We start from the raw sequence: 288358 nt of genomic DNA on the forward strand, positions 1-288358 counted from the left end.
TGTGTTCAGGACGCGGTGATGTGGTATACCTCGCAGTGTTCAGGACGGGGTGATGTGGTAAACCTCACTGTGTTCAGGACGGGGTGATGTGGTATTCTTCAATGTTTTCAGGAGGGGGTGATGTGGTATACCTCGCTGTATTCAGGACGGGGTGATGTGGTTTACCTCGCTGTGTTCAGGGCGGGGTGATGTGGTATCCGTTCACGCTTGTACAGAGGAAGGCAATGCTGAAACATCGAAGAATAATCTCGCCTAAAATCTCTTAAATATTTACGTTAAACTGGGTTTGCTCAAACAAATCGATTGATAAGACTTGTAAACATTTATGGCTGTCATATATGTGGGGGATGTATAATGACCAGAAACATTCAGTGTATAATAATATTATTATTTTTTTGTATGTCTCGCGTGTAAAAAAAACATGTAAATCAATAAAGCAATATTTTGATATCCATTTGCGTTCTTCAGGTAGTGTACGTTGCGCAGTTTGGATTCTAACATGATGTTGAATTCAAAAAGAAGGATTTGAAGAAAAATCGTCGTACATTTAAATATTTCTTGCAAATAAAAATATATTATTCAGTATGTTGTACCCGATAGTGCAACACTCTTCTTTCCCTATTTTTGGTTTTTCGTAACTTTAATGTGTTTTTCTGACGCCAGTAGCTAGGCTATTGTTAATACCTACTCCCCGTTGTGACCAAGTATTGCCCCTGTATGGTCGGAGATGCAGCTGGGTACACAAGCCGCCTGCAGTTGCCCAGCAGTCTCCAGCGGCGGAGCTGGTGCCGCCGCCTCGCGCCAGGTCGTGGCCCGCCTCGTGCCGCCAGCAACACCTCGGCATTGCTACTGGCTGATAGCAGTCAACCAAGAATATGTGGAGAGTTCATTTGGTGAGCGAATATTTCCTGCAGAAGTTCGACTTGGAACTATCCACTTTGGTGAGAGAATATTTTCTGGTCTATGGGACTTTGATTATTTTAGTACGGCCAGAGGACTTAGTAATTTTCGCCTGCAGTTTGGACTTAGTTTTTGAAGAGTTCATCGGAGGACTTATTGTTTTCAAGATTTGATTGGCCTACAGGGTCTGGCTGGCGCGGCCAACTCGTGCTTGTTGGTCACCCCTGGCGTCTCTGTCCCGCGACCGCCGCCGTCTCGCCTCAGCAGGCCGCTCACCGCTGGACGCGCCGGCGCGCTGCTTCACGTCTTCGTCGTCACGTGACTGCTGATCGGATAAAGAAATACTCGCGAATTTTTGCACTGATGTGTTCGTCTTGCTGAGCTCTCTTCATATCCTGACACTCGATTGGCAAGTAATAAATAATAAACAATCCGCGTTTTAAGTTTTTTTTTGCCGATTTTCTGTGTTTACAACATTTTTTATTTTATTTTAGTTCTTCTTGTCAGTTACAGAAATGTATTGGTAGTCAGGGGAGGTAAATTATTTTTTAATACAATTTATTACTTACAGAATTAAAAAATTTACGATATCTTATTTGTGGTTAAAAATGTCAAATTATTTATAACACTGCAGTAAAATAATATTTAAATAATTTTGAAGATCTACGATTAGAATTAGGAGAAAATATGAAAATTATTCATGCGTTAAAAGGGGGGGGGGGGGGGCAAGCTGCTATCCCCCACTTCTGGACCCGCCAGTGCTTCTTTTACATATTATTAATTAAATATTGATTTACGGACAAAAAATATTATGTATGTTTAAAATCAGTCGCTACGACTTGAATATTTTTTTTCGTGGCTTATTTAGTTGATATTTACATTTTATATATTTAATAATGTTGCACTGTTTTATGTATCTTAATTTTAATTAGTACGTTATGTCCAGACACGTGGAACAGAATCGAGGCACTTAAAGTTTCTGTATTTAGGTCACCTGCTTAATATTCATTTGGCTGGGCAAATATTTGAACCATATCCAACCAAGATACAGAAAACAGTTCTGAAAAGGGGGGAAAAACTGCTGATTCTTTACATAAGGCAGAAAGCGAGCCCATCTTCGTGTATGGGTTAAACTTGGTCGAGCTGGGAGGGTCAGTTATGTTTGGTCTTCAAACGGTGTAGATCCCTTGTCTCGGCGGACTGCTCGCAATGCTCATCTAGCGAGTGTTCTGAAGCGCACACAGCGTTAGTGCAAAGTAGCCAGCGTATAACGTCACACTTCCTTCTGCGTAAGTTGCTTCGCTGCTAGCCGCATCCACGCAAGCAAAAGCACAGCGGGAAACCGCGCAGGACAGCGTATTGTGTGCTGTGTTTACAATTTTACTCGTGTCATTTCCTCAAAGTGGCCGCAACTCGAACAACTGGTACTTAATGGGGTAGGTTTCTAAATTATTTTACTTCTATTAATTCGTGTTTTTGCACATGATTTTAAATAAATTCATAATGTAACCACTTTTAATTGTTTTACCAAACAAGTTCTTAACTAATGGTTTTAAAACGCAAATAATAATCAGTCCTAGCTTCTACTTAAACATAAAACCATGTGGAAAACAGTTTTTATTAACCATTTAAATGTTGCCTTCGTCTGAAAACTCTTTATTTTTAGTATTATCTTTGACAAATAAATAAATAAAAGATTTCTCAAAACCCTTGAAAACTGAAGATTTTATGGTTTTGAGAAACCCTAATTTTCAGTTTTTTAAAAAAAATTATTATTTTAATTTGCAATAAAATTAAACATTAACAGCAAAAAAATTTAGGATAGCCTCCCCTTAAAGTCAGTTTAAGAAAACACCAGGTTGTAAAAAGATAAGCTTTTGCATCTTAGACAAAATAAAAGAAAGAACACCCAACACACAAGGCCAAAGTTATTTTTTGTTCTAATCAAAATATATTTTTCTGACACTTCCGTATCATGTAATGATGTCTCTGTACTGGAAGGTTCTTGTCTCCCTTAGAATTATGTTACAGTTTTTATGAATGATGACTAGAGACCGGAAAAATTCGCGGATTCATTTCACGATATGCTATAGTCCAAACAACTGTACCTTTATATTGCTTCTGTGATTGGTTTACAGTTTATCTGAAGGACTTTGAGCCAATGGAAAACCGTCAACCAAAAAAGTATCGAATCGCAAGCGTTCCAGGTTACAGGTGTCACGAATCAATAGCCAATGAGCAGGTGGCATTTGCCTGAGTATGTAGTGGGTTGTGGAGTCTATCCTAGAGGTCATCGAAAGCGCAAATTTTTCCGGTCTCTAATGATGACTAGAGACTTGCGAAATTCGCATTGTAATCTGGAGAGAAGCTGAAATGCATACAATTGTGCACAATTGAACTGCCTTCTCTTTGCACTATATAAGTATGGGCATGCATATTTCGCAAAAAGTATTTCAAAGCTAACTGAGAGTTACAACACTATAGCATCGTCTGTGTTTCGTGAGTGGTTGAGTTTCTTTCAGGTACATCGCGATTATTACAACACCAATCACAGTAATTAAGTGCGGTAGCAAACGCGTCCTGAGTGGCTTGGTATATGGCATCGACTTCTGGTGCGGTTATACCTTGTTGCAGTCTAATAGACATTAAGATTTTTTTTGTTGCGAAAAATGCCTGCTCCTATATATAAGTACGGATCGGAAAAAAATATCTGACATTCATTTCGTGATTGGCTAAAATTCAAATACATACAACTTTGTGCTGCTTCTGATATTGGCTCACAGTTTGTATGAAGGACTTCAGGCCAATGAGAAACGCCCAACCCAAGAAGTGTCAAATCACAGGCTACCCGGTTCAGACGTCACACAATTAGGCAACCAATGAAAACCTGGTGTTTTCCCAAATACTTAGAAGACTGTGGAGTCTACTGTGGAGATAATTTAATCAGCAGTATTTTTTTACAGTCCCTACGTATAGGTAAGTAGTTTCGACACACCCCAAAGAAAATTACCTCCCCCCCCCCTCCAAAAAAAAACCTCAAACGAGGAAATTACATGCAATACGGCCGGAACATAAAATGTGGGAGCAGCCAATGGACAACGGACACCGACTTATGTGTGTATAAGTGTGTGTAGTTATTTCATCCTGGCACTAGAGACTGACGTGAATTTGGCTGGTCATTAATTGTTAGCTTTTCAAAGACCGAGTGAGGCAGCGCAACTATGACACGATGGACTCCCGCTCAGGTGGACGCAGGTTCGAGTCCCTGCCCATTACCTTATGATTCTGATTTTCCGTTGTTTCCCGTAATCATTACAGTCAAATTCCGGGATAGTTCCTTATAATACCCGTGTAGAAACATTTCGTGAAATTACGCATAAAAACCATTTGTAATTTTACATTTCACTGGTTTTTTTTTTTTAACTGGCACAGCTAGTGTAATTTTACACACATGTAAAAAAAATAGTGTTACAGTCGGCATAAAACTACACTGATGTGCACCTGTCTCTTACAATAACTAACGTATTAAATTATATATTTTAATGCATAGATATACATACTCATATAACAAATCTGTGTTCTGTTTTGGTCACTACACTGTACTTATATACACATACGTCACTATAAAAGTGCCAAAAATATGTCAGAGTAAATTAAAAACTATAAAAAACGCAAAAAAAATGTATTTCGTTAATTATACTAACAAAACTCTATTTAATTTACATTAGGTTACCAAAGTACTTATTAAGTTCTGATTTATTAGTATGCACGATGAATGAGAGGTTAAGGCGCTAGAATAAAACACCAATGTCAAGTGTTTTATACTCCCCTTAACAAAACTGACTGCTAGAAGTGTTTACTTTAACATCAAAGAGATAGAATTAAAAATCGCTTTGATATACACATTGTTCATTCAGATGTAAACAAAAAATAAATAAGAAATAAAAATTTGGAAAGAGTAAATATTAACAATTATTTTTGTTATTGTAATTTATACAACGATGCTGTAAAATTAACCAAAAATTGTGGTAAATAAAAAACATGCATTCATATGAATATGTGAGTTTATATAAAACAAAAAAAATACAACTACAACTTTGCATTATGTGGTACTATAGGCAACAAATTTGTATATTTTTGCCTCGATAAAGTTAGTGGGATTCATATTTTTTCTTAATTTAATTTAATCCTTTTTATATATTACAGTACTGAGTTACTTTAAAAGATATTGATAATTTAAACCTAATGGTTTAATTAATTTACTTTGCACTATTTACTGTAAATCTTTTTCCGCATTAGATAAGTTTACTTAATTTGATTCAGTTTATAATTTGGAGCCATGAAAAAACTCTAGGATCATTAATACCGTTAGAAAACGAGCTCCGTGGTGTGTATGTGTTTGGATAATTGGTGCACCTGGGTTATGTGGCCAGTGGCGGTCACAAGTTGCGTGGTGAGCGCGGCAGTGGAGACGGTGCGGAAGTGAGCGAGTGTGGACTTGATGGTAGACCATGGAGGCGAGCACGGCAGTGGTGACGGTGCTGAAGTGAGCGAGTGTGGACTTGATGGTAGACCATGGAGGCGAGCACGGCAGTGGTGACGGCGCTGAAGTGAACGAGTGTGGACTTGGCGGTTGACCATGGAGGTGAGCACGGCAGTGGTGACGGCGCTGAAGTGAGTGAGTGTGGACTTTATGGTTGACCATGTGTGTCCTTTTCATTAAATGCGTGTCCTGTGTATACATTAAGTGTTCGGTGTGTACATTGCTTGTTCATTACGTGTTCGGTGTGTACATTAGGTGTTCATTTCGTATTTGGTGTGTACATTGAGTGTTTGGTATGTTCATTGCGTGTTTGGTGTGTACATTGAGGGTTTAGTATGTCCAGTGCGTGTTTTTTTTCTGTACATTGCGTGGTCAGTGCGTGTACATTGTGTGGTCATTGCGTTGTCATTGCGTGTTCGGTGAGTGTAATTTTGTGTACATTGCGTGTCCAGTGTGTGTCCAATGTATGTACTGTGTGTATTGTGCGTCCAATGCGTGTACTGAGTGTACTGTGTGTCCAGTGTGTTTACTGTGCGTGTACTGTATGTCCAACGTGTGTCCTGTGGGTACTGTGTGTCGAGTGTGTGTAATTGTGTATGCATTGTGTGTCCTGTGTGTAATTGTGTATGCACTTCGTAACCTGTGTGTGTAACTGTGTGTCCATTTCGTGTCCAGTGCATGCATTGCGTGCCAATTTCTTTTGTTGAAATTGCTTCCAAGTTTGCTTCTGTTTTTTAGTGTGCTTCCTATTTTTAATTGTAGTTTTGACTCGTATGTTATAGTAATTGGTTCTGGTTTTGACTAGCACATTATTTTACCGGCTGCTTATATATAGACGAGTTCCCAGATAGCGGGACTTTCAGTTTGTTATTGGCTGCGGCGGTGTAAGGATCAACTAATTTGTCTCATCTGGTGCATAAGTCGCGTAATTACTTGTTATTGTGAACTCAATGGCATCTTTACCGTCTTTGACGTCGAACTCGATGGAAGTTGTACCATCGTCTACGGGATCCCTGGCGTCAGCGTCGACGATGGTGACGCAGATCCCGTTGGCATCGTCGACGACGAAAACACTAGAGAGACCTTTACATAGTACCGACATCATAATATAGCTTCATGACTACAGTGCTGTCTGAAGAGGAAACTTCGATGAATGACTTTACGCCATTGATGGAGACTTCAATGTAACTATCAAGCATCGATGTCGTCACTGTGACAAGATATTCTCGAACACCAGTAATGCTCGACGACACGCGAAGAGAGAATGTGCTAATAATCCTCCTCGTAAAATGTTTGACTGTGAGAAATATCATAAGCAGTTTGCCAGTAAAGATATATGAAAAAGCACATGAAGACATGCAAAGGTCGTGCTTCACGGCAGAAAATAAAGGTTTCTCTGCAACAGCGATTGATTGATTCACTAAAGAGTACACCGAGAATCAGTATAACTGCAGGATCATCATCATCTGGTTCGGGTCTAAAAGGTTCATATTCATCAACTAGAAATCCTTACAGCTTCTGTGATATGTCGTTTTCATTTTCTCATGATGCACTAAGACGTGATAAAATGTGTAAAGAATCCTTCTTGTACAAGTTTCACTGCGTTTGGTGCCATGTTTGGTTTACACGTATTGACAGTTTTCGATATCATGCGAAAAACTGCAAAGTTGAAGTCAGTGTGCCTACTGATGACCTTCCTGCAGACATTTCAACTCCTCGCTTTAGATTGGAGACTCGTATGCGTACAAAAACCAAAACATATGATCATCTACCGAATGTGAAGAGGCCTGGACATGAATCTTAGCTTAAGTAAGTGGTCGGTGCATTACAGGTAAATTATAACGGATTCCACTTGGCGAAATCTGCATTTCGTGGAATGTTGAAAGACTACTATTATCTAAATACCTTTAGTGAGTCGAAAAACATTTGTATTTTTCTTGACGATATTACGCCGAACATTATCAATCAGCTTACTGATGAAGTAGCTACATACGGACGTTTAAAATATAACTTGTGTTTGGACTGTGTATACGGCAAACCACTTCTTTTTGAGGACAAAATGAAGAAGTGTGCATTCAAGACAGTGAATACTTCATTTACATTTCCAACTATGTGAAGCTGTCTGTTTAATACAGTATCGAGAAACTCTGTCAGGAATCAAAAGACTATGTAGGAAAAGAATATGGCTGGTCTCTGTCTTCGGTAAACCGATTGGAGCTAAGAATAAGTCTGTTTAAGCCAATGCAGAACAAATTTTTTATAATTTTGCTAACTTTCGCAAGTGTTTCTATAGTGGGTAGAAATTATGTAATAACATTTATGTTTGTAAAAGAACTTGTGGGGTTTTATTTCTCAAAACCTGTCACATTTGTGGTATTTTTTAAAATTTTATTTTGCATTGACCAAGTATCGAACTAAGGAGAGGAATCCATCGATTCAATCAGTATATTAATTGCTTATTTTTTTTAATGAAGTTTGGCATTCTTCCAGAATTTATAGCAAATTAATTACGAATTTCCAATATGGCGGCCAAATTTCTAGTTGGCGAGCACCACAGTAATAATAAATAATTACTGCTTTATAGCGGGTAAAAAATAAACTATCATTGTTTCAGTGCACTCTAGCAGACAGAAACAAGATGGCGGCCACCAGCAGACGAAATAAATATGGCGGACGTGACATCATACTACCTGGCGATATATAAACCATGGCATTAGTGATGGAAGGTTAGTCTGCCAGTGGTTTCTGTGAAGGAAGAAACGGTTGCCATTTTTATTTATTTGTCCTCACCGGGTTCTAACTGAGGATTCCGTGACATAAGTGCGTTTTTTTAATAATATTGTATTACATTTTGATTATTTCAAAAATCTTTTCGTATTATAATCCGAATAAGTCACTGATTTTCAATATGGCGACTGTGACTATATAATATAAGATGGCAAAGTGTTTTTATTTAAATTTTATTATTTTTTTATAAAATTTAAAACTTTTCCGATTTTCTAGCATAAAAAGTACGGATTTTTTTTAATATGGCGACCATAACAAAAATTGCAACATTAGGGAGTAGGACTTTCGTTTTTTAGATGTATAAATGTTTTAGAAAACAATATGGCCGATCCCAGTTGGAGGGTTAAGGTCTAAGGTCAAGGGTGAAATTGTGAGGTTAAGGGTCAAGGTCCAGAGTCAAAGGTCAAATGTAAAATTTAAGGTCAATTTTAAGGTCAAGGTAAAAGGTCAATTTCAAGGTCGAAGGAAAATGTGCTGATATCAGCGGCTTATGGTTGTTTGCTTTTAGGACTCTTAAGCCATTTTTAGGAATTTGTGTTTTTTCTAAGGCATAAGTCTTTAAGATTTTTGAATTTCTAATTTTTAAATTTTTGAGGAATGAAACGAGGAATTTTCCCTCAAAAGGGGATTTTTTTTCCTTTGAAATAGGGACATTTTTGGAAATTTGAGACATTTTGAGTTTAAGATAGCCGTCGTGACGTCACGATCCACAGCCGGAACCCCAATCCTCCTAATCCTCCTGTGGAAGCCGTGGCGAGGAGTCCCTTTTCTATAACTGCTGTCGTTGGAGGAAAATGGAAAGATATGTGCGGATAAACTTTTAAAGAACTTATTCAATAATTTACGAAATGGTACAACAGGCAGGAGATATGTGAGTTCGTGGACTTTCGCACCATTTTACAATTTTACGTCGAGCGTTTGATTAAATTTTCTTTAAAAATATTTTGGTCGGTTCTTTGCTGCAAAAGCACTTATTGTCGGTTTACCGAACATTATAAGGAACTGTGTGAATTATAGGTATAGCTTAATTTTAATTTTAAGGCGATAATGCTAATAATAAAATGTTATAGATACCTATATTTTTATGGTGTTAATTATTTGATATATATTTATAACAGTTTATATACTCATTTATAATGGACATTTATATAGTTAGGATATGTGCCTAGCTTTCTACAGATTTTACATTTGGTACATGATTTTGATTTTTAGAAATAAATTTATTGGAAAATTTTCTTTTAGCTAGATTTCAAAGAAACACTACTATTTTATCCGTTACCATTGTGCGACTTTCGGAAAAATTTTATATTGTTTTTCGTTTCATGGTCCATAGACTCCCAAACCATCTTCAACTCAAAAGTATATATATATATATATATATATATATATATATATATATGAATTGAAGATGGTTTGGGAGACTATGAAACATGAAACGAAAAAATATATAAAAATTTTCCAGAAATCGCACAATGGTAACAGATAAAATAGTAGTGTTTCTTTGAACTCTAGCTAAAAGAAAATTTTCCATATATATATAATATTATTTTTTGTATCCATATCACACTATTCTGGATACGATAACTGTCGCAATTTTTCACAAATCACATTCAAACTGACACATAAAATCTTGTAGTGAAAAACCTCAGTCGAGTTCGTTAAAGGACAATATCCGACCGTAGGGGTAGAGATGGGGAAGGTTTTTCGAAAAACTGAAAACTTCTGTAACTCCCATAATATGGAAAATATCAGAACTGTTTGAAAATATTGTAACTCGTAGGAGTAGATAATACCAAAATCTTTTGTCTGAATACGTGTTTTATGCGACCAACCATAAATGACTGCAAAGGGTTGAAAAAACAAGGGTTAGAGGACAAAAAAAGATCATCATAACTCCCTTTGTAGGCACAACCTAGAATTCTTAAAAATTTTGTATTAATAGTATAAATTTCATCTAAAACTTTTTTATGAAACAATTAATTGATATTACGAACCATTGCTGCAAGGATTAAATAAAATAAGGGGTAGAATTTAACTCCCTTAGTAGGTAAACTTATGAATCCGTTCAAAATGTTTGTAAATCTTATAATTTTGTTTAAAACTTTTGCCTGAAACAAATTTTGATAAGACGAACCATGGTTGCAGGGGGCTGACAAAAAAAATAGAGATAGAGTTTAAAAAAAATTGGTTGTCTGTAAAGTCGGTTTACGGACGATAGTTTAACGTGACGTCATAACAAAACATTGATGAAATGATTGATCCAGAAGAAAATGGAATATATTCGGCCTGAGACTGAGCCGTAATAGGTTTTTGCAACCAAACCATTTAGGCATTAAAAATATTGTATTGTTTGAGGACGAAATTTTTTTGAAATTTTTCTATCTTTTGTATGATAAAATCTACCTCTGCATACTTTTATGAATAAAATTGAATTATTTTTATTGAATTATCACTATTTTGTGTGGATACAAAGAAGGAGTGAAATGAAATCTACAATTTAATTGATAAATTTACTTTTATTTGCATTCATTAATTCAAATATATTTATTACTTTTGTAGTGTCGCGCGCGCAGTATTTATTTTTACAAGTACAAAAATGAAAATTATTGCAGCGGCAGGAGTTCGATCCATCAACCTTTGGAATGGTAGTCAGTGATTCTAACCGCACGGCACGAGGCCATATTAGAAACTATTGTTTCAGATGTTATATGTATAATTATAAAAATTTTGTTTTGTGTTGTGGAAGTTTTAAAAACGTATGTAGTCCGCCATGTTTATTTCTTATAGTGGTAGGCGGGGGATTAATAACCGTAGAGATTGTGCTAAAAATCGGTGGACGATCGTTAAATTACATAATACTAATAATTCAAACGACGAAAATATGATTGAAAAATCAAATCGATGGTTGTTCCAATCGAGTGGAAGAGAGATGCCACGCATGCGTACAATGAGCATAACAGGACATATCCGTAGTGGGACATCCGTAGTGGGACAATGTGCGTTACGGGACACTTTTTCGTGCGTGCAGCCGGCGTTCATCGATTTATTAGACGTTGTCACGTCAATAATAATTTACTTACGATGTACACTATTATATCTGTTCTGTTTTATTGTAAAACCTTAAATTTTCTATCTACAACTTTCGTCTAAAATAATTTTTTAATACAACCAACCATTATTGCAAGGAGTATAATGAACAAGGGTTGGAGGACAAAAATAAATCATACCTGCCTTCGTAGACTCAACAATTAATTCGTTCAGATATTTAGTAAATCATTCAATTTGTATCTAAAAAATTTTGACTGAAACATTTTTTGATAATACAAACCACTATTGCAAGGAGTTGAAAAACCCTGGGTTTGGAAAAAAAAATAGACTTCCCTACCCAGTACACTGTCGAATACATTTTTATGTTTTCAACTGTCTAAATATTGACTTGAACTATCGTTAAAATAAATTTTGGTTTACCCTATCATTAGAGAAATGGGTGGAAATAACAAAAAATAATTAAAAGTAAAAAATAATTTATTACTTTTTTTTTAAAAAATAATCACATATCCGTTATAATTTGATGTATGAATTCTTAACTTCATCTAAAACTTTAGATGAAACAATTTTTAATGACACAAATTATTACCGTTTAAATATAGGTTGAAACTAAAAAAAATTAACTTTCTTAGTTTAAAGTTCGTTTGAATAAATTTTAAACCATCTTAATATCATCTTAAAGCTTGGTGCAAAGAAAAGTTTGAACCACGCTATTAGTGCAAAAATGAAAAATAGTGTTTGAAGGTCAAAAAATAAAATAATTACAGTAGTATATAATAGAGCATCCGGGCACAGCGTTCAGGGATTGGTGAGTGGTGCCAACCGAGCTCTGTCACGTCCATCTCTGACATCACGGCGGCCATATTGGAACACCTTAACTTTGTCCTTAACCTTTTGACATTCACCTTGACCTTTGACCTTGGCGACCATCTTGGATATGCCATCTTGAATCCGCCATCTTGGATGAAGTCATCGCCACCTTCTTATTTTCTCAAACAACCACCATTTTGAATTATGAGGTCACCGTTGAAATTTCCGTTACTGCTGCCATCTTGAAAATCTATATTTATTATTTTATTTTAAAGAAAAAATTCTAAAATTTTAAAAAAATTCAATTAATGATATTTTAATAAAATAAAACATTTAAAAAACATTTACTTACGACATGGAGCTCGGAGACCTCGGTTCGAACCCGGTGAGGGCAAAAAATAAAAATGATGGAAGCCGCCGGCAGACTGACCTCCCACCACTAATACCAAGGTATATATAACGACAGCTAGTATGACATCATGTCCGCCATCTTGAAAATCAGTAATTATTATCAGATTTTAATTTAAAAATTAAAAAATTTATATAAAAATAATTAATATAAATTTATTAAAATATTACTTAAGAAACACCATTGCACATATCGTTACGGTCGCCATCTTGGATTATATAATGTTGCATGTTTTGTTATGGCAGCCATCTTGGTTGAGTATAATGTCATCGGGTCATTTTTCGATACGCCCATCATATTGGGTTCTATAATTGTTGCATTTTTAGTTATGGCCGCCATCTTGAAAAGACGTCATTTTAATACTATAAATTCCAAAAAATTCCAAAAAATATTTTAAAAATTGCTTACTTCCAATGTTTAGTTATTTAAACGATTTCGGTCCTCAGTTTTATTCCCGACGAGATAAACCAGTAGTTTATTAATATATTTTTTAAATTCTCAATAAAAAGTAATAACAAGTCTTATGCCACACCCAACATTTTGAATAATGTCACCACTGTATCAGTTATAGTTACAGACGCCATCTTGAAAAATTTTATTTATTATCCGATTTAAAAAAAAAAAGTTCAAAATTCATGAAAAAATATATTATTAATATAATGATTGATTAGATCGATTCCCGTCCTTGGTTCCAATCTGGTAAGAGCAAAAAATTAAAAACGACCGATCTTTCCTTCACAGAAGCCAATTGCAGACTGAACTCCCACCACCATTACCAAGGTATATATAGTCAGCTGGTATGACGTCATGTCCGCCATATTTTATTCGTCCGATGAAGACAACCATATTGTTTTAGTCTGAAAGAGTGCGCTGATGCCATGTAGGGGTTTTTTTGTTCACCATACATTTGACCTCGATTGTTGACAATTGAACATTAAATTTGACCTTTACCTTGATCTTGACATTGAACCTTGACCTTGATCTTTAACTTTGATCTTGACATTGAAATTTGACCTTGACATTCAACTTTTACCTTGAACTTTAAAATTGATGTATGATCTTGAGCTTTGACCTTGACACTGACGACCATCTTAGATTCTCCTTATTTTGTTTAGTACTCGCTACCAGGAGCAATAGTTAACATATATCACCTGCTAGAGGACATTGCCACCATTTGTTTTAATCTGCTGGAGGATACCATATTGTGTGTACTTGTCTGGTAAAGTGCATTACCATCTTATTATTTTAAGATTTCCCCGCTAGAGTGCAGTAATAATTTATTATTACTGAGGCGCCCACCACCTTCAAATTTGGGCACCACCTTGGAATTTTGTAATTACTTAGCTATAAATTCGGGAAAAGGTAGAAAATTCATCAACAAAATTACTTATTAATATACTGATTGATTCGATCAATTCTTGTCCTCGGTTCGACCCCTGGGCGATGCAAAAAAATTAATTTTATGTAATATAATATTAAATTCGTTCTAAGGTATTCAATGCTGCATTGTAAAATATCCAGTGCTATATACATTGAGTTTAAAAATTTGTAATATTTTCGCTGCATGGAAAATGAGAAAATATTTAATATATTTTGTAATATTGGAGAACATAAATATGTTGTATACATTAAGTTATTAAAATGTTTTAGAAGTTTACAGAATTTCCTAAATACATCCAGAATACATAGGTACTTCGAAATCTCCTTACGCCTTTAGGCTGCATTAAAAGGAATTTTTGTTGTCATTTTTGCCTTTACTACTCAATAATTTTTAATTTGTTAATTTGTCTCTACTCTTTTTGGCATTGCTTTAGTGTCGATAGGGTCTAAGTTCAACATAGTTTATTTGTTAAATTTTTCAAATTTTTATAATTTTCTTGATCGTGAACGTAGCACTGGCCACGGGAAATGCATTGCTGGTATGCGGGGCTGTTTTTAGAGCACGCATACCTGCATTTATTTACCAAACCATATAATTTGTATGTTAAAATTTTAATTGAGATTGTATCTAATTGTATTCGTATTCGTATTTTAATTGTATTTTGCATCCGTATTGTATTGTACTGTTTCGTATTGTATGGCATTATACCGTATTGTATTATACTGTAGTTTACTGTATTTTATCTGTTTTTGTATTGAAATTGTAAGTAATTGTATGTTTACACTTTCGATACGGAGAGCCAGTTCAACCCATGCCAAACAGAACTGACCCAAAATTTTATATTTTCTTAATTTATTTTTGTCGTTTTTAAGTTATCTTGTTATAATTTGTCAGCTTGTGATTCTGCTCATTCCGGCTCGAGATACAATGGAGTTCTCTGTGCTAGGCGAGAACATCTGCCACGTGATACAGCCCGCCGGACCGGCGCGTCAACCCGGGAGAGACACCGCTAAGGGATGTCCACCGAGGTCATCTGACAGCTAGAGAGAATTAGGCAGCACGTCTGCAACAGTAAAACAAAAAACCACTGGAGGGTAAGTGTCTCCTAGAGGGGCGGTGCGCCGACTTGCACCATCATCCCCCCAATTCGGGCACCTCGCACTCCCTGTCCAAGGGCAACCTTCTGGGAGGGGGAAAGGCACCAGTGAGAAATGGGGTCGACCCGGAACTGGGGCTTCCATAAACGTCACGGCCACGACTGCCAAAACGATAAAAAGAACTTTTAAAGAATGTGCGGCTATAATAGCGGGCACTTTGTCCGTCTGGTGCATGCAGGCCGGCAAGGGGGCAGCGGGGTTTATGTCCGAGGGATGGGGCGCGTGCATTCAGGGGGAGTGTGGTATGACAGAGGCCCGTTCCTCAGGAAATAGCCTAGTAATATCCTATCTGATTATACTATTCAATATGCAACAGCATGCTTAACAGATAAGAGAGAAAAATAAAATACATAACAAGAATGTTTGTTTCTCCCCTTCTCCCAAGTATGTCATTGCAGATAATTCTGTACATCAATCACGTAAGTAAGTGTCACCTTTTTGTGACACATATAACACAATACATTGTTTGATAAAAAAGTGCTTAAAATACTTGTTAAAATTACAAACATTTTCCTATCCATTCGATACAGCATTTATGTTCAATATAGAATACATTTGTTGCTGTACAGCCACAACAACTTTCAAGAAAACTTTAATTCCTGGATGATTAAAGACAGGAAACATTGTGAGGCACAAGGAGTAAGTTTTGGTTCTCAAATATTTAAATCTCGCACAGATGAATTCAAAAAATTAACATATATATGTATAATACCTATTCAAATTGACATCATATCTACAATTTATTTTGTTGGACAGGCATAATTGAAATATATATATGTTGAATAAAAAGCGCAAACGCAAATTTTAACTCAATGACTATTCGCCTTTGGTATCCATCGGAAATGCAAATTTATCTTAAGTTGTAAGGAAATTTATACACAAATAAGAAACATGATTTATAAATTTTTCTAGCTTCACGATTTGGGATAAGCCATCCTCTACACATGGTGAGTAATACAGCAAAAACGTATCTTCTTTAAAATAAAATTTCTTATTCTTCCTACTTAAAGCAAATCGAGTTTTCTCGCTAAGTAATAAAATTTCTAGGAAACATAAGTTAAATTTGAGTATGAAAGAAAACCTAAATAAATTGCTATGTAAACGCAAAAAAAAAAAAAAAAATTACCTAAAATATTCTCCTTTGGTAAGCGCTTGTATAGTTGGCATGAGTGTGTTAAGATTTCGACATACGTCATTAATTCTGAATTCATTTAATTGGCACAATTTTAAGAAAAAAATGAATTTATACGCGTTAATCATACAATTAAAAAAAACATAAATTTATCAAGAAGATAAAATATCCTCTTAAGTATTTTAAAAATTTACTATCGGTTTATAATAAACAATGGTACATAAAATAAATTATTATAAAATTTTCATGACTTCGTTTTTTTTTTACGTTTCATGCTTTCTTACATGTATTGTAACAGTGTAAAAAAGCACATATTTCTATAATGGATATGATTAAATTATTTAATATACAATTACAACACATGTAAATAATTTATTTGGTAAGATGAAAGACACATATGAACATTTTAATCAGTTCTATGAGTATCCTTTAATTGCGTATATTTTTGGTTTTCAATGCGCCTGATTTGATGCATCACGCACACATCATTCTTCGTACTATGTCTACTTACAGGATTTGTGCCTGTAAGACACAAACTATATCATACGATTTGTAATTTTATATATATATATATAAAACTCGTGATAAGCTGAAATATTACTATAGAATGTCTTTGCGAATTTAAGTAGCGAATTTAAGTAGCGAATTTAAGTAGCCGTGATAGTTGTTTTTCTGAAGGATACAATAATAATCTAACTCTTACGACAATATATTGTACGTACTTTAAACAAGTAGTCATACATACAAGGACTGAAGATGATTGAAACTATGCATTAAGTTTGGGCTCCGAATCAAGGATATATTGAGTGGATACCACGAATTTTCTAGCTTCATTAGGAATTCATTGATATAAATTCAGTTATCCAACAAACATTTTTTTTCTATATACACATTTATAATATATATATGTATTAACAGACACATATCAAAACTTGTACATCAATACTTGTTAAAAACGTTTCAAAAATATTTTTAGATTTAATTTTTCTTTACCGTGTTCAAGGCGTCGGTGGGAGAAACTTTATTATTAACTAAACATATATTTTATATGAGAGAATACTATCTGTCTTGGCATTACAGAAATGAACACCGTAGTCTGAAACGCTATTGGCACAGATAGATTTGGCAAGTAATTAAGTTGGAGTGAAAACTCTGCCCTTGCCGATCATAAATACGAATATGAGCTTAGTCAGCGAGTGTGGGTCGATATTAGAATCAACCGTGTCGCCCATACGAGGTCACGCATATCAAATTGTTATTAGAAACCAAAACACCGAGCTATCAGAAAAATTATAGAGTTTTTATTTTTGTCACACAATTAAAAAATAAGAACTATACATTTCTGTATGCCAGAAAAATTCCATAAATTGCATTATTTTATTTGATAAGTAATGTGTGTTGACGGTATAGACTTTAAAAATATATATATAGCCAACGGTTGCACCAAATGTTTAAGAACAGGAACGTATTCGTACAATTTTCGTATTGATCCCAAATTATTGACGCATTCTGTAATTTCAAAACATTGCCATTTTAGTGTATTTGTTGCACGAGCGCTGCGTCTCAGCACGAAAAGTTTCCTAGAACCCAGTCACCTTCTTAATTCCAAATTTAAAAAAAAAATTAAACTTGTAAGCTATTTTTTAATTGTCTTTAACGTTAAAATGCATAAACGAGCGGTGATATAGGGATTTATTATTCATAAATCATTCTTCATTACTAGTATATTTTGTTCTCGGAACATGACGTGCAGATTTACTCTCAGCTAGTGTACTTAAGGTGAAATTTGGTATTATTATAATTAAAAACGATCTCTGAATAAATATTTTGTAACCTTCCTAAACAAGAAAAGGCAGTTTAAAACCTATAAAAATTAATGAATAAATTACCATACAAAATTATTTTTTTTATGTATTTAACGTTTTCCTTAATAAATTAAGGCGAGAGACACCATGGAACGTTACCCAAAAATGTTAATAAGTGTTTAGTCATCAGTTTAGCTGCGAAACAACATCATAGAACTTGTTGGTCACAACACATGCATAATGTTAAAACTATTTTTCAGTTTGACTTCAATTTTTTTTCCTGATTTACAAAATTCATATTCTTTGATTTACTCAGTGTGTTTATTTCAAGTTTCTGCCCTACGTAACAAATCAAGCTCATCAAGTGTTTGATGTGCGATTGTTAGGTAAGTACGAACGTGGTTTCCGGTTTTTCGAAAAACATATGTTGGTAAAATTTTTTAATCTATACCAGCATCGAAGTGTTTCGAGAACGCCGAGTCGTAATCGATACCGTGAGCCGTCCGCGAAATCTCTTCCCCCTCACTGCACGGATGCTTTTCACCAGAGCTGTACAGGCGACAAGGATCAAAATAGCGTTCAGGAGTTTCTTGGGAAAAAGTGGGGGGAGGAGTGGACATTGACCACCGAGGTTCAGAAGCACAAATTACCCATCAAAACCTCACCCCCGTCTTCCAGGCCATTGTCGTCTTACGATAAAAAGGAGGGGAATAAGAAGGGAGAAGACTTAGGATAAAGGAGAAGGGAGGCAACGTAAAAAAAAGGCCAAATAGCCGTTATAAGGAAATGCGACCGGTGAGAGGCGACGGAACACCCCCCCCCCCCCCTCCAATGATAACTGGCCTCATGTCGGGCCGGGATTAAACTTGGAGATGAGGCCGTTAGCTCCACAGACCATTTTTTATATTATTCTCCTCCCTTTCCTGGTCACAGTTTGTTTGGTCCAGCGCCAGGACTCCCTTGCTTCCTGTCCGCGCTCGAACAAATGGCCCGGCAACGCGCCTGTGCCGTCCTCGATGGAGCGCGGACATTCTTCGACAACTACGGCGCGAGCTTTCCTTCTTTCTTCCCCTCCCCCTTCCCTTCTTCCTCATTCCAAAACACCAGTACTGTTTCCGAGCGTTGTCAATACACTCCCCCTCCCCCCTTCTGAAGCGAATACAGAGCGAGGAGAAGGAAGAAGAGTAAAAGGTCGCAACTCACCCCGCTATCGAGGATCTGACACCGCGCGGGCGTGTGTCCTCGGTCGCGGTAGGGACCGCCCCACGGGCTGCTCCAAGATAGCGTCTCGGCCCGATAGCAGTCGGCTGCCCGGGCCTCGATATGTCTGGGAATGTCGACTATGGATATCGATATCTCGCATGAAATTCCCGAGAAGTCACGCACCGGGCAGGCGATTCCTTACGAGAAAAATATCACGATAAAAAGTTTACAAACATTGTGTAACAATTTTTATTAAATATCTAAAACTACTTGTAGTAAAGTTACAAATAGGTGTAAAACGTTACTTACAACTGAAATCTTACTCTCATGTGAAAAATTGTCGACACTATCATCAAACTACGATTCATTAGTAAACGGCTATGTGATTCTATAAATGTACACACAAAATAAGTTGACCCTACTCGCGTTTTATACTTGGGGAATGATTTTGACATCCATTTTCTTACAGGTATAAGAGCTCTGTGATAGGAAACATCATTTGCTGATTCATTGCTCATCTGCAAATATATACGGTATGTTAATATAAAAATGGTTCTAAAGGTAAAAATTTGAGTTATTTTTAGTTATAACATTGGGTAAAATATTAATGTGTATACGTCTTATTTATTGCAAGGTATATTTACCTTCCGGGCGCTGTTTGTGTTTTTCTTAATCCTGTATATCTTAGACAGTAGTAAATTAGTTTTACTGATTCTAAATATTTTTCAATATCAGTATCTATCTTGATATAGATAAAAAAATCCGTGAGCGAGTCATCGGGTACTCGCCAGTGGTGTGAAAACATCTGACCTCGATTACAAGCCAATTCATGTGTGCTCATGTTGTACATGTTGCAAATAAGCTTTTAATAAGAAATTCGGACACGAAATTTAAAATAGAACTCTTTAAAATAATGCTGAACGAGATGAATATACTGATCAATAAAATATTCTCTTTTCAAGTACATACCAAACTTTCTAGACGCGACTCACTGCGCCCGCTGCTAGGATTCGCTGCCTGAATCGTAAACGTTGCTTGTCACAGTCACGCGCAGACAGCAAAATGAAACAAATAAAAATATTTTACAATTACAAACGGCTCCGATAAGCGAGAAAAAGACTTGAAATAATCTTAAACCTCGGCTTTGGGCCTGATTTTCGACAAGAGATTTTATAAAAATACATATATAATAACATATATAAACAAACACATATAAATGTATTTTTATAGTGACGAGATTCTTGAACCACCTCCCTCGAGGTTATCAAGCATGCGCTTTACCGCAATGCTACTAAGCCTCTTGGGAACTTAAAAGGAGAACTATATTCATTGCAATGACATATTTCTTACGTATCTTAAAACGTGAAATTACTTTTTACAATGACTATTTTAGTATACCAAATAAATTACAAGGCTGTTTCAATATCATAATGTTACATTTGGCACACCAATACATTTTGTATGTCCCTTAATGTTTACGAAATTGACTATATACGAGTATTTTTACTACATGGGAGTCCGCCATCTTTGTGTCACATTTCCATTCATCGACTTCCGTTCCATTTCCACAAAGTTAATACTACTAAATGACGTTACCAAAGCTAAGATGTTTACAGATATAAAGAATTTTATGCACTTTTATACCGCATTACTAAGTGGAGAAAATCTTATAATTTAACTGATTGTAGGTACTTTAGTCCAAAATCCTAAAAGTGAAAATATGACGAAGACGGTTGTTTTATCGAGACCCATTTCAATGCATTCAACTCAGTTCCTTGGGATAATTATTATACATTAATTCTTCTAATGGACGAAAAATCATCTGAAATTTTATTCTGAGCTGGAACACATCTTCAAAAGGCATGGTAAATATGAATAATGTTTCGGTAAACAAGTGTTATAAATCATAGTGATCAAATAACGACGGAAGATAATTAAGTTATTAAATCGTCCTTGCTACTTATGTTCAGGGTGGGTACGGTTAATCCCGAAACGAACACTTTATAGCAGTATAAATGTCACATAACTAACAATTAGCTAAATAAGAAACCGTATATTCGCAAACAATTTCGTTCGTTGCCTGCCAAACCGTAAATTATCCTTGTTTTAGTTTGTACAAGACAAAAATCAACTATACACACGTAATAGAGTTTGAACCTGGAACTCAGTGTCTCGAATGTGAGGGGTTTGCCCGTTACGTTTTTTTTCTGCCCGCAAGCAGGAAAACAGGCTTGGATTCATTGAAAGTTGAGGAGTGAGGCAATCATTCCAGTGTGAGTGTCAGGAAACCTAGGAACTCGTGGAACAGAGCTGTGGGGTACAAGGCCTCGAGCTGGAAGCCACTCAGCTTGCGCTGGGCGGCAAGCAGTTGTAATCAACCATCAAGCACTCGGAGGCGAGCGAGTACGCGACGCGGAGAAGAGATGACGTCAGAGGCGAACGGCAACAGGCGTCGGGGGGTGCGACCAACGAGGATTGCCTCGAGTGGGTCGAGGGTTGGAGTCCACTGCGAGCGAGTGCGACTAGCAACCCAGTGGGTCGGCGAGTGCGACGTCTCGAGGCCAGAGTGTTGCCTGAGAAGGAAGTTCGGCCACTGAAGGAATGGTTGACCCAGCCCCGCTGGACATCAGGAGTTTCAGGGAAATGGTAATGCAGCATCTTGGCGGGATCGCTCTGAACGAGTCATGAGATGCCTAGAGAGTACCATATGGTGTGGCCTACCCGATCACGCCAGCGAGGTGGCGAGTATGAGGTGGAGCGAGTCTGTGACGGTCACGCGGAAAAAAACATTTTCTGTACTTTTACAAAAGATTCCTTTGGAAAAAAGGTTACAAAAATAAATTTGTAATACTACTAGAAAGATGTTGTACACATGGCCGTGGTTATTTTTACATAAATGAAATACTTTTTTTCGGGATAAAACTGAGCATTTGTTACAAAAATAGGCGCATTTTTTTATATTTATAATTTTATATTTTATATTGATGTTTCATCCAAGAGCTTTTTTTAATCATGGAACATATAATAGAACATTCAATAATTTGGCTTTTATTTGTTTTATTATGCTTATTAATGTGTGCATTAATACTGGAAAGCTATTTAGGGAAAGCTTTACAAATACATAACTTTAACTTTTGGAGGTAGGCTACTGACACAACACAAAGCATAAATTCCCGGGTAATAATCCGAACCCAGCAATATTACTGCGAACACTATTTTGTAATAATACAGTTGCTTTTATTTAAATGAAAGAATTTACAAATATATGTAATTATAAACGAATATTTATGTTCCATTTACAAAAAAAAAAAATACAGCTTCTAGGCCGCGATCGGCCACTTGCAAAACGGCCAGTGATGTCACTTTCAAGCCGCAATCCTCGACGGTGGGTAATTGCTGTAATTATTTTGCTACTGAAAGTTTGTGGCGCAGAGTTCATAAAAAGCCAAGATTATTACTGAACTTTAATGTCTTGATTCGAGTAATAAAATAATGTTATAATTTTGGAATTCATAGCAAAATCACTTGCTCAGAGAACTTGTAGTAAATATTAACCGTTAAGATCTTAATTTTAAATTTTCGTCTAGCTATCCTTTTAGGAGTAGGTATATATTTTTGTCTTTGAACTTTGGGTGAACAATGCAATGGCAATTAGGATTTTGTTTAGGTTTCATGTTCAAAACATGCTTGAGGCTGTGTTTTAAGTGTTAATTCTCAGTGTTTATTTTTCCCTAGCTGTCGTCAACTAAGCCTGTTCAAGAAGTTGTCAGCAGCTTGGCTTCTCATTCTAGGAGCTTGTTTGAGGTGCGTTTTTAAATAAAACTTTATTAAATATTGATTAAATAATGTTTTCATATTTTAAATTTTTTCCTTGAATTTTTTGCTAATCAAACGGATTACCAAAAAGGGTGGCCATGAAGTAATAATATAAAAATGGCAATTTTTTATTATAAATTTTATTAAATAATTTTATATTGATTTTTAATATTTGCACCGAATTTTTAGCTTAATATTTACGGGTTTGAAATATGGCGGCCGTAACGAAAATTGCAAATGTTATGTAACAGTTCAAAATGGAGTCATGGTATCTTTATTGTCAAGGTAATGAATGACCTCAGAGTCGTATGGCAGCTTGCCCAGTCCCTTGGGAGACTTTTTTTTCTAAGACAAAAGTCTTTTGATGTTTTTCGAATTCCATTTTTTAATTATTTTACGAACTTTTTCCCTCTTCGTAAATGTACCTATCTGTTTTCTAATTAAAAAAAATTTTGGCACTGTTTTCCAAAAAAAACTAAATTTTTGTGGATTTTGTCAAATTATGGCAAATTTTGAGAATTATTTGAAAATTTTTGGCGAATTTTAAAGGTCAATGTCATCAAAGATGGTGGACATGGCCACAATCACGACACCCTGAAATCTGGGCTTGAAAATACTTTACTATAATATTACTGTGTGTTAGATTAATTTCTTGTTCGCTGTTTACAGTGCAGGCAACAGAAGCCGCGATTTTATTCTCGGGAGTTTCAGTTGCTAACTACTGGAGATAAGAACTGAAATGATAACATATCATAATTTTCTTTCAGCGAAATAAGTTATAATTATAATAATGATAAAGAATATTTCTCACATTTATCAAAACTCTTTTGAAAAATAATATTTCTCATACTATATTATATATATTTGAATCTTAATTTTGGCTATTTAAAAAATTTTATTACAAAAATGTATGGTTTATGCTGACACACAACGTTTTTGAGTAATATGCTGTGATAAAACCACAGTCTTCTTTTAAAATTTTAATGAGCTATTTTAATAAAGAAAAATAAATAGTTTTCATCTAAAGTAAACCTTTACCTAAAATGTTTTCGCTGAGATCTTAGTGGACTTCAATGACAACCAGAAAACGAGGCCTTGAAATGAACGCTTGAATAATAGAAGAAAAAGAGAAATGATCAATAATTTTCGTATTAGTATTCTTTTGTTACTGAAAGAAACAGTAGGATCCCAAAGATTGAAATTAATTGTTTGTCACAAAGTGCAATATTGTGGCAAGAGCATTTACAAGGTATAAAGCTCTATGGTACAGAAGGCGAAATGTCTGCGAGAAAATGCCGATTGAAGCTGCATGCGGTCGTGTGGCTTGACACGCTGAGTACAGCAAGTACCTCCGCGCTTGTATCCCTCCGCGCTCTGCCGTGTCATTAAATGATTACGGCGAATAGCCGCCCGCACTAGATAAACAAAAGGCGGCTGGACGCATGCGACGGGTGTTTTTTTCTCTCTCTGTCCTATCCCGTCTCTCTATCTTCACGTTATTTTATTATCGCGCCGGGGAATCTAGTTGCACCCCTCGCTGGACCATCGTCATGCGTGAGGGAGCAGTCTAGTTATCCGTGTTAGCTTGCAGCCAGACAGTGCTATAGCCACTGTGCGGCCTCTATAGCCAGCGACGCTTGCACGTGAATACCATCAGGTGAAGGAGAGCTCCTAGTCTGATAAGGGTTTCTAGATTCTTATCATACAACGTTCACCGTATATGACCTTAAGCGAAATAACTTTGTTAAATTTCAAACGAATAATTTTAATACATATTTATAAATAATGTAAACAGTTACAATAAATTAAATTATTTACAATAACATTCGCATGTGTTATCTACTTAATAAAACTCTGACTTACTAATAGACAACGCACAGCTTTAAACGGTGGGTGTAGAAGCATGTAAGGGTGCATAGCGTTGGCTTATATAATGTAGGTGAGCATTAAAAAAGAGTTTTATAAAATTCATTCCTTAAGGAGGTTAATTAGTTGATTAAGGTTTAGTAAATCCCATCGGGCACACGGCTAGTTTAATAATAAATTAATGATAATATTTAATTATTTCACAATACTATCGATATTTTAATGCTTATATTTTTATGAGTTTATTTATTGGTAGGCATTTCCAGAAAATAATGCGCATTTTATTGTCACACTCTTTTTACTAAGTTAATATAATAATCTTACGTGGAAATAAACTAATTTACAGATACAAACGAAAGATCCGCGTTTATCTACATTGGAATTATGAATACAAATTAACTTCTGGAATCATTTTTAGTACAAAACCAAATTATTCGTGGTGAAATTTGTACTTAGATGTTCAACAAAAATTTCTTAAGTAGACAAATATATCAGAATTTAGACATAAATAACGATTATTTGGCTATGTTTTTGTAAGTGTTTGTAAGATCATTCATTACAAATTCCATTAATTAGTAATGTTAGTTCAGGAAGTGTAAATCCATCGTACACGTTTACTAAGATTCAAGTGAACACTCATCTAAATCAGGGTGTGTTAAAACTGCCTTTTTCTTAATATAATATTAAAACGTGAAGGCACTGAAGAACTTTTTTTTTAATATTAACGTTTTTCAACCAGCTTCGATCTCAAAACCAATGGATTCTGCACTATCGAAGTTGGCGTTTGGAATTCGTCAAATTTTGAACATTCCAATTTAAAAAAAAAATTAATCTTCGCCATGGTTGTTATATGTTAGGATGCCGAATACATTAATAAACTATCATTTTATCTGTATACTAATGGTTTAATGACGATATAAAAACTTTTACATAAAAAAGTGTATAAATGTTTTTAATGCATAAAATAACGTAATAGATATTTAATAATAAACTAAATTTTATTAAATTTTTGGAAGTTTAAAATGTGTCAGTATAAAACTATGGAGAGGAAAAAAACCAAACATTGAATTAGATCTTTTATTTCACTTTTTTCTTCTGATCTTCAAGCTTTTCTCTGTGGTTACCAGTGTAAGACGCAAACAACAAAACAAATTCAAAATGAAAAATGCTCTTCGCCGTGTGCCAAGCCAGTTGAAACACTATTTCGGAGGTGCTGTAGGCCACTGTTGCACGGCTCGCTGTGCGCTGACCGCGCGGCCTTGGGACCCCGCCTCATAAGAAGTCTCGGCCAGGCGAGGACAGTTTTACTGCCCCTCCTCCTCCCAACCTTCTTTTTCTTCTCCCTTCCCTCTTCGTCCCTCCCCCCGCGCACAGGAGCCGATATAATAAATGCGATCTGTAACACTTGCATTTAACTGCACCGACTTTTTATACGCGTTGTCCTCCCTCGAAACCGCCCCTCCGGCGTGTGTGATTGCAGCAAAATATGAGCGAGGAAGTTAAAGAAGAAGATAAAGGAAGTGGGCGGAGAGGAGGAGGCCTGGGTGGACAGTGCTGTTTTATGGACGCGTCAGGGGCTTCAGGGGAGGGACCGTAAAAGAGAAGCAGATGGCCGTGCCCGGTGCTGCGCCTGGTGCATATCCTTGTAGACGGACATTGTGTCCGACCGGAAGCGTTTTATGTCGGCGGTCCGGAAGGAAGCGGTGTTCCGGAATAGGTTGGAAGGGGCATAGGGGTGTGTAGGGGTGCCGAGAGAAAACCCTCCTCCTCCCCCTGGTGGGTGGATCGCGCGAACTAAAACGCAAGGTTACTGGCTTTAAGTCGCCGCGATCCACTATTCGCCACTCCCCCCCCCCCCCCTCCTCTTCACCAAAAACCATCCGGCCCTCTTTAACTCACCCAAACTCCAGAACAAGCATTTCTGGCAGTATTACGGCTATTCTTAATTTATTTTGTTATTCGCGGCCAAACTCAGCCCTGGGCTATTTTACAGTTGGTACGTGACAAAATATAGGCCTAAAATACGCCCTGTACTTTTCGCTTAATACCAACTTTGTGTTAAATCTTTGAAGCATTGATTGTTTTTCGTGGTTGGCTGGGTTTATTTCGGGTTCATGTCTACTGTCAGCACACCAATCACAGCCATCCAGTGCGGAAGCAAATGCGTTCTGAATGGTCCGGGGAAACAAGGCGATGGCTTCTCTTGCAGGCGGCTGCCAATTACAAGAGAACAATTATTACTAGCAGGGGCACACCTCGTTGCAGTTAAATTGCAGTTAATTGTTCTTCCTTTTTGTCAAATTTTCTTCCAAATGTGTGTCCTTTTCGTTCAATGTGCTTCTTCCTTTTTTTTTAAAGTGCTTCCTTTTTTAATGTGCTTCCTTTTTTATGCCTCCTTTTTTATTGTGCTTTCTTTTTGCCGAATGTGCTCTTATTTGACTGAGCTTTATTTTATGTATGAGTATCGACATGTTTGCACCAGGACATGATTAGCTGGTTTGGAGATGCTTGGTCTATATACGTGACAGTGAACATGATATTTTTAAAATGTATGTATTGCGTCGACGAAAAAATATATCTTGGTTTGGTGTCACTTGGCCTATGTGAATGACTTTGTTCATGACCTGTTTAAAATTTTCGCCAAGTATCGACGAGAAAATACTGCTAGACTACTGACTGGATGTTTCTACCACCTATTGGATGCGCCTGGCTACTAACTGGATGTGGTTGGCCACCTAATGAACATGAGTTTATGGCTACTACATAGACATGTCTGGCCATCAACTTGGCGTGATTGCCTAACCAACAGACTGGACGTGCGTGCTTGGCCAACCGACTGACATGTATAGCTTACATCAAGACGTTGCTAGTAACCGATTATGTGACTGACCACTGAATACAAATGCCTGAAAACCAACTGGATGTTGCTTGCCACCTACTGGACATGAGTTCCTGGCCACTGAATAAACGTGCCTACGCACCTACTGTGTGTACCTTGTCACCAACTTGAGGTTTTAGCCTGACCGACAGACTGATGTGTCTGTACAACCTATTCTGATGTGCCTGGCCACAGGCTTGAGGTGTCTAACCAACAATTATATATGCCTGGCCACCGACTGGATGTGTCTGGCCACCAACTGATCGAGTTAGCCTGACCACAAACTGGAAGTGCCTAACAACCAACTGGATTGTCTAGCCAACAAACTGAATGTGCCTGTCTGCTAAATACATGCCTGACTACTGAATAAACTTGCCTGGCCACCGAATGGACGCACCTTGCCATCTCCTGGACGAGTCTAACCATCGAATATTGAGACCACCTTTATCTCCACTAACCACAGCGTTAAGCGGAAAGGGAGGTAGTAGGGCAGTCTGATGGAAAGAAAGAATCCTAGGTCGAAGTAAAGTGAATTTATTTCCTGTACTGGTCCACAAAATTAATACTGTACTCATCAACAATTACATTGACCGCTTCCACAGCAAATTTACACTGATCACTAAATATTAGTTGGGACATTTATAATAGTAATCAAATATTAACTTTAATACTTCCATTACCTTTACCAAAAATAATAACGCACAAAAATATTACGTGAAAGTATGGAGGGGTTGGAGATGGTAGTCGCAGGCCACACCACATGCCTCAGACTGAGTCAATGCCAACTCTCAGTTATTAATAACCAGACTCCAAATAAAGTACAGGTTATGCCAGCATAACTTTGCACTCCCCCCAACAATACAAATATAATAAGGTGCATACATAAACAGTACAAGCTGTATAAAATACTTGCAATAATAAATACTTCACAATATTAGTAAAACATCAAATAAAAATCACTATTACCACAAATAAGATCATGTACCAGCACGTATCTTAACAGAACTAATTTTAACATTACTTCCTTCTCATAAGCAAATCTTTAGCGTGTATACATAATAGAATATTAATTAACTTTAAAAAAAAATTGCTTCAGGTACATGTTATAACGAACGGTTAAATGTTAATAATACAAGGTAAGGCACTTTAAAATACACGCATACCTGCCTCATGATATAACTTCTTTTTCTCTACCAAAAAAAAAAATAGGAACACATCCAAATGCCTACCATATGCACCATCGAAAAACCCATCAACAATATTTCACTATGATTATTTACTTTTCCTCAACAAAAAAATTAACTTTCTCTCTAGTAGCACTCTCAAATTAAAATATATATCTGTATCTTGCACCATATAGTCAAAGCTCACTAACAGCCAAACTTGAAAATGATAATAAATTGTACTAAAAATATAAATGGCTGACTGTGACACTTTTCATTTAACTTGTGGGTAGGCTTAGTAAGTTCACTCACATATTGTACTCCAAAATCGGGGAGGTGCTAAAAACTAAGTGCCAAAAACTTACTTTGCTGCCCAACATCGCTCATCATGAGCAAAGGAAAACAGCTCAAATCCTCGTCGACAGTAAACGAAAACGCTTACATAAGGCAGGTCTCCAAAACATGCTTCAAAAATGGGCAACCTGGCCGAAAACGCAGCAGTACCAGACCAAGTGGAACTTCCTGGTTAAATGCGGTAACCGTCCACCACGATGAATTACATTAAACTCGTCACGTTTGCTGTAATCGTAAATGAAGTACAACCAGGCACCAACCCGTTTCACTGCAATAGCTAGCAGCACGAACTCGTCGCAAACACTATTCTGAAAATGTCATGCTTAATATTGCCATAGTATTCTCAGCAATATCTATTAGCATGCACTCGTCGCAAACACCACTCGTAAATCGTATTGCTTAATACTGCCATAGTATACAGTGGCTCAACTGCACTGGTTGAAGTTACATCCTCGACAGACCGCCCCAAAAACCGCAACATTTTCCATTACAACTCGCCATACCGACACAAACCTCACAAAAAAAATACTTCCCTAGCCCTACCAACAGCTGGCTACGGCAAACAAAAATTTCTCCATCGTGGCGCTATCAGCGCACCGCATACAGAGACCTCCTACGACAAATCGGAGAACTACGAGGCAAGGCTAGTTCAAAACCACCTCACCAGAATGCGTAAGCATTCACATAACCAGCGCGGTCACAAAGAAAATAAATATGTGACGAGCGAAGCTAACGTCACAGCCTCCCCGCCTAAAACCCACTCCCCCTCGGACAACGCAAGGGATAAAAGCTCAAACAAAAGGGAGACCAAAGCTAAGCATACTCACCAATCACATAAACGAATACACGCTACAAAAACCCCTAACTCATTACACCCACACAAAATAAGAAACTCCAAGGACACCAGAACGCATGCAACTAGGGTCAAACCACCAACTGGGCTGTTCTAAGGTGGAAAGAACTTTTTTACTGCTGATATGTGAGCCTTCTTTATGACAAACCCTTTATCAGGATCTCCCAAATTAACTGTGACAGGGGTCAGGAAAGATAAAACGCGATAAGGACCATCAAAGGCAGGGCACAGCTTGCTCGAAAAGAAATCCACCTTCTTACTAAGATTTACTTTTCGACACACCACCAAGTCACCAGGAATAATATCCGACACCGACCTCCCTTGATTGTACTTCTTTCCCATGATGGCATGCGCTTTGTCCAACGCTTGTTGAGTCTTTCTCCAAACTTCTTCCAGCTTTACACCAGATTCTTCAAAACAACCAGGAGAAATACCCCATAGACTTAGCAGGGGATGGGGGAGCTCCCTACCAAACATAATCATACTGGGCGTCCTTCCAGTTACCCCATGAGCCACGGAGTTCAGCGCGACATTCAGAGATGACAGCTCAGTGTCCCAACCCCTTTGCTTCTCATGGTGAAAGATGGTAAGAGCTGCCTTGATCGACTTGTTCACACGCTCCACCAAATTTGGGCATGGGTAGTACGGGCTGGTATGGACTTGTTTTGTTCCCCACCGAAAACACAAATTCTTAAGATTTACTGAAGTGAAATATGTCGCGTTATCGGAAATTAGCAACTCAGGGCTACCAAATATTCTCCACACTTCATTTTCAAGCTTCCCACAAATGGAGCTGGCTTTCATATCTCTGAGAGGTATTAGAATCACAAATCTAGAAAAACCATCCACAAGAATTAACAAACAGTTGTGTCCCTTACTAGATCGTGGCAGAGGACCAAACACATCAATGTATACCCTTTCCCAAACTCTTTTGGGTGTCTGTACGGAATACATTCCCACCTTGGAATTATGAGGTTGTTTTACAAATTGACAATCAGAACACCTCCTTACATACTCCTGGACCTCCTTTCCTAACCCTTCCCAGAAAAATTCCTGGCGGATCTTCATCTCAGTTTTCCTAGCTCCCATGTGGGCACCAACAGCCGAATCATGAAAATATCTAAGAATCATCCTACGTACACGTTGAGGTACCCAAAATCGTTTGTTCCCCTTCTTATCGACGTGATAGATGATCCCCTTAGAAATGACGAAGTTCTTGCACATCCCAGACTGGATCTTCTCACGGATCTCGTCACCTTCCTCATCTTCACTCTGCCATTTACCAATGTCAACAAAGGACTCAGGAATGTGTTGGATAATAGCCAATGGTTCATCACCCACCTCTGTTTCTTCTCTTTCCTCTTTTCCTTCTAAATGAAATTCAGTTGGGTCGAACATACGTAAAAGTGTGTCCGCGATATAGTTTTCCTTCCCTTTCACATGTATAATCTTGAAACGGAACCTTGTAAGACACATGATCCATCGCCTAATTTACCAAGTTGGCGAGGATGAGAGAATAACCAAGTCAACACCTGGTTATCTGTCATTAAGTCGAACTCTGCGTGCTCCAGATAACTAGCAAAACGTTCTACACCAAAAATACACCCCAGGGCCTCCTTCTCGTACGTACTGTACAACTGCTCCTGATGATTTAGAGCGCGACTCGCATATGCAATCGGCCTCATCTGCCCTTCCTGACCCTGCAACAACACAGCTCCCACTGCTAGACTACTGGCATCTACCTGTAATACAAATCGTTCATTGAAGTTGGGCAACTGGAGAACCGGTGGGTGTGAAATAGCATATTTCAAGTCCTGAAAGGCCCGTTCCTGCTCACTACCCCATTTGAAAGTAACATTCTTTCTTTTCAACATATTCAACGGGGCGCATCTTTCTGCATAGTTAGGAATAAATTTGGCAAAATAACCCAACATGCCTACGAACCTCATAACCCCTTTTAAGTTTTTGGGTTGGGGAAAATTAACTATGGGCCCAATTTTTTCCGGATCCATGATTAAATTCCCATTGGAAACCAGGAATCCAAGAAATTTGACCTGTTCACTAGCCCACACAATTTTTTTAGGATTAACAGTAAATCCTGCGCTGCGCAATTTCTCCAAAACTTTGCGCACGTGTACCAAATGCTCCTCAAAAGAATTTGAAAATATCAAAATATCATCAAGAAAAGAAACTACGAACTTGAACTGGTACTCCTCTAACAATACATGCAAAATCCTTGACAGGCATTGTCCCCCAAAATTGACCCCAAAGGGTACGCGTTCCCACTGAAAATGGCCCCATGGCGTTACAAATCCTGTGTACTTCTTGCTACTCTCCTCTAGAACACACTGATGGAAGGCCGAATTAAGATCAAATACAGTAAAGTATTTTCCACCACTCAGATATTGGAATAACACCTCTATATTTGGCATAGGAAAAGGGTCCACTTTTATCTTACGGTTCAGCAGGCGATAATCGAGAACTAAGCGGTACTTCCCAGGTTCCTTCTTTTTTACGAGGAAGGCAGGCGACGCATAAGGAGAAAGCGTACGCTGAATAATCCCTTGCTTTTCTAACTCCTTCACTATTTCCCTAAATGCTTGAAGCTTCGGGGGTGAACACTGATATGGGACGCATCTCACTGGTTCTTCATCACTCACTTTAATCTGATACGGCATCATCTCACATCTTCCTAACTTATCATTCAAAACGTCCCCAAATTCCTTCATCACTGCTTTCAACTTCTCCTGTTGCTCACCCGATAAATGATTCATCTCCCCCTGTATGCCAGTACAAACCTCCATTTCCCTTTTTGACTTCCGCTCCAAAGGCACCACATACTCTTTTTGAAAACCAAACGTTAACTCTCGGTCACCACAATTCACAACCGCTCGGGTCTCCTCTAAAAAATCTAACCCTTACACCATATCGCAGATTAAATCAGGCAGGACCCAAAACTGTCTGGTCCACGCAAACTTACAAATTTTTAAATGTAACCTCATAGAAACCTTAACCTGAATACTGATGCCATTAGCCACCTGCAACCTAAAACCCTCCTTTACCTTCAACCGGTTCTTGAGTTCAGGATCCTCAGACACCAACTGATTTGCAAACTTCTGACTGATGAAGCTAGAATTGGCACCTGTGTCCACCAAAGCTTGTCTGATTTTCCCCGCTACCAGGGTATCAACCCAAAAACTGCTATTATTTTTTCCGGGACCCCTGTATTTGATAGTTGCTATTTGCCCTCCTTGATTGACATTGGTTTCGTCTGATCCCTTATTCATGCTCTCAGTCCCCCCAGAACCCACCTTCTTACACTGACTGGAAATATGACCAACATTTCCACACTTGAAACACCGACTACCCTCGGAGAACTGGCCCCAACAATTTGAGGCAAAATGCCCCTGCTTGTGACACTTGAAACAAGTTACTGTCTTTTTCTTTTCTTTTAAAAGGTTGCTCGCACCCAGATGTTTATCACCTCTAACTTCTTTATGAGTATTTTTATGCTGCGCCCCCCCTTCAATATTCACCTGATCTGCTAACTGTGCATGATAAACCCGGCAGGTATACACAAGGTTATCTACCTCTATGGCCCATGTGTTCAACTCCTCCAGGCACTTGGGACACTGCAGGAAAGAACATTGCTGCCTAATCTCAGGTGCCATGTTGTCCAGCACCAACTTAATAAACTGACCATCGGAATATTTTTTTCCCAATGCGGAAGCACATTCCTGTAAATTTTGAATAAACTCAACCATGCGCTCCCCACGGCGCTGAAAACGTTTTAGGCAAGCTGCTTCAAAATCCTCCTTTTCTCTTGCAGGGCACAACAACACCCATAACTTCTCTTTGATAATTTCCCAATTATCACCCCGGGCTAAACCATCCAGTAACGCTTCAAGAACTACCCCAGTGCATTTGGGCAACAACCCCTGAATTAATTCTACTTCAGAGTGCAACAGATAACTACGTATTATCTTATCGACTGCAACGATGAACTTAAGCAATGCCCTAGGCTCATACGAATTCAACTGCGGAACACTCTGTAATGATGACATAATCAGGGGAATCTTGTATTCAGCAACAGCTACCTGTCTAGCCTGACTTGCTTCAATATCCCCAACCATCCTCTTATTTCCCTTTATGAAACCTACAAATTTTTTTCTCAAAACATCTAGTGTGTCACTGTCGTCAAATTCAATGGCCGCGGCTGTTAGGTTAACTTTCAGCTGTTCCTTAGACAATTCGTTAACCCACGCTGTAGGCATTTTAGATGGTTATCCTATCACACCAAGTACAATCTAACATTCACCAAACTTAACCTAGGAAGCAGAGTGGCGCAGCCTGAGACCACCTTTATCTCCACTAACCACAGCGTTAAGCGGAAAGGGAGGTAGTAGGGCAGTCTGATGGAAAGAAAGAATCCTAGGTCGAAGTAAAGTGAATTTATTTCCTGTACTGGTCCACAAAATTAATACTGTACTCATAAACAATTACATTGACCGCTTCCACAGCAAATTTACACTGATCACTAAATATTAGTTGGGACATTTATAATAGTAATCAAATATTAACTTTAATACTTCCATTACTTTTACCAAAAATAATAACGCACAAAAATATTACGTGAAAGTATGGAGGGGTTGGAGATGGTAGTCGCAGGCCACACCACATGCCTCAGACTGAGTCAATGCCAACTCTCAGTTATTAATAACCAGACTCCAAATAAAGTACAGGTTATGCCAGCATAACTTTGCACTCCCCCCAACAATACAAATATAATAAGGTGCATACATAAACAGTACAGGCTGTATAAAATACTTGCAATAATAAATACTTCACAATATTAGTAAAACATCAAATAAAAATCACTATTACCACAAATAAGATCATGTACCAGCACGTATCTTAACAGAACTAATTTTAACATTACTTCCTTCACATAAGCAAATCTTTAGCGTGTATACATAATAGAATATTAATTAACTTTAAAAAAAAATTGCTTCAGGTACATGTTATAACGAACGGTTAAATGTTAATAATACAAGGTAAGGCACTTTAAAATACACGCATACCTGCCTCATGATATAACTTCTTTTTCTCTACCAAAAAAAAAAAAATAGGAACACATCCAAATGCCTACCATATGCACCATCGAAAAACCCATCAACAATATTTCACTATGATTATTTACTTTTCCTCAACAAAAAAATTAACTTTCTCTCTAGTAGCACTCTCAAATTAAAATATATATCTGTATCTTGCACCATATAGTCAAAGCTCACTAACAGCCAAACTTGAAAATGATAATAAATTGTACTAAAAATATAAATGGCTGACTGTGACACTTTTCATTTAACTTGTGGGTAGGCTTAGTAAGTTCACTCACATATTGTACTCCAAAATCGGGGAGGTGCTAAAAACTAAGTGCCAAAAACTTACTTTGCTGCCCAACATCGCTCATCATGAGCAAAGGAAAACAGCTCAAATCCTCGTCGACAGTAAACGAAAACGCTTACATAAGGCAGGTCTCCAAAACATGCTTCAAAAATGGGCAACCTGGCCGAAAACGCAGCAGTACCAGACCAAGTGGAACTTCCTGGTTAAATGCGGTAACCGTCCACCACGATGAATTACATTAAACTCGTCACGTTTGCTGTAATCGTAAATGAAGTACAACCAGGCACCAACCCGTTTCACTGCAATAGCTAGCAGCACGAACTCGTCGCAAACACTATTCTGAAAATGTCATGCTTAATATTGCCATAGTATTCTCAGCAATATCTATTAGCATGCACTCGTCGCAAACACCACTCGTAAATCGTATTGCTTAATACTGCCATAGTATACAGTGGCTCAACTGCACTGGTTGAAGTTACATCCTCGACAGACCGCCCCAAAAACCGCAACATTTTCCATTACAACTCGCCATACCGACACAAACCTCACAAAAAAAATACTTCCCTAGCCCTACCAACAGCTGGCTACGGCAAACAAAAATTTCTCCATCGTGGCGCTATCAGCGCACCGCATACAGAGACCTCCTACGACAAATCGGAGAACTACGAGGCAAGGCTAGTTCAAAACCACCTCACCAGAATGCGTAAGCATTCACATAACCAGCGCGGTCACAAAGAAAATAAATATGTGACGAGCGAAGCTAACGTCACAATATGTATCTAGCTACCAACTGGTTGCATCTTTCCTCCTACTAGACGTGCGTTACTGGTCACTGAATAGACATGCCTGGCCACCGATTAGACGTACCTTTCCACCAACTTAATGTATTTAGCCAACAACAGTACATACCTGCCCACCAACATATCGTATTAGCTTGATCACAGACTGGAACTACCTAACCACCAACTGGACGCGCCTGGCCGCCTACTGGACATGCCTGATTAGTAAATACGTGCCCGACCACTGAATAGACATTCCTTGCCACCGACTTGGCACATCTTTCCACCGACTGGACGTGTCTGACCCCCGTGTCTTGCCACCTATTGGAATTGCGTTCCTGGCCATTGAATAGACGTGTCTGGCTACTGAATAGGTATGCCTAGCTACCAACTGTATGCACCTTGCCACTGACTGGATGTGCCTGACCACAGATGAATCTGCCTAACCACTGACTGGATGTGACTGGTCACTGATTACGTGCCTGGCTACTGATAGACATGCCTGGTTAATCGACTCTTATGTATAACTGGCCTGAAAACACACGTGAGGGCGTGCAAAGGACTCGCTTCGCCTTCTAAGAGGACTGTAGAAATGAAGACACGCTTGTAATGTCCTTGTTTATACTTTTGGAATATGCAATAAACTTTTTATTTTAATCTTTATTTATTTTACTTGTCACTTTTTGATAATTTTATTTTAATTAGTGTTGTTTACTTGAAAATAAATTTTTGTATCAAGCAAGGATTAAACTAAGGACGTATATCGACGAAATAAATAATTATTTTAAAAACGATTTTTTAATGATTTTTTTTAAATTCCTCCTCGAATTTCTAATTTTTAGAATTATTTCGAATTTCTAGCTAATTAATTACATATTTTCACAATAATGGATTCAAACATGGCGGATTTTGAATCATCTAAAATGAGCGTCAAAGATTTTATCATAGTCAATGAGCGGATGACACGCCCGAACATGGACGATTCGTAACGAGTAAGCCACAACTGAGCAAGTCACCAAGCCATAGTCCCATAAGAAATACATTAAGCCAGCTTTCACCAGTTCCTTATACTGTTACCTAAGGTTTAATTGCTGTTTCAATGACGAGCTTTATGAGCGGTTTACCTTCAACAGCGCAGATCTCGATGCCAACGACGTCGAAGACGATGGAGATCCCGATGACATGCTGGCCACCAACTGCAGAGGTCCTGGTGGTGGCTGCACCTATTATTCCAGCTGTGGTTTCGCTAGCAGAGGAGGCTTCGCCAGCAACCTCAGAGACTTCCATGAACGAAAGACGAATATTGAGATGTTTAAAGCGTCAGTGCAAATACTGTAATGCATCATTCACCACAACTCCAAGTGCTCATCGGCATGAAATAAGTGGATGCTGGAACAATGCACAAAGAATACTATTTTAGTGCATCAAATGTAATAAACTAGTTTCAAGACTAGAAAAATCTAAATCGACATTATGATGTCTGCACCGGGTCAGTTAAGTGCATGCAAGAACCTGTTTATGTAAATTAAACTGACTTTTGTTTTGACTTGCCTCTCATAACAGTCGCTGCAAATAATAAGTGAGGCCCAGGCCATGGGATTCTTACTCCACCTCTGCAGGGTGATTTGACTAGTTTGACTCATATCACATATTTATCCGGTTTCTAAAAATTCTAGAGAGCTCGATGGCATCATTACCATCATTAACGTCGACATGGTTGGAAGGCCTTCCATCAACATTGCAGACCATGATGGCAACATTGCTGACAGCTCCAAAGATCCAGATGTCAACAACGGTGACAATGGCACAGAAATTGTTGGCAATGGTGCCAACCGTTGTACCTAATCTTCCAGCACTGCAGAAGATTTCAACGCATGCTGTATCGACAGCAGAGCAGAACTTGAAGACTGTTGTGGCTGACATATAATCGGTGTTGCAATGGTTTTCAACAGTGCAGTGACAACGATAAAGGTAGCAGTAACTGACATTGTATCATCACCCGACTGTGTACTGAATTTCAAATACTTGAACATTCGTGATTATGTAATACGCAATTGTAATAATAATGTTGAATTCCTTAAATATCAGTGTAATAGGTGCTGTATTAAGTTTATATATTACAAAAATTAGAAAAAGTACATTTAGTTTTGCATTCGTCAGAATTACAGAATATTCTGTGGCAAAGCATTAGCAAATATTCATAATGCAAAACTTTATGAAATATAACTTTTTAATTAAATGAAATGGAAAATTCTTCTCTGTGTGATAAATTTGGTGTACCAATAAGTCAACCTGATAAATTGAAACGATATGTCAAGGTATGCAAAGGACTCACTTCAAACTCTAAGAAGACTGTAGGAATCTAGAAAGACTAGTGAATTATTTGTTTTTGTTCTTGTAGTAGAGTAGAAGTTAGATAATAATTTTTTATTTGTAATTTTGTTGTTTTATTTCTTTTACCTGTCATTTTAATGGTATTTTCAATTTAAATGCCTTTTTTTTTAATTGATCAAAGACCGAACTGAACCAAGCACTGTAATCTATCGAGTCAATTTTTATTTTAATGAGTTAATTTTGAATGATTTTTTGGGATTTTCCCCGAATTTCTAGCTACATAATTACAGAATTTAAAGATAGCTGTCCAGACAACCGACAAGATGGCGGATGTCAAGATAATAAATAATTACGGCTCTCTAGTGGGTAAATATTAAATTAACATAGCAGCAGGGCCCTCTATCTGACGAAAACAAGATGGCGGATCCAATATGTCTCCCATGACGTCATACCAACTGATGCAATATATTACTTGGCATTTGTGTTGAGAAGTCAGTCTGCTGGTGGCTTCTGTGGAGGAAGGAGCTATCGCCAATTTTAATTGAATGACCGCGCTGGTACCAACCAATTAACTTTTTATAAATTTAATTACCAAAATTTTATTAGAAATATTTTAGGAAATTTTAAAATTTTCCCCAATGTTCTAGTATTATAATTACAGTTTTATCAAGGTGGCGGTCATAAAGAAAAGTGCAACATTTGTGGAGTAAGGCATTCGATTCCAAGAAAAAACAAAATGGTGGCAAAACTTAACAGTGGAACGTTTTAGAATCCAAAATGGCGGAATCCAAGATGGCGAATCCAAAATAGTCGCCGTGGTCAATGTCAAAAGTTAAGGTAATCCAAGATGGCCACTCCTTGTCAGATGGCGGTGGGCAATTAACTTCATCCAAAATCCACACTCCGACTCGAGTTTCAGGAGCCCCCAATATAATTATATCTACTACTTAGGAGACATGTTGAAACACGATTGAATATAAGTTTACCAATAGGCCCCTTATTAAAATACAATAATAAGAAAACCACCTCCTTAATATATTGGTTTGATTTTATTCTTAGAACATTTGTGGTATTATTGCTGGGTGCATAGTGACTACAAAAAATGTATTTAATAGTAATAAAATATATCTTTTGTTTGATTCATAGTTCCCAGTTACCCATAACAACTATATCAACGGCGTGTGTTGTATCCTTGTGATCACGTCTATAACCTAAACTGTATATAATAAATTATATATTATTATGAATCAAAAAGAAAATCTCGTGAGTAAATCCCTGCGATGTTTGTGTAGCGCCGGGGCTCTCGCCGCTGATCGATACGCTCGTGGCCTTGAGAGAGGTTTTTTGCCTTGTAAGAAGCCGCAAGGTGGAGGAATGAAAGATAAAATCTCAGGAATGGTGTGGACATATTGTTATCCCCCTATAATTATCTTCTCTCTCACACACACATACATACACACACACAAAAATGCAGTTACGATGCGCGAGATGAAAACTTATATTACGAACGCTCTCAACGGGCGAACCTAGTTAGGGGTGTATCTCTGTTAGAGAAGTGATATAAGTGCAACGTTCGGGGGTGCTTTTAGCGCGGTATCACCTCTAATCGCAAGGCTCTGAGAGGGCAAGTGTGAGATTTTAGTGGCAACTAGAGATGGGTATTAAAATCACAACCTGTGATTTAGTCGCAGATATCATAAAATCTCAGTCACAGTCTGTAATTCATCTCACGAAGTATCTGTGAACAGAGCAGCAATATCATCGGTCGCAGTCTTGTGTTTGATGTAACTAGCGCTCCAGCCGATGCGATGTGGCAAATACAGGAGTTATGAAATCTGCGGTTGATTCCATACCACCAATGGCAGAGAGCTTTCAGTAAAAATGTGACCGCTTTCAAACCAACAATAGTAATGCAGGCAGCTTTAGATCCCTTGAAACCGTGATTGTTTCCAAACAACCAATAACAGCGATCAGAGATGTGTCGTAAAATCACCACCTGTTGTATCAAACAATTCCATGACTAGCACTTCAGTCGACATTGAAACTGCGATTGCTCCTACACCACCAATGGCAAGGCCGCTTTCATTTAACTGTGAATGCTCCCAAACCATGATAACAACAGAGCTTTGGTTCCCGTGAAACTGTGATTGTTCCAAAAAAAATAGCTTCACACCTCCTTTTCTTTTAGCGCGAGGGATATATTTTTTTGCATCGTGAATACATCAAAGTGTTTTATAGAATAACTACACTCCTATAAGGCAGATAGAGTGCAGCAGCACCCTTTTCCACCGCAAGGCACTCATGTGGTAGCATATAGTCTAAAGGTGCTATAACAAACTTTAAAACTTGCAGGTTATGAAGTATGTACACTTATTTGGAAATTATCAACAGCTGTGATGACATTTGTGCATGAGAATAGATAATTATGCATCTGTACACTTAATGGTCGGTAAATTGTTTGGATTACTCATTTGACATAACATTAATTACATTAAAAAAATAACATTATGACTATGAGGTTGATTTTTTTAAAGTTGAGTTCAATTTTAAATTAAGAGATTAAGATTTTTCTAATATAATTCATGATAACTCAAATAGGATTTTGAATTACATGCAAATAATATTTTAATTCTTCCTTGTTTCATTAATGTTTATATTTCTTTACTTCTGAGGCTATGTCATAAATACCATAATTTTTATGAAAGCAGTTTAAAGAATTCAAAAAAAGTGCCTCATTTATTCGGTCAACCATTTTATACACAAAATATGTTAATATTTTTACATATCGTAGAACCTAGTATTGTATGACATTAGAAAGAATGTCAAACGGTGGTCACGTTTATGGTTAAAAGTGCATTTTGCCCAAAAGTGGACGTAGTGTCAATACCTCTGCGGTACAGTTTTTCACAAGAAACTAGACAAACGAGGTAAATAAAAATGAAAAGGCCAGTCGCAGGGCACTGGGCCAAGCCTGGATCCACAGGGGCGCGAACTCGCTGCACTTCTCACTGCGTTAAGGGGGTCGCCTGGCCGGACGCACGAGCTCTAGAGTGGAGACGCTAAGGGCGATACTGGCTCGCAAATCACATGCCTAACAGTCTATATGTGCTATGAACCGAACTATCGTTAAATCTTTGCGTCGGTAATGCACCTGTATGTGACTTTCAGTGGTCACCCTATAATTGTATGCTATAATATTAAAAATAAAGATTCCCTACACTTCGCTATATCAATTATAATAATGTGTATGGAAATTTTCATACATAAAAAAAAAACTTTGAAATTACCTATTTGAGCCCTTTTCACTGCACAAAAAGTACACATTGTAGGCGAAACCGTAGAAATAAACTTGCATTGACAAGTGTAATAACTATTAAATTATATTTGTAATCGGACACCTTTAATCAATGTTGAGCGCTTTTTGAATTGTGCGGTAACACCTGGAGCTCTGCTCGCTGTGCGGTGACCTACCCAGGCGTCCGGCGCAAGCAAAACGGGAGCATTTCGGATTGTGTATTCGACTGCCCCCTTTTCCTTCCCCCATCATTTCTCTGTCTCTCCCTGTCTCTCTCTTTCTCTCTCTCCTGCCATAGAGTTAGTTTCCCCGTCTCGCTCGCGCGGGGCGCAGCTTGCCTAGAATTTCAAACGAAACCAATTTGCCGTCTCCGGCCGTCAACAGAGGCTGTCTGGTCGATTCCTCGTCCAGGGAAGGGCGGTCGTGGGACTGGAGGAAGGGAGAAACAAAAAATCCCAAAAGGGAGTGGAAAGGAGCGGTGAAGGACTTCCCCACAGACGCAGTGTTAACGTATACACCCGCACGTTCTTGGGTAGAGGTTGTAACAGCTTTGGTTGACCTGTTGCCTTCAAGTCTCGGCCTCAAATTTCCATTTTAGATTTTAATTTGTTGCTAGTTATAGAATTATGATCATGTTTAGAGGACAACTCTCCCCCCTCAAACAGTCAACTCGGGTTGCCAGCGTGACTGTTGCAGAACAGGTGAGATGATTCTTCAGTGGTTCGACATTGCATTCCGGACTGCGAAAGCGAAGGGATTATAAAGATACCCAGGATGAAACTTCCCGACACAGGACAGTTGGCTAACCATGTTCAAAGTAATTAAACTCATCCGTATGTCCATTAATAACCCTGGATAATTTGTAACCAGTTCTCTTAGTACATTCCCGATGGTCAAGTGCTAAGTTCCCTGACCTCCCACCAAGGCGACCAGGGTCCGGTGGTTTATTTTTATCTGAGTACTCCCATTATCCATCACAGATTCATTCCGTCAATGCTCCATTCTCCCATATCATTGAATTCCATATTCCCTAACGAACTCTGCGTCAGAGAGCCGTAGCGCTAAGCCGAAATGGAAGCGATGGCTTTGTTCAACTGTTGCGATGTCTTCGCGTCCATGGGGGAGAAACTCTGATTATCGAGAATGAGACCTGAATCTCCTACAAATTTATATAGAAATAGCCGTGTGCCCGATGGGATTTTCCAAACTTTCATCCCCTATTCAACTCACCTTATTAGATGAATTTTCAAAAACCCTTACTTAGTGCTCACCAACGTTACGTAAGACACTCCTATGAATAATATCATGCTTATAGACACACCAGTTTAAGCATTGCTTTGTCTGTCAGTCAGCATTAAGAATTTTACTAAGTAGATTTTTTTATTAAAAACCTGTATTCAGTTTTCTTCACAGTAATTGTTTTCTTATGAGCAATTAGTCACCGAGTAGTAAAATTATCATTGTAAAGCTAACTCTCTGGATTGGAACCTCCCACCCAAGATATTTTGCTAATAGTTATGGGCCCGCCCAACAGATAGCATCACATGTATCGATAAACATGGCTTCAGTTTCCACTGTAAGAGTCACGCTTCCATATCTCCCTCTTTGTTCTATGGTCGCGCCTACCCACAGTTCCAACGCAGCCAGCTCTCTGTTTCGGCTCATCGCGCGGCGACGCGTCATTCTTCCTCGGAGGCGAAAAGGGCGGAGGGGCCTTCGTGGTTCGGAATCCGTTTAGCGAGGAGAGATAACTCACCAGGGCTTCCCGCACTTGTCGGTCTTCAGCGTCGGCGGCTGTTTGGACGACCTCCGCCCTTTGTTTTCTCTGCCTGGGTCACTCCCCGTTGTTCGGGTAGTGGGTCATCAAATTATTGCCGGGATTATAAAGTGTCATTTAAAGAGCAGTGTTAAATGGATATACAATTGAGGCATCTTTAAAAGTTAAGAAACGTTTAAAGTTTTAGACTTACCTCAGTACACTTCGATGTGGGAGCCGTTTTTAACTCTGGCGATGTCCGGATTGACGGTATTCATTCTTTTGCCACGTCTTCTGAATCGTGTCCACTATTTATGGGTTAAATTTATGCAGTGACTCTCTCTTTAAGGCGCTGGATATTCGTTACCTTCTCAGCGTACACATCGTTTTTAACGCACCCCCACAGAAAAAGAGTGAATATTTCGTGTGACCCTGTATGACGCTTAAAACGACGCATACATGGATAGAGGGAAAACCTTTGAACTTTTCTGAACATTAAAGACGTCATACGTGTAAATCCATTAAATACTTATTGTGTAATAACTGTTTATAATACCAGAAATTATTCTAGAAGACTATATACGTATGATAGAGACTGATTTTTGTATTCTGCCTGCGAGCTAATAATTTCTTTACGATTTGCTGATAAAACTGTTGATTTGAGATGATGAAAACAATGCTACATGGATTTTATTAATAACGGCACACCCATAGAAACCAGTTTTCTTTTGTTTTTAAGAGTGTAATAGTTATATGACACAGGGCATATAAAACTAACCTTATTGAAACTCTGGCTTAAAAAGTGACACGCGATTTCATTATTTAAACGACGCACCAACTACTGTCCAACAGAACACTTTTATTTACAGTTCCATTTGACAAATAAACCACTCTTTGATGGAAACAAAGCTTCGGCACACGGGATTCTGTATTCATACTTAGTCTATTGTTCAACCCCCGTAGATTAAGTATGGATGTAGACAACAAGCGCGACATTGAAAGGCTTGATTGCCCATGGGTTTGAGAATTGTCAGTAGGTAGCATGCTGTGGCATAGTAGTAAAAGTCACGTGCCACATAACCACTGCTACATTTCAACACCCAAAACCCTGCGGAAAAAGTGCTTCGCCACGTCTGATTGCGTCTGCGAACATGCTACGAACCGTCATGTCAGTAGGACAAAAAGCGGCTTTACTCAGTAGCCATGTTGTAATGCATGCATGACTATCCTCTGTTTCCTCAATTCAATTTTTCAGATACTCCATTCCCCTCTGCCAATGTTACAAATGCTCTGTTACCATTGAGAACAACAAATTTAATTAATAAATTATAGTAAAAAGCTATACAAAGAAAACATATGTACAGTGTCTCTAAAGTCATCTAGGAGTATTAAAAATGTACTGTGAGAGAACTAATTGAGTTACTTACATGAAAATTGGAGTAAAATTCTGGACGTTGCAGTCTTTATTCTTTATTTGTCCCAGTCAACTGTTTGTGAAATTGCGTCTATTCAAGAGTTCGCCTTGTATGTCGTGGCTATTTGAATCAAAATCAGTCACCCAGACTCAATGAAATCACCTCAAAAAGTTCAATAAACGACCTCCTACTGACTATGCGTTAAGATACTGGCAGCGACGTTTCCCAGAAACCGGTAGCGTCCGTTTTCGCAAAAGAAGTGGCTTAATAGGTGTTAGTGATAAATGTTTCAAAAGAATTCGTGAAACATTTACACAATCCTACAAAATCCACATGAAGACGTTCACAAAAACGGGCCGTTCCACGTGCTTCGGTACACAGAGTTTTTTTGTAAGAAAATGGGGTTCTGAAGGTTCAGTTAGGGAAACAATTGAAGCCTGGTAACCAAATTTTTTGTCGACGATTTGCAACAAAAATGCTGGACCACATCGACTTTGATTAAGAGTTTCTGAAAAGAATAATTTTTTTCAGAAGATACAATGTCTCATTTATTGGGAAACGTTCACAGATATAGTGTCCGCTAGAGTGCAGTATTAATTAATTATTACTGTAGAACTCGCCATCTTTAAATATGAGTGCCATCTTGGAAATTCGTAATAATGTAGCTAGAAATTCGGTAAAATTTCCAAAAAATAATTATAAAATCACTCGTTAATATAATGATTGAATCGATCGATTCTTGTCCTTGGTTAGATCCTTGGTCAATGCATAATAAAGGACAGTTAAATTATATTAATTTAATTAAAATTATCTTATAGGTTATAGCTTCGAGAAATAAAGCAACATATATTCACATAAAAAAATTGGTTGTCTGTAAAGTCGGTTTACGGACGATAGTTTAACGTGACAACGTCATAACAAAACATAGATGAAATGATTGATCCAGAAGAAAAGGAAATATCATATTCGACCTGAGACTGAGCCGTAATAGGCTTCTGCAACCAAACCATTTAGGCATTAAAAATATTATATTCTTTGAGGAATTTTTTTTTTTTAATTTGAATCATTTTTATTGAATTATCACTATTTTGTATGGATACAAAGGAGTGAAATGAAATGTACAATTTAATTAATAAATTTACTTTTAGTTGCATTCATTCATTAATTCAAATATATTTATTACTATTGAAATGTTGCGTGCGCCGTATTTATTTTTAGAAGTACAAAAAAGATTATACACCTGCCAGGATTCGAAACGACATCCTTTGAATCGAAAGTTTGCGACGCTGACCGCAAGACCACGATGCCATATATGAAAATAAGTAGTTTCAAATTACATATACATATATATATATATATTTATTTATAAACTTTTTTTCAGGGTAGGGGATTAATATTATTTCGTTTTTATAACACGATTTGATAACAAATACGCATCCCAAATACACCAAACTTATTCATAATGTGTTACAATATTTTTTAAAACATTGTGCAAAAGATCCCGGGTGTAATTTGAATTATTATGTGTAACTGTAAAACTCCATTGTTGGTTCAAAACGTATTTGAATATTCAACATTACTTTTAAATAACCGTACCAATTGTGCTGAAAATCGGTGGACGATCGTTAAATTACATAATATTAATAATTCAAACGACGAAAATATGATTGAAAAGTCAAATCGATGGTTGTTCCAATCGAGTGGAAGAGAGATGCCGCGCATGCGTACAATGAGCATGAAGAGAGATGCCACGCATGCGTACAATGAGCAAACACGTCACATCCGTAGTGGGACATCCGTAGTGGGACACTTTTTCGTGCGTGCAGCCGGCGTTCATCGATTTATTAGACGTTGTCACGCCAAAAAAATTATTATATAAATTCTACAAATACAAACAAGTAAATTACAAGCATTTCTCGATTCCTACAGTCTTCTTAGAAGGTGAAGCGAGTCCTTTGCATGCCTTGACATGTGTTTTCGAGTTAGTTATACATAACAGTAGCCAGACACGTAATAGGTGGACAGACACATCCAGTCGGAGACAAAAAGTGTCCACTCGTTGGACAGGCATGAATATTCAGTGGAAAGGCAAGTATTTAGTGTACAGCCATATTCAAGGTGTTAGACAGATAAGTCGATTTGGTTAGGCAGTAGAATGTAGGTAATAGCCGGTCTAGGGACAAAGCGCCAAGTGGTGGTGCCTATGGTGCTGACCACCATCTTGGATTGTGACGTCACGGCGGACAACTTGGATGACCTTCAACTTTGACCTTGACCTTGACCTTTGACCTTCAAAATTAATCAAAATTGGCCACAATTTGTCTAAATTTACTCAAAATTCGTCAAATTTCCAATTTTTGGAAAAATCTCAAAAATTAAAAAAAAAAAAAATTAGGATTTGGAAAAACCTCAAAAGTCTTTTTGCCTTAGAAAGAACTCCAAAACTTGGAAGCAGCTTACAGGTCCTAAGAGCTAGCTGCTCTAAGCCGCCGAGGTCATAAACTTGAAATTTAGGATGACATTACAGCCATTATTAATTATGATGTCACCGTTGCGATTTCCGTTACGGCCGCCATCTTGAAATTCTACATTTATTATCCGGATTTAATGAAAAAATTTTCTAAACTTCACAAAAAATTAAATAATCAAAATTTTATAAAAAAATATTTAAAAATATTAAATATACACTTACAACATGGAGTCCGTACTCCTCGGTTCAAACACGGCCAGGTCAAATACATAAAAAATGACGTCAGATCCTTCCTCCACGAAAGCCACCGGCAGACTTACTTCCAAGGTATATATTACATGTATTATGCCAAGGTATATATTACGTCAACTAGTATGACGTCATGTCTGCCATATTGAAAATCAGTAATTATTAACCGCCTTATTAAAAAAATTAAATTTATAAAAGTCAATTAATTAAAATTAAATAAAATATTACTTAATAATAACCATTACACATATCGTTACGGTCGCCATCTTGGATTCTATAAATGATGGATGTTTCGTTTCACCCGCCATCTTGGTTGAGTACGATGACATCGTTACATTTTTATTTACGGCCGCCATATTGGATTCTATTAATGTTGCATGTTTCGTTAGGCCGCAGTCTTGAAAATATGTAATTATAACGCTAGAATATCCAAAAATATTTCAAAAGATATTTTAAAAATTGCCTACTTAAAATGTTAAGTTACCCAACGATTTCGGTCCTCGGTTTAATTCCTGACGAGAGTAAACCAATAATTTATTAATATATTTAAAAAATTCACACTAAACAGTATAAAAACGTCTTACATCATACCCGACATTTTGAATTATGTTACCACTGAATCAATTTCGTTACGGACACCATCTTGAAAATCTTTATTTACTATCCGATTTAAATGATAAAATGTTCAAAATTAATAAAAAATAACTTACTAATATAATGATTGATCACATCTATTCTCGTCCTTGGTTCGAACCCGGAAAGAGCAATAAAAACAAAAAAAAAACGACAGATCCTTCCTCCACGGAAGCCACCTACAGACTGATGAGTCGTTATTTACTCTTGGCTCAGTTTACCAGACCTCACCAAGGTAAATCACGACGGAAGACTCCAGGACCTTAGGCTCAATGGCACGGCACTTTGTTGTATTGAATAAATAATGAGTAGAGAGGAAATATGCCGACTGGGAAAACTACCGAACAAAAGTTGATAACCTGTTAAGAATTTATATAGATAAGAAATTAATTAAAAAGGTTAGGTAAATGCAACATAAAATACACAGATATCGGGTCAGCCATAACAAAACATATTTATTTAAAACAGGATAGAGTATTAATTGAGTATTCGTACAGTCAAAACAAAAATGGGGCCCCAAAAAAAATATTATTACTTAGTTACATTTTCAAAATAATTAACGTAAATTTAAGATAAAGAAAGAATTAAAATATTGCTCAGGAATTAAATGTAGATTACGATGCCAAAGGGGTAGTTTGATGAAATAGTCGATGAAATTGCAAGATACGCGTGGCCGAAACAGGTTAACTACCCATGCTGCATGCTTAGGATTTAGTCGTCGAAAACTTTCCTGGGATATTTGTTGGCGGCTCCCATCGCCGTAGAACCACGGTACAAGCCCTGGGGTGCCCAGATGTTATGGGCGAAGCTTATGGATCACGCCTCAGGCATGGGGCAGCGAGAGGTCTCCAACACCCGGACCGCTAAACAAGGTTTTTTAACAACAAAAAAATTAAACTATCCCATAAATAATTATAAAACAATGATTCCCGGGGAAAAGGCGGTAAAACTCACCTAATGCGGTAGTAAATACACAACTTTCGACATGGATGTCGATGGATACGTGACGAGCACAAACATTTTGAAGTCTACATTATGGCTGACAAAAACAGAAAGGAAAGGACTACATTTTTTTTTTCAATATGAAGATGACCATAGATATGACAATACATAGAGATGAGAAACTTAAAATGTTACACTTTCCTGCACTTAAGTGCAATAACTCAATAATAAATCTTAACCACAATATTAATATAAACAAAAGGAAAAATTAATTTATGATGTTTAAAGTCTTTTGAAGTCCATATGTTTTTCTTTTAAATCCACAAAGCTTAACAAAGACATAAATATATTTTAACAAAAAATTTTTTTTATACAAAAACAATTATTTCTTACAAATTGATACTTAAGATAATAATAATTTCATTATACTTCAAATAAACAAAAAGTTAAAAAAAAAACAATTAGGTATTGCAAAAAGATATAATAAAAAAGTAGCCTCCCAGTTTGCATTTAATTAAACAACATATATAAGCAATAATGGGCGCATGCCCACACAACAAGTGCACAACGGCACACACTCCCCCCCCTCAAAGCACACCACAGCTGGCAGATGGCAATAGTGCACTAACTAAAACTATAATACCCATGACAAAGGTAACACCCAAAAATAAAGCAAAATTAACATTACACAAGATACAATTACTCCACGGTGGAGGATGATGCTAAGGGAATCAAGATAGTACCTGCAGGTATAGGAGAGGAAGAGACAGGAGGGTTGGTCGTTTGAGACCGAAACTTGAACCAAAGAGTAAGACTGAGAATAAAAATGGCAAAGCCAACCAGAGCAGATAAGGATACAGCAACAATGTTAAGGTAGGAACTGGATTCAACTTGCTGGTGAGGTCGTAGAAGATTAATCACATCATGAAAGGAGGCACCACTGGGTTGCGATATTAAAAGATTACTGATATCTTTAACAATGGAGTTATTTAAGGTTAAATTAGGGAATGGCGCAAAAGTCAACTTACTTACATTAAAATCTACTTTAGGAATATGTATAGTAGGCAATGTTAAATTGAAAGTCAAGGATGAACTAACAGAACCAAAAGTTCTAAAAAAAAGGGCTTACAATATCACAATGTGAGGCGTTACTGATAAAACCACTACCGATTATTGGTATGGTAAACGGTGAAAGAGATTTGGTGGTCGTTCGACATAAAAAGGTAACATCAATGGATGTGTTGCTTGCAAAAATCCACAAAGAATTTGTCTTCAGGAAGAAAGGTAGTTGCAGGGAAACAATAGATTTATCACAAAATTCAAAGAAAGGTTTGCCAAGAAAAAGGTTAAATTCACAACTATTGACATGGGAATCAAAAAAAGGAAAAACAGAGGGACATAAAGTTATGCCATGTTTTTTACAACCAGACAGAACATTAGTGTCAACAGTAGCAAAAAGTTTTCTGTCAGGACTAACTAACAGGATATCGTGAACCTTAAGAAACAGGTAATGGTTAAGTTTGTGAAAGAAAAATGGAAAAGCAAAAACACGGTATGACTCAAAACTACTGTCCTTATTGGCAAGAGGTATGTTAATAACAACATTCAATGAACCATTAAAAATTACTGCTTGGACCGAACTAAGACCATAAAACATATATAGATTATCAAAAGAAACTGGAGCAAACATGTGTAAGGGTAAAGAGATTAAATGTTGAACCTTTTCTAGAATGTTGATAAAAACTTTTGGTTGCAACAAAACAGAGCTTAATTTGCCATGTACACTACTTTCAATGGCTTGCCTCAAATCAGAAAGTTCAACACGTGCAGTGGATAGGGCTTCACTAATTATAAATAAAAGGGTATTCAAATCAACTCGCCAATTCACCAACATGATTTTATCCCAATCTCATGAATTGTATTATTAAAAAGCTTAAAAAATGCATTGTGGCTATCAAGATAATGTTCAGCTAGATTTCTCACAAGTCTCGTGTTATTAATCACTCTTTCTTCTAAATGTTGAACAACAAACATATGGTTCACAACACCGGCCGAAATTTCATCCTGACTAAGTGATACTTCCTTGAGACGTTCTTCCAAACTAATTAAGTCATCATTGTCAAGAGTTCCAAAGACAGTTTTCAAAATTTTTCCACCGAAATTAAGCAAACCGCGTTTAGTGCGCAAATGTTTTCGAGGCAACAAAGAAGTCATTGCACTGGTCTCTGATATATATGCATTAAAATTATCTTCAAGTTGGTGGATCACAAAAGCAAAGTTTTCATTCCATGAATCGTTTTCCATAAGGTGCACATTGTTTACTTTAATTATGTCATTTAACGCCACCTCCAATTGATTACTTTGATTTTCCAATTGTATCAAGTCAAAATTCAACACGACGGAATAGAAATTGTCTGAGAACAACAGTGGATCTTCCTTTTCAAAAATAATACCAGAGTTGAGAGGGTTTACCGTAACATCGCTGAGAACCAAATAGAAGAGACACGAAAGAAGACTCCCCGCCCCGAACATGGCGAAGGTGCCCAACATCCCGGAGCAGACGGAAAAAATACACTAAAACACATAACCAAAAAAAATATGTGGTCACAAACATATCGACCCGAGATCCCACATAACAACTGGAAAATATTAACCCAAGAAACAAACAAACAACAAAAATTTACCCTTACATGTAAATACAATAACATACTACATTATGCACCCAAACTTGTTCCCATGAAATGAGATTAAAAAAAGAATATATAAAAAAAATGTTGCAACAACTTAAAAAACTAGTACCATGGTTTTTTTTTATTTATTTATTTTTATGACTCGAGTTCAAAAGTTACAAGGGACTCAAAGACTAGGACACGTGGGTGATCAGTCCACGATCAACTGAGTCAAAGACTCAAATAACAAAACAACGCCAACAGTAGGACACAAAGTTAGGCGGCCGTTCCTAAACAATGCACACTTAAACTGAAGGCTGGGAATAATACCTTTTTAAATGGGAAATGTGAGCTCTCGTCACATAAACTCCCGTTTCAGGATTTACTAGACTAGCTGTAACAGGGGTAAGAAAGCGCTGGATCTGGTATGGACCTGACCAACGAAAAGACAATTTAGCCATTCTCTTATCAACTGCTTTGCTGGTAGGGTGTGCTTTGCACAAAACCAGATCACCTGGCCGAAAGGGATTTGCAATGCGATTCTTGTTATGCTTAATAAGACTTTTATCATGAGACCGCTTCAGATTCTTGAGGGCAGCTGCCCAAACTTCTTTAACACCTTGTGGATCCTGTGGTAACAAATCATTTAGACACCAAAGATTTGACAAAGGGTTATTTGGAGCAAAAGTAAACATTAAGTTAAATGGTAAAGATTAATGAGATTCATGGCGGGCATAATTGAAAGCCATTTGTAGCCAAACTAAATTCTTGTCCCAACTAGACTGGTCTTTCGCATGGAAAGCAATTAATGCTGAACGGAGATTACGATTGAACCTTTCCGCATGCGAAGGCGGAGGATAGTATGGAGACAAGGTAATGCGGCGTATGCCGTGGGTGAAACACATATTCTTAAATAATTTTGATGTAAACTGAGATCCGTTGTCAGAAACAATAGTAGATGGAATACCAAAATTTTGAAAAATCTGAGTTTGAAGAGCTTTGATAGTGGAAGGTGCATCAGCTTTTCGAAGTGGAATAAGCCAAACAAATTTGGAAAAGGCGTCAACACAAACTAACAACATATTATGCCCTTGCTTACTCCTTGGCAAAGGGCCAACAAAATCTATGAATAATTTCTGCATTGGCCGTTCAGCGACCTCTGATGCCAATAAACCCAAATGGGTATTTCGAGCAGGTTTGCTAAAAGCACACAAGTAATATTTCTTAACTCGTTCTGAAATTTCACTGTGCATACCTTTCCTCACAAAATGTTTTCTTATAGCCTCTATAGTTTTATAAATGCCAAGGTGTCCGCCAATAGGTGAGGAATGAAAATATTCAAATACAACTGGTTTCAGAATTTTAGGTAGCACAATACGTTTCTGGTTATTTCGAATTCTTGAATACAAGATACCTTTAGATAAAAAATATGGGCCCTGGGAAATGCCGGATCTTAAACTTGTTACAATTTTCTGCAGCTCTTCATCCTCTTCCTGATGAGCCTGAATATTTTTGAAAGCTAAGGGAAAATCGGTTAAGAGTACTTTACAAGCAGCTTCATCTAGAGGTTTATCAACCTGAGTATCATTAAACATGCGTGAAAGGGTATCCGCAACTACATTCTGTGTTCCACAGATATGTTGAACTTTAAACTTTAATGAAGAAATTCTCATAACCCAACGACCAATTTTGCCTAGTTGACGTGGGTGAGCCAAAAGCCACGATAATGCTTGGTTATCGGTTTCCAACAAAAATTCTGCATGCTCTAAATAAGGTCTGAATTTATCGATACCAAAAACAACAGCCAAACATTCTAATTCATAAATTGATGATTTCTTCTCCTGAAAAGTGAGTGTTCTGGATGCAAATGCAATAGGGTGTCTAACACCATCGAACTCTTGTGCCAAAACTGCACCTATTGCTGAACTAGAAGCATCAGTTTGTAAAATAAAGGGTTTTGAAAAATCCGCCATGCGGAGAACAGGTGGACTCATAATATCCTGTTTCAAAGTTTCAAATGCCTTTTGTTGTTTCTCTCCCCATTCAAATTTCACATTCTTTTTTCGTAAGTGATTTAAAGGGACTGCTTTTTCCGCTAAATTAGGGATAAATTTTCCAAAGAACTGAATCATACCGATGAATCTGGCTATACCCTTGACATCACGGGGTGGTGGAAAATCTCTAATTGCTTTGGTACGTTCAGGGTCGATGGAAATGCCTTGAGAAGAAATTTTGTGACCTAGAAATGAAATTTCCTGAACTGCAAATTTAACCTTTTGGGGATTCACTGTTAAACCTGCCTTTTCCAAACGAGACAGTACTTCATTCAGGTGTTGGTAATGTTCCTCGAAACTTTCGGAATATACCACCAGATCATCCAAATAGTTGTAAACAAACTTAAATTTGATGTCATGAAAAATCTGATCCAATAATCGTGTGAGAACCTGTGCGCCTGTCGCAAGACCGAAAGGAACACGAGTAAATTGGTATAAATTCCATGGTACGCAAAAACTAGTAATTGGTTTTGACTCCTGTTTCAAAGGAATTTGATGGTATGCTGAATTTAGATCAATGGTGGTAAAATATTTTGCTTTAGAAAACCAATGAAATGCCGAATGCAAATCAGGCAAAGGGACAGACTCAATTTCAATTTTTTGGTTAAGCTTACGAAAATCTACAACCATACGTTGTTTGCCATTAGGTTTAGGGACCAAAAATGCGGGACTCGCATACTGTGAAGTAGATTGTTCAATGACCCCTTTATCCAATAATTGTTGTACTTCCTGTCTCAAAAGATTCATTTGGGGAGGTGCAAGACGGTAAGGTTGACTTTTGACATAACTTTTATCATTAAGTTTGATTTCGTATTCTAACAGTTTGGTAAGCCCTAATTCTGAGGTTAGAACCTTAGGAAATCGTTCACACAAATTTTTGATAGCGATACGCTGTTGATGAGGTAAATGATCCAATGAGTCATGTTCTTTATTACTGTAGCTCTCTGTACTAATTTCTGCAAGGTTATCATGTTGCTGCTTGGTGCCCACAAAACTAATTTTAAGGTTAGGTTGAAACTTAAAAAAAACACTCTTTTCTTGCATATCTAGAACAAGTCCATATTTGGACATAAAATCCGCTCCTAGAATAAAATCTAAAATCACCTCTTTAGAAACCAAACATGGAAACATCCAAGTAAAATGTGCAATTTTCAACTTGATAGTCGCACGACAAAATATGGGTAACACATCATTAGATGCAGTGTAACACTTGAAATCACCTTTCTCCACAAACTTGACTAGGTTAGCTGCTTTTAACTTAGAAAACAAATCATATGAAATAATGGAACGTGTGGATCCTGAATCTACAAGAGCTTCTTCCTCAAAATTATTGAAACTTACTGGTATACGAGGAACAGGTGCAGGACTTAAACCCACAAAATTAGGAAGACCAAGACTACCAATATGATCTGGGTTTCGCTTATAAGGAATTTGGATTCCAAAGTTTCTTTGAAAATGCCGGGCAGATTTGATTTGACGAAATAAGTGAGCATTGTATTGAGAATTATTGGCTTGTTTAGTTTTGCAGTGGAAGCCGCTCACTTTACTTCCCTGCTTTAAGCATTTTTTTGTTTTAGTTCCCTACACTCTTTTATTACATGCGCAGGCTTCTTACAAAAATGGCAGATAGGCCCATGATAAGTTTGATTCTGATTTCTTGGTGTATTATTCTGAAATCGTGAGTTTGAGGTCCTAAATACTGTATTATGGCTGGGATGCATTTCAGTACGCGGGCTAGAATAATACTTGAATTGTTTATTTCCAGGATACTGAGAAAACGACCCGTTTATTTGATGATCCGCAAAGCGGACATTTTGGGAGTGAATGCACATCCTATCCAATTCAGAAAATGTACAAGGCTTAGTTAGAAAAACTAATCTGGACCGTTCATCAGGTGTGAGCCCATCTAGAATGGTGTTAATCACCTCCTGTTCACTAACTTGCAAACGAAAAATAGCAGCCGCCTCTTTTACCTCATTAACATAGGCTGCAAGATGTTCACCTGGCTTTTGTAATCTGTTGTAATTATTCAACTGTAGTTGGGTCAGTAGCCTAGATGGGATGAAGAAACTAAGTATGTCTTCATGATACTGATCGAACGAAAACATTTGATTATTGGCCAACTGTGTCCTTTCAGCCAACGGACCAAGCGTAAAAGGGTATATAACCTCAAAAATCTGAGCTTCATGTATACTATTACTTTGTTTCAGTTTGACGATAAGCTTGAGAAAATTCAAAAAGGTAGGAATATGCAGACCATCAGTGGTCGGAAAATCCTTTAACATTTTTTCTAGCGGGTGAGTCAATTTACCAAAAACATTGGGCAATGAAGTGTTATGTGTTGTCACTGGGTGTGGTACACATGATGCGTTACTAAACGTGACACGAGAATTTGAACTCGTGGGCGGTGTCACCGTGGTGTAGGTTAGGTTAGGTAGATCAACCACAGGAGGATCGGAATTCACATGAGAAGGACCTGGAATAGGTGCAGTAGTCGGATGCTGCTTAGAGGCAGAGGGCAATGCTAGCCCAGCAAGACGGTCACAGACTTATGTCATGGATGACACAGGATTCAGGTCTCTTAAAAGGGAAAAATCTAATTCTGATTTACTGACAAGTTCAAGTAGTTTCTTAACTTCTGCAAAAACATTTTTTAATGAGGCAACCTGGACCTCAGACAAAACAAGAGAATGTAACTCTAACAGGGATTGAACGCGTCGTTCCAAATGTCTCAACCTATTTCTCACTCTAGGCAAAGTAAGCGCAAAAATCTCATCATCAACAAGATTTGTCACTAACTCTTGTAACACAAGGATTTTACTTGAGACCAAATTAAATTCCTCATTAGGGTCAATGTCCTTTAAATTATCACTAACAACAGGCACATTATTCTGAAGGGCAGTGCGCAGAGCTTTACGCAAAACGGCAGTTGTGGTGTTTTCACATGGTAGACCACGTGAAAGACACTCAAAAGTAAGTTCATCTTTTAACAAGAACTCAGGCACAATAGTAGACGTCATGATAAACAAATAACTTACAAAACTTATACCAAGACCAAATTAACAAAACAAACTATTGCCATCCCCAAGCCATGCAAAACTCTGAGGCAGGGACACATGCAAGGAAAATAAAATATCCTACACATGCACAAGAAACACAACAAAGCAACATGCCAGAACCACCAGCTCTGCTACCATCTTTTTGAGCCGTTATTTACTCTTGGCTCAGTTTACCAAACCTCACCAAGGTAAATCACGACGGAAGACTCCAGGACCTTAGGCTCAATGGCACGGCACTTTGTTGTATTGAATAAATAATGAGTAGAGAGGAAATATGCCGACTGGGAAAACTACCGAACAAAAGTTGATAACCTGTTAAGAATTTATATAGATAAGAAATTAATTAAAAAGGTTAGGTAAATGCAACATAAAATACACAGATATCGGGTCAGCCATAACAAAACATATTTATTTAAAACACGATAGAGTATTAATTGAGTATTCGTACAGTCAAAACAAAAATGGGGCCCCCCAAAAAAATATTATTACTTAGTTACATATTCACAATAATTATTACTTAGTTACATTTTCAAAAAAAATATTATTACTTAGTTACATTTTCAAAATAATTAACGTAAATTTAAGATACAGAAAGAATTAAAATATTGCTCAGGAATTAAATGTAGATTACGATGCCAAAGGGGTAGTTTGATGAAATAGTCGATGAAATTGCAAGATACGCGTGGCCGAAACAGGTTAACTACCCATGCTGCATGCTTAGGATTTAGTCGTCGAAAACTTTCCTGGGATATTTGTTGGCGGCTCCCATCGCCGTAGAACCACGGGACAAGCCCTGGGGTGCCCAGATGTTATGGGCGAAGCTTATGGATCACGCCTCAGGCATGGGGCAGCGAGAGGTCGCCAACACCCGGACCGCTAAACAAGGTTTTTTAACAACAAAAAAATTAAACTATCCCATAAATAATTATAAAACAATGATTCCCGGGGAAAAGGCGGTAAAACTCACCTAATGCGGTAGTAAATACACAACTTTCGACATGGATGTCGATGGATACGTGACGAGCACAAACATTTTGAAGTCTACATTATGGCTGACAAAAACAGAAAGGAAAGGACTACCTTTTTTTTTCCAATATGAAGATGACAATAGATATGACAATACATAGAGATGAGAAACTTAAAATGTTACACTTTCCTGCACTTAAGTGCAATAACTCAATAATAAATCTTAACCACAATATTAATATAAACAAAAGGAAAAATTAATTTATGATGTTTAAAGTCTTTTGAAGTCCATATGTTTTTCTTTTAAATCCACAAAGCTTAACAAAGACATAAATATATTTTAACAAAAAAAATTTTTTATACAAAATAATTATTTCTTACAAATTGATACTTAAGATAATAATAATTTCATTATACTTCAAATAAACAAAAAGTTAAAAAAAAAACAATTAGGTATTGCAAAAAGATATAATAAAAAAGTAGCCTCCTAGTTTGCATTTAATTAAACAACATATATAAGCAATAATGGGCGCATGCCCACACAACAAGTGCACAACGGCGCACTGACCTCCCAACACCAATACCAAGGTATATATCGTTAGCTGGTAAGACGATATGTTCCTCATCTTGTCTACGTCTGCTGGAGGCCACCATCCTGTTTTCGTGTGCTAGAGTGCGCTGACGCTATGATAGTTTAATTCTTACCCACTAGAGTACAGTTATCATTTATTATCACCGAGGCGCCGGCCATAATAAAATTAGGGTGCCATCTTTGAATTGAGTAATTATTTAGCTACAAAAAAATTTACAATCAATTTGCAAATTGATTCGATCAGTTAGTGTTCTTGCTTCGATCTCTGGGTGGTGCAGAAAATATTTTGTTTTTGTAAAAATATAAGTTCAATAAATCATCGTAAAAATATTAAAAGAGGATAAAAATCCTCTACTATCAGCTTCCAGTAAGTCATTATGACCGCCATCTTGTAAATTTGTTTTTATTGAACTATAAATTCGGGAAAAATCCCAATAGTCGTCGGTTTGATTCTCTGTCTGCGATAAGTATAACTAAATATTAAAAAAAATTATATTCTGTTTTCCGTTACCTTTCGCAGATTTTATTAATCATTTAATCTACGAAAAACAACTCTGTACAACTAAATAAATATGGTGTCACTATGCCTAACATGAAAGTCTAATGTTTTTCGATACTTAGAATAACCTCTAAAAGTTCATGTACAATGCTATACATATAGGTCGTCTTCGGACCGCGAGAAAGGGCCATGAACAATGTCAGACATATAGACCAGTCTTTTCCGAAATACATGACCTTCTTAGACGTTTACTAATTATATTCAATAAAACCAACGTAACATGTTTTACGCTTACAAGACGACCAAGAATCCCTGAAATATTGTTGTAACAAAACAAAGAGGTTTTAGACTAGTATACATTCAGAGATACTAAAGAATTGAATACACTCATTTAACTAAACGTCACACATTCAACAAAAGAAAGCACGAAACATACAGTACACACAGTACACACAGGAAACGGAATGAACACAGTACACACAGTGCACACAGGAAACGGAATGAACACACAGTACACACAGGAAACGGAATAAACACAGTACATACAGGAAACGGAATGAACACAGTACATACAGGAAACGTAATGAAAACACAGTACACACAGTACACACAGGAAACGGAACTAACACACAGTACCACACAGGCAGTACACACAGGAAACGGAATGGACACACAGGACACACAGGGAACGGAATGAAAACACAGGATACACAGTACACACAGGAAACTGAATGAACACACAGCACACACAGTACACACAGGAAACGGAACGAACACTCAGTACACACAGTACACACCGGAAACGGAACGAACTCACAGTACACACCGGAAACGGAATGCCCACACAGTTTACACACAATAGACGAGGAATTAACACACACTGTAGCGGGAACACGGGCATAGTTAGAAATCATAATACAGTAAATAAAACATTAAATTTTTGTAATTTATTTATTTTTCTTAACATTATACAAATGCAGGAAAAACATAATCCGGTTCTATCAGCTTGGGAACTTCTCATTTGTTGAGCAAGGAAATAGTTCTAGTACAAGCCAAAATTTTTGTAATTTGATATCCATTTTTGGTTTTTTATTTTTTAATAATATTTTATTTTTATTATTTTTAATTTTTTCGTTTGTTTTCGATACTTTTCGCAGCGTGATCCTGATTAATTCTTGCTAGATATCTGGTTTTTTTTTTCTGCGAGTGCTCCTGATTATTTGTGAGAAATCGATCTGTGCATGAAGGATTTTTTACTTAATAAATTATGTCATTTTATCCTTAGTTGTAATTAAATTGTGAATTTCTGCTTCTAAACTAGCACTGATATTATTTTTATCAGGTGGATTTCAAAATAATATAATATATTATATTATAACATTACTTAGTCCAATGATAAGTAATAAAGCGAATGAGAAACACTATCACGAAGGACGAACTTCCTTGTCCTTTGGTGTCTAGCAAAGCCTTCCTTCTTTTGCAATCGTTAGTGAGCATCCCGCACCCCACATAAAAGAACTAAATAAATTTTTACTCAACACAACTCGTGAGGACATATCATGACAATAATCGGGACTATTTGCAAAAAGTTCTTTTGTATGAGATAAATTAACTCTCGCTGCTGAATGGAGGTATTGTAGCCTGTTAGATCCATGAATCATCGAAGACTCGTAGCCTTGTTTTGTGTCTTTCAATAATTTTTTTGTTTGGAATTAAAAATACAACAGCTATTAATCTGTCAAATAATATGCTCTAAAACATCTGAGAAGCACTAACATGCAAGGCTAACTTCCTTCTCCTTGATGTCTAGCGAAGCCTTCCTTCTTTTTTTGCGATCGTTAGTGAGCATCCCGCATCCCACATAAAATAGATATTTACCTGCAAGTAAAATGAGTCGTTATCTGTTGTTGACAAGCATAACTAAGACTTACAACAAGTTGCTTTGCATGAGATAACTTAACTCTCACTGATGAAATATTTAAAAAATTCTATTTACCTAATGGTTCCAATTTGAAAACTGTCAGTTTGCATCTTACATTAGTCACAGAAGCTATAATGGATCATGGTTTGTTATCTGCAGCTGAATCGGAAGGAAGCCGCTGTAGATACTGTAGCAAGGATTTTGTCATGAGAAGGAATGCTAGACGTCATGAGAAGAATTATTGTGTTAAAAAACCACTACGCAAAATGTTAAGCTGTAATCGGTGTAGCAGGTTTTTAACACGAATTGATAGCTTAAAAAGACATAGTAGAAAATGTAAAGCCAAGCCCACTTACGGAATAGAGGACATCGATAAAGACACTACACAAAGGAAGAGAGTGCAGGTCGATGTAAATAATTTTCCTTGTCCAAAGCGTGATGGTATTAGCTCACCCAATCGTCACGAAGAACATAAATTGAAGGATGCTGATGGCTCCGGGAAGACTGAAACTAATGGAAGTATCAACAACGTAAAAAGTGAGAATACATTCAAGCCCATATACAGTAGATCCTCCATACTTTGGAATAATGATGGACACTTAAAAAGGAAGATTTTAGACGATAAAGAAGATCCAACATCAACGATTTCGAGTTCTTACAGTAATTCGGGTGAAGATGCTGACTTCTATGGTTATGACGATTGTGACTCTGAAGCTGGTGGCGTTATCGAAGACTGTACTGAAGCTCCTAAAGCAGGCAAGATAAATACTGTGATGGTGTCCTGAGACCAAAACGACGGATACGACGTTATAAAATAATTTATCTTGATCAAGATTGTGATGATCACTAGCTTGATGATAAAAGTGATCTTGAGGTTGGTGTTAAAACGAAAGACATCAGAGATGAAGATAAACGTAGCAGAAGAGATTGATTACACATCATGGGAAGATCCAAAAATATTGGTTGACCGGCTAAGACTTCTACATGTCTCTCTTTGTGCAGGAAACTGTTCGTGCATCAAAGAAATATCCTTCATACTAAAAGAACTGAAAGAGACTGGCTACACACAATAATGACTTGTTTTCCCTGCATAAGTATAATGATAAGAAATAAATACATAATTTAAATTAAAATAATGTAATGTTTTAAATATTGTATTCTAATTTCAACCTATGCCTATGTTCCCTCTACTGTGTGTGTTTTAATTCATTGTCTACTGCGTGTGTATTGTGTTGTCATTCCGTTTCCGGTGTGTACTGTGTGTACGGTGTGTTCGTTCCATTTCCTGTGCGTACTATGTGTACCTTGTGTTCATTCCGTTTCCGGTGTGTACTGTGTGTTCGTTCCGTTTCCTGAGTGAACTGTGTGTGCTGTGTGTTCATTCAGTTTCCTGTGTGAACTGTGTATCCTGTGTTTTCATTCCGTTTCCTGTGTGTCCTGTGTGTTCATTCCATTTCCTGTGTGTACTGCCTGTGTGTGTACCGTGTGTTCATTCCGTTTCCTGTATGTACTGTGTTCATTCCGTTTCCTGTGTGTACTGTGTGTTCATTCCGTTTCCTGTGTGCACTGTGTGTACTGTGTTCATTTCGTTTCCTGTGTGTACTGTGTGTACTGTATGTTTCGTGCTTTCTTTTGTGAATGTGTGACGTTTAGTTAAATGCATGTATTCAATTCTTTAGTATCTCTGAATGTTTACTAGTCTAAAACCTCTTTGTTTTGTTACAACAATTTTTCAGGGATTCTTGGTCGTCTTGTAAGCGTAAAACATGTTACGTTGGATTAATTGAATATAATTAGTAAACGTCTGACATTGTTCATGGCCCGGTCTCGCGGTCCGAAGACGACCTATATGTATAGCATTGTACATGAACGTTTTAGAGGTTATTCTAAGTATCGAAAAACATTAGACTTTCATGTTAGGCATAGCGACACCAAATTTATTTAGTTGGTCAGATATCTTGTACAGAGTTGTTTTTCGTAGATTAAATGATTAATAAACTCCGCGAAAGGTAAGGGAAAACAGAATATATTTTCTTTTAATATTTAGTTATACTTATCGCAGACAGAGAATCAAACCGAGGACAGGAATCCATCGAAACAACATGTAAATTAATGAGTGATTTTTTCGGTGACTTGGAATTTTTCCCGAATTCATAGGTAAATAAAAACAAAATTTCCATGATGGCTGTCATAATGGCTTACTGGAGGCTGGTAGTAGATGATTTAAGCCCCTTTTAAGATTTTGAATATGATTTAATGAAATTATTAATATTTACATAAAATTAAAATTATTCTGCATCGCCCAAAGATCAACGCAAGAACAGTAACTGATCGAATCAATTTGCAAATTGATTGTAAATTTTTTTGTAGCTAAAGAATTACTCAATTCCAAGATGGCACCCAAATTTCATTATGGCGGGCGCCTCGGTCATAATAAAACATAACTGCACTCTAGTGGGTAAGAATTAAACTAACATAGCGTCAGCGCACTCTAGCAGACGAAAACAAGATGGTGGCCTCCAGCAGACGAAGACAATATGAGGAACATATCGTCATACCAGCTGACGATATATACCTTGGTATTGGTGTTGGGAGGTCAGTCTGTAGGTGGCTTCCGTGGAGGAAGGATGTCTTTTTTTTTTTTTTTTTTTTGCTCTTACCGGGTTCGAATCAAGGACGGGAATAGATGTGATCTGTGATCAATCATTATATTAGTAAGTTATTTATTATTAATTTTGAACATTTTTTTCATTTAAATCGGATAGTAAATGAAGATTTTCAAGATGGTGTCCGTAACGAAATTGATACAGTAGTAACATAATTAGAAATGTCGGGTATGATGTAAGACGTTTTTATACTTTTTAGTGTGAATTTTTTAAATATATTAATAAATTATTGGTTTACTCTCGTCGGGAATCAAACCGAGGACCGAATTCTTTTAAGTAACTTAACATTTTAAGTAGGCAATTTTTAAAACATCATTTAGAATTTTTTTCGGATTTTCAAGCATTATAATTACGGATTTTCAAGATTGCTGCCTAACGAAACATCCCTCATTTATAGAATCCAAGATGGCGACCGTAATGATATGTGCAATGGTTGTTACTAAGTAATATTTTATTAAATTTTAATTAATTGATATTTATATATTTAATTTTTTTTAATAAAATCGGTTAATAATTACTGATTTTTAAGAAGGCGGACATGATGTCACACTAGTTGATGTAATATATACCTTGGCATAAGTGGTGGGAAGTAAGTCTGTCGGTAGCTTCCGTGTAGGAAGGACCTGACGTTATTTTTTTTATATTTGACCTTGCCGTGTTTGAACCGAGGACTCCTTACACCTTGGTGTAAGTGTACATTTAATATTCTTAAATAATTTTGTTATTAAATTTTGATTATTTAAATTATTTATGAATGCTAGAAATTTTTTTCATTAAAACCGGATATTAAATATAGAATTTCAAGATGGCGGCCGTAATGGAAATCGCAACGGTGACATCATAATTAAAAATGGTTGTCATGTCATCCTAATTTTCAAGTTTATGACCTCGGCGGCTTAGAGCAGCTAGCTCTTAGGACTTTTAAGCCACTTTTAGGTTTTTTGATTTCTTTCTAAGGCAAATGGACTTTTGAGGTTTTTCCAAATCATATATATTTTTTTTTAATTTTTGAGATTTTTTTTGGTGGAATTTTTTCAAAAAATTGGAAATTTTGGCGAATTTTGAATAAATTTTGACAAATTTTGGCAAATTTTTACTAATTTTGAAGGTGACAGTTCAAGGTCAAAGGTCAAGGTTATCCAGGATGGCCGCCGTGACGTCACAATACAAGGTGGCGGTCAGCACCACAGGCACCACCTCCTGGCGCCTTGTGCCCGGACCGGTTATTACATACTACTTTAGGCACTTCCAGATTAAGGTAAGGCTAACACGATCAGTTAGTTGCTAAGCACATCCAGTAAATGTTGGCTAGACACCTCCAGTCTTTGGCCAGACATGTATATTCAGTGGCCAGAAAAGCACATACAGTAGATGACAAGACATATCCAGTTGGAAGTTAAACCTTTCTATTCAGTAGTCATGCACGTAATCGACGTCTCGGTGCTTTCAGTTTGTTGCTGACATGACCTGTTATCAGCTAGGCGTGTCCAGTCAGCAACAAGGCACACCAGTTGGTGGCCAGGCATGTATTCGGCGGTCAGGCACGTCCAGTAGGTGTCAATATGCACCCAGTCGGTAGCCAGGCGCATCCAGTAGGTGGTCAAACACAATAAAATTTGCGTCGAAACCGGTGTACATTTTAATGAGTTCATGTAGAAAACCATGGACATAGACCAAGCTTCTCCGAAACAAGAAGTTATATACAACGATATGCGACCAACATTTCAAACAGGTCATGTTAAATGTCACCGCAATATATAACTCGTTTCCGAACCATGAGGCCAATCATGTCCTGAGTACAGACATCGATTATCATTCGTCGTATGGACGAGAATTCGACATTGTGTGATACGATCTCGTCACAGAAATACGATCGCGTCAATATGCGATAGGCTGGAAAGTACCATCTGCACCATATGCTCCAATGCTCCAATTTCTCCAATTGGCCAACAGCGCCAAGTGCTTCAAAGCTCCAAATTCTCCAATTGTTACATCAGCTCAAATTGACCAACAGCTCCGAGTGCTCCAACTGCTCCAATTGCTCCAACAGCTCCAATAATTCCAATGCTCTTAGTGCTCCAACAGTTTCAAAGCTTCAATTGCTCCAAAGATCCAATCGCTCCAACAGCCCCAAGAGCTCCAATAGCTCCAAAGCTCCGATTTGACAAAAGCTCCAAGAACTCTAATGCTCCAATTGTTCCCATTACTCCAATTGTTCAACAGCTCCAAGAGCTCCAATGCTCCAAAGCTTCAATCGTTCCAACTGCTCCAATTTCTCCAACAGCTCCAATTGCTTCAGTGCTACAATTGATCCATCAGCTCCAATGCTCCAACTGCTCCAAAGCTCCAACAACTCCAAGTGATCCAAATACCCAAATGCTCCAATTCTCCAACAACTCCAAGTGATCCAAATACCCAAATGCTCCAATTCTCCAACAGCTCAAACTGCTCCATGTGCTTCAATTGACCAACTGCTCCAAAGCTCAAAATGCTACAATGCTCCAATTGCTCCAAGAGCTCCAAAGCTCCAAAGCTCGAATTACTCCAACAGCTCTACATGCTAAAAATGCTCCAAAAGCTCCCATTGCTCTACTTGGTCCAAGTGCTCCAATTCAATTAGCTGTCGATATATATACCTTGGCATTATTGGTGGGAGGTCAGCCTACCGGCGGCTTTCGTGGAGGAAGGATCTATCACCATTTCTTATTTTAATTCTTAATTTTTTTATAAATTTAAATGTTTTCCTGATTTTCTAGCATAAAATTACGGATTTTCAATATGGCTACCGTAACGGAAATTGGAACGATCTAGAATACAAGATGGTGTCCGTAATGAAACGAGCAAAGATTATGTCATACAGTCCCAGATGGTGAGCGTAACGAAAGGTGCAATGTTTCTATAATGCAAGATGGCAAACTTAATTATATATGCAACGGTATTTTTCAAATAATTATTATTCAAATTTTATTAATTATTTTTTATGAATTTTAATATTCTTCCTGAATTTCAAGCATAAAAATTATAGATAGTCAAGATGGCGGGCGTCACAGTAATTGCAACGGTGACGTCATAATCCAATATGGCGGCCATAGCATATTAATTCTCAAGGTGCGACTTAGAGCGGCTAGTCGCTAAGGAATTTAAGCCGTTTTCAGGAATTTCGAAGCCATTGGCATTTTTGAGGACTAAAACGGGAAATTTTCCTTTAAATCTGGAATATTTTTCCACGAAAACGGGAAATTTTTAAGAATTTTGAGTCATTTTTGAGGCTAAAATGGCCACCGTGATGTCAGAAAGGTCGGTCATTAAACCCATCCTCAATCCTCTCCCAGAACTTAGCGCTCGAAGCCCCATTTATACACTACTACTGTCTACTGGATTTTTTATTCACAATTTTACTTTTACCAATGGATTACCCCAATACAAGTATAAAATATTAAATATAAAAAAAATCCCTCAACATTTTTCGTATACAAAACGCAATTTGCCTGGCGCAAGTATATTAAATTTTTTTTGCATAAATACATTCGGATATACATAAAACATTCCTAGAAACTAAATAATTATTTGTTAACATCTGAGAGAGAAAATATTATTAACAAATTTCTTAAACAACTTACTTAAAAAAGGTTCATAAAAAATCTAAACTGTCACATTTTTATTTGGGGCTGCTCAAAATGTATTTTCTCCAAAGGCAAGTTTACCCACTATTTTTATAAACAGTATATTCCTAGAAAGGACCTCGGTTTACTTCTTTGTCTGTAATCAAGATCGTTGCAAAAGCTGTCGAAAACCGGGAGCTTGCTGAGGCATCGAAGTTTCTCTTTCATGATTGGGTAAGAGTATTCGTAGCCACGAAAGCCAATCAAACTTAAGCCAGAAACGACCGATATTTTGGTTATTGTTGCTTGCTGTTTACACAATTTACTGAGAGATGCATTTCTAGAGGAAAGTAACGAGCCTCATTACGAACTAAACAAACAAGAATCACTGCCAACTGAAACTCTTGTACCATTAGCAAGGAGTGGTGGTTATGCACATGCTGATGGATTTTCTGTGAGGGATTTATTCACAGAACAACCGTACAGGTGCAGGGAAAACAAACTGGCAAAGTTATCACATCACTAGAACTCAGTAGGACTTGGAACGTAGCTTTGCTGTTATAATATTAAGTTTGTGCGTATAATGCTAGAAATATAATTTGAGAAACATATGTATATTTATTTATCAGTTTACTATGTTCACTATGTGTATACTGTATTGTTGCTATAATGAAGATATGTGTCACTACTTACAATAACTTTAAAATTTATTTAATGGTTAAAATTACCCATTTAATTTATTTCTACACTAAACAGTTTATTTTGGAGGCAAACACTTTGAAATTTAAAAAAAACTAAATTAACTAAGGGAAAATCACATATAAAATATTTTCCATGCAAACATTAGGATGTGCAACAATAGGAAAGGAAAAAAATTAATAGTGATTAAATTTTGTGTAAAATCAGAATGCTTATATTTATTTATTTAAAAAAGTTTTTTTGTTAAATTTAACTACAATAATAAATAATTATTTAAAAGTTGAAGTGAATGTTGTGATGATTCGGAAAAAAAGTGCTTCACCGTTTACCAGTTTATTATATTGGTTTTGTGTATTTTTGGCTATTAAATGTATAAATAATAACAATAAACATAGGACCTAAAATTAAAGTAATGATAAACGTGAGTAAAATGAGAATTTATTGTACATTTCTTACCTGATTTCTCCACAAATTCCGCTGTCTCTCTCCAAGCATTGTCCTTCACAGTTTGGTCCTTGTATATAGATAAAGAAACATCGTAAACACAAGGAAATTTTGAAATCATTTCCACCAATTTCTCATCTTCCTAGGCTGTGAACAGCACCTTCCCTTCGGTCATGATGAAGTACTTGCGGCTGCGTCTATACTGCTCTCCGAGCGGTGTGGCCGCATAATAGGAAACACTTCCATAACATTCCCTTGTAGGAGTGCTCTGCGTCTAACGCGCTGCGTCTGACGCATGCGTCAGCCGCAGCATAGGAATCGCACCTTTTGCGCGGGCCATTGCAGGTGCCGCGACAGTTCGAAAATACACTTTTAGCACGGTCCAAGCTAGGAACCGCGACTGTTTGAAAATACACTTGTAGCGCGCCATCCACTCGTGTGCAGGTCCCACTTACGTTAAACTTGCCAAAAGTAAAGTTCAGCCTTTCCCTTTTAAAACATCTTTAACACATAACTTAAAAAAAAAACGCTAAATATACACTTAAAATGCATCACAGAATAAAATTACAACATTAAAAAAATAATAAAATCTGAAAAAATTAATGATATAAATTCAAATTTACAAGGAAAAAAATTACAATCATAATGAGGCCAGGGAACTGGACACAGTTTCTACTTACTGTACTATTACAGTTTTATGTACAGACTTTTCGACTAACAATTTGCACGACATAAACGAAGCGTTCTTAGTATTTCCAGGTAACTGGACCTTCGTATAAACTTCACAGGACTCATATTCCAATTTTTTTGTTCCGCTATGAACAGTTTAAACATGCGAGTAGAAGGGAGGTGAGTGATTTGCTGTAGAATTAATTTTTTTTTTAATGTTTCGTTAATAATCCAAAGTTATTCTTGTGAGTTCAGTTGAAAGTAAGAAAAAAAACTCTTAAATATTACCAAGACGTACGTACATTTACGATCCCTGGGTAATTTATAACCTGCCTTTTTCGTACATTTAACGCGCAAATTTTAACTGTTTGTGAGATGTGTCTTAAGAAACCTATGTTATTCATCTGTGTTATCGATGTTGTGGTGCCAGAATATCTATTTAGTTTAATCGCTGGGTACTTATGTGCGCCGCTGTATTGTCGGTGTGTTGTCAATTGTTGTTGTTTGTATGATTTTACTGTTCTTGTCGAAACTGTCACGTTGTTGTCAGCCCGCTGGGCTTGTCTGTGCTGTTATATTGTTCTAATTTCTTCCACAGAACTATCTGTGCTGTCTTTACATTCAACATTTGACACTGATTGATTTTGGCTTGTTTTTATTTGTGTTCATTTATTCATCTTTGTTTGTTCGTTCTTCAGGTATAAGCTAGTAATGGTGTGTGTATATATATATAAATATATATATGTATATGTATATTTTTATGTATATATATATAAATAAATCGTTGCAAGAATCATTCAAACAACGTAAACAAAATAATCAAACCAAATTCAAACAATGACTTCAACACATTGTTGAGATACATTCAATTCCGATCTATTTTATTAGACTTGGTGTGTTTCGAGTCACGCGTTACAAAAAAAAAGATCGCTCTGAAAGTAAAAACTTCTCTAGAACGACTGATTTAAGTCACCATACTGACTCAGGCGTTCGAGAGTTCCTCTGGATTCAATGGGAGTTTCCCAATTACATCGGACTCCAGACTGGCACAAGGATGGGCGAACTTAGCTCTCCCGCCAATTAGCGGAGCAGTTTCATTTAAATATTGTGGTGGCTGGAGGCGGACACTTCGGCATTGTTTGAAGCAGGGAAACTCCAAATAAAACACTCCTTGTTCCAGCGACCATCTGAGCACAATAGTGATACCAAGGCTTGCCTTTAAAAACAATACGAGGCTTGCACATTGCGCGTCAGTGCGATGGAAGAAATGTGAAGATGTAAGTAAAACAACGTTCACTAAATTCTTCTCCGCTTCCTTGTTCAACATTAAATTAATTTAATGAATTGTCTTTTTTTCGAATCTTTATAGACAAGCGCTTTATAGAAAAAAAACAGATAGGTAAGACCGACAGTACAGAGAAAAATACAAATATCTATAATAATAACTAACAATCGAGATAGTAAAAATAATAATTAACAATAATGATGATAAGTTTTAACCTATGAAGTATATCTGGGTATCGTCTGCTAAACTTAACGATGGAGAATAAAAAATTAATACTGTTTATGTTTAAATTTTATTTATTTTTAATGTAAATTTTCAATCTTATGCCATATTTCAGAGCAGGAAAACTTAATAAATGTGTGGGTGCCCGAAATTTCGACTCACTGCTCAACTTACAAATTTTAGGAATTTTTAAAACCCCTTTTTTAAACGACAAAGTGGGACTTTATTCTTTTCAAATCTTTAAGTAAATAAATTAACCCCGAAATGTAATATAGCAAAATCCTCCTGTATTCTTTTGCAGGAAAATACACGCTGAAAATAGTCATCACTAAATATCATGTACACGAGCTACCGTGTTAATGAAAGGGGAAGGGGGAGTTACGAACAAAAAAATACATCCGGGTTGCAATAGTTTTAGGCCATACCAGTTATATGTCCTTTAATTTAAAAAATTTACTTCTTTAAAACTTTATAGGATGTAATATTATGAAATGCATAAAGTAAAATTTTACTGTCTGATACAATTAGTTTATCCTGTGAAGTCATTGGTTTAGTAATTAATTAATTTTTGGAAATGACTGCAACTGTAAAAGTAACCTAAGACTCGGTCTCGTTCGCCAATTAATTTTTTTTTTGTTTTACAGCCATTACTCTTACTTAGGGCAATTTCTTATCCCTTTCCGGCAATTCTTGTTCTGTAACGAATATTTTCAACATATATTCACTAATTGTAATAAAATGGGTGTAAATGTACGTAATTACTTTCACTTGAGCCACTTTTTACACCCATTATGTTACACTTAGTGAATATCTGTGGAAAATATTTAAGAGAGACGATATATCCTAGGGGTAGCTCGTGTTAAATTACAGAAATAGCTCTTAAATAAGAGAAATAACGAGGAAATAATAATAAATACCTGATGTGTGAGCCTGAGCCATAATAGACTCCTTATTACGGTCTTTAAACCCCTTAAATCGTGATCTTTGCCTTAACGAAGGAAATTTTTCGATAGCAAGTAAACGATAAAAAATTGTAGCGGCATGAAAACTGTTGAAACCACTGTGGCGTATTTCGATGCCTGGCCTTCCGCCTTAAGTCACAAAGGGGAATATGTGCTTCGTGACGGCTTGTGGATAGGTCTTACAGCCATTCTCGTCGTAGCAAGGTCGCGGCGCTCGGAAAAGTCGCGGTGGTCGGAGTGAGATCACAAGGTGACCCGGGTTCGAATACTCCAATTACTTTTCTTTTTTTGTACGGGAGAAATGTGACATACGTTGCCGCAAGCCGGTGAAGATTTTTTTTCCGTCAATGCTCTATTAGCACCTCGTCATTTTCCATCGTTTTTGATGATCTCCACGCCAACGAGAAACACCTCAGTCCGTTTCAATACGAAGAACTTTCGGCACCCACAACCATTGGGTATGAGCTGTTGGTACTGGAACAGTTATCTGAGTTTATGGGTGAAACTACAATGTTTTGTTCCCTAGCGCACATGGAGCTGTTATAAACTATGGTTATGGTACGCCGGGTAACTGCTACCTTGCGGACATATTACATAACTGCCTTGTACAGAGTGTCCATAAAATAATGTCCCAGTTTCAATTGTATATTACAAGAGTTTAATTAAAACTATTTACAACAAACCATACAACAAATACAAAGTAAACTAACCTAGTTTTTCTTATAAATGTTTAATATGTGCACCTTTAGTTATACGGCACAAATCCAACCTAATGACCAATTCTTCCCTCAATTTGGTTAACACGTCCGGAGTAATGGAAGCAATAGCCCCTTCAATTCTGTGTCTCGACTCAGGCAAATCATTAGGTAGTAAACACGATATTTTATAAAGTCCCAAAGGAAAAAATCGCATAGCGTTATGTCAGGTGAAAATGAAAAGAGCTCGGTCTTCTGGACCATTAACGACCAATCCAACGGTCAGGGACTTTGACGTTTGACCACTCTCGTATAAAGATTTTCCTCCATCCTACTTCCAAATAAAGTTTTTCAGGTTCACCCTCTACTAATCGCTATTTTTCATAGGTGCCGCTGCAAGTGAGAGAAAAAAACAAAGCAGTACTCGCGCATGCGCTTAAGTAAAACTGTTTGAGTTACTCATTAAATGTGACCTTGAATCAAAAACTATACAACCTTTACAGTTGATACTATTACATGTTATAACTAGGACATTATCTTATGGCCATACTGTGCTTTACCTGCTCGTATTCCCTCAGCGTGGACTAACCAACTGCTCCAGACTGCACGGAGATCCATGAACTGCAGGGGGCTCAGAACCTGTAGGTTCCCCGAGTCAGGCCGGGGACTTACAGTACCGAGCATGGACTAAACTTTTATTACATCGTCAGATTCTTTTACCTGCTGCGTACGAGGCAGAACTGTTAAAGTCAGCTGAAGTAAACAAAGTCCTGTGAGCTTGTGTGCAAACAACACGCATATGGATACATGTTTGTTGTTGAAATTTAAATGCAGTTAGAACACAAAACATTGACACAAGATTTGTTAACCTCGACCACCCGACAAGTGCTTCCACCCTGAGACACAATGTTTACCGTATAAACACAAAAGTTTTCTGCACTTTTTTAAAAGATCCCTTGAGAAACCAGATGTCCAAAGAATAGTTCGTTCTGCTACAAGAATTATATTGTAACTTTGGACAACACATAGCTATGGTTATTTTTGCATATACGAAATAAGTTTTTCTATATAAATCTGGTTATCAATTACAAACATTTACACTCAAAATTTTATATTTAAAATGATGTTTCATTCAAGCATAAATTTTTCAATCCATGGAAAAGATAATCGAGTAGTCAACAATTAGACTTTATTTTGTTTTGTAGGTAGTAGTATACGAATGTATGTCCGGGGACAGGCGCAGGCGTGAGGTGCCTTTGCCGGGTCAATGAGCGATTCCTCTGACGTCACGGCCATATTGCATGACCTTGACCTTTACTTTGACTTTGACCTTTGACCTTAAAATTTTCCAAAAGTTTCCCAAAATTCGCCAACTTTGGCCCAAATGTCCAGTTTTTAAGAAAACAATCCCGCAAAAAAAATCCAAAAACATTGGATAATTAATTCGAAAATTAAGATTTCGAAAACCTCAAAATACATTTTGCCTTAGAAAGAACACAAATTCCTAAAAACGGCTTAGGCATCCATGTCTCCAGCCTGCGATAAGCCGATTCTAGGAATTTTACTTTATGCATTTCATAATACTATATTCTACAACACTTCCTGCGACACTTCGAAAATTCACATATTTTGGGTATAAAATATTTGAGTAAATAAATGAGACACTATTTAAAACTCTTTAAACTGCTCTCTTAAAAGAAATGAAAAAGTATTTTTTAGACATAGTGTCTTATTCCTCCGAGTAAGAGATAGATATATTTAATAAAGTTCCACAACTACATCGAATAATTGGAGTGTTAACTCGCTGTGAATATATGTATAACTTAAAGTGCTACTCCCAATAATTTCAAGGAAATATTTATGCTATAGCGACGAAGTTTGCGGTGATTGTAGAACTTCAATTAAAAATAATCTAGCCACTCAGTATTCAATCTCAAATACTCGCTTTATAATTTACAATAACATTTTTGTTTAGCTCCATCTTCATATACGTATATCAGCCTTTAACCCAAAAAACGATGTCAAAAAACGATCTCTCTTTGCAAAAAATATTCAAAAGTCTATTTTATTTTGTCGTTCCCTATGTTTTGGTGGATGCTGAGTCCAAATCTGGAGTTAAACAAAAAAAATTCCTAGTGCGTTTTAAAATATTCGCAAAAAACCCGCGAAATTGTTGCAATTTTTTTTTCCGTATAATTTCAACAGTATATGTAGTATCAAAAACCAACTGTCACCGTTTTGAAAAAAAAGACTACGTTTTCCTCAATTTTAGCTCAACCACAGCTCTGAACGTTCTATAATTCCCAAGATTAAGAACCTCGAAAATTGGTCATTTTTTTACAGAACGTGAAATGTTAAGTTTTAGGTCAAATTTTGAGTCAAATATTGGGAAACATACTGATCCTACGAGGAAAATCATTAGGAGTTGTAGCAAATCAAAATTACCTTAATTCAAGCACTGATTGACGCATGTAGACTCAGTGGTTGACTCATAATTATTGGCAAAAAACAAAATAATGAGAATATTGGATTACGGTTGATATGATCTAAACTATTTCCATGGCTTGACAACTTATCTAAAAATGTACATTTTCATTTTGCAGAGTTTCATAGCTTTATTATAGTAATATTTATATTTTTGAAGTGAAAACTTCTATAGGAAGGTTTGGATAGGGAGTAAGTTCATGTGAGTCGTCATCGTATTGGTCACGTGACGTGTTAACGAAAACACTATAACTGTTCAAATTGTGTTTTTTTTTAAATTTATTTTAAATCTTAAGTATGTGATTACTGTGCAGTAAAAAGAGAGTATAAAATATATATAAAATATCTCATGTAGATATATAGTTTGAATAGCGTAGAAAACGGAGTCTTTGTAGCAATATAACCTAAAAATTAAGAACATAATTATTAATTTTTTTTATACCTACAATTACTATACAATGCGTATTTTATTTTAATTTAGGAGATATTTTACTAACGTGATAAAACAAATTGGTTGTGTGATTATATATTTTCGTAAAAATTGCGAAAAAGTCTCTCATTTTTTCAAAAAATATTTTCCTATGTTACACAATAATATTTTACAAAGTTAGTATTTCTTATTTCAAATTATATTTGTATTTTCTTAATTCATTATTAATATTAATAATTGTTACTTCTATTATTATTATTATTATTATTATTATTATTATTATTAATTCTATCATTTCAAGTATAGGTAAAATTGTTGTGTATATTATATTGTTATTCTCTCTAAATATCGATTTTTAATATTTTTTAGATCCTCGATTCTGTGTGGAAAACGTTAAAGATGTCAGTAGTATAGGATAGCTGGACCGGAAACAGGGTTCAGGGTGTGGAGCCGGAGCCGGTGTCCGCCATCTTGGATTGTGACGTCACGGCGGCCATCTTGGATGTGTGTGACCTTGACCTTTAACCTTGACTTTGATCCCGGCGGCCATCTTGGACGAGCGTAACGGGACATAACATAACGGGACAAGTAAATCACGGTGGCCATCTTGGATCTGCCATTTTGGATTATGTCATTGTGTTCTCGAACATTCCGGCGATGTGTTTTCCGCCATATTGGATACTATTAATGTTGCAATTTTCGTTATGGTCGCCATCTTGAAATTTGGATGCCATCTTTAAAATCTTTAATTATTAAACGATTTTAATGAAAAAAATTCCAAAATTCATCAAATAATTTACTTATTCGAATTATGATTGATTATATTGATCACCGTCCTCGGTTCGGACCCGGTGAGTGCAAAAAAAAAACTAAAAATAACGACAGGTTCCTTACTCAATGGTGGATGCAGGCAGACTGACTCCTACCACTTTTTTTTCAAAGCATATATATCGGCAGCTGGTATAACGTCATGTCCACCATCTTGTCTTCGTCCGCTGGAGATCACCATCTTGTTTTCGTCCGCAAGAGTGTGCTGATACCATGTTAGTATAATTATCTGGTCACCACACCTTTGACCTTGACCTTGAACTTTGACCTTGACCTTGAAATTTGACCTTGACCTTAGAATTTAACCTTGATCTTGAACTTTGACCTTGACCTTGAAATTTGACATTGACCTTGAAATTTGACTTTGTCCTTGAAATTTGACTTTGTCGTTGTCGACCATCATGGATCTGACATTTTATGTTCATTACATGCTACCAGGAGCCACCACCTGCCGGAGTACGCCATCTTTTGTGTGTGTGTGTGTACTTGTATTATAGAGTACATTTTCATCTGGATAATTTTATTCTAACCCGCTACAGTGCAGTAATCATTTATTACAGAGGTGCCATCTTGAAATTCGGCCGCCATTTTGAAATCATGTATTAATGTAGCTAGAAAAGCGGGAAACAATCAAACATTCATTAAATAAATCACTCATTAACTTACATATTGATTCGATCGATTCCTGTCCTCGGTTCGATACCCGATCGATGCAATAATGTTTAATTTTATGTAAAAAATAATAATTTCAATAAACCATATTCAACATTCGTAAAGAGACTCTAAATCCTCTACTACCATCATCCTATCAGACATCAAGACCACCATATTGGAAATTCGTAATTATAATGCTAGAGATTCGGGAAAAAGTTCAAAATTCATTAAATAAATTTGTAATTTATATACTGATTGATTAGATCGACTAAGGTCAATGGTTCGATCCCTGGCCGATACAAAACAACTTTAATTTTAAAAAAGTACCAGAAAAGGGTAAGGTTCAGGAAATAAAACACCATAAAGTCTTTTACAAACATAATATTTATTACACAATTTCTATCCTACTACAGAATCACTTGCGAAAGCCAGCAATCTTATAAACATTTAACCCTGCATAGACGTGCAACGACTACTTCTTAGCTCCAACAGCTCCAAATGCTCCAAATGGCTCCAACAGCTCAAAATGGCTCCAAATGCTCCAAACGGCCTCCAAATGGCTCCAAAGCTCCAAATGGCTCCAAATGCTCCAAATGGCTCCAACAGCTCCAAATGGCTCCAAATGCTCCAAACGGCCTCCAAACGCTTGACAGCTCCAAATGTCTCCAGCAGCTCCAAATGCTCCAACAGCCTCCAAATGGTTAAGACAGCTCCAAATGCTACAAATGGTTCCAATAGCTCCAAATGCTCCAAAAGGCTCCAAATGCTCCAAATGGCTCCAACAGCTCCAAATGCTACAAAAGGCTCCAATTGCTACAACAGCCTCCAAATGCTCCATAACTGCCTTGTACAGAGTGTCCATAAAATAATGTCCCAGTTTCAATTGTATATTACAAGAGTTTAATTAAAACTATTTACAACAAACCATACAACAAATACAAAGTAAACTAACCTAGTTTTTCTTATAAATGTTTAATATGTGCACCTTTAGTTATACGGCACAAATCCAACCTAATGACCAATTCTTCCCTCAATTTGGTTAACACGTCCGGAGTAATGGAAGCAATAGCCCCTTCAATTCTGTGTCTCGACTCAGGCAAATCATTAGGTAGTAAACACGATATTTTATAAAGTCCCAAAGGAAAAAATCGCATAGCGTTATGTCAGGTGAAAATGAAAAGAGCTCGGTCTTCTGGACCATTAACGACCAATCCAACGGTCAGGGACTTTGACGTTTGACCACTCTCGTATAAAGATTTTCCTCCATCCTACTTCCAAATAAAGTTTTTCAGGTTCACCCTCTACTAATCGCTATTTTTCATAGGTGCCGCTGCAAGTGAGAGAAAAAAACAAAGCAGTACTCGCGCATGCGCTTAAGTAAAACTGTTTGAGTTACTCATTAAATGTGACCTTGAATCAAAAACTATACAACCTTTACAGTTGATACTATTACATGTTATAACTAGGACATTATCTTATGGCCATACTGTGCTTTACCTGCTCGTATTCCCTCAGCGTGGACTAACCAACTGCTCCAGACTGCACGGAGATCCATGAACTGCAGGGGGCTCAGAACCTGTAGGTTCCCCGAGTCAGGCCGGGGACTTACAGTACCGAGCATGGACTAAACTTTTATTACATCGTCAGATTCTTGTACCTGCTGCGTACGAGGCAGAACTGTTAAAGTCAGCTGAAGTAAACAAAGTCCTGTGAGCTTGTGTGCAAACAACACGCATATGGATACATGTTTGTTGTTGAAATTTAAATGCAGTTAGAACACAAAACATTGACACAAGATTTGTTAACCTCGACCACCCGACAAGTGCTTCCACCCTGAGACACAATGTTTACCGTATAAACACAAAAGTTTTCTGCACTTTTTTAAAAGATCCCTTGAGAAACCAGATGTCCAAAGAATAGTTCGTTCTGCTACAAGAATGATATTGTAACTTTGGACAACACATAGCTATGGTTATTTTTGCATATACGAAATAAGTTTTTCTATATAAATCTGGTTATCAATTACAAACATTTACACTCAAAATTTTATATTTAAAATGATGTTTCATTCAAGCATAAATTTTTCAATCCATGGAAAAGATAATCGAGTAGTCAACAATTAGACTTTATTTTGTTTTGTAGGTAGTAGTATACGAATGTATGTCCGGGGACAGGCGCAGGCGTGAGGTGCCTTTGCCGGGTCAATGAGCGATTCCTCTGACGTCACGGCCATATTGCATGACCTTGACCTTGACTTTGACTTTGACCTTTGACCTTAAAATTTTCCAAAAGTTTCCCAAAATTCGCCAACTTTGGCCCAAATGTCCAGTTTTTAAGAAAACAATCCCGCAAAAAAAATCCAAAAACATTGGATAATTAATTCGAAAATTAAGATTTCGAAAACCTCAAAATACATTTTGCCTTAGAAAGAACACAAATTCCTAAAAACGGCTTAGGCATCCATGTCTCCAGCCTGCGATAAGCCGATTCTAGGAATTTTACTTTATGCATTTCATAATACTATATTCTACAACACTTCCTGCGACACTTCGAAAATTCACATATTTTGGGTATAAAATATTTGAGTAAATAAATGAGACACTATTTAAAACTCTTTAAACTGCTCTCTTAAAAAAAATGAAAAAGTATTTTTTAGACATAGTGTCTTATTCCTCCGAGTAAGAGATAGATATATTTAATAAAGTTCCACAACTACATCGAATAATTGGAGTGTTAACTCGCTGTGAATATATGTATAACTTAAAGTGCTACTCCCAATAATTTCAAGGAAATATTTATGCTATAGCGACGAAGTTTGCGGTGATTGTAGAACTTCAATTAAAAATAATCTAGCCACTCAGTATTCAATCTCAAATACTCGCTTTATAATTTACAATAACATTTTTGTTTAGCTCCATCTTCATATACGTATATCAGCCTTTAACCCAAAAAACGATGTCAAAAAACGATCTCTCTTTGCAAAAAATATTCAAAAGTCTATTTTATTTTGTCGTTCCCTATGTTTTGGTGGATGCTGAGTCCAAATCTGGAGTTAAACAAAAAAAATTCCTAGTGCGTTTTAAAATATTCGCAAAAAACCCGCGAAATTGTTGCAATTTTTTTTTCCGTATAATTTCAACAGTATATGTAGTATCAAAAACCAACTGTCACCGTTTTGAAAAAAAAGACTACGTTTTCCTCAATTTTAGCTCAACCACAGCTCTGAACGTTCTATAATTCCCAAGATTAAGAACCTCGAAAATTGGTCATTTTTTTACAGAACGTGAAATGTTAAGTTTTAGGTCAAATTTTGAGTCAAATATTGGGAAACATACTGATCCTACGAGGAAAATCATTAGGAGTTGTAGCAAATCAAAATTACCTTAATTCAAGCACTGATTGACGCATGTAGACTCAGTGGTTGACTCATAATTATTGGCAAAAAACAAAATAATGAGAATATTGGATTACGGTTGATATGATCTAAACTATTTCCATGGCTTGACAACTTATCTAAAAATGTACATTTTCATTTTGCAGAGTTTCATAGCTTTATTATAGTAATATTTATATTTTTGAAGTGAAAACTTCTATAGGAAGGTTTGGATAGGGAGTAAGTTCATGTGAGTCGTCATCGTATTGGTCACGTGACGTGTTAACGAAAACACTATAACTGTTCAAATTGTGTTTTTTTTTTAAATTTATTTTAAATCTTAAGTATGTGATTACTGTGCAGTAAAAAGAGAGTATAAAATATATATAAAATATCTCATGTAGATATATAGTTTGAATAGCATAGAAAACGGAGTCTTTGTAGCAATATAACCTAAAAATTAAGAACATAATTATTAATTTTTTTTATACCTACAATTACTATACAATGCGTATTTTATTTTAATTTAGGAGATATTTTACTAACGTGATAAAACAAATTGGTTGTGTGATTATATATTTTCGTAAAAATTGCGAAAAAGTCTCTCATTTTTTCAAAAAATATTTTCCTATGTTACACAATAATATTTTACAAAGTTAGTATTTCTTATTTCAAATTATATTTGTATTTTTTTAATTCATTATTAATATTAATAATTGTTACTTCTATTATTATTATTATTATTATTATTATTATTAATTCTATCATTTCAAGTATAGGTAAAATTGTTGTGTATATTATATTGTTATTCTCTCTAAATATCGATTTTTAATATTTTTTAGATCCTCGATTCTGTGTGGAAAACGTTAAAGATGTCAGTAGTATAGGATAGCCGGACCGGAAACAGGGTTCAGGGTGTGGAGCCGGAGCCGGTATCCGCCATCTTGGATTGTGACGTCACGGCGGCCATCTTGGATGTGTGTGACCTTGACCTTTAACCTTGACTTTGATCCCGGCGGCCATCTTGGACGAGCGTAACGGGACATAACATAACGGGACAAGTAAATCACGGTCGCCATCTTGGATCTGCCATTTTGGATGATGTCATTGTCTTCTCGAACATTCCGGCGATGTGTTTTCCGCCATATTGGATACTATTAATGTTGCAATTTTTGTTATGGTCGCCATCTTGAAATTTGGACGCCATCTTTAAAATCTTTAATTATTAAACGATTTTAATGAAAAAAATTCCAAAATTCATCAAAAAATTTACTTATTCAAATTATGATTGATAATATTGATCACCGTCCTCGGTTCGGACCCGGTGAGTGCAAAAAAAAAACTAAAAATAACGACAGGTTCCTTACTCAATGGTGGATGCAGGCAGACTGACTCCTACCACTTTTTTTTCAAAGCATATATATCGGCAGCTGGTATAACGTCATGTCCACCATCTTGTCTTCGTCCGCTGGAGATCACCACCTTGTTTTCATCCGCAAGAGTGTGCTGATACCATGTTAGTATAATTATCTGGTCACCACACCTTTGACCTTGACCTTGAAATTAGACCTTGACCTTGAAATTTGACCTTGACCTTAGAATTTAACCTTGATCTTGAACTTTGACCTTGACCTTGAAATTTGACATTGACCTTGAAATTTGACTTTGTCCTTGAAATTTGACTTTGTCGTTGTCGACCATCATGGATCTGACATTTTATGTTCATTACATGCTACCAGGAGCCACCACCTGCCGGAGTACGCCATCTTTTGTGTGTGTGTGTACTTGTATTATAGAGTACATTTCCATCTGGATAATTTTATTCTAACCCGCTACAGTGCAGTAATCATTTATTACAGAGGTGCCATCTTGAAATTCGGCCGCCATCTTGAAATCATGTATTAATGTAGCTAGAAAAGCGGGAAACAATCAAACATTCATTAAATAAATCACTCATTAACTTACATATTGATTCGATCGATTCCTGTCCTCGGTTCGATACCCGATCGATGCAATAATGTTTAATTTTATGTAAAAAATAATAATTTCTGTAAACCATGTTCAACATTCGTAAAGAGACTCTAAATCCTCTACTACCATCATCCTATCAGACATCAAGACCACCATATTGGAAATTCGTAATTATAATGCTAGAGATTCGGGAAAAAGTTCAAAATTCATTAAATAAATTTGTAATTTATATACTGATTGATAAGATCGACTAAGGTCATTGGTTCGATCCCTGGCCGATACAAAACAACTTTAATTTTAAAAAAGTACCAGAAAAGGGTAAGGTTCAGGAAATAAAACACCATAAAGTCTTTTACAAACATAATATTTATTACACAATTTCTATCCTACTACAGAATCACTTGCGAAAGCCAGCAATCTTATAAACATTTAGCCCTGCATAGACGTGCAACGACTACTTCTTAGCTCCAACAGCTCCAAATGCTCCAAATGGCTCCAACAGCTCAAAATGGCTCCAAATGCTCCAAACGGCCTCCAAATGGCTCCAACAGCTCCAAATGGCTCCAACAGCTCCAAATGGCTCCAACAGCTCCAAAAGGCTCCAAATGCTTCGAAAGGCTCCAAATGCTCCAAATGGCTCCAACAGCTCCAAATGGCTCCAAATGCTCCAAACGGCCTCCAAATGCTTGACAGCTCCAAATGTCTCCAGCAGCTCCAAATGCTCCAACAGCCTCCAAATGCTTAAGATAGCTCCAAATGCTACAAATGGTTCCAACAGCTCCAAATGCTCCAAAAGGATCCAAATGCTACAACAGCCTCCAAATGCTCCAAAGGCTCCAAATGCTCCAAATGGCTCCAACAGCTCCAAAAGGCTCCAAATGCGTGAAATGGCTCCAATTGCTAGAACAGCTCCATCTTCAATTGGTTCCAACTGATTCGAATTACTTTTCTTATCGAACTTGGCATGATTACTAACATGTCTTTATTAGTATACATTTTGACTGGCAGTGTTAACGTATTTTGCACCTTTAAGTTTTAAGTTTTATTTAGAAATCAGATTTCGATAAATGGAAGATACCATTTGGAAAGAAAATATATTAATTTATCTTCAAGTTTATACACATACATTTAATATAAGCCATTATTGTATGTAGCCAGCTTCCTTCAGTTCTTTGAGTATGAAGGATATTTCTTTAATGTTCGAATAGTTTCCTGCACAAAGCGATCCATGTAGTAGTCGTAGCCTGTCAACCAATATGTTAGGATCTTCCCATAAGATATAATCAATCTCTTCTGCTGCGTTCATCATCCTTGCATGTTTATAATAAATATTATTATTATCTCTGGTGTCTATCGTTTTAACACCAACCTCAAGGTCACATTCGTCATCGTGCCAGTGATTATCACAAGCTTGATAAGGATAATTTATTTTATTACGACGTTTCCATCGTTTTGGTCTCAAACCACCATCACAGTCTTCGCTCTTGCATGCTTTTGGTGCTTCAGCACAGTACTCAATCATGTCAGCCTTAGATGTGCCAGCACAGTCTTTGTTCATGCCAGCTTCTGATGTCACCACAGTCCTCAATCATGTCAGCATCACAAACGTGATCAGGATAAATTATTTTATTACGTCGTTTCCATCGTTTTGGTCTCAGACCGCCATCACAGTCTTCGATCTTGCCTGCTTTAGGTGCTTCAGTACAGTACTAAATCATGTCAGCCTCAGATGTGTCACCACAATCTTCAATCATGCCAGCTTCAGATGATTCATCAAAGTCTTCGACATTGTAAGCTTCAGGTGGTTCTTCATCTTTCACATTTTCATGGAGACGACTAGATATTGGAGTAAATATATCTTCATTTCTAATGTGGTTACAACTTCCTTCGTTTGTTTTAAATTTTAAATTATTATCTTGCTCTAGATCAGTAATTTTAGCATTAGCTTTTTCGCCTTCGTTCCTCCTCCGCGATGTTGTAGCCCAGTCTTCGTTATCTTTATTCATCTTAATTGTACAGGTCTTGTAATGTCTATCCAAGTAATATCTTCTACCAAAGGATTTCTGACACTGACTGCAATGAAATGGTTTTTGACAAGGACCCAAATTACACTCGCTTCCCTCATGTCGTTTAGCATTCTTTCTCAAGGTAAACATTGACGTGCAAAGTTAGATTTCTAGTACAAGCCAGAATTTAATTTTGTATTTTTTTGTTTTTATTTTAAATTTTTTATTAAATTTTTTTTGTAATTTTATGATATCAAAGAAAACTTGTGGTGGTTTTCTCCGTGTGCTCCCGATTATTCTTGTCAATATTATGGTGGTTTTCTCCGCGTGCTCCTTATTATTCTTGACAATATTTTTTTATGGTTTTCTCTTAGTGCTTCTGATTATTCCTTACTAGACATCTTATGGTATTCTCCGAGTGCTTCTGGTTACAGATGAGAAGTTGATCTGTGCATGAAGGATTTTATCAGGTGGAAACAAAAAAAATCATTACTCGGTCAAATAATATATCATGAGACTTCTGTGAAGCTTTAACGAAGAAGACGAAATTCCTTCTCCTTGGTGTCTAGCGAAGCCATCCTTCTTTTGCGATCGTTAGTGAGCATCCCGCATCCCGCATAAAAGAACTAAATATTATTTACCTGCAAGTAACATGTGGCGACATCTGTTGTTGAAAAGCATAACTACTTGCAACAAGTACCTTAAAATGAGATAAATTAATTCTCGCTGATGAAATAATTAAAAAATTCTATTTAAGTAATATATATAATTTAAAACTCTTAGTTTGTGTCTGGCATTAGTCTCAGTAACTAATATGAATCCCGATTCGGGATTAGTTGCTGTATCAAAACGACATCACTGTAGATACTGTAGCAAGGTGTTTACCTTGAGAAAGAATGCTAAACGACATGAGAGAAGCGAGGGTAATTTGGGTCCTTGTCAAAAACCATTTCATTGCAGTCAGTGTCAGAAATCCTTTGGTAGAAGATATTACTTGGATAGACATTACAAGACCTGTACAATTAAGATGAATAAAGATAACGAAGACTGGGCTACAACATCGCGGAAGAGGAACGAAGGCGAAAAAGCTAATGCTAAAATTACTGATCTGGATCAAGATAATAATTTAAAATTTAAAACAAACGAAGGAAGTTGTAACCACATTAGAAATGAAAAGATATTTACTCCAATATCTAGTCGTCTCCATGAAAATGAGAAAGATGGACAACCATTTGAAGCTTACAAGGTCGAAGACTTTGATGAATCATCTGAAGCGGGCATGATTGAAGATTGTGGTGACACATCTGAGGCTGACATGATTGAGTACTGTACTGAAGCACCTAAAGCAGGCAAGATCGAAGACTGTGATGGCGGTCAAAGATCAAAACGATGGAAACGACGTAATAAAATAATTTATCCTGATCAAGTTTGTGATGCTGACATGATTGAGGACTGTGGTGACACATCAGAAGCTGGCATGAACAAAGACTGTGCTGGCACATCTAAGGCTGACATGATTGAGTACTGTGCTGAAGCACCAAAAGCATGCAAGAGCGAAGACAGTGATGGTAGTTTGAGACCAAAACGATGGAAACGTCGTAATAAAATAAATTATCCTTATCAAGCTTGTGATAATCACTGGCGCGATGACGAATGTGACCTTGTGGTTGGTGTTAAAACGATAGACACCAGAGATAATAATATTTATTATAAACATGCAAGGATGATGAACGCAGCAGAAGAGATTGATTATACCTCATTGGAAGATCCTAACATATTGGTTGACAGGCTACGACGACTACATGGATCGCTTTGTGCAGGAAACTATTCGAACATTAAAGAAATATCCTTCATACTCAAAGAACTGAAGGAAGCTGGCTACATACAATAATGGCTTATATTAAATGTATGTGTATAAACTTGAAGATAAATTAATATATTTTCTTTCCAAATAGTATCTACCATTTATCGAAATCTGATTTTTAAATAAAACTTATAACTTAAAGGTGCAAAATAGGTTAACACTGCCAGTCAAAATGTGTACTAATAAAGACATGTCAGTAATCATGCCAAGTTCGATAAAAAAAGTAATTCGAATCAGTTGGAACCAATTGAAGATGGAGCTGTTGGAGCAATTGGAGCCTTTTGAAGCATTTGGAGACTTTTGGAGCATTTGGAGGCTGTTGTAGCAATTGGAGCCTTTTGTAGCATTTGGAGCTGTTGGAGCCATTTGGAGCATTTGGAGCCTTTTGGAGCATTTGGAGCTATTGGAACCATTTGTAGCATTTGGAGCTGTCTTAACCATTTGGAGGCTGTTGGAGCATTTGGAGCTGCTGGAGACATTTGGAGCTGTCAAGCGTTTGGAGGCCGTTTGGAGCATTTGGAGCCATTTGGAGCTGTTGGAGCCATTTGGAGCTTTGGAGCCATTTGGAGGCCGTTTGGAGCATTTGGAGCCATTTTGAGCTGTTGGAGCTATTTGGAGCATTTGGAGCTGTTGGAGCTAAGAAGTAGTCGTTGCACGTCTATGCAGGGCTAAATGTTTATAAGATTGCTGGCTTTCGCAAGTGATTCTGTAGTAGGATAGAAATTGTGTAATAAATATTATGTTTGTAAAAGACTTTATGGTGTTTTATTTCCTGAACCTTACCCTTTTCTGGTACTTTTTTAAAATTAAAGTTGTTTTGTATCGGCCAGGGATCGAACCATTGACCTTAGTCGATCTAATCAATCAGTATATAAATTACAAATTTATTTAATGAATTTTGAACTTTTTCCCGAATCTCTAGCATTATAATTACGAATTTCCAATATGGTGGTCTTGATGTCTGATAGGATGATGGTAGTAGAGGATTTAGAGTCTCTTTACGAATGTTGAATATGGTTTATTGAAATTATTATTTTTTACATAAAATTAAACATTATTGCATCGATCGGGTATCGAACCGAGGACAGGAATCGATCGAATCAATATGTAAGTTAATGAGTGATTTATTTAATGAATGTTTGATTGTTTCCCGCTTTTCTAGCTACATTAATACATGATTTCAAGATGGCGGCCGAATTTCAAGATGGCACCTCTGTAATAAATGATTACTGCACTGTAGCGGGTTAGAATAAAATTATCCAGATGGAAATGTACTCTATAATACAAGTACACACACACAAAAGATGGCGTACTCCGGCAGGTGGTGGCTCCTGGTAGCATGTAATGAACATAAAATGTCAGATCCATGATGGTCGACAACGACAAAGTCAAATTTCAAGGACAAAGTCAAATTTCAAGGTCAATGTCAAATTTCAAGGTCAAGGTCAATGTTCAAGGTCAAGGTCAAATTCTAAGGTCAAGGTCAAATTTCAAGGTCAAGGTCAAAGGTGTGGTGACCAGATAATTATACTAACATGGTATCAGCACACTCTTGCGGACGAAAACAAGATGGTGATCTCCAGCGGACGAAGACAAGATGGCGGAAATGACGTTATACCAGCTGCCGATATATATGCTCTGAAAAAAAAAGTGGTAGGAGTCAGTCTGCCTGCATCCACCATTGAGGAATGAGCCTGTCGCCATTTTTAGTTTTTTTTGCACTCACCGGGTTCGAACCGAGGACGGTGATCAATATAATCAATCATAATTCGAATAAGTAAATTTTTTGATGAATTTTGGAATTTTTTTCATTAAAATCGTTTAATAATTAAAGATTTTCAAGATGGCATCCAAATTTCAAGATGGCGACCATAACGAAAATTGCAACATTAACAGAATCCAATATGGCGGAAATCACATCGCCGGAATGTTCGAGAACACAATGACATCATCCAAAATGGCGGATCCAATATGGCCACCGTGATCTACTTGTCCCGTTGCGTTATGTCCCGTTACGATGTGTCCCGTTACGCTCGTCCAAGATGGCCGTCGGGGTCAAAGTCAAGGTTAAATGTCAAGGTCACACACATCGAAGATGGCTGCCGTGATGTCACAATCCAAGATGGCGGACACCGGCTCCGGCTCCACACCCTGAACCCTGTTTCCGGACCGGCTATCCTATACTACTGATGTCTTCAGACGATAAAAAAAGAAAATTGAAAATAACAACTGTTTGTTTATAGTTTTAATTTTTCACTTCTGCCGGCAGTCCTCGTGACTGCTTTGAAAGTGTTTTTTCAGATATTATAATAAGGAGCTAAGGTATTGGGGTATTAATTTTTACAGATATTATTATAGGCCTATAAGGAGTATTCCAAACTAAGGAAAAATTTGTGCGTCGAACCCCTAAAGGATCATTTAACTCATTCTTTGTTTTGACGCCAGTTGGTCGTCCTCGCGGAAGGGGAGGAAAGAATGGAGAGTTTAATTAAGCTCCAGTGTAGCAACCAGATGGACACATGTCACAAATTACTGAAGCAATCTAAACGTATTGTGGTGTGAATTTTTGATCTTCTGAACAGGACGTAAATGCCAGTGAGGCAAGAATTAAACTAAAAACTAAAATTGTTTGAAAAATGTTGGATTGGTTGGAACAACACCTATCTTTTCCAGAAACGGAACAGCTCAGATCTATCAGTACACATATTTCAACTCTGTACCATATACTCAGTAACCGGGGAAACAGTACATGTGATCGATGGAGGCTTTCTGTTGCACAATGTGATGTAACCAACTGATACAACTTTCTCTAACATCTGTGACACGTATATCGCTTACATATGTTGCCACTACAACTCTGTATATGTCATTGTATTTACGGATACTGTGTATCATCCACCAACACCAAACATGTGTAGCGCTCAAGGAGGTTAACAAACAAGCATGCGTCTGAAGTGGTCTTCACTGATGACATGTCACCAAAGGTCTCTCCAGAACACTTCCTGGCGAACGAATGCAACAAAAGTTGCAAGATTCATTGTTTAGGGTAAAAATAAGCTAGGTCCAAATTGTGTTCTATCAAAAGGAAGAGGATGGTGACAGTCTGATTGTCACCACTACCATCTCATTTTCATCTGATCACAACACAGTGGCATCTGTAGGGGAGGATGTTGATCTCCTTGTACTGTTGATAGGCCTGCCAGCTTCAACCAACGTCTATTTTCTCCAACTAAAGAGAGAGCGAGCCTTTTCTACGTGGTTTCATCCAAACACAGCACTGAATGAAAGGCTTTCTCAACACATCCTTTGCTTACACGCTGTAAGCGGATGTGATACAACATCCGCCTTATTGAGCCAACTTTGGACAATAACTCCGACCTTAGCCTTCCGTTGCTATCCTTCAAAAACATTACAAACACATTGATGTCGAGATCATCTTCACAGTTAGCGAGATATTTATAGCTGTGAGAATAAAGATGTAGATGACAAACATAAGCCATCTATTCAAGGTAAAAATTATTAACTGAGTTTCAATTGCACCTGCAATTAACCCTTAAAATTCAAGTTTCAAACACTTATCGGAATTTTTTCTTACCGAGCTGCAGAAGTAGAGCCACAGTCAGGGCCTCCTGGAACTCATGTCCCTTCTGTGCCCAAGCGCGGCCGAATATTTTGATGTGTGACATTTTAGCTCTCGGTATACGGCAAATGGTAGGAGTAATTTAGTAAATCGAATAAAATTGCATGTAACGGAAATGTGTAACCACGGTGCTTCCATTTGTAGTTTGAACCAAATTTCACAAAGCCAAAGGGAAACTTTGTAGTATTAACTTTTTAATTAACTTTAACCAAATGAACCGTATTGTAATAAAATTTCTGGTCGAAAATCAGGTACAAAGTAGGTGTTTAGTATTTTTCAAGTCTTTTTTTACTTTTATAGGAATCTTTTAAATAAATAATATTAAATTTCGCTCTGCAAATCGAATGATTCCATTGTTGATGTAGCTGTTGCGGCAGCGAGTTTTAGCGGTGGGTGTTGAATCTAAGTGTGATTCGCGTTCAGAACTATAGTTTTCGTATATTTATTACTCTCAACCAGTTAAAAAGAATTCAACATTAAATTTAGTTTCCGAAATTTTACACGAAATATTATTGGTGTATTTTCTCGTTTTGCAGGTTATAGTTGTTACATATCTCTGGTTAGCAATAAAGACTAGTTAAAATTTGTTTTCTACTTAATAATGTAAATATAAATAATCACTAATATTTTAACTTTAAATATAATCTTACATATCAAACACAAGTTTAGTGTAGTAAGTAAAAAAACGCGAAGTTTTTAAGTTATGGAAAGGTTTTAGATCACTCATCCAAAAAAATTTTTCTCATTTTTGGGTTTCTGGAAAACTCTCACTAGGTCTTTCTGTGCTTAAAATAAAGTTAAATATATTTGCTATAACTTCCTTCCTAATGTTTTTCCTCGTAGGATCAGTATGTTTCCCAATATTTGACTCAAAATTTGTCCTAAAACTTCAAATTTCGATTTTTGGAAAAAATGACCAATTTTTGGGGTTCTTAATCTTGGGAACTATAGAACGTTCAGAACTCTGGTTGAGCTAAAAAAACGGAAAATATAGTTTTATTTAAAAACTGTGAGAGTGAGTTTTTTACTACCACATATACTGTTAAAAAAATAAGCAAAATAAGTGCGAAACTTTCGCTGATTATGCGAATATCTCAAAACCCACCACGAAATTTTGTTGGCTAACTCCAGATTCGGATTCTGCTACGTGCAACTACCATTTTTCTGTATTACTTTGGGAGCACATGTATACCGTAAGTCATACATATATATTTTGAAACTTATTTTGTCGTGATGAACCCACAACTGATGGTTATTGGTCGAATTCTGACTCATCCTGCAAAACTTCATTCATCTAAACATAATCTAGACGCTCAGTGCTTCATCTTAAAATAATTTCTATATGATTTACACTAAAAATTTTGTTCCACTTTAGGAAGCACTTTAGTCCATGTCGTATGTTTTCAACTTATTTTGCCATGATGAACCTGCAGCCGATATTTGTCGATGAAACAAGACTCACTGTATGTGTGTAAACACATTATATATATTCAATGGTGTAACGGAGTGTTTGTTTTTGTGTGGTGGTGTGGGTGGAAAATAACGCTTGCTGAGTATACTTACAGCCAGTACGGCTGAGATACATGTATGTGTACCTCACCTCTTAGGAGTAGCTTTAAAAAACGAAAGACCTGAAACTACTACTACCAAAAATTACTTTTATCACTTCATGTAGGTTTAACAAAAGTGTTAAAAATGGTGTCCTGTAGCCTAAATGCTGCTTCGACATTAACGTGCAATGGGTTGTGTTTGCTTGGATTCTTTGTTGTGGTTAACAGTTCTATAAAAACAAGCATGGTCGTATTCATAAATTAATTACAATATTTTATATGAAACAACATTCACAAAGCAAGGGAAATGAATCAAAACGTAATAGCGACTTCTATACTCTAATTTTATGCCAGGACTCGTTTACCAGTTCCCGTCGATGGCTTTAAACAAAAGCTTATGCTTAAGAAAGAAATCAAACAAATGATATAACTGATTAACAACAAATTTACTAGACTCTGTTTGCACACTGTTAGAGACGTATTGAAAAGATTAACATTTATGTTAGTATATAGCATTCGCCATAGTTTCTGACCAACACTTCACACAATTCTAATATCATATAGTTCCTCAAAACAGAGGTAACCCTGATTATGTAAAGTTTTATTGCCTCAGATTAGAAACAGTCACCAGCTAATTCAAATATTACTTTAAAAAGCCAAGGCGAAAGAGCGAGTTCTAAAACCGCCACCGAGTTACGTGGCACGTTTCCTGATGAGCTACTCGCCTTGTCTATAGAAGTCTCTCCAGGGGCGTCAGGTTCTGGCGGCCCTGATTAGCTACTCGTTGCCTTGTCAAGAGGAGTCTCTCCAGTGCACCAGGTTGTGGCGGCCCTGATGAGCTACTCGTCACCTAGTCAAGAGGAGTCTCTCCAGTGCACCAGGTTGTGGCGGCCCTGATGAGCTACTCGTCACCAAGTCAAGAGGAGTCTCTCCAGTGCACCAGGTTGTGGCGGCCCTGATGAGCTACTCGTCACCAAGTCAAGAGGAGTCTCTCCAGTGCACCAGGTTGTGGCGGCCCTGATGAGCTACTCGTCACCTAGTCAAGAGGAGTCTCTCCAGTGCACCAGGTTGTGGCGGCCCTGATGAGCTACTCGTCACCAAGTCAAGAGGAGTCTCTCCAGTGCACCAGGTTGTGGCGGCCCTGATGAGCTACTCGTCACCAAGTCAAGAGGAGTCTCTCCAGTGCACCAGGTTGTGGCGGCCCTGATGAGCTACTCGTCACCTAGTCAAGAGGAGTCTCTCCAGTGCACCAGGTTGTGGCGGCCCTGATGAGCTACTCGTCACCAAGTCAAGAGGAGTCTCTCCAGTGCACCAGGTTGTGGCGGCCCTGATGAGCTACTCGTCACCAAGTCAAGAGGAGTCTCTCCAGTGCACCAGGTTGTGGCGGCCCTGATGAGCTACTCGTCACCTAGTCAAGAGGAGTCTCTCCAGTGCACCAGGTTGTGGCGGCCCTGATGAGCTACTCGTCACCAAGTCAAGAGGAGTCTCTCCAGTGCACCAGGTTGTGGCGGCCCTGATGAGCTACTCGTCACCAAGTCAAGAGGAGTCTCTCCAGTGCACCAGGTTGTGGCGGCCCTGATGAGCTACTCGTCACCAAGTCAAGAGGAGTCTCTCCAGTGCACCAGGTTGTGGCGGCCCTGATGAGCTACTCGTCACCAAGTCAAGAGGAGTCTCTCCAGTGCACCAGGTTGTGGCGGCCCTGATGAGCTACTCGTCACCTAGTCAAGAGGAGTCTCTCCAGAGCCGGGTTGTGGTGGCACTGGGACGAACTCTGAGCCTGGCTCACTCGTCCGTCGCTCGTCCGCCTCTACGAAACAGGGCTCAGGATGCGGTGCCGCCTGGTTGGTTGTCGGTACGATTCCTCAGTGGCAGCAGCGGAGGGTGGTACTCTCCCTGCGAGTGCACCGTCATAGTCTCTGGGCTCCATAGCCCAGGAAATGAAAGGAAAAAATGCATAAATGTCGGGAAAAATTAGAGACAAGCTGAACTTTTGGCAGGTGTTAGGACCCAAAAAGAGGTGTATTTTCCCAAACGTCCCCACCCCTCCCCTTTGTGCTTCCCCCCCCCTACCCGCCCTTAAACATCCGATTTGCAAGCATTTGGATTACCCTTCATAACTCCGTTGTTATTTATAGCAGTCAAACTTTCTATATATCGTTTTATTCCTTATATTATTATGTACAATAAAGTTATGTATAGTTTTGTTCTAAGATTAGCAGTTAACTAGATATTAGCTGAGGAATGTCAATTTTTACAATTTTATGTTAAGTTTGTTAAGAATATTTAAGTTTAAAATTTTAATTTGGGACATTTTCACGAAACACTTAAGATGAAAAGTGTAGAATGATTCTTTAGCTTTACAACGGTATTAATTTTTCATATTTTGGATGAAGATAACATGAAGTAGAGGGCCGTAAGTAAACCAAGAACTCACCTCTCGCAACCCGGACTTAAAAGCAATCTGCCGCACCCTATTCAATCTCGCTCAGCTGGCCTTAAACGTTACTTGTAATTCTTCCTAATTATTCTAAATAAATTATATATACAATTTTAGTTCAGAATACAGAAACAAAGTTGGTTTAATTTTTATATTATTTTTGCCAGTTTTGGTTCGGGGGGGCTTCAACCCTAACCCACATAGGATCGTTCAATTATCCACCACCTATGGACCCGCCGTGTTCCGGACTGGCAACAACCGGCAGCTGTGAACTAAAATACATGACTGCTTATCCACAGTATGTGATAAAGAGCAATCAGTATAATCCACAGCATCACGGACCACCCACCTACCCACTGTTGCACTGCTGTTGTGACATTTACTGAATTATTCACTTCTTTATGTGCATTTTTCACTTCCAAACTTTGCTGTTATTTACACATCATGCTATTTAATTTGTATAGAAAAATTCTACTTACAACAAAAGTACTTCAATGTATTTTACAAACAGATCTATTCATAACGTTTTCGACTCAACGCCTACATACATAATTATACATCATCAATTGCATCTTCATCTTCATCTATGGCTGTTGCATTGTTACACGAAAGACCATTCCAGTGTTCACACATAGCTGAGCAATGTAAACCTGTCTTTCGACATCCACAATAGTTCCCACATGCAGATTTACATGAACATGACACTATGTGCAACAGATCGTTTGGTGCAAAAGGTTTAGATGTGGTAATTGGCTTACGTACGTTTCTCTCGCCTCCAGCTTCTCTTACACACTTATCCAAATTAATAAATGGAAGAGCCATGACATATGTTGAGTCACTTTTTCCCCTTCTGCTGTTAATGAAATTCATGAAACCATTCCATCCTGGTTGGGCATTCATTCCAGAAAGCCAAATAGAGTTTAGAGGAATCATGGTTGCTACTGTGAAGTCTGAATTTTTCAGCTCAACTTTTATTTCGTTGTAGTCTTTCACAGTAATGCTACTAAGTCCGTTGTGGGCTTTTTTCTTTGGGTAAGATCGTATCCTAATGCATTCTGGATTAAATGTTCCAGAAGATTTCCTTGCAACCTTTACTTGAGTTTCAAAACTAGAATCTGGGGTAATAGTTTGGACCCCGCCCATTGCATGAAACGTGTTGACGCCATCCAGTGTTCGAACATTGACATGAGCATTATCAAAATCATGCTGTATGAAAGCATCTTCATTGACATTTAGTGATCCTGAATTTATGAGAGTATTAATGTACACGGAAGCTTCGTAATTGGAAGCACAAATACCCATAGAATATAGCATGTTGATAAGATGCTTAGATCCATATAAACGATGTAGTTTCAGAGCTAAGCCAATGTGAAGTGGTAACAAAAATGATCTGGTTCTTACAGCTGATATAATAGCATGGTTTATGACTACACATTTTCTGTCTACCATTTCAAACTCTGAACCGTTTTTCTTTTTCGTAACTCTTTGTGTGAAAGCTGCTAATGTATTTGGTATTAAATGTTCTCCTCCACATGTAATGTCATTGGTACCTGGATATGTTTCATGATCATATGCCTTCTTTTGAATATCTTCTTTAATGATGTCAGCTGCAGCCAATACTATCCTAAGTTTTTCCGTTTCTAGGTTCCTATCTATTTCTTTGTACCAGGTATCAATAATTTTATGGACAGTATCAGACAAACACACAATGTTCTTTCTACCTGAAACATTAGATACCATAATGCGGCGTTCTTTAAAGTGTTCTAGAAGAAGATTTTTCAGGTGTTTGTCGGAATATGTATATTTTCCCCCTGAAATGCATGCCATTATATCTTGCAACTCTTGAATTGAATATTGGCATTCATCGCTTTGTTCAATGTAACTGCACAACATTAAAACTTATTCTTTATCCGTCATCGGTCTGCCTACAAATCCTTCACTTGGGTTTGTCTTTGAAAAAGTGTCATGCCAGTTTTTATGGTATCGTGCTTCTGGGGCTACAAGGTCACTTACATTTAAAATGCGTGCTTTCACTTGATCTCCCCATTCATCGCTCCGATCTTCACATCTCTGCAACAAACTATCTTTAATTTCAAATGTTGCTACCATACGAACATTTTTCCTACGATACAAAGCAATCTTAGAATCGACAATTGCCTCTTCCCCACAAAAAAATTCAATCTTTTTTGTAGTCAAAATTATTTCCTACACTTCGCAAAACAGGCGATAATGTTGAAGGAATACATACAGCAGGACTTAGTGATGATGTAGTTGCAGCTTTAATACGTGATGGTCTGGTATAGTTTTGCCTACACGATTTGTGTACTCGAACACTTGATTTTTCTTTCAAGTTCTTGTGGAGCCCATCCTTTCGTAGAATGCTTGCTTCTGTTATTGTCTTCAACCCTTTTGTAACAACAACAGTATCTCCTTCCGTATCTTTACCGCATAGAATACAAAGTATACTTAAATGTTCGATTTCAATTTTAGTTAGTGTGAATTCTTGTTATAACATGGTAGGTAGATTCAATCCTGAAACATACGCATCACTTAGAAAGTTGTTGATTTGCAATTGTCGAATAGTAAAAAGTTACCATAGACTGACAAATGCGCATTTTAATAGTATACTTATTTACTTAAAATGAAAGTTTGGTATTCTGAAGAACCATAAAAAACATTACGATAAATAGTTACGATGTTGAATTGAATCAGTTTATTATTACATTTTTAAAAAGATTTTACTACAAATCTCACACAAATATGTAAAAATATTTAAGTTATATGATCTATTAATTTCCTGAACTTCAAAAAACAGTGTATTGACACACACATCAATAGGCCTAACGGTGTTTGATATTTGTGTTGCAATAGAAATCACATTTACGTGACACAAATTTAAAAAGTAAGAAAACTGCAATAAAGCCGACATATAGTCTTCTGTGTAAAAATATTTTATAAGATGTCCTGGTGGATCTTAAGACGTGAAGCATCTACAATCGATGCTAATATGCGAATGAAGCAGGGCCGGAGTGCTAGGGTGGAGGATAGCACAAGGCTCCGAAGAAGGGGAAAAAAATCGACAGCCGAACATGCAGTGGTACAAATGAAAAAAAAAGGTGTGGTCCTATCCGGGAACCAAACCCAAATCGTCTTGATAGGAGAACAGCACTATAACCACTGAATAGCAACAGCCCACGGGAAGAAGTGGTTTTTTATTACAATAATACTTAGCTTTTGTTATTGAAAACATTCTTACCTTCTTAGATTTGCGAGAAGCTGTTGCAAAATTTCTTCAGTTATCAAAAATTAACACCGTACTTTCTAGTACTTCACGTTATTATGTGACGTAGAGTAAGCGGAAGTTTTAGAAAATCACGCACATACACGCTAGAACGTTACCGCACACTTCAAATCCACTCCAAGAACTAGTCTCTGGAAGACGGATTACTCAAGGCAGTAAACATGTCTTAAGAAATTTATGGTCGTTGGTGGTTAGGGACATTTCTATGACTCAACACGCCAGCTCCCTCGCTCTTGATAGTAAGCCTGTTGTTTAGCCTCCTGAGGTCACCCACTGCAGCACGCACCAAGGGTAGAACAAAATGCAGCGCCTTCCTCGCATAATCTAGTGTTATACACATGTTATCGTCATCCAAACTATGAAAAATTAATACCGTTGGAAAGCTAAAGAATCATTCTACACTTTTTATCTTAAGTGTTTCGTGAAAATGTCCCAAATTAAAATTTTAAACTTAAATATTCTTAACAAACAACATAAAATTGTAAAAATTGACATTCCTCAGCTAATATCTTGTTAACTGCTAATCTTAGAACAAAACTATACAAAACTTTATTGTAGATAATAACATAAGGAATAAAACGATATAAATAAAATTTGACTGCAATAAATAACAACGGAGATATGAAGGGTAATCCAAATGCTTGCAAATCGGATGTTTAAGGGAGGGTAGGGGGGGAAGCACAAAGGGGAGGGGTGGGGACTTTTGGGAAAATATACCTCTAGTTAGGTCCTAACACTTGCGAAAATATCAGCTTGTCTCTAATTTTTCCCGACATAAAACCTTCTTTTCCTGGGCTACCAACCAGCAACTCCCAGACGTCGTGGGAATCCTCCTTGGTGTCGTATCCGTGGAGTGGCCTGGGGCTCCTCCACTCGCCCTGACATCCATCGTCCTCGCGTTTCTTGCTACCTCACTGGCTTCGCAACTGTCAAGTATTCCGGCGAATTGCAGCTCGATGCTGGCAGACTCGAACCCACTTATCTCGCCGTGGCGAAGACCATCGCTTCGTTGGGAACTTTGGGTGTCATCGTTTTCGGACGTCGATTCGCTCATTGAGTTGCTACTCATTGGTGGAGGACACCGAATCGTGACCCACGGGTCCATACTCCTGCCGTATGACATGTCTCCGCGCGTCAACAATAATGGCGATCAATTCCTTCTGTGGTGGCGTCGGGCTGGTCCTGCCTGCCTTCAGCGGTGTCGGCAGTCCACGAGCGTCTCCTGGTGACCCCCGGTGGGGTGAGTGTCTGGCCGGCTGGGAGCAACGGTCGCAAACACCGATAAACTTATTATACAGCTCACGAAACTATAGCATTCACTGATCCCGGGTCAATTTCATGGTTTACATGAGCTAGCGGGACTTCAAATCGACCTGCAGTCTTGAAATCGCTTCTGACGCGGGCGGAGACGTAACGGGGCGTACATTATAAATTTAATAACTAATGTGGATATTTTGTTTTTTTATCTCTTGTAGTATTTTATTCAAAAATAAATTTAAGAAATAAATTTAGTTTTAAAACATCTACTTAAGCAGTACTAATAATAAATGCACGTCATAAGTCGCATAGTTCTAATTTATAGAGAAATATTTAGGTACAGAATTAACCACGAATTAAAAGCTATCCTGTACAGTATGCCATCTAATTCTAGCACTTTTGAATTCTTCTTTAATGTTTTATTTCCATAAAAAAGATTAATTGTTCTAATAAGTTGTAGGTTGTGCAATAGAGGCCACGTTTAAATTTCATTTTGCACATTTTGTTGCCAGGAAAGACTGTCAAACAGAAGTCGATTCCCAAATGTTCAGTTTAGACGAAAGCGCTACATTAATACATAAGAATTTTTTAATCGTTACAAACGGGAGAGCCGTTGTTTCCTCTTGTTAATATGCTCTCGTTAATATGCCCTGCGCCAGTTGTTTTCTGTCCGAGGGAGCTGGTGGTAGCCCAGGGGGCCGACTAGCAACGCGTCAAGCAACAGTTCAAAAATATTTTCAACCAGAAAATTTATAAAAGAAGTAAATTCACCTAAATTTCTTAATTTTAAATTTAAAAAAATCGATTTAATTATAAAATTTTTAATTCATCTGTTGTCAAATCTTACAACTCACGAATGGTCGTGTACGAAAGATTAACCTGATATTGTAATATCTGTCTACACTGTCTACACTGTTCTTCAGTACAACTCTTTTGCAACTCTAGATCACTCATTTCTAATCAACGTCTTCCCGAAAAAAATTGATACATGGACTTATACGTTATCTCTCTAAACTAAACTTAGTTCACGTGATACTCTTATATATAAAGGAACTTTATTCATAGAATATTATTTCACTTTTTGCTTCAAGAACACATATTTTATTATGCCAATTGTAATTTTATTCAATATTTAACCCTAAACTATTGTCACGGGGCGTACGCCCGTTATGTCTTTTCTCGACTCGCCGAGTGAGTCGCTGACTCTGAGTGAATGACTGTGCCGCGGGAGCGAGTATCGTTGAAAACAACAGACCCGAACTCTGTGAGACGTAGAACCAGCTGGGGTGTCAGAATAACCTCGGTCGTTCCAACCAAACCGCCGGAGAAGGACGGAAGGCCGCAAAGCGGGCTGCCTGACACTAAGAACATCAGGAGTCACGACCCGAGGCGCAGCTACGTACGACGGCGTCAGAATTCGGCCGAAGCGACGCAGAGGGAGGCGTCGGGACGCCGGTCAGTGCGGCGAGGAAACTAATCTGACGACGCCGGTGACGGGTGTTGAGAGACTCGCCCTGAGGGAACGTGTATGAGTCCTCCACCTTTAAGTCGTTACTCGCTAAGCCATCAGCGAGTAGCACCCAGAGTTGTCACCAGAGCTGCCGCCGACGTAATCACTCAGGCGCGGGTTCGAATCCAACATCCCGAACGAGTAGCTGCGAGCGCGAGGAGAGACGTCTAGAGGGATGTCCACGTCGTTACCATCTGCCAGCACTCGCGCAGCCACGAGTCTGCTAGAGGGACAAAACGAGCCACGAGTCTGCTGGAGGAAATCCCGAACCACGAGTCTGCTAGAGGACATTCCGAGCCACGAGTCTGCTGGAGGACATACCGAGCCACGAGTCTGCTGGAGGACATCCCAAGCCACGAGTCTGCTGGAGGGACACCCCGAGCCACGAGTCTGCTGGAGGACATCCCGAGCCACGAGTCTGCTAGTGGGACTTCCCGAGCCACAAGTCTGCTGGAGGGACATTCCGAGCCACGAGTCTGCTGGAGGAAATCCCGAACCACGAGTCTGCTAGAGGACATTCCGAGCCACGAGTCTGCTGGTGGAAATCCCGAGCCACGAGTCTGCTGGAGGACATTCCGAGCCACGAGTCTGCTGGAGGACATCCCGAGCCACGAGTCTGCTGGAGGACATTCCGAGCCACGAGTCTGCTGGAAGAACACCCCGAGACACGAGTCTGCTGGAGGACATCCTGAGCCACGAGTCTTCTGGAGGACATCCCGAGCCACAGGTCTGCTGGAGGAACACCCCGAGCCACGAGTCTGCTGGAGGGACACCCCGAGCCACGAGTCTGCTGGAGGACATCCCGAGCCACGAGTCTGCTAGAGGACATCCCGAGCCACGAGTCTGCTGGAGGGACACCCCAAGCCACGAGTCTGCAGGAGGACATACCGAGCCACGAGTCTGCTGGAGGACATCCCAAGCCACGAGTCTGCTGGAGGGACACCCCGAGCCACGAGTCTGCTGGAGGACATCTCGAGCCACGAGTCTGCTAGTGGGACTTCCCGAGCCACACGTCTGCTGGAGGGACATTCCGAGCCACGAGTCTGCTGGAGGAAATCCCGAACCACGAGTCTGCTAGAGGACATTCCGAGCCACGAGTCTGCTGGTGGAAATCCCGAGCCACGAGTCTGCTGGAGGACATTCCGAACCACGAGTCTGCTGGAGGACATCCCGAGCAACGAGTCTGCTGGAGGACATCCCGAGCCACGAGTCTGCTGGAGGGACACCCCGAGCCACGAGTCTGCTGGAGGACATCCCGAGCCACGAGTCTGCTGGAGGACATCCCGAGCCACGAGTCTGCTGGAGGGACATCCCGAGCCACGAGTCTGCTGGAGGGACACCCCGAGCCACGAGACTGCTGGAGGACATCCCAAGCGAAAAGTCTGCTGGAGGGACACCCCGAGCCACGAGTTTGCTGGAAGACATCCCAAGCAAAAAGTCTGCTAGTGGGACTTCCCGAGTCACGAGTTCGCTGGAGGGACACCCCGAGACACGAGACTGCTGGAGGACATCCCGAGCCACGAGTCTGCTGGAGGGACATCCCGAGCCACGAGTCTTCTGGAGGACATCCCGAGCCACAGGTCTGCTGGAGGGACACCCCGAGCCACGAGTCTGCTGGAGGGACACCCCGAGCCACGAGTCCGCTGGAGGACATCCCGAGCCACGAGTCTGCTGGAGGGACACCCCGAGCCACGAGTCTGCTGGAGGACATCCCAAGCGAAAAGTCTGCTGGAGGGACACCCCGAGCCACGAGTCTGCTGGAGGACATCCCAAGCAAAAAGTCTGCTAGTGGGACTTCCCGAGTCACGAGTTCGCTGGAGGGACATTCCGAACCACGAGTCTGCTGGAGGAAATCCCGAACCACGAGTCTGCTAGAGGACATTCCGAACCACGAGCCTGCTGGAGGACAACCCGACCAACGAGTCTGCTGGAGGACATCCCGAGCCACGAGTCTGCTGGAGGACATCCCGAGCCACGAGTCTGCTGGAGAACATCCCGAACCACGAGTCTGCTGGAGGGACATCCCGAGCCACGAGTCTGCTAGAGGACATTCCGAGCCACGAGTCTGCTGGAGGACATCCCTAGCCACGAGTCTGCTGGAGGACATCCCGAGCCACGAGTCTGCTGGAGGACATCCCGAGACACGAGTCTGCTAGTGGGACTTACCGAGCCATTAGTCTGCTGGAGGGACATTCCGAAACACAAGTCTGCTGGAGGAAATCCGGAACCACGAGTCAGCTAGAGAACATTCCGAGCCACGAGCCTGCTGGAGGACATCCCGAGCCACGAGTCTGCTGTAGGACAACCCTAGCCACGAGTCTGCTGGAGGGATATACCGAGCCACAAGTCCGCTGGAGGACATCCCGAGCCACGAGTCTGCTGGAGGGACATCCCGAGCCACGAGTCTGCTGGAGGACATCCCGAGCCTCGAGTCTGCTGGTAGGACTTCCCGAGCCACGAGTCTGCTGGAGGGACATTCCGAAACACGAGTCTGCTGGAGGAAATCCCGAACCACGAGTCTGCTAGAGGACATTCCGAGCCACGAGTATGCTGGAGGACATCCCGAGCCACGAGTCTGCTGGAGGACATCCCGAGCCACGAGTCTGCTGGAGGACATCCCGAGCCACGAGTCTGCTGGAGGGACATCCCGCGCCACGAGTTTGCTGGAGGACATCCCGAGCCACGAGTCTGCTGGAGGACATCCCGAGCCACGAGTCTGCGGGAGGACATCCCGAGCAACGAGTCTGCTGGAGGAAATCCCGAACTACGAGTCTGCTAGAGAACATCCCCAGCCACGAGTCTGCTGGAGGACATTCCGAGCCACGAGTCTGCTGGAGGACATCCCGAGCCACGAGTCTGCGGGAGGACATCCCGAGCAACGAGTCTGCTGGAGGAAATCCCGAACAACGAGTCTGCTAGAGAACATCCCCAGCCACGAGTCTGCTGGAGGACATCCCGAGCCACGAGTCTGCTGGAGGGACATTTCGAACCACGAGTCTACTGGATGACATTCCGAGCCACGAGTCTGCTGGAGGACATCCCGAACCACGAGTCTGCTGGAGGACACCTCGAGCCACGAGTCTGCTGGAGGGACACCCCGAGCCACGAGTCTGCTGGAGGACATCCCGAGCAACGAGTCTGCTGGAGGACATCCCGAGCCACGAGTCTGCTGGAGGGACACTTCAAGCCACGAGTCTGCTGTAGGACATCCCGAGCCACGAGTCTGCTAGTAGGACTTCACGAGCCACGAGTCTGTTGGAGGGACTTTCCGAGCCACGAATCTGCTGGAGGAAATCCCGAACCACGAGTCTGCTAGAGGACATTCCGAGCCACGAGTCTGCTAGAGGACATCCCGAGCTACGAGTCTACTGGAGGACCTTCCGAGCCACGAGTCTGCTGGAGGGTCATCCCGAGCCACGAGTCTGCTTGAGGGACATCCCGAGCCACGAGTCTGCTGGAGGGACATCCCGAGCCACGAGTCTGCTGGAGGACATCCCTAGCCACGAGTCTGCTGGAGGACATTCCGAGCAACGAGTCTGCTGGAGGGACATTCCGATCCACGAGTCTGCTGGAGGACATCCCTAGCCACGAGTCTGCTGGAGGACATCCCGAGCCACGAGTCTGCTGGAGGTCATCCCGAGCCACGAGTCTGCTGGAGGGACATAACGCACCACGAGTCTGCTGGAGGACATCCCGATCCTCGAGTCTGCTGGAGGACATCCCGAGCCACGAGTCTGCGGGAGGACATCCCGAGCAACGAGTCTGCTGGAGGAAATCCCGAACTACGAGTCTGCTAGAGAACATCCCCAGCCACGAGTCTGCTGGAGGACATTCCGAGCCACGAGTCTGCTGGAGGACATCCCGAGCCACGAGTCTGCGGGAGGACATCCCGAGCAACGAGTCTGCTGGAGGAAATCCCGAACTACGAGTCTGCTAGAGAACATCCCCAGCCACGAGTCTGCTGGAGGACATCCCGAGCCACGAGTCGGCTGGAGGGACATCCCGAACCACGAGTCTGCTGGAGGACACCTCGAGCCACGAGTCTGCTGGAGGACATCCCGAACCACGAGTCTGCTAGTGGGACTTCCCGAGCCACGAGTCTGCTGGAGGGACATTCCGAACCACGAGTCTACTGGATGACATTCCGAGCCACGAGTCTGCTGGAGGACATCCAGAGCCACGAGTCTGCTGGAGGACACCTCGAGCCACGAGTCTGCTGGAGGGACACCCCGAGCCACGAGTCTGCTGGATGACATCCCGAGCAACGAGTCTGCTGGAGGACATCCCGAGCCACGAGTCTGCTGGAGGGACACTTCATGCCACGAGTCTGCTGTAGGACATCCCGAGCCACGAGTCTGCTAGTAGGACTTCCCGTGCCACGAGTCTGCTGGAGGGACTTTCCGAGCCACGAATCTGCTGGAGGAAATCCCGAACCACGAGTCTGCGGGAGGACATCCCGAGCAACGAGTCTGCTGGAGGAAATCCCGAACTACGAGTCTGCTAGAGAACATCCCCAGCCACGAGTCTGCTGGAGGACATTCCGAGCCACGAGTCTGCTGGAGGACATCCCGAGCCACGAGTCTGCGGGAGGACATCCCGAGCAACGAGTCTGCTGGAGGAAATCCCGAACTACGAGTCTGCTAGAGAACATCCCCAGCCACGAGTCTGCTGGAGGACATCCCGAGCCACGAGTCTGCTAGTGGGACTTCCCGAGCCACGAGTCTGCTGGAGGACATCCCTAGCCACGAGTCTGCTGGAGGGACATCCCGAGCCACGAGTCTGCTTGAGGGACATCCCGAGCCACGAGTCTGCTGGAGGGACATCCCGAGCCACGAGTCTGCTGGAGGACATCCCTAGCCACGAGTCTGCTGGAGGACATTCCGAGCAACGAGTCTGCTGGAGGGACATTCCGATCCACGAGTCTGCTGGAGGACATCCCTAGCCACGAGTCTGCTGGAGGACATCCCGAGCCACGAGTCTGCTGGAGGTCATCCCGAGCCACGAGTCTGCTGGAGGGACATCCCGCACCACGAGTCTGCTGGAGGACATCCCGATCCTCGAGTCTGCTGGAGGACATCCCGAGCCACGAGTCTGCGGGAGGACATCCCGAGCAACGAGTCTGCTGGAGGAAATCCCGAACTACGAGTCTGCTAGAGAACATCCCCAACCACGAGTCTGCTGGAGGACATTCCGAGCCACGAGTCTGCTGGAGGACATCCCGAGCCACGAGTCTGCGGGAGGACATCCCGAGCAACGAGTCTGCTGGAGGAAATCCCGAACTACGAGTCTGCTAGAGAACATCCCCAGCCACGAGTCTGCTGGAGGACATCCCGAGCCACGAGTCTACTGGAGGGAGATCCCGAGCCACGAGTCTGCTGGAGGACATCCCGAACCACGAGTCTGCTAGTGGGACTTCCCGAGCCACGAGTCTGCTGGAGGGACATTCCGAACCACGAGTCTACTGGATGACATTCCGAGCCACGAGTCTGCTGGAGGACATCCAGAGCCACGAGTCTGCTGGAGGACACCTCGAGCCACGAGTCTGCTGGAGGGACACCCCGAGCCACGAGTCTGCTGGATGACATCCCGAGCAACGAGTCTGCTGGAGGACATCCCGAGCCACGAGTCTGCTGGAGGGACACTTCATGCCACGAGTCTGCTGTAGGACATCCCGAGCCACGAGTCTGCTAGTAGGACTTCCCGTGCCACGAGTCTGCTGGAGGGACTTTCCGAGCCACGAATCTGCTGGAGGAAATCCCGAACCACGAGTCTGCGGGAGGACATCCCGAGCAACGAGTCTGCTGGAGGAAATCCCGAACTACGAGTCTGCTAGAGAACATCCCCAGCCACGAGTCTGCTGGAGGACATTCCGAGCCACGAGTCTGCTGGAGGACATCCCGAGCCACGAGTCTGCGGGAGGACATCCCGAGCAACGAGTCTGCTGGAGGAAATCCCGAACTACGAGTCTGCTAGAGAACATCCCCAGCCACGAGTCTGCTGGAGGACATCCCGAGCCACGAGTCTGCTAGTGGGACTTCCCGAGCCACGAGTCTGCTGGAGGGACATTCCGAACCACGAGTCTACTGGATGACATTCCGAGCCACGAGTCTGCTGGAGGACATCCCGAACCACGAGTCTGCTGGAGGACACCTCGAGCCACGAGTCTGCTGGAGGGACACCCCGAGCCACGAGTCTGCTGGAGGACATCCCGAGCAACGAGTCTGCTGGAGGACATCCCGAGCCACGAGTCTGCTGGAGGGACACTTCAAGCCACGAGTCTGCTGTAGGACATCCCGATCCACGAGTCTGCTAGTAGGACTTCACGAGCCACGAGTCTGTTGGAGGGACTTTCCGAGCCACGAATCTGCTGGAGGAAATCCCGAACCACGAGTCTGCTAGAGGACATTCCGAGCCACGAGTCTGCTAGAGGACATCCCGAGCTACGAGTCTGCTGGAGGACCTTCCGAGCCACGAGTCTGCTGGAGGGACATCCCGAGCCACGAGTCTGCTTGAGGGACATCCCGAGCCACGAGTCTGCTGGAGGGACATCCCGAGCCACGAGTCTGCTGGAGGACATCCCTAGCCACGAGTCTGCTGGAGGACATTCCGAGCCACGAGTCTGCTGGAGGGACATTCCGATCCACGAGTCTGCTGGAGGACATCCCTAGCCACGATTCTGCTGGAGGACATCCCGAGCCACGAGTCTGCTGGAGGTCATCCCGAGCCACGAGTCTGCTGGAGGGACATCCCGCGCCACGAGTCTGCTGGAGGACATCCCGAGCCACGAGTCTGCTGGAGGACATCCCGAGCCACGAGTCTGCGGGAGGACATCCCGAGCAACGAGTCTGCTGGAGGAAATCCCGAACTACGAGTCTGCTAGAGAACATCCCCAGCCACGTGTCTGCTGGAGGACATTCCGAGCCACGAGTCTGCTGGAGGACATCCCGAGCCACGAGTCTGCGGGAGGACATCCCGAGCAACGAGTCTGCTGGAGGAAATCCCGAACTACGAGTCTGCTAGAGAACATCCCCAGCCACGAGTCTGCTGGAGGACATCCCGAGCCACGAGTCTGCTGGAGGGACATCCCGAGCCACGAGTCTGCTGGAGGACATCCCGAGCCACGAGTCTGCTAGTGGGACTTCCCGAGCCACGAGTCTGCTGGAGGGACATTCCGAACCACGAGTCTACTGGATGACATTCCGAGCCACGTGTCTGCTGGAGGACATCCCGAGCCACGAGTCTGCTGGAGGACACCTCGAGCCACGAGTCTGCTGGAGGGACACCCCGAGCCACGAGTCTGCTGGATGACATCCCGAGCAACGAGTCTGCTGGAGGACATCCCGAGCCACGAGTCTGCTGGAGGGACACTTCATGCCACGAGTCTGCTGTAGGACATCCCGAGCCACGAGTCTGCTAGTAGGACTTCCCGTGCCACGAGTCTGCTGTAGGGACTTTCCGAGCCACGAATCTGCTGGAGGAAATCCCGAACCACGAGTCTGCTAGAGGACATTCCGAGCCACGAGTCTGCTAGAGGACATCCCGAGCTACGAGTCTGCTGGAGGACCTTCCGAGCCACGAGTCTGCTGGAGGGACATGTCGAGCCACGAGTCTGCTTGAGGGACATCCCGAGCCACGAGTCTGCTGGAGGGACATCCCGAGCTACGAGTCTGCTGGAGGACATCCCTAGCCACGAGTCTGCTGGAGGACATTCCGAGCCACGAGTCTGCTGGAGGGACATTCCGATCCACGAGTCTGCTGGAGGACATCCCTAGCCACGAGTCTGCTGGAGGACATCCCGAGCCACGACCGAGCTCGCCGGCTCCGAGCGCAGAGCCGGAGGGTGGACGAGCTGGAAGCGGTGCCAGTCGCTGGGTCACGCGGCGACACAGCCTGGATCCAGCCGCCTTAAGACTCGGGTCTCCCTTTTATTAGTTTGCATTAGTTTTGAGACGCCAGACAGTAACGTATCTTTCATATAAACTTGAAATGGGTAAAGACGATAAAAATAAGCTTTTAAGTAGTTTTAAGAATGTCCGTCGTAGTGTGTAATTGTAAAGCGATTCAATTCGTGCAGAGACATTCGCGTGTTTAACTTTAATTGAATAATTTTGCTAAACCTGGTAAAGGTCTAATAAGTGTCAACGTTAAAAAAGACGAAACTTTATGAGTAGTATATATTGGCCGGAGCTGTGCCAGGCGTCAGGCTGTGGTGTGTGGTGTCGGTGTCCGCAATCTTGGATTTGTGACGTCACGACGGCAAAAATTCCTCAAAATTCCTTAAAAATGACTCAAAATGACTCAATATATCCCGTTTTAAGAAAAAAATTCCCGTTTTCGAGGGAAATATTCCTGTTTCGAGGGAAAATTTCCCGTTACGAGGGAAAATTTCCCGTTTTATTCCGTAAAAATCCCCGAGGCTAGAAATGTCCTAGAATAGGCTAAAGCATCCTAAACTCAAGCCTCAGTTAAGCCTCTATCAGGATGTGACCTTGACCTTTGACCTTGATCTTGACCCCGACGGCCATTTTGGATCCGCCATCTTGGATGACGTAATTTTGTTTTCTCGAACATTCCGGCATTGTGTTATCCGCTATTTTGAATTAATTCGTCACCGTTGCAATTTTCGTTACGGTCGCCATCTTTAACTTTTTTATTTATTATCCGATTTTAATGAAATTTTTTTTAAAAATTATAAAAAAAATTAAATAATAAAATTTTAATAAATTATTAATAAAAATTATATTTTGACGACACGGAGTTCGGAGTCCTCGGTTCGAACCCGGTGAGGGCAAAAAAAATAAAAATGACGACCGATCCTTCCCCCGCGGTGGCTGCTGGCATACTGACTCCCACCACTTTTTTTCTTTCAAAGCATATATATCGCCACCTAGTATGACGTCATGTCCGCCATCTTTTTTCGTCCACTGGAGACCACCATTTTGTTTTCACCCGCTAGAGTGCGCTGACACCATGTTAGTTTATTTCTTACCCGCTAGAGTGCAGTAATCATCTATTACTGTGACACCCGCCATCTTGTCATTTCGACGCCATCTAAAATATGTAATTTTAATGCTAGAAATTCGGAAAAAGTTCCAAAATTCATTAAATAAATCACTCATTAATATACATATTGATTCGACCAGTTTCAGTACTTGGTTCGATACCCGATCGATGCAATAATGTTTAATTTTATGTAAAAAAAATTATTTCAATATACCATGTTCAACCTTCTTAAAGAGACTTTAAAACCTCTACTACCATCATCCTATAAGCCATCAACACCACCATCTTGGAAAATTCGTAATTATATTGCTAGAGATTCGGGAAAAAGTTCAGAAATCGTTAAATAAATTTCCGATCAATATACTGATTAATTAAATCGACTAAGGTCCTTGGTACGATCTAGGATGATGCAAAAAAAAATAAATATATCATCAATTTAACATAATAGTAACAGGTTTGAGAAAATAAAAACACAGCAAGTTCTTTTAAAAAAAATTTATTACATAAATTCGACACTACTACAAGTACAAAACAAATCCACAGACAAATTACTAAAGTCTTCCGGATTTCTCGATTCAAACAGTCTTCTTATTTTACGGACTAAGCCTTTAACATGACTTTAAATGTCTATCCGATCCGTTCAACACCGCAGCCAGAGACGGACTGAAGTTCATATCACTTATATAGTCTCATTAGCCGGTACAACATATGCGTCAAATCAATAACCATGTTCATTATACGTCGCGGAGCATTTTTTATAATGACGATGTAAGCTATCGAGACGTGAAATTAGTTTATTGCACTTATTGCAGTGAAATTGTATTCTTTGAACATTATTAGAACAACCGCTTTTTTCATGTCTGCGAGCATTTGAGGTGATAGTAAATGATGCGCCACAGTATTTGCACTGATGCGAAGTACGCTCTTCATTAATTGAAGTATTCAATGTTGATGAAACTTCAGCTGATGGTGGAACAGCACATATCGAAGTCTCCTCCAGTGTTGACATCGTCGTTGCCAACGGGATCTGCTCCACCATCGTCGACGCTGACGTCATGGTTCCCGCAGTCGATGGTACAACCTCCATCGAGTTCGTCGCTAAAGTCGGTAAAGATGCCATCGAGTTCGCAAGAACAGGTAATTGACACGACTTATGCACCAGATGTTACAAACTAGGTGATCCTTACACCGTCGACGTCAGTAACAAACTGAGCGTCCTGTTGTCTAGGACTCGCTTATATACATGTACCGGATGGAATAATAATACGCTAGTCGAATCAAGAACAATTTACTAAAATACTAGAGTCAAAACAACATTAAAAATAGAAGCACCATCAACAAAAAGGAAGCACATTTGGAAGCACCATCAACAAAAAGGAAGCACATTTGGAAGCACCATCAACAGAAAGGAAGCACATTTGGAAGCACCGACAACGAAAAGGCAGCACATTTGGAAGCACCGACAACGAAAAGGCAGCACCGCCAACGAAAAAGCAACACATTTGGAAGCACCGACAACTAAAAGGCAGCACCGCCAACGAAAAGGCAGCACATTTGGAAGCACCGACAACTATAAGGCAGCACCGCCAACGAAAAAGCAACACATTTGGAAGCACCGACAACTAAAAGGCAGCACCGCCAACGAAAAGGCAGCACATTTGGAAGCACCGCCAACGAAAAGACAGCACATTTGGAAGCACCGCCAACGAAACCGCAGCACCATCGACGAAAAGGAAGCACATTTAGAAGCACAAGTTACGAGAAGTTGTGAGATATACAGAAGAGGTATATGAATTAGAAATCAGAATACAAGAAATAAAAACATTAAATTTTTATAATTCAAATTATTTTATTTCTGTACATTATACAAATGCAAGTAAAACAAGCCATTAATGTATGTAGCCAGCTTTCCTCAGTTCTTTGAGTATGAAGGATATTTCTTTGATGCACGAATAGTTTCCTGCACAAAGCGAGCCATGTAGAAGTCTTAGCCGGTCAACCAATATGTTTGGATCTTTCCATGATGTGTAATCATTCTCTTCTACCACCATTTTACTTGCTTGTTTATTATAAATATTATGATATCTGGTGTATTCCGTTTTAACACCAACCTCAGGGTAACTTTCATTATCGAGATAGTAATCATCACAAGCTTGATCAGATTAATTTAATATATCTCGACGTTTCCATCGTTTAGGTCTCAGGACATCGACACAGTCTTCGATCTTGCCTGCTTTAGCTGCTTCATCACAGTCTATGTCTTTGTCAACAGTCTCAGAGTCGCTGTAGCAATCACCGTAGAAGGCATCATCTTCACCCAGATTACCGTAAGAATTCGATGCCGATGATGACGAAGTGTCTTCATCGTCTTCATGCTTCCTTTTTAGGAGTCCATCATTTTTACAGAGTAGGAAAGATCTACTTGAATTCGGCTGAAATGTATTCTCACTTTTCAAGTTAAGGATTCTTCCATTGTCTTCATTCTTCCATAAATCAACATCATCCTTCAATTTAAGTTTTTTGTTGAGATCGGAAGAGCCGCGAACATAATCTCTCCCAAGACAAGGAAAATTATTGTCTTAATGCAAATCGCTCTTCCTTAGCCTAGTAGACCCATCGTTGTCCTCTAGCTTGTACGCAGGCTTGGCGTTACAAGTTCTGTCATGTCTTTTTAAGCTCTCTCTCCGCGTAAACGACTTGCTACATCTAACACAACTTATCATATTACGTATTGAATTTTTAACACAATCATTCTTCTCGTGTTGTCTCCCATTCTTTCTCAAGATAAATTCTTTGCTGCAAAACGTACACCTGTGTCCTTTCAATACAGCAACAGTCACCGAATCAGGATTCATATTAGTTACTGAGACTATTGTCAGATGCTAACTGAGTGAATTAAATTAGATACATTACTTAAATAGAATTTTCTAAATATTTCAACAGCAAGAATTAAGTTACCTCATACAAAAGAAATTGTTTCATGTGGTTTTGATTATTAGCATGAGATGTCGCCACGTGTTGTGTTGAGTCATAATTTATTTAGTTATTTTATGTGGTATGCGGGATGCTCACTAACGTTCGCAAAACAAGGATGGCTTTGCTAGACATCAAGGAGAAGGAAGTTTGTCTTTCATGTTAATGCTTCTCAGCTGTCTCAAAGCATATTATTTGTCTGAGTAAAGTTATTTTTTTTTTTTTAATCTACCTGATAAAAATATTGTATGTTCTGATTTATTGACAGAATTTCACTGATTAAATGTAACTCTGAATAGAAATGACATGACTTAGTAAGTAAACAATTCTTCATGCTGAGATAGATCTCTCACAAATAATCAGTAGCACTCGGTGAAAACCATCAGATGTCTAGCCAGGAATAATCAGAAACACTTGGAGAAAGCCATCAATATAATATCAAGATAAATCAGAAGAACTCGGAGAAATCCATCAGATGTCTAGTTAGGTATAATCAGAAGCACACGGAGTAAACCACCATAATATTGTCAAGAATAATCGGAAGCTTACGGAGAAAACCACCGTAATATTGTCAAGAATAATCGGAAGCTCATGGAGAAAACCACCATAATATTGACAAGAATAATCGGAAGCACACGGAGAAAACCACCACAAGTTTTATTTGATATCATAAAAATACAGAAAAAAATATTTAATAAATAACGAAAAAATTTATAAAAAATTTTAAATGACAAATACAATACAAAAATACATAAACAGATTCTGCTAGCTTGTGAACTTCTCATTGTTGAGCAAAGATATAGTTCTAGTACAAGCCAGAATTTTATGTATTTTTGTATTTTATTTTGTCATTTAAATTTTTTTATAACTTTTTTGTTATTTATTATATATTTTTTTCTGTATTTTTATGATATCAAAGAAAACTTGTGGTGGTTTTCTCCGTGTGCTTCCAATTATTCTTGTCAATATTATGGTGGTTTTCTCCGTGAGCTTCCGATTATTCTTGACAATATTATGGTGGTTTTCTCCGTGAGCTTCTGATTATTCTTGACAATATTATGGTGGTTTTCTCCGTGAGCTTCCGATCATTCTTGACAATATTATGGTGGTTTACTCCGTGTGCTTCTGATTATACCTTACTAGACATCTGATGGATTTCTCCGAGTGCTTCTGATTAATCTTGATATTATATTGATGGCTTTCTCCAAGTGTTTCTGATTATTCCTGGCTAGACATCTGATGGTTTTCACCGAGTGCTCCTGATTATTTGTGAGAGATCTATCTCTGCATGAAGAATTGTTTACTTACTAAGTCATGTCATTTCTATTCAGAGTTACATTTAATCAGTGAAATTCTGTCAATAAATCAGAACATACAATATTTTTATCAGGTGGATTTAAAAAAAAATAACTTTACTCAGACAAATAATATGCTTTGAGACAGCTGAGAAGAATTAACATTAAAGACAAACTTCCTTCTCCTTGATGTCTAGCGAAGCCATCCTTGTTTTGCGAACGTTAGTGAGCATCCCGCATACCACATAAAAGAACTAAATAAATTATGACTCAACACAACACGTGGCGACATCTCATGCTAATAATCGAAACCACATGAAACAATTTCTTTTGTATGAGGTAACTTAATTCTTGCTGTTGAAATATTTAGAAAATTCTATTTAAGTAATGTATCTAATTTAATTCACTCAGTTAGCATCTGACAATAGTCTCAGTAACTAATATGAATCCTGATTCGGTGACTGTTGCTGTATTGAAAGGACACAGGTGTAAGTTTTGCAGCAAAGAATTTATCTTGAGAAAGAATGGGAGACAACACGAGAAGAATGACTGTGTTAAAAATCCACTACGTAATATGATATGTTGTGTTAAATGTAGCAAGTCGTTTACGCGGAGAGAGAGCTTAAAAAGACATGACAGAACTTGTAACGCCAAGCCTGAGTACAAGCTAGAGGACAACGATGGGTCTACTAGGCTAAGGAAGATTGATCTGCATTACGACAATAATTTTCCTTGTCTTGGAAGAGATTATGTTCGCGGCTCTTCCGATCTCGACAAAAAACTTAAATTGAAGGATGATGTTGATTTATGGAAGAATGAAGACAATGGAAGAATCCTTAACTTGAAAAGTGTGAATACATTCCAGCCGAATTCAAGTAGATCTTTCCTACTCTGTAAAAATGATGGACTCCTAAAAAGGAAGCATGAAGACGATGAAGACACTTCGTCATCATCGGCATCGAATTCTTACGGTAATCTGGGTGAAGATGATGCCTTCTACGGTGATTGCTACAGCGACTCTGAGGCTGTTGACAAAACATAGAATGTGATGAAGCAGCTAAAGCAGGCAAGATCGAAGACTGTGTCGATGTCCTGAGACCGAAACGATGGAAACGTCGAGATATATTAAATTAATCTGATCAAGCTTGTGATGATCACTATCTCGATAATGAAAGTTACCCTTAGGTTGGTGTTAAAACGGAATACATCAGATATCATAATATTTATAATAAACAAGCAAGTAAAATGGTGGTAGAAGAGATTGATTACACATCATGGAAAGATCCAAACATATTGGTTGACCGGCTAAGACTTCTACATGGCTCGCTTTGTGCAGGAAACTATTCGTGCATCAAAGAAATATCCTTCATACTCAAAGAACTGAAGAAAGCTGGCTTCATACAATAATGGCTTGTTTTACATGCATTTGTATCATGTACAGAAATAAAATAATTTGAATTATAAAAATTTAATGTTTTTATTTCTTGTATTCTGATTTCTAACTAAAACTTAGTTCTCGTAACTTGTGCTTCTAAATGTGCTTCCTTTTCATCGATGGTGCTGCGTTTTCGTTGGCGGTGCTTCCAAATGTGCTGTCTTATCGTTGGCGGTGCTTCCAAATGTGCTGCCTTTTCGTTGGCGGTGCTGCCTTTTAGTTGTCGGTACTTCCAAATGTGTTGCTTTTTCGTTGGCGGTGCTGCCTTATATATACGGTGCTTCCAAATGAGCTGCTTTTTCGTTGGCGGTGCTGCCTTTTTTTTGGCGGTGCTGCCTTTTTTTTGGCGGTGCTGCCTTTTCGTTGTCGGTGCTTCCAAATGTGCTTCCTTTTCGTTGTCGGTGCTTCCAAATGTGCTGCCTTTTCGTTGTCGGTGCTTCCAAATGTGCTGCCTTTTCGATGTCGGTGCTTCCAAATGTGCTTCCTTTCTGTTGATGGTGCTTCCAAATGTGCTTCCTTTTTGTTGATGGTGCTTCCAAATGTGCTTCCTTTTGTTGATGGTGCTTCAATTTTTAATGTTGTTTTGACTCTAGTATTTTAGTAAATTGTTCTTGATTTGACTAGCGTATTATTATTTCATCCGGTACATGTAGGGCAAGTGTATCGAATATGAGAGCCCTTTTTAAAAATATTTATATTTTGTTATTAAAACCACTATTGGTAGATTTATTTACCTTAGATGATACATTATGTAATGCACTTTTACTTCATAACAGGATTGAGCACTTGTATTAAAACAGAAAGTAATTAAACTAAGAAATTTAAAAAATGCGAAATTTTATGAAAACAAAAACGTGTTCCTAATATGAGACATCCCCCACATTATGTTCCAAATTCCATATTTGATATTATTTAGTCACTTTTTGCACTTTTGTTTGTTACACATAGGACACACAAAACATGGATCAGCTCCGCAATCTTCATGAGCCCACCCATAGCACTTGAGGCACTACCGCCATTTCTCGCCATGTTTGTCCTCTGAGAAAAAGCAGCAGCATAACAAACACTCTGCATCATCACTTTCATTTGAACTGTCACGCAGCGAAATATTTTCGTCACTGGAGTCCTCAGAATCTACAGCGATGAATGATTTGGTAGTTATCCGTAATTTGTCCGTGTTGCGAGATCTGGTTTGTATAGGTCTAGCTTCGTTTCGTTTCTGTTTTCCAAGAACCAATTTCTTACGAGCTTCAGCCTTTTTCTTTCTTGCGACATTTTCATCCAAGCTTGTTTTGTATGGCGATGATGTGATAACATTAGGACTGCCACATCTAATGGATGTTTCTTTTGAAGGAAATTTTGGTAGTGGTGAAATATCCACAGGTCTGATAAAGGGCCTAACTGCAGTGCTGCAACATGGCTGATCTGTCTGCATCGAAGTTTCTCTTGGGTGGTCTTCTCTACAAATGGCTGTATCTGAATTCTCTTGAGCTTCATTTTCTTCCTGTTTCTTGGCCATTTAATGATTCAGAGAAAGCATAAAATTCATAAATATGAAATATGTTTCAGTTAAATGGAAACATGCCTGTTTTATTAAAAGAATTAACAGATATTTCCATTGTTGCTGCTCTTTGGTACGCAGCACTGGAAAGTTTAGCCACTGTAAAGTTTGTAAAAACATTATTTGGGTTTTGGCGCAGCCAGTCTTTTACTTCTTGAGCATAATATGTCTTGAGAGGGAACATAAAACCTACGTCCAACGACTGCATCTTATGAGATGTGTGTGGAGGTAAGCAGATGATCGAAACGTGGCTTTCCCTGGTCTTCTCAGCAGGGCCTACATATCTAACTATGTTCTATTACAAAATTTTAAGATATTTTATGTAAAATTAAACTTATTAGTTACTGTTCTTACAGCGATAGTATTATTTCAAACCTAAATCACCTAATATAATACCCTTACTCCTAATATGAGACCCTATCTCAAATTAGGACATGTAAGTGGTCTCATATTAGGCACCTTATAATGGCCGCTACAAAACACAACAACAAGGCTGAAATGTTAAACTGCCATAGTTCCTTATTTATACACATCTAAGCTTACTTCACTGCTAATAAGAGAGTATGAATGGATAATTAATATAAACGTACCTCTATGTTGATAATAAAGCTGCAAGATGCCACTCACGAAAACTCAAAAAAAATAATATCGTATAAACTGTTATTCTGGATCTCGTGCGCGTAAGATAAAAATCTTACTCTATCCGTGGTCGGGAAATGGAGGCTGCTGGTAGTTCCAAGAGCAGCTGATAGGTAGCAGCTATTACTTGTCAAGATAACCAAGGGTCTCATATTAAGGCCGGGTCTCATATTTGGGTCACCTACCCTATATAAGCGAGTCCTAGACAACAGGACGCTCAGTTTGTTACTGACGTCGACGGTGTAAGGATCACCTAGTTTGTAACATCTGGTGCATAAGTCGTGTCAATTACCTGTTCTTGCGAACTCGATGGCATCTTTACCGACTTTAGCGACGAACTCGATGGAGGTTGTACCATCGACTGCGGGAACCATGACGTCAGCGTCGACGATGGTGGAGCAGATCCCGTTGGCAACGACGATGTCAACACTGGAGGAGACTTCGATATGTGCTGTTCCACCATCAGCTGAAGTTTCATCAACATTGAATACTTCAATTAATGAAGAGCGTACTTCGCATCAGTGCAAATACTGTGGCGCATCATTTACTATCACCTCAAATGCTCGCAGACATGAAAAAAGCGGTTGTTCTAATAATGTTCAAAGAATACAATTTCACTGCAATAAGTGCAATAAACTAATTTCACGTCTCGATAGCTTACATCGTCATTATAAAAAATGCTCCGCGACGTATAATGAACATGGTTATTGATTTGACGCATGTGTTGTACCGGCTAATGAGACTATAAATTACGAATTTTCCAAGATGGTGGTGATGATGGCTTATAGGATGATGGTAGTAGAGGTTTTAAAGTCTCTTTAAGAAGGTTGAACATGGTATATTGAAATAATTTTTTTTACATAAAATTAAACATTATTGCATCGATCGGGTATCGAACCAAGTACTGAAACTGGTCGAATCAATATGTATATTAATGAGTGATTTATTTAATGAATTTTGGAACTTTTTCCGAATTTCTAGCATTAAAATTACATATTTTAGATGGCGTCGAAATGACAAGATGGCGGGTGTCACAGTAATAGATGATTACTGCACTCTAGCGGGTAAGAATTAAACTAACATGGTGTCAGCGCACTCTAGCGGGTGAAAACAAAATGGTGGTCTCCAGCGGACGAAACAAGATGGCGGACATGACGTCATACTAGGTGGCGATATATATGCTTTGAAAAAAAAAAGTGGTGGGAGTCAGTATGCCAGCAGCCACCGCGGGGGAAGGATCGGTCGTCATTTTTATTTTTTTTGCCCTCACCGGGTTCGAACCGTGGACTCCGAACTCCGTGTCGTCAAAGTATATTTTTTATTAATAATTTATTAAAATTTTATTATTTAATTTTTTTTTATAATTTTTAAAAAAAATTTCATTAAAATCGGATAATAAATAAAAAAGTTAAAGATGGCGACCGTAACGAAAATTGCAACGGTGACGACATAATTCAAAATGGCGAATAACACAATGCCGGAATGTTCGAGAAAACAAAATTACGTCATCCAAGATGGCGGATCCAAAATGGCCGTCGGGGTCAAGGTCAAGGTCAAAGGTCAAGGTCACATCCTGATAGAGGCTTAACTGAGGCTTTAGTTAAGGATTATTAAGCCTCTTCTAGGACATTTCTAGCCTCTGGGATTTTTACGGAATAAAACGGGAAATTTTCCCTCCAAACGGGAATTTTTCCCTCGAAAACGGGAATTTTTTTCTTAAAACGGGAAATTTGGAGTCATTTTGAAACTTTTTGAGGAATTTTGAGGAATTTTTGCCGTCGTGACGTCACAAATCCTAGATGGCGGACACCGACACCACACACCACAGCGTGACGCCTGGCGCAGCTCCGGCCAATATATACTACTTTTATTTTTTGCAAAAATTAATACAGGTACACTTTGTTCTCAGGGTCATTCGCTGCGAACTACCAACGCTTCAGAAACTCCGCACAGAAATTTAAGGTTTATCTGTGACCAGTAGTGATGGGCAGAACGGTTCTTTTGACCGAATCGGTTCTTTTGGATCAGTTCCGTGAAATGATTCGTTCAGAACGATTCGTTCATCTCGGTCAATTCGTTCTTTTCTGTGTATGGGATCTGGCTCTTTTATCAGGTGTCGTAACTCGTTCATCCTTTAGAGTATAGTATTAGGTACGTGTTTTTGTATTTGAACATTGCTTTCCGTAGCCAGTGAATCACAGTTGCGTATATGAAACAAGATTATTTATATTTTATTACTTTTTAAGTTAAAAATTTTAATATATAGGCTATTTACACTCTAGTGACAGTAAAATGTTTACATGTAGACCAACACATTTAGAGAAAAAAAGACAAAAATTTAATACTACTACTGCGATTCAGTATGAAGAGAAACCTATGATGTACATTAATTAACCCAAAAATGGTAAGTGTGAACATTTGTAGTTACTTTCCCTGTTATTTTTAATTCATACGGTTTTTTTTAGTTTTTTATTTCCGAATTTGTGTATGTGAATGTGAAAAAGCAAATTTAAACCACTACTTAACAGTTGACATTTTCAGGTATAGATACTTTTCATGTTACACTATTTTATTTGATCAGTTATCGTTTCCTCTTGTGAACATGCGCACGCTGAGATTACTAATTCTTCAGACTCCTGACGTCATGAATCATTTCACGAACGAATCAGACCGGACGCGTGGCCGGTTCTCTCGTTCTCTCGTTCTCTCCGCGTTTTCGTTCTTCCGAATCTTTCAAGGTACCGGCTCTCAAAGAGCCGGTTCTTTACATCACGAACGAATCGCAAGATTTCGTTCTCTCAAAGATTCGTTCTTTTTGAACGAATCGTTCACGAACGACCCATCACTAGTGACCAGGGCGAAGCCAGGGAGGGGGGGGGTTAAGTGTTAACCCCCCCCCCCCCTTTTATAACCAAATCTTTCATTAAATTTCTTATTCATCACTCAAACAAATTTCCTATTAAAAATTAATAATATTTTTACCATTACAATATTTAAACTTAAGTACCGAAAACTGCTTAAATAGCACTATTTTACACCTTAAAATCCAAATTTTCCCAGGGGAGGACCCCCGGTCCAACCGCTTTAATACGGGGGGGGGGGGGGGTAAGAGGCGTGCTTCTTAACATACCCCATATACAAATCCTGGCTACGCTATTGCCTGTGACATGGTTAATATGTCAATCCGTGATACATTATATTCATTTACGATCAAACTATCCCCTTAAAAATGAATGATAATTATAATATCTACTTCATATATCAATAACTCTTTTCCACAAGAATAAAAAAAGTGTAGATTATTTAAATAAAATAAAAAAAAAATATGGCAGCGTCAATCTTAAGCCGTTACGAAAACTGAGGAGTAGACAAACACAAGCACAAACAGCGTTACCAGAATTCCGTAGCATCACTGCTGCGTCATTTCTACCTCTCCCCTGCCGTCTCCTCTTCCGGCCGTTACAACTAACATATAGTATGCTATTCTACATACCTATATTTCTTCCCCCCCCCCCCCCCCCCCCAAAGGCTGTCATCCCATTCGAATTCTAGCGCATACGTTGGAGTGGCGTCGCCGCTGACGCACTCTCTTGCTCTACCGGTTCCCCCACCACGTACCTAACTATTCCCCTCGTGCGATAGTAATTTTCGTAACGCTCGAAAATTGTTGCTCCCTCTGTAAAGAAGTTTCACTTCAAAATATGAATTAGTAAGATTTGCATGGAAAAAAAAATCACTAGGTTAAATGAAGAAATGACTTTAATTTCTTGCAAACAAAATTTTGATTAAATTTTAAACAGCTTTGTCTCTCAAAAAACAAACGTCATGGTGGATACGTTCTTTGACTGGTTCTTGCAATGCGGAATTTTTATTTAAGAATTTTTTTTACATGTGGCATTGCAAACAGTGTAGACAGTAATGTCAAATGTCTCGTAGACTAAACCAGATGTTAGTGCGTGTGTTGTGGGTAACAACCAAGCAGCACGGCAACACTGGCGCGGCGGACCCAGAGTGTTGGAGAGGGGGAGAGGGCAGAGAGGGCGGAGAGCGATAAGACGCTGACGCCACTTCCTCCCGGCGTCGTGTTTCTGCTGGCGCAGCGCAGGTGGCGGCCAGAGGCTCGCCGGACGGCACCGTGCCGCCTCGGAGGCTCGCACCGTCGGGCTGCCACTGCCCACTCCGCGGTCACGTGACACCTCTCGGAGCTAGTCGCACTGCGCGGCGTGACTCACGCCAGCAGTGGTTTCCCGCGCGTTTCCCCGCTGAGCGCGCCACTTGCTGCCATGCCACTGTCCTCCGCATGCTCGCGCTAACCTCACCTGTCTGCTGGGTGGCATTCTTCCATTGAGGGTCTCTAACCGGCCCAGAGTCCTCCGGTTTAACAATTAACCAACAGCAGAAACAGCACTGACATATAGTTATTTGAAGCTCAGCACATCACGTGCGAAACAGCGAATTTTTCCTGTCTCTACGTGTAGCCATTTCTTTGAGTGTTGGCGGAATCTCGTTTTCACACAGAAATGTTTATTTTAGAAGTGCAGTGCCGAATTGCAATCTAGGACACGGCTCCACAGAAAAAGTACAAAAAGTAAAAAAAAAAAAAATTCTGTAAAGCGTGTAAATTATCCGCGTCCTTTGAATGGTTCTTTCAATTGGGAATATTGTTTACAGGATTTTATTTTGGTACATACGTCATTTTATGTCATAAGAAACCTCAAAAACGAACAATAAATTAATCTTAAACACTCAGAAAAAAAAGACAAAATCCGCCGTTGTCAAAAAATTAAATACATAGACAGCACAGAAAATTTCTTGAAGGAAGTAGTCAAAAAATGATAACAACACAGACGAGCACGGTGGGCTGACAACGACAAGACAGTTGCGACAAGTACAGGAAATACAAACAAGCAGCTACTTTGGACAACACAGTGACAGAGGAACCCATGACTCTATTGACTGTGTCTCTAATCGAGAAAGCTCAATTTTGGATATTTCGTGCCTACCCCCCCCCCCCCCTTAGAAAAGCTTAACTTCAAATTGTCGGCCAAAATTACCTTGTGCATTTTCCGCCATTTTGAAAAAAAAGTGTTGAATTCAATTTTTTCATCATAACTCGGTTCCCTGTTGAGATACGGAAATTTTTATTCAATACCTTTTTGTTGTTTCGTTTACGATCTACAATTAAGGTCCTTTACATTTTTCACGTAGGTATCGTTCATCGTTATTGAGATATAGATCGAAAAAACAATAAATTTTGAGAGTGAAATTAGTTTTTTTTTTCTATTTTCATTTTTTTCTGTGAAAGATATCGAACAAATGTCTAGTATCAAACTTGTAGAGCGTGTTCATATCTACAATTTGTTGTTTTTTTTTTTGACAAAAATTACGACCTCTAGCGCGCCGCACGATGAAAATGTTCACGGAGTTAAAAGAAACAAATGACTTTATATCTTACAAAGAAGATCCTTACCAAATTTGAAACATATTTATCGCCATAAACAATACCAAATCTTAAGTTCTTTGGCTGATTTTTGCAATGGACGCGGTTGATTTAAGATTTTTCTATTATGATTAAAAACATATAATATGGACAGCACGACAACAACACAGGGAAGCACATACGAACCCAACATTGAAATTAAACCAATGTTATGACAACACAACGAAGACAATAAAAACGAACAAAGACAACCCCCTACCCCTACCACTTGTTGTAGAGTGGTCGCTTAGGATCGGATGAATCCAATACTATTTTTTTTTTACAGATTTCTGTTACTGTAGCAAACACACAAAAAAAATTCGCTTGCTTCCTTCAAACACATTGCGATAGCAACGATTGGGAATGTGGTGGAGTGCTCGTTCCTCGAAGCGACTCTTGCTCGTTTTCAAAACGCACGCTCACCTGCACTGTGGCGCGCTTAGAGTGTCCCGGTGTGGAGGCAGCCTTAGACCTGCCGGCGTTTTGGTTTACGTAACATATTTTAAGGTCCCGCACCAAGCGCTCCCAAACATTACCTTGGTACGCAGTAACACAAACTTCCTGATAGCGATTGTAGGGGCTTGCATTTTTCGCGACAAAAAAAATCTGATTGCTCATTATATTGCAATAAGGTATGCCTCTATGGCAGAGATGGGTGTGCTGACAGAAGAAATGCACCTGAAATAAACCCAGCCAACCAAGAAACACAACAGTGCTCAAAGTTGTAGCACACAGCAGGTCTGGAAATCTTTTCGCAAAAAAGACATGACCCTAATTTTAATTAATAACTGCAACATCGGTTATAACTTCTATTCACTGTTTCAAAATTAGTTACATGAATGCTTTCAAGATTTTAATTCATTTCCATCCATGCAGCGATTGCGCGAGCTAACTACTAATCATGAGTTAAAAAATATCGTAACAAAATTTATTTACACTTCTTTGCTGTAAAGATACTAAAAATTATTTTTATATTTATAGAATATTATTGCAATTATTTAACTTAAAATAATCAGAATTTTTATGCTTCATATTGGTTTCGTATTTATATTCAAACTACTGTTTCTATTATAAGTGGTTTTTGGTAGTAAAAAACAATTTTTGGGTCACAGTAAGTTTACAAACTTTTCAACGAATACATAATTGAAACTCAAACAAGCAATTCTTTGTAATTTAAAACAACTGAATCTTAGTAGAAATCACGCCATATTTTGAATTTTGAGTTGTATGTTTTATTCTTAACCAAGGTTGACAATATAAGAGTGTTATTAGTGTAGACTTAACTAGTTTATGGATATTTTATTAATATACCAAGAATATTCTATTAGAATCATTTTCTAAGTAAATGAACTCAGTGTTCGTAAATTTACAAAGATAGCTGTAAATTTACGAAGATTTCAGGATAGTTATTATCCAGCTTTATTTGTAAATTGCCGGTGAAAAATTTTAACAGTGCAAAAAATAAATAAGTGTATCCTTGTCTTGTTCTTATTCATGCATAAGTTTGAAACTAATCCTTAATCCGTCCATATTCTGTATTGAATTTAGGTGGTAATAGCGTTATACTTTATCCATAAAACATACTCCATAAATGCATGCAATTGCATGAGTGTACCAGTTTTTTTATAAATAAATTTGAGAGTCATCTGTACCAACTTGGTCGGGTCACTGTCTGACATCCATGGTCGGGCCGCGTTCCACAGCCAGGGATGTGTCTGTTTTTGTCCACTCTGACTCAACTATAGTCGACAGCGAGGTCATCAGACCATCCCCAGATAGCTCAATGAGACTTGGAGAAGTGCTGGGACGTTGTCATTGGTAAGGACTCATTCCAGGCGGTATTTAGGGAAATCCTCGGAGAACAGAAACCACGATGTATGGCTCCTGTACTGCGAATACACTGTTTGAGAGGCCCGCCTAGACAGGGGTGTGTTTTTGTTGGTGAGGCGGTATGGCAAGTGCGACGCTCTCCGGTGCTTCTATAACCTGGATCTGAAATAAGGCGCAGTCTTCTCGTCGTGCACTGCACAACTAGGAGGTTTTAACGATAACCGTAACATTATATGGCGGAGAAATTAATATAAAGATTTAATGAAAGTCTCTTGAGTGCTTTCAAGAATCTCTACCGGATGTTTCATGCCTGAAAATATTCTGAAAACACGCGTCTTTGCCGTTTTCACTATTCTAATAATACAGTTTAAATAACGAAATACGAAAACAGAAGAACTACTTATTCGTCCGCAGCGTATTCTTGACTGCTTCTCGTAAACAGACCCCACTAGGGTACCTAAAGCAGTTTTCATATCGTGTGCTTTTATTCCCTGAAGCTCTGCACAGCGCATGTGAGCCCGAGCGGCGGGGGCCCTAACCGTCGTGGAACTTCTCGTGGGTAGATTAGTGGATGGTGTGAGGGGCAAGGGGAAGAAAGGAGAGACGAGTGCGGAGGAATCAGGGAGCCAGAGCAGTGTCGGCTGAGGATCGGCGCTAACCGCGTCATCCAGCAAACTGCCGGAAATCTTCGTCGCGTGTGATGCGATTGTTCTTTCAGCGCGGTTAGGGACCCTGGGCGGTGAAGGGTGGAGGGGTCCGGGGGAGGAAAACCACCCCCTTCCCCTCCCTTCTTCCCCCGACTGGATCGAGATCAGACATAATTGCGACCCCGCCCAGCCACACCCGCAGGTGCCGCGGAGGGCTGGAGGCAGCAGGAATCAAGGCGCCGGGCGCTCAGCGACGCTTCGTTTGGTCCCCGCTTCACGGCGCGTTGCGTCGCAAATCGCATCGCCGCCGCCGCTAGAGGAAGCACCCGCGCATCTGATTGGCGGCGACGCCGGGGAAGATCAGGGGGAAGGGGAGGATTATCTCGGCTGTCTTCTGTTTCTCGTGCGCCGCCCAAGCATTTGAGGCGCTGGGCGGACATGTGTACGTCAAGAACTCGAGCTGCGCAGTCCAAAATGTATAAAACCTATAATTGATATGGACGGGAAAAATCCGCGGGTTCAATGATCTCCAGAGTGGACTGCGCAGTTCTACGCACACTCGGTAAAAAGTCACCCGCTCATTGGCTGCTGACCTGTGAGACGTCCAACGTAGGAGCCTGTGATACGATACACCTTTGGTCGAGTGTTTCTCATTGACGCAGAGTCCTCCAGATGATTTGTGAGTCAATAGCAGAGGCCGCACTCAGGTATAACCTTTTTTGAATTTCAGCCTATAGCGAAATGAATCCACATATTTTTCGTCTCTAATCATTGAACGGCTTTTTTTTCTCGACAGAATGAAATGTATGTACATCTTTATTTTATTTTCGATTTTAATACAGTTAGTGTTTCATAGTTCTTTACTATTAAATTTTAACATGTTCTGAGTTTAACAGCTTCTATTATATTCAATACCAATCCACATAAAATGAACTGTTATTCATAAAAACACGTGTCAATTGATGTACAGTTGATTTTGAATGTAAGCCAACCATGTCATTGTCTGCAGAAGACAATAATCTGTCTGTATTGTATATTTACTGCATGGTTTCGGGAGGATAACAGCCCAGTGCAACTGTGAAGAATTTTGCTGGGGTTTAGTGGGCCCGCATGGTCAAGGGTGGATTTGTGTTAGATGTTAGGTGTTGCTGTTGCTTATAGCGTGGATTTGCCTGTGGACTAGCAGGTAGTCTTCTAGTCGTGCATATAGCAACTATTCAATTGGAGTGGTTACCATAAAATTACACGGCGGATACATACAAATAAAGGTGTAATGTAAAGTCCTTGAATTTGTAAATCAATGTCACTCGGATATCTTGAATAGTTTTAAATCGCGTTGTTTTTTTTCCTGAAGCTCTGCACACAGTTATGTGTGCCCAGGTAGGCGGGACTGCTTGCACAGTCAGGTAACTCAAATCTGAGCATAAACTTAGCAGCTTATTCAAATTGAGTCATGGTACTTCTCTTATCCTTAGGTCAGAACTGTGCAGGCTGGTCTTAGATATGGTAGAATATCGTTTGCCGGTTCAAAAAAAAATCCTCAGCTTAACTAACGAAGGAATAAAGGTACTGTCAGTAAATGACTGCTAAGACGTAAACAAATAGTCGGAAAGGTGATGCTGCATTATTTCAAAGTTTCATTTAATATGATACTAATTCTTGCACTTTTTATCTAAGGAATTACTCGCGAAAGACTAAATAAATAACTCATTCTAAAGAAAACAACATATATGCCTGTGTTGGCTGATCCCTAAGTAACAAAAGCCCAACGGCGTATTGTGATCAGTACGTCCTAACTAGAGACCCGTGAATTTCGCGGATTCATTTCGTGTTATGCTAAAATTCAAAAAATTATACCTTAGTGCTGCTTCTGTCATTGGTTCTATGTTAATCTGGAGGACTGAGGGCCAATTAGAGACCCTCACTCATATAAATGTCGAATCACAGGCCACCCAGTCGAGACGACTCACAAGTCAACAGCCAATGAACAGTTGGCATTTGCCCGAGTGTGTAGAGGATATTGGAGTCTATCCTGGAGGTCATTGAATCCACGAAATTCACGGGTCTCTAGTCATAACCCAGTTGACGTTTATGCTGCATATACTAAGAGCAGCGTCAATCAGCCGAAATTAACTTTTTTTTAATGGGTTTGAAAATAGGAACCAAAATATGCAATAAAAACCATATTTATTCATCCAATAGAATTTTGTATTGTTAAATATTAAAAAGAAAGATATTGATAGTACTATTACAGTTGTTGTCATTCCCGAAAATTAATTCAATATTTTTTTTGTGAATGACTTCTCAGAATAAATTATTTCTAGCAGCCATGCGTTATGACCTGTAGACCAGGAGCGGCTACAGGAAGCAAGTCTGACCCCTCCACGAGGTGCTTTTGTCTGTAGAGTGTTCATTTAAATATATGGACATAAATGGGAAATGCAAACATTATATTGTTATTATATTTAAACTTAATGTACCTACTGATCAATACCTATTGCAATTCAAGATTTCGTATTAAAAAATAACTTCCAAAAATTTTATTGCCACGTTTAATGACGTGGTTGTACCGGAAATTCGATCTTTAGCATTTATAAAACTGACCCCAGGATAAATATATCATAAAAGAATATCATAATATCCTAAGTTGAATTATCGAAAACATCGTCTATGTTTTAAGTTCCAGGTTGGGATAGAAGTTTTTGAAAGAGGAAATGTTTCCAATTTTTCGGGTGAGGGACTCCAGAAAAGTAAGTAGCCCGAGGCCCCCCGAGTGACGGACCGCTTCTGCTTTTGGCATTCTATTGAATAGTAGGTATACCACGCTCCAGCCAAGCCAAATTTATAAAATCAAACCACATGAAATGGTTATATGTTCTAACCAAGAATGCGCATTTAGGTCCATATCTCACACCGTTAATGTAAACGCCTTAGGTATGCACTGCAGAAATTAAACGTATTAAAAAAATTATCGTGTTTCATTTTGAAGTTAGGAAATAGAAATAGTGAGTATTTTTACCAAAGAAAGTTATTAACAAGCTTCAGCAAATAACATTCTTATAATTCTGTTTAAATTATTTGACAGCTGGGAATTTATTGTTTAGAAAAAAACAGTTGATTATAATTTTTGTATCCCTGTAAATGTATATCTTTTAAAGAAATGAAATTTCTAATTAATCGAAAATATAGTTTCCTTGTTTTAATTTTGAATCTAGCATAATTCAATGAGTACATTTTTAAGAGAACCAAGACATGTTTGCCTTAATCTTGTGGTGAAATGTTCTGTTTAATTACTTAAACGACTTAAGATAATCATAGCAACTTAAGTCATGAGCCTCGAAATAAACAAGGCATCAGTCTCTGTCATTTTCACGACATGATTATTTAACTATATAAATGAAAGTTTTCTGCCATTAATATACCTTAGAACTAGACCTTAAGCACATAACAATGATATTGTAAATGCTTGTTTTAAGTCATTCAAAGTCTATAAAAAATTTTCAGGCAAGAAAATGTGCACAGAATCATACAACATACACTATACATTACATTCGGAAGATTTTGTTTCAAGCTGTTTCTTCATTGAAGTTATGCACATGTTTTGTGCTGAGGGAATTATTAATATACATGAAAATACATTTATATTATTACAGATTGTTAGCCTGCGAGTAATAGGAACTATAACGTCCTTATGCTCTATGTATGAAGTTTCATTCTAATACTTACAATATAGTTTAGTTTATGTTAGCCAATAGTTTTCATTTGGAATCGTTTCTTTAGACATAATCATAATATATCATCTAAAATATATTTAATACCAATTTATTTTTACGTTCTTTCAGAGTGCCATTACAAAACAAAAACTATCTTCTCTAGCAATTTTCGAAAACAACCACACAATACGTTGACCCACATACAGAAAGTTTATATTACGCGTAGCAGAACAATGTGTTTACAGAGAGTCCGACAGCGTTGGGAGCTATAGATGTAAGAAACAAGAATGGCATCTTCAAAGATTTTTTTTCGGCAGTGACTAGACAATAGCATCGGCCTGACCTCAGGGGGTAAGGCGTGACTCATTTGTATACACGGGTAGAGCGCATTCTTTTTACTTATATACGGGGCCGTCGAGAGATTACTATTACTTAATACTTCGAACCCCACACTATTAAAATAAAGACTGTAAACCTTTAAAATATTATAATATTGTATAAATAGGACAACACTAAGTGGATTTTAACAGAATTTTAAGAAAAGTTTAATCCCTATGTATATTTTCAAAAAATATGACAATTTTTTTTAAAACTTAATTATGTACGCAGTATTGAACAAAATTAAAATATAACTTAGGTACTTAGTGCTGTACAACTTAAAATATAACATACTTAGTGCCGAACACCGTAGAAATTAATAACCATTTAAAATTAGATGTTTGAACTTAAATATCAGAAAAAGTTTCAAGAATAGAATCAAAAATCTATGTCCGCGCAAGTCTTGATTCAATGCATAATGTTTCTAGATCAGCAAGTCTTTGTTGACCTATTGTTGATCTCAGGAAATTCTTTACTCTGCTAAGCACACTGAAAGATCTTTCTGCTTGAGCACAGAAACAGCAAGTACGCAAAATATGCACAGTGCAACACAAACATTCAGAAATAAATAAGCAATATTGAATTTTGTTAGTTTTTTGAACAATTTTAAAGGCTGCAGAGTAGATTTAGAAATTTTTTTCTTGTGAATCTTGAAAACAATGAGGAATTTCGACTTAATTATTTGCCTCTTTAATTTGTTTTTTTAACTTTTGTAGATGACACAAATCCAAAATAAATTTGTCTAACCTCTGTTAACCTTCAATTTTGATGATTTACTTTCCTCTTTTGAGCACCTGATTTATTTCGGAATGCCATAAGTTCCTGTAAATATTTCGCACACTGAATTTTACGTGACATGCATTTTTAAGTTAATAGATAAAATTAAAATGTGACACTTATCCATGAGCTTAAAAAATCGGCTCTCATATTTCTAACTCCGAACAAAATAAGACTCGATGTGTATTTAATATGTTAAGTAATACATATTTCTTTATGCTACGCTATTTATTATCAGCATGTTCAGAAATAACACCACTGTATCTTGCAGAGATTTCGGATATTTGTAGTTACAAGTCATTTAATTAATATTCCAAACAAACTGGAGACAACTGTATTGAAAACACACATACAAAAACATATGAAACACGCTAAAACAGAATGAAAACGGCAAACAAATCAACGAGCATAGTTTTTTTTTTTTTCACGGAGAATTATTTCATGTTATGCATTTTGATATAATTCGCCACTAGATGGCACTGCTGCGCAACAACTTATATGCCGTTCAACTGATCTCAATTAAAATTGGTATATTGTGATTTTTACTGTCCTTAATACTCAATAAATAGTTATTGTGGCTGTGATTAGTATTTGGTAAGTGAGTTTAAAATTGAATACCATTTCATGCGCCTCATATATTCTAGATTGCATACAAACCATCCAATTTAAATATACAGAAGTAAATAAATAAACACTAGCAGGACAACGTCTGCCGGGTTCTTCTAAAAGTGATGTTAAACGTTGGTCACAATTACACTTTTTTTAAATTTTAATTGTTAGCATTTAACTAAGTCCATTTAAGTCCTAGTTCAATAACAATATACATAAGTTTCAAAAACTTAATCTCGAAGAATTATTATGCAATATTTGCAAATAAGATATACTTTTTGTCAAATAAAAAAATAATAATAATTTCAATGATTCGACTTATGATTAGTCTGACAGAAAAATACGTGGTTTGTTGATTTTCAAATTAACGTTTTGGGAAAAAACGTAATTTGATTAACGTAAACATTTTAAAATATTGCATCGCCACGAAACTCAAGAAGGAGATAGTTGGCGCAAAGAAACGTGTCCTTAAAATCTGTCACAATATATCCTTCTGGAGTCAGACCGTATTTCTGGCGGCCTTTTACGGAGGCGAGTTCGCCCGGACTGTCGTTTGCGGGTCGAATTAGGACACGTGACTTTATAAAGGACCGGGGCATCACACCCTAACCCCCACTTCCCCCGCACGAGGCGCTAACCTACTTGAGGTGTCGGTGCCCGTTGCGGTAAACAAGGACGCGGCCGGCCAAACAATCGCGGCTCGGACAATGCGCTGTGTAGAAACCCGCGCTGGGGACACAGAACAAGGAGTCTCACTGAGGCGGAAAGGCTTGGTCAATCCTTTGTTTTAATAGCCCACGAAATACTTTGAAAAAATTGGTCCAAAGCTGAATTTTTGCACAGTAGTAGAATCTACTATGCTTAATAACATATCGAAAGTTTACAGCTGTAGACCTTGTGCCTATCGCCGAAAACTTGCAGTTAAGACCTAGATGAAGGCAACATACAGCAGCCCATTAAAATGTTTCCCGTTTACTCAATTTTTACGTAGACTCTCCATAAACTTACCAAAATAATCTGAACAAGCTATTTCATACATTCATTTTGAAAAAAATTTCCTAATGTTAATACTAATAGTGGGATATAAATCTATTACGTTTATGAAATGTTTTTTTTATCTCAAACAAGGATATAAAAAACGAATTAAATCTAAATAAAGGGTCCTATGTAATAATTACATATTGTTGAAATTGTTGAATATTTCTTAAGCATTAAATTGACTTATTTTTCAAGAGGCTATCGTAGTTTATTGCATCGCTAGAGAGTTCCAAGCGCATCAGTGTTGTGTGCGTGCGGTGCTACAGCCGCAAGCGCTGGGGCACTTTCGCTCACACGAAGTCGAGGATTTTCAGTCTCTGGAAAATTTTACCCAAACGAAAATTCAGTAAAGTGGTAATATCAACGTTTTCTGGTAGCATGTGAAACATTTAGCTCCGCAAATATTGTGCGTTATACCGAAAACGTGCAGTTAGTTTTAAATAATATCTTCTTGAGTATTCCACCATATTTCTCTCCGTAAATTTTATTAATATAGTAGACCTTCATTAAACGAAAACATTATTAAATAGAAAATTTTTCTACATGATTAATTTCAAAAACGTTTCAACAGGTTTCCATAAATATGCTGTATATTCAATAATATTATAAAAATGGATTTCATTCAAATTTTAGTACAAGGAATGAAAAAATATATATTACATAAACCTGAAGCCCCCGACGTAAAAACAACTTATGTAAACGTTTTTGGAAATTTCTCAAACTTTAAACTGGTACATTTGCTGAGAGTCTGGTACAATTGTTCTGCTCGCTGAAGCGTCCCGAGCTGCTAGTCTGCACCCGGCACGAGCGACTATAGCATCGCCGCAGTGAAACCACATAGCCACATATCGGCTTATTATGTATTCCTTGCTTAAGCCACTGGCCTACTTGGACAACTTACGGTGTGCGTAACTTTATAACAAGACATGTGATTTAAAACTGCTGAAGATATCCGCGTGCAGAATGTTAACGGATTGTATTCAAGAATGCGCTGAGGGCGAATAAGTGGTTCTGTTTCCCAATTTCATTTTTAACTGTATTTTAGAAGAGTGAAAATGCCTTAAACTGGTCCGTATTCTACACATGGGTGACTAAACTAGGATACACTAACACTGTACCAGGATAGAATAAGTGTTTTTGGTTCTGAAGGCTTTCTAAATGGCTCCATATCAATATAAAAAAATAAAATAATATAAGATGTATACGTCTAGAAATGAATTTCAAGCTTAATTTATGTGGTGCATGTTGGAATAGCTGTCATGTAGTACATCAAAAAATATAAGACACCCGTTTTGTTTTCAACACTCAAGTAGCTTTGATACTCGTCAAAGTCTGAACTTCTGACCAACTTAGCAGCGCGCAGACGGCAAATGAGAGAAGTCTGATATGCACAGCGTGTAATTCGTGCCTTTTACACGTCACGACCCGACAGAAAGTATTGGCGGCGTGGTCGGGAGGTGGATGGCTCGACACTACCACGACACAGCTGCTCCGCTCATGCAAGCATCGGGACCACCGGGCTGGCGTGAACTCGGTGTGTACTCGGCCGTCGACCGACCACTCGGGGCCCGAGTTGACCGCGAGTCCGACGGCACACTTCACGCTTCACGTTGGCTCTGCCGGGTCAGTGAGCACCTAGGTAGGGCCATGCTATTTTCGCGGAAAAATTTACAGATAATCTGTGTGTTAGAACACTGTAGTATTGTCTGTATTTCGTGGTTGGCTGGGTTAGTTCATAGTTGAGGCTCATGTCTACTATGAGCACACCAGTCACAGCCATCCAGTGCGGAAGCAAAAGTGAGTGTTCTGAATGGTCCGGCCAAAGAGGCCAATGGCTTCTCTTGCAGACGGCCGTTAATTACAAGGTTAAAACCACTAGAACGGTCATTCCTTATAGTCTTAAAAAGCGATCAGATTATTTCGCGAAGAATACTTTCTTCTACCCATAGGCTAATTATACGAATATTGACCAATTCTTTTCTTCCGCGCAAGAGTCCAGCATTGGCTTCGACATGCCAGTGAAACTGGAGAAAAAAGGGTTGTTTTCAGAATTACACATTTGCAGGTTGTAGTTCTTATGATTTCTCACAAATGATGTAGAGTTAATACTTTCTTTCGAAGAGTTCAAATAAAACAAATAACCTGTAAATCAGGTATCCATAATTTTGTTGTTAATGTATATTTACCATTTTATATCTTCCCCCACTTCGGAAGAAGGGCAGATGCCACCTTGCTCCCCCCTCTCCTCCTTTGGATGCGCTCTTGCTAGAGACCAAAAACATTCGCGATTTCATTTCGCGATAGCATATAACCGACATCCGTTTAACGTTTTGAAGCTTCAGTGATTGGACCACAGTTTGACTGAAGGAATCCGAGCCAGTGAATAACCCTCAACGATAGTAGCATTAAATGACAAGCATCCCAGGTAACAGGCAGGTGTCACGAGTCATGAGTAGGTGTAATTACTTTCCAAATACATAGAGGATGGTGGATTCCATCGTAGAAGTCATCAAACCAGCGGATTTCTCCAGTCCCCAGCTGTTGCACACGTACAAATGTTAAAATTTACTCCACAAATCAAAAACTTTTGTTTAAATAACTAAGTTCAACGAAGTTATTGGACGGATAACATATTACCTTAGTAATATAAAAAATACTTAATGTATCAAAACTTGAATAGATTACCTACTTAAGTAGGGACAATAAAAAAATCTTTTTTTTTTCGTGACTTCTAGAATTCACTGCGAGACCTGAAAGTGCTCGGGTGCTTGTCACATGTTTATTTGCCGCCCACTTGAGAGATTTTCAAATGGGATACCTGTGATTCAATATTTCTCTCCGCTGCAATTACTTTTTTTTTGTAAATGGAACATAATTATTCATGTAAAATTACATGTGCAAGAAAACAACTGTATCACTACAAATCCGAACCCAGTAACACTGGTTTCGGATTCTTACCCGGAAATTTATGCTTTGTGTTGGCGCAGTACCTCAAATAGTTAAAGTTATTTGTAAATCTTTCCCTGAATATCTTTCCAGTATTATCTACGCATGATATAACAAAATAAGTCAAAACGCATATTTATTATAATTCCCGTTGTTACAATAAAATTAATTGAACTAGCGAAACCCGTCAGGCGTTGTCCTGCCAGTGTTAATTTATTTACCTTTAATACATCTAAAATGATGTTTTGTATATACTCTATAATCTGTAAAGCGTTTTAGAAATAATTGGAAAAATTAAAGATTAATCATATTGATAAGATTCTATTTTTATACTTGAATAAAACGATGATTAATTAATTAATTTTTTATTAATTATTTAAGTAAATTAACAATATTTTTGACTATTCTCATCGCTGTATAATCGTAACAAATTAAAATAATTCCAACTAATTATAATATTTAGCGTAACACAAGTTGATAACAAATATTTTGAGAAAATATTCTTATTATTCAAATATCTATGTATACCAGCTTTCATGGTGATCGGTGGAACGGTGTCAGAGTGTATAAACGTCATACATACATACATACATACATACATCCTATTATATATACCTAGATAGATTTTAGATATATATGTATATCTAAAATCTATATGATATATATACATTAAAATATAAAATTATGCGCCAATTTTTGTAATAAATAATCATTATATATCGAATAATTTATTTCATGTACGCAAAATAACCATACCCAAGTGTTTTACATATCTACAATATATTCCTTATAGTATATATAACACATTATTTCTTGGCAACTAGTATCGAAAGGAAATTTTTGTAAAAATACAAAGAACTGTTTTTAGTATGTTGATGATTTCTCATTGGCTCAAAGCTCACCACAAAATTAATACGTGAGCCAGTTACAGCAGCAGATGAAATGCTTAATTGTTGGTAATTAGCATACCGCTAGCTGAATTAGTTTTCCGGTATATAAGCTATAATATTTTATATCCTCAGAAACAATCTTAATGAGTCCGAAACGACACGATTATTTTTCATAATTCTATTGGAAATAAGTTTTTTTTTTTTGGAATTTGGAGCACAAATGTTTTTTCTTGATCATCGACATCCACACTTAGACTACGGTTCGCCGTTGGCCTCCGATTGGCGAAAATTTGTGTTCCACCACGAAGTCGTCCAGTTCGGCCACCTTGGCCTCGTCAAGTGTTTATTTGTGTTACTGAAGCGGAATGTTAAGTGCGATGCTCGCTGGAGCTTCTAGAGCGGTGACGCCTCTAAGCGCAAACAACAACTAAAATTTGATTGTTAACTATAAGATTGATTGGCAAAGAAATTAAGATGAAATTGTGACGCACTTCTTTTTAATCTTTTCAAGAATCCTTAACTGGAGTTTCATGCCAAAAAAAAACATTTATTGTGAAAAACACTCGTTTTAGCAAAATTCGCTCTTCTGAAAATTCTGTTAATAAACGAAATACGAAAATAAACTACTCAACCGCACTCAGTGTATCTTTAAATGCTTCCCGTAAACAGACACACTTGAATATCCTGAGTAGTTTCCAAATCGCGTGGTTCCTCCTGAAGCTCTACACGCCGTATGTGTGCCCGGGTGGACCGGGGCCTTAAAAATGAATCTTTGCCCACCGCTCACTCGTAAAGAGAAAATATGCTTTCACAGAGAAGTGAGTTGATCTCAGAGTCGCCGAGAGATACCGAGGGCATTATCCCCATTAGTCAATATACCACTTTCTCAAACTCTAAATCTGAATTTAAAGTACTGTGAAAGTTGTTTATCACTATTAACGTTATCTACACGATCGTGTGACTTGTTAGGTTTCCAATGTGTTCCATTGGTCTTGTAATTTTCGTCCTACGATCAGGGTACGCTCAAGTTTTAAAAAATAAGTCCGGATATTTTGCCCCTTCCGCCTTTCTAGCTCTATAAACGGTCCTGATGGTCCTGATGTGGCGTATGTCACATCGGGTCGGGATTTCTGTTGTTGCGAAAAACTATTTTGTTTAAAAAAATGTGAGCGAGTCTTTCAGTAGTTACCAGAGATGTCTAACATCTAACCTCGATAACGAGAAATTCACGTGTTCTCACGTTGCAAAATACACGTATAATACAAAACTCGGACATGAAACTTAACGTAAAACTCTTAAAAATAATGCCGAGCGTGATAAATATACGCAAATTGAGTTTTCAACTCAAATTCTGGACGCAAATCACACATACTTTCCGTACCCACCGCTAGAACTCGCTGCCGAAGCAGCTACGTCGACTATAGAAGCATTCGATCCGCAGAACAAAATTTTGAAATAAATAATTAAACAGCTCTGATAAAAGCGGAAAATACTTTAATAAAAAACCAAACCCCGGGTTTGGACAGGATTTTGACAGTAATATTATTAAAATACCGCCCATTATTTAAGAATTAATTAAACAGATAATACTATAAGTTACCTTGTAGCTTTGTGTACTTTGGTTAGCGCCATCCGCCACATATGACAGTTACGAGGTTAAACATTTCCGTTCAATGCGACTTTGTTCCATTCACGAAATTACTCCTTCCAAATTCCTTATATGCTACCGAGAGCTAAGATGTTACTCATCAAAAAGACTAGCTGTTGTTTTAGGTAGATTTATGTTAGAGGAAGGGAGAGAGCCCCAGAAACTGTGCTCTCCCCTCTCCCCCCCAGCTCATTCTACAACCGCTGCATCAAGTAGCGTCCCTTGTCCCCGGAATCAAAGACCTTGTCACGCGTTTTCGGACTGAGCACCGTTCCACGACGAACCTTTTTTTTTAGTACTTGCGTCGTTGGCGTCGTGGCGGGTGGACAGTTCGTGCCCAATCTTCGAGGCGAGTTGTTTACGACCGACGACCCGAGCGGTGGAGTCCGTCGTGGGTTCGAGACCTCGATAAACGTCGAGGTTCCCTTCGCGCGTCGTCGTGATTTACTTACGCCCGACAACTTCATATTGAAGCTATTCTTCAGTGGCGGATACAGGAATTTTTTAGGGGTGGTGTATTTTGAAAAATAACTAAACATTGGAAAAATTTTAAAATTAAATTCTATAGGTACGTGTAACGTAAAGAGATTTAAACTACCATTGATACATACAAACATACTGGAATAATGGCCTACAGAAGTAGCCGAAGGCGACGCGGCTTCTCACACAGTTCAAATTTCAATTGTTGTAACTCCTTATCTTGTATCACTCAAAATAACATAGGCCCTCACTGATATTTGGCAATTTTTTTCTTAACTTCTGAGAGAAGGGTACATACTTCCCATTCCCGTTTCCTGCGTCAGCTTATACCATTCTTCAACTATGTAATTTTTTGCACTCGCAATTCAAGTGCGAGATACATTTTTTGACGTATACAGTAAACCTCACGAAAATTCAATTTAAGTTTCAGGAAACCACTACTACACATATCGAACCTGGGTTTGCCGGATTGCGAGACCCGTGTCTTACCAACGAGCCACCTCACTCCATGCGAATCTGCAAACAATATAAGTTATCCACGACACATGCCTCATACATGGCTTTTCATTACATTAATTCACCCTAGGGAAAAGTCGTCACCCTAACTTTAACTGTGATGATATTTTTATTTTATTTATAAAAGCTAGAGCCACCACTTTTTTTTTTTTAATGGGATCCCACAATTTTGTCACTGGGCCAATAAACAGTTGGCTTACGAGAAAAACAAAGTTTTAGTCTTACGCAACATTTAAAAACACACATAGCGATGTCTTATTAAATCCATAAACTAAGTGATCTTAGAGATAACACTACCTTAAATAGCTATGTAAAGCTTTTTTTTGTTAATAGTGTATTATGTCAATACTCAGACTTGCCTTTAAATTTACACGTACTGCCACTTTGAGAGACATTATTTCTGTGTAAAATTAATTAATTAATATGAATTTAAAAAAACATTTAATCACTTCCGTTGCATCACACAACGCTAATGCGACAATATAAATCAGCTGCTAATAATAAGTAGGGCCTATCCAATTTAGTTTTCTTCACAGAAAAATATCAGTTGTTTGATACAATCATATGTGTTTATTTAGCTCTACATTTGATATTCGACAGGCTTATGCTATTTTTTTTTATTTTATTAAACACAACATAGTATTAACTACTTATTAGCTTACGTGAGTTGAGCTAAAGCCCGTGAAAATAATGGTGTGTCTGACGTTTCAGCATGTCATGTAGCAGTCATCTTAAAGGTGTAAACAACCGAACGCCTGGGTTCTGGTACAGTATTTTTATAGAGCATTCAGAGCCGAACTGGATTTGGTCCCTTTGGTTGGCCATGATTGGAGGATGTTCTGGCCAATAAATAATTCTGTTTATTACGTGCTCAGTTTAATTCAGTTGTCTGGTATCAATAAATATTTACTTCATAAATACAGAGACATAACACAACATAGACTTTGATGGCCAGAGGCACTAACTCCTTCTTTCATTTTTAGGGTTCTTGTCAAGTTCGTAGACATAGTGGTGCGTCCGACATTTACATAGTAAACTCGTGTAAGTATAGGCTACGGTGAAGGAAAAAAAACATAGTTGTAGGGAACAAAATCTTTTACCTAAAATATTTCATAATTGTAGTATATGAACAACTATAAGCTATAAGCTAAGTTGTTTGTACAAAATGGAATTACTGCAACACGTAAAACCATTATAACCTACTGTTCCACGTACGGATGATTCGGTTGCTGGTATGCTTAAGTGTGTAACAGCTATCAGATTTATTACTGTATTTTCTCGTTGTGCTGTTTTTGATACTTTTTATTTCTGTACATTTAATGTTTGAGAAAAAAATTTTTTTTCAACAAACACCTTTTGTGAAACTTGGACAAAGTTATATGAGACATCTGTGCCTCAGACACGTTCCCACAGAGTATTTTAACGGTTCTGTAATAAAATAGACTTTACAATGTTGGATATACATATTTAATACTGCGCAGCTTGCCAGCCTGGTATACCTCAGTGTGTGTCCATATGATAGAGAGCAGTCTTCATCGCCCACAAACAGCACACTTTATTCATGGGATATCCCGAATAGGTCCATGACATGCTTGCGATATCATGGTAACTGTGGGACATACTGGCGATATTTGATGTATAAGAGATATTTTTGAATACCCATTGGTTAACTTCGCAAGTAATCTAAGGATAACTAGAATGTACAATAAAAGGATGTCCACAGGTTTAGCATAAAGTACCTTCAAATGTATCCTAAATATTGTACAGTATTAGTATATTAATGCGATATACCACGTGCAGACATTGTATAATTTGAGATTGGGAAAATTCGCGGTTTCTATGACCTCCAGGGTAGACTGCGTAGTCCTGTGCACACTTGGGTAAGAGTCACCTGCTCATTGGTCGCTCACTGGGTTGCATTTGAGTCTATAAATTAATAGATAAGAGTTTCTCATTAACTCAAAGTCTTTCAAATAAACGGTGGGCCAATCACAGAAGCAGGACAATGGTAAAACTGTTGGAATTCCAGCCTACCGCGAAATAAATCTGCGAATTTTTCCTGGCTCTGTGTATAATCAGTGAATATCTTAAGAACATTCGAATAACCAAGAGCTAATAAAAAATTGTTAAATTCTCTTTCAGATATGTGTAACATCTAACCTCGGTTAGGAGCACATTTATGTGTTCTTATGTTACAAAAACGGTCAAAACACAAAACTCAGACAATAGGTTTAACGTCAAATTTTTAAAAGTTATGCCGAGCATCATAAATATAGGAAAGTTTTGTTTTCAACTACATTTCTGCACGTGAATCCCGTGTAGTTTCCGCACCCGCCGCTAGAATTCACAGCCGTGGCAACTACGTCGACTATTGAATCATTCGTTTTGCAAAGCGAAATTTTAAACTATATAATGAAATGGTTCCGATAAAAGCGAAAGAGTTTTGAAAATAATACAGAGCCCTGGCCTTGGGCCTGATTTTTGACAAGTAATTAAATTGAAATACTGATCATCTTGTTAAAATTTATTAAAGAGTTAATACTATAAAGTTTGTGAATTTTGGTTATCGCCATACGCCACATATGGCAGCACTGTGGTTACACATTTCTGTTCCATGTGACTTCCGTTCCATCCACGAAATTACTTCCACCAAGTGCCTTATACCGGGAGATAAAATGTTTACATTTTTAATCAGTTAGATGTGACGAGACCAGAGAGTGCAATGCTGCAGCGGCCAATCAAAAAGCAACACCCTCCGTATATCGTACCAGAACCTGGAGCCTACCCTGGTGCCTACTTGTAATTGGAATGTTGCAAGTCTCTAAATATGGCATTGAAAATTAAATCCAAACGTAAATTTCCATACATTATAGAGTGTACTTAGATCCTAGCACAGAATAGTTGGTTAATGAGGCATTTCTGGGATGCCACGGAACTATCATCGCAACCATCAAGGCAGGCTTTCGCGGCCATTGTCTGGATTTGCTTGGATTCTGGGTTTTAGCCGCGTCACAGGTGAAGATATCATATACAGTTCGGTCGACGTTGCAGTCGCCATCACATACAGCAGTAGGTATCTGCTACCTGATGATGGTGACTGCAACGTCAACCGAAACGTCTGTGATATCTCCGCCTTTGACGTGGCTACAACCAAGAATCCAAGCAACTCCTTTATTATACTTGGTTTTGATGGTTTTGGACGGTAGATCCTGGTAGGAGGGGGGAGTCAAGGGGAATCGGCCATTCTATGGATTTAAAAAAAAATAGTTCCCCCTTTCCCTTTTTTGTGAAAATGTATGCTGCTCTGCTCTCTTTACCTATTAAACATAGCTAGAGCCCCTATTATTTCTTGGATTAATTTCACGCCAGGTTAAACTTTACTTACCTTTACACAATAAAGACTTTTTAAAATGCTCATTGGTCGATAACTAGGAAGGTACATCATTGAGTTGGTTACACGTAACTGGTTAACCACTTCATATCCTTGTTCATAAGTGATTCAAAGTAGTTGAAGGCGTGCCAAAAAAGCACTGTAGTCCACTCATCAACGTGAAGAAGATGTGAATGTACTTCGAGTCTACTCAGCTGGTAAAAGAATCCGCGATGTAAGTACACGCATGTACATGAAAAGACGACTTTTTTTAATAAGGAATTTAAACCACTTTAAAGCACTCTACTTTGTGTCGTTTAACAACTTGTGCCGCAAATTACGCACTTCCTCTCCTCTCTCCACCTGTGAATCCAACAGATTGTAATCATGCGAAATTTTTCCCCGTTCCTATGCATGCATCATAGGCAGGTTGAGGAACATCCTAAGATACTAAAATATCTCAATACTACTTCGGTCCACACCGCAAATAAATAACAAAGGGTATTCGAGTTATTTATTTATTCGTAGTATTCGTAGTAAACAAACATCCCTCCAGCGACGTGTCCGGAAGGGAGGGGTGTCTGCCCGCCCGACGCCGAGAAATTAATCTTTCGCGCTCTCCCGGGGCCGTCCCATAAATCCCGGCGATGCCGCGGTCCTCATTCAATTGTCCCTCGGGAGAAGCTGCGAGCGAGCGGGCCGCGCGAGTTTTCTATAAAAACTTGACCCGTCGCCCGCTCGGGTAGGGCACCCCCATTGATTTCTGACCCCTACTTGGCGCGACCTCCGGCGATCGATGGCATGGCTAACCCCCCTCCCTTCCCCTTCGGCAAAGTGGTCTTTCCAACCCGCTCCCATTCGCCGCAGGTGCTTCGCGCACCTGGTGCCTTCCGAATTTTTTTTCCTTACCTAACTAAAACCCTGTGTATGGGTTAGAGAAGACTCTAGGCGCGTCTCAGGCCAAGCCTTTACGCCTAATCATGCTGGGTTTCAGCCATGCAGAAAGGATAGCATGCATCGTGTGCTTTGATCAGAGATTGGCCAGCCATGGCCGCGATTTATGCCATGACTAACTCCCCAATTTTAGAACTAGACTATAACTAGTTAAGTTGGGCCCAGGCGAAACCTGCATAGACACGGGGAAAACCCTGACCACATTCATGCGGGCTTAAGTAGTGCAAGCATCGAGCAGGCAGGTTCAGTACAGGACAAGAAGGATGGTCCGAAAGAAGAGTTGATCGTGGCAGAAAGTTCTAACCGTGCTGGTGTCGGCAGCTTGGTCTTCAGAATTTCTGGTCTTTATTAGGAGACTTAAAATCCGTAAAAATCACAGTCAAAGAGAACAGAAACATTTATTTAGACTACCTACCTCCAACACGTATCCAGGTGGCGATAGATAGTCTTTTGGAGCGAAAGAAATTCTGATTTCTCATTAGACTGCAATAAGGTACGCCCACACTATAGATTGTTCCCTTGTAATTGGTGGACGTCTGCAAGAGAAGCAATTTCTCTATTGGCTGGACCAGTCAGGATGCGTTTACTACCGCACTGGATGGCTGTGATTGGCGTGTTGACAGTATACATGCACCTAAATTAAACCCTGCCAACCACGAAACACAGACAATGTTACAAAGTGTTTAACACTTTGCTGGTTTGAAAATCTTTTCGCGGAAATTACATAGCTAGAGACCTGTAAAATTCGCGGATTCATTCGGTGATAGGCTAGAATTCAAACACATATACCTCTTAGATAATTTTGCTATTGGCTTACTGTTCATCTGGACGAATCTCAACCAGTTATAAACCCTCAACCAAAGAAGGATCGAATCACAGACAAACCAGCTGAGACGACTTACAAGTTGGCAGCCAATGAACTTGCGTTATTTGCCCGAGTGTACAGGGGTATGTGCAGTGTATCCTGAAGGCCATCGAAACCGCGAATTTTGCAGGTATCTATACATAGCCCTTCTTGGTCACCTTCCAAAATGGAAAAAAAAATAAAAATAAAATGAAAAACTAACAAGAAGCAGTAGTTAGAAACATTTGCAACTTATTATCATAAATTATTGCTATAATTTTTTTTTTTTTTAATTCTGTTCTTTCTTTTGTAATGCACCATGGACCCTATGAAAGAGGTTTGATTCCGAAAATAGACCCTCCACCTTTCCATTTTGAGCTTGATGTATCATTTGCCTAACTTTATAGTATGTGTTTTCTCGACGTGCTGCTGATAAGTGCATAATCATTAGAGACTGGATCATATCCGCTGATTGAATGACCTGCGAGGATAGACTCCACAATCCTGTACGTACACCCGCTCATTGGCTAAATATATACAGTTTGTGTACTTATACACATTCCTTGGGCAAAATGACTTATATGTCGTTTAATTTTACTTCAAATGTAGGTATGTATTATAAAAATCCAAAATTAGTGTAAAAATACATGGTAAACATGTAAATTAACCATTTATCTGTTAGTTTTACACGCACAATATCCTTTAAAGCACAACATGAAGTAAAATAATACATTATGTCGTGATAATAATATAGGTAGCCAACATTGTGTAATCTTACACAAAAATATGTAATTAAACACTATCAACGAGCGTAAATTCACTCAACTGTATTTCTGTGTGCCTGTCAAGCGACACTCCTTCAGTAAAATTCCCACTTCGTCATGTATTTTTACACCCAATGTAGGTAATAATCAGTGATTTTTCAACTTCGAAGTAGGTGTACTTTTACACTTAAGTATGGGTAAGTTATGAAACCAATTTTTTTTTGTAATTTTATGTGCAACGTAGTCAAGGCTGTAATATACTAAATATATTACAAAAATACTTAAAAAAATCGACTTCGTATGTTTTTACACAAATGTAGGTGTGAAATTAAATCTTTGTTGGTATACGTAAAATTAATAAAATATTTTTACACAGATCTTAATTAAAAATACAGTTGTAATGTAGGTGTTATTTTACATGATTTTTTCGTGAAAACTTACGTATTAGTTAGTGATAAAATTTTAACAAACATTCTTAATTTATACCTTACTTAATTGTTCTATTACCAACTTATTATTTGGCTCAGTGGTGAAGGTCAACGCATTCGGAGCACGAGATGAGCATTTGCCACCCACATACATGTACTGCATAATTACATAGAAAATGAATGTGTAAATATATATTCTAATTAGTAACATATCCAATTCAAACTGTGTAATTTTTAATTCTAATTAGTTAATTTAACTTCTTGTGATGTGTAAATTTACACCTTCTTTGTTGAGTTATATTACAATACTGTGTCTTTATATATATATATATACATATATATATATACATATATATATATATATACTAGATAATGCCCGGCATGCGTTGCAATGCCTCAATCAATTTTTTTTTGTAATTTTTTAAACGTATACTAAGCATCTTTCTTTATCTCTCTAATTCTCTATCTCTCTATGTATATCTCTATAACTCTCTCTATCTTTCTATTTATATCTCTATCTCTCTCTATCTATCTCTTTCTAGCGGACCCGACAGACATTGTCCTGCCCAAATGTACTTTTTGTGAGATATGGATATGGCGGTAAGTATTTCTACGCTGGACATTTTGTATCTTCTCATTATACATACCCCTCCTCTTGGGCACGCCACTGCCGTTACCAAAAACCTTTCCCATGGTTACGCAGAAGGCAACAACAATGCAAAAGCCCATTGCCATAGAGGCTAATTATCAACAATGCTTAGTTTTTTTGCTTTTAAAGCGTGTTTTTTTAGTTTTTCTTAACTCAGAATCGAGATAAAATATCCAATTGTGAATCTAAACCATCCTCGAATCCCCGTGAACTCACACACAAAATTTCATCAAAATCGCGTACAAACAGACAGACAGAAAAAGTACTGTTTTATTATAGTAAGATAGATAGATTACTCTTACATGTTCGCATCCATGCATGAAAAATCAGCATGCATAGCCCTACACCTATAACTATACGTATCTGTTGCCCACGACTTTTTCCGCATGGAATTTTGTATTATCTTGCACCATTTAGAAATTTAAACATTATAACATAACAGTTGATACAGTTGTAGTAGTTTTCTTATGTTCACAAATGATAATTTTTCTCACCTCTATTTCAGTCTTTGCAATAAAAATATGTTACTACCTAAATTTTGAGTAAATATGTTTCTACTTTCAAATGTAATGACGGGAAGACACTTCATAAAATGTCTTTGTAAACCACATTTACTGTTTTTTCCGTCTTGAGCAAGAATGTAAAGATTATATGTATTATTGACCCGCGAGCAAGCTACATACATTTCAGAGAGAGAGAGAGAGAGAGAGAGAGAGAGAGAGAGAAAGAGTCACCTATTGAATGTCTATCTAACTAATTTTTTTATGGGAGCATATTTTCATTAAATAAATCATGAAATAATTCAACGATAAAAGCAGTTTATTTAATTAAGCGGACGGGTTCGCTCCAAGGAGAAAATTGACGCGGCGAGACCTCGTGGACATAGAGAAATGACACACACTCACTATTTGTGTGGCTATGAAACATGATTTTTTTTCTGCAATTTAAAATGTAATATACAAAAAGGGTATTAAAAATTGAAACAAATATGGCAACACCATAAACTGTCAACTCTATTTTTTTCTTACTCTCTACTTAGTTCCTTACAATAGCAAAACTTAATGGCTTCTAATAATGCGTTGCAATTTTTGCTTTTAAAGCATGATTTTTTTGTTTTTCTTAACTCAGAATCGAGATAAAATATCCAATTGTGAATCTAAACCATCCTCACTATTTGTGTGGCTATGAAACATGATTTTTTTCTGCAATTTAAATTGTGATAAACAAAAAGGGTATTGAAAATTGAAACAAATATGGCGACGCTATAAACTGTCAGGATCTTTATTTTTTTCTTACTCTCTACTTAGTTCCTTACAATAGCAAAATTAATGGCTTCTAATAATGCGTTGCAATTTTTGCTTTTAAAGCGTGTTTTTTTTTAGTTTTTCTTAACTCAGAATCGAGATAAAATATCCAATTGTGAATCTAAACCATCCTCGAATCCCCGTGAACTCACACACAAAATTTCATCAAAATCGGTCCAGCCGTCTAGGAGGAGTTCAGTGACATACACACGCACACAAGAAATATATATATAAAGATATATATATATATATATATATATATATATATATATATATATAAAGACACAGTATTGTTGTAATATAACTTAACAAAGAAGGTGTAAATTTACACATCACAAGAAGTTAGATTATATATATATACAGTGTAAACTTTTTATAACGTCACTCGATTTAACGACAAACTCCTTAAAACGTCGAAATTGCTTGACTTTGGTTGGTTTACCTTGTTTTATATACAATAATACACTCTATATAGCGTCACGCTCACTCTATTTAACGACAAAATTTCGGCATTATAAATCATTAAGCAGTACTTTCTAAGTTGCCGAAGTTGAAAAGAACTGCAACTGTATACGTTATTTTGTTTGCTGTTTTGTTGTTGTATTATCTATCACGTGTTTACTTAGACTGATGTACTGGAGATTTCAAGAAATTTTGTGTTTTGTTTTTGTATGATGAACTAGCACATGTTTACCTCGGTCACTAGACTTTTGTCAAGTTGTTACACGTTATCATTATCGCAGTTGCTTACAGACTTTCTAACTGTAAACATGGCGAGTAAACGAAAATCTTTGTGTATTGACGAAAAAGTTTTATTAATGCGCTCAATAGAGGCGGGAGAAAAGACGCTTTGGATTTAGCCGCTCTACCGTTCTACAATATGGAAAAACAAAGAAAAAATAACAGACTATACGCAACAGGTGTTCTTCTTTGTATGAGTATCAATATTCGTGTGTAAAATGTTTACTATATTAGTAAATACATATTATTATAGAATAGTAAAATAATATATTTTATTTCTCTCCATTTAACGACCACTCTCTATAACGCCGAAAAATGCTCAGTCCGTTAAGTGTCGTTATATAGAGTTTACACTGTATGTATATCTATATATCTGTAAGTGTTAAAAACCATTCCAGCGTTTGGGATAAAAATACACATACATAGAAGAGATAGAGCAGCCACTTACATCGGTGTAAAATTACTTTCTTTTTCTACAGTACACGCAGGATAAATGTCACTGAATGTGGACAGACTTAAAAGAAAACAGTTTATTCAAAAACTGTTTATTATATGTAATACGGGACATTGAGAACACATTTTATTTACTCTTTTGCTTATGGCTCCAAAGTAACTATACAATTTGCCAAAAAAATTGCAAAATCAATTGATGTATACATCGTATGTTCATTATTTTTCATGAAGTACTATTACAGATGTGTTCGTCCCTTAAAATCATTAAATGTTAACGTGTACTGTTGCACGGTAAACATTTTTATTTTGGCCTACTACCATAACGAAAATATTTGAAATATTTTCTGCCCTTTAACTTGAATATTTTTGCGCAAATTAGGATCGCATTATACCTAGGGACCGGAAAAATTCGTGAGTTCAATGACCTCGAGGATGGACTACACATTTCTATGTATAGTCGGCAGATGTCAATTACTAGAGACCGGAAAATTTCGCGAATTCATTTCGCGATAGGCTAAAATACAAATCGTTATACCTCAGTGCTGTCTCTGCTATTGGTTTACAACTCACCTGGATGACTCTGGGCCAATGAGAAACACCCAACCAAAGCTTTATCGAATCACAGGCTACTACGCTGGAACGTCTCACAAGACAGCAGCCAATGAGTGGGTGGCATTTGACCGAATGTACGTAAAACTGTGGAGTTCATCCTACAGGTCATTGAATCCGGGAATTTTTCCGGTCCCTATCAATAACTAATTGGCTGCTGACTTGTGAGGCGTCCCAACGAAGTAGCCTGTAATACGATACACCTTTGATAGAGTGTTTCTCATTGGCCCAGAGTCCTCTAGATGATTTGTGAGCCAAAAGCAGAGGACCCAAAAGGTATAACTATTTGAATTTTAGCCTATCGGGAAATTAATGCGCGAATTTTTCCGCTCTCCAACTATACCTAATTATTAGAGTCCCGGAAATTTCGCGGATTCCTCTGGCCTCAGGATAGAATTCAAAGTTATAGGTGTGCTTGACCCATGTTTACTTTCCCATTGGTTAATTTCTTAGCGAGAACATTTTTATCCTTGTTATTTGGCACTACCTGATTCGCTTACTTCTCTCCTAGCTGAACATCGTTGTCTCACGGTCGTAGAGGGGCGTATCCAGATAACTGCGGTCCAATCATGAACACAATGCGACAGTGTGGAGGTTTGCATTCTAGCCTGCGACTAAATGAATGCGCGAAAATTTTGTGGGTCTGTTAATAATCTTTCTTTATTTTATTCCTAATAATTTATCACATTCAATTTATTATTTCAAATAGTCAAGCTCAAGTAAAAACGAAAATATCCATGAATAGAGTTTAAAGTACGGTATAGAGACCGGGGAAAAACTCAGATTCATATAGTGATATGCTAAAATTAAAATAAATATATCTTAGAGCTGCTCTGCTATTGGTTCATTGTTTATCTAGAGGACAATGGGCTAATTAGAGACCCTCAACCAAAGAAGTATTAAATCAAATGTCACCCAGTAGAGACGGCTCACAAGTCAGCAGCGAATTAACAAGTGACGTTTGCCCGAGCATGCAGAGAATCGTGTAGTCTATCCTAGAGGTCATTGAACCCGCGATTTTTTCCATTGACTAGTAAAGTAATTAAATAATATCTTTAAGTGTTTCAGAGCATTTCCGATGATTTGAGGACCTTAGAATCTAGTTCTGGGAACCATTTTTGGCCACAGCCACACAAAAATGTACTGAAACTTAGCTTGGGCTGCAGAAAGTACAGTTTGACAACATGTATGGGTATTTGGACCTCAGCTAATGTGAAGGAATCTGAGTCAATGGGAAACTTTTTACCATATCACATAGCGAAGCCAGCTGAGTCATCTCGTACATGAATACTTCTGTCAATGTTGTTCTATTAAGAAAATGTTTGGTAATAACTTCAAGTGGTTGTCAGTGTTCGTAAAAAGAATCATGTGTTGCTTTGCAAGTGACAGTCGAGAAAAATAGGTTCTACTGGCTCTGATTTCTACACGTTACACAAAGCAGACATTGCTGCCCTATCATGTTTCTTTATATTTAACTACTAGCTGAAGTACCTGGCGTTGCCCGGGTTAAACACATCATAATATAAGGAACAAGTCTGTAAGGCATACACTTGAAAAACGGGAAATTTTGATTTTAAATTCACATTGACTGCACAATCTCGGTGCATCAAAGCTACGCATCAGCAAAACCGGGACGCCAATCTTCAATTTCATTTTGTGAGAAGGAAGTTAACTCCTAGGCAAGACGTGACGGATGCACCAAACGATAGCGCGTTACATATTGACGAAGTTCTAAACTAAAATGTTACTAGCGTCTTTAGCTTGATTTTAAATTCACATTGACTGCACAATCTCGGTGCATCAAAGCTACGCATCAGCAAAACCGGGACGCCAATCTTCAATTTCATTTTGTGAGAAGGAAGTTAACTCCTAGGCAAGACGTGACGGATGCACCAAACGATAGCGCGTTACATATTGACGAAGTTCTAAACTAAAATGTTACTAGCGTCTTTAGCTCGCTAGCAGCCGCGATATTCACTAAGCGGATGAGTTTTGCCAAGGAGAAGGATAGGAAGTTGCCTGGCCTTACTATATAGGACCATGGGGCGAACATAGAGAAATTACAATAAGTCACTGTTTGTGTGTTTATGAACTAACTCCAATTTTTATCTATTATAAAACTGAATTTACCCCTTACTCACTCCTTAGGGATGGAATTTCATAATTATATGTATCCCATGTCACTATACGCCAAAAATCATGTCGATAGGTTACTCCGTTGCTGCGTGAAAAAAGGACAAAAACACACTTTCACATTTATAATATTAGTATTGATAAGGCAACACGCCACAGTGCTACTCTCACACAAGGAAGAAAGAGCGAACTATACATCGGCTGCAGCAACCACACAGAACTTGAGCACCCGAGAGTTCAATGTGACCATTGGCTCGAGGCTGGCCCGATTTACAAACAGGCCAACTAGGCATTTGCTCAGAGGGACAGTGATTGAGAGGTGGGAGAATTTGTGGCGCAAAAAGAATAAAAGGACAACAAATTTGAGGGATGGGAAAAGTAATTATTTTTTTAACGTACCGTAATTGTTTGATTTTAATTTATATAATTTAAAGCACAACGGAAAGACGTGTATTAAAGAACTGTAAAAGTAAGGAGGCGGCTAAGTATTTTCTGTCCAGAGCTTTAGCTACCAGAAATCGGGGCCTAGATCGGAGTCTATAAGTATAAAGAGTGGCAAAACCTCAGCGACCTCACAGAGAAGGAAACAATCAGGAATCTGTTTATTTTTTACCTCCGTGATGGTGGAAGTTTCCAAATTAACTAAAAATACTTTCGAGTCTATCCTAGAGGTTAATGAAAGCGCGAAATTTTCTGTAGATCTTAATAATTGCTTTCATATCTTCAAGTCATGTAATGAGCCAATGATAAGTGCCATTCAAACGTATAATGTTATAAATTCTAGATTGTCTGCTAATAATAACAATGAATTTCGTATATCATCGTATTATTAGCAGGCAATCTATAATGTATCTATAATGTGTCTATCTAGGATAGACTTCAAAGTTCTAAACATTCTCGGGTAAATGCGTCACTTGAGAGAAGCCTCACCTGGATTACTCATGGTTCAGTTCTTCTTTAGTTGAGGGTTTCCCATAGGCTTAGAATCCTCCACGTAAACTGTGAGAGAATCGCAGCAGCAATTATAAATACATAAGTATTTTGATACTAGCCTAGCACGAATTGAAACAGTGAAATTTTTTGCATTCTGTAGCAACAGTTAAATACCAATATTCATCTAATCCAACTATGTGCAATTTGTATTTGAAAGATACTGATTTGTCTGTGTGCATAAGTATAAAGTCTAAGTTGGAACCAGGAAAAAAACGCGAAATGTTACAGAGACCGGAAAAATTCTCGGATTCATTTCGTGATATGCAAAAATCCAAATAACTTTTCCTTAATTCTGCTTCTGACATTGGTTCATTGTCAATCTAGAGTACTTTGGGCCAATAAAGGAAGTAACAAATTAAAATTTACCCAGTTACGCCTCACAAGTCAGCCGACAATGTACAAGTGACGTTTTCCCGAACATATAGAGGATCGTGGAATCTATCCTGGAGGTCATTGGACGCGCGAAATTTTTTCCAGTCACTACGTAAAAGCATTAAAAAGCAAAGAGTTCGCCCATTTATCAATGAACAGGGAAGTCTGTGTGCCGCTGGGCCCAAGCACCCTAGGAGAAGACAAGCATAGACGGTTGAAGGGCAGCCTGGGTCGCTACTTCACCGGGGTTGTCCAGTGCTGCGTGTTGGCGTGGTGGCTCGGAGGGAGGATCTGACTGGAAGAGGAGGAAGGGGTAGCGACTCCGGAAGGCCCGGGAGCCAATACAGAGCAGGCGGGCGGGCGGCGGGCCAATAGGCGGCGTGCGCAGCGCACGCGCAGCCGGGGTCACGGGTCACCGCGGCTGACCCGGCTGGGGGGGGGAGGGGGAAAAGGGCAGGTACAGCACAGCACGTCTCCCTGCGCCAGCCCGCCACCAGCAGTTCCTTCACAGCTCACGAGAGCGCATCAAACCTCGTCTCGCTGGTTCAGTTAGTACAAAACATACATATTCGTTGAGACCCGGAAATTTCGCGAATTTGCCTAGCCTCAGGGTAGAATTAAAACTCATAAGTGTTCTCAACCCATGTTTGTTTTCCTATCGGTTAATTTACACTTTTATCCTGGTTATTTGGCACTATCTGAGTCACTTACTTGTCTCCTATCTGGGCATCGCTGGCTCACGGTCGTAGAGGGAGGGGCGTGTCCAAGTAACTGCTGTCCAATCATGAACACAGTGCGAAAATGTGAAGGTTTGCATTCCAACTTGCGACTAAATAAATGCGAGAAAATTTCATTATCTCTACATATTCGTTTGTGACAATCTTAAAGGGTAATTGTTTCTTAAAATCTTTGATGTCAAAGTTATAATAAAGTTGCGTGCAATTTGTTTTTATTAAATTGTATAACTATAGGTAATTTCAAATATATATAATTTTTGCTAATTAATTTTTAAAAACTGTAAAATTTCATAACTTGCAAAGTAATAAACTGATTTCAATATTTTAATTTAATAATAAAGTGTGTTGATGACAAAAAGTGTACAACATATGTAGTATGAAAGATTTCACCAAGAGTTTCAGTACAACATTCACGCCTTTTCGCTTCTAGGCGCCTCTACGGCAGTGTTAAGGTCCACGTATAGCTACCAAATTGTGATTCCAGCGTCAGAAGAAAACACTATGCCCATAATATCCACAAGGGACCTGTTTACGAAAATCAATAAAGTAAACATTTTTCGGTTGAAATAGAAGTTTTGTTTCTGGATCTGGTTCTTGAACTGTATTTCTTTAGAGTGAATATGGCTAATACCGGTGTCCTCAGAATAACATTTAGGTACGAAGTATCCGTTGCAGATTCTAGAAAGTGTAGGTAACTGCTCCTGATTTCTAAGTCATATAATGTTAGATTAACGACTGAAATCTCGTAGTTACCCTGGCCGACGAAAATACTGCGGGTCATTTCAGATCATTGTGCTTAGAGACGATATCGCACTGGACGCCCCAACGAGAGTCGCATATATTACTCCACCTCACAAACACAAATACAGGCCCCTGGATAAGTGGCGTGCCTAGCCTTCCTGTAATTCTACATCTAATAAGTATGAAGGTTGTCTGCACTCGTTTATTCCGCAGGTTGTTAAAGAAATCGAAATTTTTCATACATTAAATTTTTTCTGAATACATTTTCTTATGACATTCTCGATTAAGAAATTAAACTATTGATTTTTAATTAATTTTACAGGTGGTTGCAAAGTAAAAATTATGTTTATAGTCAGCAAACAAATGCCAAGTTTTCACATTTGGAAAGAGGTTGGAATGCATACCATTACAAGTGTGTGCATTTTATACTCCCACCAGAAAATAATGCGAATTTTTCTTGTCTCTACTAATCAGATAACTAAAAAAACTGTGCAGTTTTTAACACCTGAAGCCTTCAAAAGGGTTTTTGCTGCCCATCAGTGCGTCTGCTTTTGAGATTATTCATGCTTGGCCCTTTTGATAATACAGATTATGATGTAATTTCAATTTATATTCATTCCAATTTTATGGATAACTTTGCATAACGGCATATTTTCTCACATTATTTACATGTTTAGTTTATAGTTTTGAGTTACTACTTCATGTGCGTAGGTTTCTCTGAATTAAATATATTTACGAAGAAACAGGTATTCTCTAGACTTCCTTACTACTACTTACTAACTTAACTTATGAAGCAATTTAGAAACATGTCATAAATAGATGAAATGGTGGGACATAAATATATTTAAGGGAAATGTTGTATTCAATAACTTCCAAGCATACAAATCACACATCACTGTTAATAAAAATGCTGCCAACCACAGTGACGGAGGCTTCACACACGTCTTGTTGGAAAACAAAGGAAAAGTTCTCGTCCCAGTATTTGCGCTTCCCGCGCATTTCCCCGCCAGCTCGCACACGCGGACCCGTGTCGCCACTCTCTCGATTCCTCGCGTCCATCTCGCTGGACATCACAGCACAGCCGTGAAGTGTGCGTCCCTATCATCTGCTAGAAGAAAATAAAAACAACCTCTTATTGCTTCACCGGTTGAGCTCCAAGAATTCATAGCAGGGTGACGTGTTCTTATCTGGTTGCGTTCTATGACCAACCTAATCCAACAACCACAAATATGGAAACATTCTGTGTAGGGACAGACACGTAGGTTTTGGAGTTCACCAATGAATCTTCATGCTATACATATACTTGTTATAGAACGCATGTCATTGTGTTTTTTTTCGGTTGGAGGTAATAGAATTATTGGTAATGTTACATTTTTTAACTTGTGTACAGAACTTTAACTATAGGCGGGCCTCTAAGAAGTATTTGAGGGTTTGATTAAGTTTCCGTTCCGGCTGCTGAATGAAACTGGTTCTTTTCCCGCGTTGCGCTGCCGAGCTCCGGACATTTAGCTCCGGCGGCCAAACCCCCCGATCAATATCGGCTTGACCAGTTATTGGTTCTCCCCCCTTCCCCCAACCGACGTCCCATCCCCTTTCCCGCACACGGCTGCTCTGCTCGGCCACAGTCCATCCACCCTCCCCCAGCCCGCCAGTCTACATGCGCGTGTGGACCTTGAACACAGAGTCCAGCGTTGATCAAACAACATACAAACTGTTTGTGATACCACAAGTAACATATTGCATATATGAAATACATTTTTGAAAATAATACTGAATATTTCTGTAATGCTTATTAATATTGGCAGAGAACTTTAAATTTTGAATTATGTTTTATACAAACTTAATTTTTTTTAAACATGGGAAAAATAACCGAATATTTAACAACTATTTTGTTTTACTTTGTTTTAATGTGTGAATAATAATGTGCGCTGTTGATACTGGAAAGCTAGTCAGGAAACGGTTTACAGATAATTTTTACTAAAGTAGGTACTAGGACAACACAAAATTTAAATAACTTGGGCAAGAATCTGAACTCAGTATTATTGCAAAAACATTTTTGTATTGATACAGTTGCATTGATTTACAAATTTGTTTAAAATGAGCTTGATTATTTAAGTTATATTTACAAAATAAAATTGACAGTGTGGGCGATGGTAGTTGGTGCGTAGGAAACTGATTTATAACAAAAACAACTTCAGACCAACAAATCTCGCAGCAGGAACCAGTCACTAACATCAGCTGTTAGGTGCTCTGCCAATCAGGGGAGTTCTCACCTGCCATCAGCCACGCCACGCTTCAAACCTGCAGGTTTTGGGCAGTGTTCGATGCCTTGTGCTGCTGTTTAGCCTTGCAGGGTCGCAGCTTGTGATGAGGTCCAGGTGTCCGACCCCTCCCTTCCGGAATTAAAAAAATACTAAAACAGATTTATAAAATAACATCAATTAAACTACATAGGCTAGGGTTACAAATTTATCATTTTGGAAATATTATATTAATCTTTTTTGGGCCGCATTAGAGTATTTGCTCCATATTACAACCCTCATACACATAGACGGTAGGAATTGTGTTGCCAAGTACAGTATATATTTCATGCCAATTTGCACATGTGTAAGTATGTCTTTCATACAAACTTGACACGTGTTTTTCAGGATTTGTTGACATTAATATATACGTATTTAAGACTTGTCTTAACAATATCAAACAATTTTCACAATAACAAATGATTAAAAAAATGGGTGCGTGTACTTAAGTACGCGCGTGAGAAGTTACCTATACTTCTTTGGCATCATTAAAAAATAGTTTTTAATTGCAAGAAAATAATAAAAGGGCTGGAAAAAGATAGTAAACACAGTCAATAAAGTTCAGTTATAATTGGAAAAATTAAATAAATAAAATTTAGAGAACAATAAATATACATGACATAATTTGTACTAAATATTATAGGATTCTTAATTTTAAATATGTTTTATTAATTATTTTATATTTTAAAAGAAAATAAATAAATTTAATAACAAATTAAAAAAATTAATTAAAGTTTAATCATTTTTTAAATATTTATTATTTTCTTAATTTAATTTTCACTTTTCATTTTTATCAAAAAGTTTTCATTAAATTTGTTCATTTATTTTTATAAATATTTAATAGTTATTCAATTTAATCATAAATATTAAAAATTATAATTTTGATTTGATGTTCGATTAAATTTTTATAACAAATTTTTTATTAAATGTTTTATTAAATTTATTTCCTTATTTTGTAAATATTAAATAACCTATAGTAAATATTTCAATTATTATTATAATAATAATTAGTATTAATTATATTAAATAACAATATTTTAATTTATATCAATAAATAATACATACGGATAGTTAAACTCAATTATATTGGAGAACTTGAAGAAGTATATAAGCACAATTTTTTTACTAATATTTACGAATAATAAATAATATTAATCAAAATATTCAATTTAAATCACTACTGAATATAATGCATTAGCACATATATAATTCGCACTTGTATGAAACTAAAACATGTGTTGTTAATGTAGAAACTAGAAACATGTGGATAAATATTATAAATATCCTTTTTTTTCGATACTTAATAAGCGATTTAGCGGGCAGCTTCAACCTGTTAATTTTGTGTTACAGTGATGCCCGTGCATCTTAAAATTTCACTCTCATCATTTTTTCATAACGCGCCTAAAGAAGTATAACTTCAAAAATTAAATTAAAATATACAAAATATTTAATGTAAATTATTCTTTTCATGATTTATAAACAATCGGGTTTATTTATTATTTGAAAAATTTGTTTTGTAAGTATATTTAAAAATTACATTTAATTTTACTTTGATTATGACTGGCTGGTTTGTTTAACTTCAACAAATTATAAATAAATATAAATGGCAAACGCGAGTTTCGGAGCAGTAAAATAATCAACAAGTAAATCTCTTTATATATATGGATGTTACTATATGCGACGTTGATAAACTCCAACACCGTATAAGCGATCACTAAGATAGTTCGCAGCTCTGAGTGTTTTTTCATGAAGAAGGTTTTTATTCTATACATTTTAAATAACTCGCCACAAGATGGTGCTGCAGCGCAGCAACTTCTACGCCATTCAATGGATCGCCATGAAAATTTACGTTCAAATTAAGAAGACAATTACTGTCTACATCTGATTTAGAATAAAAGTTCTCTTTATCCTGTGTTCAGCCCGGGCAACACCAGGTACAGCAGTAATATATAAATTTATTTGTTTTTAGTGATTTAATGGGTAAAAGGAATTAATTTTTTCCATGATGTTTCAAAGCATGCAATAAAATACCTATTATTTTAAACACCTAAACGTAAAAATTAATATTTTAACCGATTCGAGCTGCAAACAATAAAATCCCGTGTAATCTGACTTTTACTTTTTAATTTATGGAGTAAATGTTTTTGAATATGGCGACCTGAAATGAGTCACTTAAGCTAGTTTAGTTATGCCGTGGGATCGCGAAAATAAGTATTTTATAATTAATTATAAGTGCATTTAAAAAAATTGTTTTAAATTAATGCGAAGCCACATCAAGAGCCTCGCCTATTTGGAAACACGTACGGTATGCAGAACTACAGAATAAACTTCACGATTTTTAAATGGCTTAAGACATCTGAGAGGAGTCTGTATACAAAAAAAAAAAAGAAAAATTTAAGAAATACGCTGAGGGCTTTTAGTTTTTAAAACGTATTTTTGAAAGATTGAAAAATGGATAAAGCTCATGTTTTAATAATAATATTTAGGCATGAAACATCCGATAGAGATTCTTCAAAACACTCAAGATACTTGCATTGTACATTTATCTTAATTTCTCCGCCATATAATGTTATCGTTTCTTCTCAAATCTCATAATTGTCCTGTACACGACGAGAAGACTGCGCGCCAGTTCAGAGCCATGCACTAGAAACACCAGCGAGCGTAACACTTATCATCCCGCCCTACCAACACAAATACACTAATGATACTTATAATGATATCGCAGTGTTCATGTTCAGGTGGTGTGCACTATAACTGCGTGTTTCACATGCCTGACGCAAATAAACGTTTTGGGAGCCAAGAGAGTCGTTGATGCATGGAGTGACCGTCGTCACAGGGGCAGCGCTGTTTGCAGCCGCGAACACGCCTGCTGATATTAATAATCAGTTGGTTTGGCGTTGTTTGAACAACACGGTTCCCGGGTGTGGGTCGCGCTGGAGCTATAGCGCGCCGTGGTGACGGATATCCGCCGACGTCCGGAAATACAACTGCCACGATCACTTTCCCCGTGCGGAAAATTCATCACAAGAGCGCCTCCTTCTCCGGCTAATGACCTGAAGCCGACGGTCATAGCTTTCAAGTAGCTTTGGAATGGGAATATCGAATCAACTGTCTTTGAAACATCTTCTAAGATATTGGGTTGGAAAAAGTGAGAAATGAAGTTGTTATGAACATGCCGTTGGTTTTCTGCATGGAAGTAATAACATCATGCAATAATGTCTTTCTCAGTGTATTTTTTTTTTATTTAGTTGCTCTGTATGAGCAGTTCCAATAAACTTTTAACTTTTCCACGGCTCTAAGTGAATGTACATTCATCCATGAATTTGCATCGAAATGTGTTCACAAACGACTATAAAAGTAGACATCATGATTGCATTCTGGTCAACATCAAAATCCGACTACTGGTTGTCCCGAGCAAACACTTATGGGACACAAGCTCAGCCAATACAACCAGAGTCCACGGCAGCTCAGGGTTCAGATCACAGGCATCCCGGCGAGGCCGAACCCAGAGTGTTCGGGGAAACGTGGCGGACGTTGCCATGAATTGGGAATTTTTTTCCCCCGTCAATTTTTCAAAGCATTTCATCACCCTTCTCCATTAATTTATTCAAAAACTTCAAAACAAGTCTAAATCCTAAATATTAGAAGTGTTCTTTGAATGGTTCTTGCAATGGGAAGATTGATTTAAGATGTTTTAATCTCTTGTTACACTCTTTTTACACTGTTGTTACACTCTTGTTACAGTATTGTTACGCTGTGTATGTACACAGTGTGACCAGCAATAGCAGGTCTAAAAAAAAATCTTAAATTTAGTACCGTAAATTATGAGCGGAACTTTTTTTTGTTAACCAAAAGAGGTTTATAATAGAATTTTATACATACGTTTCTTAAAGTCCAACGGTCTTTATTCACGCTAAATAAAACTCAATTTTTCTAATGTAAATTTTAATTAATGTCTTAAAAATAATACGACATTAAACTTTTAATATCAACAATAGTACTTTATTTACTGGGTGAAGTTAATAGAGCAGTGATGGCACTTATAAGTTTGGAATGTTTTGAGTGCAATCCACCACACTTACGCCACAGTTAAAGATAGCAGTTAGTTGACCTGATGAAATTTGTAAATTTATTTCGGTTATCGCCTGATTAACCATCTCTTAGTGTTCTTCGTGAAAGAAAAACTGTTTTTTCGCAGTTTCTTTGAACGATGAAAACTTTAAACATCACTGACGTTAAGTTATTACTAATACGCTAACAATATCTGGTAATTTTACTTTAAAAATTATTTTTAGGTGTACAAGGGGAAAAATAGTAATAAATTTAAAAGTTTTCAATTTCTAAATGAAAATAATTTTACTTCGGACACTGTAAAAGCTATAAATTATTATAATATATTTGGTCACTCTGATAACTAGGTCATTCTATACCAGGGGTCAGCAGACTTTCGGTGAGATGAGCCAAATATTAAGCAAACAGATTCTCCTCATTTTTTTAGAGAGACGCAACATGTATTTTCTCTGTATCACATGAAATTTTAAGGCGGTAAAGAAACGAGATAAAATAAAAATATTTTTTTTTTTACAAATGCATCATATCTTAAAAATGACGGCTACTTAGGAAAAAAAACACGTTTATGTAAAAAAAAAATATATGTTGACACATAGTAGAGCTTTACTGATAAACAAAAAAAATTAATTATTTTAATTAATTATTATAATAAAAGAGCACGTGGGCTAGTGCGGCGGCAGGTGCGAGCAGGTTGACATGTGTTGTGATTGTGCCGCAGAGAGTTGCAGAGCCGCAATGTCCTGCAGAAAGAGCCGCGGTCTGCCGACCCCTGGTCTGGGCGATGAGGGCAGGTGAAGATAGGAATGAAGCATCTGTAGAACTAACACGCGGGGGTAACGGATGTGCTCCGAGAAAACCGACTGTCTCGCGACCCGCGGTAACGACCGCCACGTTTCATCAACTGGGAAAAATTTAGGGTTCGACCCCCACCGATGATCGAACCCCGGCAGCCTCGCTGAAGGCCGGCGGTCCGACCAATGAGGCGAGGGTAGCAGATATCCGGTCGCCGGTGTCTCACCGTGGTACCGAACATGCAGTACCTGGAATAAACCTTACCGAAGCAATCACACTTCAGAAATTCACCTTCGATATTTAAGAAAATATCGTTATGGCACTTGCACTCACGTTTAGAGTGGTATCAGTGATTTAAGGTAGAATATGCATGAGTGTGTGTAACTATTACTATAAAATATATAATAATTTTAGGATGGTTACGTCTTTCGTTAGATTTTTTTATTTCTGATCATAAAACATGTTTTATCATGCTAACATAATAGTATTATATTTAAAACCGTTTTTCCTCTTCTATAAATCTTGTCTTTGCGACTGAGTTTAGTATCTCGTAACTTATGTCTTAATTTTACACTTTTTTGTATCTGCTGGTAATTATTTATTTATTTTTATATTTTTTTAGTTTAATTTAATTATACAAGGTTTCTTTTGCACTCTTGAAATCTTTTTAAATGTTTCTGTGGTTAAGATGTAGACATTACCTTTGTCACATAAAATAAATAATGGTACACAGTCACCAAATTATGTTAAATTAATATTCATTTTAATTTACAACTACTAATTGTTGACAATATTTCTTAAATACCATAATACTGACAATGTTAATTATAAGAGAGTATTTAAGGTCCTGCTGTACCGTTGCTCGGCCCGACAGTGCAGTAACTGTGCACTCGCACGGCAACCAGCTCTCGACCACGCCTTCACCCCAAATGGAGGGGGGGGGGGGAGGCACCAGGCGCTAACGAGCCCGGCGGCATTGTGCCCGGCTCGCGGCCGTGGTGGGGAATGGGGGAGTGGGGGGGCGCCGCGGACTAACGACGCGTCGCCGTCATTGTCACGCTGCTCGTCGCCACAGCGCGACGGGGCGCGATGCGGCGGACTGTTCTCTAACAAGAGATTCCTCTGGAAACAAGGGCGCCCATGCCCGGGGGCAGGGGGGGGCCGTGGCCCCCCCCTAGCTTTCAGGGAAGGAAAAAAATTATAGTGTAGACAGGTGTTTTACTTTGAAGAAAATTATTTAAATTCGGTATTATGTAGAAGTGGTTCAACACGAAGATATTATTGTATATCGTTTTTTACATGTATACTTCATTTTTTATGTTAGTTCAAGCATTAGTTTCTGCTGCTGCTATACAGGGCCGGATTTAGGGGAGGGCCCCCACAAACGGAGGGCCCCCACAATAGAGAATTCGGAAAATAAATCTTTCAAATTCCGACAAGTAAACACCAGTAAACATCCTTTCCTTTGATATTCTTTTTTCGCTGTTTTACCTTTACCTACAGTACTTTGTACATACATGATTATATTATTGTTAAATATTAACAGAAATATTAATTAACACTAAAATTTAATTTCATATAATTCTTGTCTCCGATTATATTTATTTATGTTTTTTAAATACTAAGAGAATCTACTTGATTTCACAATAAATTATTTATTGGAAAACTCGACTGAAAAAAAATTGTTCATTTTATTTGTAAAATAATTTGGGGCCAGGGGGCCTCCGCTCCTCTGTTGCCCCGAGGCCTCAAGACATCTAAATCCGGCCCTGCTGCTATATAAGGAGTTGTGTACAGGGAGAAAACGCTGTTCAAGCGCAACGCCCGTGGCGAGTCATCCCCTTCGTAATCCCACCCAAGTTCACGCGATAACACAACAAAACAGATTTAGACCAGTCAGAGTTAGACGACGCGACAGTTGACATGTGCTTGCAGACGGCGAAATGTTTTGCTGCTTTTTCGTTATAATAATGTGTATGTTCACAAATAAATTCTCAAAATAGAGATTTTTCAATAGTCTTTAGGTCTACAGTTTTATGCATCTGGTCTAGATTTAGTTTAGTGTATTCAGTCAGTATAAATAACTTAAGTGTGAATACATCAGTGAAAAGTGTAAAGATAAAAATCATTGTTATTATGTAGTGTTTCATAGTTTTCCTCATTCGTCACATCCGCTCAGAATATTCACAATTTTTAAGGTAAGCTTACACCTTTAAAGTTACTCAAATAAGAATTATTGTTCAGAAAAGTCTACAACGTAAAATTTATGTTGGAATTTTGAATTTAGAGGAAAACCACTTTTTCCCTTCAAAAGTGTTTAAAGGGATAAGGATTCCGCTACCTTCAGTAGACTCGGAAGCAATTTACACTGTAATCTCGATTTTACGTACGCTCACGGTCGCTTGGATTGCATTCGTAAAATCTTTATCTTCAAAACATTTTAAACACCCCACCCCCTGAAGATACATGTTATAATTTATTGAACGGAATATATATAATATTAAATAGTAAAAACAATGACTGCCGTCTGCCCTCTGCCCTCCCCTGCGTTCAACTTATTTTTTTTAACATTCCACAACTTGCCTCATTGCACGAGTGATATAAAAGTTACCTCACAGCTACTAACCACAGTTGCACCACGCATTGCATCATGTTAGCTTTTGTGTGGTGACAGTAGGTTGTCCGACATGCCTTTCTTGGATATATTTCCTTTTCGTAAGACGCGTGCTACTAAAATAAATTTATATTTGAGTTTGCAAACCTGTCCACTCCTTGCCAGAGACGACTGAACACAGACGAGACATTCCAGGGTCGGGTTGATGAGCTGGAAGAATTCCCTGCCTTGCATTTTTATGGACTTCACATTACCATATTTATCAGTTAATCTTTAACAGATCGGCTTGAAAAATATTAATGAACGCACTTTTAGTAACATAATCGAGGAGAACAAGCACACAGTTCAGTGTACACCTGTACTGTTTCATAAAAGTGATCATAGGTAGGGACTGAAAAATTCGCGGTTTCAATGACCACTAGGATAGACTCCACGATTCTCTATGTACTCGGGCAACTATCACCTGGTCATTGGCTACCGACTCGGGACACCTGTTTGTTGCGATTCTTATGATTCGATACTTCTTTTGTTGAGTGTTTGCCATTGGCTCAGAGTCCTTCAGGTAAATTGCGGTCCAATCACTGACGCAGCATTAAGCTAAACGAGTTTGGATTCCAGCCTGTCTCGAAAGGAATCCGCGAATTTTTCCGGTCTCTAATCATAGGCTTATTTGGTGAAGAAAAACGCTGCTCTGTAACGACATTCATTAAAAACACAGTACATTTTAGTGCGTCACTTATACCATTTTTGAGCGTTGTTTACTGGAAAACCGATGCAGCGAAGGTAATGCATGCGACACATGTCAAGATAATGGCATGGGTTGTTGGAGATTAGCGGAAAGGAGAGGAAGTAGCTACTCAATATCGTTTCTTTCTCTCACGCTAAACAAGGTTTCAAGCTCAGTTGCTATGCTCACGAGCTGGAAATGTTGGAATGGGTAAGGAATGTTGAGTATAGTTCATTTGCAGTAAAATAAATATTTTTACGGCCTTGACTTAATTTTTCAATCGAAGAAATTTCGAACTTTGCGACAAATAAAGTGTACCTAGTCCATTTTTTCTTTTCGATTTTGTGTTTGATGCCACAATAACTTATACAAAATTCACTCACGGTAAATGGCTGTTGTATAAGCTTTAAAATATGAATACGCTGTGCATTAAAATTTAATATTTTTATATGTTTTCATAGTGGTTTTTTTATTTTTTTATTAAATATGTTTTGGTGTCAAATTTTCCGAATTTTAGATGGTTCCTGAAAAATGTATTCGTAAAATCGCGGCTTCGTTGAGTCTGGGCTCCGTAAAATCGAGGTTCTAGTGTACTCTTAATTCTGAAGTTAACTACTGAACATGTTATTTAAGGGTTTATACAAATTTCCTTGTATTTATTTCAGAGATGGATATCAGGAATTTCTTTGGACAAAAAGGTGTTTCTGCTACACAGAAAAAGAACCTCCATGACACATTAAAAGATCCATGTCCAGTACCTTCGAAAGTGCGTCCCACAACAACTTCTAATGCATTCTCAACACATCCTTCTAACTTCACGTTATCTGTCGAGCAGAATCTCTACCACTGCCAGTCGTCAAAGGTCTCGTTGCCACAATGTTCTTCCACCATTAGTGCTGAATCAGTTGAAATGTCTACTTCTGACACTACCGAGTGGGATGACGCCAAACCATCAACTTCAGTTTGTACTGTAAACAAGCAGGAAGAAATACATTTAACAGCTAATCACAGCTTTGATTTAGGCGAATGCATAAACCATTCAGTGTCAGACGAAGTCAAGTATCAGTTACTAACAGACCCACGAGCTCTAAATTCGTCTCATAATTTCAAAACGGACATTGATGAGGAAAAAACTTCAAAAAGGCCTTTTCAAAAAAATTGGCTAGAAAAGTACTCATGGTTAGTTTACTCGCCCAAGTTGAAGGGAGGGCTTTGTAAGTTTTGTACTCTTTTTAAACCAGTTTTAAAAAGAGGAACATTTGGTGCTTTTGTGATAAAGGCTCACCAAGATTACAAACACTTTCATGAAGATGCTCGAGGCCATGAAAATAGCAGTTGGCATCTCGAATCTACAAGTAAGGCCAAAGGTTTTTGTGATTCCTTGGAAATGAGAAATAAAAACGTGATCGAACAGTTAGACAGTGGAATATCAGAGCTTGTAAATACCAATAGAAAAAAACTGAAATCAATTCTTGCTACTTTAATATTTTGTGGCACACATGACATATCCATTAGAGGAAAGAATTCGAGTGAAGGAAATTTTCAAGATTTACTCTTGTTTAGAGTAAGTGCGGGTGACAAAGTGTTGGAGGATCATTTAATAAACCATAGTGGAAAAGCAAAATATACTTCACACAGAGTTCAAAACGATTTATTAAGTACATGTGGTTCTGTATTACAACACGAGATTGTTGAGGAGGTAAATAGATCACCAGCATTTTCATTATTGGCTGATGAAACGGCTGACATTAGTAGGAAAGAACAGCTGTCAGTGGGAGTACGATTTGTAGACGAGAAATTGAACTTTACAATAAAAGAAGAATTTTTAGGGTTTGTAGAACTTACTACATTGGATGCTGAGGGGATTTCTTCATCTATTTTAAAATTTGTTGAAAATTTGGGCCTTGATATGAATAAGTTAATTGGCTTGGGCTTTGATGGATGTTCAACAATGGCAGGCCATGAAACTGGAGTGCAGGCTAGGATTAGAGGAAAGTATCCTTCAGCAGTTTATTTCCACTGTGCATCGCACAGACTAAACTTAGTTGTAAATGACCTTAACAGTGTCCAGGAAATTCGTAACACTGTCGGAACAGTAAAAGAAGTTATAAGGTTCTTTAGAGAGAGTGTATTGCGTAGAAAAACAATACCTAACATTCCACTCTTCTGTGAAACTAGGTGGTCACAAAAATATACATCAATCAGAGTATTCAAAGAAAACTTCTTGGTAATAAAGAATAGTCTTAATCATCTTGCAAATAACCGCGAACAGAATCAAGACACTAGATCACGTGCCAGCCAACTAGATAGTGCAACATCATCACCTACATTTATTATTTGTCTACACATTATATCAAGGTATTCTTCGTATCTAGAACCAATAGTGAACAAACTCCAGTATTATGATATGGATCTCTACTCAGTCTACAGATACATCAATACTGACCTGCTAGAAAATTTTCAAAAGCAGAGAGAAAGCAATGACGAATTCAAAAACATTTTCGAGGCAGTAAAAGAAGATTGTAATGAGCTTGACATAGATATAAAAATCCCAAGATTGGCTGGAAGGCAGACCCACAGATGTAACGTGAATGTCCAGTGCTCATCACCTGAAGACTATTTCAAAGTTGCAATTTACAATCCATACATGGATTCTATAATCATGTCACTAACTACAAGATTTGAAAGAGATAAAGGCATACCTTTCAAAGGTGGAATTCTTCACCCACATTTGATGAAAAAGGAGACGAAAGAAGATTTCATGAGAGACATAAAAAGTTTGCAAAAGTTTTATCAAATCGACAACTTGGAAGCAGAAGCCAGATTATGGTATGACGTCTGGACGAATAAGGAATGTTTGGAAAAAACAAAGCTCCATGATATACTTTCAGAAACAATGTTTTACCCAGCAGTAAGGAGACTGCTTATATTCTACCAAACCATACCCCCCACAACTTGCACAATAGAGCGTTCTTTCAGCACACTGCGTAAAGTGAAGACGTGGCTGAGAAGTACTACTGGCGAGGACCGTCTGTCCAGCTTGTGCCTTCTAAGTGTCCACAGGAAAAGAGTGAAAAACCCTGGTTTCGAGGACAAAGTGCTTGACTTGTTCGGCAAGAAGAAAAGAAATTTACAGTTTGCTTTTTCAGATAAATATTAGAGTCAATTCCGTATTCAAACTTATGCATATTAATTTATCTTAAAATTTGCTTTTTATGTCAATACCAGTGAAAAATCGTGTGATGTGTGCATTTTTAATTTGTTTTCTGTATTAAATTATGAAGGTAGAGAAGCATAAGATACTGAAAACTAAATTCTTATACTTTATTCCCCCTTTACAATTCTGTTAACTTAAATTAGGTTAATCCTCTATGATTGTGTTTAGACACTGATATGAAATTCCTCTTTTTTATCTTTGCTTGTTTCATAAAATGTTTATATTTTATAAATAACCCATTGAAATTCATGTGTTAAATAATAAATTTAATTATTATAAGAAGATGAACTTTTAAGAAAATTAATGATTGGCCAGCATATCCAGGGAATAGCGATAGCTAGGTCATTCAGCTTATGTTTTGTGTTTTGACATCTGAAAGTCGTTTAAATAGCAAAGGAAAAGTACATTCTTTAGAGCGAAGGAGTATTCGTTCTACCACGGTTTTGTAGAGACATCGTTATTACTTCTGATTATCCACGAGATATCAACTTTGCAAGATTCGACTGACATTCAAGTTTTTACTAATAAAGCAATGTGGCAGAAGTAGTATTAATGAATTATATTATTGTGACATCAAATTTGAATCGTCGTAGGCGATAAACTGCAACCACGATAGGGTTTATTCACGATCTATTGGTTGCTTTGAAACTAACTATCAAATTTTCACGACGGAAACGAATGAAACAAGTCAACTAAGTTTACAGCCTGCAAGACTGATTACTGACGCTGTTCAACGTGCTGTAATGCCAGCGATCAACATTTTTGACTGAAGAGAATCGAGCTGAGGAGAAGAATTTCTGCAAGTTCATATCAAAACCGCTCCAGCCGGAAGGAAGGAAGGCCAACGATTGACCGGCAGTGGTGATATAGAAGCAGTTGAGGGCGCCGTGTTTCACACAGAAACTTAGAAGTCGACCATTGGTGCGTACCGAACAAGACCTTTCCCACTGCGAGGAAGGAAGCAGCGGCAGTGAGCAGCCATAGTTCCCGGACCACGCACAGCTCTGTTTCAGAGCCAGGGGTCATCTGTGTCGTCATACTTTCGCATGTACTGACGGAGGTTGGTTATCGTCGTATTGAATAGCATTTGAACAATTTTTGAGAGTCCCTTAAACTATCGATGATCAAGTAAATAATTTTATTTTCATATAATCTGAGATCACACTAATTTTCCAGAAGTTCATCTTCAATTAAATTTTATTGTGAATAATTTTTGGCATTAACGAATTTTTTTTGTTCTAACTATAATGTTGATTTTGTGTCTGATCAGATGGAATTAGAAGTTGCTGTTTGATTAATAACTTAACTTTGCAATTTACTTTTGAGAATTTACCTTGTCCCTTAAGTGTAGTTCATATCCAGTGGTACAATTTGCTGACACCATTGAGCAAAAATAGCCGTAAGCACTGTTCAAAGGCACTCATTGATAACCTGATTTGAGCTGATAATATTAAATTGAGTTTGAAGATACATGATTTGAAACAATTCCTTTTGATAGTAACTTATATCTTATTTGAATATTGTAAACAGATTTCACATTTGTAATTTGAAGCTTTACTATCACTAAATAAACTTATAGTCCTCGACTACTGAATCCATCTGTGCTAATTCTAAATGATAAGCAATTATGATTCATATCGAAACATACTAATATTCATTTAATTGTGAACGAGGGAATATTTTGTGTGATACAATATCGCCGTGGTAAAGGCAAACAACAGTTGAAAATAAAAATAAAAATGTTTGATCCAATTTTTGACTATAATTATAAGCGTAGTTCAGGTGTTACATTTAAAAACAAATATTTTCTGACTGTAATAACATATTTAAATCGTTTCTCTCCCAAAGTTAAATCTTTTGACCAAGACGTTTTAAACTTTATAATTATTTTAATTTAATTTGTACGCGACATTTATTTAGGGGTAAAGAGAGCAATTAGTTGAAGGACTAACTGTATTCTTGATATTCGTGTACCCGAGACGCTGCAAAAGTATAAGGACTGTATTCCTGCATTTGTGTTGCTAAAAATTCATTTGTTTCAATAAAATAGTTAATATTTAATTAATAAAGTTTTTTTTAAGGTGAATGAGTACTGTGGTCTAGTATATTAGTAACAGGACAAAAAAAATTTAAAAGCGTCAGAACTGGAACTATTTTATGGCTAGTAACAAGCCGCAGTTAGTCTTACAAAATCATAAAAATACTTCATACCCCTAAGTCTGGCCCCCCCCTACAAATTATCATATGGGCGCCCTTGTCTGGAAACCAATTGCCAAGAAATAGTTTGTAATAACACTACACGGAATACATCGGAACTTTTTACAACAAATGTCCATTGTTATTATGGCATGTATGAAATACGTTTTTATAGATAATACTGCACGTAAACATGCGCATAATTATATTTCTTAATTGATTTTTTCAATCAAGCATAAATTTTTTTTAACAATTGAAAATATAATCGAATATCCAATATTTGTCCTTTATTTTGTTGTATAATACTGGAAAGCTATTCAAGATAAAGTTTACATATAACTTTGATCATCGGAGATACTGGGATAACACAAAGCATAAATGTCTATTTAAGAATCCAAAACTAGGACTACTGCGAACACTATTTTTTTAACGATACAGTAGTTAAATGTACAAATTAACAAATATATTTAATTTTACGTGTGGACAAAAATATTTTTTTTTTCTAACCAACCACGTTCCACACATCCATTAAGTCAGCGCGACAAGAGTGGCAAACTTACCGATTAGTAATATTTCATACTAGCTGAAGCACCGGCGTTGCCCGGGCTGAACACAGGGTGAAGGAAATATTTTTCGAAATAGGTTTTAGACCGTAATTTTCTTCGTAATTTTAACTTCAAGTGTGCAAAATTTAATCTAGTGGGACCAAAATTCTGCTTTAAGGAGTATGAAAGGGAAAGGGATGTTGGTTTTTCTGATCTCATGTTTTCAGTGAACTTATTTTTTCTTTAATTAGGGGTTGTGTATAAATTCCCTTTTGTTTAAAGTGAACTGTTCAAAAATCAATGCTAATGTCAAATACAAAAATCTTCTTTAAGAGGTAAAAAAGTGGAAAGGGGGTAACTTTTTCTATAATCCATGTAGCAAAAAAAGAGCAGATTTAACAGTAATTTTATTTTTATTTTTCAAAGTAAGTGTGAACAATTTCATCAAGGAGTGAAAACTTCTACCTAATAGGGTGGGAAAGGGAGCTGGCATAATTTTTTTAGAATAACCATGAATTTAATAAACTTTTAAAAAATCAGATGTAGACAGTAATTTTCCTTCTCTTTTGAATATCAAGTGTACATGATGTTATCAAGTTGTTTCAATGTTATACTTTAAGTGGCGGGGAAAGGCAGACGGGGGTGGTTTTTCGAAACTTCATAGAGATAATTTGATTGGGTGAATTTTAATTAAATGTAGACAGTTAATTTTCTCTTAACTTGATAGTTGAGTTCGCAAAATTTCATCAAGAAGTACCATAATACTGTTTTAGAGGTAGTAAAGGGGATTAGGGTTGTTTTTCAAAATCTCATGTAGACTGTAGGTTGAATAACTTTTTTAAAAATCGGACACAAACAGTTAGATTCCTCATAAATTTAAAGCCAAGTGTGCAAAATTACATAATGAAATACCAATATCTTGTTTTAAGGAATGGGTAAGGGTGACAGAGTGGTTTCTGAAACCTCATGTAGACAGGAAGATAGAGGTGGTTTTTTTGAAATATGATAATGCAATAAAAATCCTCTTGTTTTTAACTTTAATTGGACTTAAGTTTATTTATATATACCAATATTATGCTTTAAGGCAGAAAAAAAGAGACATATAATGCAAAAGTGTCCTTACACTTTTCCTAAATTATATGTTGAACAGTAATTTTCGTCTATTTTTTGGATGTCATGTCTGCAAATTGTCATCAGGAAGTACCATATTTCTGCCTTAAAGGGTGGGAAAGGTAGTTGGGTGTGGTTTTTTGACATTCCTTTTTTTTCTTCTAAATCAGTTGAAGACAGCAATTTTCCTCATAATTTAAACCCAAAGTGTGCTAAATTTCATCAAAAAGAACAAATATTCGGTTTTAGAGGGATAAGAAAAGGTGGTGTAGGTTTTTATTTTTACTTAATGTTAACAGTGTTCTGCCTCTTTTTAGACAAACAAACAAACATTCATTTTTACCAAGTTTTTATTAGCTTGGCCTGTATGTATGAATGGACTATGTAATAAAATATTTTCATTCAATTTTTATTATCTTTTCGACCTCCGAATGTTTTGCAATTTTCATGCAAATAAAGAACCACTGACAACACAATATTTTGATAACTTAATATCTTACTCTTAAGGGAGGAGTGGGGGTCAGTGTGTCAAAAAACCACTAATTTTTTAGCTATGGGTAATGAACATGCTTTAGTGTATCCATGAGGTAGGGGCATGGTGGGAATTGGCCCCGTGGTCGACTATGTCCTTTGAATTGTTGGGGGGGGGAGGGGTGGTAAAGACGCGAAATTTTGAAAATTTTAAAAAACAATTCCTTTTTCAATTTGGAGTGCTTCCGATCCAAATGGTCGGGTCATGGTGAAAAATGTGTCCGGGGTTCTACTTTCTTCCCCTCGGTGAAGGAGGGGGGGGGGGGCGCAATGCCCCTAAATTTCGAAAATTTCAAAAATATATTCTTTTGATTTACAGTTCTTCCTAGGTAGAGTAATGGTGGTAAATGTCCCCGGGATTCGTTAATGGCAATATGGGTACTATATCTTAAATTATCTGGCCACTATTCCGGCATGATCAAGTGTATGATACGGACATTCCATCAGTCCGTGTTGATTTCGGCACAGATGGTGTACATCCTATAATTAAACCAATAGCCATTCAGTTTCCAGCGAAATACAGCTATGATACTACTGTAAGGGGAATTGTGATATTAACACTGAATTGATCATCTATCGTGCATAAAATGCAAGGCTGCACTATAGATTACGCAGTTGTTTATTTGGGATCGCATCTCTTTGCTGCCAGACAGGCTTATGTAGCTGTTAGCCGCGTGTAGTCACTGGAAGGTCTCCAAGTATAAGAACTTGATTGATATAAGATAACAAGAAAAGTTCAATGTAATTATGATGCATTAATTGAAATAACTAGACATCGTGAACATTAATGAATAATTTTAAGTTCATTCCAACAAATAAATACTTTAATCACTTATATTAAATATTTTTATTTTGTTTCAATGACTCATGTTCGATATTTTTATTTTATTTTGAGACTGAAAATAATAAATTAAAATTATATTTAAAAAACTAAAAAAAAAAACGCTTTTATCGTTGAATGAACTAAAAATTGAAAAAAAAAATAACATTTATGTTTTTGGTCCAACGGCCAAATAATGGACCATAACTCTGTATAACTAAAAGCATGGGGTGCTCTCTCCATTCATTTCCGTAGTTACTATGTCCTAAAATTATTGACGGAAAATTTAAAACAAATGATATCAAGCATCTCCTGGAATAGATCCTGGGGGGCAGGGGGGCTCGAGCCCCCCTGGAATTATGAAGCTCCACACTAAGCGGGGCCTGGCTGCACTTGCAAAAGCGTGACTGTGAAACGTGTTTGATGTCAAAACTATATATGTCTTATTGAAAACTGTCTGTATATTTTAAAATTTTATTCTTAGAGTATGCATGTAGGCCAAAATATTGGCAGTGTACAGCATACGGGCACCGCATCCAGACATGACTGTCGGTTAAACCCAAGTGCAAAATTCTCGGTCCCCCTTCTCCATAAATTTCCGCAGGCCCCACTTGCGAATCTACTGATTTTCGCACCTGAAGCACCCCATTATTTGAGTTAATTATTGTTGTTAAGTTAATATATTTATTTTCGTAATGATTATATCCTGAAATTTTCGTATTAACTATATCCTAAAATTAGTGATATAAAATATATTACAAAACATATTGTGTTTACTGATAGAAAATTTAAGACAAATTATGTATATCAAGTTCCCCTCGTTTTTCGTTATACTGAGTTATGGTGCATTATTTGGAGATTGAACACCAACCTTAAATTTAAATTATTATTATTTTTTTAATTTTTAGTTCATTCAACGATCAAAGCGAGGGTTCTTTTAGTTTTTCAAACTATAAATTTTAATATATCTATGGTTTTTCTCATCGCGTAGCGGGCGCGACTATATGGCAATAGCAATAATAATATTTTTTTCGAAATATGGTTAAATTAGGACTTAGAATAATACTATCATTTTTGAGTATTATTTGAAGTTTTGTTTACTTGTAAAATTCGAGTACACGTCATTTGTCCTAAAATCGTTTGTCCTAAAATTAGGTCATATGACTTTGGCACAAACGATATTAGAACGAACGACTTTGAGACAAACGACGGTGTGGTTTATAAGTTTTTTACTCACTTTTAGGACAATTGACTTTATGTCAAAAGACATTAGGACATGCGACTTTTGGACATACGACTTTAGGACAAAAGCTTTTAGAACCAACGACGAACCCCCTTATATTCAAATCATACTGATTTTTCTCAAATATTTTGATTTAAAAAAAGAGTGTAATTTGAAGGCAGTCGTATGTTTATTGCGTACGTAATGGCAATAAAACATTTTATTTTTATTCGGTAATTTTTGTCCGCGTGTTTCCGGCATCGCGAAACGCACCGGTGTGGAAAGTAAGGTCACGGGGTTGCCCAGATAAAACCCACCGCTGTGCTATTCCGACTCGAATCGAACCAGGAGCAGCTTGGTGGGAGGCGGGTGACCTGGCAACTCGGGTCGTTACCACAACGCCGAAATACCACAACGCCGAACGTACAATAACGCCGAATACCATAACGCCGAATTCCAAATTGACCACAACGCCGACGACCCGAGAACTGCTGTGTACCACAACGCCGAATGACCACAACACCGAATGACCACAACGCCGAAAAATGTTGCTGCGGGAGTGCCACATGAACAAACTGAAAACAACTAAATGAATTTATGTGTGTTTCTTAAAAGTACCTTAACGCCGAAACACCACAACGCCGAATGCCATAACGCCGAATTCAAAGTTGACCATAACGCCGAAATCCAAATTGACCATAACGCCGAATCCATACTTGACCACAACGCCGAATCCGTATTTGACCACAGCGCCGAATCCCAAGCGTGTTGCCTACCAGCCAGGAACCTAAACGCACTATTTGGAAATTTATTTTCTTTATAACGAAAGCAGCAAAGTTTATAATCTTATCTGTAGTTGTAAAGTGGCACAACTAATTAAAATAAATTATAATTGTCAGTTATTATATGAATTGTTAGCGATGATTAGTAGCCCCGGATACTTGGTGAACGCAATAGTGATTTATACAATCATTCCTCTCAAGCTGTCTCCTCAGTTACTGCTTCGTTATCATTTCATGATAGCATTTAAACTCACTTCCATGTATCATTATTAGCCCTCATGCCTAAGTTTCATTGTGCACTGTGGATGTACATATATAACTGAAGTAGCTATTCAAACGCTTGGAAAACATTTAAGTCTTGCAAGATGACTACATAACATAATTATGCATTGTATTAAGGTGTTTTGGACGCAATAATAGTTGTAGTTTTATATTTGTACCAAACAATGTCCAACTTTTAAACATTGATTCCGGTTTTCAATGGTTTCCCGAAAGGCTAATGCTGAAATGGCGCGGTTGAGATATTCGGGAGGTTTTAGGGTCTTGAAAATAACATTTCATAAAAACCTTACATATCGCAGGGGTTTGTGAATTTTTTCATGTTAAGAATAAATCTTGTTCTAGCCGCAAATGCGTACTACTTAACTGCGATATAAATGTGTTTAACAAAAAAATAAGCATAGTACACTTAATATTTTTTTCTTGCACCATTCGTATTTATATTACAGATTTTATGAAAGTATAATTAGCGAACATATTTTGCTGTTTTTCTTCATTCCTAGGGGCTTCATCTTGAGCCTTGCATAGATAGAAATTAGTGTGATGCAATAAATAATAAATTAAATATTATTTACTTGGCTACTGTAAATTGTATGCACCTAATTATAAATTTATATTATTAAAGCGTAGCGACGAATTTGTAAAATACCATGTATGTAAACTGATAGAGCTAGAGATAGGTCCCATTCGTACGTTTACTGCGTTCAAGAAAGGTAATTGGTTTGTGCAGGAGCCCAAGAACAAACTATTCTCTATACCGCGAGGGTAAACGTTGCTTCCGAAGAGCCCGCTAGAATGCGTCGGGTGCTCTGCTAGGAGGTGCTTGGCGCGGCCAGGGTGCTAAGGCCCGGTGCACACGTGCGGACATTGTCCGCGCGGTGCCGCTGCGGCGCCGCAACGTTGCCGCAGAAACACATTCACACAGTACGGACAAATACCGCACAGACTGAACGATGCCGACTAACGAGATAGATGTGTACAAACGTAAACGGGTATTCTTTGTGTACCTAGTATACAAATGTTTATTGGATACAACTAGGAAACATTGGGTGCATCCGTTCACCGACTCAAGACTCCTGAGGGGCAGATTTGCAACAAGATTTTTTCCTTGTCATCTTTTTCGTCAAACGATTCGCAAAATTTACGGCACGTGTTGATCCACGCACTTCTTTTTTTTTTATTACGGTCATGGTATACTTCAACGGCTACGTTCCATATCTCTGGATAACTTTTAACTTCTGCGATGAAGAGTTCAACATCTAATATGTCTTCAAATTCACGTGATGCTGCGCAGCGGCACCGCGCGGACAATGTCCGCACGTGTGCACCGGGCCTCAGGAAGGCGCGCTGTTGTCACGTACTCGTCTGTTCTTTTCCAAGTGAACGAAGATCGCCGAAAAGTCCAGAACACAAAACGTGACAACTTCGTAGTCGTCAGTGTGAATATTTATGTAAACTAAATATATGTATGTTCAGTTCGAAAGCGTAGGTCAGATATTCTATTGGGTTTGCCATAAATTTACGTTTCCGTGATGCAGTAGGTACTGTGCGTATAGTGAAACATCGTTACGTTTTTCTAGTAAGGCCTGTTCTACAATGCAACGGTAACGGAACAGACGGGACCAAAAACGAAAACGGATCGTTGTTCCGTTCCGTCCGTATTTTTTCTTTCTAAAATTTCACAGACCCGTAAGAAAAACAGCCGGTAAATAGCAAGCGTGACGTCACATAAAACTAAGAGTATAAAATTAATTACTTTTTAAATCTTTGCATATATACGGTAGTATGTCTGGATATATAGTAAATAGCCATTTGGAAAGGAATTCCGAAATAATGGAAGGCAGAAATCTCCTCGTCTTACGTTTAAACATTTCATTTTAAAGTTTTTCTCCATCTTGTCATATATATAGTAAATATTTTACCATGAAAATCAGCAGTTCGTTAAAATTCATCACGACGAAAAACACGCGAACAATTCAAACACAATACTTGTTTCCATTTTGTTTCTGTAAAATAAAAAATAAAAATTTAACAAATTAAATCAAAACAAATATCTGTTAGTTGTAGGTATGAAAACACAAACGACTGAGCTACGGAGGCCGGCTATGCTGTCCATCCTGGCTAGTCAAGGTCACTGTGCGGAATGAGCGTTTTTTTAGTAAGAGTGTGGGGGTGGTGGTGGAGGGTTAAACCAAATATTTTAGAATGACAATATAGGAAACTCGAGCCTTTTAACACGGTGAAAGCTGGCGACACCCGACAGCAATGACCCCGGTGGCTTTGCCTAAAGGAACGCCCGCGAAATTAAAATTACCATGTATTACAATGGGAGATACCAGCACAGATTTACTCTCGTCTCTTGAAATCTTGTTGTCATCGTGAAATAAATTTACGGTTAATATTTTTTACTGAAACAGAGTATTCATATTTCAAAACAGTTACCCAATTTACAGAGCTATATTGATTTTTAAGACAATTAAATATAGTGTTACTGTAAACATAACATACAACGAAATGATGCAAATCAGACAGTTTTTAATAATGAAACATACTTAACTCTAAACCTGAAAGTTTGTAAATCACTTATTTTATAAATATTCCGTGAAAGTTTAAAAAAAATTCCTCGAGGAACTGCTTAAAGTGAAAAATAAAAAACTTAAAAATTGAATATGACTTGACCCGAACCAAAATTAAGTATTTTTAATGTTGCTAATTGAAGTCAACCAAACACTTATAAAATTGAGATTGATTTAATTTATTTAACATAACCAAACACTTAAAACTAATTTATATTATTTTCATGTTGAAAATCAAACATAAAACTTTTGAAATCAATAATTTTGGTAAACTGCTTGATATACTACAGTGACAACTAAGTCATTCAGCATAATGAGTGGAGCGCAAAAATACAAATTTGAGGATATTTAAATTATTTTTAGGTAATGCTCTGGTTTAAAAATATACAATAAAAATTTAAAAACAAAATTATATTAAAAATAGGTTAAAAAATATTTTAAAACATTGAACGTTGAAATATGTATCATTGTTTCCAATAAGGCACTATCATTTTTAAACAGTGGAAAAGGAATATTTGATGTAAACCATACACAAGTAAACATGGCAATAGCAAATGTTGTAGTTCCTATTAAGATATTTGGCTATAGTTTCAGCCGTCGGAAAACTAAAAAACGACTTCTAACAGCTAGATACATCGTAATTATTGCAACCAAACTTTGCACAAACTTTTCCAGTCATTATAAATAACTTAAACAGGATAAAACAAGGAAAAAACTTCCATTAAAAATTAGCAAAATAACATTGTCTCAAATGCGCTTACAACGTATGTCCAGGCTAGGCCGCCAGAATGTGCTGCTGAATGTGTCGCCCGTTTTTTTGACGACTTACCTATATTGTCCTTCTAAAATATTTGGTTGAACCATCCTCACACTACCATAAACCTGTTTAGGGACTTAATTGGGGGGGGGGGGGGGTGGTACGTATCCCACATTGTAAACAAACAACGTCTACCATCAACTACTAAGTACTATAACTATTATTATAAACGTTCATTTAGTAGTGTGTCAACGATGTGAGGGATATAATAGACTATAGATGATGATAATACACACAGATTTACGCAATTACTGAATGCTGGTTGTGATCTGCCATACCACTGGCGCTAAAATACTAAATTCTTCCACGCTTGATAACATAAAAAAATTGATTTTCATATTTGAATTATTTTCACCTTGTAAAAACCGCTCTTAAAGTGACAACAGATGGTTAATACCACTATGCAAGACTAATTTATATTCAAAGTCATCCACCAATGCCGCGTCATAAGCTTGGAGCAGTTTACCGACATCAGATTAGTCATCCCATGGCTGAGGGGATGACACTGACATTCCGCAAAATATTTATTCAGATCTGTATAATTGTGGGTGTGATTGTACATGAACGTAATAGAATTGTAATTTTTTATATTAGTACTTAGTCTGCCACTTAGGAGTGTTTTTGTGTATTTGTAACATTTATGTAATTGTATCGTGTGAGCATTGATTTTTAAATAACATATCAATAAAAAGAAAGTTCATTTTAAATGTGTCCAGTGTAAGGAACGTTAGCATGCCCTCTGCGCTTTTAAAGACGTTCATAAATGAGAATGAATCACTGTAAAATCAGGTGTAGGAGTAGCGATATATATACACAAAAGCATAAAAGTGACTGCCTTAGACTTTCTCATGCCAGGTAGGCATGAATACTTATCAGCAGAAGTACGCCATAAGCACAGGCATATTGCTGTTAGGGTCCTGTACAAGCCAAAAAAAAAAAATATATGTATGTATATATGTACATATTTATATATATTCCATATAATAATTAAACTGAAGACTATTCATGGTAAATTTAACACTTCTGAGCACCTGGTTACTTTTTTCTCTCGATCAATTTGTATCCTTTCACTACTTATTAATGCTTTATATTTCTATTTTTCTATTCAAGATAGTCTATTTTTTTTTCAACCCAACAAAAATTATATGTCCGAAACCTCCACGAAATATAATATTGGTTGTTATTCAAATAGTAGTGATTTTCAAAGTGTCCACTTTATCGTTAACGGCCTACCTTGAAAATGAACTATGCAACATGTTAGAAAAATATGAAGATATAATCTTATTAGATGATTTCAACATAAATATGTTAAAAATTTCCGCGGTGAAACAGTTGTACGCAGGAATCCTAAATATTGCGCAACGATTTAAGGTGGCCGCCTGATAGCGGGTATGTTTTTAATGTTCGAGGAGTGGGAAGGGCGGGAGAGCTAAGAGCGATACAGTCACGCGCATCAAGGTCCTTACGCCTAGAATCCGCCAGGCGGTCTTCTGACATGCTGCAACATTGTCGAAGACTCCCCTCTAAGACAATTTCAGTGGGGATACTATCATTTTATGGCGAAGTATTAAATATGAAGGTTTTTTGTACGTTCCTAAACCATTTTCAAGTCAGTGAAACGTTATTTTCAAACCTAAAATTGACGGTGAAAATAACAATTTTAGCCATTTTCAGCTTCCAAAAGAGGTTATTTATATAGAGGATTGTATAAGCTGGCAATGGTCTAGGAACACGTGTAACATACGTTAAGTGGTATTCGTAGCAAGTGCCGAGCACACACGCGGTACACTTGTGTGATACGTGAACTGCTGAAGCTCTGCACAGTATTTATAGCGGCCGGTCCAAACGACCACCTTAAATAACTTCACGTAACTGGATATAATAACACAAAGATATCACATGAATACCAGAATAACCTCGTATTTTACAAAAAATTTCGAAAACTCAGCTATTATAAAAAAAAAATTATTTCGTTATGGGTATATTTCAGCATATTGCCTATCGCACGTAATTTCATTCTGAATAATTTAATATAGGTTTTTACTGATTGTATGCTCGTGTAACATGCATATTTTGTCTTTAACAAGCTGTTTTGAGAAAAATATTCAAACTATGCTTACAACTAATGTATACAGAATTAACGTTATTTATAATAAACATCGAACTGTGAATTTTTCACACTTGAACGCCTTTAAGGGGCCCGCCTATTGCAACACCCTTAAGTAGTTTCATTTGTATCCAGCTAGTACATTTTCTGAAATAGCACCCTAAACACCCCAGTTTTGGCTATTTAGACACGACCTAAAATGTGTTTACATTGTGCATGTTTTCTTGAAAGAAGTGTGTGTTTTTTTCGTAGATAAACAGCATAAAGACACTTTACTAAATCTGTAAAAAATTACTCTGACATGCTACAATGCAGTTTAGGCACATGTAGGCGAGCTCCTTAGGGAAATGCCAGGTAGTTTTACAGTGGTTATGATTTTTTTTAAATATAATTATAGTAGGCTTATTGGTATTAAAGAATCTCTTCATTATTTGGACAGTATTATACAATTATGTATATCCTAATTCCTTTATTTTATAGCAATGAATCAAATAGTTTTTAAATTTATGCACCTAAAGTATTGTAAATATTGTTATGAAAATAGCCTAAAATGGTATAATACTTTTTTTTGCAGACAAATGGTGCACTATTTGCAAAAAGCGTACATAAAAAAAAACTTTATGTGTAAATTACGAACTACAAACTTCTCACTTATTGAGACAAACGTTTAAGACGCTCGTCCACTCACAGGTGACTTGTGTGAATGAGACACTAAATCGATATACCGCATATATATTCAATGTCCTCGGTGCCTCCAACTCTGAGTCGCCCTTCACGCACAAGCAATTGAACGAGCATGCAGCGTGTACCTACGGGACTTTAAGCGGTAACCCTATAATTTTTGTTATAACTACGTAATTAAGAATCGAATAATATATTAGTACCTGCAAGAATGGAGGTTAGCTACAGCATTAGCCTCCCACCTAGGCGATCCGGGTCCAATTTACTTCCAGATTTTCAACGAAAGTTGGCAATTTTTTTCGGGATCTCGTGTTTCTCCTGCCTATCATTCCCGGCGCTACTTCATATCTAATTTATTTCCTCAAATCAACTCAAAGGAGCTGACATTTCAAAAGGCCGCCTACTCTTCTTGAAACCCTTGTAAAAACGTCGCATTTTCGAAATAAAAAACATTCAACTTGATCTTGAATTGTAAAAAAAAATATACATATATTATTTCAAAAATATATTTCATTTCGATCAATGTTCCATTTGCCCTATAAAAAATAAGAAAGTGTTATGTTTTAACTAGGGTAAAAATCAGTACTGATATTGAATGTAAAAAAAAATAAACATGTTGCCTATATAATGTTTAGCTTCACAGTTGCAAGAGAGTGCGCTTATCTTACGAATACAGTATTTCAATGCCTGGCAGGTAGGCAACAAGTTATGGTTTCGGCGTTATGGTCATATCAGAATTTCGGCGTTATGGTCATATTGTGGTTTCGGCGTTATGGTCATATAATGGTTTCGGCCTTATGGTCATATAATGGTTTCGGCGGTATGGTCATATTGTAGATTCGTTGTTTTGGCATTCGGCGTTATGGTATTTCGGCGTTGTTGTACATTTAAATTCTCTTTCAGTATATTTAGTGACTTTCTTCTGAGTTTGTTTTTGTGGCAGTACTGCAATGACATTTTTCGGTGTTAATGTATTTCGGCGTTGTGGTCATTCGGCGTTGTGGTACACAGCAGTTTTCGGGTCGTCGGCGTTGTGGTCAATTCGGAATTCGGCGTTATGGTATTCGGCGTTATTGTACGTTCGGCGTTGTGGTATTTCGGCGTTGTGGTGCGTCCCCTGGCAACTCTACGAATTTGGCCATTACTGGCATAAATTATTTAGCGAGATTAAGACGTCTCCGCTTTGTCTTCCAGTTCATCACTTAAATTTATTAGGAACAAATAACATGTAAACTGATAATAAAACCAAACTTACATAACTAATTTAACCTAAATAAAATCAACCAAATGAGTGAAAAAAACTAACAAAATACATACTAAATAAGCAAGATTAAAAAATAATCGAAATAAAAAAAGGGAACTAGAAGCGTAACGCAACCAATGATATATTAAAAACAAAAATTAAAATGAGCAAAATAATTTACTGTATTACAAACTATATACATAAAAATAATATAATTTTACCTAATGCTATAGTTTTAACTATACTAAAACTTATTTTGAGATATAAGTAGTATGTGAATGACGGTCCGAGATCAGGCTTCAGGCTGTGGTGCCGGTGCCGGTGTCCGCCATCTTGGATTGTGACGTCACGGCGGCCATCTTGGATGGTTGTGACCTTGACCTTTGACCTTGACCTTGAATTTGATCCTCAAAAATCGCCAAAATCCGCCAAAATTGGGCAAAATTTGCCCAAAATTCCTCAAAAATCGCCAAAATTTCCATTTCTGTGGAAAAAAGTTCCGCCAAAAAATCTCAAAAAATTCCACAAATTAAAAATTTCTCATTTCGAGGGAAAAATTTCCCGTTTCGAGGGAAAAATTCCCGTTTTTAGTCCTTAAAAATCCCAGCGGCTGAAAATTCCTAAAACTGGCTTAAGCATCCTTAACTCAAGCCTCAGTTAAGCCATTTCTAGGAATAAGGATACCATGGCCGCCATCTTGAATTATGACGTCATCGTTGCAATTTCCGTTACGGCCGCCATCTTTAAATTTATTATCCGATTTTAATGAAAAAAAATTTAAAATTCATAAAACAAATTAAATAATAAAATTTTTAATAAAATATTTAAAAAACAAACATTTACGACACGGAGCTCGGAGTCCTCGGTTCGAACCCGACGAGTGCAAAAAAAATAAAAATGGCGACCGATCCTTCCCCCGAGGTGGCTGCAGGCATACTGACTCCCACCACTTTTTATCATCATCTAGTATGACGTCATGGCCGCCATCTTGTCTTCGATGCTGGAAGCCATCATCATTGTATCGTCGGCTAGAGTGCGCCGATGACATGTTAGTTTAATTCGTATCCGCAAGAGTGCAGTAATCATTTATTACTGTGACATCCGCCATCTTGTCATTTGGCCGCCATCTTGAAAATCCGTAATTATTTAGCTAGAAATTCGGGAAAAGTTCCAAAATTCATTAAATAAATCACTCATTAATTTACATATTGATTCGATCGATTCCCGTCCTCGGTTCGATACCCGATCGTTGCAATAATGTTTAATCTTATGTAAAAAAAATTATTTAAATAAACCATGTTCAACATTCTTAAAGAGACTTTAAATCCTCTACTACCACCATCCTATCAGACATCAAGACCACCATATTGGAAATGTGTAATTTTAATGCTAGAGATCCGGGAAAAAGTTCAGAAATCATTAAATAAATTTCCGATCAATATACTGATTAATTAGATCGACTAAGATCCTTGGTACGATCTAGGATGATGCAAAAAAAATTAAATATATCATCAATTTAACATAATAGTAACAGGTTCGAGGAATTAAACACCGCAAGTTCTTTTACAAACATAATATTTATTACATAATTTCTATTCTACTACAGGATCACTTACGAAAGCCAACAATCTTATAATCATTTAGTTCCGCAGCGGTGTGAAATGACTAATTCTTAGCTCCAATCGGTTTATACTAGACAGAGTCCAGCCAGAACCTTTACAGACATAGTCCACCTCTTCTTGACAGAGTTTCTGAATACCGTTTTTAACAGTTTGCTTCACATCGTTAGAACTGTAAATTACTGCAGCAGATGTCTTGAATGCACACTTCTTCACTTCGTCATCGAACGGATATGGCTTTCCATATATACAGTCCAACCACAAGTTATATTTCAAAGGTCCGTTTGTTGCTACATCATCAGTAAGCTGATTGATTATCTTCTGTCTGATATCGTCAAGAAAATTACAAATGTCCTTCGACTCACCGAACGTATTTAGATAATAGTAGTCTTTCAACGTTCCACGAAATGCAGACTGCGCCAAGTAGAAGCCATTATCGTTCACTTGTAATGCTACGAACACAGTCTTAGGTTTAGTTCCATGTTCAGACGTCATAACAATCGGTTGCTGGGCATCTGTTTTTTTGGTTGTACGCTTTCGTGTCTCCAATCTAAAGCGAGGAGTCGAAATGTCGGCAGGTAGTTCAGCAGTAGGAGCACAGACTCCACCTTTACATTTTTTCGCATGATGTCGCAAACTGTCAATTCGAGTAAACCATTTAAGGCACTCATCACATCGAAACTTCATGCGAGAAGGATTCTTCGCGCATTTGCTCCGCTCATGTCTTCGTGCATCATGGTAAAATGCGAACGACGTATCACAGTAGCTGCAAGGATACCGTGGTGATGAAGACGATCCTTTCAGACCCGATCCAGATACAGGCGTTGCAACAGTAGTACCATTTCCAGGCATTCTCTTATGCACATCGATGCATCGTTGTTGCGCCGAAACCTTTACTTTCTGCCGCACAGCAGGACCTTTAAATGCCTTCATGTGCGTTTTCATATTATCTTTTCTGGCAAACTGCTTATGACATTTCTCACAAACAAACATTTTACGATATAGGTTCTTGGCACATTCGCTCCTCTCGTGTCGCCGAGCATTGCTGTTGTTTGAGAAAATCTTGTCACAGTAACAGCACCGATGTTCGCTAGTTGTCAAATCAGCATCCATTGAAGTCTCCATCGAGGTCGTATCGTCGATCGTCGTGGTTTCCTGCACATCCAGCTCAGTAGTCATTAAGCTATCTTCTGCTGGTGGTATCACATCTGTTTAAATCTCCTCCAATGTTGACATCGTCGTCGTTGCCAACGGGATCTGCTCCACCATTGTCGTCGCTGTCGTCAAGGTTCCCGTAGACGATGATACAACGTCCATCGAGTTCGGCGTTAAAGTCGGTAAATATGCCATCGAGTTCTCAAGAACAGGTAATTACGCGACTTATTCACCAGATGAAATAATCTAGGTGATCCTTACACCGTCGACGACAGTAACAAACTGAGCGACCTGCTGTCTAGGACTCGCTTATATACATGCACCGGATGGAATAATACGCAAGTCAAATCAAGAACCACTTACTATAATACCAGAGTCAAAACAACATTAAAAATAGAAGGACCATCAACGAAAAGGCAGCACATTTGGAAGCACCGACAACGAAAAGGCAGCACCGACAACGAAAAGGCAGCACATTTGGAAGCACCGACAACGAAAAGGCAGCACCGACAACGAAAAGGCAGCACCGACAACGAAAAGGCAGCACCGACAACGAAAAGGCAGCACATTTGGAAGCACCGACAACGAAAAGGCAGCAGCGACAACGAAAAGGCAGCACATTTGGAAGCACCGACAACGAAAAGGCAGCACCGACAACGAAAAGGCAGCACATTTGGAAGCACCGACAACGAAAAGGCAGCACCGACAACGAAAAGGCAGCACCGACAACGAAAAGGCAGCACATTTGGAAGCACCGACAAAGAAAAGGCAGCACCGCCAACGAAAAGGAAGCACATTTGGAAGCACCGACAAAGAAAAGGCAGCACCGCCAACGAAAAGGAAGCACATTTGGAAGCACCGACAACGAAAAGGCAGCACCGCCAAAAGAAAAGACAGCACATTTGGAAGCACCGACAACGAAAAGGAAGCACCATCAACGAAAAGGCCGCACCGCCAACGAAAAGGAAGCACATTTGGAAGCACCGGCAAAGAAAAGGCAGCACCGCCCACGAAAAGGAAGCACATTTGGAAGCACCGACAAAGAAAAGGCAGCACCGCCAACGAAAAGGAAGCACATTTGGAAGCACCGACAACGAAAAGGCAGCACCATCGACGAAAAGGAAGCACATTAATTTGTCATTGACTGCAATATTCATTGGTTCCAATATTCATTGACTCCAATATTCATTGGCTCCAATATTCAATGGCTCCAATATTCATTGACTCCAATATTCATTGGCTCCATCAGTCATTGACACCTACAGTCTTTTGGTTCCAAAAGTCTTTTGGCCCCAAATATATTAGGCTAGAATTCTTCGAGTATAAGAGACTATGAGACCACATGGCTACGAGTCTAAAATGATCTAGCTGGTTACGAGTTATACATGGCTTGCGAGGCTACAGAGCTACGAAGTTTCTAGTACACAGGTTTACATGACTGCGAGGATACAGGACTACAAGTCTGCAAGAGTACTTGACTACGAAGGTACTCGTCTACATGACTCCAGTTACCGCATCTGTCTTCGACAGAATTTTCTCTTTTGCTCCAACTGCTCCATCAGCATTATGTTATAAGATTACAAGGCCTCTTGCTTACGTAGCTTCAAGTCTACGAGCCTCCAATGCATCATGACTACGAGACTACGAGCCATGAGGTTACGAGTCTATGCGATTGCGAGTCTTCTAGGTTACGTGATCGCGAGGCTATAGGACTACGAAGCTTCCAGAACGCATGGTTACGAGACTGCGAGGCTACAATTCTACGAGGTCCCAAGACATCCTGGCTACGCGACTACGAGCCATGAGGTTACGAGACTACGTGACTACGAATCTTCAAGTTTACGAGACTGCGAGGCTACAGAGCTACGAAGCCTCTAGAAAACGAGTTTACGTGACTGCGTGGATACAGGAATACAAGTTTGCATGAGTTCTTGACTACGAAGCTACTCGTCTACAAGGCTCCAATTGACACATCTGTCTTCGATGGAATTTTCTCTTTTGCTACATCTATGCCATCAGCATTATGTTATAAGATTACAAAGCTACTTGCTTACGTAGCTTCAAGTCTACGAGGCTCCAATACATCATGACTAAGAGACTACGAGCCATGAGGTTACGAGACTATGCGATTGCAAGTCTTCAAGGTTACGTCATCGCGAGGCTATAGGACTACGAAGCTTCCAGAACGCATGGTTACGAGAATGCATGACTAATTGGCCGCATGGCTACGAAACTTTATGTCTCTAACTGACTACAATAGCACTATTCAGTGGTGAGAGTTAATTTATTTCATGCAAAGGTACTTGCTGCAAGCAGTTCCGCTTTTCAACATCAGATGACGTCACGTTTTGCTTGCAGGTAAAATAATATTTATTTATTTTATGCGGGATGCGGGTTGTTCACTATCGATCGCATAAGAAGAATGGCATCGATAGTCTTCAAGGAGAAGGAAGTTCGTCCTTCCTGCTAGTGCTTCTCAGATTTCTCACGGTCCGCCATATTGGATTGCGACGTCACGGCTGCCATCTTAGATGGGTGTGACTTTGACCTTTGACCGAAACCGCAGGAATGATTGCAAGCACTCGGATTAATCATCAAAATATTGATAAGAATAATCAGGAGCACACGGAGAAAACCATCATAATATTGGCAAGAATAATCAGGAGCACACAGAGAAAAACGACACACGTTTTCTTTGATATCATAAAATTACAGAAAAAAATATTTAAAAATAAAAATAAATTAATAAAAAATTTAAAATAAAAACAAAAAATACATAAAATTCTGGCTTGTACTAGAACTCTATCTTTGCTCAACAATGATAAGTTTACAAGCTAGCAGAATCTGTTTATGTATTTTTTGTTTTTATTTTAAATTTTTTATTAATTTATTTTTATTTTTAAATATTTTTTTCTGTAATTTTATGATATCAAAGAAAACGTGTGTCGTTTTTCTCTGTGTGCTCCTGATTATTCTTGCCAATATTATGATGGTTTTCTCCGTGTGCTCCTGATTATTCTTATCAATATTTTGATGATTAATCCGAGTGCTTGCAATCATTCCTGCGGTTTCGGTCAAAGGTCAAAGTCACACCCATCTAAGATGGCAGCCGTGACGTCGCAATCCAATATGGCGGACCGTGAGAAATCTGAGAAGCACTAGCAGGAAGGACGAACTTCCTTCTCCTTGAAGACTATCGATGCCATTCTTCTTATGCGATCGATAGTGAACAACCCGCATCCCGCATAAAATAAATAAATATTATTTTACCTGCAAGCAAAACGTGACGTCATCTGATGTTGAAAAGCGGAACTGCTTGCAGCAAGTACCTTTGCATGAAATAAATTAACTCTCACCACTGAATAGTGCTATTGTAGTCAGTTAGAGACATAAAGTTTCGTAGCCATGCGGCCAATTAGTCATGCATTCTCGTAACCATGCTTTCTGGAAGCTTCGTAGTCCTATAGCCTCGCGATGACGTAACCTTGAAGACTTGCAATCGCATAGTCTCGTAACCTCATGGCTCGTAGTCTCTTAGTCATGATGTATTGGAGCCTCGTAGACTTGAAGCTACGTAAGCAAGTAGCTTTGTAATCTTATAACATAATGCTGATGGCGTAGATGTAGCAAAAGAGAAAATTCCATCGAAGACAGATGTGTCAATTGGAGCCTTGTAGACGAGTAGCTTCGTAGTCAAGAACTCATGCAAACTTGTATTCCTGTATCCACGCAGTCACGTAAACTCGTTTTCTAGAGGCTTCGTAGCTCTGTAGCCTCGCAGTCTCGTAAACTTGAAGATTCGTAGTCACGTAGTCTCGTAACCTCATGGCTCGTAGTCGCGTAGCCAGGATGTCTTGGGACCTCGTAGAATTGTAGCCTCGCAGTCTCGTAACCATGCGTTCTGGAAGCTTCGTAGTCCTATAGCCTCGCGATCACGTAACCTAGAAGACTCGCAATCGCATAGACTCGTAACCTCATGGCTCGTAGTCTCGTAGTCATGATGCATTGGAGGCTCGTAGACTTGAAGCTACGTAAGCAAGAGGCCTTGTAATCTTATAACATAATGCTGATGGAGCAGTTGGAGCAAAAGAGAAAATTCTGTCGAAGACAGATGCGGTAACTGGAGTCATGTAGACGAGTACCTTCGTAGTCAAGTACTCTTGCAGACTTGTAGTCCTGTATCCTCGCAGTCATGTAAACCTGTGTACTAGAAACTTCGTAGCTCTGTAGCCTCGCAAGCCATGTATAACTCGTAACCAGCTAGATCATTTTAGACTCGTAGCCATGTGGTCTCATAGTCTCTTAGACTCGAAGAATTCTAGCCTAATATATTTGGGGCCAAAAGACTTTTGGAACCAAAAGACTGTAGGTGTCAATGACTGATGGAGCCAATGAATATTGGAGTCAATGAATATTGGAGCCATTGAATATTGGAGCCAATGAATATTGGAGTCAATGAATATTGGAACCAATGAATATTGCAGTCAATGACAAATTAATGTGCTTCCTTTTCGTCGATGGTGCTGCCTTTTCGTTGTCGGTGCTTCCAAATGTGCTTCCTTTTCGTTGGCGGTGCTGCCTTTTCTTTGTCGGTGCTTCCAAATGTGCTTCCTTTTCGTGGGCGGTGCTGCCTTTTCTTTGCCGGTGCTTCCAAATGTGCTTCCTTTTCGTTGGCGGTGCGGCCTTTTCGTTGATGGTGCTTCCTTTTCGTTGTCGGTGCTTCCAAATGTGCTGTCTTTTCTTTTGGCGGTGCTGCCTTTTCGTTGTCGGTGCTTCCAAATGTGCTTCCTTTTCGTTGGCGGTGCTGCCTTTTCTTTGTCGGTGCTTCCAAATGTGCTTCCTTTTCGTTGGCGGTGCTGCCTTTTCTTTGTCGGTGCTTCCAAATGTGCTGCCTTTTCGTTGTCGGTGCTGCCTTTTCGTTGTCGGTGCTTCCAAATGTGCTGCCTTTTCGTTGTCGGTGCTGCCTTTTCGTTGTCGGTGCTTCCAAATGTGCTGCCTTTTCGTTGTCGCTGCTGCCTTTTCGTTGTCGGTGCTTCCAAATGTGCTGCCTTTTCGTTGTCGGTGCTGCCTTTTCGTTGTCGGTGCTGCCTTTTCGTTGTCGGTGCTGCCTTTTCGTTGTCGGTGCTTCCAAATGTGCTGCCTTTTCGTTGTCGGTGCTGCCTTTTCGTTGTCGGTGCTTCCAAATGTGCTGCCTTTTCGTTGATGGTCCTTCTATTTTTAATGTTGTTTTGACTCTGGTATTATAGTAAGTGGTTCTTGATTTGACTTGCGTATTATTCCATCCGGTGCATGTATATAAGCGAGTCCTAGACAGCAGGTCGCTCAGTTTGTTACTGTCGTCGACGGTGTAAGGATCACCTAGATTATTTCATCTGGTGAATAAGTCGCGTAATTACCTGTTCTTGAGAACTCGATGGCATATTTACCGACTTTAACGCCGAACTCGATGGACGTTGTATCATCGTCTACGGGAACCTTGACGACAGCGACGACAATGGTGGAGCAGATCCCGTTGGCAACGACGACGATGTCAACATTGGAGGAGATTTAAACAGATGTGATACCACCAGCAGAAGATAGCTTAATGACTACTGAGCTGGATGTGCAGGAAACCACGACGATCGACGATACGACCTCGATGGAGACTTCAATGGATGCTGATTTGACAACTAGCGAACATCGGTGCTGTTACTGTGACAAGATTTTCTCAAACAACAGCAATGCTCGGCGACACGAGAGGAGCGAATGTGCCAAGAACCTATATCGTAAAATGTTTGTTTGTGAGAAATGTCATAAGCAGTTTGCCAGAAAAGATAATATGAAAACGCACATGAAGGCATTTAAAGGTCCTGCTGTGCGGCAGAAAGTAAAGGTTTCGGCGCAACAACGATGCATCGATGTGCATAAGAGAATGCCTGGAAATGGTACTACTGTTGCAACGCCTGTATCTGGATCGGGTCTGAAAGGATCGTCTTCATCACCACGGTATCCTTGCAGCTACTGTGATACGTCGTTCGCATTTTACCATGATGCACGAAGACATGAGCGGAGCAAATGCGCGAAGAATCCTTCTCGCATGAAGTTTCGATGTGATGAGTGCCTTAAATGGTTTACTCGAATTGACAGTTTGCGACATCATGCGAAAAAATGTAAAGGTGGAGTCTGTGCTCCTACTGCTGAACTACCTGCCGACATTTCGACTCCTCGCTTTAGATTGGAGACACGAAAGCGTACAACCAAAAAAACAGATGCCCAGCAACCGATTGTTATGACGTCTGAACATGGAACTAAACCTAAGACTGTGTTCGTAGCATTACAAGTGAACGATAATGGCTTCTACTTGGCGCAGTCTGCATTTCGTGGAACGTTGAAAGACTACTATTATCTAAATACGTTCGGTGAGTCGAAGGACATTTGTAATTTTCTTGACGATATCAGACAGAAGATAATCAATCAGCTTACTGATGATGTAGCAACAAACGGACCTTTGAAATATAACTTGTGGTTGGACTGTATATATGGAAAGCCATATCCGTTCGATGACGAAGTGAAGAAGTGTGCATTCAAGACATCTGCTGCAGTAATTTACAGTTCTAACGATGTGAAGCAAACTGTTAAAAACGGTATTCAGAAACTCTGTCAAGAAGAGGTGGACTATGTCTGTAAAGGTTCTGGCTGGACTCTGTCTAGTATAAACCGATTGGAGCTAAGAATTAGTCATTTCACACCGCTGCGGAACTAAATGATTATAAGATTGTTGGCTTTCGTAAGTGATCCTGTAGTAGAATAGAAATTATGTAATAAATATTATGTTTGTAAAAGAACTTGCGGTGTTTAATTCCTCGAACCTGTTACTATTATGTTAAATTGATGATATATTTAATTTTTTTTGCATCATCCTAGATCGTACCAAGGATCTTAGTCGATCTAATTAATCAGTATATTGATCGGAAATTTATTTAATGATTTCTGAACTTTTTCCCGGATCTCTAGCATTAAAATTACACATTTCCAATATGGTGGTCTTGATGTCTGATAGGATGGTGGTAGTAGAGGATTTAAAGTCTCTTTAAGAATGTTGAACATGGTTTATTTAAATAATTTTTTTTACATAAGATTAAACATTATTGCAACGATCGGGTATCGAACCGAGGACGGGAATCGATCGAATCAATATGTAAATTAATGAGTGATTTATTTAATGAATTTTGGAACTTTTCCCGAATTTCTAGCTAAATAATTACGGATTTTCAAGATGGCGGCCAAATGACAAGATGGCGGATGTCACAGTAATAAATGATTACTGCACTCTTGCGGATACGAATTAAACTAACATGTCATCGGCGCACTCTAGCCGACGATACAATGATGATGGCTTCCAGCATCGAAGACAAGATGGCGGCCATGACGTCATACTAGATGATGATAAAAAGTGGTGGGAGTCAGTATGCCTGCAGCCACCTCGGGGGAAGGATCGGTCGCCATTTTTATTTTTTTTGCACTCGTCGGGTTCGAACCGAGGACTCCGAGCTCCGTGTCGTAAATGTTTGTTTTTTAAATATTTTATTAAAAATTTTATTATTTAATTTGTTTTATGAATTTTAAATTTTTTCATTAAAATCGGATAATAAATTTAAAGATGGCGGCCGTAACGGAAATTGCAACGATGACGTCATAATTCAAGATGGCGGCCATGGTATCCTTATTCCTAGAAATGGCTTAACTGAGGCTTGAGTTAAGGATGCTTAAGCCAGTTTTAGGAATTTTCAGCCGCTGGGATTTTTAAGGACTAAAAACGGGAATTTTTCCCTCGAAACGGGAAATTTTTCCCTCGAAATGAGAAATTTTTAATTTGTGGAATTTTTTGAGATTTTTTGGCGGAACTTTTTTCCACAGAAATGGAAATTTTGGCGATTTTTGAGGAATTTTGGGCAAATTTTGCCCAATTTTGGCGGATTTTGGCGATTTTTGAGGATCAAATTCAAGGTCAAGGTCAAAGGTCAAGGTCACAACCATCCAAGATGGCCGCCGTGACGTCACAATCCAAGATGGCGGACACCGGCACCGGCACCACAGCCTGAAGCCTGATCTCGGACCGTCATTCACATACTACTGATATAACATTTTATATAGTTAATAAACTATTCTAGAAATACTAATACATTTTCTAATAATATTTTATACATAGCCAAATGAAATATTTTCCTATTTACACGATATTTTTCTGTCGTATTGCGTTTTGCGCGTCGCGCATGTCCGCTTTTGTCATTCCACCACAAGGGGTCTAAAAAAATGTTCCGGTTCAATGGTTTCCGTGTGACGGACTCCACAATGGTTGGGTGAATTGCCACGTTTTTATTGGCTACTCAAGGGTTGTGACAACTGAATTGCTTGTGGTTAAGATTGGCTTAGAGTCCTCCACGAAAACTTTGATCTAATAGCATAACCAGCTCAACGGCCAAATTTCTACGGTCTCTAGAAATCAGTGGATTATGATTTATTTGATACACTCCAAAAGGAGAGATACCAATATTTAGAGATTGAAAAAACTCATGTTTTCATTTTGCGATGGACTAAAATCCAAATGCGTTAACTTTCTGTTGTTTCAGTGATTGGACCACAGTTTGTCTGAAGGACTCCAAGCCAAAGAACTGTCGTAGTATTCAGCCATTTTTCCAGAATTTATGTATGCTTCCCAGTGCGTGCGCCGAACTGTCGACGCATCGAAATTAATAAATGCACACTCGTGAGTCTTAACTTTGTAGGTAAATTTTCTCGCATAAACACTCCTCGTAAATTTGTTATTTTTAGTTTTCAAGCGTACTCAATTAAATCTATATTGGTGAGTAGACGTTTCGGTAAGGAACATAGGATTTTTTCACTTGTTTATTTCTTATTCCTTGACCTGCTGTGTTGGGTCGTCTGTTAAGTCCTATCCCATTTTTTTTTTATCCGTAGCAATGGCTTCCATGCCGGCAACTGCTTTCGCCCGTTCTTAGAAGTGTTGACTGTCTGGACTATACAGATCGTAGCAGAGATGAGGCCACCAAGGACTCCCAATGCAGTTAAAAGTAGCGGTAGAAATATGCCAGTAATATTTTTTTTTGTATATAGTCTGTTTTTTCCCTTGGTTTTTGCAGGCCTGCACCAGTACAATAAATTAATCTTTGGTCTTGTGGGGCCTGGCTTGACCAGTACCCACTTCTAATTTAGTCTTAAAATTAATTATTTTTATACGCCCCACGCCGCAATTTTCTCTCCAGGTCCTGCGTCTGGTGATTTATCATATCTTCAGCTTCCTGTGCCAGAATATCACCAGCTTGGTGCCTCGATTCCAGATACCTGCTGAGGGAATAGGCAGTACCGTGCTGCTTGCACACATTGTCAAGATAATTAATGCCCACGTAACTGCGAGCTAGTCGTTTGGTTGGTTCCTTCCTGGCCACAAAATCTGTAGCCTGGACTGTGTAGCTCGAAAGGCAGATTGTTTAATCAGCGATTTCACAAGTCTTTCCCCGATGCATTACGCAAAACTGAGTCGGAAGTATAAATGTGATTGCTTTTATACAATTTATTTGGGACAATGAAGATCATCAAGGAAGTGTTTTTGCTCGTGCCCATGAAGCAAGATGACGTAGTCAGTGCGCCTGAATCACGACATGGATCATTTATGCCTTCTTAGGTACGATGCATTATGGCAAGTCTATCCAACTGTGGCTAAACAAGAGTTCTACTGAGTTTGCTGAAGAAACCAAATGGTCTTGAGTGTAAAATGTTTACCTCTATTCCAAGGTGTTGCAACAGCCGAAGTACCAGCTACTATTCAACAATTTATGTATGGCCTGGAATATTTTCCTTTTATCTATATTGCAGAAGTTTTCACTCGCAGTGAAGCAAGAGGCAATTCAGTGATAGTCTTTGACGACGTCGTGTGCGAGAAGCAAGGCTTAAATCAAAAGTACTTTCCCATTAGATGACACGGCAGAGTAGACTGAATATACTTGGGTCAAATATAGAGCCAAATTCCAAACATTTGCTACCTGACAATGCAAAAATGGTCGTGCTGTTTCGCATTGACAAACGTAATTTACATTACGCGTATGACGACCACGAGAACACCGACATGACATGCCATGAATTCAAAGATATGTGCTCCTTGTGCTGGAAAAACAAGCAAGGATTCCTAGTTATTGTAAAGGATTGTCCTCTATATAAAGGCAGGTAGAGACTTTAGATCAGTTTAATATCCAACATGAATCATAGAATTTCGTAATTTGGTCTTAGCAGTCGCACTGCCAAACTGCATACTGATCTCAAGTCTCACAACACCGATTTTCTGGAAATACATTTCGCTTGGTCATAAGTTAAAAAGTACTAAAAACGAATTACTAGAGTGCCTGCTAGCCATCGACCAGCGAGTGGACGCCTCGGATTCTCGAATTCGCGACACGATTGAAGTATGTAATGCATAATGATGTGATTATTTGAGGGCTTTTAAAAGTAGTCTGAATGCATCACTAACCCATTTGGCAACGAAAACAAATTTTGCTAACCACTGGGATGAAGTTTCTGCGGACGAATAAAAAAGTATAAAAGGAATTATTGCGATATGTTTTCAACCAGTACAATGTCGGACTTGGCCAGAGTCCTTCATCATGTTATAGAGTCGGTTTGTGAAAACTATCTAATTGCTAGAAGAGCTAGAATTACATGTAAAATGGAAAATGAAGAGATATTTAAAACAATCCCTAGTTGGTTCGACGAAATTAAAACTAAGGAAGAGCCAACCATCAACTGAATACAGTAGTTGACGAAGGAATGCTTACTGCAAAGAAGAGGAAATGTGAACCAGATCCAGAAGAAAAGTACTTTACAAGTACAGAGTCTATGCACAAGAAAAAATTACGAAAACGCCGACACGAAGTAAATTCAATGGTCCAGACATACCAAATATCTTTCATAAGTCGGAATAATGACACGACCTATGAAGTGTACAGAAAAAAATAATAGGTGCCTTGGTGCTAAAGAAATCGAATTTTTACCAGGATATATTAAATGTGTAGGAGAGTACAAAACACATGGGACTCCAGGTGTGTACGAATTGCTGTTTCGCAGTTTACCTAAAGGCTGTTCCTAGGAAGATTTGCAAGAGAACAAAGATCATCTTGAACTAACTAATTAGCATTTTTGCTATAAAGATCCCTATATTACTATATATAATGATGAACATAATTAAAAAATGGACATTCTTGCCAATCTCTTCAGTGAAATATCATCACATGGTGAAAATTTAAAAAAGCTAGAATGAGGTCATAATTTTGATTATGTGTATTAGGACGATCCAAATGAATTGGTTGATCGTCTAAGACTGCTGCTGTCATTCCTTCATGCAGGAAACTATTCACACATCAACGAAATATGTCAATACTTGAAGAACTAGGGAAGCTGGCTATATACAATGAGTCGAACCAGAATTGCTCGCGAACTTCACACTCCTGCAAGACGGAAATACCTTCGGCGCAAAGTCGTAGTGCATGGACTTGATGATTTATTCCAGGCGATCCTTGTTGAGATGATACCATATTTCCGAATGAATAAAGGTTTCAAGTACATGTTGACATCATAGATGTACATAGCAAGTTTGCTTGAGCCAGATCTGCGAAATCTAAGAATGCAATTGACATGCGAAAGGCCATGACATACATTATGTGAAGGACGTGTACCGTCGCACCTGCAAATGGGTCTCGGCAAAGAATTCTACAATGCTACCTTCAAGGCTTTGATTAAGAAGTTTGGCATCAATCACTACTCTACATTTAGTAATGTCAAAGCCTTTGTTGTCGAAAGGTTTAACAGAACTTTGCGTTCCAAGATAAGGCGACAGTTCACGGTTAACGGAAATTACAAATAGCTGGATATATTTATGAAACTAATATGCGAATACAATTCCATAGTGCATTCTAAAATGAAAATGAAGCCGAAAACACATAAATGAATATCGTTTCTTCTAACAGTGTTTTCCATCACGACGAAGAAAGATCCACGAAAGCGTAAAGCTTACGTCTTTGACATTGTGCGGATCTCCACGCAGAAAAGCATATTCGAGAAAGATTACACTGCGAATTGGTATCGCAAACTTTTCCGTGTTACCCACGTTCGCGAATCTGAGCCTTAGACCTACTAACTGAAAATTTGGACCACTTACCTATTCGTGGTGGCTTCTATACCAAAGAGATTCAGCCTACGATGTATCCCGACATGTATTTGGTGGACAGATTCTCAAATGACAATATGAACTATCTACGTCAAGTTGTGAGGTTGCCCACGTCGCTTTATTTTGAGGGTAGCAGATGCAGAACTCTAGAAACGTTTGTAATTTTCTTGTTTTTGCACTTGTAGAAATTATGTTATAAAATTATTTGTAAATTTGTTGTTTTTTCTCGATACCGTCACTTTTACTGAAATTTTAATTAATTTTTTTGTGCATTTGTATGGAAGCGAAACAAAAAAATTTAAAGATAGAATGAATCAATATAGTAATGAGTGAATTTTTTTGTTGATTTTTTTTCATTTCTAGCTAAATAATTACAGAATTTCAATATGGTGCCCAAGAAAGCCGACAAGAGGGCGGATTTCGTGACAGTTGAATGTCTTTTAAGAAATAATATTTTTATCCAGCGGAAAAAATAAACTAATATGGCTACAGTGTCCTCTAGCAGACCAAAATAAAATGGTGGATGACCTCCATGAAATCATACAGCATGCCGTAATATATTACTTGGCATCAGTGGTGGGAGGTCAGTCTGCCGGTGGCTTCTGTGAAGGTAGGATCTGTCGCCATTTTTAACGAATAACCTCACCGGGTTTGAAGCGAGGGTACTAAGACGTAAGGATGTGTTGCATTAACATTTTATTAATTAAAATTTTTTATTACCCTAGTGTTAAAATTCTTCCTTAATTTATAGCATTTAATAACGTATTTTCATTATGGTGGCCGTAAACAAAATTGCAACATTTGGGGGATGGGGGATTTGATTCCAAGAGAAAAAAATGGCGGAAAGTTCTAGAATCAAAATGGCAGAAATTTATAGAATAAAAAAATGGCAGAATTCAAAATACGGCTCCAAAATGGTCGCTGGTGTCCAGGTCAAGGGCAAAAGTCAATATTGTCCAAGATGGCCACCATGACGTCCTAATACAAGATGGCGGACATCGACTCCGCCTCCAAGTATTGGCACTAGCGCCAGGAAATACTTTTATATACTACTAGCAACCCGCCCCGGCTTCGCACGGGTAGCAGAGATTATACGCCTACCTTTCTTTTTTCTATCGTAGTGTCGTATCAACCCGTTGCGTCAAGCATGTGGGATATATTAACATTGATAACTTCTGCCGGATTATTTGAAAAAAATAACATATTATGTTTAGATGTTACATGTGTCAGGGCAATACAATTGGCCGTGTGAAAAGCATTGAGTGGTTACGAAGATTCCAGCAACTTTCAAAGTTTGACCCTATGGTTTATTAATAGTCATTCCAAATCCTGATTTCATTGGTAATTGGAGCCATTTGAAATTAAAAGGTAATTCTAAGAGTATTATAGGTATTCTTGGTATCAAAACACTTTCACCAGTTCAGTAGCCATTTAATATTGTAGATTCGATCAAAAAATGTCTTAAAATTACTATTTTGGGTCTCGTATCGTTGCACAGTTTATGTGGGTTTCAATTTCTTAGTAATATAATAGGTGGACCTAATTTTAATATTAATTTGTGAGGGGGAATTCCGGGAGACGTCAAAGAATTCAAAAATTCTGATGGATAATGTACTGCCTCCTCCCTATCAACGACTGTGTCAACTGAGTAGTAGATATTTGATGAGACTTTAATATTTGAGAGAGATAGATAATTAATTTTATTAACTTGCTCATTTGTAGGTGATAGTATAGCCCTTTCTTGAAACCAATTTTGTTTCTTAGTGGTATTGTTACTTATATCGGGATATACCTTTTCAATCAATTCCTCCACAAATTTTCACCAAAACACATAGATTATTATGATTGATCGTGACATTAACGGCTTGAAATTCACCATTAGCTACTTGGAGTAAGTCTTAAGGAAACTTTCCAATAAACGCACGTCACGTGCCACAGACGACTCTCGAACTCTTTGGGCAGCATGTCTCTCTCGGTCCAACGATAAACGGTCTTTTTTCTCTTCATCATTTTCGATAATTCGAAACAAACGAAGTCCTTTGGCAGTTGACGTACTGCGTACTATATTCGGTCTTCTTCGAGGCATTATTACTTCGTGTGAACCTAAGAATATTACAAAACAAAAATAAGATAAAATCCTCTAAAATAAAGTAGCTTTACGATTAAAAATTTTAATCATAAAATAAGTACATATCTACCTAAACACATAACATAAAAAATACGACCTTTACTTCCTAATGGAAACATATAATACATACAACAATTTTAACAAACAGCGCACATTAAAATGTATGTGTAATACTCAAAGATAGACAACGCGCGATTAGTCCACTCGCTTCGTAAGTCAGTTTACTATAGGAAAACGCGCGCTTCACAGCTCGGCTTAAAGTTAAACTAATGGTCCCAGTCGACATATTCAGCAATCATCATCATCATAGCTGATAATAATCCGCTTAGCTGGGTTTGTTTTCTTTTTTTTATAGTTGCGATAACCGCCTTAGAAGAGGTAAGTGATAGAACAAAAAAGTAATAGCTTAGTGGCCGTAGGTAAATTACACTCACAGGTTGTATGTATACCAGACGACGTTTTCTGACTTTAAATATAGTTATTGAGTTTTTTAAATCATATCTTTATCAAAATAAAAAATAGCCTATAGCACTCAGAGACAATGTAGCTTCATATTAGTGAAACAATTGATAGAATTTGATCAGTAGTTTTAGAGATTGCCTCTAACATTCAAACATTAAAAAATAATTAACCTAAAAATTAAAACAGACAAAAGGTAAAAAAAAGAATGAAAATGTAAGATTAGAAGGTAAGTCGTATTAAAAATAATACATTACAAACTATTGCTCTCAAAGAAAAAAAAACAACAATATAAACTTAAAACGTAAAGCAATTACAATATTATTAAGTTAGAAATAAACAAAGATAAATAAACGGTAACAAAGCTGTTTTAAAGGAATTACCGGAACCACAGGCTTTACTCCAAGGTATCATGTCCGTAGGCCGAGTTGTTGGTGGCCATAGAGAAATGACATTTACGGGTTGTAGGTCTACCAGACGGCAATCTTGCATTTAAAACATTTCCACATTCACAGCCAATTTACACAAAACCCAAATGAATTATACTCCTCAATCTTCCTCATGAATCACACCGTTCATTGGTGAAAAACGTATAAAAATCCGTTCGGTAGTTTTCGAGTTTATCGCGTTCAGACAGACGTGACGGGAGGACTTTCTTTTATAATATGTATTGACTATTATCATATCACTTGCAACCCCTCGAAGTATGAGACATTAACGAGCAATGAACATTTCAAAAAATGTTGCTTGTACATAGGCCATATTAATTAAATACTAACTAGATGACCCGGTGCACTTAGTACCACCTAAAATTAATTTGATTATAATTCTTCATTAGCGATTATCAATCCTTATCAACCTTTCAACTCTAATTCATTGAGATCGAGAATTTTAGCCGCTACGTGTACGGTTTGGGTTTTGTTTGGTTATTAAACATTTTCATCGCGAAACAAGATTTTTTTTAGAATGAGTACGTATGAGTATATATAAAAACTGTGAACACATAAACAAACGTGCATTTCCTCGCTTGGTTCTCCCGCCGCTGTGAAAACAAACAGCGCTAAATTTTCGAGTATGTTTCTTCTCGCACGCACGTTTACTGTATTACTTTGTTTTATTTTTTTTGCTTCATGGCGTGCGGCACATACGTGATGGTTGAACGATGTAGCGTCATTAATATTAGTAATTAATAAATGGTGCTACAATTAGGGTACACAGGGTAGGTGACACAACCATTATACATTTTTAAAATTGTGTCTCATCACGAGGCTGATAGCGCTTCACTAAGGGAAAGGACCAGTAAAAAATATTGATTTTTTGAGTATTATTAGCGGTTTTTCTGTATATTATATTAGTTATATTAATTAAATACTAACTAGATGACCCGGTGCACTTAGTACCACCTAAAATTAATTTGATTATAATTCTTCATTAGCGATTATCAATCCTTATCAACCTTTCAACTCTAATTCATTGAGATCGAGAATTTTAGCCGCTACGTGTACGGTTTGGGTTTTGTTTGGTTATTAAATGAAACTAGTTTGTGATTTAAATGAATTCTATGTACTTTATTTACATGAAAGATAAATGCAGTTAACATTCAATGCAAAGCTTTCTGGGAAACTATGTGTTTCGTTTTTTTCGGCGCATAAATAAACGAAAATGATGACTTTGTGATACGCGAACACGCGTGTGTGCGAAACATGGAAACTCCAAGTTATTTCCGCAAACTTCAGTGGTCATCAGTAAGTTTTGCATGTGGAGTAGCTCGCCGCGCATTTAAATGACTTCGACGACCTATGTCAGCTCATCCTCTTCTTGGCATTGTAATTAACACTGTAAAACAACACGGAATTGTTTTTATAGTCACTGAAATCTGTCGAACTTACCTTGAGAACTTTACAACTTGTTATTAACCTCAAACATATACTTCGAGTTTTGCTAAAATACATTTGAATTAATTTGTGGTTATGCCTAAGCCTGCAAAGCCAATTTACCTTAAAATAATGGCTGATCAAAACGAATGTTCGCAAAATGTAATTAAATTCGCTTTAACCAAATCTACTCTCAAAAACCACAACCTTTATTTAACGAAAAAACGATTTCAAATGTAATATATTTCACACAACCGCACGGAATGAATAACAGTCATGCATGGCGCAGCTCTTATTTATCGAGTCTCGCTGAAACACAGTTAATGAATTTGTGGTTATGTCTAAGCCTGCGAAGTCAGTTTACCTTAATAGAATGTCTGATTAAAATGTATGCTCTCAAAATGTAATTAAATTCGCTTTAACCAAATAATTTATTCATTTGTCAAAATCCACTACTATTCTTTAACGAAAAAATATTTTAAATGTAAAAGATTTCACGCAACCGCACGGAATGAAAAACACATAGAAGAAAAACAGTTATGCATGGCGCAGCTGTCAAACGAAAGGTCCGCCACGTACGCAATCTATTGAATGTAATCGGAAGTGGCAATTCCCATACAAAATTACCAATTTCGATTTTTTCATTATTTTAGCTGTTTTTTTTGGGGGGGGGGGGGTTTAATGTTCAGTATTGAGGCGAACAAAAAAAATAATTATTCAAACCAGTCGAGCCATTTTAGCGTTTTTTAGGCTAACGCACTGCAATTGATTTTTATTTATAGAGACCAACTAATGCCCGGCATGCGTTGCAATGCCTCATTAATTTATTTTCCAACATTTTTAAAGTAGGTATACATAAACAGTGTGTGTCTAAGTGTCTCTATATCCCGCTCTATCTCTATACCTCCCTGTAACCCTCTATAGCTCTCTATCTATCTCTAACTGCACAGCTCTTTCTATACCTAACTCTATCTATATATCCCTATCCCTTCCTATCCCCTCTCCCTTCCTCTACTTGCAGGTAACTATCCATACGACTCGCGCGCCACCTTAAATTCTGCTTTAAGGGTTGGTTTTATCGTAATTTCACCTTTAAAGCGACCTTCGTTGTGTTTCGAAGGTAAGTGTGCAAAATTTCATCGAGATCGGATCAGTGGTTTAGGAACGCATAGAGGACAAACATAGAAAAATTCAAAAGTTTTTCGAAGTGGATATTCCCATACAAAATTACCTAATTCCACTTTTTAGATTTTTCGGCTATTCCTTTGGGTTTTTCCAATTTATTTTTTATCCTAAACCATCGCTGTAATGAGGCGAACAAAAAAAAATAATTCAAATCGGTCGAGCCGTTTTCTAGTTTTAGCGAGACTAACGTACGGCAATTGATTTTTATCCACAGATATGTTAAGTTCATTCCATACCATCAAGAGATCCAGCGATTTGCCTTGTACTGAGAATTGTATATATCCTGTTAGGTACAAATCTAAAATTGGTGCTATTATTTGGAGACAGGTTAAAGTGTGCATCATCATACGTTTGAATAGCATTTCCACTGCGCAGGGCCTGGTTTGACACGTCCCAAAAAAATCAAGAGAGCAATAAGTTAATACCAAAGTCCAACTACATGGAATCTGAACAAAAGTAAACTTTTGTAGCAGCCAACTAATGAAAGACATTGACTTGCTTGTGTACAGTTGTGTGGAGTCTAGCCCTGCAAAATAAAATAACGCTAAATATTTTGGTTTCTACAAATGTGAAAAGTCTTGTTCTACAATATTACCTGAACGACCTTATAACTACTTGTATATGCAGTTCGCGGTGAAGGTTCGCTCAAATAGTTTATTGCCTGTTCATACTCCTGATAAATCAAGCCCCGTTTCTCCAAACAGTTTTTTTTTTAATCTGTACTCGCCTATGTTGTTTATAAGGGACAGGTAATATATTTTTTTCTCCTGCATTTATTCATTTAGAGGTGTCTTCGGTTTTAGCGTTTCGTTTTACCTTATTTTCAGGTAATATTATCACATTCAATTTATGTCCATCCTGTGCCATCGCAAGAGAGCGAAATTTGTAAAGGGTAAGGAAGGGCCGTGGGGAAAGGGATGGGGGGCCAATTCTCTGGGACCCGTGTGCCACAGGAGCCCATCTGAGTTTCGAGAATTTTTTAATGCTTGGGTTCACCCTGATGGGAGGAAAATTACAACACTATTGTTAGTATAACTCGTAGGAAACCTTACAAGTAGTATGATACGTACAGATCATGTTTACAGTTAACACCGCAGTAACGTTTATAATCTTCAATTTTTTTTTCAACTGTGGAATTTGAAAAGTTGTACATTCAAAAATAGGGACCATGTGTCTGTGTGAAGTCCTCTACGATGTGGGGCTTGATCCAGAACCCGCGCCCATCATCGCAACGCGCGATGGCTCAGTGGATCACTGGAGCGAGCGGAGGCTTGGTAATCTGGCCGAGGGTAATTGAACCCGGCCGCCGCGCGAGAACTGCAGCAGCAGTGATCAGCGCTCGTTAGGAGCGGCGTGTCCCTCCGGCGGTGTCGCGAATCACAGAGCTTCTTCTGCTTTCAAAACACACGACTACTGATTCTTTCCAGCGGACACGCGCTTTCAGCTCTTTCATTTCTTTCACTGGATATATATATATATTTTAATAGAACACACATTGTAAAATTACATATACTTGTACAAATTGTAGACCTACATGAAAACAACTGTATCACTACAAAATAGTGTTCGCAGTAATACTGGGCTCGGATTCTTACGCTGTATTAAGTATTAACTGATTAACTGCACATATTAATTAAGCACAGTAAAAAAATTAAATAAAACTGTTGAATATTATATTATTTAGGTGGTTTGAAAAATTACGCACCAATTTTCGTAAGAAATTCTCATTATTATCTAGAAAAACGTATTTAATATGCAAAAATAGCCATAGCCATGTATTTTACAAAGTTCCAATATCTTCCTTGCAGTATTACAAACTGTTTCCTGGAAACGTTTTTCCGAATAAATACTGTATGTTGTAAAAGGACAGAAAATTTTTTTCCTATGATTTGATTCAATTTTCCTAGAAAAAAAAATATCAAAGTGTGGAACGCAGGCTTTCGTAGCCAGAGTCACCTGACTTCTGATTGAGAGCCGGCATTCCTTGTTGCGGAAGACCTGAAGTTAGTGCACAGTTTGGCCTATGTAAGAACTGTGCCGAAACACCACACATTCAGTAAGTTGTTAATTACCTTAGAATATGGCAGCAAACAAGCCGAAACGTCAAGCACACCATAATTTTAACGGTGGGCAAAAACCATATTCCAAGAAGTGTATAGCTGACCAAATTGAGGGTTAGTTTTTTTTAAATTATTTATTTGTTTATTAACATTATGAACCACCTTCGCACCTGAAATCTTCTCGTTAGGGGGTTAGGCCTCGCCATACTGCATACCGCTTGCAATAAAGTTTCCGTGATGTATTTGTTGGTTTCACTTGTCATAGGACATAGCTGTGGCTACTTGCTGAGGTCAACATTTGTGATCTGATGTGCTCATCATGATAGTTGGAGCTGCCCCGTGAAATAATAAAGTTATTCTGTCACACGCTTACCAACTAGAGCCTGTTAGTAAAATGTATGCCTTGACAAGCCTAACATTGGGATAAATAGTTCAAAAATTAAGTCTTAGCAAAAAGATGGAAAAATCCAGTATGGCAGGGCCTAATCTTCCTTAAGCTGGTGATAAAGGTGTAGCAGTCAAGAATTTTATCTTCCCAAAACTGTAGCTGACTTTGCCTTGTGGCATTCAGTTTTTCTGTGGAAACATCCGTTTTCTCTGCCCTCTTAGATTCCGACGTTTTTCCCATCTCCTTTCATATATTATGGGCACCCAGCCTTTTCACTTCTATAGATGTTACCCGGGGTTTGCCACCTTACATCTCCCAATTTATTTATCAGTTCTGACGATGCCTGCATCAGTGCGGAGCGAAACGTCGTTAATATCCACAACTTTGACGCGGCTCAACTGTTTACTTAAGGTAGAAATTGCTTGGCTTATGAGTTATAGCCGCGTTGAAGGCGGAGATTTCACCGACTTTTCGGTCAAATTAGAAGTGTTTACCTATAACAACTGTAGGCAACTGATAACCTGAAGATGGCAACTGCTAGGTAGACCGAAACGTCCGTGATCCCACAAGCCTAGCAACTTCAGACTGGCTGTGAAAGCCCGCTATCCTTATTAATACTTAAAGTTATTATTTGAACTGACAGCTAACGACTAAAGAATATTAAATACTGTTCTTCCAAATAAATCATCATATGATTCGTCTGTATCTACTATAATAGCAAATTATTACTAGAAAATTAGTGCAAGTACCATTTAGCAAAGAGGACAATGTAAATTTACCGCGATTTAGTGGTCTAGCACCTATGTGACGCGCGTTTGACCCGTGAGAGCGGCATGAACCAACCCGGTGTTTACAGACCTCGCCAGCGGGCGGATGACGTTCGGAGGGGCTGTAATCAATGACGTCTTCAAGCCGGCCCAGTTTCCGCGTGACGTCACCGCATCCCGGCCGCGAAGGGGGTGCGATAGTGTACCGGGGGGAGAGGGGGTTTGCAGCCGGGGCCCATCCTCCTCCCCGCCACTCGACACTTCACCCGGCACTCGGAGGACTCAGGACGAAGCTCCGATGGCCGTCGATACGGCACGCAGCCGTGCGCCGTGCGTAGGCGGGGCGGCGCGTCAAGGGGAACACCTCCCGTCGAAGGCTAGTTTGCGATACAGTACTTGAAGGCCCCCGCCTACCCGGGCACACGCACGATGTGTACAGCTTCAGAAAAAACCACGCGATTCGAAAACTGCTCAACATATCCGAGTGGTGTCTGTTTACGAAAGAGACGTAACAATACGCTGAGGGCCGATGAGTATAGTTCTGTATTTTTAAGAGAGCGTAATTGGCTGAAACGCGTATTTTCAAAGCAAATTTTAGACATGAAACGCCCAATAAAGATTTTTGAAAGCACTTAAGGGACTTGCATTACACCTTTATCATCGTTTTTCTATGTTATAATGTTGAGGTTACGATTCAAATCTCATAGTTGCACATATGTACGACGAGAAGACTGCGCGCCAGTCCACACCCTTGCGCTTAGAGGCGACACCGCGCTAGAAGCACCAGCAAGAGTCACACTTATCGTCCATCCCTGACTAGACGGGCCCCTTATGTCTCGGTCTTACCCAAAGAGTCGGTTATTTGATTTATCTATCATCATTGTTGTTAATTTTTCGGTAAATTCATTTCTAAAGCTCACTTGAGTGTATCAATGCTTAGAAAAATTTCTCACCCGAAATTTACGAAACGTTAATTTTGAGCTGAGAAAGGTGAAAGCCACAACAGTTTCGTAACTTTTTACTGCCACCAGATGGCTATTAGTAAATACATGTTAAGAAAACTTGACGTGAAACTTCAAATGCGAGAGAGCTATCGGAATAAATCAACGTAGAATAATTCTAATTTTAGTAAAATGTGATCCTTTGAAATGATTAAAATAATTTTTTTGTGATATTTATAATTTATTTTGACATTAGTTACATTGATCTAAGAAATATTTGCTGCAGAAATTTTTCATGCTGTTATGTTTTACTTTCATATAGTCATTATTCTATCATATGTTTCTAAAATATTTTGAATTTTTGTGTTTGAAACTTTAGCAATTTTTTTTCTAAACAGTATTATGATTGACTGTATATATAAGGATAACACGTTACTTTGTGTTCGTTTGTACAAAATCATTAGGCAAACAAAAAGCAAGTAAAAATTTTGTAAGTTTCGTCTGCACCCGTAACACACCAAGTTGTGAAGACCCTTTTTTATTCTTTGTAAATATGTAACTTTTCATACGGGGTCAATGAAACGTAGGCAGCGTGTTTTTTTTCACCCGCTTTTTGTTGCTCAAACGCATTCTAGAGTCTGTTGTGAAACAAGCCAATTGTTTTGACTACAGTCTGCGTGGCAAAATTGTGGCCTCAAACACCTGCATGAGTGTATGGAGGTCGTGGCCACAGCTTACATCCAGCAACACAGTAGTTATACTAGTTGTTATTTGTATTATTTTGAGGGTTGATTTTTTTTCTCTTGATATGGCCGATATTTAGTACTGACGTATAACTGTATAAGTATATGCTGGTCCCATCTGTACCATTTTGATTCTATAACTTTCCGGATAAAGTTATGATAAATGAAATCATTCTCTACACACTTCTCCTTGTATTCGCCACCGCTATTTAACTTACACAATGGTTCCGGCTAAAACGTAATCTTGCGTCAAGAACTTATACATCAGCGAACAATCGTTAGATGAATGTAAGATAGGCTGCGGACCGATTCTTATCTTCTTGCGCACGAGGCCAACTGTCAAACAAAAGACGTTGTAAACATTGACAGACGAGTTTGTTTACAAGTGATTTAATGTAGTAATTAGAAGCTGGGCGTATTAAATATCACCCTTAATATAACATGAAACATTTATTTAATGGATGAACGAAACAACCAAAGATTCCATATAGGCCCTACTCAACGTCAAGCGCCAGCTGAGTCCGCCATGACACGCCATCTAGACAGTTCTGTCGGCAAATAATCCTTTCAAGGTTGCGATCATCTATGGCGATAACTGTGGGGCCATTGTCCAAAATTACCGTACACTTCCCTAGCCCCTAAAAATGTGCCATTAGTCAGTGACCAACCAAGAAACTATTTTCTGCCAAAAGTACAACAAAGCTGGCGTCACAATGCCAGGACGAGCACGACACGACAGGCTCAACACGCTCAGTAGCCAATGGAACAAGAGGTCGCTATTACGTCAACGCGACAAAATACAATCCCGACGGCCCTCAAGAAGTAGTTTCAGTTCGTAATTTTGTCGTGCCGTGCCGTACGAAGGAATTCCAAACGGAATCCTTACAAAACTAAACTTCAAATATATTTATCGTATTGGTAGATATTTATGATGGAAAACGAAACTTGGTTTTAACTGTGGATACAAATTCACATTTGTAGTGTGTCTTCGTCTGTTTATATCAATGGGTATTATTGTGTTTATGATCCATGTTATTGTTGTGAACTGGTCAATACTTAATTTAAGAATGGATGATTTCTGCGAATAAATTTTAATCAATAGATTTCAGGCTAAGGTTATTTTGTATGATATCGGGTTGAAAGACTACAGAAATCAGCCAAAAAAAGACATGAGCTGAGATAGCATATGTTCTTTTTCCCTTCTACGCCGTTTTAAGCGCATTCTATACTGTATTTTATAAACGTATTTGGCTGGGGAAGATTTGCTGACAACCATAATATAGTTTGTCGTGTTAATGTTGTGGTGGTATTATGAACCCTACGCTATCAAATCTGTCGCTAGAACGCTGTACGTCAGTGTGTCTCGTTTGTGTTCGTTGTGGCATTGTGAATCCAGCTTCAGTCAACATGATACTTATGTTTTAAGCAACATTAATTCAAGTACAGAAGCTAATACTTAAATTAAATATACACGGGTTAAATATTCTAACGTAACGTTGTATACAGTTTCATTTAACTTGAGATAAACCTTAGTCATTATATACAAATCATATACATATTGAAGTTACCACTTCTTTCGAGAGGATTTATGTTACAATTTAATCTGCATGATATTTCTTACAATTTAAACAATACAAACATTGGCAGAAAAGTTTAAAATCGTAATACAAAACAAATGACTGAAAAATATTAAGAAATTAAATCTCTCATGATGTTTTTACTAAATTTTCTACTTGCGTATTACAATCCTGTAAATCCACTTAAGCTCTACAATGGTAGGTACAGAACCACTCAAAAGTAAGAAGATTTCAAATTTTATAACAATAAAGAATACACCTTATGATTTACTTTTAGCATTTATAAAAAATGAAATCTTAAATTAAGGTATAATGCAAAACTTCTTAACATCGTGATATATCTAATGTCAGTATTACTATATTACCACTCAAGCCTTACCGTACACCGTATGACCCCACAATTACCGTACACCGTATATCCCCGTTATTTCCGTTAACCGATGTCCCAACAATTACCGTACGTGTTGGACGCTAAAGATTTCTAATGCGCAGTTCGGGTGCGCCGTATTCATCCATATTCAGTCTATGGCCGGACCAGAGGTCTGTTTTACTTAAGTAAAATTATACAATTTTGTTGTAATAGTCTGTACAATATAAGTGTTCCACAATAGCACTCATGTGAACTAGTAATAACTTGGGAATTTTCACAAGCCAACAAGAAACTCTGGGCTATTGACACATGCAGCTAATAAACTTGTAGCTGACACATGTTTTCTACTACGAAAAATTACAAGTTAACTAATTATTTTCCTAGAAAGACTTTGTGGTCCAGTTTTTCTCCTACTGATTAAAAATTTTAAAAAAATAGAGATAACTAAAATCAGTAGCAAATTTATGCTGCAACCAAACAATAATAACAGTTGCTGTTATATTAATTAAATGAGGTTATGTTGCCCAATGTTGTTAGTTACAAGCATGGACGTATATCTTGGGGGACCAGGGGGGCCCCGGACATACTGGAATAAAAAAGCCCATCCCTTGCAAAATCGTAACAGTGAAATGAGAACGATAAAAGTTAATCTGTGCCCCCCCTTGCCATGGTAATTCTACAGATTTACACTGTAAAAAACTACACACCTTGTCAGTGGCAAGTCTTCCTTGTTAGTGACATGTTTAGACAATCTATGCAAATTAGAGGTTTTTTTCTCTTTCACTTGTTACTTACGGGGCGCGTATTTCGAGATTTATTTTACCCTGATTGCAGGATTGCTGAGCCACATTTACAACGTTTACAATGGAAAATTTGGGGATTGAAAAATTATAAATATTAATGAACTGGCAGGGGGGTTCGAAATAATTCATTACCCCCGGGCCATTAATTTCTCTCAACGGCCATGCTAACACGACTTTTGCCTTGGCAAGATGGGCCCCAGCTCGGCGACCGCAGCGCCACAGCGTTGCGGCGGCACGAGGTAGGTACTACTCTCGTTGTTTGCCCCGAGCTGGCTTCCTCGGCTCTCCGCGCTTTTGGCACGCCCCCGCCGTTAGCTCGGCTGCCGGGCGTGACCTCCCGTGAGCCCCCCCTCCCCCCTCAGCTACTCGTCCAGCAGATGAGTTACAATTACGATCCTGTCGTCGCTGCCGGATGAGTCACCAGCGTCGCGGACGGAGTCAGAGTTGGTTCGCCTTCAACTGGACATTCTGTTGGAAACCTTGCTTTAAAAAAATGTGAGGCAGTCACTTATTACTAGCTAGTGTTCTCATGTTGGAAATACAACTTAAAATACGAATCACGGTCACGAAATTGAACGTAGAACTATTTTAAATTGTGCCGAGCGTGATAAATATGTACGCAAATTATGTTTTCAACTACATTTCTGGACGCTAATCACACGTAGTATTTCCTAACCGCCGCTAGAATTCACTACCTACCATAGCAGCTACGTTGACTATCGAAATATTCCATTTTAAGACTTAAATTATAAACTATATAACTAAACGGCTCCGATGAAACTGAAAATACTTTTAAAAAAATAATAAACCCCGGCTTTGGGCTTGCTTTTTGACCAGGAATGTTATTAAAATACTGCCCATCTCGTTAAAATTCATTAAATAGTTGATACTATAAAATTCTCTTTGGCTTTGTGAACTTTGTTTTGCCCCATCCACCACAGATGGCAGCACTGTGGTTACACATTTCCGTTCCATGCAACTTCCTTTCCATTCACGAAATTACTCCTACCAAATAACATATGCCGAGAGCTAAGATGTTACAGGTCAAAAATCCAAGTTCAAAAACCATTCGTCAGCAATGAAAAAAATGGCATGGGATTAGTGCACTTCTGGCGTCAATCGCATGGAACAGAAAATATCGCCGCAAACACAAAACTTATTCAGTTTAGGCCAAAGTACACTAACTAGAAGAAACATATCCCAATTCCAAGAAATTTCCATAGCGCAGCATTTACAATACTACATTAATCGGGGGAATTTTTTTTTCTTTATTTCCTACCAACTCTACAAGATGCTTACCTGCCCATTTTCTCTTCAAATCGTACTTTCTCATGATAAAATATGTCTAAACGGAATTTTAGTGAATAATTTCTCCAAATCACGTCATCGAACTTTTTTATTGGTGTCCGAGCGCAGCTATAGAGCATAATCAGTTTCCTGAACTCAACTGCACGAATGACAGTGAAGGTAAAATTACATAAATTATATTAAAAATACCTTGCCTTGCAATTTTACAAGTGATATCGTTGGCAACAGGGTTTCCAAAGACTATCCTTGTAAAAGTACAAAAGTAATTAGACTGCGTGGTTGCACGCAGAAGTCACGTTAAGAGCACTGACTCTTTGCGAAACCCTTTGGTATTTAATTTTCCGGGGGCATAATATTTAGAAATTGGCATTTCCAGGGGGCCCGTGGGTATGGACTTGCCGTCAGGTCATCGCCCGAAAATAAAGCAATGAACTCTTTCAATCAACGTGTTTAGCGAATCTGGAACTTCAATATCGACGTTGGTTTGGCTAGTTTTATTTTAAGAAATTCTGATAGTCTTTCTTGATATATCATCCCGTGGTTAGCTTTATAAATGCTTGCAATCTGTGAAATAGGTATTGTGCAATACTTTAAATTACATGCTAATAACAATTATTTATATTTGCCTTAATGTCCATATTTTTGACAAAACCCTAGACAAAGAAGGAAAGTATAAATGCTATTGGCTGCAGCAGGACCCTGGGCCGCAAGTCCCGGCTTGTCCTGCCCTCTATCAGCGCCTGCGCACTGACGTCTACCCGGGCACACACGCAGTGTGCTGAGCTTCAGGAAAAAAAAAAAGCTATTTAAAAACTGCTCCCGCTACCAGAGTGGTGTATTTTTACGAAAGGCGTTCCGTACTCTGTTATCAAATGTATTATTTAAAACGTGAAAATGGCCAAAACGCGTGGTTTCAGAACAAATTTCAGGCATGAAACATCCATTACTGATGTTTAAAAGTACTTAAGAAACTCGCATAACACATTTATATAAATATATAATTCTATGGTTACCGCTCAAATATCATAGTTACCATTTACACTACCAGAAGTCTGCGCACCAATCCACAGCCTTGCGCTTAGAGGCTAAACAACGCCTCGCGAACCCAAATAACAATCCCAGCGTAACATTCGACGAGATTTCACGTTTAAGCTTATGCTTCTCCAACTTCACTGCGTTGTTAATGATGGCAGGCTGATGCCATTGTCTGAGGTTTTTTAAACTTGTATGTTTTTTAGCCGCGTCAAGAGTGAAGAGCTCACCAACGTTTCGGTTGACATTGCAGGTCGCCATCATCACTCTCCTGCTGAGTAGTATTCGTTGCGTGGGTACGTCACCATAAACCTCGCTTTTGTTGGGATGCAAATAACCAAATAAATAAATACCAAAAATCATACCGTGCCTTTTTTACGCCACCAATAACAATAGGTATTGCGAAGTGGGAGAGAGGTATGGGAACGAAAATGGGGCATCAACAAGAAATATCTTATCAGGATTTGAACCCAGATTGAACTGTCATGTGTCCGACTATATGGAACGTAATGCAGTTACGTCACGAAAGATAAATTACTATTTAATAAAGGATTTACGAGATAGGTTGCTGAAAGTATGCGTGAATTTGTTTGGGTTACATGGGCACCAAAACAAAGCAGTTTCTTTTTTACAACGTTAATATCTGTAAATGTATGGCTGTAAATATTTATTTCAAAGATCGCAACAGGTGGTTTTAAGTTAATAAATTTGCTTTAAGTTTGTTTTGATTTATTATACTTAATAATTTTTCTTGCTCAAACTAATGTACGTATTACTAAATATAAAAAGGCACTTTAATACCATAGTTTTGCGTAATTTGACGTTATATTATTAAATTTATGACACCATTTAATAATCATTTAAATAATCTAATTAGGCTGACTGTGTACTTTATACGAATTTTTACCTAAAAAAATTACTTTTTGTAAATAGTCTACAAAGGTTTTAAATGTTGTTAATACGATTATATGCATAATAAAACAATAGCATTTACATTTCTTTACCGCTATTTGTATATTGAATATCTTTACAGATATTTGTACATATATATGTTGGTTTTGGAAGCTAAATTTGAAGAAATGTTGTTACTTAAATATAAGAATTTCTTGGAATAAAAGTAAATCAATGAGTTAAGAAACAAAAGCACAAAACCTTTTTCTGTCTTTTCCCAAAAGTTCTACAAACGGTGACCAAGATAAAGTGAGTATCTCAATTTTTTTATAAAGACATTTTGTCACCGACAGTATTTATAAAATCTAAAAATAACTAGTTGTACAAACATATGTTAATAATGTTTTTAAATTTAAAACAGTGGTTTTTGAGACAGTTACAAAAAATTTGTCCCTTAAATGTTTTTGTAAGAAAACCAGTTGTACGCTCTGTAAAATAACAAACAGAAATAACAAAATAAAGTTGCAAGCTATTCACTTGAAAGAATAACTTTTTAAAACCACTCAAATCACAGTGGGACTAAACTGGAAATTTATTAACACTGCTACAAATTTATTTATAATGTAACATTTCCTACAAGATACCAATCTGTAAATTTAAGTTTCATAACCAGAGTGTCTAACCAAAAATGCGGTAACATGTAGTGGTGTTCACAAATTATTTTTGGTCCCGTATCCATAAATGTACTCTTATAAACAATACATAGGTCAGAGGAATTATATCCTTTGATGCTGCATTTCTATAACAGGCTGGATGCAGTCCGAAGGCGTTTCAAGAAAACTGTTGTCTAATATTAAAAGGTTTGTGGAATTTCGCACTATATTTTGGTACCAGGAAGGACTTCACACGTGCATACAAAAATAAGTCAGATTCTGCCGTTCATTCGCTGCTTCCACATTTTACTTTTTACCTGGATTGTTTATGGTTGTATCAATTGGAATTTGGTAACGTTATTATTAGTTTCAAGTCCTTATAGTAGTGTCTAAACTACCTTCGGTTCAATGACAATGTAGTTCAAGTATATACTGGTGTGAATCCCCAACTACAGGTCTCTAACAATAATCAAATAAAAGCGAGTACATGAGTTCATCATTTCCACTTTGTTACCAAACAAAATTTCCAAATCCTCGTGCCTTTACTAGTCTTTGGAGACACCCGTAGCGGAAGCATTATGTGTAAAGGAAGTCTCCAAACACATTATGCGAAGTAAGAATTTCAAAAAAAATTGTGTGACGCGGTGTTTTGATCTTGGCAAACTATGCGAGCGATGCTGCGCATATATGCACTCAGCCAAAGTGATTATATAGTAAATAGTGAAGATTATTAGATATGAACGGTATAATTTCAGGGTTATAACGTAATTTTATAATTTAAATTATTTATTTTCGTGACTATTAAAGTCTTTGAAATGAAATGAATTCTATTATAGGTTTGTCATCACAGATATTTCTTGGCACAGCGATACGCTTGGTACATTCCGCGATGTTCACGAAAGTTAATACATAGAAGTGTGCCACCGCGTGCGAACGGCTAGTAGAACAGAAAGACACGTGCGCATTAGACTTCAGCCTGTTAAACTTCCGCGTCATGGCGCACGCGTAGGTCGTGGTATTTCCGTCGCATACTAAAATGTCACTTTCAACGCGCTAACGAGGTATAACTTCAAATAATTCAGCCATAAATTAACACGGTGTGTCGGAGTCCAACAGCTAGTTTTACCCGAAAAGTAAAAAAAGTCTACTTTACATATCTGTACCTCGGAGGCATAAGCCACTATATAAACTTTTAGGCAAAATGCACTATTAACCATAAACTTGGCCATCGTTTGGCGTTCTTTATGGTGGCAGACAATACCAAGATCAACGATATGTCAAATCTACACATATTTTGGGTAGAAAATTTTTGAGTAAATAAATTAGGTATTCTTTAAAAAAAAAATTAACTGCTGTAAAGAAATTTTTTTGGCATATTTCCGTGGTACAGATATTTTGTCCTGTTTTTTTTTTTTTTTGGTGATTTTCTGGAGCGGCCTGCGCGGTTCGGTTACCTTGGCGGTGTTTGCAGATTCAGCTCTCCCTTGGCACGAGGGCGACGCGTGATTGGCCGAGGAGGGGAGGGGAAGGAGGGGAGGGGGAGGAGAGGTCGACCACCTCGCGGGGAGACGCCGCTTGGTCAGCGCTCGGCGACGTCCGCGCGCCGGCCGTCAGTTCCTGGCGCTGCCCGGGCGCCATTGTTCCTCCGGGGAGACGCGGTGTCGTCAGCAATCAGGGCGTGGAAAGGTGCGACTGTTCAGACCTTTCCAAGAAGTTTCAGACGCACGAGGATACATCCCCGCCCTTCAAGTTATGTAGTAATATGCGATAACCAGGCACCTAAAATTTTCGCATATTCATTTCGTGATAGGATAAGATTCAAATATGTATACATTTGGGCTGCTTCCGCTATTGACACACAGTTAACAGGGAATTATCTGAGCCAATGATGAGCCTTCAACTAAATAATTACTGAATCAAAGGCAATCCAGTTGAGACGTCTTATAATTTGGCAGCCAATGAACAGGATGGTGACATTTTCCCTAGTATACAAGGGATTGTAGAGTCTTTCCCAGAGGTAATTGAAAACGTGAATTTTTCCGGTCTCTCGAGATAACTCAGTGAAGGCAATACGTTGTATTGAATGATGCAAGATGAGCTGTTAAACACCTGGAATCACAAACCACACATGCTGTAATACATGCTGAAAACGATAAAGTTAATATTCATACTTGTTGTTGACGTAAGTTTTAAATTATATAAGTTCTTATTTTTTTTTAAATCCCTTCCCAAAAAAGCTAAATTCCTTTGTGCGCAAATGTTACCAAATATTAGGCATCTGCGAATCTTCGACTAAGCAAACAACTCGAAGCTCTTTTTAATATTCGATTAGACTTCACAAGAAATTTGTTATTCGTTTAAAATGAAACTTCGGTTCTGATGCAAAGCTGTCCGTCTGATGTGAAGCATCGCGTTTGTTGCAAAGCTTTAAAATATCGAAATCCTAAAATTCACTCATGAAAATATTTTGATTTTTTTTTGTGCTCTATATGTGTTGATTAAACATAATTTGGTTATTTAAATAAATCAAAAATTTAATTTTATGAATGCACAATATTAAATTTATGCATGGTTATTTATAATTTTTTTAATAATATATTATATAGGGCTCAATTTGTTAATAACGTTATCAGTTCAAACAGTAAAACTTCAAACGATTATTTTATTTACTTCAATTCTGTATTTTGTAAAATAAACGTCATACTTGTTTGCATATATGCAATTCGATTCGATTTCGCGAATACTTGAAACACTGGTTTTGATACTCGCTTTGCATCAAAAATCTAGAATTTTCATAGGCCAACCAAATATATTTTATGGAGTGAATAAAAATAGTTTGTTAGACTCAACCAAGGGGTGGCAACGTATACCGCGAGAAGAGGGTTACTGTCCAGCTGATAGCCAGCGCCATTTCTGCGGTACACCCAGTTCACACTTGTCAACTACCACCATTTCCGCAGTGTTTTCGGCGTAGTAATATGGTGGTGGCGAGGTAGAAAGTGACTTCAACTACATCACCACGTCACGGCACGTCTTCTCCTGACTATTCATAACTCAATGTTTTCATCAAGATTACTTGTTAGCGACACAAATTTTTTACCACCAATAATAAACTTTTTCGTGCACACAACAAAATACATTTAGTATGGTCTTTATTGAAAAAATATTTCTTGTAAACGAAACATTGTTCTAATGTGCGGTAATGAGTAAGGTCCATTTCCGCGAACTACGATTTAAATTAGATAAAGAATATATATCATTTATATCTGTTAGAAATTTCTTACTTTAAATTTTATTCATCTAAAGAGGAGGGATTTTCGTATATTTTTATGCACTCCGTAACGAATGTTAAAATAATTTTATCCATAAGAAACAACTGTAGTAGGTGAGCGATAGTCAATGCCTTGCCATGACTTTTCAGTTAGAAAATCAAATTGCATATATTTCATATCGTTTGCTAACTTTTTTTTATCACTTCACCAAAGAAAAGACTCTATCTAAACAAAATCTATGGTTAAAGAATTTTCACTCCACAAGCTAATAAAATCGTGAGCAGTTTTAAGGTGAAATGTAAATATCAAATAAAAGAGATGTGATATTTTAACCAGCTATATAATTATTTTCGTTTGGTGAGGCGTGCCTTAAACTCGGTTAATTTGTTTAAACAACTGCTTCGTATTTATACAGTCAAAATTCACGGATCATAAACCACCTAATGTTATTGGAATAACTTGGGGTAACCAACTCGTACGTAAAATAGTACTGACTTCCACGAAATATTTAATTATAATGTATAAACTACGTGCTTGAAGCAAAAGTAACTGCCAGCAGTCTTTGGCCCGCCGCACGCCACCCAAGGCTCTGCATTTTGAAACAGTACGTTAAATTACGTAAAATAATAAGGTAAGAAATTAATCAGGTTTCATTGTTCTGCCATGCTTAGCTTAGCTGCTGTGGTTGAAACAAAGTGTGACTTTCGCCAACCCGTATGTGGGCAAGTGTTTGAAGCGCCAACGGACGTAGGCTGGTGTTCAGGTTGATTCATTGATATGCACGGTGTTCAAGATAGTAGTTTCCTAAACGGTTTTGTTTAGGAAATTTTGATTTTTTTTTCTATGATTTCAGTTAGATTCACAATTTAATATTTTTGAGGGTTTAAAAATATTTTTTTTTAATTCAATACGTGTATTTACTGATTTTATGGATAGGTTTACTAAAAATAAATTTAATTAAAACGCATTCATATATTTAACATATTTTTTTAGATAATTACATTGGTGGTTTTCGCGGACGACAAATGCTGATTATTTTAGTTTCCTTTCATTTGGGTGATTTTCTTGTATAAGTGAAGAATCGTTGTTCCATAGTGTGTGAGTCTTTGTATTGTCGTTGAGTTGTCCAGATTATCTGTTTAAGTATCATCGTTGGGATCATCTGTTATTCACTGATCTCCAAGGCTGTTGTTTGTCTGAACTAGTGTTAGACCATATTCAATGGTTAGACTGTGGTGTGTGATATTTATCTAACTAATTCCTTCCACGTTCTGTCTAGGAAGTGAATATTTGACATCAGATGATTCTGGTTTGTTCTACACGTATTCATGTATTCATCTTTGTTGTCAATTCTTGAGGTTTCTGAAAGCCAATCAGTGCAAACCAGCAATGGATTATGTCCAAACAATTGTTTTAAATCAATCTTCTCCGCATTTTAGTAGTCACTCAAAAAACGTGTTTTGAAATTTCCTTGCCCTAAATGTTTTTATGATACTTGGGTAGCCACTGTATGAGGAATGTTGAAGTACGATACACCTTACTTATGACACAATTCTATAAAAACATTCTAGAGGTGGATGTACGATCTCTATGTTTAGATGTCTTATGGTGATCCCAGCCCGCTGGTGGGGATAACTATTATTATTATTCATTTATTCTATAATGAACTTGAAAATCTCTTTCGTTAGTCATGACAGGGAAAACAATCGTGTAATTATCAGACACGCAACGAGATTACCCCAGCCTACAAGTTTAAACTCTCTAAACTGTAAAGATGGATCTTTGTTTACTTCTGCGAATCAGAAACAATTCAAAATTAATTGGTTTTAACAACTGTCTCGAATTGAAACTGTAAAATAACTGGACCATAAAACCACTTTATGTTATTGGAATAACGTGGGCTGATCAAATCGTACGAAAAATTGTTCTATTTACGAAAATAATTTAAAATTTAAGAATATACCAAGGGCGAATAAGTAGTTCTGTTTCCGTATTTCATTTTAAAATGCGTATTTTCAAGATAATTTTTAGGTACAGGTAGAGATTTACTAAAGCACTCAAGGGACTAGTATTATACTTTTATCTTCATTTCTCGACCATATAATATTATGGTTACCGCTCAAATCTCATAGTTGTCCTATGCACGATAAGACTGCGCGTCAATCCACAGTCACTAAGAGGCGATATCGCTCTAGAAGCACCACAGAGCGTCGCACTTATCACTCTGCCTCACTAACACAAATAAACCCCTGGCTAGACTTCGCAGTCATTTAGATACGAAGGGAACACTGAGAAAACCCAACGGTGTCACTGCAGTGCCCCGGTTGCGGAAATATATGGGTTTTTATTTCCGCCGGGATCAAACCTGTATGGCCTTGATGGGAAGCGCGTGATACGAGCGTACGCAGAATTTCATTATTTGAGGCGGGGTGATGGAAACAATTTTCCCAGTGTTTGCTTTGAAATTATTTCCTTTTATCATTGGAAAATTTAGATATTATCTTACTGGACCTTTGTCTTTTTGGAGGTGTCATACTACCCATGGCTATAGGTAGAAACCTGCAAAATTCGCGGTTTCGATGGCCTTCAGGATAGACTGCACATACCCCTGTACACTCGGGAAAATAACGCAAGATCATTGGCTGCCGACTTGTAAGTCGTCTCAGCTGGTTTGTCTGTGATTCGATCCTTCTTTGGTTCAGGGTTTATAACTGGTTGAGATTCGTCTAAATGAACAGTAAGCCAATAGCATAATTATATAAGAGGTTTATGTGTTTGAATTCTAGCCTATCACCGAATGAATCCGCGAATTTTGCAGGTCTCTAGATATAGGTAGTATGTATGTATTTTCGCGAAACAACCTGATCACTCATTATACTGCAATGAGATACAGTTGTGTCCACGATAGCGATTTGTTCCCTTGTGATTGGCGGCCGTCTGCAAAATAAGCCATTACTCTTTTTGGCCAGGCCGTTCCGGACGACTTTGCTTCCACACTGGATGTCTACAATTGGTGTGCTGACAGCAGACATGTATGTGCCTTAAATAAACCCAACCAAACCTCGAAACACAGACAGATAGTACCACAAGGTTTTTAGCTGGTCTGGGAATCTACTCGCGAAAAATACATGGTCCTGTCCACGGCTCGATGAATTACAACGTTTAATGGTGTACGTTATTGCTAGGGGCTGGAAAAATTCGCAGGTTCAATGCCCTCCAGGATAGACTCCACAATTCCCTACACACTCGGGGAAATCCCACATGCTCACTGGCTACTGACTTGAGAGACCTGTCAACTTCTTTGGTTGAAGGTTTTATATTGGCGCAGAGTCCTTCAGATAAACTGTGAGCCAATCACAGAAATAACATGAAGGTACATGCGTTTGGATTCTAGAACATCGCAAAATGAATTCTGTATCTAGTTATAGCCTGTCTTTAAATAATAAAGCGAAATGAGGTGGTCTCTAAACATTGATTTTCGGGATTTATTTTACTAGTGTTTAAATTTTGAGGTTTTAAGTAGTAAACAAAGAAAAATTTTACACCGTTAGAAAAAAACAGTAACTTTACGGAATTTCTAATGAAGAAGTAACTTTAAATAAACTAAGGGTTCTTCGTTATGTCATATAATGGGATCTTCGTTAAAAAAAATATAACAGCATCCGACGTCCAAGTTCTGTGTTTCGTTGTAAGCGCTGTAAACACCCACGGGGAAGAAAAAAGATTCTTGATGTAGGAAACTAAACAAAAACTAAAGGTTTTTGCTTGCTTTGTTAGTATAATAAGATTATTTATTTTTATTTATTTATTTATTTGTATTTGTGACATGCCCGCCGACAGCTGAAACACTTTTATGGTGGGCACGAATTATCATTGTTGATTCATGTTAAAAGCAATTCAACTCATCATATGCAAATTTAATAAGATGGACTTAAACTGACAAATATGTATCCAGCGTTCGTAAATTTAAGGTGAAAATTTATTAACAGTGTATCATTGAACATCCATTCTAAGAGTGTGACTGAAACATTTACCTTCCATAAATTTATTTTCTAACATTTTTTTTTTTTTTACTTATTGAGTTATTGGTGCATGGCTTCGCGTCCCCTAATCCCGCATGCTTGAACTGCGGTGAGGAATGGCGATCTGAAAGCAAGGGCGCCCATATGATAATTTGTAGGGGGGGGCCAGACTTAGGGGTATGAAGTATTTTTAATATTTTGGAAGACAACTGCGGCTTGTTACTAGCCATAAAATAGTTCCAGTTCTGACCCTATTAAAATTTTTTGTCCTGTTACTAAAATACTAGACTACAGTACTCATTCGCCATAAAAAATCTATATTGGCTACTTTATTAATTAATTATTAACTATTTTATTGAAACAAATGAATTTTTAGCAACAAAAATGCAGGAATACAGTCCTTATACTTTTGCAGCGTCTCGGGTACACGGATATCAAGAATACAGTCCTTCAACTAATTTCTCTCTTTACCCATAAATAAATGTCGCGTACAAATTAAATTAAAATAATTATAAAGTTTAAAAAGTGTTGGTCAAAAGATTCAACTTTGGGAGAGAAGCGATTTAAATATGTTATCACAGTCAGAAAACAGTTGTTTTTAAATGTAACACCTGAACTACGCTTATAATTATAGTCAAAAATTGTTTCACAATTAAATGTATATTACTATGTTTAGATATGAATCATAATTGCTTATCATTTAGAATTAGCACAGATGGATTCAGTAGTCGAGGACTATAAGTTTATTTAGTGATAGAAAAGCGCAGAAAAAATTAGTTTATTATTTAACTAGACAATTTAACCAAACAGTATTTAGAGGTTAAGGAATTAAGTGACACCAAAACCAATGAAAATAATCGAAAATTTCTAAATGCTGACATAACTCATATATCAGCTTTCCACAGAAGAGTTTAGTTCGGCGCAATTAATCCACACAAAACAACTGGACACTATGTCGACGCATATTTTAAGAATATAAGAAGATCCACGTCGCAGTATAATTTTTTTTTCGTGTCGTGTGGTGCGGGCCCCCATTTGTGGTGCGGGCCCATAGGCTACAGCCTAGATAGCCTGCGCGTAAATACGGCCCTGATAAACCCTTAAATAACATGTTCAGTACTTAACTTCAGAATTAAGAGTACATTAGAACCTCGATTTTACGGAGCCCGGACTCAACGAAGCCGCGATTTTACGAATACATTTTTCAGGAACCATCTAAAATTCGGAAAATTTGACACCAAAATATATTTAATAAAAAATTTAAAAAACTATGAAAACATATAAAAATATTAATTTTAATGCACAGCGTATTCATATTTTTAAGCTAATACTACATCCATTTACCGTTAGTGAATATTGTATACGTTATTGCGTCATCAAACTCAAAATCGAAAAGAAAAAAATGGACTAGGTACACTATTTGTCGCAAAGTTCGAAATTTCTTCGATTGAAAAATTATGTCAAGGCTGTAAAAATATTAATTTTACTGCAAATGAACTATACTCAACATTCCTTACCCATTCCAACATTTCCAGCTCGTGAGCATAGCAACTGAGCTTGAAACCTTGTGAAGCGTGAGAGAAAGAAACGATATTGAGTACCCAGCTACTTCCTCTCCTTTCCGCTAATATCCAGCAACCCATGCCATTAGGCATTATCTTGACATGTGTCGCATTCATTACCTTCGCTGCATCGGTTTCCCAGTAAAAAACGCTCAAAATGGTATAAGTGACGCAGCAAGTAGACGTGACGAGCGGGTTTTTAACTAAGCTTTTTTTAACTTACTATACAAACAAATAATTCCCTATGGCTATCACAAATTCAAGGGCTTCTCGCACTAAAATGTACTGTGTTTTTAATGGATGTCTGTCGTTACAGAGCAGCGTTTTTCTTCACCAAATAAGCCTATGATTAGAGACCGTAAATATTCGTGGATTCCTTTCGAGACAGGCTGGAATCCAAACTCGTTTAGCTTAATGCTGCGTCAGTGATTGGACCGCAATTTACCTGAAGGACTCTGAGCCAATGGCAAACACTCAACAAAAGAAGTATCGAATCATAATAATCGCAATAAACAGGTGTCCCGAGTCGGTAGCCAATAGCCAGGTGATATTTGCCCGAGTACATAGAGAATCGTGGAGTATATCCTAGTGGTCATTGAAACCGCGAATTTTTCCAATCCCTACCTATGATCACTTTTATGAAACAATACAGGTGTACACTGAACTGTGTGCTTGTTCTCCTCGATTATGTTACTAAAAGTGCGTTCATTAATATTTTTCAAGCCGATCTGTTAAAGATTAACTGATAAATATGATAAGGTGAAGTCCATAAAAATGCAAGGCAGGGAATTCTTCCAGCCATGGGCGTAGATCCCGGGGGGGCCAGGGGGGCCCGGGCCCCCCCTGGAATTAATGGGCCCCTCCTTGGGGGGGCCCACTTCGTGATTTTAAAGTTAATGGTGTACACAACATATATATATTATTTATATATATATTTATATATATATTTATATATATTTATATATATTATTATTATTTACAACGACGACAGACACTTTGACATGCTTTGCATTCCTACCTTCGAGTTCCGTAGTTATTTTCCCCTACCCCTTCTGCGAAAGCCATGGTATGGAGTTTTCCAGTGAGAACTTTGAAACCCTTAATTCCCAGAAAACGTTCATTCCAAAGGAAGAAGCTAGGGTAGGGTTCCGTTAGCTTTTCCTCCCTATTGTTACCCACACTACCTTGTCATCTGAAACGACAGTATTATAGGTTTCAGGTAGTCTGTTTTTAAAGTGGTTTTGCTCTCGTGTGCCCCAGTCTTCTGCTTTCTTGGCAAACATCAACATGGATAAGTTCGTGACGCGGAAGAAATGGAAAACATAATCTGATTCTCACCTGATAAGCTTGATTGTTTTATAAGTAGTGACTATTATTTAGGTAATATATATTTTATTTAAGTGATTATGTAACGTTATTTTTTCCAGTAAATAAACAACTTAATACTTTAACAGTAATTATAGCAGAATTTAGTTTATTTACGAACTGAAACTTATATACCATTTTCTGGAATTTTTTAGCTCATCTCCATTCTGTAAGGCTAGCTGCTCTGTACGTTACATGTGAATATACATGGAATAATTTTTTTCCTCGTCAATATGGAATTTAAAATCACTCCCCTTTTATTATCAAACGATAATTTTCACAATTCATGGCCGATAATCACTTTATAACATTTGTTATTTGATAACTGCAACACTGCACGAGTAAACAGAAGTAAGAGTGAGAAAGAAGTATTTAAACGTTACACATCCGTATTTAAGTTAATAAGGAAGCAAACGCGTCTCTTTAATAACTAATCAAGAGGCATATTTTAACTAAATAATTCACTGCCAAAATACTGATTATACTAAATATAAGCCGAGAAATGTATGTGGTTCAATTAGCTGTAGGATAAATTTCATAGTTCTATCTCCGAGATTTTTCATTTGTGTCATTAAATTTTTTTTTCTTTTTTACCTGGTTGATGCCTTTACTAAATAAAATAGTCTTTAAGAGTTTTAATATGATTCGATCGTTCATTTGATGTTGATCCGTTTATTAGCTGTGGCGCTTTGGGTTTTTAGGGCGCAGTGTTATAGCGGCAACAGAAATACCTCATTTGTGAAATTTTATTCTGTTTTCACGTTTGTTGTATGGGAGCCCCCCTTAAATATTTGTTTTATTTTAATTTAATCATTTATTTTTAAATTGAAATTAGAATAAACACTTTTGGAAAATGGTAATGTATGGGTGGGGTGTTATCTATTTGCATTATATTCACGTATATTATTTTTATAGATTTTTTCATGGATATTTTATGTATTTAGGTTAGCAAATTATTCAAACATGTTTGAGAGATCACTTCTATAGTCATTAATTGATAATTACTAAAACATATGTTGCTCTGCTTTATTGTTAATATCACTTACGTAAAAATAAAGTGTATAACATACGAGCTTAATATCCAGAGAAGACTTGTTTCGGTTGACCTCTAGCGCAAAATTCTTAAATTAAATTCACGGGCCCCCCCTGGAAATCCTACAGATTTGCGCCCATGCTTCCAGCTCATCAACCCTACCCTGGATAGTCTCGTCTGTGTTCAGTCGTCTCTGGCAAGGAGTGGACAAGTTTGCAAACTCAAATATAAATTTATTTTAGTAGCACGCGTCTTACGAAAAGGAAATATATCCAAGAAAGGCATGTCGGACAACCTACTGTCACCACACAAAAGTTAACATGATGCAATGCGTGGTGCAACTGTGTTTAGTCGCTGTGATGTCACTTTTATATCACTCGTGCAATGAGGCAAGTTGTGGAATGCTAAAAAAATAAGGGGAACGCAGGGGAGGGTAGAGGGAAGACGGCAGTCATTGTTTTTACTATTTTATATTATATATATATTCCGTTCAATAAATTATAACATGTATCTTCACGGGGTGGGGTGTTTAAAATTTTATGAAGATAACGATTTTACGAATGCAATCCAAGCGACCGTGAGCGTACGTAAAATCGAGATTCCAGTGTAAATTGCTTCCGAGTCTACTGAAGGTAGCGGAATCCTTATCCCTTTAAACACTTTTGAAGGGGAAAAAGTGGTTTTCCTCTAAATTCAAAATTCCAACATAAATTTTACGTTGTAGACTTTTCTGAACAATAATTCTTATTTGAGTAACTTTAAAGGTGTTAGCTTACCTTAAAATTTGTGAATATTCTGAGCGGATGTGACGAATGAGGAAAACTAAGAAACACTACATAATAACAATGGTTTTTATCTTTACACTTTTCACTGATTTATTTACACTTAAGTTATCTTTACTGACTGAATACACTAAACTAAATCTAGACCAGATGCATAAAACTGTAGACCTAAAGACTATTGAAAAATCTGTTTTGAGATGTTATTTGTGAACATACACATTATTATGACGAAAAAGTAGCAAAACATTTCGCCGTCTACAAGTACATGTCAACTGTCGCGTCGTCTAACTCTGACTTGTCTAAATCTGTTGCGTTGTGTTATCGAGTGAGCTTGGGCAGGATTACGAAGGGGAATGACTCGCCACGGGCGTTGCGCTTGAACAGCGTTTTCTCCCCGTTCACAACACCTTATATCGCAGCAGCAGAAACTAATGCTTCAACTAACATAAAAAATGAAGTAGACATGTAAAAAACGATATACAATAATATCTTCGTGTTGAACCACTTCTACATAATACCGAATTTAAATAATTTTCTTTAAAGTAAAACACCTGACTACACTATATTTTTTTTCCTTCCCTGAAAGCTAGGGGGGGGCCACGGCCCCCCCCTGCCCCCGGGTATGGGCGCCCTTGTCTGAAAGCCACAGGATAGGAAAGAACCGACTGCAGGGCAGACTGTTTATCTGCGGTTCGGAGACGAAGGACGGTAGCTCTCTGCCAGCGCCAGTTTATCTCTCCTCGCGCGTGTGTAGGTGCTGGCGGGCCCTTATACGGCCACATGTGTGGTCCCTGGACTTCCCCCCTTCCCCCCTCCTCATCACCCCTCCCAGCAAGGCAACCACAGCTCCCGCTGTTGACTTCGCGCCGCGACGCTTTCGAGGTCAGATTACGAAGAACGGAAAATGTGTTCTTCTAGATCATACTATTGCTTACGAACACTTGCGCATAGTTTTAAATTATAATTCATTTTTCTACCAGCATAGATTTTTTTTTCAACCATAGAAAACAAAAACAATATTCATTAATGGGACTTTATTTTATTTTACCTGTTAATACAGGAAAGCTACTCAGGGAACAGTTTTCAGATGACTTTAACGATTGGAGGTACTGGAAAAACAAAAAGCAAAAATTCCCGGGTAAGAATCCGAAGCCAGTATTAGTGCAAACATATTTTTTGTAGCGATACAGTTGTTTTCATGTAAATGTACAAAATTACAAATATCACAAATATCTGTAATTTTCCACGATTGTTTCACTTCATTTACAAAAAAAATGAATTACTGTGTAGGTTAACCGCTTACGATTTTTTCTCGAGAACTGTCGAAATCATGTCAAACATTTACTTCAATTTCTTTTGAAAATTTTATTTATTGTCAAGTAGTAGTACTACGCAGCACATTAAAAACACTAACGACAGTGAACCGTGCACAAACAAAACTAAAAAAAAAAGATTTTCTAACCTTAACGACGAACTGGCTGCGTTGAGCATTACCTGCGATTTTGACCGTTCTATTCACAAACAAGCCATTCAAAGTGTGTTCGAGTGTGTATGTCCCATTCCAAGTCATTATTTTATATTTACGTTTAATAGTGTTAAACTTTGCCGACTTTTTGAGTGGCTCAAAATGAATACTTTTTGCATAATTAGCTGGAAAATTTGAGTTCTTGCACTTTTTTGCAACATGGATTAGGATTATGATAGGGAATATAAAACTGGAATTTTTTAATTTTTAAAGTTAATTTTACTGACTGCTGTGTCCGTGGCTTCCTTTTAGAAAAAAAATTAATTTTGCCTGGAATTTTTAAACCATCGAAAGTTTTATGATTTTAAAAGTCTAAACAAAATTAAATATTATTTTCTTTAATAATTTTAAAACACGCCACCCAGTAGCCACCAGCATTGCCTTTAAATCCATTTTTTTTTTTTAGTTATTTATTCAATTTGGTTCTCCTCATCCATACTGCAAAAACAATGTTGAAAATTCAACTTCGCCAGCTAATAATCTAAAAAGTATCCACTATATATATATATATATATTCATTTTGTTTAAGGTCGGCCACTCAAAACTCTACAAGTTTAACTATGTTAAACATAAAAATAAAATAATGACATTGAATGGGACATTCCCCCTTAAACATTTTTTTACTACCTATTCGGTGTGTAAGGTCTTCGTTCATATTTAGTTGTTGTTTAGGAACACGTTTACACTTAGATGCGGGGAGGTGGTGAAATTTCATCACACGGCGTGAACATGGTGTCGACAGCAAATAAGAAAATACATGGTAAATTTAATTGAGATAACTTGACTTAACGCGTGGTTATAGTGTATAATAAAATAAGAACGATTGATTATTTTTAAAGTGGCAACAGTATCAACGTTCCAAGTTTAACAGCTGAATATTCATCCAAACATTCCTGCGAACAAAATAATGGCAGTTGCGGTCTAATTCAGTTCCTTTAAAAAATCAAAATACTTTACTTTAATTAATGAAATAGTCTCTGTGAACTTCAAGTTTAAACATTAACATAAATTTATCCAAAAAAATTGTTCTCATTTGTAAATATTTTTTGGTAAAAATATTTTCCTTGAATTCATGGTTTGGTATCGCCCCGTACATTTGTTTGGGGAAAAAGTAAAATTCATAGGAAGTATACCGTACTTTATGTATATATTTTCCATGGCATATTTACGTTAATAGCTTTTATTACATACGTGTTTAGTAAAGTTGCTAAACTTTCGGTAACTTTCAAATTTATGTCAAGTTACACATCACATACTATACACGTAAACAAGCAGAGGGGAGGTTCCAATCTTTACGGAACTGCCCCTGCAGTCTATCTCCCTTCGAACGCTGTTCATGGAGGAGGGGGGGATGATGGCTGGTCTTTCTGTACTCGCCAAAGATCTGTAAACATCTAATCTTGGTGACGGGCAAATTCAATTGTTATAATTTTACAAATTAACATACAATACGAAATTAGGACACTAAATTAACGTGGAATTCTTTTAAATAATACCGAGCGTAATAAAACACAAATAGGTATAACTTATTCAACTACAGTTAATGAATTCGCTACTGGATCTGCTACTTTGACTATAGAATCATTATATTTGCAAAGCAAAAGGTTATACTATATAATAAAACAGCTCCACTAAAAGAAAAAAATAATTTAAAATAAACTTGAATTTGGGCCTAATTTTCAACTATAAATTTTAATAAAATACTTCCTATTTCGTTAAAATTCACTAAACAGATAATACTTCAAAGTTTACATCTGTCATTGTAAACTTTGGTTCGTGCCAATCCGAACAGATAGCAGCACCGTAGTTACATATTTACTACGTCCAATGTGACTTCCGTTGCTTTCACAAAATTACTCCTATCAAACGCCGTATACCGAGAGCTACGACGTGTACAAATGATAAATAAAGGCAAATGAATTGGCGCTTATGAGGGAACTTCCCCTGGTGGCTGCCCCATGAGGTCAAGGGCACAGAGAAGGTCTTTGTTCTGCGCCTACGTCGTGAGCTCCAATCTTGACCTCCCCGAGCTCCCTTGCCTCGTCCACCTCACGTCGCACAGCCCTTCAACTGGTTACAGGGCTTGTCACCAGCACAGCCCTTCAACTGGTTCCAGGGCTTGTCACCAGCACAGCACTTGCGACTGGTTCCAGGACTTGTCGGAAGCACAGACCTTGGACTGGTTCCAGGACTTTTCGGAAGCACAGACCTTCGACGGGTTCCAGGGCTTGTCGGAAGCACAGACCTTCAACGGGTTCCAGGACTTGTCGGAAGCACAGCCCTTCGACTGGTTCCAGGACTTGTCGGAAGCACAGACCTTCGACTGGTTCCAGGGCTTGTCGCAAGCACAGCCCTTCGACTGGTTCCAGGACTTGTCGGAAGCACAGCCCTTCGACTGGTTCCAGGGCTTGTCGCCAGCACAGCCCTTCGACTGGTTCCAGGACTTGTAGGAAGCACAGACCTTCGACTGGTTCCAGGACTTGTAGGAAGCACAGACCTTCGACTGGTTCCAGGACTGGTAGGCAGCACAGCACTTTGACTGGTTCCAGGACTTGTCAGAAGCCCAGACCTTCGACTGGTTCCAGGGCTTGTAATAAGCACAGCACTTTGACTTGTTGCTTCGAAAGCAATCCGCTTCCCCTACGGTACGCCACCTCGCCATCGCGAACCTTATTCCCAAATTTTACGGAAAAACGATAAAAATTATTTCGAACTGGGTTCTCATTCAACTCACATATTTCGGTTTCCAGCTTTGCATTAAGGTAATTTCGTATTTTAATTACTTGTATGTAGAGACCGGAAAAATTAGCGCATTCATTTCGCGATAGACTAAAATTCTTACAATTAACCTTTGTATGTGATCCTTCTGCAATTGGCACACGTTTTATAAGGAAGACTCTGGGCCAAATAAATGTCGAATTACAGGCAACCCAGTCTAGACCTAGACATCCCTCGAGTCAGCAGCCAATGAGTAGGGGATATTTTCTCACGTATGTTTAGTATTGTGGAAACTATCCTTGTGGTAACTGGTCCCTACTCATACGTAAAACTTTAAGTCCTGCAATTTAGTAGTCTTTACTGGCACCCGGACAGACTATACAAACTTGTACACAAACAAGTAAATGTATTTTGTTCAGTTACTTGTGCCATATTTTACTTCCTGTGAGTATTGCATATAGTTTGTTCGCAACAGTTATGGCTTCTTTTTTAAAAATAAGTTTTACGACCTTCGGGCCGTGTCAAAACTATCAATGATCCGATGAAAATGTATACAAAAATTTAATGATACACACACAGGCAAGCCTGTTTTCAAGTAACAACGCAAATTTTGTAATTCTCTATAGTTTGCTTCATTCTTAGTTTGTAGCGTTTATTTCAATGGGCATATTCTCTCTCTTTCCAGTACACACTTACTGCCAGTTAGCGCAGTCCTGGTTTCGGTGCGTTCTCGTGCCATATATATGCTATAGATAGAGACCTGCAAAATTCGCGGATACATTGACCTCTAGGATAGACTGCACAGTCCTTTAAATACTCGCGGAAATTACACCTGTTCATTGGCTACTGACGCGTGAGACGTCTCAACCAGGCTGTTCGTAATTTGGGATTTTCTTGGTTTAGTGTTTCCCATTGGCTCACAGTTCCCCAGGTAAAATGTGGGCCAATCGCAGAAGCGGTACGAAGGTATAGTTGTTTTGATGCTAGCCTATCGTGAAATGAATCCACGAATTTTGCATGTCTCTATCTATAGATAAGGACTGGAAAAATTCGCGGGCTCATTGACCTCCAGGATAGGCTCCACGATCCTCTGCATGCTTTGTATGACGTCACTTCTACATTGGCTGCTGAGTTGTGAGGTGTCTCCATTGGGTAACATTTGATTTGATACTTCTTTGATTGAGAGTCTCTAATTGACTTAGAGTCCTCTTGATTAATAATCAACCAATAGCAGAAGCAGCTCTAAGGAATAGTTATTTGAAGTTTAGCATATCACGATATGAATCTGCAAATTTTTCCTGTCTCTGGCAATATAGTACAAACGTTTAATGCTCGAATTTATAATGTAATGGTAACTTTAAATTTACTTTAAATTTTGTGTTTTGTAAAGGAATATTTAAAATTCGAAATTTGTTAAGGCATTTTCTCGATGTATTTCATCAAGGTAATCAATTGCTAGTATTCAATTTTTTTATTTCTAAGGTCACTGAAAGACGGTAATTGTTTACAAACTTTTTCGTAGACAAATGTTTAATATCATATAATATAAACAATTTTGGCTAAGTTTCAGCTTAGCACATAATTTAATGGAATGCCTGGTTATTAAAAGTGACCGAATACAAATTATAGTTTCTCCTAAGAGATAATAGTGTCAGCATGTAATCATTATATTATTTTTCTTTTGGAATCACTTCATCTGTAATAATACTGTAAATAGACACTTTCATTATCTAAGAACCATAAAGAAGAACAATAACACTTTTTAAAAATGTGTATAATAATAAATGTTGTTAATAATACATCAAAAAACAGTCAATAATTTTATTACGAACAAGGTCAAAAGCTTACATCAAATTTAAACTAATATTTTCGAAATTACTTTCCTTCACTAACGATGCTCTTATCCCAAAGAAGAATTAGTGATTGGAAGGATTTTTGGAAGGTTTTTCGGAAGGCCTTCAGCCGCTCTGTCGTGGTCCTCTCAGAGTCAGGAATGGTATCAGAACGTTTTCCTTTTTTCTGGTCTTTTTTTCACGTCTGGTTTTGCTTTTTCTAGACCCATTTTTTCTGCTCTCCGTTTCGCAAACAAAAATTTATGTTAACGCGTTGTTCGAAATTCGAATTCCTGATTAGAGATACGGTAAGTTCGCGCCTTCATTTAGTCGTAAGCTACATTGCAAACCTTCACACTCTCGCACTGTGTTCATGACTGTACCGCAGTTATTTGGGCACGCCCCTCTACGACCTTCAGCCAACGATGCCCAGCTAGAAGAGAATTGTACGCGAAGCAGGTAGTGCCAATCAACAAGAATAAAAATTTTCTCGCCAATGTGAAGGCTAAAATCGGTTCTTGACATCCATGACTTTGAATTCTATCCTGAGACCAGACGAATCTGCGAAATTTCCGTATCTCCATCCATGATGCGCAATAGATACGGTAAACACGACCTCTCTCTTCCGGTTCTAGTAGCCCGCTGACAAGTCACAATTTGTTCAAACTCGACACTGACTATTTCAACGGATCAGGCTATTGGGCTGTTTCTACTATAAAAATTAATTCATGGTTCTTTTAATCACACATATTACTAAAAAAAAAAAAAACAATAGTTTTTGACAAACCGGACAGTGTCAATCTGGCAACAATATATGCCATCTACTCTGTACTGCAAACTAATATCATGAGACACTATAGGATTTGTGAATACCAATGTGTTACTAAAATAAAGCGTTGTGCAGTTATAAACAATATTACCTCTTGACTTGCGGTTGAATGATTAAAAATTTCATGTGTCGGTTGTTGCCGCCAAAACAAGAACAATCTCATTTGGTCCTACAAAGATCAAATGCGAAGGCAAATCTCCGTGATGCTAACATACCCATTCAACTTGCGTATTTTTAATCACAATATCGCGATTTGCGCTATGCGTTGGACGTGAGTATTTTTTTCTAACAAATAACAGCCAACCCATCTGTGACATCAGAGCGACACAAATGGCAAACGTAACAGACTTCCTATTTAAATTTTTTCTCCTACCATCGCGTTCGGGCATGTCGTTACTGAAATGGGCGTCATAATTTTGTTTGCCAAAGATTTTTGAACTGCTGAACTGGTAATAGTGTCATTATTCGTGTGAGTTCAAGTATTTATTTACTGTCTTCACGCACAGTGATTTTTCCAACTGGATACTAAGTTGTAACTAATCATATTCCTCTCAAACAAGCAAGCATTTATGGATGCTGTATGTCTGGTGCGTATGATATGACAGGAAACTATTTTTATTTAATTGTTTACCTTTGTCTGTCACGCGGGTAAACACCACTATTCATAACAAAGCGATAGTTTTCTGTCGTGTCGCAAACTTCGCGTCGCGCAGTCGCGCTATTGTGATTCCGGCGTCAAAAGAGACGGTAATGTTACGTTATTGGCATTGGGCAATAGATCACACCACGACACTGAACACTGCGATACACTTATTGACATCAATTTCAGATTAAAAATAAAAGCGTTGAAGAATAAATACTAGTCGTTGAATGTGTAAATGTTTATTTGAAAGCTGTGTTGACATAATTAAGAAAACTTTAAAGTAGAGGATTCCGCAGAAATATTTGTTCTGTCACAAGCCTCAATTGACATTCGATTTTTTTTTTAGATAGGGTGAAAATTACAAGTCTATCGCTAAAATAATTCATTGGTAACCTTACAGGTTACGTGAAACTCTGAAATAAAGCTTACTTTTATGGTCACAGTACCGTTTATAGTCTTTATTTTTAATGTGTAACGTCTTAACTCTTGGTGTACGGCATTTGGTAGTAGTAGTTTCGAGAATGGAACGGATGTCGTATGGAACGGAAATGTTTTACCACGGTGCTGCCATCTGTGGCGGATGGCGCTAATCAAATTTCACAACGACGAAGGGAAACTTTATAGTAGGTATTAAATATTTCACGACTTTCAACAAGATGGGCACTATTTTAGTAAAATTCGTTTTCGAAAATTAGGTATAAAGCCGATGTTAATTTTTTTTTTCATGTATTTTTCGCTTTTCTCGGAGCCGTTTCATTAAGTTTACAATTTTGGTTTGCAAATGGAATGATTCAATAGTCGACATAGCTGCTCCGGCAGCGAATTCTAGTGGCGGAGCCGAAACTACGTGTAATTCGCGTCCAGAAATTTAGTTGAAACACAGTTTGCGTATATTTATCACTCTCGGCATTATTTTAAAGAATGAAATGTTAAATTTCGTGTCCATTTTCTATATTAAGTGTATTTGTAACATGAGAACACATGAAATTGCTCGTTAGCGAGGTTAGATGTTACAACTTCCCTGGAACCTCACATTTTACTATGGTGGGGTTTGAATATTTTAATTTGAACATAAGGCAACGGAGAGGGGGCCCAACAAAATCATTTGCCTCCGGGCCTTTAGTTTTCCTCGACGGTCCTGCCATAGAGCAAGCAGGTCCCAGCTGGTTCGGAACTCCGCTGTCGTTTCAGAGGTCACGTCTTCTTCAGCCTCGTTCACGGCGCGACGTCTCAATGAGACTGGAGACAGAGAAACGGATGGATCTCAAACGATCTACGCAGCGCATTTTTGTGTAACGAGTTTTACCCGCTATCTTTTGTTATTGCATTTTCATGTTATTGTTTTTTTAGAGTAGTCTATACGGAATCCTATCAACGCAGCATTTTAAGTGGTGCTCAAATTTTATCGCGTCATGCCATTTGCTATTTATAAAACGTCAATCAAGTGCGTATAGTTAAAATTCTACAGTTGGCTTATTATTTCATAGTTATATATGGAGATTTAACGTGGGGAAATTTAATGGTTTAATGGCATCAAAACGTTTAGTCCACATTAGCAACATTTCTTTTCTAATTGGTTCTGATAAGCGAAAAAAGCTATCTTCACTTTAATTTCAACCAATAAAGAAAAACATAAGGCAAACATTAAGTGCATAATAGACTATCTTGGCATAAGACTTTTGTTTGCAATAAATCTTAGCCTCTAGTTTAGTAGGAAATAGAGTATTTCTTATGGGACTACGATTTTGTGGTGTATTCTTGTGGTGTCTTGTCAATCGTCAGGATTCGGCCATGTTCGGACGTTTCAGTCGCCGGATGCCTAACATCAGGACCTCGTCATCAATCTTCGTGTACTTTTCGTCTTTTTTCATCCGCAATCCTTCACAGTGGTTCGCAGCTGTGCCCTTTTCGCCTGCTAGACGCACTACCGTCAGATTTTTATATATTTTTTTTGTATTGGCTACTTATACTGTATAAATCGTTTCGATAGTTCTTATAAATAGATCATGTTCAATTTAAGGATAAATTACCAGGGTTATCTGAACTACGAGAAGAATCATGTCCTGACTACAGACTTAACGATACACATTCGTTAAAAAAGAAGCACATTTAACGAAAAGAATGGACATTTAATTGAAAATTTAACTCCGTAAAATTCGATCTCATCACAAGGATTCAATTTTATCAGAGGGATACAATCTCAATAGTAGTATCGTATCCCACTAATGAGTTTGTTTTTCTCTGATGAAATCGTATCCCTGTGATGAAATCGTATTTTACCAAGTTGAATTTTCTACCAAATATCCGTCCTTTTCGTTAAAATTAAACTAACATGACTGCAGCGCAATCTAAAAAATGACGTATTAACTACGCGACACTAGCGCTTCTTGTATCGATTACTGAAAACAAGGTGGCGGCAGCGCCCTCTAGCTGACTATGTGTGTTAACTAGCGCTCCTGGTAGCAATTATTGAATACATAGATGGTGACTACGCCCTCTAGCAGGTGATGCTAATATTTCTACAAATTAAAAATATACAAGTTAAAATTTGTGTTTTAATATATACACTTTAAATTCCCGGTCTGGTAAATGTCTCTATGGCCGTGCGGTCAAAGGCGTATGTTTTCCTAATCCAGAAATCCGAGTTAACAAAGTTTAAAATTAGTGTTAATATACTCTTATAAACTACTCTTACATATCATCGACACTGTAGCCTGCCGACCTCCTTAGCGTATTCGAATGCACACTGGCTTACTGTGCGATGGGTTCTGGGTTCGAGTCCCGGGTATGGCATGGGTGTAAGTTTGTGTCTATTTTTGTCACTAATCTGTTGAAGTCAATGAAACTGTCACACGAAATTGTCAAACTATAAGAAATAACAAATAAATAAAGGGGGAATGCTTGGCTAGCTTGTGATGAAAATCACGGGCCAGTCAAACATTTAAATTTATTTTAAAAAGTACTGAGTCGGTAATCTGAAGGCCATGGGTTCGAATTCACCCACCTATAATATATATATATATTAATTCTTTACATTTTATAAGGAAATACCATAAGAACTAACATGAAACGATTTTTACAGTAGAAGTAGCCAATACCGAGAAACAATATATAAATATGACTATCTACGACGGTAGTGCGACTAGCAGGCGACACCAAAACAACTGCGAACCACTGTGCAGGATTGCGCATAAAAAATAAAGCGAAAATGCTTAAATATTATTCTTATAGGTCCCGATCTTAGGCATCCGGCGAGGAAACGTCCGAAAATGGCCGAATCCTGAAGATTGAGAAGCCACCATAAGAATCCACCACAAATTCGTAGTCCAGTAAGAAATACATTGTGCCAGTAGCTCCATTTCCCCTCTACACTATCTTCATGGTTACACTCGAGATGAAACCCACAAAGAAAAAATCTTTACGGCCGGGTTTTAAAATATTTCTTCACGAAAAAATAGCAGTAAACAATATGGAGGTTAAAGGAAATCCAAGATAGTCAGTTTAATATTGCCTTGTTCTTTTTCATTCACATTTTTTTTCATCACAAAGTTTTGTGTGAAATTAGAATAATAATTTTATTTATGAATTTCCCACTTTTCGGTGGTCAGAATTAATAACAGTTAGTAGGAGGAAAAAAATACATAATCAAGCGCGACCACAGAGTTTCCTTTCGTCGAATGGGGGAGGGGGACGGGACGATATAACCTCCCTTCCCGTTGTTTACTTATACATTATTTCCTTTTGTTGGTGGAAATGAAGGATTTAAAAAAAAAATAGAATTTCTTAGGGTTTCGTACATTGTATCTCCGTTTCCCAAATGATTTCCAGTTGTTCCCCTTGATAGCCGTGGTTCGAAATAGAACGTTGCACCGACATCCACTCGTCCTGATGTTTGCTGTCCCGCGGCAGGGATAACGTAGTGAAGAAGTGGTGAGGAGGGGGGGGACCACTTCCTCCGTCGCCGGCCGGAAGCGCACGCGGCGCTTTGACACTGCGGCCACGTCAACTCGTGGAGGAGGGGGGGGGGGCGGGAAGGGAGGTCGGAGGAGATTAAAAAATAAACAAACCAGGGGCTAGGACCCCCCGCAGCTGAACGCGGGCTACGTAATTAACTCCCCTGGAAGAGGAGTCGACGCCCCCTGTTCCCAGAACGTAAACAACGCGCTCGCACTGACCACAATAATCACTGCGGTCCGCGCAAGGTTGATGCCTCAAAAACGCAGTTTTACGTGCGCCGGATTTCGGTGCGAGGAATTCTGGGTTCAAGTCCCGGGTGAGGTATGGGTGTGAATTGGTTACTTAAAATTGTTCACAAAATAGTCCAAATTAAATGAAACAGTCATACTCTCAATAAAAGTCGGCTAGTTGGTGATTAAATATCACAAATGATCCTATATATATAATTTAAACAATAAATAAATATTATTTTAAAGATTTGTTATAAAATACGTTATTGCTGGTTTTCACAGTATGTCTTAGAGAAACCATAAGAAAAGCAGCTATTACGTATGTCCATAACAAATTTTTTAAAACAACCTTCCCCATTGCAAGAATTATTAAAAATACTGAATTAATAAATAATAAGTGCGCTGACGTTTTTTGGGTTCGATTCCCCATTGCCAGGAACTCGATTATTCCTCGCGGATTCATTTCACTCCGTACTAGAACTCAACTGGCCCATACATAATGAATCGTGGTGTTTTAGAATGCTTATCCGTCGATATCAATGTCATAAGTGATATGGTAACCACACCTTCTATTTTTTTATTACTGCCTCACTGTCGTCAAGAACTCTAAACCGCGATATTTATTGACAAAGAAATGTGCATGTATATTTGCAAAAGTCTGCTTTGCAACCTAATTAATCCGCGAGATTATAGACCACTTATTCCAAGGTATGTATATCGACAGCTAGTATGAAGTCATGTCCACCATCTTGAAAAACTTTAATTGTTATCCGATTTTAATGAAAAAATTTCCAAAATGTATAAAAAAATTATTTAAAAAACACCGGTGCACATATCGTTACGGTCGCCTTTTTGGATTCCAGAAACTTTGCACATTTCGTTACGCCCGCCATCTTGGACTGTATGACATAATCATTGCGCGTTTCGTTACGGGTACCATCCTGGATTCTAGATATCTGCAATTTCCGTTACGGTCGCATCTTGAATATCCATAAGTATTATGCAAAAAATTTGGGAAAAAATTTCAATTCATAAAAACAAAATTAATTAATCAAAATTTTACTAAACATTATTTAAAAATTACACATACTTCCTAGTTTCGAACCCAGCGAGAGCAAAAATAAAAAAAAATTACAACATATCCTACCTCTACGGAAGCCACAGGATGACTGACCTCCCACCACTAATGCCAGGGTATTTATACATCGCCAGCTAGTATGAAATCATGTCCGCCGTCTTGTTATCGTCTGCTAGAGTGAACTACATACATGCAAATTTAATTTTTACTTGTTAAAGTGAAATATTCATTTATAATTTCTGTGGCTTCCCTCATCTTCTAATTTGGATGCCATCTTGTAAATTCGTAAATTATCCGCTATTATTTCAGGAAAAATTCCTAAATTCATTAAATAAATTTTCAATTAATATACTGATTTATTCGATTAGTTTCTATCCTTGGTTCTATCCATGACAGATCCTAATATCTTAATTTTATGTAAATAATAATAATATTAATAAATCATGTTCAAAATCCTAAAAGTAGCCTAAGTTCCACATAAATCAGTCTTCAGCAAGTCCTTACATCCGCCATCTTGGAATTATGTAGTTATGTGGCTAGGAATTCGGGAAACAGTTCTAAATTCAACAAAAAAAAATCACTCGCTAATAAAATAATTGAATTGGTGGATTCCTGTCCTTGGTTCGATCATTGATCAATACAAAAAATATAGGTTCAGTTAAAAGCATACTAATTTAATTAAAAACACCACAAAAGTGACAGGTTCGAGAAATAAAACACCACAGGTTATTTTACAAACAAAAAATTGATTACATAAATACATACAAGTAAATTACTAGCGTTTCTTGATTTATACAGTCTTCTAAGAAGGCGAAACGAGTCCTTTACATGCCTTGATATAAGTTTTCGAGTCAGTTTTGTATAACAGCTGATTAACCAGGTATGTCTATTCAGTAACCAGGCATATAATAGGCGGCCAGGTATGTATATTTAGTAGCCAGGTATGTGCATTCATTTTGTGTCCGACATGCCCAGTTATCAGCTAGAAACACCCAGTCAGCAACAAGGCTCGACCAGTTGGTGGCCAGGCATGTATTTGACGTTCAGACACGTCCAGTAGGTGACAATACACGTCCAGTCGGTAGCCAGGAATGTCTATTCAGAGTTCAGGTACCACCGACCATTTGGTAGAAAGTCATATCTAATTGGTAGCCAAGCGCATCCAGTAGCACATCCAATCAGCAGTCAAGAGGTTTCCGCCGATACTCGACGATCATTTTTAACACTTCATGTACAAAATCATACGCATAGGCCAAGTTTCTACGAACCAAGAGGTTTCATTCACCGATATGCGACCAACATTTTAAACAGGACATGTTCAATGTCACGACAATATACCAGTCGTCTCCGAACCATGAAGCCAATCATGTCGAGAGTACAGACTTAACGATAAACAATAAAAGAAGGAAGCACAATCGGAACCACAATCAACGAAAAGGAAGCACAATCGGAAGCACAATCAAAGAAAATAAAGCACATTTGGAAGTAAAAGCGACGAAAAAGTAACCACAAACGGAAGCACATTTAACGAAAAGGAAGCACAACTGAAAGCACATTTGACAAAGAGAAAGCACATTTGGAAGCTCAATCAACCAACAGGAAGTACATTTCGCAGCACAATCAACGAAAAGGAAGCACATTTGGAAGCACATATGGACGAAAATTCGACGTGGTGTGACACGATCGTATCACAAAAATACGATCTCGACAATATACGATAGGCTCCAACTGCAAGATTTGCTCCAAAAGCTACAATGCTCCAATTGCTAAAAATTCACCAACAGCTCCAAGTGGTCCATAGTTTCAAATGCACCAATTGCTACAACAGCACTGACGCTCCAATTGCTACATCAGATCCTAGTACTCCAATGCTCCAATTGCTCCAATGCTCCCATTGTTCTAAGTGCTACAATTGCTTCTTCTGTTCCAATTGCTCCAAACGATCTAATGCTCTAAGTTCTCCAATGCTCTAATTGCTCCAAGTGCTACAATTGCTCCAACAGATCCAAATTCTCAAAGAGCTCCAATCGCTCCAACAGCTCCAATTGCTCCAAGTGCTCCACTGCTCCAAGAGCTTCAATGCTCCAAATTGGCCAACAGCTCCAATGCTCCAATTTGCTAACAGCTTAAATGCTCCAATTGCTCTAATGGACTCCAAGAGCTGCAATGATCTACTACTCCAACAGCTCCAATTTCTCCAAGTGCTCCAAAGCTCAATTTGCTCCAAGAGCTCCAATGCGGCAATTTGCTCCAATTGGTCAATAACTCTAAGTGCTCCAGGCCAAATACTCCTGCTACAGCACCATTAGCTCCAACAGCTCCAACTGCTCCAATTGGAAATTTTTTGGAGGAATTTTTTTTCAAGAAACTGGAAATTTTGTCGGTCAAGGTCATCCAATATGGCCGCCGTGACGTCATAATCCAAGATGACGGTCGGCTTCTCGCCTCCTCATCCAGAACCCAGTGCCCGGAGCCCTTTTTAAATACTACTGACACCACCTGCTTCCACAACTAATGATATGAGGAGTCAACCTGTACAATGGAATTTTTTTTTTAGTTTAACTTCTTTAGACACGTTATAAAAATTGTTGAGAATGAATTTTCACCATGCGCACGCACCATACAACGAAATTTTCACACAATGAAAACAGATGGCTATTTACAAATAAAAATTGTATGTGTGCTTTTAAATCTTATACTTTACTGATTGATATTGAATACCAGTCCACGTCATTAAAACTTGTATTTATTGTGAATAATATAGATAGAAATTGTGTTTAAAAACGTTTTTAAAGTGTATTTATATAAGTGTGGTTGTGTTCTCGTATGTAAAACGATGCCAGGTTGCTTGTAAGCTTCCCTTGTCGCTGGCAGGTAGTGTCTATGGAAGGTTTAGTAGTCTCCTGCCATTTTCATTGGAATGTATTTTAGGTTATTTTCCCGTAAGTATATTTGATTTTCATTATAAATTTTAAATTATTCAGGTATGATTTAATAGATTTTGGAAATTCATAAATCAGAATAAATATTCAGCATATTTATTGATTTTCATTATTAATTAATAATTTTTTCAATTTTTTTTACTAAAGTAAATAATAAATTTATTACACGTGTTTGTATAAATATTTAACAATGAGATTTATTTAATTTTTATAGGATTTAAATTATTCTTTACAAACGTATTTATAGTATCACTCCATACCTTTTATAATTATATTTCAATTAATATTTTGCACGCAAAATTAAAGTCAGTTTTTTGTCACTCAATATAAGATATCTTCTAACGCAAGTACATATGTTCACGCAACATTTTTTTTGTGAAGAGAACAGAGATATTTATTAAAAAAATTAGTGATACATGTAAATTTGTACATTTACATGAAAACAACTCTATCACTAAAAAATAGTGTTCACGGTAATACTGTATTCGGATATTTACCCGAGAATTTATGCTTTATATTTTCCCAGTAACTCTAATAGTTCAATTTTTTTTGTAAACGATTCCCTGAACAGCTATCCAGTATTGGCTGCACACATAATAAGCACGATAAAACAAAATAAAGTCAATTGTTGAATATTTACTATATTTTTATAGTTTACAAAATTATGCTTGAATGACAAATTAATTAAAATATATAAATATATGCCTTTTTCGTAAGAAATACCCAGTATTATTATATTGAAAAATCATGGAAACCAGAGCCATGTGTGTTGTACAAAGTAACAATATCTTACTTGTAATAATATAAATAGTTATTCGCAATTGGTTTCCAAAGAAATTTTTTGTTACTGTACATATATAATACTTTTTTCCGTAATAGAGTTACACTCTTTGTTTGCAGTACAAAGTTAATGTTGCACAGATCGATATCACCCGGCTTGTTGGAATTGAAAATATAAATTTTGTATACCATCGTTGATTGTTATAAGATTTAATATATATATTTTTTTTAAATTTTACTTTGCTGATTTTTCTTAGACCGTATATCATTGTCTATTAAGAGTATTATTTAATTTTTTTAGTAATTTTTAAAAAATCAATTATAAAAACCAATTATTATTTAACAAGTAAAACTGTTTGTAGCAGTCAGTAATTATTAATAACACTGTATCCTTTAAAATATGTGCTATGCCAAGACGGAACTTTCAGTTACGTCTTCTTAGAAATAAGAAAAATATTATCAGATGATAATCTTCATAAATACAAGAACATTTATTTTAAAAATTCTCGTTCCATATATTCCTTTGCAAAATTCAATGTTTCAGGTGCATTTAAAAAAAAAATTTCATTGTGTTTTAAAGTAGTGTTTATAACCTTTGAGCTGAAGGGCGTATGCCTGGCAAAAGAGCACACCGAAACCAGAACAGCGCTAATGACAGATAACAGGCAGTGGATAGAGAGAGTAAATGTCCATTAAAATGCTCGCTAAAAACTAAGGATGAGAGACGCCACAGCTGGAGTTTTGAGTAGTTAGTGTTACGAGGAAACATATCCGGCGAATGCCGCGGTAGCCTGCTCTCTGGAGGCGCGCCGCACCAGGTGCTGGCCAAGCGAGCGAGCTGTGTGTTCGAGACACTGCATACATACAGCATACTCCGGGGCAGTGTGTGAGATGGAGGGGCGTGGTTCCGGAGATGAGCCACCCTCAACCCCCCCCCTCCCCGAAGTCACGTCACGTCACGTCACGTCTCCTGTTGCTACTACTGTAGGCTCATGTATCAGTGCGTTGTAGTCAATAGTAACGTGAGATTTTTTTTTGAATACACGTTATCAAATTTAATTTTTTTTATAGTATTTGCTTTTTTCAAAATTTCCCCTCCTTGAAAAGAAATTCAGTTTACGCCACCCATCCAGGGGTCATACCCGCCGGCGCATATGCCCCCATCAGATTTGTAACCGGTTCCAGACCAAACCAAACACCCCCCCCCCCCCTCCAGCGTACCTGGGCACACATACGGTTTTCAGAGAATTGTAAATAAAACACGCAATTTGAAAACTCCCCAAGTTATCCAAGTGGGGACTGCTTAAGAAAAACATTTAACAATGAGCTGAAGGAAAGGTTAGCGGTTCTGTTTCCAGATATCGTTTATAATCTGTATTTGTAGAAGAGTGAAAATGGCTCAAACGCATGTGTTATCTGAATATTTTTAGGCATGAAACATCCGGTACAGATTATTGAAAGCACTCGAGGGACTTTCATTACAGCTTTATTTTCATATATACTCCTTAAACTCTTACGATCACTTGAAACATCTTGTAGTTGCATTGCATGACGTATAGGACTGCGCGCTAGTCCGAACAAAAAACACCAGCGAACGTCGCCCTTATCATCATTGAAACCTGGCTAGATGGACCTCTTGACAGGCAATGCTCGAGCGATTTCCTAGCCGCAGATTATTTAAGTTTTTTTTAGAGCTCCACAGGAGTAGTATATGAATGTATTTCCGGCGGCAGGCTTCCAGGCTGTGGAGCGTGTGGGCACGTCCGCCATCTTGGATTGTGACGTCACGGCGGCAAAAATTCCTCAAAAATCCTCAAAATTGACTCAAAATGACTCAAAATTTCCCGTTTTAAGAAAAAATTTCCCGTTTTCGAGGGAAAAATTCCCGTTTCGAGGGAAAATTTCCCGTTTTATTCCGTAAAAATCCCAGCAGCTAGAAATGTCCATATGTAGGCTTAAGCATCCATGTCTACAGCCTCAGATAAGCCTCAACATGGATGATGTCACCGTTGCAATTTCCGTTACGCCCGCCATCTTTATCCGACGCCTGGCGCCGGCGCGTGGAGCCGAGAGCCGAGCCACATCTCTGACGTCACGTCTATCTGTGATGTCACGGCGACCATCTTGGATGAGCGTAACGGGACACCGCGTAACGGGACAAGTAGTACCGCGACTTTGACCATGACCTTGACACCGGCGGCCATTTTGGATCCGCCATCTTGGATCAGCCATTTTGGATGTCGTCATTGTGTTTTCTCGAACATTCCGGCGATGTGTTTTCCGACATATTGGATGATGACGTCACCGTTGCAAATTTTGTTACGGCCGCCATCTTTAACTTTTTTATTTATTATCCGATTTTAATGAAAAAAAATTAAAAATTATAAAAAAAATCCATTTAATAAAATTTTAATAAAAGATTTATAAAAATTATATTTTTACGACACGGAGTTCGGAGTCCTCGGTTCGAACCCGGTGAGGGCAAAAAAATTAAAAATGGTGACCGATCCTTCCCCCCGTGGTGTGTGCTAGCAGACTGACTCCCACCACTTTTTTTCAAAGCATATAGATCGTCATCTAGTATGACGTCATGTCCGCCATCTTGTCTTTGATGCTGGAAGCCATCATCAATGTATCGGCAGCGAGAGTGCGCTCACGCCATGTTAGTTTAGTTCTTATCCGATAGAGTGCAGTAATCATTTATTACTGTGACACCCGCCATCTTGAAATTTGGCCGCCATCTTGAAAATCCGTAATTATTTAGCTAGAAATTCGGGAAAAATTCCAAAATTCATTAAATAAATCACTCATTAATTTACATATTGATTCGATCGATTCACGTCCTCGGTTCGATACCCGATCGATGCAATAATGTTTAATTTTATGAAAAAATAATAATTTCAATAAACCATGTTAAACTTTCGTAAAGAGACTTTAAATCCTCTACTACCATCATCCTATCAGACGTCAAGACTACCATATTGGAAATTCGTAATTTTAATGCTAGAGATTCGGGAAAAAGTTCAAAATTCATTAAATAAATTTGTAATCAATATACTGATTGATTGGATCGACTAAGGTCCGTGGTTCGATCCCTTGTCGATACAAAACAACATTAATATTTTAAAAAAGTACCACTAAAGTGTAAGGTTTGAGAAAATTAAAAACACCGCAAGTTCTTTTAAAAAAACTTTTATTTCATACATACTACACTACTACAAGTACAAAAAAAAAACACTGACAAATTACTAAAGTTTTGTGGATTTCTCGATTCAAACAGTCTTCTTATTGTACGTACTAAGCCTTTTACATGACTTTAAATGTCTATACGATCCGTTCATCACCACAGCCAGAGACGGACTGAAGTTCATATCACTTATATAGTCTCATTAGCCGGTACAACACATGAGTCGAAACAATAACCATGTTCATTATACGTCTCGGAGCATTTTTTATAATGACGATGTAAGCTATCGAGACGTGAAATTAGTTTATTACATTTTATACACTGAAAATGTATTCTTTGAACATTATTAGAACAACCGCTCCTTTCATGTCTGCGCGCATTTGAAGTTCTAGTAAATGATGCGTCACAATATTTGCACTGATGCGATGCACGCTCTTCATGAATTGAAGTCTGGAATGCAGATGGTGAAACTTCAGCTGATGGTGGAACAGCACATATCGAAGTCTCCTCCAGCGTTGTCAGAGGCGTTGCCAACGGGATCTGCTCCAACATCGTCGGCGCCGACGTCATGGTTCTCGTAGTCGATGGTACATCCTCCATCGAGTACGACGTTAAAGTCGGTAAAGATGCCATCGAAGTCTCAAGAACAGGCAATTACGCGACTTATACACCAGAAGAAACAAACTAGGTGATCCGTACACCGTCAACGGCAGTAACAAACTAAGCGTCCTGCTGTATAGGACTCGTTAATATACATTAACCGGTTTGAATAATACGATAGTCAAATCAAGAACAATTTACTAAAATACTAGAGTCAAAACAACATTAAAAAAATAGAAGCACCGTCAACAAAAAAGGAAGCACATTTGGAAGCACCTTCAAAAAAGGAAAAACAATAGGAAGCACCGACTACGAAAAAACAGCACATTTGGAAGCACCGACAACGAAAAGGCAGCACATTTGGAAGCACCGTCATCGAAAAGGCAGCACATTTGGAAGCACCGACTACCAAAAGGCAACACATTTGGAAGCACCGACTACGAAAAGACAGCACATTTGACAGCACCGACAACGAAAAGGCAGCACATTTGGAAGCACCGACTACGAAAAGGCAGCACATTTGACAGCACCGACAACGAAAAGGCAGCACATTTGGAAGCACCAACTACGAAAAGGCAGCACATTTGGAAGCACCGACAACGAAAAGGCAGCACATTTGGAAGCACCGACTACGAAAAGGCAGCACATTTGGAAGCACCGACTACGAAAAGGCAGCACATTTGACAGCACCGACAACGAAAAGGCAGCACATTTGGAAGCACCAACTACGAAAAGGCAGCACATTTGGAAGCACCCACAACGAAAAGGCAGCACATTTGGAAGCACCAACTACGAAAAGGCAGCACATTTGGCAGCACCGACAACGAAAAGGCAGCACATTTGGAAGCACCGACTACGAAAAGGCAGCACATTTGGAAGCACCGACTACGAAAGGGCAGCACATTTGGCAGCACCGACAACGAAAAGGCAGCACATTTGGAAGCACCGACTACGAAAAGGCAGCACATTCTTAAGCACCGACTACGAAAAGGCAGCACATTTGGAAGCACCGACAACGAAAAGGCAGCACATTTGGAAGCACCGAAAACGAAAAGGCAGCACATTTGGTAGCACCGACAACGAAAAGGCAGCACATTTGGAAGCACCGACAACGAAAAGGCAGCTCATTTTGGATGCACTATCATAAAGGCAGCACATTTTGAAAGCACCATCGAATAAGGAAGCACATTTGGAAGCTCCATCTACAAAAAAAAAAAAAAAAAAAAAAAAAAAAAAAAAAAAAAAAAAAAGGAAGCAAAATTTACGAGATCTAAGTCTTAGTTAGAAATTAGAATACAAGAAATAAAAACATTAAATTCTTATAATAATTTAAATTATTTATTTTAATTCTTTACATTATACAAATGCAAGTAAAACAAGCCATTATTGTATGTAGCCAGCTTCCCTCAGTTCCTTGAGTATAAAGGATATTTCTTTGATGCATGAATAGTTTCCTGCACAAAGCGAACCATGTAGAAGTCTTAGCCGGTCAACCAATATGTTTGGATCTTTCCATGATGTGTAATCATTCTCTTCTACCACCATCTTCCTTGCACCTTTATAATAAATATTATGATCTCTGGTGTCTTCCGTTTTACCACCAACCTCAGGGTAACTTTCATGTTTGAGACGGTGATCATCACAAACTTGATCAGATTTATTTAATATATCACGTCGTTTCCAACGTTTCGGTCTCAGGACACCGCCACATTCTTCGATCTTGGCAGCTTTAGGTGCTTCATCATAGTCTATGTCTTTGTCAGCAGCCTCAGAGTCACTGTAACAATCACCGTAGAAGGAATCGTCTTCACCCAATTTACCATAATAATTCGATGTTGATGATGTTGAAGTGTCTTCATCGTCTTCATGCTTCCTTTTTAGGAGTCCATCATTTTTACAAAGTAGGAAAGAACTACTTGAATTCGGCTGGAATATATTCTCACTTTTCACGTTAAGGATTCTTCCATTGTCTTCATTCTTCCGTAAATCATCATCCTCCTTCAATTTTAGTTCTTTGTCGAGATCGGAAGAGCCAAGAAAATTATTGTCGTAATGCAGATCACTCTTCCTTAGGCTAGTAGATTCATCGTTGTCCTCTAGCTTGTACGCAGGCTTGGCGCTACAAGTTCTGCCATGTCTTTTTAGGCTCTCTCTCCGCGTAAACGACTTGCTACATCGAACACAACTTATCATATTGCGCAGTGGATTTTTAACACAGTCATTCTTCTCGTGTTGTCTTTTATTCTTTCTCAAGATAAACTCTTTACTGCAAAACTTACACCTATGTTCTTTCGATAAAGCGTCAGATCCCAAATCGGAATTCATATTAGTTACTGAGACTAATGTCAGATGCAAACTAAGAGTTTTAAATTAGATATATTACTTAAATATAATTTTTTAATTATTTCATCAGCGATAATTAATATATCTCATGCAAAAGTACTTTATGCATGTAGTTCTGCTTTTCAACAACAGATGTCGACACATGTTGCTTGCAGGTAAATAATGTTTAGTTCTTTTATGCGGGATGCCTGATGCTCACTAACGATCGCAAAAGAAGGATGGCATCGATAGACTCCAAGGAAAAGGAAGTTCGTATTGCATGTTGGTGCTCCACAGATGTCTCATGGCGTAATATTAATTTGACTGAGTAATGATATTTGTCGTATTCCACCTGATAAAAAAAATTACAAGTTTTGATTTAGTAGCAGAAATTATCGAATTAAATGTAACTCCAATTAAAATGACATGTCTCATTAGACAAAAAAAAATACATGCAGAGAGCGGTTCCTCAGAATATTCAGAAACACTTGAAGAAACCACAGGAATGATTGCAAGAACACGGGAAAAACCATCAAAATATTGACATTAATAATCAGGAGCACACGGAGAAAACCATCATAATATTGGCAAGAATAATCAGGAGCACACGGAGAAAACCATCATAATATTGACCAGATTAATCAGAAGTACTCGGAGAAAACCACCACATGTTTTCCTTGATATCATAAAATTACAGGAAAAAATATTTAAAAATAAAAAAAAATTTAAAAAAAAATAAAAAAATGCATAAATTTCTGGCTTGTACAAAAACTCTATCTTTGCTCAACAATGATAAGTTTACAAGCTATCAGAAACTGTTTATGCATTTTTTTTATTTTTTTTAAATTTTTTTTTTTTTTTTTAATATTTTTTCCTGTAATTTTATGATATCAAGGAAAACATGTGGTGGTTTTCTCCGAGTACTTCTGATTAATCTGGTCAATATTATGATGGTTTTCTCCGTGTGCTCCTGATTATTCTTGCCAATATTATGATGGTTTTCTCCGTGTGCTCCTGATTATTAATGTCAATATTTTTATGGTTTTTCCCGTGTTCTTGCAATCATTCCTGTGGTTTCTTCAAGTGTTTCTGACTATTCTGAGGAACCGCTCTCTGCATGTATTTTTTTTTGTCTAATGAGACATGTCATTTTAATTGGAGTTACATTTAATTCGATAATTTCTGCTACTAAATCAAAACTTGTAATTTTTTTTATCAGGTGGAATACGACAAATATCATTACTCAGTCAAATTAATATTACGCCATGAGACATCTATGGAGCACCAACATGCAAGACGAACTTCCTTTTCCTTGGAGTCTATCGAAGCCATCCTTCTTTTGCGATCGTTAGTGAGCATCAGGCATCCCGCATAAAAGAACTAAACATTATTTACCTGCAAGCAACATGTGTCGACATCTGTTGTTGAAAAGCAGAACTACATGCATAAAGTACTTTTGCATGAGATATATTAATTATCGCTGATGAAATAATTAAAAAATTATATTTAAGTAATATATCTAATTTAAAACTCTTAGTTTGCATCTGACATTAGTCTCAGTAACTAATATGAATTCCGATTTGGGATCTGACGCTGTATCGAAAGAACATAGGTGTAAGTTTTGCAGTAAAGAGTTTATCTTGAGAAAGAATAAAAGACAACACGAGAAGAATGACTGTGTTAAAAATCCACTGCGCAATATGATAAGTTGTGTTCGATGTAGCAAGTCGTTTACGCGGAGAGAGAGCCTAAAAAGACATGGCAGAACTTGTAGCGCCAAGCCTGCGTACAAGCTAGAGGACAACGATGAATCTACTAGCCTAAGGAAGAGTGATCTGCATTACGACAATAATTTTCTTGGCTCTTCCGATCTCGACAAAGAACTAAAATTGAAGGAGGATGATGATTTACGGAAGAATGAAGACAATGGAAGAATCCTTAACGTGAAAAGTGAGAATATATTCCAGCCGAATTCAAGTAGTTCTTTCCTACTTTGTAAAAATGATGGACTCCTAAAAAGGAAGCATGAAGACGATGAAGACACTTCAACATCATCAACATCGAATTATTATGGTAAATTGGGTGAAGACGATTCCTTCTACGGTGATTGTTACAGTGACTCTGAGGCTGCTGACAAAGACATAGACTATGATGAAGCACCTAAAGCTGCCAAGATCGAAGAATGTGGCGGTGTCCTGAGACCGAAACGTTGGAAACGACGTGATATATTAAATAAATCTGATCAAGTTTGTGATGATCACCGTCTCAAACATGAAAGTTACCCTGAGGTTGGTGGTAAAACGGAAGACACCAGAGATCATAATATTTATTATAAAGGTGCAAGGAAGATGGTGGTAGAAGAGAATGATTACACATCATGGAAAGATCCAAACATATTGGTTGACCGGCTAAGACTTCTACATGGTTCGCTTTGTGCAGGAAACTATTCATGCATCAAAGAAATATCCTTTATACTCAAGGAACTGAGGGAAGCTGGCTACATACAATAATGGCTTGTTTTACTTGCATTTGTATAATGTAAAGAATTAAAATAAATAATTTAAATTATTATAAGAATTTAATGTTTTTATTTCTTGTATTCTAATTTCTAACTAAGACTTAGATCTCGTAAATTTTGCTTCCTTTTTTTTTTTTTTTTTTTTTTTTTTTTTGTAGATGGAGCTTCCAAATGTGCTTCCTTATTCGATGGTGCTTTCAAAATGTGCTGCCTTTATGATAGTGCATCCAAAATGAGCTGCCTTTTCGTTGTCGGTGCTTCCAAATGTGCTGCCTTTTCGTTGTCGGTGCTACCAAATGTGCTGCCTTTTCGTTTTCGGTGCTTCCAAATGTGCTGCCTTTTCGTTGTAGGTGCTTCCAAATGTGCTGCCTTTTCGTAGTCGGTGCTTAAGAATGTGCTGCCTTTTCGTAGTCGGTGCTTCCAAATGTGCTGCCTTTTCGTTGTCGGTGCTGCCAAATGTGCTGCCCTTTCGTAGTCGGTGCTTCCAAATGTGCTGCCTTTTCGTAGTCGGTGCTTCCAAATGTGCTGCCTTTTCGTTGTCGGTGCTGCCAAATGTGCTGCCTTTTCGTAGTCGGTGCTTCCAAATGTGCTGCCTTTTCGTTGTGGGTGCTTCCAAATGTGCTGCCTTTTCGTAGTTGGTGCTTCCAAATGTGCTGCCTTTTCGTTGTCGGTGCTGTCAAATGTGCTGCCTTTTCGTAGTTGGTGCTTCCAAATGTGCTGCCTTTTCGTAGTCGGTGCTTCCAAATGTGCTGCCTTTTCGTTGTCGGTGCTTCCAAATGTGCTGTCTTTTCGTAGTTGGTGCTTCCAAATGTGCTGCCTTTTCGTTGTCGGTGCTGTCAAATGTGCTGCCTTTTCGTAGTCGGTGCTTCCAAATGTGCTGCCTTTTCGTTGTCGGTGCTGTCAAATGTGCTGTCTTTTCGTAGTCGGTGCTTCCAAATGTGCTGCCTTTTGGTAGTCGGTGCTTCCAAATGTGCTGCCTTTTCGATGACGGTGCTTCCAAATGTGCTGCCTTTTCGTTGTCGGTGCTTCCAAATGTGCTGTTTTTTCGTAGTCGGTGCTTCCTATTGTTTTTCCTTTTTTGAAGGTGCTTCCAAATGTGCTTCCTTTTTTGTTGACGGTGCTTCTATTTTTTTAATGTTGTTTTGACTCTAGTATTTTAGTAAATTGTTCTTGATTTGACTATCGTATTATTCAAACCGGTTAATGTATATTAACGAGTCCTATACAGCAGGACGCTTAGTTTGTTACTGCCGTTGACGGTGTACGGATCACCTAGTTTGTTTCTTCTGGTGTATAAGTCGCGTAATTGCCTGTTCTTGAGACTTCGATGGCATCTTTACCGACTTTAACGTCGTACTCGATGGAGGATGTACCATCGACTACGAGAACCATGACGTCGGCGCCGACGATGTTGGAGCAGATCCCGTTGGCAACGCCTCTGACAACGCTGGAGGAGACTTCGATATGTGCTGTTCCACCATCAGCTGAAGTTTCACCATCTGCATTCCAGACTTCAATTCATGAAGAGCGTGCATCGCATCAGTGCAAATATTGTGACGCATCATTTACTAGAACTTCAAATGCGCGCAGACATGAAAGGAGCGGTTGTTCTAATAATGTTCAAAGAATACATTTTCAGTGTATAAAATGTAATAAACTAATTTCACGTCTCGATAGCTTACATCGTCATTATAAAAAATGCTCCGAGACGTATAATGAACATGGTTATTGTTTCGACTCATGTGTTGTACCGGCTAATGAGACTATATAAGTGATATGAACTTCAGTCCGTCTCTGGCTGTGGTGATGAACGGATCGTATAGACATTTAAAGTCATGTAAAAGGCTTAGTACGTACAATAAGAAGACTGTTTGAATCGAGAAATCCACAAAACTTTAGTAATTTGTCAGTGTTTTTTTTTGTACTTGTAGTAGTGTAGTATGTATGAAATAAAAGTTTTTTTAAAAGAACTTGCGGTGTTTTTAATTTTCTCAAACCTTACACTTTAGTGGTACTTTTTTAAAATATTAATGTTGTTTTGTATCGACAAGGGATCGAACCACGGACCTTAGTCGATCCAATCAATCAGTATATTGATTACAAATTTATTTAATGAATTTTGAACTTTTTCCCGAATCTCTAGCATTAAAATTACGAATTTCCAATATGGTAGTCTTGACGTCTGATAGGATGATGGTAGTAGAGGATTTAAAGTCTCTTTACGAAAGTTTAACATGGTTTATTGAAATTATTATTTTTTCATAAAATTAAACATTATTGCATCGATCGGGTATCGAACCGAGGACGTGAATCGATCGAATCAATATGTAAATTAATGAGTGATTTATTTAATGAATTTTGGAATTTTTCCCGAATTTCTAGCTAAATAATTACGGATTTTCAAGATGGCGGCCAAATTTCAAGATGGCGGGTGTCACAGTAATAAATGATTACTGCACTCTATCGGATAAGAACTAAACTAACATGGCGTGAGCGCACTCTCGCTGCCGATACATTGATGATGGCTTCCAGCATCAAAGACAAGATGGCGGACATGACGTCATACTAGATGACGATCTATATGCTTTGAAAAAAAGTGGTGGGAGTCAGTCTGCTAGCACACACCACGGGGGGAAGGATCGGTCACCATTTTTAATTTTTTTGCCCTCACCGGGTTCGAACCGAGGACTCCGAACTCCGTGTCGTAAAAATATAATTTTTATAAATCTTTTATTAAAATTTTATTAAATGGATTTTTTTTATAATTTTTAATTTTTTTTCATTAAAATCGGATAATAAATAAAAAAGTTAAAGATGGCGGCCGTAACAAAATTTGCAACGGTGACGTCATCATCCAATATGTCGGAAAACACATCGCCGGAATGTTCGAGAAAACACAATGACGACATCCAAAATGGCTGATCCAAGATGGCGGATCCAAAATGGCCGCCGGTGTCAAGGTCATGGTCAAAGTCGCGGTACTACTTGTCCCGTTACGCGGTGTCCCGTTACTCTCATCCAAGATGGTCGCCGTGACATCACAGATAGACGTGACGTCAGAGATGTGGCTCGGCTCTCGGCTCCACGCGCCGGCGCCAGGCGTCGGATAAAGATGGCGGGCGTAACGGAAATTGCAACGGTGACATCATCCATGTTGAGGCTTATCTGAGGCTGTAGACATGGATGCTTAAGCCTACATATGGACATTTCTAGCTGCTGGGATTTTTACGGAATAAAACGGGAAATTTTCCCTCGAAACGGGAATTTTTCCCTCGAAAACGGGAAATTTTTTCTTAAAACGGGATATTTTGAGTCATTTTGAGTCAATTTTGAGGATTTTTGAGGAATTTTTGCCGCCGTGACGTCACAATCCAAGATGGCGGACGTGCCCACACGCTCCACAGCCTGGAAGCCTGCCGCCGGAAATACATTCATATACTACTCACAGGAAAGCTGCGAGGTAATTCCTCGGTCAATTAGGCATTATACGTAAGCGCGTCAGCCAACTGATGGCGTCCGGCCGCTCTGAGTCTTCCGTGTGTGCCCGTCACTAGGAAGTTCTCTGACTTATCAGACCACTAGTGATGTGTCGTTCGCGAACGACACGTTGAAAATGAAATGAATTTTTTTAGGGAACGAATGTATATGATTCGTTCGGTATGTAAAGAATCGGATCTTTGAGAGTCGGTTTACTCGAACGAAGAACACGATTCGGGAGAATGTGAAACGTAGAGAGAAACGAATCGTGACGTCGGGAGTCAAGTAATGTGTAACCGCAGCGTGCGTATGTTCATGAGATCAAACGATAACTTAGCGAAGAAAAGGGGGAACCTGAAAAGGGGTGGGAGTTGGGGCTAACGACTCAACAAGTATTGCGATACATCATAATTATTCATGGATAGAGACTGAAAAAATTCGCGGACTCATTAAGCGATAGGCTAAAAATAAAATACATATACGTTTAAGCTTATTTTGTATTGGCTCACTGTTCATCTGGACGACTCTGGGCCTATGAGAAACCCTCAACCAAAGAAGTACCGAATCACAGGCAAACCAGTTGAGATAACACACCAGCCAACAGCTAATGAACTAATGTTATTGAACTTAGAAAACAAATGACTGTGGATTCTACCCTGAAAATCATTGAAACCGCGAATTTTTCCAGTCCCTTTTCATGGATTGTCAAGATTTTGTTTACTAAATTTATTGACGAGAGCTTAAAATGTGTTTACGCACATCTTTTGCAGCCGTCAGTACACAGCTAACATTTCGACAAGGCCAGCCTCCAATACGTAACGGATACTTGAATGGGTGAACGAATTATGACTCTGGGCAAGCCTAGTGTATTTCGCAAAACGATTTCGAGACTAGCTGAGAGTTAAAACAGTGTAGCATCGTCTGGATTTCGTGATTGGGTGAGTTTCTTTCAGGTTCATGACGTTTCTTATAACAAAAATCACAGTAATTTAATGCGGAAGCAAACGCGTCCTGAGTGGCTCCGTCTTCTCTCGCAGACGGCACAAGGAAGAAACCGCTGGTGCAGGTATACCTCGTTGCAGTCTGAGAGGCGTTCAGATTTTTTTTTCGCAAAAAATGCCTGCCCCTAGTTATGACTCTTGAGATGTGCCAGATACCCTTGTCGGTGGTTAGGACTAAAAGAACGAAACTAACGAATCTTTTGAACGAATCATTACTTAGAACTGATTCAAAGGAATCGATTCGGTTAATTGAATCGTTCTGCTTATCACTTCTGACAAGGGGATCGTTGCCTCTGACAGCGAGAAAGGCAGTTGGATTGCTCTGTCTACTCCGCGAGCTCACGTTGTACATTCCTTTTTTTGTAAATGGAACAGAAACGCTCATGTAAAATTGCTGACATTTGTCAATTTGTACATTTACATTAAAACAACTGTATCACTACAAAAGTGTTCGCAGTAATACTGGGCATACATTCTTTGTGTTGACCCAGCACCTCCCATATTCAAAGTTATTTGTAAATTATTCTCTAAATAACTTCCCAGTTTATACTAAGTACATTTATAAGCATACTCAATAAAGTATAATTATTTAAAATTCAAAATTTTAATGGTTTAAAAAGTTATCCTTGAACGAAATTAATTTTCGTTAGAAATACTAAAAAAACCTATTTCTTCATTAATACAAAAAATAACCATACCCAAGTGTTGTACAAAGTTTCAATACCTTTGCTGTAGCGTTACGAGCCCCGATATAACTTGGAAACTGGGAAACTGGTTCCCGAAGGAATCCTTTGTAAAGGTGTTTTCTGTGCGGACAAGCAGTGTCCAGCTACGCCGGGCACCGGCTCGCACCACGCGGCGGGAGCGCGCCTCGGGGACAGCAGCCAGGCTGCGACTCTGCACATCGCCGGCGCGAGGCAGGCAGGCGACACTCCCGCCTCCCTCGCTGCGACTGGGAGTGTTGCCGACGACGGATAGATTGATGAGCACGCGCTGACGAGCTTGGCAGCTTTTAGCTATTAAACAGAACATATGTATATATAAATTTAAAATTTAAATCAATACATATAAATAATTAGTGTATGTTTATGACTAAAGTTCGTATGGTTAATTGCCAGTGACATTGGGTATTTCACGACATAACAGTGATTTTCCTGTGATGTAATTATTCTACTTCGTTTAGGTGAAAATAAAAATATATCTCAGAACGCAGCTATCAATGTGGACCCCCGAAGTGCGAGGCAATGATACAGCTGCCTCGCTGACCGCCAGTCTTGCCCGTCCTTCATCACTGCGTGGGTGATAAGCTCCCTCCTTCCTTCCCCTTTTATCTCCCACAAACACCTACCCCCCCCCCTACCCACTGGCGCGATGGACTGACCCAGACGGTCGTCACGAGGAATGCAAAGAGCAGCCAGGGTTGCCAGATGGCTTGCGAGCCCAGCACTCCTCCCTGACCGGCCCATTCGTCCTGTACCTGGTGAGCGATTTCGCCGATGCAGGCATGCACGTCTGGCATTGCAACTGATCACTTCCAGTTAGAAGGTATAAGGCGCCTCCGACTGGTGAGTTACTTATTTTATGAAGTTGTTTACTTTACAAAAACAATTAGTTCAACTAAGGCAATGTTCATGATATTTACGGGGATAGTAAAGAGTAAATGCGAGTACGTAGTAACTACACCAGACCGGAGTGGAGTAAACATTTGTGTCTTTCCTGTGCAAGCAAAAAAAAATTAAATGTGAACAAGTATTTTAATACTTGCCAGTGATGTGTAACATAACATCGGTTCATATGGTCTCATGTTGCAAATACTTACACTTATAATACGAAAATAGGACATTAATTTAATGTAGAACTACTTAAAATGATTCCAAGCCTGATAAATATACGAGAATTGTGTCTTCAATTAATTTTTGGACCTAATTCCTACGTAGATTCCGCACCCGCCGCTAGAATTCGCTGCCGGAGCAGCTACGTCGACTATCAAATTATTCGATTTGCAGAGCGAAATTTTTAACTTTATAATGAAAAGGATCCGATAAAAGCGAAAAGATTTGAAGAAATACTAAATTCCGGCTTTGAACCTGATATTCTGACAAGATTTTTTTTTAAACACTGCTCATTTTATTAAAACCTTTTAAACAGTCAATGCTATAAAGTTTCCCTTTGGCTTTGTGAACTTTGGTACGAGCCATCCGCTTCACATTTTGGTTCCATGCGACTTCAGTTCAATTCACAAAATAATCCTACGAAATGCTGTATACTGAGAGCTAAGATGTTACACTTCCAAAATCTCAAGTATCCAGACGGCGCCCTATTGCACCCCACACGACAGTGCCTAGGATATTCCCTTTGTCTATGAAATATTTACCTGGGCCCGAATTAACTAGATTAACTATTTATAGCATAGAGTTAAAAAATATTTAGTCACGCATCATTCGCTGCCATGACTGGTCAATCCCCAATTAAAGCACACGATGCATGCTACTCTTCTTGCATGGTTGAAACCCCGCATGAAAACGGCGTATTGTCTTCAGTCTGAGAACCACTTAGTGTCTTCCTTTACCTGGACCTCTCCCAACCCAAAATAATTACTGTTAGTTTATGTTAGGTTAGGGGAAAAAATTCCATCCACTGAACTTCATAGCTACCAACAGAAAAAAATAAAAAAAATATTTGTAACCTACTAATATTCTGATTATCATGATTTTTATTTTTCCTTTAATAAATTTACTACCATCAATGCCATCAACTAAATCATTTTACTCTTGTGACACTTCTTTTTCTTACCTATTCACACAAAAAATTCTCTCTAATTCATAGTGCTTTAACTTTCCAGTGAGCGGTGGACTGAAAACAAGAGTGCGCATGCAGTTTGAACTATCAGTTAAATGCTCTGCATTCGAAAAACAAAACAATTTTTTGTTGAGCCTTTGATATAATTCTACCTACAATCCTAATTTATTTTCAAATTTATTTTTGTTCAATACGTTACACTATATTGTCAATTAAAATTAAGACCTACAGCAGTAATCAATTGCTCTTATTAGTAAAAGTCATTTTATTTTCAGATTGATTTATTTATTCCCTAACATGAAAAGAAAAATGATATATTTTAGAACGTTGAGAGGTAATATTTTGTGAGAAAGTAAGACGTAAACATTTTTACAAAATATTTACTCTAAGAGTCATGCACATTCTAATATTTCTAATTTTTTTAATAAAAACTTATTTGCAGATTAACAACAAATCCGCGAACAACATTTCATGTAAGAGCGATCTTACACCTGTGACAACATGTTCCACAATATAAATCGACTTCATAAATAAAACAAGGAAAGATAAGTGATACAAAATAACATTAAAAACTGTTTACCATTACTATTTTATCACTGAAGAGGAATTATAGTCGACCATTTCTAAGAAGTGTTATTATGTTATTATGACATTCATTTGCCGATTTCTTGTTTATGTACTGCAAGCAGTTTCTGTTATTTGTAAAAAAAAGATATTTTACCCACAATAACTGGTCACATAAGGTAAATATTTGTATTTTTTTTTTTTACTTTCTTCAGATAGTGCCATATTTCTGTCGTCAGTGTTTTTTTGTAAATATTATGTGTATGATTATTCTATTTTTAACGGTTGCCCGACACCAAAAAAAAAGTATTTTCTTATTATATAAAATACACTAGATTTCTTTCTAGTTAAAAATCTTCCTATCGACACCCGCCTCCAATGCGTCTGGTGGCACCGAGCAGTGGTAACGAACCAGCATCGAGAAACGGCCAGTGTTGCCAATATGCGCCTGATCACACAAAATGAGCGTTGTTTGGGTATGCGTGTGCAATTTAAGTGCATCATGTGCTGGCTGTGTCTAATTTCAAATTTTGAATTATATATTTTTCCCCGTGAACTTGTGTAGTCAAAGAATGTTCTGTATATTTGATTATTCCTGATTCTTTTTTTAATATTGTTCAACTTTTGTATCTTTTTTTAATCCATAGTTTACAGTTAGTCTTATATTTCTATATTGGTCATCAAATTTGCAGCATTGTTACTTTCTTAATTAGTAATTTCCAAATTGTGAAAAGGAGAAAGGGTAAAATACAAAGGAATTTCCCTTTATAAAACAAGTACTTTTTATGCGCTTGCAACTGCATTGCCAAGCTTCGAAATCCGCATGAACGTGGGAAACTGCTGCATGACCAACTGCGATGTGGCACAACGGCAGGACATTAGACTCGTAAGAGGGAAGACCCAGAACACAATTATATTCCATGCAACGCAATCTCGGCTTTGCCGGTGTTTTCTTAAAACAATTCAGGAAAATACCGGGTTGTTTACTTACCAACACCGATTTTTCCCTCATATTCCTTGTATCGTGTGCGTTGTACATGCCTGTCTCTGATAACCTTGGTATAAAATATGTTATACCTGTATGTACTGAACCTAAACCCAATATTCCCTTCGTATGTTATGATTAACAATATTATTATTTATATCATGAAATACGTCAATAACAAAATTAAAAGTATGACATTCAGGCTGTACTAACTACTGTATTTCTAAATCATCAGGAATGTTATGTAGAACACATCTAACAAATGTATTTGCAAAATATAATGTTTTATCGATGATATGTATTCAAAACAATAAAAGTACGGAAAAGAATATAATATGTATTTTTAAGTCAAAATACTTCGGTTTTCAGTTGCTAGAATTACATAATAATTCCTCATAATAATTCTAGTTTAAGAGTTATACTTGAAATGTCTAAAAGCAAGTTATTTTGAATTTAAATTAAATCGGGTCAAGTAATTTTCTGTGTTTTGTAAGTATCAAACTTGATATTAAAATAGTGTCAGTAGGAATGACTTATACAGAAAAACTAGATTTAAATTAATTGGTGACTTAATATTAATATGCATACATTGGTAATGAAAACTAAATATGTGAAATATCTGCACTTAGAAGATTTATCAAATCCTTGTAAATAATTAGGTCCTATTAAAATTTTATTATGTACTAATATAATAACGTTATGGTTATAAAAAAAGCAAAGATTGATATATTAATATTAAATATGATAAAGTAATTATGCAAAGTAATAACTATTAACGCTTTGTGTTATCCAAGTAGTTAAATATTATGTTATAATTAGGATTTAAACCGATTTCACTAGTGGTTGTGAATAGTTAAAGTTAATATCGTTATAAATTGTAATTTAAAATTAATACGTAATTTAATATATAAGTTTAGTAGAGCATCCAGTTTGTATATGACAAACATTAAGGAAATAAGTTTGATGTTCGCAGTGATATTCACTTAGGCAATAAAGGGTGTATACCACCCTAATGTTAGATTAGCTACTGAACCTTTAGTAAAAAAGAAATAATGCATTAATAGGTAATCATAATTTCATTAAAACACAATTTTTTGAAATAAAATTATCAGTATACATTTAAAGAGTTTACACATAAGTATATCTCTCAATTGTACAAAGTGCGGAACTTCACATCAACAAGGTTAATCTTAAATAATCATTGCATGTTGCTTTGTAGTGGCTTCTTACTAAAAGTGTTGCAAGTTGTGTTATACATTCATATACTCATGATATGCTACGTGTAGATTATAAATGTGTGTCAGTAATAATGTCACCATCTCGCAAAATACTATAATAACCCTTAGTTAAAACATTTATCCAGTTAAGTCAGCCGTTGTATCATAAAACAAATCTTGCCAAACATCATAATAAGCTACATGCGTAAGTCTTGTCATAGTCGTTACCGAATTATTCCAGGTGCCGTGTGCTGACTTAAAATATAAACACTTAGTTTGATTACATAAAACGAAGTAGGCTCACATACCTTAGGTCCGTATTCTTTATCAACACTGCTATACACACAAATCCTTACGGCGGTGGCATTGACCTTCACCTAAAAACCGTAGGACAACGACTGGCATTACACTTCAATCGCGAAACACTTTGTCAAACCCTTTACCAAGTAACTCCTTGGCGCTATTCAACAGTGTTATAACACCTCTTACACGAGATTTATCTGATTATATCTCATACACTCATGGCTAAGTACGAGGGCTGTTTTTTAAATCTCGATGTGCTAAAAAAATACTTATTTACATAGCATTATAATTTTAATACCAAATGTTCAGCAGTGTCTTAATTATTTTTCTTCATAGTCTCCAAAACGATCGAGGAATTTGTCATATCGTAACACAAGCTTCTCGATGCCTTCTTCGAAGTTAGCCGCCAGTGAATAGAGACACAGGGCCAGCGCCTGTATCTCCTTCTCCCTCACGACACCACTGTGAGGCGGACGGACTAATCACGCGGTGCAGTGGCTCCCACGTCAAGAGTTAGCGCACGACTTGTGAATAGTAGGGCAAAATGCGCCGCCCTAATAGTCTATCCGCCTCACAGCGGCGTCGTGAGGGAGAGGGAGATACAGGCGCTGGCCCTGTATCTCTCCTCACTGGCGGCTAACGAGAACGACTGGCTTCCCCTTGTCTTTCGCTCTGGTTAAATGTTTGTAGATATCCAAGCTAGACCCGGACAGTTTACTGGGTGAGCCACCGAGGACGAGAGCAAAGATAGTTCCGTATTTATTTTAAATATGTAACGTTCTACTTATTAATATAAGTTTAAATCCAAGAAGTGTTTGTATATTTAGGTAATATATAAAGCTATGTTTTTTTTGTTGGAACTAGTGCACAAACATTAAAATTGTCTTCGTGCAAGCATTAATTACTTTGACGATGAAGGTTTGTGAAGTCAATTGTAGTTTTGTAAATAATTTATGCCGTATTTAACCTGATATAAAGTTTATTTAAAAGGAAAAATCGCTACACCATATTTTATTGCCAAAAATAAACCAATTAGACAAAAATTAAAGAAATAAAAAAAGGTTTTTTCCTCAAAAGCAACTATAAAAATGTTTATCGACATCGTGTTACTTATTTGCCAAACGAATATATTGTTCCCTAAGAGATTTACATAGTCACTTTTAATATTGTCAGAACAAATTATTTGAAATGAACAACATGAATAAGCCTTAATAAACTCCTTTTGTTGTACATGATATTTATCTTGATTAAAGTAGGTATCCGTACGAGCCAATAGGTGAAGTTACGTTTATTTCACGGTTTTATTTTCCTCCAGAAGGGATTCGACTTTACAATATATAATCAAGAATTTGACAAGTGTTAGTGGTCTATAACAAAGTGCCATCCTTTGAAGAGTCACACGTGGTTGGGCAGCCACGCCTTCTCCTGTTTATAACTGGTTTAAGGTTGTCAAGGGCGTGGCAAGACAACCGTATTCCATTGCGATCAACTTGAAGCACGTGAACATATGCTTCAAATATAATTTTGTTACTAATTATCCCGCGGAATAAGAGTGCCCTTAAATATAATAAGTAAATAAAAACAGAAGATTTGACGCCAAGCGTAAGAGAACCCAGTGAGCTGGAAGATGTTAAACAGTATTTTAAAAAAACTGTTCAAATTTTGAGCTTTAATTTTATAATAGCGTGCATATTCAAAGTAGAACGCGTTTTCAAAGTGGGTATAAAAAAACCTGAGTGACGTTTGGCAATTTTCACCGCAAGGCAATCAGTCTTCACTTCAAAGCAGCGCTCGTGATCAGCGGCACAAAGCTGAGGGCGCCTCTCACTCCGCAGTCGAGCTCAGACGCTCAGACTCGGGCGCCGGTTATGACTATAAATTCAGGGACGACGCCTCTACAGAGGCCCGGCTGAGATCACGCCGGCGCAGCCAGGAGGGAGGGGGGGGGAGGAGGTTTTCTATTTCCGACAGCGCCGAGTGAAGAGCCGGGCGCTCGGTCTCGCGCGAGCACACGTGAATACAAGCGGTGGCACGTGCGCGCCAAACATTGTGTGAATATGCAGCTTCATATATTGAAAACAATTTAATTATTATTTTTTTCTAAATTCTCAATTTTATTAATGCACGTTTATTTTTCACCTGTATAAAACAGATAAGGTGAGTGTGTTTATTACAAAAATTTTTCTCAATAAAGCTTTTAAAATTAAAAAAAACTATAGGCCTATATATTGAAAACTATTTTGCAAAACAAATTAAGTACGCAGAAAGTGTAATTTTCCTCCAAAAAATAACCAGAAAGAAATTTTTGACCTTTTGTTTTATCAAATTGTCTTACGACTTGTCACAGCGTGTTATTTCGGATGCAGAAATACAAATGCCGCTCTTCTGGGAGACACTTGTAAATAAAAACCACCATTGCCCTTGCGAGGAGCCGTCGTGGAATTTTACTCAGAGATGATTCCGGAAAACCATTTTAAAACATAAATCGGGATGTTAGGACCGTGACTAGACCCCGAGTGCAACTGAATTATAATTCAGTGTTTGTCCGTCATCTGGGCCAAATGACCTCACCAAAATTGTGGAAATATAGATCGGTTCATTGGACGATGGTACAGACTTAAAAAAAAAACTTTTTTTTACACTCTAGCAACTACTATCCACAGCTAGTCGGGTTGCCACGATGGTCAGATGACTCACCTTTCACCTAGGCAAAATTAAACCAAGTGCAAAATGAGGTGGACGTTGCTGTAAACCAGTGTGTTTTTCTCCGGGCACTAATATGCCTTTCGCTATAATGCACCATACTCATGCTCCACTAGGATAACTTTACCCCACACCGTCTCTAATGACATAATTTGTCAACGAAACTGCAGACTATATTCCATTTTTTGTTTGGCTAAACGTTGATCATAACCTGCTTGTAAGCAGACCACAGCGCCTCATTGACACGCGTAAGGATTTAATAGTAACTATTTTGGTCGCTTGAACATCCAAGTGTTTCCCGGCTTAAAATCTTAAAAACAACCAATAAAACCACAAATAAAAAAAATTCAAAAGAAATGTTTAATGTTGTTTGTATTCGGACAGAAAACCTTCACGACGTCATGCTCTGGGGAAGAGTTGGGTCCAAACCATTTGTATAAACTTTGCTTGTGAATTGATAAAGCATGGCGTGAAATCGGGACGGAAAACTAAGTCACTTACCAAGCAACGTCCTCCGAAAAACACAATAGGCTACTCAAAATAACATTGTCATTGAAGTGTGTTCTAAAAGACATGAATTTTCACAGGCATGCCTGACCAAGTCTTAAACTAGTTCTCTTTTCCCAAACAATCAAGAAATATGTACAAAGAATAATATTTTACAAAATTATGACACACATTAAAATTAATATTAATTATTTTTAATTCATTTTGCATTATTTTCACTTTAAATAAAGGAAAACACTAGAATAAATTTTGTACTAATTTGGTTTAGAAATAGTGTTTAAAAAGCTTAATACATAGGCCTAAACCGTTAATATAGTTGCTGATAGTTTATTAAAAATAAACACAAATTTTATCAAAAAAACCGACTAAAAATCTATTCCAAAACAAATAAATATGCACTATAAAGTAAAAAAAAAAAAACAATTGCGTATTCTTCTACAACTTAATAATCAACTTACTTTTTATACTCATCAATATGTAAGTACGATTACCACTAAGGTACCTACCAACTTCAAATCTAAATCAACACATACCTATGATCAAAATATTTTTTAGAGTTCTCCTAAGTAAAATGAAATGAAAAATATTAGACTACTTAAAAGTCAATCAGAAATTATTACTATAATATAATGTAGTTACAATTATTGTTATTTTTGGAGTCGGTGTCAGCCCAGGTAGGTACATGGTTATAGGTGAAGCACGCGCGACTTGAGGCGAGAGGCGAGAGTGGGCCGCAGCAGAAGGGTGGGGGGGGGGGGGGGGGCAGCTGTCAAGTGGACACGCCGGGCACGCGCCGCGCCAGATACCAGTCACTTGATTACGAACCGTTTCAGATTCTTTTCTCGTTCTATATACACAACGTCCTCCTTACGGTTATTCCTTGTGTTTAATATTGGCTATATTTTCGTATCACCGTTTGCTACATTATGTCTCAGCATAGTGTCGTATTAAAGTTCGTTTGTTAGGTTTAATTAGGTATTGGTATTTATGTCCTTTCAAGGTCGCAGATATTGTCACAGTATATTGTCGTATCAAAGTTAATTTTAAAATGGGTTTAATTAGGTATTGGTATTCTGTCACAGTACTAATAGTATATTGTCGTTCGTATAAAAGTTAATTTTTTAGAAAAAATATTTCTTAAAGTATTCTCGTATTATTATTGCTAGGTATATTGTAGTGTTTCCTTGGCTGACACCGACTACAAAAATAACAATAATTGTAACTACATTATATCATCGTAATAATTTGATTGACTTTTAAGTAGTCTAATATTTTTTATTTCATTTTACTTAGGAGAACTCTAAAAAATATTTTGATCATAGGTATGTGTTGATTTAGATTTGAATTTGGTAGGTACCTTAGTGGTAATCGTACTTACATATTGATGAGTATAAAAAGTAAGTTGATTATTAAGTTGTAGAAGAATACGCAATTTTTTTTTTTTACTTTTTAGTGCATATTAATTTGTTTTGGAATAGTTTTTTAAGTATTTTTTTTTTGTTTAAATTTGTGTTTATTTTTTGATTTTTAGTGAATCTGAAGTACACTATCTAATTTGTCTGAATATGGGTAGACCTACTAAACGTGCTGCTCATATGAGACAGCGCCGTTTAAATGAAACAAACGAAGTTAGGGAGAAACGCCTATCTCAACAGAGGAAATCTTCCTCGAGGACAATTTCAAAAGAGACTTGCGAAGAGCACAAATATAGACTTTCGAAAATGTGGCTTCACATGATAAGTAATGCAATTAGTACGCTTGCGTCATGTTGCAATGCAGCAACGAACGTAATCGCATTGCATTTTGATTACAGACAGTTAGAAATTCTGCCACAGATCGCACCCTTACTGTAAGTCGTTACGGAGTTTCATTGATCATCATATTTGACTACGACAATTACTTGATCATGACGACGTTACGGTAGGTGACTCAAACATCCGAATAGCCTATAAACGATTCGGCCGAGTATCGTTAATTTGCTCCTAAGAATTGAAGAGTTTCGTTACTTTGTCATGGATCCCATTATCAGAACCTAACCAAACTCTCATAATACTACCCTTGAAGTACATACTTTCCAATAAAAAAGTAATCATCGAAATCGGTTGGCGTGATATTGAGTTATTCGTCCATTTGTCATGCACATTCTTAATGCAAATTTAAGAATTATATGGTTTTCTCATGGATTCCATTGTCAGAACTGGACCAAATTGAAATGGCACCACACGGGAACCACCAGCTTTCAAATAAAAAAAGAATCATCAAAATCGGTTCACCTAGTTGAAAGTTCTGAGGTAACAAACATTAAAAAAAAAATACAGTCGAATTGAGAACCTCCTCCTTTTTTGAAGTCGGTTAACAAAAACTGGTGCGCAGTCTTGAGGTCACGCGCGACCAGTCCCGACTTTTCGAGCAGTGACATGCTACCATTTAAATCACTTCTTGGTGTAATGAATACCCTACGTACTAAAGAGTTAAGAAATTTCACTCCCACAAAATTATAACCTAAAATAATTATAAAGAATAGGCTCGGATAAATTCTATTAATATTCTCAATTAGGCTATTACTAGAGACCCGGAAATTACGCTTATTTCGTCTAGCCTCAAGGTAGAATTTACAATCTATGTATTTTCAACATACGTGAGCTTTCGCACTGCTTGATTTCATAGTAAGAAATTTTTTATCCTTGTTGATTTGCACTATTTGTTTCGCTTACTGTCTCCTATCTGGGTATCATTGGCTCACGATAGTAAAGGGGCGTGTCCAAAAACCTGCGATCCAATCATGAACACAGTGCGAGAGTGTAAAGATTTACATTATAACTAGCGACTTAATGTATGCGCTAAATTTCCGTATCACTAGCTATTACTTAAGACAAAAGTTAAGAAACAGGTTTTTCTTTTCATTGTGATTGTAGAATTCTATAAATAATGTTATAGATAGATTTTGCGACGGAAAAACAGTAGGTACATCTGTTACAGGTGTGACTGCGACGCCCGTTATGTTTTTTTTTTATCCTTTCCCTCCCGGAAGTGTCTTGGCAATAACCCTAAAGGTAGACTTCTAGCAGTAGCGCTTGAGCGATATTCCTGACAGTATAGATTACTCCGAGAAGCATTACGTCATCGACACGTAGCACAGACCCGTCTCCGGTGCGAGGCGTTGGACGAGTGTTCTCGGCGGTGCTCGGCGAAGGGGTTCGTTGTACCACCGGGTATGTAGACCTCCAGCAGTCGAGTTGGGGCCAGTGACGCCCGAGGAAGGAACCGCCACAAGACCACGCCGCCCTGGCACGTGACGTCACGCTCTCCACTACACCCAGTGGGGACTTTGCCTCAAACAATGGTAGTATCCATCTTGGTTATACTCGAGGACGCACTTGTGCAGAACAGCCAGGGATGCTGCCGACCATCACCAGGGAGTCGTTGGGCCGGTCTTCTAAGGTAACTCGCTCAACGAGTGCTACGGCCACTCGCTCAACGAGTCGAACTCTCTCGGCGAGTAACTAGGAAAAACTCGCTCTTCAGTTTTCGATAGTATTGAGCATGCTGAATGTCAGAAGGAACGCTGCGGAGAGGAAAACGAGTTAGTTGTCGGACGAGTGTGAGGGTATTGAGTAGAGTATTGACCATCGTGCAAGACAGTCATAAGAAGCAATGAGGAAGTAACAGGTCTAAGGTACGGTCGGTCTAGGTCAGGGAAAATGGCTCTGGTGTCTACAAATAGATTTTGGTGACAGTATTGTCGGACAGTAGAAGGCAGCAAGTTTTAATGTTGCAACGTGTAATCGCTAAGCCCCCATGTCATCGTGCTACTGGTACTGATTGGCACCATGCGACTGGAGTGAATTGACACACGAGTTGGCCAGAGTGTCAAAGGTCTGAACGAGTTGCGCTCGTTCGTCAGCCAGGAGTGCAGAGTCTGGGGCGAGTCGTCGCTGTATTTTCTGCGACAACATCGGGCGAGTTCTCGAGCATCGCGAGGAGACCACCGCCAGCCACTGCAAGGAAAGGATTGTGCTACTCGGGGAGTAGGCGATAAGAAGAGAACATTCTGTGCTGATCAACTAGGAGTCGTCGACGAGGTCATTGAGTTGAGTGACAATCCTGGAAGTACCCCGTTTTCAGTGGGAGACGAGTGGACCCAATCACGTGTAACCCTCCAAATGATGTTACCAGGCTATCGACCAATGCGCACTCTGAAAAGTTATATAGTGCATATGTTATATGAGTCTATCCTGAAGTGAAATAAATCTAACCAAGCTGACGCTCTTAACCCCAAGTTCATTTCTATCGTGGCGCCGATAACATTCTAAGTCCGCAATAGCGAAATTATTCAAAGTCCCAGTACCGCAACAAAATACGACTCCGACAATGTTAGTGTGACTACTGTAACACACAAAGGGCTTACCAGAAGCAAAGTCCTCGTGCGGCCTCTTATGGCGACGACAGCTGGCGAGCTCTTGACGGCGGCTCAGCGGGTAGGCCGGGTGTGCCCTGGTCTGCCCAGCATTTTAATTGATTGTTGGAAATAAGACTGTTTAAAAAAATTAAACAATTCATATTAAACGTTGGGTTTATTTTGAAAACTATAAGAAAATTAAATCTTATTTTCATTACAAATAATTGTAATCGGTTTTCCCTCTGAGAAGGGCGGATTGCAACGAAATGAAACTATACATTCGTCTGCAGATTTGTAACATCTTACATTAACTTACGAGTTATGTTCTAATACTCACCTTATATTAACACAAGATTAATCCTGATAATTAATTTTGTGACCTCTATAGGATTAAAGTGTATTTTGTTGACAGACCTTTAGAAATTATAGTAATACTTATGATCAATATATTATACATATTGGACAACTTAAAAGAAATAAATTACCATCAGAAAGCTACAAAACTTACCATTTTGCATCTGAATTTTAAAAAATGACCTGACCACCCTCTGGTGTGGGGAAAAGTCCCCCCCTCCCCTGGGTAGAGCTCGGGCTCCTAAAACTATGTGTACACCCCTGAGGTACAGTCCAGGCCTACCCAAAAATGAATCCTGGAGCCGCCTCTGCTTGACGGTGTAGACATGCAGCGTGACTTCTTCTTCGCTGACCACGGCGTTGCTGACGTGTGTTGTCGCAGTCTCGCTGGGGTCTCTCTCACAGGCTCGCTCAAAGCTCGTGGTACTGTCTTATTGATACGAAACTCGTCTCCGGTGCTCAGCGCGGGAACCCGAAGACACCCGAACCTCTCCGAGCGGCTTCGATATCTTGACTTTGCGTGCCAAACACCTGGCTCGCGCGTTGTACATTGCGGACGGCAGGCGTTTCCATTTTTTCTGGATCTCCATGTACGTTACGGAAGTTAACGTAACACTGCCTTAATGTCGTTGTACCCCTGTGTATTTTCAAGCTTGTTAATCACTCTCCCAAAACTACAATAGTGTAATTCCTTAGTAAGTATTTAACTAGCTGTGATGTAGGTTTAAAAAACGAGAATTAAAACAAAATTATTTTCTTTTCACTTTTGTAGACTAAATCTAAATGTTAACGGTTCTAAAAAAAATTTAATCGAAGATATAGGTAGGAGTAAGTTACCCTACAAAAAACAGAAAACTTTCAGACAAGATTAGGTATACAAAATAATGAATATTTTGTTAGCGATATTTGTTTACATTTTCACATATATTTCTGTAAAAACAATTTGCTCAATACTTCTAAACTTATACAATTTTCTTCGTTCGCATACCTGTAATATTTATGTATTATATGATATAACAGATATAAAATAATGTTAGGTGTTTTATGTTTATTTCCCACCTAATGCAAAACAAAATTTGTAACACAGAACAATCATAGTTGAAACTATTTTTACTTACATTTATTTGATAAAATTCTTTAACTCCGTTTGTACATATAAACTAAAAAATCCTTGAAAGTTTAGTGTTAAGTATATGTGTCATCATGTACTTAAAGTTCAAAAATTAGTTTTTACCAAAAACCCACATGTTTGTTAAAATTAATATTTTTTTAAATTTTAATTTGCAACCTCAAAATAAAATATCATAGAATCTTTGTTTGGTTTTTAAAAAATTTAAAATATTTAATGATTGGAACCTGGCAAAATTGTTGTCATTATGTGTAGGAACAGGAATTAATAATGTTATACACTTGAATTGCGTATTAATTGTACCATAGATAGTCTTCACACACTCCGTAGAACTAGAAAATAATAACAGCATTACGTCTTTCAGTTCTCACCAGTTATGTGTAAAATCTAACCTCGGTAACTAGAAAATTCGTGTGTTCTCGTGTTGGAAATACACTCATGATACGAAAATTGGACCCAAAATTTAACGTAGAATTATTTAAATTAAAGCCAAGCATGATATATATGAGCAATTTTTTAAAACTATATTTCTTGATGCGAATCACACGTAGTTTCCGCAACCGCCGCTAGAATACGCTGCCGGAGCAGCTACGCCGACTATTGAATCATTTGCTTTGTTAAACTATATAATGAAAAGGCTCTGATAAAAGCGGAAAAGATTTGGAAAAAACTCTACACCCCAACTTTGGACCGGATTTTCTACAAAAGGAATTAAGGTACGGCCTAAGTTGTTAAAATTATTTTAACAGTTAATGCTATGGAGTTTCCCTTTGTATTTGTGAAATCAGTTCGGCGTCATCCATCGCAGATGGCTGCACCACGGTTGTTACACATCTCCGTTCCTTCGACTTCCGCTCCATTAAAGAAATTAAACCCACCAAATTCCTTGTACCGACAGCTAGGAGGTCACACGCAGTCCGGCCGGAAGGTAAGCTGTGGACTCAGGTACGGACAGCAGCTCTGCGCGTGTGTGCAGTGGCGGTCTCCCTCGGTGGGCGAGCGTGTAACACGGGCCGGAGACGCCGTGACGTCACGCCCTAGTGAAGGATGCATTCCGCGGCGCGATAAGCCGGGCCCCGAATACACGGCGCGCGCTTCGCCTCGCGAATAAGCCGCGGGGCCGCGACACTGTCGCTCGTCGACCGTCAACTGTTTCACTATGGTTGTGTGTTATGCTTCCTGGATTTATATGTATGGTTTTAAATAACCAATAGTTTTTTGTTTTTGTTTTTAAAGTAAAGCTGTGTAGTTTACATAAGTTTTAATTTTTTGTACAATATGGTTTAGGAAATTTTAGCTACCTTTTTTATATTTTATAATTACTATGCGAACTTCTCTGTAAGAAATCCGATCACAATTTATGAACAGTTATTGTAAAAAAAAATTATTTATTAATTTTTTCCGTAGTTAAAGTGTGAGCCATCTTCTTGGTTCAGACAATTTTTAAAGTTATATCTTCTTTGTTTTTCTGTTTAATTTTTCTGTTTATTTGTAAAATTTTAATATTATTTGTCATTTTTTTAAAATTTGTAGTTAATTTTAATACAAGGCGGTGTCCACGCTTTAATTTGCCACGTGTAAAATTAAGAAGAATAAATAAGTAAATAATATGTGCACCTCTCCCCCTTCCTTTTATAACAAAGTCCACTCAGAGTTTTCTCGTCACGCAGGACAGTTAGCAACTTATTCAATTAAACTTTCAATTTCAGTTTATATATGTGTCTCAGATCTAACGGTTTTCAAAATTTCCCATTTTTCACTTGCAAATAATCACATGAAGTAGTAGACCATTGATGCTACATTTGGGATAAGTAAACATTGAGACAAGTTACATTACACAGACTATGTATTTGTATTGAAATTATTTATACTACCAGAAGTGTCTTTGCGTTACTTTCTGGACGATTAGCTGTTCAATAAGCCTCAGTAATCGCCTATTTTATCACAACCTTATTTTATATCTAGAACAAACCCAAAATGAAGCTCGTAAATGTTGTTGATAAACTTATATTTTGTAGAGTTTTGAAAATATATTTTTAGCTCGCGGTGCCACTTCGCAATTGGGGCCTGAGGCAGTCTGAACGGGGCTGTAGACCATTTATGCTTTACCTCCTGCGTCCAGCGTGATAAACAGGGTGGTTCTGAATTCAACCAACAAAATTCAACTGCAGGTCATTACAAAAAAAAATTTGAGCGAGTCTTTCAACACTCGCCAGAATGTGTAAATATCTAACCTTGGTAACGAGCAAATTCATGTGTTCCTGATGTTACAAATAAACATAATATTAGTCACTTGCGTTGTTGTGTTTACGAAAATTTAAATAACTATAAACTGCTGCAAAGTTTTATATAACAAATCTTTAATAATTATGAGAATTACTGGACATTCATTATTTAATAAACGTATTTAATTTATTTTATGTAAAAATAAAGTACATATTTCTGCCTGAGCTATGTATTAAAATATTATTTAATAAGATAAACAAATAAAATGTATTCATATATATTTGCTTCAAGAAACAATTATATAATCCAGCTATCTGTTATTAAAAAAGGTATAAACGTTCTTCCAGTGACGAGGTTTCAATCAAGTAAAAAATAACCCTTGAGATTATTAACCACGAGTTCTACCACAGTTATGTCTTTTTTAATGTTTGGCTGGCTGGTGATGTTTATCACCAACCTGCCAATTATCCCCCTTTATTTACTTATTATTTCTTATAGTTCGACAGTTCAGTGTGACATTTTTATTGACTTTGACAAACTGATGATAAATTTCGATGATTACAAATTTACATCCATACCTTACACGGGTCTCGAACCCAGAACCCCTCACACCGTAAGCCAGTGTGCGCCCTACTACGTTACGGAGGTCGGCTCTATCGGGACAATAGAGTTTAAGAAGGAGACTGTTTTATCATCAGTGTAATTTTAGTTTTTATGTATTTTAAAACTTGGGATTCCTTTATACAGTGATAATTTTAGTTTAGCAAATATATTCCAGGGTAGTTTAAGTATCATAAAGTTTCATTTGTCACACGAAAACGTTTGGTATGTGCTCTCATGTTTACGAAAGTGACTATCTGTGGGTTTATGTTGCTACTCTTGGGTCGGCCATCTTTGAGTTACAATTCAGCTCATTGATTTCCGTTCCATTTTCATGAAATTACTTCTAATAAATGCCGTATACCGAGAGCCTAGATGTTAACATATAAAAAATGTTGAAAACATACGTTCGAGCTGTGGTCTAGTGTGCTTCCCAAGGCACGTATATGCCTTTGAAGTTTCAGCTGAACAGTTTATTTATTCCATATAATACGAGCGCTGATTTTTTTCATACTTCCAATGTGCTATAAAAAAGATAATTTACATAACAAAATAATTTTACTAATACAAAAAGTTCAGCAGAGACTTACTAATTTTTCCACATAATCGCCAAAACGATCGAGGCATTTACCATATCGTAACACAAGCTTCTAGATGCCTTCTTCGAAGAAGTTAGCCACCAGTGAAGAAAGATACAGGGCCAGCGCCTTTATCTCCCTCTCCCTCACGACGCCACTGTAAGGCGTATAGACTAATAGTGCGGCATTGGCTTCCGCGTCAAGAATTATTGCAGGATTTGCGAAAAGTGGGGCAGATGTTATGTTAATGTGTTTTTTTTGTAAAGCATAAAGGAGGTTGTAAAAAAATCCCTAGTAGATACCTAAATAATTTTGATGAAACAAAAGAGTTTCTAAGCAATATTTGGTTTAACAAGGCCTACAATCACAAAAAAAAAATGCACTGAAATATTTGAGGGCGACAACATTTCATTCCATAGTGGTTATGCACATAATATTTACTTTTACAAATTTCCAAAAAGGAATAAAGTTATCATTCCACTCCTCATAATAGACAGCCGTTGTAAATTTAGCTAAAATTAAAGCACCTTAGCTATTTTTATGCCAAAATATGTGACCCCTGTACAAAATAAAAAGAAATGTCAGCTGACCACTCGTCAAATATATGTATATGCGGTGGAAGATGCTAATTGCCTAGGACGACATAGCTCTAAGATAATGCTCAACTCTTTATGTGCAGCTTAAGTTACACGTTGTGAATTAAATATCTTTTGGGTCAATTGTGTTGTGAAATGTAACATTGGCATCTTTCAGCCGAAGTATTGGCCAAAGTGTTTCATTTCACGTTTCTAACCATTTTACTGAATCCAGCGCTGTTTTGCTGCAATAAACCTATAGCATATTCTCAGTAAAAAATGAAAATAAAATTTTTTAGTAAGCTTCAAAATTTAAATTCTGAAGCGCAATGTGGATAAACGGTTATTTTTGCAAGCTTGAGAACAAACGTCACATGATTGCAGCACAAATATCTCAGATAGCAAAAGCGTTTATAAAGTTAAAGAAAAAAACACCATTAAAAACACAAAAATAATTATTTGTGTAAGTTATGTTTTAAAATAATTTAAATAAATATTATTGTTGAAGTACAACACCATAATAAACAATTAAAATAAAGCGACAGTTTGTTGCATAAGCGGTATTATGAGCAGTTCGGCACGCCAAACTGTTTCATGAGTTGTCACTGGGTACACAACAAACGTCTCGCGTGAACGTGAGAAACACGAAACAACCACAAGCAGTGCAAATCGCACATAATGATTTCATGATTTGGTATCACAATACAGTAATTACACTCACTATCCAATGCGTGTTTCCACTCGGCTCAAGCGAGCGTAACTTAGCGTATTGTATCGTTCATCTGCCTAGACGTGCTGTCGCAGATTAACTTCCATGCGCTCACAACCCAGTTTATTATTATTTTTCCGCGAAAATAAATTATTTAAAGACTTTTGTGTTGCAATACTATTTAACACCCCGATAACTAGGGTGATACTTCCCTTGAAGACAGCTGTCAAACACAAAGAACAACCTGCTTCCGTGGGTATAATTTATTGCAGTCTATTAAGCGTTCAAAATTTTTTTCGCAAAACATACCTACTGCGAATTTAAAGTACTAACGCCGCTTTTATGGGCATAATTTTATTTTCATTAGCATAGTTTCGTATAGTCCAATGTAAATGAAAATGTACCTATTATGTGGCATTTACCTTTACAAACAATAATAAGTATATTTAATTAAATGAAATAAATTTGTGAACAAATACGCTCAAATAAAGTATGCAGAGCTCCAGGAAAAACCACGCGATATGAAAACTTTTCAAAATATCAAAGTGGTATTTGTTTACGAACAGCCTCTAAGAATGCACTGAGGTTGAATGAGTAGTTCTGTTTCCGTATTTCGTATCTAAACTGTATTTTTAGAAGAGTGCAAATGCATTAACACGTGTTTACAGAACAATTTTTTGATTTAGGCATGTAGCTTCCGATATACAGGGACTTAAGTTACTCCTTTATCTTCATGTCTTTGCTATATAGCGTTATGGTTACCGCTTGAATATCATTGTTGAGTTGTCCACTTGCAATATCTGTTAAAAGGCAATTAAAAATATATATCACATTTTAATGCGTGTTGGAATCGTGTCAGAATTGTCTATAATGGTCTGAAGTTATTTTATAGTTAAACCTGATAAATTGGCGTGAAAAGTCGACGATAAAGTTAGTCCGCCAGCAAAACCTGTCGAAATTGCAGGGGCTCCACTTTCTAAACCTGTTAAAAACAGCTCATTTCACCATCTAGCTAAATCAGAGTCGCAACATTGTCAACTGGTGAAATATGTTAAAATATCTTAACTTTGCATTAAGTTGGTTCAAATACAGTGTTTTTTCTTATATATGAAACTTCACAGTGTCAAAGAAATTCGCCATCTTCCTGAACTCCCGAAATCGTGTTCGCAAATGCATGGCTAGAAAATTTATTTTGCCAAAGCATTTGTTTCTGAACGCGGCTCTCATTAAAGAACCAGGGAACTATATTTTATGTTCAAAAGGTCCACAAAAACAAAAAACAATACCACCAAAACCAAGAATAAGAATGTGTGCCTAGTACAAGGTTAACCTTTCTTTAAATTTTAGTTTGAGAAGAAAACATTTATAAACAAAAGAGAAAAGAATTTTAAGAACTACCAACTATTATCCCCAAAGATAAACGTATTGCGTTGAAATCGAAGAAGACCGAAGACGTCAAAACATCTTAACTCTTGCATCTCAGATGACAGTATTTGTGTTTGTTTGTTAGAAAGCTACGTTTTGGATTCCAGAATTTTTATAAGAGTAATAAAAATATTTGAAAATGAAATTTGTGTGTGAGTAATTCACACGATTTGGTTTAAGTTTTTTGTTCTAAGCACAATTTCTCAAATATTGTTTTGTTTATAATTTTTCTAAAAGTGAAAAAAATAGAAGCTTTGATTTTAATTATAGTAAACATAATAATTTAGAACGTTTTGAAATTGTAGGATATATTGACAGGTTTTGCAATTGGGGTACATTCGTAAGATGGCCGAACGTCAACTATCAAAACCCGTCTAATTTGCGTTACACTTGCAAAACATGTTGAGTGAAAACTAATATTTAAAAAATAAAAAAATAATCTTTATTCTATGCAAGAGGAGATTACTGCACACCCATCACAGTCTTGCGCTTAGAGACGATACCGTGCCAGAAGCACCAATCAAGAGTCGTACGTATCATCCCGCCTCGTTAACACAAACACACACTTGAATAGCCGGGCCCCTTCACTTTAAGCCATTTTTTAAGTTATCTACTTGTAGGACAAAATTAAAGCCTTGCGTCCCAAAGCCGATGACGGCACCATTGCCGCATACCTGCCAGGATTTCAGGAGGTGGCGCGCGGGCCGCGACTGTCTTCTTTTTTATCCCAACCGAGCGCCTCCCACCCCCAGCTCGGCCATGTTTCGAAACCAGCTACGCTCGTTAACATGACGGCCGACGAAGAGGAAACGACGAGAAGACAGAAACAGCGATAGAGAGAGAGCAGCGTTGCACAGGTGACGGGACCTTGTATCCCGATACTTCTCCTTACCTCTCCTCATCTTCCTCTTCTTCTTGCTTTCCTTCACTGGGCTCTCCGGGATTTCTGATTGGCTGCTCGGCGTAGCAACGATCTCTCCCCCCCCCCTCGGCTCTCTTGCCACGCCAACACACCTCCCCTCTTTCCCCCTCCCCCCCAAAAAACCCCCACAGGTAGCAGCGGTACCACGCGCAGCGTCGTAATTGGAGAGATTTGCCTCCGAGCACTGTGGAGACTGATCAAGGAGGAGAGATGGGAACAAAATGACGCCATCTTGGTTTGAACAGCAGTATTTGAATTGAACACTGTTACATTTGCATACTGCTTGTTGGCTGCGTCCTCATGTTACCTTGCGGCCGCATTGCACATGATTGATGGAATCATTTGTAATGTCGTTACAGGTTTCTTGTCCTTCAGGACATGTCATAACGTGCTGCAACCCAATGAGAAATGTAAAAAATTTGATATGCATTCCATCTTCTCTCCTAATAATAACGCGAATTGGGCAAGTCAATACATAACAGTAATAATTCAAACTAGGGAACATCCATAATTGCAGCGACATCCGAAAAAATCTAACATCGACTTTTACTTCGTATATCGAATCGTGCTTGTGGGTGAAGGATCGAACCCATGACCACCCCCGCGCGGAAGCAGCGTCTCGGAAATCACTTGTCACAGTGTATGATCTCTCTCAAAGAATTATTCATGTAATAAATATTTTACTCTGGAAAATAATATTATTTAGGTTATGCAAATACACATACACAGAACTTAAAACAAAACATAGACAAATTCTACGCTAGACAAATTCATAACAGTACACATAATAAGGGATGCCACATAAAACACTTTGCATTATATCTGTATTAAAAAGAACGTCATTCCATAAGATTCAATGAAATAATATTTTATCCAACTTTATGGTTGGACACGGGTACTGCAAGTGCTCTACATTTTCTTTTTACTCTTCTAGAGGAAATTTTCAAAAAAAATTTTAATAAATTAAAATTTCAGGGTTGTTACTTATCAAAATGTTAAACAACTTATTAGGCTCAACTCTCTCTGGGTTATCACAATCATTTCCATTCAGACCTCTGAGATTTAAGGCCAAGTGATCATTTTGAGATAAAATGACAATTTCTATTTTCTCCATACCTAGCATGTTCTTGTGGTTAAAAGACCTATTCGTTAACAAAGGCCCTATCAAATAAGCTATGTACATATTCTTTAAATCAGTAAACAATTGTGGGTTGCAATAGTCATTTAATTTATTCTCTTGTTTCCAGCGGTGCGATATCCATCTGTAATCGTTGTCGGGCTCCTACACCGGCCCAACGACGGCCCAACGGCAGATGCGTCTTCGAGTACAGAGTGTGCAAGTCTGTGCGTGTTCGAGTTCTGAGTGAACGAGTCTGTGCACGCTCTAGAACTGAGTGAACGAGTCTGTGCAAGCTCGATTACTCAGTGAACGAGTCTGTGCGTGTTCGAGTGCTGAGTGTACGAGTCTGTGTACGCTCTAGTACTGAGTGCACGAGTCTGTGCACGCTCGATTACTGAGTGCACGAGTCTGTGTACGCTCTAGAACTGAGTGAACGAGTCTGTGCAAGCTCGATTACTCAGTGAACGAGTCTGTGCGTGTTCTAGTGCTGAGTGGACGAGTCTGTGTACGCTATAGTACTGAGTGCACGAGTCTGTGCACGCTTGATAACTGAGTGCACGAGTCTGTGTGTGTACGAGTGCTGAGTGTACGAGTCTGTGAATGCTCGTTCCAGGGACCGCCTTCCACTCAGTTGCAAAAAAAAATATTTGCTAAATGAACATACAAAAAAAATGTCGCAGAACTCAACTAAACCGAGAACAGTTTATTGGTCAATAAGTGCTGTTCTAAATTAAAAATATTAGAAAAATGTCGTAATTTATGAGTTGTTTTATCTTTGTAAAATTCCTCACCTTGCACCAAATTATTAGATGCTGTAATATCAAATTACTGCTACGCAATTGTAAATATCCTTACTATTGAAAACAATCCAAAATCAAATAAAATTTACCACACCTTGGGGGGAGGGGGGATATTTACACGACTCATGTGGCAAATATTTTATTCTGGTAAATTTGATTATTTATGCAGTAAATTAAATTCCTATGCAAACTTAGCAAGTAATTTGCTTAGAAGGGGCATCTTTTAAAATTATCGTACTTGCTAAGTTAGCAGAGTATTTTTTTTTTACTGTATGAATAGTCAAATTTACCCGATTAAATATATTTGCCACATATTAATTTTTTTCTTAAAGTCTAATCATTATGATTTTATTTCGGATTGGTGTCAAAAGAAATGGTATTTAACATAGCCTAACAAAATTTTGATTGTCACAATATCTAATAATTTTGTGCAGTAGTGTGGGCTTTTTAAAACTTTTGAAAAATATCTTAACTCAAAAATTACGACACTTATAAATTTTAGTTTTGTGATTCAGAGGCGTTAGTAATTGGGCTATCAGCTGTTCTCTATATAACGTTCAGTTCAACGATGCTTCATATGGTACCCTAGAGGTGCACTAAGAAGGATTTATCCAAACGAACCAGAAAAATATTTCCCCTTATATCTAGATCTATATTAAGTATAGAAGTTAAAGTTTGTACATAGATTTATCTTAGGCTCTGTGTGTGCATAATGAATAAATATATATATTTTTTTAAATTTTGAGCTCTTGATTTTTTTTAAAAATGCAGCTAAGGCATATCAACCTATAAGTTATATTTTAAACGCTTAAGGTGAGAAAGGTGTGTTTCATATGAAAAATAGATCGACACAGAACATTTAAAGGAGAGATGTGTAAAAAAAATGGCCGATTTTTGAGAATTGTCTTGCCGATAAAAAATATATTATCAAAATTGTACTACAATTTAATTTAATTTTTACCGCGCGTTCTGTAACTGAGTGCAAAAATGACCATGCTTGTGTTTCTGAGTAAAAAGTTAATTAAATGTTAACTTTTTCAAATTTTTTTGTGAAAATATTTTATGCCTACTTAAAATCCCCAGGGGTGCGCTCTTTAGAGGGGCCTTTTGCCTTGACCTTAATAAATACGTTATTCAAATTTGCTGGTACAGTATTTTTATAAAAATGAAAACCCCGAAATATTTTTTTTACAAAGTGCATGTTTCGTTGCCTGTAATATTAAAGAAAGTAACAAAAAATATTTAATAGTTTGCTACGAAGGTAATAATCCACAGCCGTGAGGAAACAATATCGCAATCACCACCGTTGCGCAGGGACATAAAATCGTGTGAATAGGCGAGCTGTGATAAGGGGTGGGAGGAAGATGTTCAGGCATCGCAGCCGCGATGTATCGGTTAACTGTATTTGCTCTCCCGAGAGTCCATCTTAATCGAGGTTTCCGCGGTTTTATTCCATTTATTTACCCCTCCAATCGCCTCGTACGATTGGCGGCCATTCTTCGTGCCACCCTCTCCACGTAGCTGGACGTGCGCGGTGTGTACACCCCACATTTGGATGCTTGATTATCAACGATTGTTGAGAAACCACTTCGTTTTGATCACTTCCGCTCGTTTGGTGGCATTGAAATTTAGGCTATGCGATGTAAGCGCCACGCTGCATTTTTTTTTAAAAATAGAAATGGAACAGAAATATTTTAATGTGAAATTAAAGATATTTTACATTATCTACACTTACATGAAAACAAAATACAGTTCGCAGTAATGCTATGTGTTGTCCCAGTACCTCCAATAGTTATATGTTATATGTTATATGTAAACCGTTCCCTGATTACCTACGCACATTAATAAACGTAATTTTAAAAAATAAAGTCCAGTTATTTAAATTTATTTTATCTTTTCCATTTTACAAAAATATGCTCCAATGAAACCCAAATTTTAATATAAATTTTTTAAGAAATTCTCAGTTTTATCTCGAAAAAATTTATTTCATATAGGTATTCAAAAATAACCATATATATGTGTTTTACAAAGTTACGGTATCTTTCTTGTTGCACTATAAACGTTTTCTCGTAAACAGGTTTCTAAAGGAATCTTTTGTAAAAGTACAGAACAATATTTTCTCTGCAGGGAAGTTAGACCACAACAACACTATAACACTACGAAACTCCCAAAACTATGTTTATAGTTGGAGACAATATTATTTCGTGAATACATTTAATCTCAGGCTACATTAAAACTGCCTACACACAATCAAAACCTTTTTAGACTTCTCACTGGTCGATTATAAGGTCAGATATTTAGGCTGTGGTTGGGTAACCAATTCTTCTCCTTGTTTATGACTGGCTTAGGGTCTTCAAGGGCGTGTTAAGATCGGTGTAGCGCAAAAGCCAAAGTGAAGTTAAATTATTTGTGTTTTAAGTCCGCTACCCAATGAATCCGCGGAATAATCGTGGCTCTAGTCATAAGTAACCAGGGAAAGAGTTTACAATGTGGCAGTCAGACAATCATCACACGACACTGTCCAGATAAAGTACAATAAAGTGAATTATAACACGAGGCGCCAGAAAAAAGTAAAATATTGCAGGTATTTGCTCACCAATCGTTGACCAAACAACTGTCGAAACAAAGTTTATCCAGTTGAAAGTTGAGACGTCCCACAAGTCAGCTGCCAATGAACAGGTGATATTTGCCCAATTACGGAAAGGACTGTGAAGTCATTCCTATAGGTCACTAAACTTACGCATTTGTCCAGTCCTTAATAATGGTACACTGCCACAAAATAATAAAATTTTGGCCAAATCATTATTTGATAAAAAATATGACCCTGATTTAATCATTTAAAGTTATAACAAATTTGTCAAATTTAATAAAATAAAAAATTGAAATATTATTACTTTTAGCATATGATATGATCTCTCAGTTTATCCTTGTTTGTTACTGTCCTATTGATCGTCCAAACTGTGGACCAATCATCAGAATAAATCACGCGTGTGCGGCTTGAATCTACGTTGCTACCGGAGGAATTCTAGAAATACTGGATAGTGAATATTAAACATGAGAACATTATAAGCCGTCATCTTGAAACTGCGCATAGCTGCTGGCAAACCCTCGTCAAATCAACCCTTTACAACATCACTTGAAAGTGAGAGTAAAAGTTGTGTCTCGCAGAGGGAAGTGAGCTCTTTTTGCTAATGACTTCTTCAAGGGAGGGCGGAGGGGTTTTGAAACGAGCATGACACCGGGCGATGCCGTTGTCATGGCGACGAAGCTGCGGCGTCCCTACCGCGTTATCGCGTCTCGCCCCGAAGGTACTCAGCACGGATGTGTTAAGTCTGTTCTGAAGTTTAAGTCAATCTGGGCAGCAATTGTTTAGCGAAACAAGTATATAAATGGTAATCATATGATTTTTTTAAATTATTAAAAATCAATCACTTATATGTCATCACGAAGAGAGTAGTGTTTAACAAAATATGTTAAGCGCCCCGTTTTCCTTGCCCGATTAAGAAAATCATTTTTGTAATTCGTTTTTAAACAGTAATTTTAGAAGTGCAAAAATGTCTTAGAACACGAGTTTTCAGAATAATTTTAGGCGTAAAACATCCGGTACACATTCTTGAAACCACTCAAGGAACTTGAATTACACCATTACCTTCACTTCTTCGTCACATGATTTTATGGTTACTATTCGAATCACCTAGTGGCCCCTGTGTACGAAGAGAAGATTGTGGGTCAGTCCAGAGCCTTGCGCTTAGAGACGACACCGCGCTAGAAGTACCAGTGAGTGTAGCACTTACCAGCTCCTCCTCACTAACACAAATACACCCCAGTTATGCGATCCCCTTAGCCATGCATCTCACGGAACATAAAATTATGTTTTGCTGACCAGTTGGGAAGGGACTGAGGGGGCGGTCACTTACATTTTGTCTTTAACTGTTATTTACATGGAAAAGAATGCACACACATTCTCCCTGACTTCTTACCTCCTATGTGTTCGGTTAAACTCTTCGTCGCACTCGGCGGAATCAGACTGGCGACGCTGCCGCATACCGCTGAGGAAAACCAACAAGCATCTACAGTCTCACTACAGTGTGACGTCACGTGTGCATGAGGTCGAGGTGTTACAGTCATGCAAAGCCAATCCCTAAAGTCCGTTCTACAATGGAACGTAGACGGAGACAGATCCGTACGGATTATCGCGGCAATGCTTAGCTCTTATGTTTAAGTTGCTCCGTGCGACCAATACAAGCCGAGTATTTGGCTGCTATGGTAGCAATGTTTGTTCATGTTATAAATAAGTTAAAATTTGTTTGAAGTGGAAGAATTGCTAGTGTTCTATTATAACTTTGTCGTTTATTTTTAATATTTATGTGCATTTTGCCCATGCTATGTCTTGGAAGCATATATTTATTTTTAATAAAATTATTTTTTGTAACCTTTACATTCAATTTCTTTGGTTGCAATTTGTTACGTTTCCGTGCATTATGGAAGCAGCAGACATGATAGTGAAATGTTCCAAGATATCTTTCTCCATTTACGTGCCTTTGTAGAACGGGCCTAAGAGCTTCACTGGCACGTTGTTTATTTTCATAGAATGAATCAATTTAGTGCAGTAGTCAGAAACCGCAGGAACCGATCATCCTTATTTCGTTATAACTCCAGGCCATTGGTGATCACAGGAATTTTTTTTTCGGGAGATGATTAAAAAAATATAAATTTTTACATTACAAAATCTTCGTCATATTTTCCTTAGACGGTTACATTATCATTCTCAATATGAATCTCTGTATTTTAAGTATGTGATTACAGGTGTTTTAACAGCTCCTTGTATCACTCAAAATAAAATTTTCCTTCACTGAGATCGCACATATATTTTTTCTTAACTTAAGGAGGGAGATGTATTCTCCCTATCCCCATGCTTTTGTGGTTCTTTGATATAGTCCATCACCGATTAATTTGCCATTATTCCCTGGTCAGTAAAACTAATTGTGCACTGTAATTTTTTTGATTGTAAATGGAAAATAAATATTCGTGTAAAATTACAGGTATTTGTAAATTTGTACATTGACATGAAAACAACTGTACCAATTCAAAATAGTGTCTGCAATAATACTGAGTTTGAATTCTTGCCCGGGAATTTATGCTTTCTTGTGCCAGTATCTCCAATAGTTTAAGTTATTTGTAACCGTTCCCTGAGTAACTTTCCAGTTTTAACTTGCGCAAATTAATAAGCATGATACAACAAAATAAAGTCAAAATTTTTATATTTGAACATTTTTCCATTCTTTAAAAAATATATATTCTCGAATGAAACATCAAATAAAATAATATTATAAGAAAATTTTCGTAAGAAATACTCAGATTTATCATAGAAAATGTATTTCATTTATGCAAAAATAACTATAGATACGTGTTGTTCAAAGTGGTTCAAAGTGACAATATATTTCTTGTAGTATCACAAATGTTTCCTTGGCAACTGGTTTTGGAAAGAATCTTTTATAAAAAGTATAGAAAAATATTTTTCTGTGTTTTTTACCGTATCCTATAACCTCGCTGTCTACAAAATTTCAAGCCCAACTTAAGTGTGTATCTGTGCCAGATGATTTACACGTTGATTCACGAGCGGTAATAGGTGGACAGTATTATGAAAGGCGTTTTTAAAATGAGATAGTTCCAGCTTACATTTACATTTTTTTTTTTGTTTTGTTGACAGCGAAGTCACGATTAGGTGCACACAGTAGTATTATCGGCCGTTATTAAGAATCGCCCTGCACGATGTTGAGGAGACAGTTTGACATCCAGGTTCGTTTCCAATAAAACTGCGTACAAGAGAGAACATTTTCGGAATTTTTTAATTTTTTACTGTGAACATGGTAAGAAGTATTGTCAGCGATATTTTTCCTAAATCCATTTTATCTCTGCTAATATTTTTTCTTAGAAAAAATAGCCAATTCATAGAACATCAGTCCTATTTGAGTTATATATATGGTTAAATTTTTCATATAACTTCCATTACATGTCAGACAATACTAGAAACAAAAGTACCAAATTTTCTGTGTTAAAATAAACAATGAATGTAATTACGAGTGAACAAATTAGTGCTTGACGTCTCGTTGATATGGAGGTCATTATATACAATGAGGCGTAATAATAATAGAATAGAACATTGACGGAATAAATGGATAGGTATAAATTGGAGTACCCTGAGAAAACTCACTGACTTACGGCAACGACGTTTTCTACTTAAAAAAATATAATTGCCCCGGTGTAGGGCAAGTGGTCTGACTCCATTATATGTATATTTTAATTATTTATGCTATTTGACCACGTTGGCATACACATTTTATTGCACAGTTTGCTGACAAAGTGACATACATCAAAAACATTATATTTAAAAGTTTACACTGTGTGTAATAGAGAAATAGTTCGTAAACACAAATAGTTGTAATTACTTTTCTTACTGCTACTCGTCTCGTCGTTGTCAACTTACTGTATTCGTCTGTGCTGAGAATTTGCTGTGACTAATTCCTTCCACGGAATTCTGTGTTATGAATATACAATTTTACATTTAAAATTGATTTTTGAAGTTATACTTCTTTAGGCGCGTTATGAAAAAATTATGAGAGTGAAATTTTAAGATGCACGCGCATCACTGTAACACAAAATGCTCATAAAGTCTCGGAAAAAAAACTACCAACAAAATATAAATAGAACCTCTATTAGTCGCGCATGTTGGCACGCTCGTCGCCTATGATCACTGTTTTCATATTTATAATATTTATCCACATGTTTATAGTTTCTACATTCACAACACGTGTTTTAGTTTCATACAAGTGCGAATTATATATGTGCTAGTAAATTATATTCAGTAGTGATTTTAATTGAATATTTTGATTAATATTATTTACTATTCGTAAATATTAGTAAAAACATATGTGCCTTTATACTTTTTAAGTGATCCAATATAATTGAGGTTAATTATCCGTATGTATTAATTATTGATATAAATTAAAATATTATTATTTAATATAATTAATACAAAATATTATTAAATTATTAATGTTAAATATTTATTATTGGTTATTTAATATTTACAAAACAAATAAATTTAAGAAAACATTTAATAAAAAATTAGTGATAAAAATTAAAATCGAACATAAAATTAAAATATTTATTTTTAATATTTATTTTTATATTGAATAAATAATAAATATTTATAAAAATAAATGAACAAATTTAAATTAAAAACGTTTTGATAAAAATGAAAAGTTAATATTAAATTAAGAAAATAATTAAATATTTTAATAATGAATAAATTTAAATTAAATTTTAGAATTTATTATTAAATTTATTTATTTTCTTTTAAACTATTAAATAATTAATGATAAATATTTAAAATTAAGAAACTTGTAATATTTAGTTCAAATTATGTCATATATATTTATTATTCTCTAAATTTTATTTATTTCATTTTTCAAATTTAAACTGAACTTTATTGACTGTGTTGACTATCTTTTTCCACCCCTTTTATTATTTTATTGTAATTAATTATTTGCATGCAATTAAAAACTGTTTTTTAATGATGCCAAAGAAGTATAACTTCTCACGCGCGTACATAAGTACACGCACCCATTCTTCGATACGAAAATAACGCATACTTTTACCAGCATGCTCTACCCAGGATTCGAACCCGGAACCCTTCGTCCCGATGCCGGCGTGCTGACGCGCAGTTAGGGACTCGCATGCGGACGTGCCGACATGGCCCTACGACTGGCGAGGAAGGGGGTGGGGGTGGATGGGTGTATTGGTCAGGGGCGGGCTGACAGCTGAGTGACGCGGCGCGTGTGCCCTCCCGTCAAGCGACCCCCTGTGGGCGTGACCTGGGAAAGGGGTCGTCGCGACGCAACCCGCCCGTCATGCGCCTGGCAGCGTGGCAACCAGCCGACCAGCCGTGCGCGCTTTCCCCTGTTTTTCTCCCTCCAGGGCGCAAGCGTGTTCGAGGCGCCTGCAAGGGTAGGCAACGTGCCCGTCACTACCCGGAACTAATGACGAGGAGTATCGATGAATACTAGTCGATCTATCGAGTTCTTTGTTTGCAATCGATAATCCCACAATATATTATTAATAAAAGAGAGCTTTTGTCTGCCTTGCAGCTTACGTGGCGCGGAGTATGTAAAGCCTGGAGTTGTAAATTTTGCTGTCCAGCACATCGAAGCTAATGTTTCGAAATTCGTGTTAGTTCCTTTTTTGGACCTTTTTTCCAATGGACTCCATGTTAATGGCCTTTTCATTGTTGATGATGCTTTCTTCGTCTCCATGGCAACGGGTACCGCAATGTTGACGCCTCATTCGCTTTCGGATCGTAATCCAGTTTTCCTGTAATTCAGTAATTATTGTCTTTGCCTTCATGTCGACACGGTATTGGTCAATAATTGCGAATTTGAAGGTCATTAGAAACAAAATGGCCATGAACTTTTATCGAAAAGAATTTCCAGACCCACGGCTGAATGTTAAAACTGTGTAGAATTGTCTGCATTTTGTGGTTTGGCTGGATTTTATTTCCGCACATGTCTACTGTCAGCCAACCAATCGCAGGTATCCAGTGCGGAAGCGCTTTGAATGTCCCGGCCACTCAGGGGAATGGCTTCTCTTGCAGACGGCCGCCAATTACAAGGGAACTATCACTAGGGCGAGAATACATCATTGCAGTCCGATGAGAACAAAATCTTTTACGAAAAATCTTTAAGCGTAAGAGGAAACCTATAACTTTTCTTTACTGCTCTTACCCACAGACTCACGACGATTACTTAAAATCACGTTATTTTAGGTACTACGATATACTCTAAACAATTTAACACAATTTTGTCTGTTTCTATTGTCAACTGGCTTCTTACACATTTTACCTTTCGTCTATATCGCGTGTTATTGGATCATTTGAATTTTGAAATTTGTAGGTTGGCGTGTGAACTCATTTTTAATGCTGACACGTGAAAAAAATCATAAAAGTTTTGGCAAAATTGTTTCCATGTTTCAGTTTAGTTTTGTGGTGAAGTATTATAACAACAAAGGCTGGAAAAATTCGTAGGGTAAATTATCTTAAGGATAGCCTTCACAGTTCTTCGTACACTCTGGAAAATTTCACCCACTCGTAGGTCCCTCTCCAGCGTAGCAACCTGCGTTTCGGTACAATTTTTTTTTAGGGTTTTCCATTGGTTCAGAGTCCTCCAGGTGAGTTGTGAGCCAATAGCAAGAGCAGAACTAAGAATAACTATTTAAACTTTAGCCAACCGTGAAATGAATCCGCAAAATTTCCCTAATACTATGTAACAATA

The sequence above is a fragment of the Bacillus rossius genome, chromosome 1 (genome assembly GCF_032445375.1).
Source record: "Bacillus rossius redtenbacheri isolate Brsri chromosome 1, Brsri_v3, whole genome shotgun sequence".
Taxonomy (NCBI): domain Eukaryota; kingdom Metazoa; phylum Arthropoda; class Insecta; order Phasmatodea; family Bacillidae; genus Bacillus; species Bacillus rossius.